A 288,358-nucleotide genomic window follows, 5' to 3' on the forward strand; every position below is an offset into this window, starting at 1 on the left:
ACTTGGACACCATATAATATATGTGAATTTGAGTGATTGTAACAAGGGAATCACAATTTCATTAGAAAGAACACGGAATAGTTAAAATTTACAAGATAGGTTACAGAATTTGGGTGCCCTTTCAAGACTCGCTTAAGTTTTATCCAAATGTCCCAGTAAACAGGTTTAAGATTCTTTAGTTAAGAAAAGACACGCGCACAGTAGTAAATTTTACAAGTAATGAAAGATAAAAATACCAACATAACGGGTAGAATACAGACAGAAGTGGTGCCTGTAAGGCGAGATAATCAACAGCGCGGCCTACGGCCGGTCGCGGCTCCTAGCCGACAAGTCGACCAGAACAGGCACACACAACGTCCGCTCAGGTCACACAGACACACCAGATAATAACTGCTTTCTGTAATACACCAAAAATCTTTAAAACAAGTGAGAAAACGTGCATTACAAGCGCTCTTCTTAACGTAGCTGAAAAAAGGAGGTGCCTCCAGAGAGGTTGCAACCTTTAACAAATTCAAACACGAAATACCAAAACGAGGCTCAAATTGCCAAACATGCTCAAAAAAAAAAAAAAAAAAAACAGCTGGTGCACTAGCCTGGACATGATAATATATTAAGGCCAATCAACAAGTGAACGTAATAAAACAGAACCGCTTGGCAATAGAAGCCAAAAGCGAAAAGACATTCCATCCAAAAGGGATTGCTGAGACAAATGGGCACTAAATATGCAATACGGTCTCACGTCGAAATAAAGAAGAAGGTGACGCTCCACAACAGATCAAACGAGCTAACCATGTTCAAATGTGTGTGAAATCTTATGGGACTTAAGTGCTAAAGTCATCAGTCCCTAAGCTTACACACTACTTAACCTAAATTATCCTAAGGACAAACACACACACCCATGCCCGAGGGAGGACTCGAACCTCCGCCGGGACCAGCCGCACAGAAACGAGCTAACCGCCGAATAATACTGCAATAACTGTGCTAAACACTCAACATCGGTTCTAGGCGCTACAGTCTGGAACCGCGCGACCGCTACGGTCGCAGGTTCGAATCCTGCCTCGGGCACGGATGTGTGTGATGTCCTTAGGTTAGTTAGGTTTAAGTAGTTCTAAGTTCTAGGGGACTGATGACCACAGCAGTTACGTCCCATAGTTCTCAGAGCCATTCGAGAGCCACTCAGCATCTTCTGTTCGCAGCGAGTCCCCGTTGCAGGAACGCCCTCCTTGGCGTGTTCACTCTGTTTCTCCTCGCGTGGCCAGTGAGCTTCGGTGTCTTCCGTACCGAGCGCCTCGCAGCCAAAACAGACCCCCAGCGACCTCTTTCAACAGCAACCATCTGCGCGCTGCCCCAGACCGCTCTGTCTAAGCAAACCAGAGAGAGCCTCACATCGCAGCACCACAGACCTACTCGCGAATAGGGCCCGAGGTATTGGTCTTGCATTATATATCCCAGATGGCCCAAGGAAACACATGCATAGAATGATGAACAAGACCAGAAACAGCACAATTCAGAAATCGTATACAGCTGCTACTAACAAGAAAATGACATTTGTTCATTCAGATTAAAACAGAAGATTGAAGAAGAAAACGTATCACCATATCAACAGGATGAAGAACTTATTAAAATTATACATACTGAAATGAAATGATGCAAAATAATTGGAAATGGAATTTCGTGACTATGTAGCACGTGAATACTGGTTTCTAACTAAGAGTACCTGAAAATTCCGTACAGCTCCATGAAACCGCGCTTATTTCAAATTATTGATTCTCTAAACCCTTTGAAATAGATTTACGTAGGGACTTCAGAAAATAAGTTACACATTTTGTACCAAGCTATGATTACTGCGCAAGAAGAATGGCGCGTTGTCAGAAGAGAGCAATTGTTCCAGATTTCCTCCAAAGACAGTTTTGCTGCTGTACGAATACGAATGACTGGTGCATCACACTATGAGTGTGAGTTGGCGTGGCAACTGTAAACGTACCGCAAAGCTAAGGTACGCGGTATAGTACAGTTCTCGCAGGAAAAACTTCTAAGCTGCACACAGATTCCCCTTGAAGTTCTGGCGTTATGTGAACCAAATACGATAACCCGTCCAGCCGTAGCGAAAAGGTGCCAACAATTTTAGGAAGGCCGCAGAGACATGCACATTGCTGATCGGGAAGTCCAGATCTTGCGCCACGTAATTTACATCTTTGCCACAAGCCGCAAGAACGTTTGTAGAAAAAGAGATTTTCCAACGATGAGGAGTTCCACACGGCGATTCTTGATGGCTCCATGACCAAGGAGTGGATCTTAACCTGCTCTAAACTTTCAACAAGCTGTTCACCACCCGTACCACCTTCGTCGCCTTAGTGAGTAGTAATTCCTCCATTTCTTTCACCTTCTTTGAGGTTATCTCCTCTCTTCCCGGCCTCTTCTTCTCCGCTTCCTGCATGAATAACATGATGACCTCGAATTTGGATCCTCCGCTAATACCTAAATAACTAGACGAACGCGATTCCATCGCTCTGTGATTCTTTGTTTGTGAGTCCGCTCCGCCACTCTCACTAACGGCACGTCTAGCCGTGCCTGCATATTCTACATAGTGCTCTGCTGCGGTTTCAGCTTCCCTCTCGTTATTCGACATAAGACCTAGAATTCTCCGCAACTCCCACTTCACCGATGCTACTGACTTGACATTGATCCATTTGTGATGAGATTCGAATGTTCTCATTATTTTGGAGCAGACGTGTCTTGCTTCTAGTGAGCATGCATTCAGGTTTCTACTGCAGAGAGGTTTCAATTGCTCTTCATCGCAATGCCACACAATTCTACCCTGAAATTTGTTCTAGCGAACCACTAATTCTAAATCCCTGATAACGCATATAAACCAAAAAAAGACCATTATCTACTAAAACATGCACAAGTCTCAAATAGTCTACCATCCCACACACTAACACAATGTTGTTCTCCGTCAGGAACAATCAACAAGTGACATACAAATCACAACAACAAATGAATCAAAAGACAAACAAAGAACACACACCAATTTACAAATCGTTAGTGTATTTAGCGCCAGCAATCCTTATGATTGTGCAAACTAATTTACCTCAGTGCACCAAATGATTTTCAATATGGGAAAACAGAAATCTTTCAGCGGAAATCGCAACTGGCGGACACAGAAGGTGCCATCAGTTGAGGATCTTAGCCAGCGGTAGCGAAACTGCAAGACTACACTGGTCTTGTGGTTTGATTTGAAAGACTACAGGTGACTGGCAGTTTACACACCAACAGCAATCACTGTAACCTGTAAGCCTTCCACTCGTCTACCTGGCCCATGCGTCTGCTAAATTTATTCTTCCCCTTAACAGTAGTTGTCGTTGCTGGCCTGCATTGTAGATTAACACTTTTATCGTAATTTAAATAAAACTTGAATGCTAAAATAATTTAGTGTGATTGTAGCACTGTCGTTATTTTAGTCAACTATTGATGGGTGACTAATATATCAACACATGTTTAATATTTAACAAAAACGTAATGCAAAGGTTATTGATCATAAAATAGGACAAAAAATACAAATAAATCATGAACTATTGGAAACACAAAGAGATGCAACAAATACTTAGCACTCCACTAAGGGCGAAGGTTGGCAAAAGCTAATGTTTGTCTAGTTACTCTATTTAAACTGGCTCAAAACATGGTTAACATAATCTGAAATTATGTAACGCTGAATAAATTTTGATGAATTAATTCTACACGGAACTTAACACTGTGTTGGTGCAGCTGAGAACAAGTGATGAGACTGTGTTTCTGTTTGCACCACCAAGCCAGAGCAGCAACACTATACCCAACTATCGATGAAAAAGTCTGCAGCATAGCAATGTGTAGCGCCTGTAATTCGTTATCGTAGGCCTGAAATATGCAAAGTCACAGACTGGTGATCTGTTAGACGGATCGCAATTATTCTCTGATGAAGCCCTAAAATCTCGGCAGAGTACAGCGTGTGACACTCCCACTTGTTCGCCATACCATGGACTAATTTGACTCACTCTTATGGCAGTGTACGTCAAGGTGGCAAACCTTATTCTAATAACACTACCCTTGGCACAGTGAGATGCCCAAGATGACTGGGGCCTAAACTAAGACTTCACCACAGGCTCCCCAGTCAAGACCAATGCGAGCGCAAAGTCACGCTCAGGATGAGAGTCCCAATAACAACCCCCTCATAACAAGAGTCACGACCAAAATCTCCTCTCAAGACTGGAGTCTGAATCAGAAGACCATGTTTCTCTGCTGCTCCATTTCCATCAGACTGTGAGGTAATGGGCGAGTTGTAGCGCCCTGGAAATATTCTAAGATTGGAGTTGGCATGGCTGCATGGGCCAGTTGGCGGTTGAGGGCCACTCAGCAGGACGACCACATGGTGCCGGACATTGGCCGAAGCAAGAGGGGCCCAAGCGTGTGGCTGGGAATTCCATGGTGGCGCTGCGTCGGTGAAAGAGACTTGTATGCCGAGAGTGCCAAAGATGGTGGATTTTGTGAAACCATCATGGCAGACATTTCACAGTTCGTATAGAAATTAATAGCAGCCAGATACCTCAAAAACAAACATATACATTACTATTATTTGCACGACAATTCTGATGGTGTAATCATATTTTCAATATCTTTATTTGTTTAAAGTTTATTATCTGATGGTAAATTATGCAAGTAACACCCAGCTTCGAATTTCCAAAATGTAAACGGTTCATCCGATTTCGTCGATCGACGTATTTTTAGAAAGTGTAAACCTAAATTGGTATAAATAACAGGCATGTACCTTGAATAGCACATGAGTTATTCGAGGTCAAAGTGGCCGATTACTATCGATCGCGTCAGGCCATAAGTACTCCACAGTTACACAAAAACCGGTAGCAGCATCTATGTCTTTGTTTATATCCGATATATACTATTCATGAAGAAATTGTTTAAATATTTACTGTGTTTAGAAAGCACAGAGACATGAGGCTACTGGCCTACCTTTCGATTCCTGTTATATATGTTTATTTAATTTGTTTATGGATCTAACAATGTGTGTTAGAGCGTGTTTATGGTCCAGCCGTAGGAATATTTGTTTAATTTCAAGCTATTTAAATGTAAATCCAGTATTTCGAATGTGTTTCAAAATGTTTGTGAGTGTGCGTTGTTCTGGAGACACGACGGAAGCGCTATCGCCAATCACAGCGCTCGTTACTAAGGGAGGCGACTACCGAAGTGAATGGAAGGGGAGTTCAGAAGGGACGCACTGGACACGGGAGGTGCTGGACGTGAAGGCGCGACGTACGGTCGCAGGAGAGACTTGGAGAGTGTGGAGCGGTTTGCGTGTGGTCGCGGAAGATATAAATATTTCGGAAGGCCGACTTGTGCTCTTGTGTGATTTCCATGGCTTATACAGTGAAGATGTAGTGTGTGTTTAAAAGTGAATATCTCGCGAGCTGTGTTGTTGTTCATAGCTAATTACTTGCAGTAGGAATCTATTGTTTCCCTGTTATTCAACTGATATTTTATTTAATTGCTGAACCGTCTACACCAATAAGTGTTTTGCAGAAATACACTGCATTCTGAAAAGTACTTCTACTATCGTATTAATCATTTAAAGTTGTTAGGATAGTACCTGCAGATTTTATTTAATTGCAATCTTTCATATATAAATTTCTACGTTATATTCGCAATTGACGAGTGATAGGAACCTTCGACCATTTGATTCATGTGCAGATTCATACTGTATACTGCACACTCAGCAGTATTTTGCCTGTAATGCGGGAACTATGTATCCCAGCCCCTAGGCAACGAAACCAGCCAAAACTTTTTATATTTCAACTCTGAATCGGAGAGTACGTAGTTGGGGGCCACTCATCACATTTTCTATCTGAAAGCCCGCAAGACCTACTTAAAATCCCTAAAATCACACACGCAACAGCCCCCACAAGGATTTTGTGCCAATTACAAGACTCCACAAACTCCATGACTCCCTTCCAACTCGTCTGCTCTACCCATTGGCCAATTCTGATCAAAGTTGGTAATGTTTCTGTAGAAGCAGCAAATCCCTGACCCGTGAATTTCCACGCAGGGAGGAGAAGGTGTTATGCTCCGGCCTTTTTTTCCCATACCCATTTTCGGCAGCATGTTTTAAGGCACCATTTGCACTCGAGCACAAACGATATTTAATGTACTGAACTTAGATTATATGTATCTGTTTTTTAAGACAAGAGAAAGTAAAACAAATGAATTAACACCGTTCTCTTGTCGCAGCCAGTAGGCTTCAGCACTCTTATGTCATTCGTTGTCCTAGAAGGACGGAATATTTTGTGTGGCTCCACAGTTAGCCATATTGATACTTATTTGCAGAAAAGAGGCGCAGAATTAATAAGGCGCTCTCATTTGTGAATTATCTCCAATTATTTACCTAGTATTTTACGTAAGTGTCATTCATATCGTAATGTATATGTTGAAATCAATACATGTTTTATTTAATCGTATGCTTTTCTCTGTTTTAGTAGTTTTAGTCACCCCATTGTCATGATTGAAGCTGAGGTCAGATATCAGACTTTATCTACAAAAAATATATAATGAGCCCTGGCTACGTTCCGTACATCTTCGGATGTGCGAAGCTCGATAAATTCACGGCGTAAATTGCATTTACTTTATTGTGTGACCTCAATGAACAATGCTACGTAAGATTTTATGAAACATTAAGAAATGCAATTCCAATCTTAAAGGCGAAACAAACTTAAATCTCTCAGTTACTTATCCAAACAATTATTATTATTATTATTATTATATTATTATTTTTAAATTTTATTTTTATTTGTTAAAATGTTTTGAGTTTCTATTTATGCCTAAACTGCACAACACATTTATCACAGAGGCCATTATCTGGAAGTGACAAACGTTACAACATGTCAACCAAGGCGCTCAGCTAAATTAAGAGGAGTGCTTTTGTGTCCCATCATTGATCATTCTTCCAAAGGCTGAGTCGTGACACCACCTGACGGCTCCCTCGACAGCATCCGGTCAAGGTGAACATGGAAACTCGCCAAATTTTTATGGCGGCCATCAATTTACACGATGCGCATACGATCTATTTCTCTCTTGTTTCCCTTTCCCGGCCGTGGCCAGAGGCGCCTAACAGGTAGATCGAGGTACGCAGTTTTTTCGACTCTTCAGTCGAAAGCATTGTCTGCACATCAATGCGAGAAATTCTTGGGATCAGCGTTCTGTTCCCAGTGAGTGCTTCAAGATGTTCCTCTCCCTAATAGCTGCACGTGGCTTCCAAGCCCCAAATGTCCACTGCAAGATTTACTGCTAATTAACCAAACTGCCAGTTTATTTCTCAACTCCAGGAAATACTATTCGAATGAGACCCACCATAAAGATCCCGCTTGCATTAATAATATAAATTTTCCCATCGGTGGCTGCTCATGTTTATAACTTCCTTTCGTCTCACAAATATTATGTGTAGGATGTAATAACAACATTAAAGTGTAGCTTTGAATATGAAAATAAGTGAGTGAGTGAGTCGTCGTCCCTCAGGGTTTTTATCAAGATATTATGCATGTAGAGTGCCTCTTATGCTTTGACTTGATGTAATGTAGTTTCCCTCCTCCCTCCCCCCTCCACCATTATTACCTTCATGTTTTCCCCTTAAATCAGATGAAGGCAGCATGAGACCGTCGAAACTGGTCATCTTGGAACAATAAAAATGTCTGCTCTGCGTTAGCGGAATATGAAGCTCAGCACAGAATGTGTATCTTACATACAAAGTTCATCCCGGCCCGACATAAGAGGAGAGGAATACTTGAAATTAAACTGCAAACCTACTCAACGCTGAGTGGTCAAACACAGAAATCTGCGAATGTTATCGAACATGGGTTCAATGAAGGCGATTCTTTAGGAGCGTTCTTGCATTGTGGGATAAACTGGTGAAACCTGGAATTCGTAAACTCGCAAATTGAAGCAATTAAAACTTGATGGGGAAAAAGTCACTTGCAAAGATGACTAATGCATTCCACACGAAAAATAGAGCGTCTACCACCTCAGGAGAGCATGTAAACGGTCCATATAGAGATTTATCGGAAACCTAGCGTATTTTTTGACGGGAACAAGTCCACTAAATTACTTACCTCACCAGCGAAAATACCACTTTGTTGATAGAGCCCATATCCGAAGATGAAATTGTAAGACATTATAATGCACTTAACGTGAAATAAGAGGCTCACATTGACTTCATACCGTTTAAATTTTTCAGTCTTCTGGTCGATTATCAAAACAGAATTCATGGAGCCAATGAAAGAAAAACAAAGAACGGGTAAAAAATACTCAGAAAATGAACCAGGAATTATAGTCCTTGTACCCAAAATTAAGAAAGCGAGAAGAAAAACTGAACGCAGGACAATAAATTTGTTATGTAAAAACTCAAAACAACGGAGCACATAATAGACACAAGACTAAGAGAGATTCTTCCAGAGATAATCAGGCCAGCTCAAAGATGTAGTGTTCCCTAAAGGAAGATCACAGATAGACTTTGCTCACAGAGAGACCCTACCTTTCTCTCATGGTTTTACCAAAACGGAGCCGGCCGCTGTGGTCGAGCGGTTCTAGGCGCTTCAGTCCGGAACCGCGGTGCTGCTACGGTCGCAGGTTCGAATCCTGCCTAGGGCATAAATGTGTATGATGTCCTTAGATTAGTTATGTTTAAGTAGTTCTAAGTCTAGGGGACTGATGACCTCAGATGTTAAGTCCCATAGTGCTTAGAGCCATTTGAACCATTTGAACCAAAACGGAACGATAGGATTATTTAACACTCGCCTAGAAAATGATGCTGACAAAATCAGTCACCAATATGTAAGGAATGTGTTGGAACGCTACCGCTTCCCACAAAAGCATCTACTACTTCGAGATAGGAATCCAATGAAATGCAAATAAACGGCAACTTAACGGGAGAATTCTCAGCTCAGCACTTAGCCCGCAAAAATTCCCCTTTCCATGAAATTATTTATAATTTCCTTGGAACCAGTGACGCGCTCCACCGCCAACCAAACCTCTGGACTACGCATGGGTACACAAAAGTTCACCATTAATACTTACGCCGAGGATATAACAATCGTTATCACCCAGCATCAACAAACTGGGAAGATATTCGAAATAATGGAAACTTATAAGGGAGTAGCAAGAGCAACAATAAACAACAACAAAACACAGCTCCAGTGGTTGAACGAAAATTCACAACTCACACCACATCGTCTCACAGAAGACGAAATGGAATTGCTCGTTGTTAAACTAAATAAGAACATGAACTAAGTGGTCGATAATGATTGAAAACTAATGGTGGAGAAAGTAAGAGACGACTTAATAGCGAGGCACTTAAAACTTATTCAAATGATACAATATGCCAATATGCTGGCACTTTCGAAAATGTGGTATGCAACTCAAATAATACCCACACAGAAAAATATAAAGTTCAAGTAAAGAAGCGATAGGCTGATTCATCTGGAAAGGGATGTTACTGCATGTAGACAATGACCAGCTAGCAAAACCGTCAAATGAAGATGGATTATGCTTAATAAATTGAAATTAAAACTTCACTGCACTCTTGATTAAAAACCTTATAAAATCCTTGAAACAATCAATAAGCCAGTCGAATTTACTGCATGCCGCATGGCGAATTACCACATGAAATATAACTCAACGACGGACTCTAACGTACATTACTTGCAGACTTGAAATTACACTGGGAATTCTAGAAAAAGTCCCAAATGAAAAGAACTTTACTACGAAAAAGATTGTGGGAGAATTACAGGAGGAGGCTGTTCACTCACCTCTCCACTAAATTAAACACAATGATCTTAACTGGAAGGTACTGTTGTGTAACTTTTCGAATGTGACCTAAGTTCAATGCTATGCTCGGCCACCTTAAACGATATTTTTCAGACAGCGTCATGGTGACATCACACGAGATTCACGGTAAAGCCTTAACGGTTTCAGCACGTTCCCGGCTTCAAAGACGAGATCAATCATGTGGCTCATATATTCCTATATAAACTATATCACCAACAACGAAGGCGAATCTGTAACTGAATTTAAATTATATTTGCACCAAGAAAGGGGCAAAATTGTCAATAGCAAGTGGAAAAACGAAAAATATGGCTCATTCATACACTTCTCATTAAAACAAGTATCTTGTAAAAAGTAAAACACCAAAAAATTACCTTTCAGAGGAAATTTAGAGTACATATAGAAGTATAGCTTAGTTCCATGAGTTCAAATGAAGTAAAAACTTATTAACTGAATGCTAACTGAATCTCCCATCGGTTCTTGATAGAACAACATTGTAATAAATGAAAAGCAGTTGTTCGATATTGTTCTACAGTATTAATTTATTGTGCTAAGCAGTTTTTGGGTTACAAGGCCATCATGGACGCAGCTGTAGGTTTCAAAATTTTCACTCTACATTTGCTAAGCATGTACTGAGTGAGAGCCACAACTGTCAGCCAGAATCTCATGTCCTATACTTAGTAAACAGAGGCCAACAACTTAGTCTACTGGAAGTCGTGCAAATTAACAATCGAATCTTAAATGACAAGACTTCCTCTCATCTATACTTCACTTGATCCTCTCACTTTTTCATTAGTTTCCATACTGTCTGTCCCTTCACATTCCCTCATTCATTGAATTCTTTCTCTTTATTGAAATTTCATTTGTAATCCATAAAGCCTGTACTTACAATTATTAAGTCTTTTTCTTAATTGGTACTTATTTTACTCTCCATGTTAATAGCTCTTGAAGTTGTTTCATCAAGCGGTGATTTTATTTTATCTTGTTCAATTATTTAATACAAACTGTCATTTAGGCACAGTTTTCTAGTATAATGTTAATACTTTTCTGTTTACTCCCTTTATACATGTGTATTGCCCAACTTTTTACTTTTTAAAATACAGGACCACCACACTCTCATAGATGGATTTTGTTGTATGTTCCCTCACATTCCTCTATTTTCCTGCATTTATCCATTCTTGTTTATCTTACTGATATTGCTTAAGTGCTTCATATATTCTGTAGATACAATTGATAATTCTTACTTTTAATTGGTCTGTGTACCTCTTGAAGTAGCCTTGTCAAGTACTAATTTTATTTTATTATATTGGTTTTGTTTGTTAATATAAACTGTTATGTAGGCATGCTTTTTCACTTTTGTGTTGAAGTTTCTTCCTGTTTACTCCCTTTGTATTTATTTTTGTTCAATTTGTTGCTTATTACATTAAATTACCATCAGATTGTCAAAGATGTCATATACTATGCGCTTGTGTGTGTAACTGCTTTTCCAATGTCGTTTACAAACATTGCCATTTCTTTGTCGACAATAGTCAGTAAATGTCTGATGATGGCCTTGCAAGCCAAAAACCGGTTAGTACAATAAATTAACTGCAGAACAAAAGTAAACTAATGCTACTCATTAGTAAGAGTATATTTTCAGTTCTTAAAACATGCTAAAAATTAATAATGTAGAAGACGATTTGTTTTTACAAGGAAATAGAAGTCTTTAGCTAAATTTAAAAACGAAGAATTTAATTACTTAAGGATAACTGAATATAGCCGAAGGCAGATAGCCAATAAAAACATAAGTTGATGAGAGCAAGGTCGAAGTACAGGGGTGAATGAAAACATGAAATAATAAAAAGAAAATAACTCCCAAGCTAAGGGGCACGTCTAGCAACTGATGGGGAAGGAAGAGGGGGAGGAGTAATAACCTTGTTAAAAAACTGGGTCCATTTGGCTCTGGATAGTAGTAACCTGTGAGGGCGTCTGCCCAGGGTTACAGGTGAAACCCGCCACATTGTCTTGAAAGCAGAAGAGGAAGTCTAATTTAATTCCCAACGGTGGAGCGAATGGAAGAGCCTAGTGGAGTGAACCAGGAACAAAAAATTAAATTTCGACTAACAGTCCAATCTTATCTTGGAATATCATTCCTTACTTTCAATGTAATACAATTTCAAGTGCAGTATGGAAGTCCACAAAATGAATTATCCACCCTAGGTGATAACTTGAGAGAGAAATCCACCACTGCATCATGCAGTGGGTTGGGACCAAGGGATCTGGGGAGTCCCAAAAACTGCAAACAGAAGGTTAAATCAGAGCAACCATGGAATCCTTCTAAGATGAAATTCAAAAGCAAATTCTTTCTAGGCACGTGAAATGTAAATTCTTTAACGAAAACTGGTAAACAAAAATAACTAGAAATACTATTAGAGAAAAACAAATCCAAATTTTAGCAGTTCAAGAAACAAGGTTTTATAGCTGAGTAAGTGGTAGATAGATGTAACTCCAGAACTTCAAAGGTAAACCAGGAAATAGAATTATGAATCAGATGCCACTACTGGGTATAGCTTTCAATGTTCATAAAGTATAATAGGAAATGCAACAGAATTTGCATCCACATCAGAGAGAATATCTTTCATATCAAATGCAAAAACAAGATATACATACTTGTTAATTGCCATGCATTAATAAATGAAGACAACAGGAAGAATCCACAAGAAACAGAGGAATTCTGGGATCTTTTAGAAACTGAAATATCTAAAATTCTAAAGATTAACATCGTATTGCTATTTCGCGACTTCAGTACGGAAATAGGCAGAGAAAAGAAATTTAGAAATGTAGTAGGACAATTCCCAGCTCATAGGACAACCAACACAAATGGTATGAGGCTGATCGGTTTTTGTCAAAGCTCTCACTTGAAACTAATGCCAACCTTCTTTTGGAAATTCCCAGAAAAGGTAAAATGTGGATATCGCCCAACCCATGTTAGAAGAAAAAGGGTTCAGATGGCTCTGAGCACTATGGGACTTAACATCGGAGGTTATCAGTCCCCTAGAACTTATAACTACTTAAAGCTAACTAACCTACGGACATCACTCACATCCATGCCCGAGGCAAGATTCGAACCTGCAAACGTAGCGGTAGCGCGGTTCCAGACTGAAGCACCTAGAACAGCTTGGCCACTCTGACCAGCTGTTAGAAGAACTTCTGGAAGATAATTGTTGCTATATCGCTAAAAAGTGCAATGGAAATTATAAATTTGAGAGTAATAAGGAATGGTGAATTTGAGTCTGATCATTAACCCTCTAAAATTAATGTCAAACTCCTACCTATTGAAGAAGAAAGAAGTCACTAACGTTACTAAACGTAATAGAGACAGACTAACAATGACAAGAGAATCAATTAAAAACTATCAAAATGAAATTAAAGTGGCTAAATATGGAAGCTGGCAATAAATATGCAAAGCAATTAATAATGCTGCACAGAAAACATTTAGGTCCATAAAAAATAAAAGGAAATATGATGGAATGAACTATGCAAAAACTCAATATCAGAGGGGGCTAAAAATGGAAAACGCTCAAAGAAAATTTAGGATATGATCAATTTAAAGAACAAAGAAAGGAAACACCAGATTAATCAGAAACACTAAGCAAGCCTGTGAAAGGGAGAAACTTTTGGAAACAGACAAAAATTATGTAAAAGATAAATACTGGAGACTTTTATCAAACTTTCAAGAAAAAATTAAAGGGGTACCAAACTCCAAATGTCTTTTCCAAAAATGAATGCAGCAGAATTGGGTTAAGCAGTACTGAAAATTGTGAAATACTAGCAAGATATTTTCATCAGCTTCTGAACTGTCCTGAACCAAGTCATAACTTGAAATTCCCAGATATTAATTAAAATATGGGAGATGACTTACCACCAACTATAGAAGAAATTAAATAAGTAATTAAAACCCTCCAAAACAACAAAGCTATCAGAGAAGATTCTATTACAGCTGAACTTTTAAAGTAGTCATCACCAAATATGGCAAAGGAGCTAAATTTACTCTTTGAAGAAATCTGCAAAACAGAAATAATCCCAGAGGCATGGATAGTTGCCTTGATACATCCACTCCATAGAAAAGGTAACAAACAACTACAGAGGAATCTCTTTGCTGCCAGTATGGTATAAAATAGTTTTGAAGATTTTATTAAGCAACGTAAAAACAACACTAGACAGTCATTTAGGTGAATGTCAAGGTGGTTTTAGGAAAGGAAGGTCATGCTCAGAACAAATAACATTTCATCTCAAGCTGGTAACTTGCCAGAGATTACTTAATTCAAAGAACATTGTAGTTATGTTTCTGGGTTTCAAAAAGGCTTTGATTCTGTGGACAGAGAAACTATACATAAAATAATAAGAGAATTTGGTGTAAAGTCTGAACTGTAAAACTAATCTGTTAAACATCTACAGATACAATCTGTAAAGTAAAATTTATTTACATGTATTCTGTTTGCGAATGACATGAATACATACAGAATACATACAAATACCAGCCCAAGACAGAACAGAAACTTCTGAATGACATAAACCATAAACTGCTATTGAATGATGCTATAGCATTAACAGCTGATAAAGGAAGCAGCGTGGTCATGCTTAACAAAAACGACTATATAGATCAGGTCCTGTCATTCTTTGAATCTAACAATATCACAGAATTGCCACACAACCCTACGAACGTAAAGGAAGCAGCGTGGTCATACTTAACAAAAACGACTATATAAACCAAATGGTATATATTTTAGATATGTAGACGATTCCCTCGTGTTGGTAGAGGGCAGCCACGCAGATATCGAAAATGTCCAACAAAAACTCAACCAGCTGTACCCTAAAATTATATTCACTCAGGAAACTGAGAAAGATAATACCATTAAATATTTAGACCTGACACTCGGCAAAAATAATAACCGCCACGCATTTGATGTCATTCTTTGAATCTAACAATATCACAGAATGCCACACAACCCTACCAACAGGTTTGCAGCTAAAACATAGGGGGCCATTGAAAACTGTAATACCATTCTCACTGAAAATGAAAAAAAAAACACAGTACTGAATAAAACTACACCAAAATTACGAGCCCAACCAAAGACACATAAACCGACAGCTCTGATTCGCCCTGCAATTAATTGCATAAATAGCCCTTCATATTTGATAAGCAAGAAACTAAACACACTAATAACAAAATCTATACTTTCAACAAAAATCACACAATCAAAAATTCGCGTACTCTGTTAAGAGATATAGAAGACATACAAATACCTACTAATAGTAAATTTGTTTCAGTTGATGTTACTAATCTATACACCAATGTGCCAGTACAGGAAACAACCGAAATAATAAAATATAACCTGTTACAATATAGGAAAATATCCATGGCTGGAACACTTAAAATTATAAATCTTTTGGAATCAGCATTAATACAAAATTATTTTTAATTTAACAACAAAATTTACACCCAAGCGGATGGGGTAGCCATGGGTAATAGTGTAGCAGGCACATTAGCCGATATTTTCCTAAATTCTCTGGAAGATAAAGTCTTTATCTCAGATCATCCTACTCTTAACCAAATGGTATATATTTTAGATATGTAGACGATTCCCTCGTTGGTAGAGGGCAGCCACGCAGATATCGAAAATGTCCAACAAAAACTCAACCAGCTGTATCCTAAAATTATATTCACTCAGGAAACCGAGAAAGATAATACCATTAACTATTTAGGCCTGACACTCGGCAAAAATAATAACCGCCACGCATTTGATATCTATAGAAAGAATACCACTTCTGACAATATTATAAATGCCAATTCCTATCCCTCAATGGCTCATAAACTAACATTTTTCCGTTCAATGATTAAGGGACTAAATAACCTCCCATTAGAAAAGCCAGCAATTCAAAAAAGAACTTAACACACTTCGCTATATTGCCTGTACAAATGATTTTGACCCTAACATAGTCACAAAATTTTACAAATTTAAAACACAAAGCAGAACACAATACTTAGCGAGATATTCCTAACTCGAGAAACATGACCAACACAGAAAATAAGATATGTACCAGCAGTCTACCTTGATAGAATCTCCAACAGATATAATAAACTTTTTAAAGACACAAATATTCCACCAGCCTTTCGAACCAATAACAATCTTTCAATAAGATTACGTTACGCCACCACTAGAACATCAAAATATGATAATTCCAGAATGAGACTTTCACTCTGCAGCGGAGTGTGCGCTGATATGAAACTTTCTGGCAGACTAAAACTGTGTGCCCGACCGAGACTCGAACTCGGGACCTTCGCCTTTCGCGGGCAAGTGCTCTACCATCTGAGCTACCGAAGCACGACTCACGGCCGGTACTCACAGCCTCACTTCTGCTGGGTTATCATATTTTGAAACTTCCTGGCAGGAAGTTTCATATCAGCGCACACTCCGCTGCAGAGTGAAAGCCTCATTCTGGAAACATCCCCCGGGCTGTGGCTAGGCCATGTCTCCGCAATATCCTTTCTTTCAGGCGTGCTAGTTCTGCAAGGTTCGCAGGAGAGCTTCTGTAAAGTTTGGAAGGTAGGAGACGAGGTACTGGCAGAAGTAAAGCTGTGAGTACCGGCCGTGAGTAGTGCTTCGGTAGCTCAGTTGGTAGAGCACTTGCCCGCAAAAGGCAAAGGTCCCGAGTTCGACTCTCGGTCGGGCACACAGTTTTAGTCTGCCAGGAAGTTTCAAAATATGATAACCCAGACATATATAAAATCATATGTGGTAGCTATAATAGCTTTTACATTGGCTAAACTGGAAGAAATTTTAACGTGAGATATAAAGAACACACTAGAGAGAGCGAATATAATCAGTCGAGCTTCTTTCTATACTTGAAAAATCAAAATCACGCTGCTGATACGATTGAAAATGCTCTACAGATTCTGCACAGAACACCAAATGCTTTTGCAATGAACATTTTTGAGGAATTAGAAATTTATATGCACACGATAAAATACCCACAAGAAATATTAAACGAACATACAGATTTTAGACACAAGTACTACCTTAAAAATTTTATTGAACTTATATAACACGAAAATGGATAAATCGGATGTAACATGTGCAACAACCAAAGATAATGGTACAAATTTTAGTTAATAAAATAATATCGCTGTTCGTCTGTACAATCTTTGTAAACATATAGAGTCGATAAACTGGAACTGTCAAACTGCTGCCACGTAGTAATTAACATTTAATTTCAATATCTTAACATCATTTACGATCTTGTTGAAGCAGTGACAGTTACACGAAAGTCCACTAACGACACAATATGGACGTCACATCACTGTAGACGTGAGTACAAGACAGCTACTTTAATATGAGTGACACTGGCAGCCATACCTGTTCTCACCAAAATTGTAATTGCAGGTTCTTGAAAACGGGGATTAAGTCGAAACAGACTGTCGTGAATAAAAATAAAGATTACTTACTATAAGCAGCTAGTTGGTGTATGTACTGTAACAACGCTTTCGAAAAATCTGCTATAGAATAAATGAGGAGAGCATGTGGTATCACCTCTACAATAAAATTTGCCTGTCCAAAAATGCAAAACTAGGGCATTACATCACAGTAGTGAAGTCAGAACGCCTAAACGCAAGCGAATGCCTGGCGTTAAACTATAATTTATATTAATTAGAAGTACTAGAAATGGGAATTATAAGGAAAATGTTAGGGCCACAAAACACAGTGGGAGGTAGGAAATCACGAAGTTATGCTGAAATATATCAAAATACAGAAAATATTTCAAACATAATTAGAAAAACAGGAAACATATTTTTTCGAAGTTTATTTCGAATGCAAGACAATATAGTAACTAATATGATTTTCAAATATTTGTGGGGTAAGAAATCCACAACAAGCTGAATCAACGAAGTAAAAAAGAACTTAGAAAGAAACATTATAGAGAAGCCTTCCAGGAAAAGTATTGAAAAATGAAAGGATTTCAAGCAGGACAGCTAGAAAGACTGGTTCACAATCGTCTGAAGACAGAAAAAAGAAACGTAGTCAAATCATGAAAGCATTCTCGAAGAAAAGAACTGAAATTGGAAAGTAGTCCCCAAATGGCCTATTCATAGTAAAAAAAAAAGAAAATGGTTAATGAGTGTGGAATTACGAACCTACGTAAGTATAAACTCGAGTCCAGCCATATACAGTTTTTTTTTTATTTTTCCTTTTCGCCTTCGCATTTCTAAAAGATTCTGATAATTCGTATTTAATTCAGTAGAAGCACATTCTGTAACATCTGACGTTACATTCACCTTCTCGTTTCTGAGATTCTGATACTTCGTTATTAATTTAATTGAAGCGCGGTCTATAACATCCGATATGTACATGTAAGAGTTCACTCTCAGTAGCGAGTTATCATTGTCAATAATTTACAAATAAATCATGAGGCACATAAATGTGAGTAAATATTCAGAATACTTTTGGTCAGCTGGTAAAACAAACTACCACTGACAATAAAAAGTGCAGAACGATTGACGCATTTGCTAAAGAACTGAAAGGGAACTCAGTCTCCGCCATCTATAAAATATAAAATAAAATTGACGAGCTAGTTCTTTTAGGATACTTATTTGCCACACAAGAACGTCTGCAATGAAATTACACCTGCAAACAATGTCTTCAATTAAAATTCATTTTTAATCACTAACACGACGATTATCGTCATTTAATACAATTAATTCTACCAATACCGAAGAATTTTCGAGAGATCCTGAATGTGCTGATGTTTTGAAACAGCACTTATTCATAGAATGTAAGTTAAATGAGCTGCAGCTGCAATTCGTCTGCTAGAATGATTATCCATCAGTTACATACCAAATTATGAAACTAGTTTTCAGTGTTTCTAAAAATACACTTAGGATATTTAGACAACGTAACGAACAGTGTTCAATACACACTGAAAATCCAAAATATGATCGAGAGAAGTGGCGCAGTGGTTAGCACACTGGACTCACATTCGGGAGGACGACGGTCCAAAGCCGCGTCCGGCCATCCTCATTTATGTTTTCCGTTACTTCCCTAAATCGTTCCAAGGAAATGCCGGAACTGTTCCTTTGAAAGGGCACAGCCGACTTCCGACTTCCTTCCCCATACTTCCCTAATCCGATAGGACCGATGACCTCGCTGTTTTGTCCCCTCCCCACAAATGAAATAACCAACCAAGACATGATGACCTGCGCCCGCAGCGAGGTTGGATGCCGCCTGGAGGAGTTGCGGGCACATGGCATGGTAACAAAAGTATGTAACCGGAGCAGACACGAACTGGGGATCACCCTAATGTACATGTGGACTGCAAATGGCGAAATCCATTGAGAAAAGCGACTTTGACAAAGGGCAGATTATTATTGCGCTGAGCCTGTGAACGAGTATCTCAAACACGGTCAAGGTGATGGAATGTTCACTTGCTACTGTCGTGAGCGCCTACGGGAAGAGGTAGGACAGTGAAACTACCACTAGGCGCTAAGTGGTTGGACGTCCACGACTCTTCACAAAACGTGGGATTCGGAGGCTTGTATGCTCTGTAAAATACGATGGGCGGTGATCTGTGACATCTCTGCCCGAAAGGGCACAGTGGTGGTGCACGCATAAGTGTTCCGGAGCACACCGTTCATCCTAGACTCGAACACGGAGTTCCGAAGCAGACCACGCCTACGTGTTTACATGTTGACCCAACGATATCGTCAATTGCGATAGCAGTATGTACGGAAACATCGGGATTCGATCGTCGATCAATGGAAACGTGTCGGTTCTTTGGGTGAATCACATTTTTACTACACTATGTCGATGGCCGTCTCCATAAATGCCGTTATTGAGGTAAGGTCCGAAACGTGGAGCGCGCGACATACTCAGGCTGGTGGGTTGCCGCGGGAGACATTCGCCTGCGCTTGTATGAGACCTGTGGTAGTAATGAAAGACAAACTGACAGTTACAAACCACCTGAATCCCTTGATGCTTGACGTCTTCCCCGACGGCGATGTCATCTTTCAGCAGTATTATTGTTCGTGTCTCGGGGCGAGAACGGTGGTGCGGTGTTTTGAGGAGCATTATAGTGAACTCGTGTAGATGTCACGACGACTCGCCTGACATCCTATGGAACCCAAGTGGGTCGCTATCGGGAGCCATCACCGCGTACGAAAATCAGCAGCCTGTTATTTACGAGAATTACGTGGCCTGTGCGTAGAAATCTAATATCACGTACCTCCACAGACCTACCACCAAACTGTCGGATCCCTGACATGCAGAATCAGTGATGTATTTTGTTCCAAAGACGGACAAACAAGCTATTAAGCAGGAGGTCATAATGTTTTGGCTCATCAGTGCATACCGTACGTTATATGGGTTCAGTGCTGACTTGTTTTGTGCTTCTAAATCCGCAAGTCGTCTCTAATTCGGGTTGAATGAAGACGTATTAGGAACCCTAGTTGGTAGAACTTTTTCAGTAACCTTCGGAATTAATTCTTTTAAACACTTCAATCTCCCCCTTATCCACAGCCCAGATCACATGAACGCAGGGCTTTAAATATTTAAAAACAAGGTAACTTGGGGGTTGATGTGCCCTGCATAAGGAAAAAGCTTAACCTCCAGTTTTCTCTAAGTGAGTTGAATGTTACTGTTTTGAACGTCGTGTTCGCCTCGTATGTTGTGAATCGTACGACCATGAAAGTCGGTAGACTGCTGTTTCCGTCTTCGATTCGTGATGTGAAGCCAAAATTACTTTACGTATGCATGAAGTCTTGTGGAATGAGTTTTATCCATTCCCTTACGTAACACTGTCTTTTGCTTGCTCAGTATCAGTGCGTCTGTCTACTTGACAGTGTATACCTGTTATTGTGTCATGTGTTGTCACGTACGATGTGATGTTCCTCGTGCAGTATGCCATGTAGCACTGAGAACAGTAGAACATGCCAGTTTTTTAACCTGAAGTGGTCCAATAAAGTGTACAGTAATACGGTCATCAGTGTTCTCCGTAGAAATAATTTAGTGGCAGTAGCGATTATGAGCCCATTACAGGGTACTGTTGTTCAGTGGAACAGTTCTTTTACTCAACAATGATGGGGACGAATTCTTGGTTAAAGTGCTGAATGTGAAATGACATTACAAGGAAAAGGGCTTTTGCACTCCAGAACGTGCTTATTCTTGAAGGATTAGCAAAATGGAACTCAGAAGTTGTTGCATCCCAAGATGCCAAGGCCGTGGCGAAAATAATTCTTACTAGTGACCCACCTTTGTAAGTGCATCTAAAAGAAGCAAGAACGACAGTGGATTTGTGACAACAGTTGGTATTGTTGTTTGATAACTCTAGCAAGATAGAACTTATTTGCTACAAGTGCAAAAAGACTAGGAAATTTTAAAAGTAAGTGTTCTAACAGCGAGGTTAATAATATTGGACGAAACACAACCTCATATGCCTTACATGCAGCGTTTTTAAGTGGTTCTTTTAATACAAGTGTCGGTATGTTGATTTGGGTGCTAATGTTCGTCTCGCTGCAAATAAAAACTGGATGAAAAATATGGTGAACGATGTTAGGAAATATTATACAATATCAACGTGTCAGATTGAAATTCCAGTATTACGCACTGGAGAAGTTGATGAAACAGTAACACTTGGGAAGACTTCACAGCGAAAAATGTGCTACAGAACCGACAACAAATTCATTGCCTTTGATGAGGCTGACTGGACACAGAAACTCAGTTGAATTTTGTAGTGATCACTACAAGAATCAAGAAATAGTTACAACTGCAGATATTATTAATGATCTTATAAGCTGAACGTTTACAGGAGAAGTAATTTGTTGGGAATGGTTACTGCATCTAGCTGGCATAGAATATTAGGACATTCAAGTGCAAAAGATCTTATAAAATATAAAGATGGTCATGTTAAAGTAATGGTGTGTGAAGATGTCAAGATCAATATCAGTAAGTAGAACCATGTGATATGTAATGAAGAAAAGCAAACAGTACAACCTTCTCCACATGAAGGCAACGGAGCTACTAAGCCACTTGAGGTTATAAATGCAGATCTCTGTGACCCAATCGAAGTTGCAATTAGGTCGTGCAAAGTATTTTCTCATTTTGGAAGATGATTGTAGTCAGTGGGATTTGGGTTTTTTCTGAAGGGAAATGATGTAACTTGAGAACAATTTCTAGAATTTTAAAAAAATGCAGCAAATCGGCAAGATATGAAAATCCAAATAGTGAGAACAGATAATGATAAAGAATTATGTTTAGTTTACAGTGTGTCGAAAAAGCATAGGATTATACGTCAACTGACTAATAGTTATACCTCAGAACAATATTTTGCATCAGAGAGACTGAACAGAAGTGTGGTAGAAAGGTAAGGTGTGTATATTTACCAGCAAACCTGATAAAATGTGTTGGGCTAGAACTGTTAATAATGCAGTATATTTGCATAATAGGTCAGTAAGTTTAAACTTAGGGAATAATCATCCTATGAAATGTGGATTGGCAAGAGACCAAACATTAGTCAGCTTAGATTAATTGGAAGCATGGTCATAATGCGTATTCCAAAAGTTAAGAGAACACACTGGAATAAAAAGGCAGAACAAATTATGTTAGTTTTATATAGCAGCACCACAAAGGCTCTATGATCCTGAAAAAAATCAACAGAAGTTTGACTACAACGGAAAATGTCGCTGATGTGGAAGTTTAGATAAAGTAATCATGAAGAAATTATGATTTATTGGAGGAATATGAAGAAAAAAATAAATCTGGTCCTATTATGAAGGGAAAACTTACATGATGCTTCAGAAAATTCAATTAAAGCAGAGAAAGTAATTGATGATCAAAAACTTATTTCACATGAAGATGAAGTGGAAGAGACCAGAAGATAAAACTAAAGAGAGATTTATTTCTGCAGGAACTTCAGATTAAATGGAGGACCTATTAACTAAGGAGTACGCCCTTTTCATACCTGATACAGAAGTATGGAGACATGCTATGAATAAAGAGATACAAGTTTTTGAAGACAACGACGCTTGGGAAATGGTATATCTCCCAGAAAGTGCTAGTGTTGTGCAGTGTAAATGGGTGTTTAAGTAAGAAGTCAACAGCGAAGTTGTGCAACATCATGTCAAGATAGTTGCAAGAGGATTCACCCAGAAACCTGGAATTGGTTATGACAGTACACTCCCACCTGTGGTAAGTCATTCTATTCAACTAAATTAATATATCATACATTTTTTAGATGGTATTCCCAAGGAGAAAATCTTTACTATGCAATCTGAAAGTTTTTATCTTTCTAATGGTAAGAATAAAATTTTAAAACTAAAAAGTGTAATGTGTGGGTTAAAACAGCCATGCAGAGTACAGAATCAAAGAGTGAAGACATTTTATACAGTTTGGGTTACAAAAGGTTTAGACTAGATCCTTACATCAGTATTAATGTAGTGTTGGGCGTAAGTTAAGGGAATAATATTGATCAGTTGCTGTAAAAATTCCGTATGAAAGATTTTAAAACTGCAAAAACTACTACTGCAACTAAACCTAATTTTCTAAGTGAAAAAGAAAATAAAGCTGATGATGTTCCTTATCAAACCTTAATAGATACCATACTGTATTTTTCTGTACTTACAAAACCAGAGATTTCATTTAGTGTGAGCTATTTAAGCCAAGTCAATAATTCATATTCTATCAAGTTTTGGAAACATGCTAAGAGAATTTTGAAATATTTTAAAGAAAGTATCACGTTTTCGTAAAGTTTACGAAATTATATTTAGAATTACATGGTTTTGTAAATGCAGCTGGGCAAATTGTGCCTTAGATAGGAAATCTTATATTGGTTTTACTTTCAAACTGTGTGGTCCTGTAGTATGATGGCAAAATACAAAGCAGAAGACTGTTGTTTTCTTTATGAGAGGGGCTGAGTATATGCTCTTTCTGGGGCATTTATTTAATGAGTGTATTGCATGAACTGATTTACTGATAGAGTGAGTTAAATAGGGCTCTTGATCCCTCAAATCATAAAATGGCTGAATGTGTTGATGTTAGACATCGTTATATACAGCACACTTTAAAAACAGGTTATTTCCAAACGAATGATAAGCCAGCAGATATAATGACAAAAGAATTAAGAAAAGAAAAACGTTATAGATTTGTGAACTACATGGCTTACATCTTTTTATGAAAGTAATTTGAAGGTCTTGAAGTCAATGAAACAAGTTTAGTCAGAAGCATTCATATGAGCATCTGTGGGCTGTGTGGGCCATGATGTTTGTATGCCATTCCATTATGTACCATTGTCTTTGCTTTGTTCACTTCCAATACGCGCCTACTTGACTGTCTCTCCATTTTCCAGTGTGTAGCTCTGTGAGTTAGTAACCTTCGCTTGTGTGTGTGTGTGTGTGTGTGTGTGTGTGTGTGTGTGTGTGTGTGTGTGTGTGTGTGTGTGTGTGTGAGTTTGTGTTACCGTAAATACAAACCTGGAAATGTGAACTGACAACCTAAATGTGCTACTAAGCTCAAAGTCATATTACTTACATGGAACTGAAAAGAATTCTGTGTGTGTGAAAACCAATCTCATTCATAAGCAAAAATATAAGCAAACCAATAATGTCGCACTCAGTAGATTTGGTCAGTGTGTACTGTTTGAAAAACATAATTCTATTTTAAAAAACTGTAATGTTGATACACAAAAAAATTTCTGCACTGACATGACCCAGGTAAAGAAAAGAAACTGACAGAATCTACATTGCTCAAAGGAAACAAAATAATCATGTATCATGAATCTCACCTGAAAAATTAAGTACTGGCAGAAATAGCAACACAGCTGTACTCCACAAAAACTAAAATAAATACTGCTAAAACTAACAACAATTGGTCCAAGGAAATTGGGTTCATAATCTTGACACAGAAGGCCAATGAAACACACGATTCAACCTTTAATTAGTGAGGAAGGAACTTATTAAAGAAAAGAACTATAGACTCTAATATGGAAATTAATTTAATCTTATAACTTTGATGATACAAAAAATTAACTCATAACATCAATCAATAGAACAATCATCAAAAACTCTACAGTGACGATGGTGAAGTGGACCAACAATACAAGCCTACAAAAATAAAAATAAAATTTTTATATATTAAATAATACCTTGTTTTTCATTTCAAAACCTTTTAGTTTTTTGTCCATATTCTATCCAACAATTGTTCTAAGTCATCATTCCTCCTCGTAATAAATCTGCAACTCACATAGTTCCAAAAGCGCATCCATGCATTACACTTCACGTTCGTTGAAGAGACACTGTTGGTAGACCCTTGTTTCATCAGGGCGGTCAGTTGCTCAACAGTTACACGACTATTCGTCAGTTCATTTCGTATCTCCGCTGCCGTCCTTAACCCCTGTCGTCTATGGCCCGTTGTGCCCCACTGTCGCAGGTTTTGGATAGCACCATGTTGCTATGTGCAGTATACATTAACCACGGCGGCACGCGAACAGTTTACATTCTTAGCCGTTTCGGAAACGCATCCACCGTTGGCCCGAAAGCCAATGATCATGCCCTTTTGGACGTCAGACAGATCCTTCGCATCCTCAATACAACTACAGCTTTGTTTTTCGCGTCCCTCAACACGTTTTATACAGCCTCCACAGTTAGTGCTGCCACCAGTCGCCTGTGAGTAGTTACCGCACGTTGACAGTGAACATAGGTGGCGGTTACATTAATGCGACTGCAACGTCTGTGTTTCAGCCGTTGTACGAAATCAGCACAGCAAGACAGGTCGGCGTGATGTGAAAGAGTGGCAGAGAGCAGATACTGTATTTGGACGTTCCCATGACCGCACTGTGAATAACGTTTTCCGTATTTTATCAGGGTGAACCATCCAACGTGTCTACAAGGAATGATGTACCACTCGCAGCCTTGCAACAAGGCGCAAACTCGTCATATAAGGATCCTAACTGACAGAGATCGGAAGCAAGTGTCGCATCTCGTCACTGATAATCAATTTCAGGCCCCACAATCATAGCTGCTGTCAGAGAACACAGATCCAGCTCAGCCACTTACCGAGCGGGCATTCAAGAAAGGAACTGCATGTAATGGGTATAACGAGCCGGGTGCCTCGCAAATCACCATTGATCACAGCAGCACGTAAATCGCACGCCTTCAGGAGACCAAGCAGCACAGAAACTGGACAATAGCCGACCGGCGTCATGGTCCAATGAATCGCTGAAGTGCCACTTTTTGAATGAAGCGATGAGTCGAGGACACCGACACCTCAGTGAGGCTTTTAACCTGCAATGTGTGGATATCTGTAGCGCTTAGAGTGTATGTTTACGTACTACGACCTGGGTCCAAAGCCGACCGCGGTGGCCGAGCTGTTCTAGGTGCTTCAGTCCGGAACCACGCGGCTGTTACGGTCGGTTCGAATCATGGCTTGGGCGTGGCTCAAATGGCTCTGAGCACTATGGGACTTCACATCTGAGGTCAACCATCCCCTAGAACTTAGAACTACTTAAACCTAACTAACCTAAGAACATCACACGCATCCATGCCCGAGGCAGGATTCGGACCTGCGACCGGAGCTGCCTCGGGCATGGATGTGTGTGATGTCCTTATGTTAGTTAGGCTTAAGTAGTTTTATGTCTAGGGGACTGATGACTTCAGATGTTAAGTCCCATAGTGCTTAGAGCCATTTGAACCATTTCGAAATTGGGTCCAATCATTTATGTTACCGTGAACCATGATGCTATTTCAACGTCCCCAGTGACAAGTTATTGTTCTTTCGTCGACGTCTTCGAGATTATGCTGTGGCGACTATCTCACTTAAGCGCCATATAATCCCGTAGAAAATATCTGGGACTATTGGGTATAGCAGGGGTAGAGCAATACCAACAGACCCGCAGTCTTGTAGCTCTTGAGATCGGATTACCAGGGAGTGGAAAACCTTGAAGAAACTTGGAGACTCTATACTTAGGCCATTCTCAGTGTCATATGCGGCGTTATACCTTATTAGCGTAATGTCCCATGTAAGTGAGTAATATTTGCCTAGTTTGTTTATATGATCATCGCTGTCGGAAGGGTTGAAGCAGAAGTCGGTCTGAAACCCTGCATTTTTGACAGCATCATTCCACGGCAATATTACGCTTTTGTGGTTTAGGTGCAATGGAAACCAACGTAAATGACTGTCCTTAACCGCTCTACCCTGTAGCAGACAGCGTCGAATCGTCCACACAGGCTGGTATACAGCCTCTGCAGTGTCTCAGTTATTAGTCAATGCTGCGGATGAATCTGTGAAAACAAAAAGTAGGCAGACTGGGATTTATCCATCGACGACAAGTTTGTTGGACGCAGAGTACGAGCTCGTGTAGAACTGAAATTAAATCAACTGTGTCCCTTTAAAGCAACTGTTCCTGGTTTCGCCTTAATCGGATTAGAAAGTCTATGATAATCATATTTAAATGTAATGTCCTCATGCATATGAGCCCCATTTCTTAATCTTCCATTCGGACAAGATAGCAAAAATCCCGCATTTAGTCACTTTGTGTGGGACAAATGTACAATACCCCTTTCTTATTGGGTACGATCTTCTTATACTAATTTGTTCTATACGTATAACAGTGTCGCAGCACAGTCCCTTTTACGAATCGAAATGCCTTGGCTTGATATCAGGGAGCCAAAGACCAATAATTCTGACCCATCATAACTCAGTTAAATGCTGAAAATTGTGCTCGTGACATCGGCGAAACATAGTGATATTTTCTGTCAGAATTCGAGAATGTCTGGAAGTTATTCGCCGCTTTAGCATGGAGTATGACCTTTCTGGTCACACAAGAAAGAATACACTCGAGTTAAGTGTAAGCTACCTCTTTCAGAATTGTTGCACTTATTGCTGCTACATTGTTTTAAACAGGTTTCCAGTATTGTTTCAGTTTTCCTACATCTTCCAAATGCCGCAAATCTGATTAACTACTCTGGATTCCTCAAAACTTAGAATATTGTGTAATGTCTTATATTGTCCATTATGATATGGATACATATGAAGGTGGCGCAATACTAAAACGGTTTCGTACTAAGTTAATAGTACACTGAATATTCTGAATATTTGCTCTTTAAGAGTTCTTTGATGTCCATGATTAATCCTAGACGAATGTTGATGTCCTACTGAGCAATAAGAATGATATTAGATATTTAAAAATTTTTAGTATTTCTTCATTCCCCGGTGCCTCGTTGTCAGCTCGTCGTCATTACACTTCCGGTAAAATGTCACTTACAGGATAGCGTATTAATAAATGTACCAGCTGGAAACAAAATGTTGGTCAGGTTTGCCACGGGCAAGGCCAGAGCAATTTGCTTTCAAAAGCTTGCGTTGTTTCCTCGACAGTAACCTTCTCGCAAGGCTGCCTTTCACATGTCAGATGTGTATCTGTGTGTAGAGGTAGAGGGGAAGTACTCGCACCTAGTGAAGGCACGACTTTGGCGATGATCTAAAACCAATCTAATTGTGTGTTCGTGGCATTTAGCGCAAAGCAGCTTATTTTAAACTATCGAATGGAAGGTCATAAAGGAAAACAAGTATTGGTCTGTGACAACTTGTACAAACACATTAGCTGACCCTGGTTCCTTTGAAAGGGCACGGCCGATTTCCTTCCCACTCCTTCCCTAACCCGAGCTTGCGCTCCGTCTCTAATGACCTCGTTGTCGACGGGACGTTAAACACTAACCACCACCACCATTAGCTGACCCGATGGGTTTCTTCGTTTCTTCGTGATTAGAAGGTACTGTTTTTCCGCAACTATATACTAAGTTAATTCAAGTTGCTGATATAATATGTATTAAAGTCCACGGCAATATGCATCCTTCGATTCGAGGCCTGTTTCACGTGGATCTGACACTGCCAAGTATCGAAATGTGCAGCCTTTTTTTTTTATAATGATGATACGTCCACTATCTTATGATATCACAGGGCATATCACTTTTAAATCTAGCCGGCATTTGACAGTGCTTAACCAGAGCACAATGTAAGACATACTCTTTTCTGTACTTATAATGTGTCTGTGTAACTTATTTTGCGTCCTACCATGTGAAATATTGGTCCGTAGAGTTTTTCCTTAACTTTAATACACACAACAGATACAAATAACAGAGATTTTAGTTATCACTATTATCTACTGCTTCACCATTTACAACAATCTGCCTGCGCTGGAGCAACTTTTCGATTCCGCGACTGCAGAAATCACATGATTTTGAGACGAAGAACTCGTTTAGCCACGTTCGGAGCGCATTTTCATCCGGAAAGGAAGTTCCTTGAAGGTTTTTCGATAGAGGGCGGAAAAGGTAAAACTGTGAGGGTTCATGACCAGATGACTAAGATAGGTGCGGAATTACTTCCCAACGCAACTCCTGTGTAGTGCCTTTTTCCAGTCTACCAGAATGTGGGCGTGCGTTATCGTGGAGTAGCATCAATTCGCGCAAGTCTTCCTCATTGTTGTCCTTGGATTACGTATGCAAGACGTCACAGTTGTTAACAATTAATGTCAGCAGTGATGGTTACATCTCAGGGAATCAATTCGTAGTACACCACACCGTCGCTGTCCCACCAGATGGGTGACAATATCTTTTGTGGACAACGCAGGTCTTTGTATGGGTAATTGTTCCTTTGTTTGAGCTCAACCATTCGTTTCTTTTCCTTATGTTAGCGTAAAGTCATCATTTGTCATCACCAGTAACGATACAGGATATGTAATATTGGTAATTTTCGCCTCACAAACATTAGTATACTCTCAACAGTAAACGCCAAATGGCCTGAAGTTATCAAACAATTGAAATGTAAAAGAAATTACCCGTCACATAGCACCAACAGAATCTATTATTCTTTATCTGTAAATCTCCATGTACACGTATCCGTTAACGATATAAAAAGAATTCTGTTGTTTCGAGACAAATAAGGACTTGAGCGCTTCACCTTTTACTGTTTCTACTCTATGAAACGCGGACGCGGACTTGCTGCGTTCCGCAATGTGTATTTCATAATTTGTGCAAAATAGTCTGTAAATGTGCTAATTGTCTTCTAAATCAGAAAACATATAGCTTTATATAATTAATTGCGAACAGTCACCATCAAGAGGACATTTATCTCAAGTATGTGCGCAAAGCTTTTGTTAATACGCACCAGCTATTGTAACTGTAATATAAAAAGGTACGTAGCATTAAAAAACGTGTGTTATATATGAAGTGTGCTTATTTAGACAAATTATCCTTAATTATCTCCATCTCCTCATTACTTTAATGTTAATCATTTTGTATCAGTTTATCTCCAGAAATTACGATCACGCTGATGGACCGAACGCAGCATATACTACATATGGCGAAATTGGACTGAACGTTCGGCAGAAAACAGAATAGTCATCTCGTTATAAGTAAGCCCATGTTTGCACCGGAAATTCGTAGAAAATGTTTGCAGATGTAAACGAAAACAACGCAGAGCTCTGTTGGTGTCAACATCGAATTCTACACCTTCACTTCTACTCTGCCATTCACACTTAGGTGTCAGAGGGTACAGAGGCCCACTGTCAGATTATTTCTCCACTGGTCCACTCTCGAATAGCACATGGGGAAAAATGAAAAACCTAATATTTCCGTGCAAGTCCTCATTCATCTTACTTCAGTGATAGCCATTTCTCTCTACTCAGGTGGGCGCTATTTAAAATAGATAAATAAAAGATTAAAAAAATTGCATTCGGTGGAGAAAGTAGATGACTAAAATTTCGTGAAAAACTAACACCGCAACGAAAATCCTTTGTTGTAATGATTACCACCCAAATTCGATTGTCATGTCCGTGACACTCTCTCCCTTATTTCGCGACAATACAGAAAGAGCTGCTCTTGTTTGAACTTTTTCGCTGTCCTTCGTTGGTCCTGTCTAATAAGGATTCAATACGGTGCAGCAGTACTCTACCAGAGGACGCATAAACGAGAGTAGGCAGTCTCCTCAGTAGGTATGTTGCATCTCCTCCGCGTTCTGCCAATAAAACATGGTCTTTGGTCCGGCCTCGCCACTGCATATTTTGTGTGATGGTTCCAATTTAAGTTGTTCATAATTATAATTCCTAAGTATCAAATCCCCCCCCCCCCTTATGAACAACGGACCTTGCCGTTGGTTGTCAGGCTTGTGTGCCTCAGTGATACAGATAGCCGTACCGTAGGTGCAACCACAATGTAAAGGTATCTGTTGAGAGGCCAGACAAACGTGTGGTTCCTGAAGAGAGGCAGCAGCCTATTCAGTAGTTGCAGGGGCAACAGTCTGGATCATTGACTGATCTGGCCTTGTAACGCTAACCAAATCGGCCTTGCTGTGTTGGTACTGCGAACGGCTGAAAGCAAGGGGAAACTACAGCCGTAATTTTTCCCGAGAGCATACAGCTTTACTGGAGAGCTGCATCAAACCAATCTCTGGACTGAAGACAACAACAACAAGTATCAGATGAATCAAGCAATCTTTAAATTTGAGTGATTTAACATGTAACAGAAATTTAATAGATTTTTTTTAATACGCATGTGGAAATTTTCATACCTTTTTTGTTTAGGGTCAATTTGCCTTTTTTCACATCATGCAGATTTCATGTCTAAATCATTTTGCAGTTCATCTTGATCGTCTGAAACTTTACTATACGGTAAACGACAGCACTATTTGCTAAAACATAACAGGGCTGCTCAGATTGCCTGTTAAATCGTTTATGTAGATTAGGAATAGTAGAGTGCCTATAACGCTTCCGTGGGGAACGTCTGACTTCCTGTCAGTGTTTATGAACTGTGACCTTTCTGGCTGGAAATGACAAATTCAGTCTCACAACCACGACGATACTACTTAGGCACGCAATTTTTTTACTAGTTACTTGTGAGGAACAGTGTTAAAGGCTTATAACACAGACTTTCTCCGACACAAAACAGCCAAGTTAATTTTCAATTATTAACTGCGTAAGTAACGATAACTGTGTATAATTTGTAATCTTTAATTCAGTTTTATTTTTATTTAAGGTAAATGAATATGTTGTAATGTTCTATGTAACTTTAATTTTATGCATATTATATGCAAATAAAATGCTTTGGGTCGTTGGAAAAAAGTTTCATCTGACCAAAATTTTTTGAAGCAGGTAGTGGTAAATCAAAGGAGAGAGTTGATTCCGTGTGCTCGGTAACGGACAATCGAGGATGTTTCGTTCAATTAGCGAAAAGTGTGGCAATTTCGAGAAAGGAAGCCACTACCTTTGTGGTGAGGATCAGAAGGTTTTATGGAGAGAATATAATAGCGAGCCAGAAAAGGCAGTTTGCTTATGAAGGGACGATCAGAACACAGGAGTTTCCAAACAGCTGTCACTGCAGTAAAAAAATTTTTTTTTTAATCATCCGTCTTCTGGCTGGTTTGATGCGGCCCGCCACGAATTCCTCTCCTGTGCCAACCTCTTCATCTCAGAGTAGCACTTTCAACCTACGTCCTCAATTATTTACTGGATTTATTCCAATCTCTGTCCTCCTCTATAGTTTTGTCCTCTGCAAAAAAATGGTTCAAATGGCTCTGAGCACTATGGGACTCATCTGCTGAGGTCATTAGTCCCCTAGAACTTAGAACTAGTTAAACCTAACTAACCTAAGGACATCACAAACATCCATGCCCGAGGCAGGATTCGAACCTGCGACCGTAGCGGTCTTGCGGTTCCAGACTGCAGCGCCTTTAACCGCACGGCCACTTCGGCCGGCCTGTCCTCTGCAGCTCCCTCTAGTATCAAGGAAGTTATTCCCTAATGCCTTGACAGATGTCTTACCATCCTGTCCCCTCTTCTTGTCAGTGTTAACCATACATTCCTTTTCTCTCCACTTCTGCGGAGAAACTCCTCATTCCTTACCCTGTCAGTCCACTTAATTTTCAACATTCGTTTCGATTTTCGATTCTCTTCTTGGTTGGTTTTCCCCATAGTCCTTGTTACACTACAATGCTGTGCTCAAAACTCTCATTCGCAGACATTTCTTCCTCAAATTAAAGCTTATGTTTGATACTAGTAGACTCCTCTTGGTCGCAAATACCCTTTTTGCCAGTGCTAGCGTGCTTTTTTGTGTCATCCTTGTTCCGTCAATCATGCGTTATTGATGTTAAGTTTCTTGCTGTTCTCATTTCTGCTACTTCTCATTACTTTCGTCTTTCTCCGATTTACTTTCAGTCCATGTTATCCACTCATTAGACTGTTCATTCAATAGATCCTGTAATTTTTCTTCACCTTCACTGAGGATAGAAATGTCATCAGCAAATCTTATCATTCATATTCTATCGCACTGAATTTTAATCCCACTCTTTTTTTGAACCTTTCTGTGATTTCCGTCATTGCTTCTTCGATGTATAGAGTAAACAGTACCGGTGACAGATGAAATCCCTGTCTTTTTATCCGAGCATTTCGTTCTTGATTATCCACTCTTATTGTTCCCTCTTGGTTCTTGTACACATACTCGTGTTCAGAAAAACATAACATCTTGAACGACTGAAGGTAGGACGTTCATATTCACAGGACATGTATATTAGTACGTTTCGCAGAAATGATTAGCATTTGAACCACGTCGGCCCTCCCATTCGAGGTTAACATCGATATTACGACGCTACCTACCTACTGGTAAAATGTACCTGCGGCTCTCGTTATCACTATACACCGAAGGTAATGGATCAGTGTAACTTGAGCAGACGTGCATGTTGCCTCGCAGACGCGTGCGTGAACCATACCATCATACCAACGAGTTTCAAAGAAATGTTCAAATGTGTGTGAAATCTTATGGGAGTTAACTGCTAAGGTCATCAGTCCCTAAGCTTACACACTACCTAACCTAAATTATCCTAAGGACAAACACGCGCACCCATGCTCGAGGGAGGACTCGAACCTCCACCGGGACCAGCCGCACAGTCCACGACTGCTGCGCCCTAGACCGCTCGGCTAATACCGCGCGGCGGAGAATCAAGGAAGGCACATTATTGGAATGAGAGAATGTGATGCATCCATCCGGTAAATTGCCGCTCATGTGGGACGAAGTGTTTCGGTAGAGCAGAATGATTGTGTGTGCAGAATGATTCATGGAAGGCTGTAGAATACGAAGAGATGGGTCAGGTCGCACCACCGAGACCCCCCCTCCCCCCCCCCCCCCAAAAAAAAATAAATATTGGGACCTGCATCCTCATCGGCTCTGGTGCAACATGGGACAGTGCAGGAAAGCGATAGACAGCAATGGTGTATGGAATGGGGGAACAGGGGCGCGGCATCGCAGTGGCTGCTTTCGCACAAGATATACAGCGCCAGCTCAAGGCCTTATGGTATGGGTTGCTATTGGGTACAACCACAAATTGCAGTTGGTGCGTGTCCAGAGCACTGTGACCAGTGTGACCAAAGTGATGACATCTTGTGACCCATAGCCGTACTCTTATTCCACAAGACCAATGATGCCATTTTTCAGCAAGACAATGCACGACCACATGTTGCTGCAGGAACACGTGCCTTCTTGGTATCACAAGATGTCATCGTTTTGCCCTGACCCGCCAGATCACCAGACTTCTCGCCGATCGAAAATGTGTGGACATTCTGAAACGACGGGTGCAGCGCAGTGACCCAATGCCAACCACCACAGATGAACTTTGGAACCGAGGAGTGTAGCCATGTATGGATGTGAAACATAGACAATAAATAGTTTGGACAAGAAGAGAATAGAAGCTTTTGAAATGTGGTGCTATAGAAGAATGCTGAAGATTAGATGGGTAGATCACATAACTAATGAGGAACTATTGAATAGGATTGTGGAGAAGAGAAGTTTGTGGCACAACTTGACTAGAAGAAGGGATCGGTTGGTGGGACATGTTCTGAGGCATCAAGGGATCACCAATTTGGTACTGGAGGGCAGCGTGGAGGGTAAAAATCGTAGAGGGAGACCAAGAGATGAATACACTAACCAGATACAGAAGGATGTAGGTTGCGATAGGTACTGGGAGATGAAGAAGCTTGCATAGGATAGAGTAGCATGGAGAGCTGCATCAAACCAGTCTCAGGACTGAAGACCACAACAACAACAACCGAGGCATTGCAGCGTCGATGGCTGTACCAAGGAAGTCATTCACAGCTTACACACGTCGATGCCATCACGCATGGAATGACTTATCAGGGACCATGACCGACCCTGTGCCTACCAGGCAACTGGACACATGCTGAACCGAGATGACTGAAATGCTAATCATTTTTGCAGAACGTACTAATGTACATGTCTTGTGAATATGAACGTCCTATCTCTAGTTGTTTAAGGTGCTTTGTTCTTTCCGAACATGAGTATATTATTATTACTCGTATTTCCCTATAACTTACTTCTGTTTTTTCTTAGAATTTCGAACAACTTGTAACATTTGACGTCGTCACATCCCAGGAACGTGTCTCGATTTTTCTGCAGTCTTGCTTCCAATATCAACCACAACGTCAGAACTGCATCTCTTGTGCCTTTCCCTTTCCTAAAGCCAAAGTGATCATCATTTAACACATCTTCATTTACTTTCCCATTCTTCTGCACATTATTCATGGCAGCAACTTGGATGCATGATCTGTTAAGCTGATTGTGCTGTAATTCTCATTCTTGTCAGTTCTTCCAGTTTTTGGAATTGTGTGGATGATTTTCTTCTGAAAGTCAACTGGTTTGGCGCCGGACTCATACATTCTACAAACCAACGTGAATAGTCGTTTTGTAGCCACTTCCCACAACGATTTTAGAAATTCTGTTGGAATGTTATCAATCCTTTCATCCTTATGCTTCCAAAGCTCTTTTAAATTCTAATACTGGACCCCCTGTTCTTTTATATCGGACTCCTGTTTCTTCTACTATCACGTCACCAGAAAAATCTTCTCACTCATAGAGATCTTCAATGTACTCCTTCCAACTATCCACTATCTCCTCTGCATTTAACAGTGGAATTCTCATTGCACTCTTAATGTTACCACACTTGCTTTTAATTTTATCGAAAGTCATTTTGACTTTTCTATACGCTGAGTCAGTCATTTCTTTTTCGATTTCTTCACATTTTTCTTGCAACCAGTTCCCCTTAGCTTCCTTCCACTTCCTGTTTACTTCACTCCTAAGTGACTTGTATTTCTGTGTTCGTGAACTTCCCTGAAAATTTTAGCACTTCCTTCTTTCATCGATCAATTGAAGTATTTCCTGCATTATCTATGGTTTCTTCACAGCTACCTTCTCCATATCTATGTTTTCTTTCGAACTTGTATGAATGAATAGCCAAGTGAGCTATCCCTATCACAGTCTCTACAGCGGTGGAGAACTTCAATCATATCTCTTCATTACTTACTACTTCCGTGCCCACTTCTTCATGCATTGATTCTTCGTGACACGTCTCTTGAACTTCAGCCTACTCTTCAGCACTACTAAATTGTGATCCGAATCTATATCTGCTGCTGTGTACGCCTTACAATCCAATATCTGACTTCACAAACTGTCTGACCATGGTATAATCTAACTGAAATCTTCCCGTCACTTCCAGACTTTCCTAAGTATACCCTCTCCTCTTGTGATTCTTGAACAGAGTATTCGCTATTACTAACTGGTATTTATTGCAAAAATCAGTCGTTCTTCTCTCTCATTCCTAGTGCCAAGCCAGTATTCTTCCGTTACCATTGCTTCTACTCTTCTGTTCATTCCACTACAACCGCAATCAAATCCCACAGGACTATTATATTTTCATCTCCCTTTACGTGCTGAATTACCTGTTCAGTATCCTCAAAAATGTATGAAGTTTAAAAAGACTTTTTTTTTTAAGTTCTCATCACAGGAGAGCAAAAGGGGAAGATTGCAAGAAAGAAGTCAGCGAGCAAACCGAATCAGGTTGTAAAGTTTGGTGGAGGCTCACTGCAGAAGAATCAATACATCGAAAGTACGCGGAAGAACCAGCCGTCATCACAAAATGCGAGTATGTGGGGTTTTCGCTGAAACAGTGTACTGAACAGTTACCAGCATTATGTTGGTTGATGAGAGACTGACCTACAGAGCTGATACGAACGGTGTTACGAAAAGCGACTGTTAAGCAATCTTTCACATTTAGATTATTTTAACTATTGTGAGAAGCAAATCGCACTTTATATGATAAGTCTAAGGAAAATTGATATCACACTGCCGGCCGGTGTGGCCGAGCGGTTCTAGGCGCTTGTCCAGAACGACGCCGCTGTTACGGTCGCAGGTTCGAATCCTGCCTCGGGCATGGATGTGTCTGATGTCCTTAGGTTAGTTAGGTTTAATTAGTTCTAAGTCTAGGGGACTGATGACCTCTATGTTAAGTCCCGTAGTGCTTGAGCCATTTGAACTATTTGACATCACACTACTAAAATACGTCATTACTGGGTGTCCATTGTGCTTTACAATTCGGTGCTCAAGAATCAGACCAGTACAACCTAGTCCCACAGACTTTCTAAAATACGTTAACGGAAAAAATTTCAACACCAAAAAATATGTGATGTACAGTAGTTAAAATTAGGGAATACATTTGTTTAGGTAACATATGTAAGTGATTAACACTGCAAGATTACATAATAACGTAAGCGACATCAGCAATTGCAAATGTGAAATTCTGGTACATTAATAGCATCTGTAACCTGAAAAATGTTGAGTGAAAGGATGCAAACGAGCTTGCATTGTATTGAAAAGGTGCCTTATGTAAGTCTGTGCGATGGAGTTCCCTGTCTGTTGCACTTGGTCAATCAGTACAGGTACGGTTAATGCTGGTTGTGGAAAAGGCCATATTTCGATGATGACCCGTATGTGCACGACTGGAGACAGATCTTGTGATCGAGCAGACCAAATGCAACATGTCGACACTCTGTAGACCATTTTAGGAAACAGCGCTTGGAATGCTATTATGAATAGCAGCACAACAGATCAAATCACCAGACTGATGTACACATTTGCAGTGTGGGTGCGTGGGATAGCCACGAAAGTGCTCCTGCTGTAAAACGAAATCCACCCCGGACGACAACTCTAGGTGTAGGTTCCGTGTGTCTAGCACGCAGACCAGCTGGTTGCAGACCATCAACTAGCCTCCTTTTAACCAACACCTAGCCATCACTGGCACCAAGGCAGAACCAGTTTTCATCAGAAAACCTAGACCCTACCCTCCAGTGAGATCTCGTTAGACACCAGTGAAGTAGCAAATGGTGGTGGTTTTGGGTCTGCGGAATGCACGCTACAGGACGTCTGGCTTGGAGCTGTCCTTCAGGGAACCGATTTGCTACAGTTCGTTGTGTCACTGTGGTGCCGTCTGCTGCTCAAATTGCTGCTGCAGATGCAGTACGATGTGCCAGAGCCATACGCTGAACACGATCTTCCCACTCGATAGTGCCACGTGACCGTCCAGAGCCAGGTCTTCTTACGACCGTACATTCTCGTGATCACTGCTGCCAGCAAGTCCCCATCACACGACCTCGTTGAAACTCAGTGAGATGCTGATAATGGTATCTTCATCGTCTTAAAGCCGTTCTCGTCTAACATCAACTCATGAAGTCCGATCTCAAAGGTAACTAACGCTCACGACCGTTACATTGTGTATTTAAAGCAAAGCTGACTAGCATCCTCATAGTGTTGCTACTAGTGCCATTTTTATGCTTATATGAGTGGCACGAAATTTGAACAGACATCATATTTCAGATGCAGAAACACGTCTACCAACTTTCTTTTATGTCACACAACTCCTTCTTGGTGCTGCGATATTTTTCATCGGTGTACTTCTAAAGGCTTGACAGTGAGAGGTGCACGGCGCGACCGCGCACCCGAGTGGCAGCGGGAATTATATGCGTTTCTTAAATCATACAATAGAGCTCACTGCCTTCTTAACATCTCCGGACTTCACTGGTAACACCTGAGATGCTACGGCTCCTGTGATAGTCAGCTGTTGCACATCTCAGGTAAGCAAGCAAGTGATTCATCTTTTCACAACGTAAATGTTTTGCTACGTCTCAGAAAATATTTATCTCGCAACAGGTTTTCCATCTGGACACAACTAACGTTAGACAAATGCAAAAGACATTGAATATTAGAGACAGTAGTCCAAAAGAATAATAGTTAGTTTGAATCTATTTGATTTTCACTTAAACACAGATTTCTCTCACAGTTAACGTTGTTTTCATGCTAATGAAGCTGACAATGAAGCCACACACTGTGGAAAAGGTAAGTCTTGCTCTACCAGGGATTATGGGAGCGTATGGTATATCGATAGACGCGATGCACGCAACCCCGATGCATAAGGGCCAAAGTGATGCACATGTGCAGGAAAACAAGTAAATAAAATTTTAGGAAAATGGGATGATGTATTCAAGAGAAAGAGTTTCGCATATTGAGAAAGTTGATAACGCGTTATCCAACCAGTAGCCTAGCAGTTATTCGGATTGTCATTACTGGATGTGCTCATGAGGGATATCGTGCCAACTTCTGCAGGATTCTTCGTCGAGGCAAAGTCTGTATATTATTGGTAAAAATGGAGCTATTTCATCAACATGCTAAACTGGTATACATTCTAGATCGGAAAATTGGCTCTGTGGACTTACGTTGGTTCTCTACCCTGAATGCACTTCTCCTAAGTTACTTATGTTGGCAGCTGCACTTGATTCAAATTCTGGAATATTTATTGCACCTTCTTTGATGAAGGATTTCCGCTCCTCTCTAGTGGTACTGTCGTCGGTAACATTTTCATTGGCATAGTGCAGTGGATTTATAACATTAGTGAAAAGAGTGATAAATTCAGGGAAAGAGAAGTAGTATCTCTGTGGTAAAAATCAGAAGGTTTTTTGTAGAAGAGAGAGTATATAGTGAGACAGAGAAAGCAGGCTAGTTATGAAGAGACGAACGGAACACAGAAGTTACCAGAAAGCTATCATTGCAGCACTATATTCAGTTTGAAGAAGACTTTTTTTAACTAGCCATCAAAGAAGAAGAGACGCAAAACCCGCCGCGATAGCCGAGAGCGCTAACGCGCTACTTCCTGGACTCAGGTAGGAGCGCCGGCCCTGGACCGAATTCGCCCGGCGGCTTAACGACGAGGGCCGGTGTGCCAGCCAGCCTGGATGTAGTTTTAAGGCGGTTTTCCACATCCCGCTAGGTGAATACCGGGCTGCCCCCGCCCCCCACCCCGCCTACCCCCCCCCCCTCCCCGTTCCGCCTCAGTTACACGATTCGCCGACATCTGAACAACACGTTCACACTCTTCCATGAATTACACTAGACGCAGACAGCTGGGATACACTAATTCCGTCCCAGGGGGTATGGGGTGGCGGCAGGAAGGGCATCCGGCCACACCTTCATACTAACCTTGCCAAATCCATTCCTAACAATGCCGACCCTGCGTCAGTGCGGGACATGGCGCCAGTGAAAGAAAGAAAGAAGAAGAGACGCAAAAGTGGAAAACTGGAAGAAGGAAGTTAAATGAATCAGACTCAAAAATTTGCTTGAGTCTATGTGCAGAAGAACATGCATGTAATAATCAAGACATCGAAAGTAGGGAAAGAACCAGTTGTCATCACAAAACGTGGGTATGTGGGGATTTCGCTGAAACGGTGTACTGAACAGTTACCAGCATTTTGTTGGTTGATGAGAGACTGACCTACAGAGATAATACGAACGGCGCTACGAAAAGCAACTGTTTGGCAATCTTTCATATTTAGAGAATTTGGACTGTGAAATTAGCTATTGTGAAACGCAAAGCGCACTTTATGTGACAAATCTAAATATAATTCACATCACACTACTAAAATACATGCTTACGTGGGTGTCCATTGCTGTATGGTTTAAAATACGGTGATCAAATATCAGGTCAGTGTATCCGAATCCCAAAACACTTTCTGAAGTAATTCTAAACGCTAAACTGTGATAGTACTATGGGACACAGCATCATAGCGGCAGCAGGAATGCATTTCCTAAATCAGTTTATTCGTTTACAATATAACTAACTGTCATCTTATCTTCTCTGCACTTCACCGGTAACTCCTGAGGTGGTATGGCTCCAGTGATCGTCAGCTGGCTTCAGACAAACGTAGAAGACATTAAACATTAGAGACAGTTATCCAAAAGAGCAATAGTTGGGCTGAATGTATTTTATTTTCACTTAAAAACAGCTTTCTGTCACAGTTAAACGTTGTTTCACTTTTAAAAAGCGTGCCCAGTTCTATCCATATGGCGCATTAGACAGTCAAAATCCCGAGCTGGTTGGAGAGCCCTGCATGTAATTCTCCATACTTTCTCCACTGGGGAGAGATACGATGGACCCTGCTGGCCAAGGTAAGATTTGGCAAGCGTGAAGACAAGCAGTAGAAGCTCTCGCTGCGTGTGGGGCTTGTTGTCTTGCTTAAATGTAATTCCAGGATGGCTTGCCATGAAGAGCAGCTAAACGGGGCGTAGAATATCGTCGACGTACCGCTGTCCTGTAAGGGAGCCAAGAAAGCCTACTAAATGGGTTCTGCTATGAAATGAAATGCCTCTCCGCCCATACTATCACTCCTGATGGTCGAGCCCTCTGGCGGCAACAGTCGGGTTGGTATCTCACCGCTGTCCGCAGCGTCTCCAGACACATCTTCGGCCTAGAATATCATTGACTGGACTAGAACTGTCATCAGTTCTGTGTCGAACTGAGCCCCGATGACTAGCGATTTAAACATACGCCTCTGTCAAGAAATCGAGGGTAGATTTAAGTTACAACCAATTACACACATCAAAAATTTTTGCATCACCTCGGTTCCAGGATCAACACAAACATCATTTCCGCCCTTTTTATTGCTCATGAAAACCACACATTGCATGTTGCACCTCCATACAGTGAGACATACAGAGGTGGTGGTCCACATTTCCGTACACACCGGTACCTCTAATACCCAATAGCAAGTCCTCTTGCATTGATGCATGCCTGTATTCGTCGTGGCATACTAGCCACAAGTTCATCAAGGCACTGTTGGACCAGATTGTCCCTCTCCTCAACGGCGATTCGGCGTAGATTCGTCAGAGTGGTTGGTAAGTCACGTCGTCCATAAATAGCCATTTTCAATCTATCGAAAGGGTTCATGGCTGGAGAGAACACGGTGGTCACTCTAGTCGAGCGATGTCGTTATCCTGAAGGAAGCCATTCACAAGATGTGCACTTTGGGACGCAAATTGTAGTCCATGAAGACGAATGCCTCACCAACATGCTGCGTTATGGTTGCTCTATCGGTCGGAGGACGGTATTCAAGTATCGTACAACCGTTAAGGAGCCTTCCATGACCACCAGCGGCGTACGTCGGCTGGCAGCCCAAAACAGCAGGGAACCTCCACCGTGCTGCACTCGCTGGCAGTGTGTCTAAGGCGTTCACCCTGACCGGGTTGCCTCCAAACACGTCTCCGACGATTGTCTGGTTGATGGCATATGCGACACTCATCAGTGAAGAGAACGTGATGCCAATCCTGAGCGTTCCATTCAGCATGTTGTTGGACCCATCTGTACCGCGCTGCATGGTGTCGTGGTTGCATAGACGGACCTCACCATGGACGTCAGGAGTGGAGTTGCGCATCATGCAGCCTGTTGCTATAGCTTGAGTCGTCACACAACGTCCTGTGGCTGCACGAAGAACATTATTCAACATGGTGGCGTTGCTGTCAGGGTTCCTCAAAGCCATAATCTGTAGGTAGCGGTCATCCACTGCAGTAGCAGCCCTTGCGCGGCCCGAGCCAGGTATGTCATCGACAGTTCCCGTCTCTCTGTATCTCCTCCATTCTGAACAACATCGCTTTGGTGAACTCAGAGACGGTTGGACACTACCCTTGTTGAGAGCCCTTCCTGACACTAAGTAACAATGCGGACGCGATCTAACTGCGATATTGACCGTCTAGGCATGGTTGAACTACAGACAACATGAGCCGTGTACCTCCTTCCAGGTGGAATGACTGGAACTGATCGGCTGTCGGACCCCCTTCGTCTAATAGGCGCTGCTCATGCATGGTTGTTTACATCTTTGTGAGGGTTTAGTGACATCTCTGAACAGTCAAAAGGACTGCATCTGTGATATAATATCCACAGTCGACGTTTACCTTCAGGAGTTCTGAGAACGGGGTTGATGCAAAACGTTTTCTGATGTGTGTATAACTGGACAAATAAGGTACCTACTTGACATGACCCAAATTTTCCTTGAACCATGTAACCTCCCCACAAAAATTTGAAAGAAAGAAACATTATTTATGAATGCCAATGGACATTGCTCTATGCGTAACCTGCCCACAATGAAATGTACTGACAATGGCAACTAAAATGTGAAATTCGCAATCTGACTCAAATATAAATTCCTCACAAAAAATTAAAGTCTATTCAGTGATAAGAAAATTCAATTAAACCGAAATATCGGTCTATGGCCCTGTGTAAATCAATCAGAATTAAAGTCTTACCTCAGAATAACTGGATGTCAAATTTCTGCTCTTATCTTTGCGCACGGCTTGGAGGAACTGCATTGCAAATAATAATATTCCTTTTTTCTGTAATTTTACTGAAAATTTTCTTTAAAAGAAGTGGAATGAAATGGGAAGTGCAACGAAATCTTTAGTTCAATAAAAAATAAAATTTTTGAAAAAATGCTTTTGAAATTAAAAATTATTATTGGGGCACTTGTTGGAGAATAATTACAATAAATAAATTTTTACATTATCTAATGATTATATTAATTAACAGTATACCTCATTCAGCATCTTGACCAGTGTTGCCAACCGCCTACATCACACAACCGCACTGGGCTGCTACTACTGACCGACCGCTCTGCATGACGACTACTAGCGTACTGCACTGCACGACTACTACTAACAGACTATTGCCCTCAACTAGACAGAGCTACAGACTCGCAACGACTGACTGACAGACTCAGAACCGCTCGCAACACTCGCGCGGTCAAGCGCATACTCTCTGGTCACAGATGCTACAATGCCTCGCCATCGCTGCTATGTTACATACGTGTTTCATAACCCTCCACTGGGGGGGCAAAAATTTTGCAGCGATGGTGAGTCATTTGGACTTGCCAAGCGCGGCAAAATTTTTCTTTAATTAACAAAATCCTACAACTTACAGAATATTTAAATGTTGTGCACACGCACTAAGTACAAAATATATCAGACAAAGGCAAAATGTGAATACAAAACATAGTAGCAAATCAGAAAAATGTATATACAAATTTTTTGACAGATAACAAAGTGCACAGGCACTGAAAAAATTCTTTAGCATATTCAGAACAAACAAACAGACTGGCAAAATATTATGTTGACAAGTGACATAAGTGTACTCGCACTGGAGTTCAGCGAATCGAAAAAAATGTATAACCTACGAACAGAAATGATGTTACCAAAAAAATGATTTTCATTATGTGACAAGAATTAGGATAGGAAAGGGAAGGATTGCATCATGGTTGTAGCACTTTAGATTGCACACAGCTGTTCTGAAAGTCCATATCTTCCCACGGAAGTACAACACCAAGTGACACAACTTGAAGTTCTTTTCCCATCAGAATTTATCAGTGTAGCCAAGACACTGAACTGTCGTAGTAATGTTCCATGTTTTCATTTTGGCAGTACATTAGGTACACCAAACAGTGGGACCATAATAACGTCTTCATTGCTCACGGTGGTGGACAGCATGTCGTGTCAACACCACGCTCTTACAAGGCACACCAACGTATAATTAGTGCAAAAACCAAATATAGTGCTCCATGATCAGTGGGATAAACAGGACAAATGGACATTGCAGTAATTCAAGGTAGTTAACTCATGAGGTGAAGGACATTATGTCACATAATATTGACAATTACAGTCTTCATTGATAGTTTGTGGCATTCATAGCCCAGTTATTGAACATTTCTGTACCAAGTATGTAGTATTACAGAAAAATGTTCATTAATTGTTTTACATAGAATCAGTAGCCTTCTTTTCCTGGTTACAAAATATTATGAAATAATTGCATTCTTTCCAGTTACAGAGTATAATTAAGAATCATTAACCTTCTCCTAATTACAGTTAATTAATCATTTGTCATTCCAATAATAATCATTAGCCTTTTCCTAATTACAGTTAATTAATCATTTGTCGTTAATTAATCATTTGTCTAATTACAGTTAATTAATCATTTGTCTAATTACAGTTAATTAATCATTTGTCTTTAATTAATCATTTGTCTAATTACAGGTAATTAATCATTTGTCGTTAATTATTCATTTGTCATTCCAATAGTAATAATCATTATCTTTTTCCTAACCACAAAGCATTATGAAACAATAGCATAGTTAATTAATTATGTGTCATTCCAATCTAGTAAGAATTATTAGCCTTCTCCTAATTACAAAGCATTATTAAACAGTCACATTCATTTCCAATTACAAAATATGGCATCGTTAATTAATCATTTGTCATTCCAATGTAGTAAGAATTATTACCCTTCTCCTAATTACAAAGCATTATTAAACAGTAATTAAGATTCATTAGCCTTCTAATTACAAAACATCCTAATTACAGTTAATTAATCATTTGTCATTCCAATCTATTAAGAATCATTAGCCTTCTTTTAATTACAAAGCATTATTAAACAGTCACATTCTTTTCTGGTTACAAAGTATCAACATTGAAAACAAGAGCTAATTAATGGCATAATTAATAACAATTCTTCAAGTGACATTAATTATTGGCACTCAGTGGCCAGCAAGTATTGAATAGAACAAAACATATTTCATCATTCAGTATTATTCAGATCATTACGAAGTCATTATTAAAAATCAGCTAATTAGTCATAGCATTAATAATCATGGGCATTATAAGTAGTCTCATTACAATAAAACATTGTTCCTCATTCAGTAGTATTCAGATCATTACAAAGTCATTATTAAAATCAGTTAATTACAGCAAATCATTAATAATCACAGGCATTATAAGTAGTCTCATTACAATAAACAGTGGCAGTTATTAGCTAGTGACAAAGCATTATTTTAAATATATACTTTTTTTTGTCTCATTAAGAAGTCATTACTCAAGCGACGTACTATTCAGAGCTAATCAGTATTATTCAGAATTTTCTCAAACTGGTATCACTATTTGGGACTGTTAATACATTTTTTTTTTTTGTTAGCAATGCATTGCGTTGGGATAGATAATTAATTGCTGAGGCATAATACTTTTTGCTTTTGACCTATTGCTGCAAATGAGAATAGGTAACGTCATTCGTCATGAGTCAACTGTAGCAAGATTATGGAACAAGGCATTATATGTGATCACATTTATAAATGATAAACACAAATGGGTAAAATTACAAAAAAAATGCAAGTACTAGAACAGGTATAATAAGTAACAGGTTTAGTAAGTATCATAAAAAACTTCTCCTGGAAAATTACAAAATGGATTATTGACCTGAAAGAAGAAACGCACACTATGCTGAAAAGTAGTGAACTTCGAATTAACAGGTAGTGAAATGTGTATAAAATATGTTCCATAGCTGTCCTTTCCAAAACTTTCCGTCATCCTACTATGCAATATAACACCTGCTGTCAAAGCAAACTGCAACAAATACTTAAATAACTACGTAGCATAAATACATAACTTCAACACTATCCTCATCTGTAAAGAAAAAACTTCATTATCCATATCATCATAACTTCACTATTATCATCATCTGTAAAGAAAAACTTCATTATTCATAACATCATATCCTTCATCATTATTCATCAGTATTCATTATCATCTGCAAAAAATCACTTCATTACTCATTACATAACTATTCCTTATCTCTAGCATATTTCATCACTAAAACTAAGATGTGTAGTTCAGTCTGACAGCCTGCATCAATCACCTTGTATTCTGAAAGAAAAAATTAGTTAAGACTGCTATTCTGTGATGAGTATAGTATATTCTTGTTAATGCTTGTTAATCCTGATCCATTTACTCTTCCTCATAAAGTTATTGCATCTCCTTTCGTTTATCCCGTAGGTGAAATTCCCATTTCTGTTGAATTTATTTCTTACACGCATCATTTCTTTCTGAAATTGATGACAGAGATTAATGTCCTGCATTTAAATCATATACCCACTAAATAAGGACTGGTTTATGGTAACATACTTAAGCATACAGCATAACATGACAAAAAACGTAATATGTCAAAGACATTGACAGTGTTCAGATGCAAAAATGTACACAGAATATCACAATGCAGCAGCAAAAGGAAAAATGTAAAACAGTCACGATGTTGAGATATCATAGGGCAAAAAAAAAAAAAAAAAGTCAAAGTCGACTGGTGTGTGTTATATCTTAACTATTTCACAGTGCATATAAACAAAACTGGAGTACAATCATATACACAAAAAAGTGGAAAATGTGCACGGTCTGATGTGTAACGACAAGAAAAGCGACCTGCTAACCTTACCTTGCCGGGCACTTGCCAAGAAAAAATACGATAATCATCAGTAATTAGTCAGGTGAATTAATTGCATTAGTAAATGACATCATAGTGTGTTGAATCATACAGTGGTTTCACTCAATAAACGGTTTAATGTTTGAGATATGGTGATTGCCTTTCGATTTTCTGGTTCTCAGGGTTTCGACGTGTACAACATTGGGATGAGGGATGCTGCGAATCCGATATGGACCTGCGTATAGAAGTTCAAATTTACTGCACTTACCTTTTAATTTACTGGATAAATAGTGTGTACGTACTAATATCTTCTGTCCAACGTGAAAGTCGCGGCGTGTACAAACCTGTTTTTGCTGTCTTCTCCGGCGCTCTGCGGCACGTTTGATGTTCTTCAGCGCAATGTCAATTATTTCGTGGTGTCTTAGTCGCCTACATTTGGGTAATTTTACTAATTCTTTAATTTTGTTCGGTGGTTCAACGTTTTTCAGTATAACAGTCGGAGATAGCATAGTGGATTCATTTGGAATGGAATTAATTACATCTTGGAATGAGAGTATGTGTGTATTCCAATCAATATGTCTTTTGTGGCAGTATATTCTACACAGTTTACCAATTTCCTTCATTAATCTTTCACAGGGGTTCGAAGAAGCGTGGTACTTGGATATATAGATCGGAGAAAAGTTTCTAGCTCGTAACATGCGTGTCCATACGCTACTACGAAATTGTGATCCATTATCAGAAATTACTTTCATTACATGCCCTACATGAGATAGAAAATGTTTTACAAATGCTTTCGAAACAGTTTTAGCAGTAGCTTTGCGTAACGGAGTGAAAGTAACAAATTTTGAAGTGAGCTCAACAGCGACAAAAAGGTAGCAAAAACCTCTGTTAGTTCTCGGAATCGGACCAAAAATATCTACTGCGGCCATATGTCTTAATTTAGCAGGTATAATGGGATATAAAGGAGGAATATGTGAAGTGGTGTCTGATTTAGCTTTCTGGCAAATTTTACAAGACGCTAAAACTCGTCGTATACGTTTCTCCATGTTGGTAAAATAACAGTTCTGTCTCAGTATAAGAAAACATTTTCGTGCTCCGTAATGTGCGTAACTTAAATGAGTGTACCAAATTAATTTGTTAACCAGTTCGTCAGGAATGCATAATAACCAATTGTTGCTGTCAGGATGAGAGCGGCGAAACAGAACGTCATTGCGTACAGTGTAATGGTTTCTAATCGTAACATTTTTTCTACCTTGCCAAAGGTGTTTAATTTCTTTCCACACATTGTCTTTATTTTGCTCCTTTGCTATGTCCTGTAATGACGATGAAATAAAGTTTTCAAATGCAACTTGCTGAATGTACATGACACTGAAATTTGTTTTGCAGAAGTTGGTTGCTACGTCTTGCTGATTGTTGCCGAGAGAACGCGATAGTGCGTCTGCTATAACATTTTGTGTGCCGGGAATGTGAACAATCGTAAAATTAAATTCCTGTAAATACAGTTTCCATCTACTTAACCTGTCGTGAGTAAATTTAGCCGAAAGTAAAAATTGTATCGCTCTGTGGTCTGTGTAGACGGTGGTGTGTCTGCCATAAAGAAAGTGCCGAAATCTCGTAAAAGCCCATACAACACATAATGTTTCAAGTTCTGTAACGGAGTAATTTCGCTCAGCAGGTGACAGAATGCGGCTTGCAAATGCGATGTTTTTGATTACTGTAGAGCCATCTTCTTCAATTTCCTGGAAAATATGCACGCCTAAAGCGGTGTTGGAACTGTCGGTGGCAATGGAAAAATTTCTAGTAAGATCTGGGTGCGATAAAAGTGGTGCATTCAACAGAGCATGTTTCAAATAACATTCTCGTGAGCAAAATTCTGCGTGTCAAAAGAGTAATGTTTGCGTTACTGTAATATGCAATCTGTGCTGTATCTGGTTAAAATCTATCGTATGTGTTATTATTTACGGGAGAATGTTGTGGCATATCCACTATATGAACTGTTCTGTTATTTCTTACTGACGTGTTACGCTATGGATGACACCTATTGTCTGTTTCATTCATGATTATTTGTTGTTGCTGATGTTGTTGCTGCTCATAAGATCGACTGTTATTAAAATGTACGCTGAAAATTGTGCTCGTTATTTTTTACGTCTGTCATGATAGTAATTTCTACACGGCGCATTGCGATAGGAATTGAAATGGTGTGTTGTCTGTACGTAGTTATTTCTTTGCTGCCGTGCGTTACTATTTGTTGTACCTGGGACTATACGTGCACGCGGCGAAACATTAAAGTTTGGTTGACCTTGTAGACTGCATTGTTGGTTAGGTATGCTAAGCGGCTGACTTTCATGCTGTTGTGGTGAAAAACGTGTATTGTTACCAAAAATGTGGTTCCTGTTACTAATAATTTTACACATACTGATGATTACGATTTTATCTGTAATTAAAATTACGGCGGTAGTTGTCATTACGGGAATGCTTAATAAAATTGTCACATTCGGTAAAGGTTTGTCATATCCGGTTTTCATTACATATTCTTAATCCTAAATAGAGCAATAGTTAAAGAGCAGTTTTGATAGATATAAAGGATAGTAGAAGAGAAGGCAGCAGTGCAGAAAACTAAAGATGAAACAGCACTACTACAGCTCGGGGCCTTATGCTCGCTACGGCACATATTCATTTACGCACTGCAAATAATCTTTAGCTTTTGTGTTATAGGCAATGGCGGTACAAATCCAAAAGCAAATAGTTGTATCCATGTTAATTCAAGTTTCCTCATTACAGGCAATGCTGTTGTAAATACAAAAATAAATTGTCGCATCTGTTTCAAAGCTAGCTTCTGCATTACAGGCAATAGCGGTGAAAGTACAAAAATAAATTGTCGTATACAGTGCAAAGCGTGTACCTGTACGCTGTCATTATTAAATTCCTTAGATTTTCTTACAAATGCAAATTGCTCGAAATCTACGTTCTCGTCACTCAGTTTGAGAACACGTTCAGGTTTGTGTGTGAATCTGTTTGTCTGTGTCATTTCTAATTTCAAGTTGCATAGCTTTTCAGATTTTAAGTCGCGTGGCTTTTCGGATTTTCATTCTCGCAGTCTCTGTAAATTGCTCACATTATACACGCTGCGTAAGTCTGACAAATGTTCACAACGTGGCGGGTTCTGTGACGTATTGGTGACTGAAATAGTTTTTAATTCTGTTACTTGAAAACTTTCGACATTTTGGTTGTTCTGTCGTTCACTTTTATTATTGACTTCCGTATTCGCAGTGAGTGAAACTTCCACTGACTCCAAATTAAACTCGTCGCGTATCTGTACTGCGTTTTTACGGCATTGTTTGGTGACTGCATTAATCCCGTCTTTATGTGATTCTGTTGTGTCTACACGTGTGCTACTTAATTCTTGTGCAACAGTGCCAACTTCTTCATTACTGTTATTAGCACAAGTCTTAGTATCTACACGTAATTGTACTTTATTGTACCGACATTGCACGGTAATAGCTGTATTCTGTTCACTAACTTGTTTGTTCTGTTCTTTAAGATCGTCTTGTTTTTCGTTTGTGAGTTCGAAACTTTTATCAATTGTTTCGCTAGGTTGTCTGAAATGGTTGTCGAAAATTTCATCAAGTTGTTGTTTGAGTTTTTCGTTATCTTGTTTGATCTGTTCACCCTGTTGTCTGATCTGTTCACTAAGTTGTTTGAAATTTTCGTCATTATTGTCAAGTTTTTTGTTCTGTTGTTTGAAATTTTCATCAATTTTATTAAATTTTTCATTAAACTGTTTGAAATTTTGCCGCAAAAATGCCATAATTGGATCCGATTCAAAATTGGCATTTCTATTCTCTGTGCTATTCAATGGTCGATCTGGAATTGTCTCGTTTTGCGTGACCATTTGGTCATTCTGTAATTTACAAAAAGGTTTGCCAGTTAAACATACACTGTCAGTCCCTATTTCGGAATTAAATAAATCCGTCGTACTTTCACTACACTGACCATTTTCATTCGAAAAATTTGTTTGTATGTTACTTGAATTTTCCAAACCGGTTGTGTTAAGCTGGGTAGCGCTCATTACAATAGAGCGTCCAGCGTCATCAATTGTCGTCAAATTAACAGAAGAGACAATTGAGTTCGTTTGTTCATCATTAAGATAAAAGTCATCATTATTGGTTGGAATGCACTGATTGTCAGTGAACGCAGGATTGTCACAATTACTATCGGTCACGCTGTTTAAGTCGGTAATTTCGTTCATAATACCTCGCGATACACTATTCACAGTCTTTCGCGGCATTTTTGCAATAGTCACAATTATTCACAAAACAAATGAGCACAATGCAAAAGCAACACACAAATACAACAGAGCAACGAATTGTCGTTGACCTGTAGAAAGAAAGTCACAAGATTAATAAAAGCGTAGCGCCAAATCCTAATTATACTTAAGCAAATAAGAGCAGATATCTGACTGTTGTTCAAAAGACTCTCAACGAAATACGATCCTGGACTGGGTGTCGCCAAGTGTAACCTCCCCACAAAAATTTGAAAGAAAGAAACATTATTTATGAATGCCAATGGACATTCCTCTATGCGTAACCTGCCCACAATGAAATGTACTGACAATGGCAACTAAAATGTGAAATTCGCAATCTGACTCAAATATAAATTCCTCACAAAAAATTAAAGTCTATTCAGTGATAAGAAAATTCAATTAAACCGAAATATCGGTCTATGGCCCTGTGTAAATCAATCAGAATTAAAGTCTTACCTCAGAATAACTGGATGTCAAATTTCTGCTCTTATCTTTGCGCACGGCTTGGAGGAACTGCATTGCAAATAATAATATTCCTTTTTTCTGTAATTTTACTGAAAATTTTCTTTAAAAGAAGTGGAATGAAATGGGAAGTGCAACGAAATCTTTAGTTCAATAAAAAATAAAATTTTTGAAAAAATGCTTTTGAAATTAAAAATTATTATTGGGGCACTTGTTGGAGAATAATTACAATAAATAAATTTTTACATTATCTAATGATTATATTAATTAACAGTATACCTCATTCAGCATCTTGACCAGTGTTGCCGACCGCCTACATCACACAACCGCACTGGGCTGCTACTACTGACCGACCGCTCTGCATGACGACTACTAGCGTACTGCACTGCACGACTACTACTAACAGACTATTGCCCTCAACTAGACAGAGCTACAGACTCGCAACGACTGACTGACAGACTCAGAACCGCTCGCAACACTCGCGCGGTCAAGCGCATACTCTCTGGTCACAGATGCTACAATGCCTCGCCATCGCTGCTATGTTACATACGTGTTTCAACCATTCAGCAACTATTTCATCTGAGTCAGGGGGCCTGTAAAAGAAATCGATTATTAGTTTTGTTCGGGATGTCGAATACAACCTCCATCAGTAATCCTCCTGCTTTCTGCTTTCTCCTGGGCTACATCCCGCATCTCCACACGGTCGGCATATTAATCATTATTTGGAAATGTTAGTGACAGAGAGTGGCCAGATGAGATTTTTGTCCCACTCATTCCCTCTGGGGACTCTATTGGTCTGTGTATTCAAGTGAGGAGATGGTGATCCACTCACAAGGCGAGTGCAGCGCTGTGGCGATACTGCCCTCTATCGTCCATTGAGGTCCATTTGCTCCGGTGGTCATTCTACTTCCGCGCAGCCCGAAACCAGAATAACCATTGCAACATCGGAAGGGATGTTCATCAACAGCACGAAATTTTCAAGAGAAGGATATACGTAAAGAAACTTCGGTGTCACCAGATGTTAAACCAGTTTAACAGGTAGATCAGATTGCAATTGCCATCATGGCTGAGAACTAGATGTAAAGACAGCACGGGTTGCAAAATGTGAGAGCGACCACTTCCTTATAAAAAGTTGCCTACAGGTACAGCCCGCAACCAGAGTTAGAAACAATCCTAAGAAAGTAGTGGCTACCAAGTGGATGAGCTCAAAGATGCTACAAAGAAAGGACGAATTTCAGCTACAGCTTATCAAAAGCTTTGAATTTCTGCATGAAGAGTGTTCACAAAAGAACGCAGAAGAAATGTGAAAAGAAGCCCAGATTACAGTAAAAGATGAGGCAAATATAGTCACCAAGAAGCGGATTGGGGCCAAGAAGAATTGGTTCGAGGACGAAAGCCAAAAGAAGGGCAGTCAAGCAAAATTGGGTACGAGGGCAGATTTTGCTTAAAACACAGTTCGAAGAAGTATGGAGAACTACTCAAGCAACCCTGAGGAGAGCAAAGAGATTGTACCTCAAAGAAATGATAGAGGAAGTGCAATATCTTGCGAAAAGAGGCGCGAAAGGGATACCAGAGCCACCAAAAATTTGTCAGGAACTATAATGAGGCTATACGCACCAACGAATCCAACATGGCGGAGAGATAGAAACAATACTTCATGAAGCTCCTTAACTGGGATGTACCTACAGATCTGTTCGAATTTCAATCTTGCAGGATAGAATTTAGCCGTTTCCAGAAAAAGTGACTGTTGAATATCAGGGGGTTGGGATTCAGAAAGGACCGTTCGACTATCGACTACATCTATGTGACGCGACAACTCACCGAGGAGTTGTGTGAATATGGTGAAGACCTGCATGTGCTCTCCATAGATTTTAAAAAGGCATGTGATTGCATCCACCTGGACAGCCTGATGTATTGCCCAACCGAGTTTGAAATATCCAAGAAACTCGTCAGCCTAGTTAGAGTTTTTCGCACTGATTCAAAAGGCAAAGTGAAGCTCGGGAACCAAGTCACGGAGCTATTACACAAACACAAGGTTGAGACAAGGAGGTTGTTCAACCTGACGCTCGAAAAGGAAATGAGGGAAGCTTTCCATAAGAACTTAGAGGGGACCGTTGTAGAGGATAAGAAAATCACACATCTCGCATTTGCCGACTATGTGATCCTGTTGTCCAGATCTAAGGAAGAACCGAGCGACAGCGAGCAGAGTCGGTCTCCTTGCGAATGAATCTAAGACAGAATATCTGGTGGTGAGCAAGACTGATGCTATTGAACATATCGACTCTAGCTTATGGTAGTCGGAACCCGACCATACGAAAGGATTCGTAATTTTAAATATCTTGGGTAATCTTTACAGAGGACGCATCGTTTGTGACAGAAAACAAAGCGCCGATCCAAGTCGCAAACCTATCATACTTATGTCTGAGTCCGCTTTCTAAATAGCGCAGTTTCTCGCGGAATTTTAAACTCCAGTTGTACAAAACATTGATCCATCCCGTAGGGCTGTATGGTTGCGAAACTTGGGGCGTCGGGAAAAAAGTTTTAAATAACCTTATTTTCAAGCGGAAAGTCTTAAGGAAGACCAATGATCAGATACAAGGTGACATCACTGGAGAATGGGGGATCCGGCATAACTGTGAGATGGGTGAAATCTACAGCAGATCATGTAACATAAGTGTGATAAGAAGCAAGGGCTGATATGTGCAGGACATATCCCTCGTATGGATAAACACCGATGGCCTTTGAAATCTATGGATTTTAGTCGCTGCGGAAGAAGACCACTAGGAAGACCAAAACAGTGGTGGAGAGATGAAATCCATGAAGTCTTGCTGTAGATCGGCATAGATGGTGACTGGCGACAGAAGTCACGAAACAGAATCCCGTGGAAAAGGAGCCTTCTTACTGCTAGCTGTCCTCTGGGCATGATCGCGTGAAGTAAACTAAGTTGGATGTAATCGCTGCTGCACAGGAAAGGCAGTCGCGATAGGCGACAACAAGGTAGCCAGATGATTGATAACAAAAAAAGCACTATGTCCGTTTTCTGTGTAACAAGTAATACACATCTACACGCAATGTCCGTGAGCGGCACTGATTTATCCTGCATCTGTAAGCTTCAAGGTCGAAGAATGGTAAGTCCTATTACCTCAATAAAAAAACTCACGCTGGTAGTAAAAGTGTTATCAGTCGTAGCAGTGACGAAGTGCAAAAACTATGCAGTCACGAGGTGGGTTTCTTCTTATTTTTTTTCGTTACAGTGAGACAGAATTGCAACTTTGGTTGTTTCAAACGTGAGCCGTTTTTAATTTTGTCAAAACTCAAAAAACTATAGGTCATTCACCTAAAGCCATCTGCGATAGCAACATTTTGCACACCGAAAAGAAAGGGCGTATACTAGATATTCTAGAAGAATTAGAGATTTTCAAGCATTTTGCTCGAAAGGATAACATCATCCTTAACGAACAGCTACAGCTAGGTAACAAAATATTTTTTAACGGTATAAAGCTGTTGCTCGATATCTGGGTCTCCTTGTGCAGGTTGCCGAAATGTTCTTTTCCTTCTAAGGTAGTCATATGTTTTTCAATTATCATATGTTTCTTGGCTGCATTTCACGTCAATATTGCTTTATACAAGTTGTCGTTCAGTCCTATCTACATTTTCATAATGATGTTTTCATGTTTTATCTTACTGTTATAAGCTTTGATGTAGACTAATGTTATGTCGTATGCTACTATCAAACAAACATTGCTCTCTATTATATACCAAATACCGTTTATTTATAATCATTTCCGCTATATTTCAATGTGAAGTAGCCTTATTGAATCTACGGCTACTAGATGGCGCGCTCGTTGCAGTGCCATGTTCACCTGGCCGCATTTGTTAAAGCGGGCACCTCAGTCCGTTTCGCAACCTGCACCACGCAAGTAACGAGCATCCCTTAGTGGCTCGCCATCACAGTTTTCTTTATCTTAAATATCTTTGTGACTATTGCCCTTTTGGCACATTTATTATTTTATAAATGACATATAAGTACTGCCAGTCTTTCCGTACTTATACTCTATCATACATTTTTAGTCATAATTCTATGACCATGCTACAGAATATAGACCATTCTTTGTTTTAAATTCTGAGGAAGACACTCCTAGCAGTGTCGGAACCAGGTTAATTTGTTAACAATAGTGACCGAGGGCTGATTTTCTTTCAATTGTAATTCAGAAAATGTGTCTAATAAACAACCAATAATGGGCAAAATGACTAACGTTGATTGCTTTTTTTTCTTCCAAAAAATCGTAAAAATCACTTATTCTATAGGCTGACTGAGGAGTATCGACCTCAGCACTTATAAATCATAGAGTTTCAGGAGCAGTTAATTATACAGTAGAACAACTCATACTTTGAGGTTCTGCATCAACCGCATAGTTTATAAAAGTAACTTTCCTGTGGCTTAATGATGTGGAGGAACAGAAACACTGCCATGTGTACATTTGCTAAAGGCAACAAGATAATGCTCTGCGTTCCCCACAAGTGTTATTACGCTGTCTGAACATATGAAAGTTGAGAAAATACATGCAAATCCGTTTCCACGTTTCTTGTTTCCGGAACATAAAAATGTGGGCTGTTTTTGAAGACCCAAGAGACAATAAACGTATCAACATAAAATTATCTTTTTCATTGTTATCTAAAAGTTGTTAATGCGTTTTCCATCAATAAATAACTAAACTCTTTCTTTAAGAAGTGAGGAAAAACACTTACAACTTCGGTCAATGCTCCTGTAATACATGTACAGATTCATCTTACTTCTAGCCTATGACGTCACCAGAGCTTCAGTCAGGAGCAGAGCGGTTTAGATCACGTGACCAAATCTTGAAATTTAATGACTTTTAAGCTATAATTACATAAAGATAACTGATATTTTATGACCAAATTGACTGAAAATGCTGCTTAAATGTTATAACCATTCAGAACAACAAAATTAACCATACTTTTAAAGTAGAAAATACCCTATAGAGATCTGGTTTACGTCAGGAAATTTCTTATACAAAAACTCGAAACAAAGGCACAAAGTCTCTACTATGTTAATTTCTTACCACAATAATAACGTGATGAGAACACTTCCAAAATAGAACGAAGGGAAAGCAAAAATTACTTTCTTCATTTACTGCCTCATAATCGGTTTGGAGCCATATTTGCTCATCTGCAAATGATTATATTTTGGACAATACTGAAATACACTTTACAGGGAGGAAGTACCTAGAAAAATGGTTCAAATGGCTCTGAGCACTATGGGACTTAACTTCTCAGGTCATCAGTCCCCTAGAACTTAGAACTACTTAAACCTAACTAACCTAAGGACATCACGCACATCCATGCCCGAGGCAGGATTCGAACCTGCGATCGTAGCGGTCACGCGGTTCCTGACTGTCGCGCCTAGAACCGCCCAGTCACTCCGGCCGGCGGAAGTACCTACAAGCACTTATACACTGCAGTTCTGAATCAGGTCATGAGAGGTTTCAGTTATGTTACTATCATCAAAGAAATCTATTGTTTTATCAATGCATTACTCTTCAGAAACAATGACTGCTTTATTCCTCAACTCAGGTTTGAGAAGTGCATGATTATCTCTCGTTAATGTTTTTAAGTGGTTTAGTTTCCATCCTGTGCTGCTAGACTGCTCACATTTGAGCTCTCTAGAGTTAATACTGCTGGCTTTAAGGGCTGCTGTATTTTGTTCATTTCAGCTATACTGTTTCACTGGAATGTTTCACCCTAACAAATAATGTTATCAGGTTGTTATAATTAATGTGCCGCTACTCACAGAGGTCCGATACGGATTACTGTATGCCAGCTAAACTTGGTAAATAGACTGATGCATTAACGCGGAAGCGATTTACGCTTGAAAAAAATTGGTTCCAGTTTTGGTCACAAGGTGCAAATCTAGCACTCCCTGGTATTTATGTGGAACAAATTGTGAGAATGGCAGTTAACAATGAAATCAACATTTAGTCTTTCTTACTTGTTTGACTTTGTGTGCTCACGTCTTGTTCCTAATCCATTATATGTGGAAATATTTATTTACGTCGTTCTTGCATTTACAGTGCCAGATTTGCAATTGGCGGACAAAATTGGAACTAATTTTTTTCCAACATATATCTGTTTCTCGTTGACACATTAGTATATCTAACAAGTTTCGCTATCATACGATAATTACACATTCAAAATGGTTCAAATGGCTCTGAGGACTATGGGACTTAACTTCTGAAGTCATCAGTCCCCTAGAACTTAGAACTACTTAAACCTAACTAACCTAAGGACATCACAGACATCCTTGCCCGAGGCAGGATTCGAACCTGCGACCGTAGCGATCGAGCGGTTCCAGACTGTAACGCCTAGAACCACGCGGCCACTCCGGCCGGCTACGATAATTACAACTTGTAATGGTCCTTTGTGAATAGCCCTATGTGAATAGCTCCACTTTAACTGTAAGTGTACGTAGGGACTATAGGAAGTAAATCGCACATGTCGTTCCACGCAGGAACGCCCGCAGGATTTTATGTTAGTAGAAACAAAACATTTTCATCATCATGTGATCAGAAATTTCGTGGACATTGTCATCGGCTTTTCATTTGCTCATATTGATTTTTACAGTGCACTTTTAGTGTCTGGTCAATGCTATAAACATAAATAGATAACAGTGTAATTACAGTAATACCTGTTTTTAAGAGGCACTTTCATAATGATTTTCGAATTTTTTCGTAACTTGAATGTACTCTAAACTGCGACAAACCATCAAAAAGAACATTTTAATTTGTTCTTTCTCTTAAAAGCAAGCTATGTAATGCGCAAATCAACAAGCAATAGCATGTTTAGTTTCTACTAATTCCACAGGAGTCTCACTGACATGTTCTTCTACACCCGTTCTTCTACACTCTTAGTTTAGTTTGTCATGTTAATAAAATTATTTGATTTCTCAGCTGCATATTTAATTCATTCGTAATTCATATGCATTTTCACAGATTCATAAAACTTTTAAAATTGGTGAGTGGATGGCTTATGAATGTGCCATGACGACTCAGTGCGTTATACGAGACTGAAAACTCACACGCAACTTATAAAGCGCACTGTTAACTGCTTTAGAATAAACCAAACATGGATTTCAATGACATCCAATTAAATCGAAATGTTCTCTTTATGAAGACATTATTCTCGTAATTATAATTTTCCTCGGGTTGCCTTAGATTCAATAAAATCTTATGCTCTCAGGAGTCGTCAATATTTTTTTCAATGTAATTTCCGACACCGGAAACACTGACCAGGAGACTACTATCCTTTTCACCGAAGCTCTTGAAGCCAGGAGGGGTACTGGTTAGATCTACATCTTCTCCATTACTACAATTACTGGAATTTTTAATAGAAGTATTTGAGTTTGACTCATCCATTTCTTGTGATGTTTTGTCGTGGGTAGTATATTTTTCGGTTTCCATTTGTTTATGAAGCACATTTCTGCCATTCTGTTCACTACTCTTTTACTCATCACAATCCACAAAATCATAATTAATCCACTTCCATGCATTACTACCCCCTCACAACTCATAGTTGACTATGAAAAGACTGAGAGATAACTTCATTCACTGCCGACAACACGCTCACGCCGTACCGATCAGCTGAGATTCGTAAAAGTGAATTATAGAGACGTTGATGCTCAAATGTGCTTATTTGCAGTGTTGATTATCAAGTTAATTAAATGAAGGCTCCTGGTCAACAGTTACTCAATGAGTGTCATCCACCAGCATAGGGTGGCGGTAGCTCCAATACGACAACTTCTTTACTTCTACAGACAAGTACCGACCAGTGGCCACCTACTACAAATGTTTACATGGAATGGAGTGGGGCCTCTGGTCCAACTGAAGCGATCATTGACTGGAAATGGTTACGTTCGGCTAGTTGGTGACCATTTCCAGTCATTCATCTATGGAATTTTTATTTATGAAGTCACTGAGCCCCAGTTATCCGTAATTGGTATGATGACTATCCTGGATAATTTGAGCGAATGATTTGGCCGCGCGGATCGCCCGACATGAATCCCAGCCATAGTTTATGGGACTTAATCAAGAAGAGGTCAGTTCGTGCACAAAATCTTGCTTCTGCAACACTTCCGAAATTATGATATTTCTTCAGGGAACTTCCAACGACTTGTTGAGTCCATTCCACGTCGAGGTGCTGCACTACGCCTAGCAAAAGACGGTCCGACACTATGTTAGGAGGCATTATATGACTTTTGTCGCCTCAGTGTAGTCTGATGTTGCGTCTCCATTCCAAACGGTTTCAGTGGCTTGTGAGTCAAATGTCTTGTAGAGCACGTTGCTGTGTGAAGCGCTTCTAAAGTGTGGTATTGGCGTGTTGTGTTTGTGTAGTTGTTGCGTGAGAAAGGAGAAGATCAAACACAGTTTTTATCTCACAGCCCATTTCTTTCGATGGTCGACAGCATACTTGGAAGTCACATGTTACTCATTTCTCCTCATATGTTAGCTCTCTATGTAAACAGTTTTGGAATTGACGATTAGTATTCTGCGTTTTTGTATTCTTTCTTGTATTCACATCAATCATCACGTGCGTTTTCCAAGAGTTTGTGTACTCTTTTTTGATGATTGTCATTAGGTCAATGCTGTGATTAAGTACATGTAGACTACAGAGTAAAACCCGAAATGACTCGCTTGCATCTAAACTACCCGACACCTGTCTTCGAAATAAGTATATTTAGGGGCTGCACGGTGATAGTTTTTTCCTTACACTGTCGAGAGTACGGATAAGAGATCTCGTCAATAAAATTCATCTGGGTTTGAGGCCGCATTGTCATCTGTAAAATTCCGACGTTTCGGCGACTGTTACAAGGCGCCTTCCTCAGGGTGTATTGCTAACTGCTGAATGAGCACTAGTTTAGAGTATTGAGGAGTGCTGTCATTGGATGTGAGGGTGAGGAGGAAGGGTATTATGAGTTCATTTTATTGGTCTTTACATTGCGTGTTGTCATTGGCGGAAATGGGCGTTTTCCATTGAAGTTTCCTTTTCTGCTTGCCACTGGTGGAAATCGGCGGAGACTGAGCGGTGACTACGCTGTAGCGTTGTTTACTAACTGCTTACAAGGGAACCTCCCCATTGCACCACCCTCAGATTTAGTTATAAGTTGGCACAGTGGATAGGCCTTGAAAAACTGAATACAGATCAATCGAGAAAACAGGAAGAAGTTGTGTGGAACCACAGGACCACGCCGCTCCTGAGCTCAGGCTCTCCCTGATGTTGCCTATCTTGCGCATGGACTACTCAGTTTGTATATTTTGCATATTTTTTTTCATAGTTCCACACAACTTCTTCCTGTTTTCTCGATTGATCTGTGTTCAGTTTTACAAGGCCTATCCACTGTGCCAACTTATAACTAAATCTGCGTGGGGTGCGATAGGGAGGTTTCCTTGTTAGTATCGACTAGGCCGCGTCGGTGCTGTGTGTACCCTCCACCGCTGTGGCCTACCGTGCGCCTGTTGCTCTACGAGAGCTGGCCTTCCGCAAAGCTGTCACTGCTGGCAGCCAAGTCACTGGAAGTCGGTACCCGTCTTCTCTATTCATGTTGTCGGGTCGCTTGGCTATTTCTATAGCCTCTCTAATCTTCCTCCTCAAACTAAAAGGCTGATTTGCCAGTACGCGGGCCTCTCGAAATTAGATCTACATCGTGCACTGTTCCTGATGTTCTACCACCGCTAATTTGTTGTATTGTTTGAGGCGGATGTATCTCTCGTGTTCAGTTAAAATTGTGCTTATTGGACGCCCAGTCTCACCTACATACACCAGTCCACATTCGCACCGCATTTCATACACTCCGGCGGCACGGAACTTGTCAAATGTATCTTTCGTCGAGCCCAGAATGTCTTTTATTTTGTTGTTGCCACGAAAAATCGACTTAATGCCTGCCCGACGGAGAATTTTGTCCAGACGTTCAGTAACCCCTTGTACATATGGTAGCACGACAGTGTTCTGTGCTTCGTTCTGCATTTCGCCCTTGCCTTTCTCCTTCGGCGCCATGATTTTGTGTATGATTCTGATGTCGTAGCCATTAGCTCCAAAAATGGACCTGAGGTTCTGTAGTTCAGCTTGCAGGTTGGTTTCATCACTGATCCTGTACGCTCTCTTATTTAAAGTTTGCAGGGCCGAATTCTTTTGAGTAAGACGGTGGTGGGAGGATGCATGCAGGTACCTGTTCGTATTGGTGGGCTTCCTATAAACTCTGTCTCCGAGCTTCCCCTCTGGCTTACGGTAAACTTCTACGTGGAGAAAAGGCAATACCCCGTTCTTTTCTATCTCTATGGTAAAGTGAATTTTGCTGTGCAGCTAGTTGAGATGTTCGTGAAAGTTCTGAAGCTCTTCTTCTCTGTCATCAACATATCGTAGCCAACATTCTGGACGTAATGGTGCGGACTGGAGGGTTGTTTCTTCGACGCTTGCATAAAAATGTCTGCTGCGGCCGGCGAAAGAGGGGAACCCATAGCTACACCATCCGTCTGCTCATAAAAATCCCCTTTCCACCTGAAACATGTGGTCATCGAACAGTGGCGCACTAGCTCGCAGATATCAGGTGCCAAGCGTTCCTCTAAGATGTTCATGGTGTCCGTCACGGGTACATTAGCGAACAAAGACTTCACGTCAAAACTGACCATCAGATCCATATCTGAAACACGCTTTTCTTTCAAAAGTGCTGTAAAATGGGTGGAGTCCTTGACGTATGAATCTGTATGGCTCACTAAACTCACTGCAACAAGCGCCGAAACGTCGTAATTTTACAGATGACAATGCGGCCTGAAACCCAGAAGAATTTTATTGACTGTGACAACGGCCGCGGAAGCCTACGTTCACAAGAGTGCTCGTGTTTCACCCTGGAGTGTTCTATAATTTTTGTGTGTTACTTTTCACGTCTTTGAACTATGGCAACGGAAAAATTTGCACGCGGATTCGTAGCTCACGTTAAATTTTAGATCCTCAGACCAAACGACGGAGGAATGGCAACGGCATGCAACTTCCAATAGCACCATGTCCAATGAAGCACTGCAATGTTCAAACTAGCTCTTTAGTTAATGACAGTTTTAGCTTTTACCTTTGCACAGTAAAAATCCTCTCTAATAGCCGGAGTGTTTCGATCCCTCAAGGTCAGTTCGGCTTACTCTGATGAGAACAGATGCTACTGTAACCGATCAGTTGAGGTGACTTGAAACTGTTATGAAACAGTGTACTTGGAAAAGACTGGCCACTAGCTTTAAAGAATCACTTATTCGAGACAGGTTAAAATCAAACTGCCTCCGCAACTAAAGATATCAAATGCAGGGTTAAGGAGCATAGGAAGATAATGAGCCAGATATCGCAAAGAACAGCCTTGGCTGACGACCAGTTCTGAACAGGAAGCACGCGGAGCTCTAATGTAACACTGCGACATTTTCCACGGTAAGGTATGTTAGGAGACACACCCAACGTCGCGCACAGCTTCTCGCGTTTGATGACCTTCTAGCGACCAAACTTGTTTCCATACAGTCTGAGACCACTGCTCACAACACACTGCTATGCGTAATTATTTGTGCTACCGGTTTTCCTGCGCTAGCTGGGATAGTGTTACTGTTAATCTGCCCTGCGGCACGTTGTCTGTAACAGCGCATCGAAATACACACCAATATTCCCGGAAATTACAACTTTCCGAGACATCTGCCAGAATGAGTCGACACTGGAGGGATGTGCAGAACTGTCTGCTAGCACCATCTTCAATATGACTGGAGGGTAGGCCAAGCTAAGTCACTGAAGAGCCGCTAGCCGACGTGGCAACATTTACGTTGGTGAGCCCCATCAACGTCGAATGGTGCTCGTGTGGAATCGTTGGATAGTTTCCGATCGGAAGTTAATTAGTCCTAAATTACATGAGCTATTGCATTCTCTTCTTCTCCGCGCTATACCAACACTGTAAGAGATACGAGTTTACAACTTGAGTGAAACAGTGAAGAAAACCTCGACTGCTCAGAAAACGATGTGGCAATGCACAAAATGACTTCTCTTTGTCTCTAAAGTCGTGTCCACACCAGTCGGTGTCGACCAGCGCAGCACAAAACCAACACTGGTAGTTCGGCGCAGTGCGGCGCGGTCGGTGTTGAAGGCAAGCAGCGCAGCTCACAACGGTCAAGTTCAAAGCAGTGCCGGTATATAAAAGGAAGTGGTTTGTGCTCTTCTGGGTGGTTCTGTTTCGGCGGTGTTTTTCGTAACCGTATCCATTCTTATTGACGCGCATGCACTGCACGCACGCCTACAAACATTCTACTCCAATCTGCGCAGTTTATAGCTGCTCTGCGCCGGCTAAAGGGGATAGTCCTATTTGAAAGCCTGAAAACTAGACGAATTTCGAAACTTTTTCCAAGTAAAATAAAAGGTACTGCTATATCCGATTATATAGTCTTATTCCTTACACTTTTCATTTTTGTGTTCCCTGTAACCGCTGCACCAGGTGGAACGATTCCTGACAGCCGGAATATTTACCGTGGGAGGAAATTCCCGAAGCCCTCCTGCTGGAACGGTAACTAAATAATTTTTTATGAGTCATTTTAAATATATTTCCTATCATCATACTTCAGATAACGGAAAGTTTTAACAAAATGTTGACATTTTGAAACAAGTGTCATTCTAATCGTCCACAAAACTGAGACAAAAGCGTGCACCGAAAACAGACTTTTGTAGATATCGCAGAACGGCTGCATAAGCTGATAGATAATTCAGTTTACAATGCCGACATCAAATTCCGATCGAAATTATGTTTACCACTCTCAACTTGTGTTTCCCAACAATTTGAACAATACGATTTCGAGAAAAATGCGTTTAAAGTTTTTCGTTATATTTTTTGCAGTTAAGGTAAACATACCTCATATCAGCGCTCCCTGGACTACTCAGTAATTCTACCAGGTCAAAAATGGAAGTCCTCCTCCACTTTCCTCGTGGCCATGGTGTTCTCGTGCGCCACTTTGGCAGCCCTCTTCATCCACTGCTCTGCTCGCTCGATACGCTTTCGTCCGTTTTTGTGCAGAAGTTCTAATAGGCTGGTTCGATCTCAAGTTAGAGCACGTTCATAATGTCCATAATACCTGTAAGGCCTTCGTCGAAATTACGTGCTGTCACTTCGGCAGTAATGTGCTCTTTTTCCCGTTGTGAACGATTTTCAGAGACACTTTTTCACAAATCGCATTGTAGGTTGATAACGGAGTTTTCTGGCAAACTTTGGGAGAACACTATAATAAAGTAGGCATCCCAGGAAGCATCTTAAGCAACACGAAAATCGACTCTTTTTCATTTTCAAAGACAACTACACGCTTAACCCCTTCAGAAGTTTCAGAATAAATTTCACAGGAAAGTAAATTTTTGGTCTCTCCCGTTCTTCCTAACTTTCGCTATTGAGATGTAATCCATCAAGGCACGTGTAGTCTTAGAATTAACCGCAGACGCTCGCTTGTATTTCATCTGCAACGTCCGTTTGCTTGACCACGTCAGTTATTCATCGGCCTACTTGGGACGGTCACTCCCAGATGCCTTCTCTACTTCTTCAGATTCTCTGTATGAACACACCCCAATTTACCCCGCCTCACACATCAAGTATCTATCGCAACATAATGTCTTCTAGATGTTACTGTCTATTCAAAAAATTCGCAAATTCCATCTTTATGCTAATGCTTGTCTTTGGGACAAGATACTGTGCACTCTGCGAACAATTCCGTGCCCTGTTACAGTTAGTGAAAAGCTAAGGCATTGCATAGATTTTGCCTCAGAAAAAGCTAAGCAAATGGTGAAATCTCAACAACATACTGTCTGTGCCGTGAGTAAAAAGTAAACCTTTCCACAACCACGACATTTGTCTGAGCACCGTAGCGCTTTACATGCCATTGTCCAGTTCGACGTAACGCGCCGTTGATTTCCTCCGACTTACCCAGTTATAAATGTATCTGCAGTATAACGTGGGCTCCGAACCATCTGGGCCGCAGACAGCGTTCAGTACTATTTAACAAGACTGCAATTATTATAGTGTCATTGCAGTACTTCTACGTTCTCATGGCATTACTTGATGATAACGTGCACTTCACTAAAATGTGCAGGTGTGTCCATTCTCCTGAACATAACGCTTCTTCATAAAAAGTGGATGGCAAATACGTCATTGCTTATCTGTGTTATTCTGTGCATCACACATTTGGAAGGAATTGAAGGCGTATTTTCAAAGAAAAGTTCAAGAAAATTTTCTTAACAAAAATCTTCTATTCTCTGTAATAATAACTACAGATTTTTAACAGTGTAATGATACTTGATCACAGCCAACACTTAGTTTAAGAATCATGAAAGAAGGTAATATACGTGGAAGAGGCCTGGAGGCACCGGAAGGATTCAGACAGGTTATATAACGACAAGACAGAGAGTGGTTTGAAATTTTAAGACATTTTCAGGAGCAGATGTGGACTCTGACCACAATTTATTGGCTATGAACTGTAGATAACAACTGAAGAAACCGCAAAAAGGTAGGAATTTAAGGAGATGGGACCCAGTTAAAGTTAAAAAACCAGAGTTTGTAGAGCTTCAGACGGAGCGTTAGGGAACGATTGACAACAACAAAGGAAAGGAATACAGTAGAAAAAGAAAGGATAGCTTTGAAAGACGAAATGGTGAAGGCAGCAGAGAATCAAGTAGGTAAAAAGACGAGGACTAAAAGAAATCCTTGTGTAACACAAGAGATATTGGATTTAATTGATGAAAGAAGAAAATATAAAAAAGCAGTAAATGAAGCAGGCGAAACAGAATACAGTCTCAAAAATGAGATCGACAGAAAGTGCAAAATGGCTAACAAGGAATGGCTAGTGGATAAATGTAATGGGAGAAGCATATATCACTACAGGTAGGACAGATGCCGTCTACAGGAAAATAAAAGAGACCTTTGAAGAGAACCACGTGTATGAATATCAAGAGCTCAGATGGAAAACCAGACCTAAGCAAAGAAGGGAAAGCAGGAAGGTGGGTGAAGTATATTGAGGGTCTATACAAGGGCAGTACTTTAGGACAGTATTATGGAAATGGAAGAGGGCGTAGATGAAGACAGAGCACTGAAAGACCTAAGTCGAAACAAGGCCCCGGGAGCAGACAACATTCCGTTAGAACTACTGATAGCCTGGGTAGAGACAGCCATGACAAAACTCTTCCATCTGGTGAGCAAGATGTATGAGACGTTCGAAATACCCTAAGCCTTCAAGAAGAATAGAATAATTTCAATCCCAAAGAAAGCAGATGCTGACAAGTTTAAAAATAACTGAACTATCAGTTTAATCAGTCACAGGTTGCATAATACTAACAAGAATTCTTTACAGAAGAATGGAGAGCATGATAGAAGCTGACCCCGGGAATATCAGTACGGATTCCAGAGAAATATAGCAATATGCGTGGGAGTATTGAACCTACATCTTACCTTAGAAGAAATGTTAAGAAAAGGCAAACCCATCTTAATGGCATTAATAGACTGAGAGATAGCTTTTGGTAATGTTGACTACAATACTCTCTTTCAATTTCTAGAGGTGGCAGGAATAAAATACATGGAGCGAAAGGCTATTTACAATTTGTATAGAAACCAGATGGCAGTTATAAGAGTCGACGAATAGGAAGCAGTGGTCGAGATGGAGGGAGCAGGATCGTAACCTATCCCCGATGTTATTTAATCTGTATCTTGAGCAAGCGGTAAAGGAAACAAAACAAAAATTGGGAGTAGGAATTAAAATCCAGGGAGAGGAAACAAAACCTTGAGGTTTGCCGACGGCATTGTAATTCTGTCAGAGATAACAAAGGATCTGGAAGAGCACTTGAACGGAATGGACAGTGTCTTGAAAGAAGGATATAAGATGAACATAAACAAAAGCAAAACGAGTATAATGGAATGTAGTCGAGGTAAATCAGGTGATGCTGACGGAATTAGATTAAGCAATGAGACACTTAAAGTAGTAGATAGGATGTTTTATTTGGGCAACAAAATAACTAATGACGGTCGAAGTTTTAAAGGATATAAAATGTAGACTTGACATGGAAAGGAAAGCGTTCCTGAAGAGGAGAAGTTTGTTAACATCGAGTATAGATTTAAGGGTTAAATAGTCTTTTCTGAAAGTATTTGTATGGACTGTAGCTATGTATGGAAGTGAAACATGGACGATAAGCACTTTAGACAAGAAGAGAATAGAACCTTTCGAAATGTAGTGCTACAGAAGAATGCTGAAGATTAGATTGATAGAGTACGTAACTAATGAGGAGGTACTGAGTAGAATTGGAGAGAAAAGGAATTTGTTACAGAACTTGACTAGAAGAATCGATTGGTTGGTAGGACACATTTTGAGGCATCAAGATATCACCAACTTAGAACTGGAGGGTAGCGTGGGGATATAACTTGAAGAGATAGACCAAGAGATGAATACGGTAAGCAGATTCAGAAGGATGTAGGTTGCAATAGTTACTCGGAGATGAAGAGGCCTGCACAGGATAGAGCAGCATGGAGAGCTGCATCAAATCAGTCTTTGGACTGAAGACCACAATAACAACAATAATTATGGTCAATCTCTAAAAGTTTTAGAATTTGGAAATTGTGGATGTTTTAATAAGAGATGAAACTTAGCAACTGATGCAACCATCGTGATTTGAGTTTTGCATTTTTTTTTTCGAATCACTGAATGCTCTTCTGGAATAATTCCACACAACAGTCTATGATCGTCTCCTTCCTCGTTGTTATCGCGTTGAATGGTTCAAATGGCTCTGAGCACTATGGAACTTAACATCTTAGGTCATCAGTCCCCTAGAACTTAGAACTACTTAAACCTAACCAACCTAAGGACATCACACACATCCATGACCGAGGCAGGATTCGAACCTGCGACCGTAGCAGTCCCGCGGTTCCGATCTGAAGCGCCTAGAACCGCATGGCCACCGCGGCCGGCTATCGCGTTAAAAGTTACGCCTTATACACTCCAGATATTACTACCATCCATTCAGTTTGTGTACTTATTATTAATCCATTAATGTAATGAACTGCACCTAGACCATCCGGCAGTGTTAACAGTGGTCGTACGGAATGAAAACAATAATCTTGCTCTAGTGGGCAATCTAAATTATTTCAAGGAATTATCCACTAGTATGGCCTGCTATGAGCGGCCTCTGTTCTATGGCCCGTTGCACTTAGTCAGTGAATACAGGAACGGTTAATACTGGTTCGTCCGCAGCTCGTGGTCGTGCGGTAGCGTTCTCGCTTCCCACGCCCGGGTTCCCGGGTTCGATTCCCGGCGGGGTCAGGAATTTTCTCTGCCTCGTGATGACTGGGTGTTATGTGATGTCCTTAGGTTAGTTAGGTTTAAGTAGTTCTAAGTTCTAGGGGACTGATGACCATAGACGTTAAGTCCCGTAGTGCTCAGAGCCGTTTGAACCATTTTGAATCAATGCTGGTTCTGGATGACGGTGTAGTTGTCTCCTTATGATGTTCCGTACATGCTCAATTAGAGACAGATCCTGTGATCGAGCAGGCCAAGGCAAAAAATCGACACTCTGTACAGCACGTTGGGTTACAACAGCGGTATGTGGGCGAGAGCTATCCTACTGGAAAATACGCTCTGCAATGTTGTCCATGAAAGACAGAAGAACAGGTCAAATCACCACACTCGCGTACAAATTTGTAGTCAGGATGCGTGATATGATCACGAGAATGCTCCTGCTGTCATACGAAATTGCACCCGAAACCATAATTCCAGGAGTAGACCCAAGTGCGTCTCGGCCGCATATAGCTTGGCTTCAGGCTCTTAACTGACCTCCTCCTAAGCATCACACGACCATCACTGGAACCGAGGCAGAACCGCCATTCATCAGAAGACACAACAGACATCCACTCCGCCCGCCAATGAGCTCTCGCTTGACACCACTGGAGCGCTGATTTGAGGTCAGTGGAACGCTACAAATATAGCACCATTCTTATTTGTCATCTATCAAAGATCATTGGAATGGCGGAAAGTTCCAAGGGACTGGAAGAAGGCCCAGGTCATAGCAATCTATAAAAAGGGTAGACAATCGGATGCACGTAATTACTGGCCAATTTCACTGACATCGATTTGTTGTAGAATCATGGAACATATTTTTTTCAGACATAATGATCTTTCTAGACTCTGAGAAGCTCATCTGCAGAAACCAGCACGGTTTTAGGAAACAAGATCATGCGAGACACAGCTGGCCCTCTTTGTGCGTGATATACAACATGCTCTAGATACCGGCTCCCAGGTTGATGCCATATTTCTCGACTTTCGAAAGGCATTCGACTCAGTTCCGCACTGTCGCTTGCTACAAAAAGTGCGCGCTTACGGTCTATCGGATGACATATGTGGTTGGATAGAAAGTTTTCTAACAGACAGGGAGCAGTATGTCGTCCTGAACGGGGTAACTTCGACAGAAACAAGAATAACTTCAGGTGTGCCCCAGGGCAGCGTAATAGGTCCTCTGCTTTTTACGATTTATATAAACGATCTGGTTGATGGTACTGACAGCGGCCTTAGACTGATGCTGTAGTCTACAGGAAAGCAGTATCACACGAAAGCTGTGAGCAAATCAGTACGGATTTGCAGAAAATAAATGCGTAGTGTAAAGACTGGTAGTTATCTCTCAATATTAGTAAGTGTAACCTACTGCGTATAACAAGGCGAAAATCCCTATTAATGTAAGAGTACAAAATAAATGCCCAGTCTTCGAAAGCGGTAACGTCCGGCAAGTATCTGGGTGTGACTATTCGAAATGATCTCAAATGGAATGGGCTGATTACACAAGTAACGGGTAAGGCGAACTCAAGATTGCTGTTCATTGGTAAAATCCTGAAGCTATGCAGTCCTTCAGCAAAGGAAATAGCTAACAATACGTTAGTTTGTCCAGTCTTGGAGTACTGTTCCTCTATGTGGGACGCTTACCAGTTGGGTCTGATTCAAGAGATTGAGAAGGTCCAAAGAAGAGCGGCAAGAGTCGTGACTGGTACATTTAGCCATTGCGATAACGTTACAGATCTCATAGAAAGTTTGAAGTGGGACACACTTGCAGACAGACGGCGCGCTAAACAGAAGGGGCTGCTCACTAAATTCCGAAATCCGATCTTCAGCGAGGATGTAGAGCATATATTATTACCACCAACTTTCAAATCGCGCAATGATCACCATTCAAAGATAAGAGAAATGAGAGCTCGTACTGAGGCGTTCAGACAGTCGTTTTTCCCTTGCCCTATCCGCGAGTGGAACAGAGGGGGTGAAATACGACTTTGGCGCGAATTGTGCCCTCCGCCGCACGCCGCTTGGTGGCTAGCGGAGTATATATGTAGGTGTAGATGTAGATGAGTAAGACTCGGAGCTGTCCTTGCAACAGTTTGTTGTGTCACTGTGGTGCCAATTGCTGGTTAAATTGCTGCTACAGACGCAGTACGATGCGCCAGAGCCATACACCGAAGACGGCGGTCTTCCCTCTCGGTAGTGCCATGTGGCCGACCGGAGTCTGGTCTTCTTGCGACCGTACCTTCCCGTGACAACTGCTGCCAGCAATCATGTACAGTGGGTACATTCCAAACCGGCCCTCCAAATCTGACGTACGCAGAGTGCGCCGTCTCTCTGCACGGTCGTCTGTCTGAAATGGCCCACGAACACACAAACGTCCAAAAAGGGCCTGAAATGTTGTGTAATGTGGTTGGTGTCTGTAAGGGTACTTTTTTAGTATAGCCGTGCTGCCTCTCGAACCTTTTCCATCCGCTTGGCCATATACAAACATCTCGGCTTGTTCCAGACATGGATACTGACCATTCTGTTGGTTACAGTACTCTGCGTCAACTACACAACCTGCAACGCACAAGGAATACAAGGCACGTGGTCAGGGGAACTTTCATTCGTCAGGGTCATCTACCGTGGCAACAATGCATTTCCTGACACATGTTCATAGGCCCTTTTTTCCTCTATTTCCAGTCAGTAATCCATCCCTGCACTTTGTCAGTTTTATTAATTTTCACCCTGTACATAATATACAGATATATATTTAAGAGAGAAAGGGAAATTACGAGTACAACGTGAATGTTTTCTGTTAAAACCGATTGCGAGAAAGAAAATTTCGTGCTGTGCTATGTTATTCAATCTGTATATTGAGCAAGCAGTAAAGGAAACAAAACAAAAATTTGGAGTAGGTATTAAAATCCAGGGAGAAGAAATAAAAACTTTGAGGTTCGCCGATGACATTGTAATTCTGTCAGAGACAGCAAAGGACTTGGAAGAGCAGTTGAACGGAATGGACAGCGTCTTGAAAGGAGGATATATGATGAACATAGACAAAAGCAAAACGAGGATAATGGAATGTAGTCGAATTTAATCGGGTGGTGCTGAGGGAATTAGATTAGGAAATGAGACACTTAAAGTAGTAAAGGAGTTTTGCTAATTGGGGAGCAAAATAATTGATGATGGTCGAAGTAGAGAGGATGTAAAATGTAGACTGGCAATGGCAAGGAAAGCGTTTCTGAAGAAGAGAAATTTGTTAACATCGAGTATAGATTTAAGCGTCAGGAAGTCGTTTCTGAAAGTACTTGTATGGAGTGTAGCCATGTATGGAAGTGAAACATGGACAATAAATAGTTTGGACAAGAAGAGAATAGAAGCTTTTGAAATGTGGTGCTACAGAAGAATGTTGAAGATTAGGTGGGTAGAGGTATTGAATAGGATTGGGGAGAAGAGAATTTTGTGGCACAACTTGACTAGAAGAAGGGATTGGTTGGTAGGACATGTCCTGAGGCACCAAGGGATCACAAATTTAGCTTTGGAGGGCAATGTGGAGGGTAAAAATCGTAGAGGGAGACCAAGAGATGAATACACTAAACAGATTCAGAAGGATGTAGGTTGCAGTAGGTACTGGGAGATGAAGGAGCTTGCACAGGATAGATTAGCATGGAGAGCTGCATCAAACCAGTCTCAGGATTGAAGACCACAACAACAACAACATGAAAAAATATGGTTTTGTTTTGTTTCTCGCAGTCAGTGTCAATTGCAATAAGTTGGACGTGTAAACCATTAGACAAACTATTCTTCTTATGCATCTTCTCATACAAAAATTGACACACAGCAACGTGCTGTGTTGTTTTCTCCCTATTTGTTTTATAGAAAACAAAAAAGTTGTAATTATGTCTTATCGGCTCATGAAATGAATACTATTACGAAATCTGAATCCTGCCGGTTCTCAGATTAAAACTATGTGAAACACTGTCATTGAAGCTACCATCCTCACAGATCCATTAGCTGATGAGATATCTCTCATATCCAGTATGCGAATCATCCCAACCGGTTTATCCATTAATTTCAAACGGATTCAATTCTCAGTCAAAGTTATATTTTCAATAACATTAAACAAGGCTCAAGATCAGAGAGAGGTCAGAGAAGGGGGAGGCAGTGCACATAAGGAGGAGATATATAAAGACTTTCCTTCTTTCCAAAATTGAGCTTACAGAACCAAATAGGGATAACGCAGGGGTACGTCTAATAATAAATAAGGAACCAGGAGTGGGGGTAAGCTACTAAGAACAGCATTGTGAAGGCATTGCCATAGCCACGATAGATAAAAAGCCAACACCCGCCACAGTAGTACAAGTTTATACCCCTACTAGCGCTGCAGATGATTAAGAGATTGAAAGAATATGTGATGAGATAAAATAAATTTTCAGATAATTATGGAAATTGAATATTTTATCGTGATGGAGATTGAAAATCGACAGTAAGGAAAGGAAGAGAACGAAAAATAGAAAAAGATAGACGGTTTGAGAATCATGTAAGAAAGCAGTATGCATGGAAAACACAAGGTGAGACTGAAAGATTTCAAATTTATTACGTAATAATAAGACAAACATCCAGTTGTAAAATTGCAAAGTAAATAACTTTTCTACATTAAGTTCGATGTGGTTGCAGATGACAAACTGTGAAAGAAAACCAGTGCAATAAAAAACGTAAAAACCCAGGAAAACCACAGAATGTATTAATGAGATATATACATACAGAACGTTGTCTTTCATAGTGGTATGTTGATAATTTTTACTTTTTGACCACCTAATTAAAGAAAACAATTCTTGGGTCATAGGCGTTTCCCCTTCATTCTTTGCATGGCATCTTCAGACGCATGTTTCTAGGATGTTGTTCTACATTTCGTGTTTTTGTTCCATTCTAACACTGTCCTTCTTCTTATAACACTTGTTCGGTTCCTAGCGCTGTGAAGTCTGAAAACAAAATTTCAAATGGCGATTATAAGAAGAAAAACATAGCTATCAATCAAACAAAAACATAACACGTAGAACACCAACAAAACTTGCCACTGAAGATGCCTTGCAAAGAATGAAGACGAAACGTGTATGGCGCAAAAATTGTGTTTCACTTATTTGTAATTAGACGGTCCTACTGTAAAAATTATCAACATGTCGTAATATTATACGCAACAGAGGACGATAGGAGTACAAAAGCTGTTTGACAGAAAATAAAATTCTACTGATGACACTGAAACTTCAGCGAAACACATCTGGGAAAGAGAAGGAAAGTTAAATTTGTCGTTTTCTCAAGGCAGCCCTCTTCCATAAAGAAAGCTAGTAAGACAAAGATTTCAAAACCACACTTTAAGCTGTAATTTCTCGAAGCAGATATGGAATCTGACCATAATTCATTGGTCTTGAACTGCAGATTAAAGCTAAATAAATAGAAATAAGGAAGAAAATTTAGGACGTGGGACCTTGTTAAATTGTAGGAGCCAACTGTTCTTCAGAGTGTCATAGTGTGCATTAGGCAACATTTCACTGAAACTGAGTGAGCGAATACATTAGAAAACGAATGGGTAGCTTCAAGAGATGAGAGAATGAAGGCAGCAGAGGATCAAATAGGTTAAACGACAAGACCTGGTAGAAATTCTTGATTACACAGGAGGTATCAAACAGATAGATGAGTCATTAAAATTTGTAATGTCTCAACAAAAAAGAGATATTTTTACCCTTTATTGTGATTTCATTCCCCTGCCCCATATGGGCAGGGGAGGGCTGTCAGCGGCACAATCCGCCGCTCTTCAGCTGAGTGACAAGACAACTAAGACAAGAATAAAATGTTACATATATAAGGTGATAAAAAAGGGAAACATAAAACAGAGTAAGAGGAGATAATGGAGGTAAAAATACAATGACAGGAAGACGCTCATGAGAGGATAATTAAAAAAGTCATCATAAAGTTAAAAAACACAGTTGACGATTCTTAAAACACGAAGAAGACACTGAATGCACATGCCCAGGCTAAAAGTCGGCCACAGTATTAAAAACACTCCAGAACAACACACTTTAAACCCACTTAGAGCACACACAATGTAGAATGAAACTGCCAGGTGAGACCTGCCGAGAGATAGGCCTGAGAGGATGGAAAAGGAGGGGAGAGCAAGGTGCAGCAGGGGAGGCGGTGGGATGAAAAGAGTAGGGGCATCAGCAGGTGCACAAAGAGGCAGGAGACTGGTGGGGCAGGAGATGAGGAGGGATGACAAGGCAGGAGGGAGTGCAGAGACACTGAAGGGGAGCACAAGAGAGGGAGGAAAAAAGAGGTAATATTAAGTGGACATTTTAATTGAAATGTTTGGGTCAAACGTATCTTATAACCGCACATGAGTCTCTTGTAACCCACACAATCATACAACAATAGTTAGGAAAAACAGAGGTGCTCCTACTGATAATCCCATATCACATAGTATATTATAAATTCAGAACTTTGTGTGCATGTTTGTTACTGCATCGCGCTAAAACCACTGGACAGCTACGGATGAATTTTGACACGGAGGTAACTTATGACCTGGATTAATAGACAGGCTACTTTTGGAAATTATATAATATCAGATATTTATTTATTTGAAAGATATAACGTGAAATATGGAATAATAACTCAACTCTAATCAACAACCAATGAAAAGCCTTAAAAGAAAGGCCAGTCAAAAACAGCATTGCGTAAAGGCTAATTTCCAGATTGGAAACTGTGTTATGGCAGTTTTGCGTTTCAAGGCAACAGGACATGGAAGATTTATGACAAACCCAACATTCTTGGTAAGATTTGCTCTAATTAAATGTCAGGTAAAACCATATTGGCAGCAGCAGCCTTAACGAGCTACTAATACATCATCTCCCCTTTTTTTTCCTTTATTGTTAATTTCAAACCTGATACAGGTATGCCAGCATCGGTATATTACGACGCTCTTCAGCCACAGATAAAACTAATGATACAAAAGAAGACAATCGCAGAACAGACAGGGTGGGTATACAAACGCAGACATACAAAATTAAAACACACGGAGCCGTTCACGGGCGCAGAATCCAAAATAATGTTCAGACACGTGGACACGCACAGAGATGCCAGATGGCACACGCGAACGTTGGAGCACAAACGAGTAACACTGGAACACTTGAATACGAACACGACGACACACACAAACACTAGGCAATGATCACCGGCGCGCGAAAGTTCACTATACGTGTGCGAGACCGGGGACCTGCCAAAAGGGGAAAAACTGCTATGCGACGGTTCATTTGTTTTACATTACAATTGTTTGTTTAACTTCAGGCCATCAGGCGTGTACTATTGAGCGTATCCTAACGTTTGTGAGGCGAAAATTACCAATATTACAATGTTCTCCAGAGCTGTTTAAAACTCATGCACCAATATGATTGTGATCGTGCAGAACTTTCTGAATTTTCACAATCGTTGCTAATTCAACTCCCTGAATAACTTAACACCGTCTGTCAGTCTCCCCTTCGTCGTCTCCCATAAAGTGAACTTGCAAAAATTGTGCTTCACCATTGGACGGGTGTAAAAGATAGCTGATCTTATGGTGCACTTGACCCTGCACCGTAAAGATCGGTGAAAATCCAGGCACGGCGAGAAAGCCATCTGACCCCAAAGAAGGTCACGTGGAAACAGGAATTATATTTTTTTATATGGTTTAGGAAATGTTGTGAGTCGTCAGCCTCTACAGAAAATAATTCCTCTAGACGATCCACCGGCTCTTCTGGTGTAGGAACGGATATCTTGCTCCCAGAACAACACATTTCCATCGATTCCTTCTTCCATTTCAGTGTCTTTCAAAATCTGCATGCCTTGTGTGATGCGTCTGTGGTTACCGTGATCCAAAGTTGCATCATAGTCGAAAGCACATTTCATTTCTTTTCTTTTGTTTTTTGGAAAACCCCACGTATTCATTACAAATATTTGCCAACGTTCAACCTGTCGATGAGCAACAAACAGCGTGTCGGCGTGCGTCTACTGCTTTGACTGCTGCAGAGCAATGCACGGATGCATGCGTAGTGCGTCCGCCTGACGCCGAGAAACCGCACCTTCGGCTGTCTCAGTGCGTTCAGCTGTCTGCTGACATCGAGTATAGGCTTGTGCAGCGGTTTTAACTACTCGAGCTTTTGGCTGACGGTCCGCCTGCTCAAATCGCCGTTCTTCAGCACGTGCAAAAGATTGTTGCTATCTAGCTATCTCCTTAGCTCGAGCTCTTTCTTAGCTCTGTGACTGAGTCGACTTGTGGTTTCTAGGCATTAAAAATTTAAACGGTAATACCGAAACTGAAAAACTAATCTCGTAAGATATCCAACCTAAACAACCTATAACTAAATACAATAACAACAATACAGTAATTCAAAACAAATGCCAAGTTAACGAACGAAATAAACTACAATCCTAACAACGAAACAAACTGTCGAGATCCCTCTAACGCTAAGCAGACGAACGAAAGAAACAAGAGTCCTAACCGATAAACAAACTACGAAGATCTTACAAATACCAAGTACACGAACGATTGAAACAACAAACTAACTGGATATATGAAGATAGTAACTGTTCTCGAAAGAACAGATACCGTTGATGACCATACAGCCTCTCTAGAGTAATCGATAATTAATTGAAACCCTCTGCTGCCGACAGGTGTTGTGGATATACCTCGATGGGGACAGCTGAAAATGTGTGCCCCGACCGGGAGTCGAACCCAGGATACCCCGTTTACATGGCAGACGCTCTATCCATCTCAGCCGCAGAGGACACAGATGAATAGCGCGATTGCAGGGACTTATTCCTTGCACGCTTCCCGTGAGACCCACACTCCCAACTGTCCACAATCTAACTTCCTGGCAGATTAAAACTGTGTGCCCGACCGAGACTCGAACTCGGGACCTTTGCATTTCGCGGGCAAGTGCTCTACCAACTGAGCTACCGAAGCACGACTCACGGTCGGTACTCACAGCTTTACTTCTGCCAGTACCTCGTCTCCTACCTTCCAAACTTTACAGAAGCTCTCCTGCGAACCTTGCAGAACTAGCACTCCTGAAAGAAAGGATATTGCGGAGACATGGCTTAGCCACAGCCTGGGAGATGTTTCCAGAATGAGTCGTGCTTCGGTAGCTCAGTTGGTAGAGCACTTGCCCGTGAAAGGCAAAGGTCCAGAGTTCGAGTCTCGGTCGGGCACACAGTTTTAATCTGCCAGGAAGTTTCATATCAGCGCACACTCCGCTGCAGAGTGAAAATCTCATCTTGTCCACAATCTACATACGTAATGTACCTAATAGATATTTGCCCATCCACTCATTAATCGCGCACACTAAGGTGACGATTTCCGTAAGAGTTCGGGCAACGTGTGCGCATTCGCACAGACGAAGGTCAATGGCTGGGTAGCCTTTAACTATATACCGGGTGATCAAAATGTCAGTATAAATTTGAAAACGTAATAAACAACGGAATAATGTAGACAGAGAGGTAAAAATCGACACACATGCTTGGAATGACATGGGGTTTTATTAGAACAAAAAAAGTTCACGAAGTGTCGACAGATGGCGCTTATTCTGGTTTTGTAACTGCTACCGTGACGGGTGAGAGGTACGCCGATATGTTACAGAATCGCATCATCGCATCATCCCTGGCTGATAAACACCTGCTGGAGCGTACGATGTTTATGCAGGATGGCGCTCCACCCCATATTGCTAGACGTGTGAAAGATCTCTTGCGCGCGTCGTTTCGTGGTGATCGTGTGCTCAATCGCCACTTTCGTCATGCTTGGCCTCCCAGGTCCCCAGACCTCAGTCCGTGCGATTATTGGCTTTGGGGTTACCTGAAGTCGCAAGTGTATCGTGATCGACCGACATCTCAAGGGGTGCTGAAAGACAACATCCGACGCCAATGCCTCACCATAACTCCGGACATGCTTTACAGTGCTGTTCACAACATTATTCCTCGACTACAGCTATTGTTGAGGAATGATTGAGCATTTCCTGTAAAGAACATCATCTTTGCTTTGTCTTACTTTGTTATGCTAATTATTGCTATTCTGATCAGATGAAGCGCCAGCTGTCGGACATTTTTTGAACTTTTGTAATTTTTTGTCAGATGTAAAAAAAGGTGTAAAAAAGATCTGATGATGGTCATTACGGACTGAAACCGGTCATCGTCAAAAGAATTCATATTGTGATCAAAGACTGGAATAAAAAACATTTGACATTATTGGATCACTGTTTGTATACGCGACCATGTCGCAGTTGGTGATGTGATCTTGCCGTGGTGGATGGGCTTACGTAACTAACAGTAACACATCTGTACACCCATGCAGACTGGGTAGTACAGTTTATTTAACGTCATACGTACACTTTAGGCATTGTTGTATGATTCATTTGTCATTTATAGTCGACCTCTATTAAATTATGATGCTTACAGCGCCACGTATTGCTACATTTTGTAACTATTTATTTTTCTTCTGTCATACGTTTTCAGCCGGCCGAGGTGGCCGAGCGGTTCTAGGCACTTCAGTCCGGAACCGCGCGACTGCTACGGTCGCAGGTTCGAATCCTGCCTCGGGCATGGATGTGTGTGATGTCCTTAGGTTAGTTAGGTTTAAGTAGTTCTAAGTTCTAGGGGACTGATGACCTGAACAGTTACGTCCCATAGTGCTCAGGGCCATTTAAACCATTTTTTTGTTAAGTCCCATAGTGCTCGGAGCCATTTGAACAATTTCATATGTTCTCCGATAATATCCTGTTGCAATTTGACGTCATTCTGACCAGTGGTATTATTTCTACAGCGGTTTGAAATTTTAATTATAATCACCCTGTATATTGACATCGTTCGCAATGGCGTCTTGCAAGCGGAAGTAATTCTCTGCATGCAGCTCGGTTTGGTTTACCGCTATGAACCTTAGCCGCTCACTCTTCAAGTACATGTGTACCAAATGGTTCAAATTGCTCTGAGCACTATGGGGCTCAACTGCTGTGGTCATCAGTCCCCTAGAACTTAAAACTGCTTAAACCTAACTAACCTAAGGAGATCACACACACCCATGTCCGAGGCAGGATTCGAACCTGCGACCGTAGCAGCAGCGCGGCTCCGGACTGGAGCGCCTAGAACCGCACGGCCACCGCGGCCGGCCATTTGTCCCAAAAATGCGACAGAAGTACCGTAGTACACCATAACGGCGAGTTGAAGTCGTGTTTGCGGAGCATCAGGTGAAACGAATAGAAAGCCTCGCATGTCACTTTTTTGTTCGGGTTCTCTCCCCCAGTCGCCGAGTACGTTTGAGGAATACAGGAATGATATCCTTCTTGGCCTTTCCGAACATAATAGGATACTGCAGAGCATCATAGTAGCGGTGTGTATCCGCGTTCCAGGTGACGCATTAGTCGCGCTTGCGCAGGACGCTGCTGTCCCCGGGCGGTGGGGTCAGCGCCCGCCAACACAGCCTCGACCTCGGTCACGGCCGGCGCGTTGTAGCCCCATACGTGCCGCCGTCTCGGCATATGATCTGTGTAAATAACCACCTTGAAGCTCTCGTCGGGCATGTTGCAGTGTTATAAATAATATAATGTTGAAGATATAATTAAATTTTGTGGGTAACTTGGCAACAGAATCAGAGACTGATTGTATTATCGTAACAAGTCACTGTATTGATTATTTCACCTGATAAATATTTTTTAAATACCTGATTGCATTCTTTGGACATAGAGCAGCAGATTAGTTTATTTGAGATTGGTAGGAAGCAACATTATCATTTCCGCGAGTTTTCATGACCGCGATGCAGTCATACTGTAGCGTTGCTCTTGGGGAGGCGAAGAGAAAAAGAATTTTTTTTTTACGTCGAAAAAGTGAATATTTTGGTGGGCCACTTGGCAACAGAATCAGGGATTGATTACACTATTATAATAACATACGTTGAGCATTAAATACCTGAATAAGAGAAACACTCTCATTTCTGTGCATTTTTATAGTCGCGATGTAGTCATACCCGAAACAACACTAATGGACCAGAAGATTGATAGACTTTAAAAGAAATGCAACACTACACAGTTAAAAAAAAATTGGTTCAGAAATAATAGGAAAACGGTAATGTTCCTTCTGCGTCATGCTGCGTTCCGCCCATCAGCGTGATCATACCTTCTGGTGATGAACTTTTCATATTAAATTACAATAGATGACCATTGTGATTAACTACTTTATACATAACAGTCAAAATGTCCTCTTGATGCTGTCTGTTTGTAATCAGTTACAAGAAACTACATGTTTTCTGATTGGAAAAATAACAATTAGCATATTCACTCAACATTTTCACATGAAATATAAAATACCGTTGCGGAACGCAGCAACTACCCCTTTCATGGAATACAAACAGTAAAAGGTGAGGCGCCAAATGCCTCATTTGTCTTGAAACAGCAGAATTCTTTTTTATATCCTTAATCGATACATGTACATAGAGATTCACAGGCACCGCGCAAGAACGGCAAAGATAAAGAATAATAGATTCTGTCGCTGCTGTGCGATGGTTCATTTCTTTTACTTTACGATTGTTCGATAACTTTAGGCCATCAGTCGTTTACCATTGAGCGTATATTAATGTCTGTGAGGCGAAAATTACTAATATTACAATACCCGAATCGACACTAACGGACCAAAAGATTTACTGACTTTAAAATAAAAAAACACACTACACAATTAAAAAGGATTGATTCAGAAATGATAGGAAAACGATAATGTTCCGGCCTTAATGCTGCGTTCGGCCCATCAGACTGATCGTAAGTTCTGGAGATAATCTGATACAAAATGATTAACATTCAAGTAATGAGGAGATGGAGATACTTAAGGATAATTTGTCTAAATAAGCACACTTCATACACAGCACACGTTTTTTAATGGTACTTACCTTCTCATATTACAGTTACAATAGCTGGTGCGTATTAGCAAAAGCTTTGCAAAATGGTTCAAATGGCTCTGAGCAGTATGCGACTTAACTTCTGAGGTCATCAGTCGCCTAGAACTTAGAACTAATTAAACCTAACTAACCTAAGGACATCACACACATCCATGCCCGAGGTAGGATTCGAACCTGCGACCGTAGCGGTCGCTCGGCTACAGACTGTAGCGCCTAGGACCGCACGGCCACTCCGGCCGGCAAGAGCTTTGCACATAACAGGCAATACTTGAGATTAATGTCCTCTTGATGATGCCTGCTCATAATAAATTACGTAAAACTACATGGCCGGCCGCTGTAACCGAGCGGTTCTAGGCGCTTCAGTCCGGAACCGCGCTGCTGCTACGGTCGCAAGTTCGAATCCTGCCTCGGGCATGGATGTGTGTGATGTCTTTAGGTTGGTTAGGTTTAAGTAGTTCTAAGTCTAGGGGACTGATGACCTCAGATGTTAAGACCCCTAGCGCTTAGAGCCATTTCAACCAATTTGAAAACTACATGTTCTCTGATTGAGAAGACAATTAGCACATGTACAGAGTATTTTTCACAAATTATAAAATATGGACTGCGGAACGCAGCTAGTCCACGTCCTCGTTTCATGGAATAGAAACAGTAAATATGAAGCGCTCGAGGCCGCTGCTACGGTCGCTGTGACATCTGTGACCGAGAGGTTCTAGGCGCTTCAGTCCGGAACCGCGCTGCCGCTACGGTCGCAGGTTCGAATCCTGCCTCGGGCATGGATGTGTGTGATGTCTTTAGGTTGGTTAGGTTTAAGTAGTTCTAAGTCTAGGGGACTGATGACCTCAGATGTTAAGACCCCTAGCGCTTAGAGCCATTTCAACCAATTTGAAAACTACATGTTCTCTGATTGAGAAGACAATTAGCACATGTACCGAGTATTTTTCACAAATTATAAAATATGGACTGCGGAACGCAACTAGTCCACGTCCTCCTTTCATCGAATAGAAACAGTAAAAGATGAAGCGCTCAAGGCCTTATTTGTCTTGAAACAACTGAATCATTAATCGATACGTGTACATAGAGATTTACAGCCGCAGCGCAGGAGCGGCAAAGATAAATGCTAAATATAATTTTGACGATGCCGTTATCGCCTTATCACTTTAAGACAAGGTGTAAAAAAGGTCTGAGGATGGTCATTACGGACTGAAACCGGTCATCGTCTAAAGAATTCATATTGTGATCAAAGACTGGAATAAAAAAACATTTTAAGATCATATCACATCGGATGGGAAAAATCGGTTTTTAAATGTCCTCAGGCCGAAAACCGCATAAAAAGCATCAATCACATCGGCTTTTATTTGTCCTGATACCAAAACCGCTCAAAAAGCATCAGTCAAAATAAAATCGGATTATTAATACCTGTGTGACTGGCGCAGAACATCTTCAGCATACTGTCCACCATTTTCTGCAACAAGTTGAAATCGAGAAACAGCATGTTCCACAACTGATCGAAGTGTTTCCGGGGTCACGTTCAGAATGTGTTGCGCAGTGCGTGTCTTCAGTGCATCTAAATTTGCAATCGGAACACTGAACACAACATCTTTCAGATGGCCCCACAGCCGGAAGTCACACGGATTAAGATCAGGTGATCTGGACGGCCGGGCTGTAGGGAAATGGCGGCTGATAATTCTAGCATTTCCGAAATGGCACTTCAGCCGCTGCTTAGCTGGATTTGCAATTTGCGGAGGTGTGCCATCTTGAATGAAAATGATCCCATCGACACATCCATTCTGTTGGAGAGCTGGAATGACGTGGCTGCGCAAAAGACACTCATGGCGCTTACCAGTGATGGTACAGGTAACAAAACCGGAAGCACCTGTCTCTTCGAAAAAATAAGGCCCTATGACAAATGATGCCGTAAACCCGCCCCACATAGTGACCTTTTCAGGATGAAATGGTACTGGTTGATTTGCGTGTGGATTTTTCGTTGGCCATGATCGACAGTTCTGTGTATTGACATATCCTGTGACATGGAAGTGGGTTTCGTCTGTCCACAAAATCTTCCACGGTCAATCATTGTCCACTTCCATGCGAGCAAGAAATTCTAAAGCAAAGGTCCCTCTTGCTCGCTGGTCAGGAAGCGGCTCGTGCACATGAGTAATTTTGAATGGTTAGCAAAGAAGGATGTTTCGTAGGATTTTACGCACCGGGCTCACGGGTATGTCCAATGTTCGGGCAGTTCTCCACGCACTACACAGTTGCACACCACCACTCGTCTCCTGCTGCATTGCTGTGGCCACTGCTGACGTCGAATCAATTCGTTTCCTCCTTCTATCAGCTTGCACAGCAAAAGAACCCGTCTTTTCGAATTTCCGAATCATTTACTCCAGAGTCACGGTAGTCATCGGACCAACGCCTTTTTTCAAACCCTTAAGTGTTCGGAACTTCTCCAGAGCGACGTGTGCACAGTCATCATTCTTGTAACACAGCTTTACAAGCAGAGCGCGACCCTGCATCGAGACAGTCATGGCGAACGTCGCAGACGCGAAAGGAGGAAAAGACCTATACTCGATGTGTTTCTACCAACTTCAATGGATCGTTCGCATGACAGGTGTTTTCATTTACGTTTTCTGACCCATACAGTGCCATCTATTGATTAATTTTCACACTTTTTTTTTCTTCTGCCATGCGTTTCCCCCTTCTCTGATAATATTCCATTGCAATTTGACGTCATTCTGACCAGTGGTGTTATTTTTACAGCGTTTTGAAAGTTTAACTACAGTTATAATCACCCTGTAAATCCGAGTGACTTAGGTGGTAATTTCCCGTCGTCAGTGGTGCACAGTCCAAGGTACCTCAACGAATATACCCAGGACGCGTTCTTTTGTGTGCGGACTGTGATCGGCTGGACTTATTCAAGCCTTCACATGCAGCCTAGCCTGAAAGGAGATCAGGGAAGAACTAATAGTCGGACAGAAACTGACAGACCACCAGGACATTATAGCGTGACTCTTTAAGGTTAAAGAGCAAAAGTTGGTGGCTCTCCTTACGAAAGGGCAAGTTTTTGGTGGAAATGAGCGTGCAGGATTGTTGGCCGGGAGTCCCCCATTCGGGGAAGTTTGGCCACCGTGGGCAAATACTTACTGCATTCGACGCCACATTGGGCGAAGCGCGGTGATTCATTGGATGGCAAAAGCACGGCTTGCCCCACGTGTACTTGCTGCTGTGGTTAAAAAATTAACTGCCGCCGAACCAGATCGATGAAGTGATATCAGCGGGGCTGCCTGACTCCAACGTGGACAAACAGCTAAATGACACGGTCACTGGGAGTCTACTCGACGGTCCTTGCGGAACACTTAATCCTATACCCCGTGCATGAAAGACTCGAAATGCACCAAAATGTAGCCCCGGCCGACATGAGTCGGCATGTAGCTACTAACGTGGTCTGTTTTTTCTAAGTCCTTGATTCTAGAGGCCTTAATTTTTAGATATGGACACCCAGACCGTTGCCGATACATTTCATGTGGAAACAGTTTTACTGAATGAATTGCTAATGTAAAGTTTGTTTGTCCTTCTGAAGAAGACGGATTTAAATCCATAGAGTCCATGGTCAAGGTTATTTGGAAACCGCCATTTATTGCAACTGGTTGGCTGTATTTTGTACCTGCTGCTCTGTAACCGTTGCTGTAGTCCGGCTATGTTCAAAATATTGTTAAAAGTGACACCCGCCCGACGAAAAGGGACGTACGGACACAATGAAAAGTGAGAGGTATGGCGCAAGAAATAGTACTGGACATCAGCTGTGTCATTCCGTACTCACCACTCCTTTCCAAAATGTTTAATACACACATTAATGTGGAATTTAAGACAGTTAATGACAATTAAATATATTTGCAAATACGCGAACAAAGGCAGTGGCTAGCGATATTTATTGTGCAACAGCAGGGATGCGCTCATATTGATCAAAGAAACTAAGTGCAGATGTTTAGAGTGGATAGATACGTCAGCAGCGACGGAGCTACATGGTGGATATAGCGCTTGCAGCTCCACGAGAACCACCCGACAGTGGTGTAGCTTCCCAACGGAATCTACTGCACTGAGTCCAATTTGTGCAGTCGAGCAGCGACACCCTCCACTACCACCCTCAACCCATTTTTTCCGTCTTTGCCATATGGACGACTTTGCTAGAAATCTGCTGCACGCCGATGTGCCAAAATACACTGCAGCGTCAAAGAAAATGACATAGGCATACGTATTCAAATACAGAGATATCTAAACAGGCAGAATATGACGCCGCGGTCGACAACGCCTGTATAGGACAACAAGTGTCTAGCGGAGTTGTTAGATCGGTTACTGCTGCTATAATGACAGGTTATCAGGATTTGAGCTTGAACGTGGTGTTAAGCCGGCGCACAAGCGATGGGACACAGCATCTCCAAGGTAGCGATGAAGTTGGGATTTTCCCGTAAGACCATTTCACGCGTGAATATCAGGAATCCGGTAAAACATCAAATCTCTGACGTCGTTGCAGCTGGAAAAAGATCCTGCACGAACGGGAACAACGACGACTGTGGAGAATCGTTCAACCCTTCTGCAAATTGTTGCAGATTTCAATGCTGCACCTTCAACAAGTGTCAGCGTGCGAACCATTCGACGAAACATCATGGATATGGGCTTTCGGAGCCGAAGGCCCACTCCTGTACCCTTTATGACTGCATGACACAAAGCTTTCCGCCTCGCCTTGGCCCTTCAACACTGACATTGGACTGTTGACGGCTGGAAACACGTTGCCTGGTCGGACGAGTCTCGTTTCAGAATGTATCGAGCGGATGGATGTGTACGGGAACAATTCATGAATCCATGGACCCTGCATGTCGGCAGGGGACTGTTAAAGTTGGTGGAGGCTCTGTAATACTGTGGGGTTTGTGCAGTTGTATTGATATGGGAAAATTGATACTTCTAGATACGACTCTGACAGGTGACACGTAAGTAAGCATCCTGTCCAGTCACCTGCATCCATTCATGTCCACTGTGCATTCCGACGTACTTGGACAATTCCATCAGATATGACCCCACACGTCCAAAATTGCAGCAGAATGGCTCCAGGAACATTCTTCTGAGTTTAAACTCTTCCGCTGGCTACCAAACTCCCCAGACATAAACATTATTGAGCATATGTGGGATGCCTTGCAATGTGCTGTTCGGAGGAGATCTCCACCCCCTCGTACTCTTACGGATTTATGGTCAGTCCTGTAGGATTCATGGTGTCATTTCCTCAGAACCAGACATCAGTAGAGTCGATGCCGCGTCTTCTTGCGGCACTTCTGCGTGCTGGCGGGAGCCCTACAAAATAATAGGCAGGTGTACCAGTTTCTTTGGCTCTTCAGTGTATTACACAAAGAACCCGTCACGGAAAGAATGGAAACGTCGTGTACAGTGCACTCTGCTCAACAGCTGGCGAAGTATAAAGGCGTCAGATGCCCTGGGCAGAATTTACACCGTGCATGTTACATATTTTGATTGTTAATGTGTACGGTTGCTTCTGACCTGCGTATGGGGCCCCATCAGTTTTCAGGGCCTGAAAACAGTCGACGGAGAAGAAAAAGCCACGTTCCAGGAAGCATATGAGGTGATGGGACATTTGGAAGATGACGATCACTGCAACGCTTCAATGGAGGATGGCGTATTGTGCCGGTCGTCAGCCGGGTGGACATAGCTCCTTGCTATCATGCTGCGCACCTGTGGTCTCTCTAAACCTAACACACTTCGAAAGGATATAAAACAGCATTATTCGAAGATATCGTGCATCAGTAACGAGGTACAGGACAGGCTAGCGACGATGTATATTTCAATGAAGCGCTGAAGCTTATTGAGGACAAAGTTTTCCCGTGGTGGGAAAACGTCTGTCTAATTTCGGCTTGCCCATCCCATAACAAGTGGTAGAACTGTCCACTGATTTGCTCAAGGAACTCAGTCAAGACACGGCAGCCTTGGAGATCCAAGTAGCCCAAACGGAACCCCTGCTATTGCCAGAGCAAAGGCACATTTTCAGTAAATTTTTGAGTCACGTGGAGAACGGAGGGGGTCTTAGTTTCTTGGACGGGCACTGTTCAGATTACTGCTGGCCCAGTTGCGCAAGGACAGGACTGTTGCTCTAGCTGCTGCGTTCTTGGGAATAGCCGCGACCTTGCTGAGCTGAGGAAGAACTGCCCACTTCCTCAGAACCTTGCGATTGAGGAAACGCCCACTTACAATCTAAGCAAGAGCAGCGGTCGTGTTGCTCTGTTGCAGCAGTGCGAACTGATCGTGTGGGACGAATGTTCGATGTCACACAAGCGTATAATAGAGGCGCTCTGTCGAAGCTTGAAAGACATCCGCAGTAACCAAATACTGTTGGATAAAGTCGCTGTCTTGCTCGCAGACGACTTCCGACAGACGCTGCCAGTCATCAAGTGAGGCACTGCGGCAGACGAGATCAACGCGTAGAAACTTTACAGCTGACAACTAGTATTAGAGGCCAACTATACAACGACCTGGAGTCTGGGATCATTGTTCAATGTCTCCTCGAGATAGGCGAGGTCCACATGGCAATGGATGCGTAAGACCAAACAAAATTTGAAAGCTGCTTCTGCAGTGTTGTAACCTAGGAAGATAACCTCATTAATGCGCTAGCTTACATGAACACTAGAGCAACAAGGAGTGGTTACACGAAAGAGTTATCTTGGCGCCTAAGGATCGGTGGGAAACATCAATAACAATATTATTGCCCAAGTACCTGATGAGGTGACCACCTACACGTCAATCGATCACGGACCTGAGATGGCATACCGTGCAGGCCTCCATTATCACCGGCGGAGCCAACGGAGAGACAGTCTTAATACCACAAATTCCTATTATCCCAATAAACTTGCCACTCCAGTCTAATCGCTTGCAGTTCCCATTGAAAGTGGCCTTCGCGATCGCTATAAGTAAATCAAACACTTAAAGTGGAAAGTATTCATCTGGGCACAGATTTCATTTCCATGTATTCGTGAAAACACGCTTGAAATTATGAAATATGCTTAATGTAAAAATGTATAAGTACAGTATCCAAACTAAGAAAAATGATCCAGGAGTTTATGTAAGCTGGACGCAGCTGCTTCGCGTGTCTACAACTCAAACCTCTGTGGGAAAATGCCTCTTAGAGCTCTCTATAGACGGCTACCATTCGCCTACCGTCATTTGCGCTTCGCAGTTCAAATCTATCAAAAGAGCAGCCAGGTGTCAGGGATTTCCTCAAGATGACTCGACTATACGAGTGTCTTAGTCGTAAGGATTAAATGTATTATAACTTCAAGCATCATTTGGCACCGAGCGGGCTAGCGCACCTTGTTAGCACAGTGGACTCGAATTCTGGAGGACGACGACGCAAACCCGCGTCCGGCCATCCAGATTTAGGTTTTTATGATTTCCTTAAATCGCTTAAGCCAAATGTCGAATTTTTTCCTTCGAAAGGGCACGGCCGCTTTCCTTCTCCATCCATCCCCAATCCGAGCTTGTGCTCCGTCTCTAATGACCTCGTCGTCGATAGAACTTTGAACACCGATCTCCTCCTCCGCATGATGTGGCATTTTTTCACGCATCTCCTTGTTTATGACGTCATACCTCCCGAACTATGATAGGCAGGTGGTTCTTACACCTTCAGCGATTGTTGCCGGATAGTAAGTGATACGTACACCAAGTTTGGTTGAAATTGCTCCATTGGTTTATGAGGAGATGTGGAACACACACACACACACACACACACACACACACACACATGCGCGCGCACGCAAATAACACACTCACACGCATACATACATACATTTTTTAATCTTTTTCTCGCTTACTGCCCTACAAAGCAGTAAAAGGAAAACAGTTAATCGCTTTGTAAATGTTCGTTGTTCATGCGGCTACACTTCAGCCCGAGCGGTTCTAGGCGCTACAGTCTGGAACCGCGGGGCCGCTACGGTCCCAGGTTCGAATCCTGCCTCGGGCATGGATGTGTGTGATGTCCTTAGGTTAGTTAGGTTAGGTTTAAGTAGTTCTTAGTTCTAGGGGACTGATGACCTCAGAAGTTAAGTCCCATAGTGCTCAGAGCCATTTTTTTTTTTTTTTTACACTTCAGCACCTACTCATTCGTAATCAGATGTTTGAAGCTGTTGCATACATGGGAGTCCCATTCTTTAAAGAATGAGGGATCGGGGGCAGGTTATTGATAAAGTACTCCTTCTTCTTTTTCTTCGCCTTGCTCCCACGCCGTTAAATTATTGGACTTGACAGTATTAGTGGTAGAGAGTGTCCGGCCACCCTGTTCGTCGCCATCCCTTTCCCCCCCCCCCCCCCCCCCACCTAACCCGCGACGGACTTCGTGTGCCCCAGCTGTGCGCGTCTAGCGTTACACCATGTGCAAACATTTTCTAAATGTACTGAGAATGTCGTAACTGAGTTGGGACGTGGGAGCGAGCCCGATATTCACCTAGTTGGGTGTGGCAAATCGCCTAAAAACCACATGAAGCCTGACCGACAGAACGGCTCCCCATTATTCATCCGCTGGGCGCATCTTCTAGAAATCCCGAAGCGACTTGTTTTTACTTTTTATTGTTGTAAAAGCAAATTACAAATGAAAAATTGATGCATACTGTAGTGTTCAACTTAAATGTCATCATTAAACAACTATGAGAAAAATTTTCTGTAGCAATCACATACCGTGTTTGTCTGACCTTTCCACAAACAGGTTTCATCGTTATTGTTACTAAGCAGTTGATGAATTATTGTACATGAAATAGGTTCTCTTCCTTCCTTATTTGTTTGTCAAATTCTTAACGAAACATCAGTTCAATTCTTAAGCTTAAAATCCATATCCAGACGCATTATGAAAATGGAAGTACGTATATACAGTGCTGGACATTAAAACTGCTACACCAATAAGAAATGCAGATGATAAACGGGTATTCATTGGACAAATATATTATACTGGAACTGACACGTTATTACATTTTCACGCAATTTGGGTGCATAGATCCCGAGAAATCAGTACACAGAACAACCACCTCTGGCCGCAATAACGGCCTCGATGCACCTGGGCATTGAGTCACAGCTTGGATGGAGTGTACAGGTACAGCTGCCCATGCAGCTTCAACACGATACCACAGTTCATCACAGTTGCTCGGCCACCATCGACCAGACGTTTTCAATTGGTGATAGATCTGGAGAATGTGCTGGCCAGGGCAGCAGTCGAAGATTTCCTGTATCCAGAAAGGCCCGTACAGGACCTGCAACATGCGGTCGTGCATTATCCTGCTGAAATGTAGGGTTTCGCAGAGATCGAATGAAGGGTAGAGCCACGGGTCGTAACACATCTGAAATGTAACGTCCACTGTTCAAAGTGCCGTCAATGCGAACAAGAGGTGACCGAGACGTGTAACCAATGGCACCCCATACCATCACGCCGGGTGAAACGCCAGTATGGCGATGACGAATACACTCTTCCAATATGCGTTCACTGAGATGTTGGCAAACACGGATGTGACCATCTTGATGCTGTAAACAGAACCTGGATTCATCCGAAAAAATGACGTTTTGCCATTCGTGCACCCAGGTTCGTCGTTGAGTACACCATCGCAGGCGCTCATGTCTGAGATGCAGCGTCAAGGGTAACCGCAGCCATGGTCTCCGGGCTGATAGTCCATGCTGCTGCAAACGTCGTCGAACTGTTCGTGCAGATGGTTGTTGTCTTGCAAACGTCCCCATCTGTTAACTTAGGGATTGAGTCGTGGCTGCACGGTCCGTTATAGCCATGCGGATAAGATGCTTCCCATCTCGACTGCTAGTGATACGAGGCCGTTGGGATCCAGCACGGCGTTCCGTATTACCCTCCTGAACCCACCGATTCCATATTCTGCTAACAGTCATTGGATCTCGACCAACGCGAGCAGCAATGTTGCGATACGATAAACCGCAATCGCAATAGGATACAATCCGACCTTTATCAAAGTTGGAAACGTGATGGTACGCATTTCTCCTCCTTACACGATGCATCACAACAACGTTTCACCAGGCAACGCTGGTCAACCGCTGTTTGTGTATGAGAAATCGGTTGGTAACATTCCTCGTGTCAGCACGTTGTAGGTGTCGCCACGGGCCCCCACCTTGTGTGAATACTCTGAAAAGCTAACCATTTGCTTATCACAGCATCTTCTTCCTGTCGATTAAATTTCGCGTCTGTAGCACGTCATCTTCGTGGTGTAGCAATTTTAATGGCCGGTAGTGTATGTATGTGCGCGTGTTTCACATCTCCTCCTGAAGGAGACGGTACAGTCTGGAAAGAATGACTGTGATTGAAGAACCACCCATCTACCAAAGGGGTGGGAGTGAAAAAACAGTGCAGTCCACGACGCGCAAATACCCTCATTTTGTCGTCAAGTATTTGCTAATAAGAGCGCTTAGAAACTTGCAACAAATTTTAAGCATTATTTCAAAACTTAACGAAACTTCTTCTCGCTGACAAATTCGACAAAGTGATGAAGAGAGCCGTCCTCTGTGGCCGATCGGTTCTAGGTTCTTCAGTTCGGAACTGCGCTGCTGCTACGGTTGCAGGTTCGAATCCTGCCTCGGGCATGAATGTGTGTGATGTCCTTAAGTTAGTTAGGTTTAGTCTACGGGACTAATGACCTCAGATGTTAAGTCCCATAGTGCTTAGAGCTTAGAGCCATTTTGATGAAAAGATAAAAGCTTATTGTTTACAGTTTCGCTGTTCATGCAGTGAAACTGCAGCTTGAAGCATGACGTTTTCATTTCTCGTTTATTGTTCATATTTTCGCTGGTCATGCAGTAAAACTGCTCCATGAAACACCACGTTTTTTTTATTTTCTTAGTTCTTTACTACTAACTATATTCGCGCCACATTTTGCAGATTGTATTCATACATACCACTGAATGTGCCAGCAAAATTGTATCATTGTGCGCCACACAGTTCAAGGAGATACGACATCACAGGCACTGAGATGCGTAAAAAATTTCCGCATCGTGCATGACGCTTAAATTATTACGTCTTTGCTGACAGCTCTATTCGCAACACATTTCACAGACTGCATTCACATATGTCCCTGAATGTACCTACAAAAATACAGTATGTCATTGTATGACGCATAGTTCTGGAATATGACGCCAAATACTAAGATGCGTGAAAATTAGATTAGATTAGATTAGATTTACTTTCATTCCAATTGATCCATAGTGAGGAGGTATTCGAGGATGTAGAACATGTCATAAAAACAACAATACATGACAAATATTTACAACTCAAACAAATAAGCTAATGTACCATTCCACAGGTCCCAAGTGGAATGATCGTCATTTTTTAATGAACACTGTATGAAAGGATCATTTTACAAACACTAATGCACTGAATTTAAAATAAAAACGTTTTTTTATTTATTTATAAGGTAATAAACGTGTAATACAACTACTATAATACTTATTTACAATGCAGATATAATTGCACTGAAATGGTGCAGAAGTTAGATTGTACATACACACAAACACACACACTTATTTACAATGAACACATTACTGAACTGAAATTGTGCAGAAGATATATATATATATATATATATATATATATATATATATATATATATATATATATATATATATCAGTTGGTTCTACTGAGAAATTCATCTATAGAGTAAAAGGAGTTGGTCACCAATAAATCCTTCAGGCTTCTCTTAAACTGAATTCCATTGGTTGTTAAACTTTTTACGGCTGCTGGCAAGTTATTGAAAATGTGTGTTCCTGAATAATGCACACCTTTTTGTACAAGACTAAGTGACTTTAAATCCTTGTGAAGATTATTCTAATTTATATTATTGATTCCCTGAATCGAGCTGTTGGTTTGAAAAAGTGATATATATTTAATGAGAAATTTCATTAAAGAATGAATGTATTGGGAAGCAGTATTTAGTGTCCCTAGTTCCCTAAACAGGCTTCTGCAGGATGTTCTTAAGTTCACACCTCAGATAACTCTTATTGCATGTTTTTGTGCATCATGTGGCATCATGTACGAGGTTTTAGGGTATTACTTTTTTACTCCTAACTCTATTCGCAGCACATTTTGCAGTGGTATTCGCATGCTGTTGAATGTAGCTAAGTAAGTATATGATTGTAAAATATATAGTTCAAGCGATATGACGTCGTTAACACTGAGATGTGTGAAAAACTGTTGCATCATGCATGACGTTTTAATTTTACTACTAACACTACTAACACTATTAACAAAAAATTTCGCCGATAGTACCCATATATACCACAGGATGTACGTACAAAATTATACCAAGTACAACACACATTTCAGAAGATATGACGTCACAAACACTGAGATGCGCGAAAATGAAGCTGCAGGGCGAAATTTGCTAGATATAGGGGAAATGGAAGTATGTGTACAGATACGAGTGAAATGTTTTAAATACATCTGAAATATATTTGATATGTTTAAAGCCACGGATAAAGAGAACATCCTAAAACCCTGGAACGACTTCAAACAAATTTGGTGCACATAAAAGTTACGGTCCGGAAATAAATACTGTGAGGGTAAGAACCACTAGCTTTCTATTGAGATGGTGATAACGTGGAGAGAGAAGGGGGAAGGAGAAGATGGACGGAGAGAGAGGGCGGAGAAGGATATGAGCACAGATAAGAGGAGCAGGAGATGGACAGAGAAAGGAAAGAAGAAGAGATGGACAGAGACAGGGGGAGAAAGAGGCAGGAAGAGGGGAAGGAAGAGATGAACAGAGAGAGGAGAAATGAGAGATAGGCAGAAAGAGGAGGAGGAAGAGATGAACAAGAGAAAGGAGAGGAAGAAAAGAGATGGACAGAGAGGGCGGATGATGAAATGGACAGAGAGAGGGAGGAGAGAGTGGCCGGTGTTGGATGAAGATGGGGGTGAAAGAGGAGATGGACAGGGAGAGGAGAAGGAGGAGATGGACTAATACAAACATCAAAAAAAAGTTTTTCATCACCTCGGTTCCGAGAGTTCCGGAACCTGTACAGAAAATTGGAGACCAATATAAACATCATTTCCGCCCTTTTTATTACTCATTAAAACCATACACTGCATGTTTTACCACCACGCAGCGAGACCTTCAGAGGTGGTGGTCCAGATTGCTGTACACACCGGTCCCTCTAATACCCAGAAGCACGTCCTCTTACACTGATGCATGCCTGTATTCGTCGTGGCTTACTATCCACAAGTTTATCAAGGCACTGTTGGTCCAGATTGTCCCACTCCTAAACAGCGATTCGGTGTAGATCCTTGAGAGTGGTTGGAGGGTCATGTCGTCCATAAATAGCCCTTTTTCAATCTATCCCAGGCATGACCGATAGGGTTCATGTCTGGAGAACATGTCGGCCACTCTAGTCGAGCGATGTCGTTATCCTGAAGGAAGTCATTAACAAAATGTGCATTATGGGGTCGCGAATTATCGTCCACGAAGACGAATGCCTCGCCAATATGCTGCCGATATGATTGCACTATCGGTCGGAGGACGGCATTCACCTATCGTACAGCCGTTACGGCGCTTTCCATGACCACCAGCGCCGTACGTCGGACCCATATAATGCCACCCCAAAACAGCAGGGTACATTCACCTTGCTGCACTCGGTGGAAGTGTGTCTAAGGCGTTCAGCCTGACCGGGTTGCCTCTAAACACGTCTCCGACGATTGTCTGGTTGAAGGCGAATGCAGTACGTGATGCCAGTCCTGAGCGGTCCATTCGGCATTTTGTTTGTCCTATCTGTACCGCGCTGCATGGTGACGTGGTTGCAAAGATTGACCTGGCCATGGACGTTCGGAGTGAAGTTGCGCATCATGCAGCCTATTGCTCACACTTTGACTCGTAACACGACGTCCTTGGCTGCACGAAAAGCATTATTCGACATGGTGGCGTTGCTGTCAGGGTTCCTCCGAGCCATAATCCGTAGGTAGCGGTCATCCATTGTAGTAGTAGCCCTGGGCCGGCCTGAGCGAGGCATGTCATCGACAGTTCCTGTCAGTCTGTACCTCCTGCATGTACGAACAACGTCGCTTTCGTTCACTCCGAGATGTCTCGACACTTCCCTTCTTGAGAGCCCTTCCTGGCACAAAGTAACAATGCGGACACGATCGAACCGCGATATTGATCGTCAAGGCATGGTTGAACTACAGACAAGACGAGCTGTGTACCTCCTGCCTGGTGAAATGACTGGAACTCATCGGCTGTCGGACCTCCTCCGTCTAATAGACGCTGCTCATGCATGGTTAGTACATCTTTGGGCGGGTTTAGTGACATGTCTGAACAGTCAAAGGGACTGTGTCTGTTGTATAATATCCACAGTCAATGTCTACGTTCAGGAGTTTTGGGAACTGGGGTGATGAAAAACGTTTTTTGATGTATGAAGTCTTCGCGGGTTGTCAGCCGAGTAGCATCGTCGTGTCATAGCAACGTTTCAATGGAATGCGTCTCCATCATCTTCAGGCGAAGGCGATGAGTGTAGAAGATTGGAATAAATAGATACCAGGGCAACGCCGGAAGCTCAGCTAGTTTGGAAATAAACGAAGGCGCGTAAGACAAAACCACACAGTAAGGCAGATAGGGCAAAAAATGATCAATTATCGATTGAGCTGAATTTTTCTATTGTCAGTAAATAGTTACAGTACAATTAAAACTCTATGTTCCGCGATACAGTTAATTATGACTAAGGAAAAATATCTCTCTTGAATTAAAATTTGAATAAAAGTTTTTTGCCTTTTGTCTCAGTGTTACAGTATGCTTGTATATAAATGTATTCTCACTGTTTCCTTGTGGCTTAATGTTACAAAAAAAATGTTCAAATGTGTGTGAATTGTTAAGGGTCCAAACTGCTGAGGTCATCGGTCCTTAGGCCTAGCCGGCCAGGGTGGCCGAGCGGTTCTAGGCGCTACAGTCTGGAACCGCGCGACCGCTATGCTCGGAGGTTCCAATCCTGCCTCGGGCATGGATGTGTGTGCTGTCCTTAGGTTAGTTAGGTTTAAGTAGTTGTACGTTCTAAGCGACTGATGACCTTAGAAGTTAAGTCCCACAGTGCTCAGAGCCATTCGAACCAAGCCTACACACTACTTAACCTAACTTAAGGTTACGCTAAGGACGACACACACACCCATGCCCAAGGGAGGACTCGAAGCTCCGACGGGGGCAGCCGCCAGGACCGTAACAAGACGCCTAAGACCGCGCGGCTACCCCACGCAACATGAATGTTACAGTTCCTAAACATATCGAGATAACACGGAAACGAACTTTTGCAATACTAAGTATAACTATGCCCTACCTCTGCATTTTTAGCAAATACAGAGATAGTCTCTTATCTTCCGCAGTTCATCAGGCAGTGTCCGATCCTATGTCTGAAATCCGTTCTGGTTTGTCCACACTCATTACATAGTGGGCAAATTGACCAGTTAACCAGATGACCGTACTGTGTGTTTGGATCGGAAATCGCTTTACATCTGGCTGTGGCATCCGTTCCATAAGATGGGGGTTGGGCTGGGTTGTTTGGGGAAGGAGACCAGACAGCGAGGTCAGCGGACTCATCGGATTAGGGAAGGAAGCCGCCTGTGCCCTTTCAAAGGAACCATCCCAGCATTTGCCTGAAGCGCTTTAGGGAAATCACGGGAAACCTAAATCAAGGGCGTCGGACGCGGGATTGAACCGTCATCCTCCCGAATGCGAGTCCAGTGTGCTAGCCACTGCGCCACCTCGCTCTGTGTTCCATAAGAAACAGGTTGTTCTACCCAAACATGGTTACAGGTAAAGTAGTGATGTGAGTAAAAGTATCAATTGAAAAGTATCGAAATAAACGGTTTGAGTATCAACTTGAAAGTTCTCGATACCAACTAGTATGGATACGGTTTGTGTGTCCCTGCTGATACGTCTTCTCTTTCAGTGGTAACTTCAGAGGTTTTGGGAGCCACTGCTGTGTATCGTGTTGCAGTGCGCTGCTCGCGCTTGCGTCGCGCTTTGAGTGAAAGGTGTGGCAGGGTGGGCGAGGCGAGCGGCGCAGGTCCGCGTCGCGACACCGCGGGACGCCGGGAGCCCCGGAGCCGGCCAATCAGGAGCGGCGTCGCCGCGGCCCAGCCTCGCCGCGCTCTTGGCAGCCGGCACCAGTGCGGGCAGCGCCACACAGCCGCACAGCCGCCGGCATGTCGCCCGTGCACGATTGGACTCGCTCCGACCTCTCCGCCAAGACGGTGAGTCCGCCTCCGCTGGGCCAGCCGCCAGATTTCGTCCCCTCGCTCGTCAGCGCAGCCAGTACTTAGCGGGGGAAACACATGCACCGATTCTGTTCGCCTTTAGCATGACTGTGGTACATATACACTCCTGGAAATTGAAATAAGAACACCGTGAATTCATTGTCCCAGGAAGGGGAAACTTTATTGACACATTCCTGGGGTCAGATACATCACACGATCACACTGACAGAACCACAGGCACATAGACACAGGCAACAGAGCATGCACAATGTCGGCACTAGTACAGTGTATATCCACCTTTCGCAGCAATGCAGGCTGCTATTCTCCCATGGAGACGATCGTAGAGATGCTGGATGTAGTCCTGTGGAATGGCTTGCCATGCCATTTCCACCTGGCGCCTCAGTTGGACCAGCGTTCGTGTTGGACGTGCAGACCGCGTGAGACGACGCTTCATCCAGTCCCAAACATGCTCAATGGGGGACAGATCCGGAGATCTTGCTGGCCAGGGTAGTTGACTTACACCTTCTAGGGCACGTTGGGTGGCACGGGATACATGCGGACGTGCATTGTCCTGTTGGAACAGCAAGTTCCCTTGCCGGTCTAGGAATGGTAGAACGATGGGTTCGATGACGGTTTGGATGTACCGTGCACTATTCAGTGTCCCCTCGACGATCACCAGTGGTGTACGGCCAGTGTAGGAGATCGCTCCCCACACCATGATGCCGGGTGTTGGCCCTGTGTGCCTCGGTCGTATGCAGTCCTGATTGTGGCGCTCACCTGCACGGCACCAAACACGCATACGACCATCATTGGCACCAAGGCAGAAGCGACTCTCATCGCTGAAGACGACACGTCTCCATTCGTCCCTCCATTCACGCCTGTCGCGACACCACTGGAGGCGGGCTGCACGATGTTGGGGCGTGAGCGGAAGACGGCCTAACGGTGTGCGGGACCGTAGCCCAGCTTCATGGAGACGGTTGCGAATGGTCCTCGCCGATACCCCAGGAGCAACAGTGTCCCTAATTTGCTGGGAAGTGGCGGTGCGGTCCCCTACGGCACCGCGTAGGATCCTACGGTCTTGGCGTGCATCCGTGCGTCGCTGCGGTCCGGTCCCAGGTCGACGGGCATGTGCACCTTCCGCCGACCACTGGCGACAACATCGATGTACTGTGGAGACCTCACGCCCCACGTGTTGAGCAATTCGGCGGTACGTCCACCCGACCTCCCGCATACCCACTATACGCCCTCGCTCAAAGTCCGTCAACTGCACAAACGGTTCACGTCCACGCTGTCGCGGCATGCTACCAATGTTAAAGACTGCGATGGAGCTCCGTATGCCACGGCAAACTGGCTGACACTGACGGCGGCGGTGCACAAATGCTGCGCAGCTAGCGCCATTCGACGGCCAACACCGCGGTTCCTGGTGTGTCCGCTGTGCCGTGCGTGTGATCATTGCTTGTACAGCCCTCTCGCAGTGTCCGGAGCAAGTATGGTGGGTCTGACACACCGGTGTCAATGTGTTCTTTTTTCCATTTCCAGGAGTGTACGTCTACATTCATACTCTGCAAACCATTGTGAAGTGCTTGGCGGAGGGTACTTCCCACTGAACAGATATTAGAGCTTCTTCCCCTCCCACGTACGTATGGAACACCAGAAGATTCACTGCATAATTGCCTCTAATTTATCCTCGCAGTTCCTAAGGGAACTATACGTAAGGCATAAGCTCATCCATTACGGATGTTTAAGGGGGGTAAACGTCAAACGGGACGACTTGGAGCAGGAGAGACACCACAGGAATTTTTATTTTTCACTGTCTATACTTTTAAAAATAAATTCATAAAACTTTGTCAGAATGACCAGAAAGGATCAGTATTTACACTTATAGTGGTGTCAGTTCAAAAATATAAGAAAATAATTAATTTTGTTACGTTTGTATTTCCCTTTTTTTCACTTACCATTGGCTGCATTTGTTGCTATAGGTACACTTTTCTTCATAAGTAAGGGAGATTCTTCGATGAGTTTCGCACAGCATACAAACCATACGTACAGGTGTATGAAACTCTAGAATTTTTGAAATCTATTAAAAACTGTGGTAAAACTGAGATAATTAACTATAAAATTTTAGTTTTTTCTAAACATGAAGTTTAAAATGTAACAGCAAATTCATTTTTTCATAAATTAAATAATTTCTAGAGTTTTATAACCCTGTAAGTATGGATTGTATGCTTTACAAAAGTGATCGAAGAATCTCTCTTACTTATGAAGAAACATGTACCTATAGCAACAAACGCAGCCAATACAACTGAAAAAATGATGAACTTTCACATGTAAAAAAAAAAATTATTTTGTTATTTTTTCGAACTTCCACTGCTATGATTGTGAATCCTTAATCCTTCCTGGTCATGCTGACAAAGTTTTATGAATTTATTCGTAAAAGTATAGACAGTGGAAATTAAATTGTACTGTGGTGTCTCTCCTGCTCCAAGACGGCCCGTTTGACGTCCTACCCCCCTTAAGAACCAGTGACTGCAACAAGGCACTTTTTTGTGTATAGGTTACACCATTTGAAAATGAGCCTTAAAAGATTCGAAAACCGGTTCTTGGCATAAATAACTATTTCAAGAAAGTGACTTGCAGTTTTCTGTATTTACATTATATACGTAAGAAATTGTATAGCCCTATAGTCAATACATAAAGCCAGTTATTAAAATCGTGTGAGTAAAGTTCCTCGGGATAATTTACGGCTATCTTCGGCTGCATACCAGTTCCTTTTTTCTTGCATCTCTGATACACTCTAGCACGAGTTAAACAAACCTGTAGCCATTCGTGCAGCCCTTCGTCTGTATACGTTCAGTATCCCCTGTTGAGGCGAGATCGGACTTCCCGTGTCCATTACGTAGCGCAGTGATACCCCTCTCATTGAGATGGCAATCACTGGACTAACGGCTAAAATCCTGTTTTCCGTTTGTTCCTGAAGTAATGTTTCCCTAATGTCTTCCTGGCCTATGTAACGTACTTTGCAACTTTCCATCATCGGGTGTGGACTAAAACCGACAGGTAGTTGGTGATGTCACAGTGACGACTTCCACGTTCCACTACAGCGGAATGCGTGAAAGGAAGAACCTGCTGTGTCAGATTTTTGCCTCGTGGACAGCAACGTGACCAATAAGACGCAGCATCGGTTTTACGTCAGAAACACTACTTAGGAGACATATTGTGTTAAGTTAGAAGGAGCTTAACACTCTTGTTTTGTGATATTGTAGCGTACAAAGTATCAATAGAAGCTATTTCAAAACATCAGCACATTGAGATTGTCTCGAAAACGCTTCGTTTTGGGTAAAACCACTACTTGTTAGACCACAGTCCAACATATACAGTCGGGGGACTCACTGCTGTGAAAGTTGTTAGCGTTTGACAGTTGGAACGAGACTAGCGCTCACAGCGGCGAGAAAGTCAGATATAAGGTGAATGTTTGCTCTCATTTTTCCACTTAATTAATGAAATAGTTATTGTACTCGTATTTTTGCATTCCAGCCATTAGTAAATTATCGAGAGATGTGAACGACTGTGAAATAAATGTAAAATCAGCCGAATCCCACTGATGCAACGACATAAGCTACAAATGACTGATGAAGAAATTCTTTCGAATGGCTGCTTACTCCGATGAAAGCAAAAGAATATAGACATATATTTCTGTCGTTGCCTATTCTTATTATTGTAGGTACAGTCCTTGTACGTAACAATTTTCTATCTAGCCTAATGATTCGCACCTCCTACGATTCACTCGACTTTCTAGTACACGAGTACTTTTGTAAATGTAATTACTTCTCCTTCGAAAGCGAATGTGTTGGAGATTCTTGCCATTTGTGGCTCAGACGTAGCAACAATTGTGGAATTGCTTTCTTTTGCGTTGGGAAACAGTTTTGTTGCTTTTGGCGTTTTATTGCCACCTTCAGCTAAATAACTGGGGTGAGTTGATTTGGTATGTTAAATAACAAGTTTCCTACATTTCACATTCACTGATTTGACTAGAAGTGTAGGGAAGGAAACGTCACATTGGTGAGTAGGTAGAAGAAGTCTTTCTACGAAAGGTTAGGTCTTCTGCTGTTTACTAGCCGTTTATTGGTTCTTAAAAGAGAACGACTTCTTCAGCAAATACCTGTAAGTTACAAGAGAATCGTACTTAAACTGTCCTGTGACACTGACGTACCTCCCGAGGTCATTAGCAAACTAAGGAAAAACAGATGCTGTGAAATTTTTTAGTTATTACCGATTTTATGGTACTACATACGCTTCCCATTGTGAAAACAATGCTACAGATCAATATAAACGATACTATTTGCACTCATCCGATATCATATTCAGGAGTGTAGCTTCCCGTCCGCTTGGAGCGCTGCTGTCGTAGTGTACAACACAAATGAGCAGGAGTGTTGTGACCGTAAGTGCCAGACAGTGTTTAAATGTCAGATAAAGACATATGTGGCTACAACCTTAAGACATTTGTAAAAACTGTATACCATGTAACTTAGACGCTGCAGTCGTGTTCAAGCTCTAGCCTGGTAGACAGTGTTGCAAACTGTCAAGCAAAAGGTTGGGGATTCCCGTCGGTCTACTAGCAATTTTTTTTCCTCTAATGTTTTCTAAACGATTCTGTGACTTTACTAATTTTACAGAAGTATGCTCAACAATATTCGATATTATTTATTATACAGAATGTATAAGCTGCAATTCTTCTTGTAGAGGCTAACGATTGAAATGTTCCCCCAATGGCCGGAATTCATACAGTAACGGCCAGTCTGTGTCAGAAAGTAAACGCAAGTTACACACTAGTTTTTGCTATTGTGAAACTTTCAGTGAAAGATATATGCCTTATGGACTGTCTCATCTTTGTGTCTTGTTGGTAAATATCTTTTTCAATGACGGTGAGTAGCTTCGAAAAAGTCTCCCATGCAAATGTCGATCTTGAAACCTATGTGATGTAGAACATTACTTCAGAGTGATAATAGTCAAATCGTCAATGTGGATTACTATGCATGTGCAAACCGACGTTAGACACTGTACTTTAATTGTACTCAATTGAAAACCGAAAATGTAATGCATCTTCAGTTGAGTTAATTTTGTGTACGTAGTTCCGCGTAGTCAGCGCGTACACAACTTTCCCACTAGAGCGCGCCCCGAAAAGCACAACAGCGCAGGCGCAGCGCTCGTCCTTCTCCGCACTACGAGATGGCGCTGTCATAGAGACGGACCAAATTCTCTTTCCGCCGATCCGCGTATTAATATGTAATGCAGCCAATGAGATTGCTGCTAACGTAGAACGTTTTCTCGTCGCGGATCACACTCGCGCAGTGATACCTGAACGCGCGAGGTATTATAACGAGTGTACAGACCTCCGATTTGTCAGTCTGCATTAGTCTGCATTTGTCTGTAATCAAGTTTCAGTCTGCGCCTAATAGGATTATCATATTCCTGTACATAGCCATGAAGATAAATGAATAGACACTTTGTCAAGTATCAATGTGAGAATAAGATTAACGTACCAAGACCAAACGAACTTCAGATTGTCAATTTTAAAAAGCATCCAGAACCAAGTTAAGTAATTTTATGCTTGTTATTATTATAATAAATGTGTGTGAAAATTAATCAAGTTCTGTTTAAAGTTGGTCACCGTCAATCTGCTGCTTTAAGCGTGCAAGTGGCATTTCTATCGTCTGACCTAACGGCAGAAGATAAACACGCCAGACATATTGCTGACACTCGCCTACTTCGTTAGAGCGACAAGTCAAATAATCTGATGGTGTGTGTACCGAAGGTCTTACAGAACGCACACCACAGTTATTGAATAACTTCTATCAGTATGTACCCCAGATCGTTCTGCAGCAATTCGCTGTTCAAGCTATCGACGAATCTAGAAACATCGTGATTTTCTCCGTCCTTCTTCGCGGATCGCGAAGATAGTCAACACATCTGTTTTATGCGCGTCCGTTCGTGTAAACAAACTTTGTGATTCGTGCAGCAGATGCAGCAACCGCCGCAGGACAGCGCTGCGAACGAGGAGCGTGTTCCGTGTGATGTGTCACGTGGTTTCGGAGCGTACAGTAAGCACGACGGACACTACGCCTGGTGTGCTTCGCGATGAGAAACATTACCAATGGGTCCCACACACTCGAGCAGTATTCTGGGATGGGTCGCACGAGTGATTTACAAGCAATCTGCTTTGGAGACTGGCGGTATTCCCCTAGTCTTTTACCAATGAACTGTTGTCTGCCACCTGACTTACTAACGCCTGACTATGTGATCGTTCCCTTTCATATTCTGGGTGGTGGCTGTGGCCCCTTTCATATCCCTACGAAGTTTCACAGTACAATATTTGTTACGAGTTGATCGATTGCAACTGTGATTCGTTGATACTGCAGTCAAAGCGTTCTATACTTTTCGGTTTCGCGAAGTGCACAATTTTACATTTCTCAAAATTTAAAGCAGTCTTTACATGACCTTTGCATGTTATCGATATCTGACTGAATATTTATGCAGACAGTAATTCATTACAGATAACTGCATTATCTGCGAAACATTTGAGGCTACTTTTACTATTATCTGCAAAGTTGTTAGTATACAACAAGAACAACAATGGTTCCAAAACACTTCCACAAGTTACTTCTACGTCAGTCGATGATCCTCCATCCACGAAAGAATGCTGCCATCTCCCTACGAAAAAGTCCTTAAGACTGCACAAAATCCTCTTGATACCGCACACTACAGTAAGCGGTGATGTGGTACCGAGTCAAATACTTTACGGAAATCGAGAAATATTGCGTCTGACTGCCTCGATCCACGGCTTTCAGGATGTCATGTGAGAACTGCACGAATTGGCTTTCCCATAACCGATGCTTACGGAATTCGTGCCGATTGCATAGAAGGGGTTATTCTGTTCGAGATAGATTACATTTGTGAAGTAAGATTCTATAACAAATGGTTGATAAATATATTGGACAGTAGTTTTGTGGATCACTTCGTCTATCCTTCTTGTAGACGGTTGTGATGTGTGCTTTCTTCCAGCTACATGACACAATTTCTTTTCCCAATTATCTGTTGTAGTTTATAGTTGAAAGAGGTACTAAATCAGCCTTAAACTCGGTTGCTCACGTGAAAGGGGTTTTGGCTTTGACATTCTTTAACTGATTAGTAAGGAAGTCAACTCAGAGAAACCGCACATAAACAACACAACAGTTACGTTAGTGATGGTTTCTGTCGTGGGCAGAGCGATATGACAACGGTCAACAAAGCAGAAGGCGTGAGCAACTCTGGTTGGTTGTTGCTATGGTAGTTCTTTTCCAAACAATTAATTGTTATTCTGATCCGGATAAAAATGTATCAGTTGCTGTGACAGGACGATGCGTTTCTCAAGCATTTTTCAGAAATCGAGGTTCAAAGTTATACGAGCCTGTTCAGTACCACAATAGAGCGACAGGCGACGAGAAGCGTCACCAGGTCAAGCGGTTGAGGCGTCACACTACAATTCTACCCTCACTTCCCTCTTTCCTAATCTCCCAACAAACATTTGTATCGCTACCTCGAATCATGTTTCTTTGGAGAGAAGCAATAGTAATAATGGCAATAACTGTGGTTCACTCGTAGCAATGTACAGTCGAAGAATAATAATGAATCTAAATTAAATGGTTCAAATGGCTCTAAGCACTATGAGACTTAGCAACTGAGGTCATTCAGTCCCCTAGACTCAGAACTACTTAAACCTAACTAACCTAAGGACATGACACACATCCATGCCCTAGGTAGGATTAGAACTTGCCACCGAAGCAGCAGCGCGGTTCTGGACTCAAGCCCCTAGAACCGCTCGGTCACGGAATAGAGATTATCGTTTATTTAACGATCTATTCTTAAAAATACTTTGGAGTAACACTTCGTGGAGATATATGTGCTTTTATAAGCTATTCGGATAAGTTCTGTAGCTTTACAAGTTACACTGAATTTCGTTGATGTTCGTGTCATAAGTTGTCATCAATCTTGATAATCTGCAAACTAAATAATTTTGTATGTTTATAAGTGAAAGAACCAAATTACATTCTCCTTTCTCTTTTGTCTCGAAAGTCTCCGATCGTTCTACTAGCTAAGATGAATCTCTAGTGTGTTAAAATTAGACCAGGAGCTGTGGACTATACCTCGTCATGAATGTCGTTATTGTTACAATTTCTCGTGTCCGAAGAAAGACGATTCCTTATAGCGATATAAGTGTTTGGTGAATGCCCAGCAAAGCAATTATTACATCCGAACGCAGTACGGGCAGAACAGTAACCTGCCATCTCAACCAGTTGCGCTAACGGCGCTTCGCTTTGGCTTACGCTCTCGCAGTATGTTCAGAGTGGCTCCTAAAGCTTTGAACCTCGAACTCGCCAAAACGCTTGAGAAGCTCACCGCATTAGAGCACCATTTCTTACATTTAAGTATGTACAACCCTGCGAAAGATAAGCGAAATCGGTGATCTTTTGGCTGAATGCTTTCCTTGTTACCTGCACAAATGAATCTGTCCAATATACGTCCCGGTAGTCACTCAGTCGACAAGGGAATTTTTTGTAGTGGTTACCTATTTTTATTTTCATTACTTACGTACACAGTTTTTTTCGATCTACTGCGTGTCTTTGTGCATATATCATTATCATGAGATGAATCTTTCTTTCTATCTATTTATCGCTTGAGCCTTGTCCCGCAGTTACGCAGGGTCAGTCATCGTTAATCGGATTTGGCATGTTAATGTTTAAGGGGGTGGCCGGATGCCCTTCCTGCCGCCACCCCGTACCCCCTGGGACGGAATTAGTGTACCCCTACCGTCTGCGTCGAGTGTAATCCATGGAATAGTGCGAATGTGTTCAGATGACTGCGAGCCGTGTAACTGAGGCGGAACATGGGTAACAGCCCGGTATTCACCTAGCGGGATGTGGAAAACTGCCTAAAAAAACATCCAGGCTGGCCGGCACATCGGCCCTCGTCGTTAATCCGCCGGGCGGTTTCAATCCGAGGCCGGCGCGCCTACCCGAGTCCAGGAAGCAGCGCGTTAGCGCTCTCGAGTACCCTGGGGAGTCATGAGATGAATCTTTCTTTATACAGGATTATTCATAAGCACCTCTGGGGTTTCAGAAGACGACTCATATTAGTGAATAGAACATCTCTTCAAGTTTCGATTCGTAATAAGCGCCGGAGTTGGACTACGCGAAAAGCCTGTCAGAACATGTACAGTATGAGGGTCAGTCAAATGGAAACCGAACACCAGCCACAACGGGACCAGTGAATGGTTCCTCTCAAAAGTAATTACCGCACTCGTTAAGTCATTTATCCCATTGGAAGACGAGTCGATCGATTCCTGTTTCGTAGAACACGGTCGGCGTCTGCCGGATCCACAGCCGCACCCACTCTGGCACTTCCTCGTCTGACTCAAACCGACATCCACTCCTGTCTTTCTTCAGGTCGCAAAGGCCTGTAAGAGGATGTTGCAGTCCCGAGGACAAACACCAAAGCTAACAGTGGAAACACCGAGGCAGGTGGCGCAGTGGTTAGTAGACTGGACTCGCATTCTAGAAGATAACGATTCAAACTCGCGTCCGGCCATCCTGATCCAGGTTTTCCGTGATTTCACTAAATCGCTTCAGGCAAATGCCGCGACGGTTTCTTTAAAATGGCACTGAGGAAATTCCTTCTCATCATTCTCTAATCCGATGGGACTAATCACCTCGCTGTTTGGTGCCCTCTCTTCATATTAACCAACCAACCGACAGTGGAAACAGCCCACACCTCCCCCCCCCCCTCCCCAAGGAAATCCAAAGTTGTAACACAAAGTTTCGGCAAAGTAATTGTTGTGTCGGTATTTGGGCCGACACCGTGAAGTTGAGATGGCTGAAAAGGCAAGCTAGACTAACGCAGACGGGCGTGAAGTACTGGAACAGGATACGTAATTAATGTTAGGAAGAAAAGTACGGAGCAGGTTTAATACTTAACTTTACTCAATCATTGTGGTACATCGATCTTGACGATAGACAGGAGACTTTAAGTACAATCACTGTATGGCTAATGGCGCCTTGCTAGTTCTTAGCCATTAACTTAGCTGATGGCTATTCTGTCTCTCGGCTAATGAGAGAGAAAGGCTTCGTACATCTGGTCGGTAGCTAGGTTCTCGTACAACTGGGGCGAGTGCTCTCTCGTATCACGAGACCTGCCTTGGTGGTGGCGCTAGGTCTGCGATTACACAGTGGCGACACGCGGGTCCGACATGTACTAAATGGACCGCGGCCGATTTAAGCTACCACCTAGCAAGTGTGGTGTCTGGCGGTGACACCACAGTAATGAGAGTCCTTCTTCGATAGCAGGGGCCTTCCATTCGTCGAGTTTCCCGGACGTGGAAGTACAATCAATGAGCAGCACTATGAATACACTGCGCAGAAACTGCGTTTCGCCATAAAGTGAAAACACCCAGAAATGCAGTCGGGTGGGATCATCCTGTTGCACCATAACAGCTGCCACACAATGCCAACCGGACGGGGGGCTATGTTTCAGCTATTTGGTTGGGAAACAGTGCGACATTCTCCGTACAGCCCTGATCTCTCACCGTGGGATTTCACATCTTTGGTGACCTGAAGAAAGACATGAGTGGACGTCGGTTTCAGTCGGACGAGAAGGTGCAAGAGTGGGTGAGGCTGTAGGTCTGGCAGTTGCCGACCGCGTTCTAAGAACGTAACTCATCGTCTCGCCTCCCAGCAGCATAAATGTCTTAACGTGTGTAGTGATTACTTCTGAATCGAACCATTTCATGCCCTCGTTGAGCCGTCTGTTTGGTATTCATTTGACTGCCCCGTATAGGCAAACCATCCGCTCCGTATTATCGCATCGACTTACTTCGCGCCTTACATAGGCAACCCAGTGAACAAATTTTCAATGCGGGCTGCAGTCACGACTTCAAATGGCTCTGAGCACTATGGGACTTAACATCTGAGGTTATCAGTCCCCTAGAACTTAGAACTACTTAAACCTAACTAACCTAAGGACATCACACACATCCATGCCCGAGGCAGGATTCGAACCTGCGACCGTAGCGGTGGCGCGGATCCAGACTGTAGCGCCTAGAACGGCTCGGCCACTCCGGCCGGCGCAGTCACGACTTCCAGACCAATTCGTGTCAGCTACTTCAATTAACTGCGCGCACGTATTGACGATTGCTGCCACGCATACTGTGCCCGCATTAAAGAACTGTAATACAAGTTATAAACTTGGATAGATGCTGTGTTCACTGACGGGTCTGTTTCCTGTATGTCCTCTATTTTCGCGCAGTTGTCCTCTGAAACGCTGGAAGTGTTTACGATAACCTGTATTAGCGGCATATTCATGTTTTTATTCGATCAAATACGCATTCCACTTGTCGTAGTTCGGAAATTTCATATTTCTGTGCTCACTAAAGGGTTTCACTGTGCTCCCTTCCTTCAGTTTACTGTAAATGCCTAGGAGTGAAGAGAATTATGCAATACCAGCCGCTGGCTTTGACCAGTGACGTAATAGTAAGGTATTTAAAATTTTTAAAAAAGAATAAATCTTTTAATTGTCCTGATCGCAAAGATCTATTTCTACGATCAAAACAATTAAAAAATTTATAAAAAAAGTACATAAAATCGCTTTCGTCCATCGCCTGAAAATGTCAGGCGCAGTTCTCACTGACGCAATACAACATGAGACACGACGCGTTGCGATAAAGGTCATACAGCGCGACGCTTATCCACGGGACACTAGTTTTCCGATAGAAGCAATACAAGCAACAGAACACAGCATGCCGCAAAATACAAGTACGCCGCACAATACAAGCAACAGCACACAGCATGCCGCAAAATCCTCGCACGTGACACGTTCCTGTAGCCTTGTCACGGACAACTTCCACATACAATGAAGTTGGATACCTCCTAATATCGTGTCGGATCTCGTTTTGCCCGGAGTAGTGTAACAACTCAACGTAGCACATACTTACCAAGTCGTTGAAAGTTCCTTGCGGAAATATCGAGCCATGCTGCCTCTGTAAAAGAAACACTGTCAGAACAGGCCTTGAAGGATCAACGATACCAATCGGCCGCGATGTCCTTAGCCCTTAGGCGTCACCGGATGGGGATACAGAAGGGCATATGGTTAGCACACCGCTCTCCCGGCCGTTGACAATCTTCGTAACCAGCAGATTACCGGTCTCATCATTGACTCCGTAGAACCGATGAACATCTTCTGAATTGCGATGCCTTGCTTTGGCGAGTCGATATAAGTCCCGCTCTCCTTCACGTGTGTCAAGTCTGGCGTATGTATAAGCAAAACATGAGGATTTGGTTGCTGCTATAGCCTGCTTTGCATCTCTTCGGGCTCTTCTGTACGCATTCCATCGCTCCACTGTTTTATCGGCAAGAAACTCATGACACAATCGTTTCTCTGTGTGTAGTGCGTCTTTGACGGTGTCATTCCAAAGCCACGTATCTCTAAAGATTCTCCGTCGTCCTGGTTGTGTTGTCCTAAGAATTTTTTTATGGAAAGTTTCCTCAAAATCGTATGAAAAATCGGAGAACATGTGCGATTTATGAAACAGCAACCTTTAATTTTTTAGATCAAAAGTAAAAGTGGAATAGCTGCACCGTCTCACAACTGTGTCTAGCACACAGCCTGTCTGAGATGGGTGCACCGCTTCACTACTCGGACCTATTTACTGTCAGAGTGTCACAGCTTCAGCACTGCATGATACTCCGTGAACACTGCATAGGTAGGCCTGAAGATGACTGCGGTATGTCCTTTTACAGTGTATTGGTAGTATTTGTGTTGTGGATAGATGAGCGTCAGATAAAGGGATGAGAAAACACTGTCTATTCTTGTCGAATAGCACCAAGCGCTGCCAGGGTTTAACATCAGAATGCGCTGTACGAGTAACTGTCAACAGCGCTATATACTCCCACCATATGAGACGCTACACCTACGACTACAGCTCAACCCAGGGCTTTAGGAATTTTACGCTACCACCTTATCTCCCCTTTCCGGGGCTAATGCGGTAGCCTGGAACTTCTTCCGTTACCGGGATTAAAACGGGCTCAGTTCTACGTCACAACCTAAGTAAACGAAGAAAATAATGCAGACACACAACACAGTTGAATTCGTGCCCACAAGTAAACTACAGAGTAATTATTTCTCCAGTTGTTACGTACATGTTAGCAATATTCTCCAACGCTTCCATAAAAAGATATTGTAGTTTTACGTGGCAGTGATAATAATAGTTAAATCAAAGATGTAATTTCACTCACCATACAAGACAAATCACCACCAAGAGGCATCACGCTAATACGCCATAACATCATCTCTAACTTTGATAATGGCCTCATTTTGCCAAAAACAACAATATACACCTTCAGGTATACAATTTCCAGTCGATGGTTACTCGCTGACAATTAGATCCTGAGAGCTACCAGACTACGGGGTGTGAATCGCTACATTTCAGCCTCAGTTTTAGTCCCACACATTTCCTATGAGATTAAGAGCGATTGATTCAGCGGACCGGTCGAAGTGCGACTGGGTGCTCGAACGTTCGTAAAACCGTGACAGTATGCGTGCTGCCTTCTGAGCACAGCCGTTGTCATCTTGGATGACGGAACTTATTGATCACGAAGAAAGGGCAATACCTGGTCACCGAGAATGCTAAAATAAGTGTCCTTGTTGAGATTCACCGTAACCTGAATGAATGAGCCCAAGTCATCGCAACACCTCCAAAACATCACAGAAACACCTTCGCCCTGAACTACGACTTCCACAGATTGTAGATTAAAGAAATTATAGAATAACCACACTGGTAATAGTTTCCTCTTTTACATTCTGCAGAATCAGGATGGATAATTAACCAGGGAACACTTGGTTGTCATCTACAACAGGAAAATAAAAGAAGTCCAGTTGCTTCTGACGTTGATTTCTGCAAATTGAAAATCACCGAAAATATACTATTAGCGTAGCCAGACTGAATGAGAATATTCTATCATACAACTGAAGTTTCTCATGTTGAGAAAATGGAAAGGAGCGATCTCTATTTCACTTGAAAGAACTTTATACATGCAGGACGGCATTAATCAATATTTATTATTGACGATCGGTTTCAACAGTTGAAACATCTTCTGAGCTTAAAAATTTTTTTGGTTATAAATTTTGTTTCATTACGAGTTTAGCACTCATGACACGTCTACATTATAGTGCAGAATATACAGCACATTATACATAGGTCCGCCGAAAGTAAAACTATACACAGGCAAAAAGGACCGTTCACACAGCGTAGCACTCCACCATCTGTTATGCCCCATTATAACCTGTGGGTGATAATCATACTTACTGATAAATATCATCTTTCTCAATTGATATTTTTACTAGAAGCCACTCTGGCACATTTACTATATTATTTTCTTCTCTTTCTTCATGCCATTCTCCCGCTTCGGCGCAGGGTCAGTATAGTTATAAACAAATTTGCTATGGCCAGGTTAAGGGGTGGCCGGATGCCTTCCCTGTCGCCATTCCTTTGAGTGCTATTTATGTGCCTAGCTTTTTTTAAGGCAACAGCTTAATTACGTAGCAGGCCGTGTTCTTCAAATTAACAGTTATAGTTGTTCATATTGATAATCATCTCCCTTATTGCCGACGAAATAAGATTTCGTCTGTGAGTGGTACGACGATGCTTGTTGTTGTTGTGGTCTTCAGTCCTGAGACTGGTTTGATGCAGCTCTCCATGGTACTCTATCCTGTGCAAGCTTCTTCATCTCCCAATACTTACTGCAACCTACATCCTTCTGAATCTGAGTAGTGTATACATCTCTTGGTCTTCCTCTACGATTTTTACCCTCCACACTGCCCTCCAATGCTAAATTTGTGATCCCTTGATGCCTCAGAACATGTCCTACCAACCGATCCCTTCTTCTAGTCAAGTTGTGCCACAAACTCCCCTTCTCCCCTATTCTATTCAATACCTCCTCATTAGTTATGTGATCTACCCATCTAATCTTCAGCATTCTTCTGTAGCACCACATTTCGAAAGCTTCTATTCTCTTCATGTCCAAACTATTTATCGTCCATGTTTCACTTCCATACATGGCTACACTCCATACAAATACTTTCAGAAACGACTTCTTGACACTTAAATCTGTACTCAATGTTAACAAATTTCTCTTCTTCAGAAACGCTTTCCTTGCCATTGCCAGTCTACATTTTATATCCTCTCTACTTTGACCATCATCAGTTATTTTGCTCCCCAAATAGCAAAACTCCTTTACTACTTTAAGCGTCTCATTTCCTAATCTAATTCCCTCAGCATCCCCCGACTTAATTCGACTACATTCCATTATCCTCGTTTTACTTTTGTTGATGTTCATCTTATTTCCTCCTTTCAAGACACTGTCCATTCCGTTCAACTGCTCTTCCAAATCGTTTTCTGTCTCTGACAGAATTACAATGTCATCGGCGAACCTCAAAGTTTTTTTCTCCATGGATTTTAATGCCTACTCCGAACTTTTCTTTTGTTTCCTTTACTGCTTGCTCAATATACAGATTGAATAACATCGGGGAGAGGCTACAACCCTGTCTCACTCCCTTCCCAACCACTGCTTCCCTTTCGTGCCCCTCGACTCTTATAACTGCCATCTGGTTTCTGTACAAATTGTAAATAGCCTTTCGCTCACTGTATTTTACCCTGCCACCTTTAGAATTTGAAAGAGAGTATTCCAGTCAACATTGTCAAAAGCTTTCTCTACAAATGCTAGAAACGTAGGTTTGCCTTTCCTTAATCTAGCTCCTAAGATAAGTCGTAAGGTCAGTATTGCCTCACGCGTTCCAGCATTTCTACGGAATCCAAACTGATCTTCCCCGAGGTCGGCTTCTACCAGTTTTTCCATTCGTCTGTAAACAATTCGCGTTAGTATTTTGCAGCCGTGACTTATTAAACTGATAGTTCGGTAATTTTCACATCTGTCAACACCTGCTTTCTTTGGGATTGGAATTATTATATTCTTCTTCAAGTCTGAGGGTATTCCGCCTGTCTCATACATCTTGCTCACCAGATGGTAGAGTTTTGTCAGGACTGGCTCTCCCAAGGCCGTCAGTAGTTCTAATGGAATGTTGTCTACCCCCCGGGGCCTTGTTTCGACTCAGGTCTTACAGTGCTCTGTCAAACTCTTCACGCAGTATAATATCTCCCATTTCATCTTCATCTACATCCTCTTCCATTTCTATAATATTGTTCTCAAGTACATCGCCCTTGTATAGACCCTCTATATACTCCTTCCACCTTTCTGCTTTCCGCTCTTTGCTTAAAACTGGGTTTCCATCTGAGCTCTTGATATTCATACAAGTGGCCCTCTTTTCTCCAAAGGTCTCTTTAATTTTCCTGTAGGCAGTATCTATCTTGCCTCTAGTGAGATAGGCCTCTACAGCCTTATATTTGTCATCTAGCCATCCCTGCTTAGCCATTTTGCACTTCCTGTCGATCTCATTTTTGAAACGTTTGTATTCCTTTTTGTCTGCTTCATTTACTGCATTTTTGTATTTTCTCCTTTCATCATTTAAATTCAATATTTCTTCTGTTATCCAAGGATTTCTGCTAGCCCTCGCCTTTTTACGTACTTGATCCTCTGCTGCCTTCACTACTTCATCCCTCACAGCTACCCATTCTTCTTCTACTGTATTTCTTTCACCCATTCCTATCAATTGTTCCCTTATGCTCTCCCTGAAACTCTGTACAACCTCTGGTTTAGTCAGTTTATCCGGGTCCCATCTCCTTAAAATCCCACCTTTTTGCAGTTTCTTCAGTTTTAATCTACAATTCATAACCAATAGATTGTGGTCAGAGTCCACATCGGCCCCTGGTAATGTCTAACAATTTAATACCTGGTTCCTAAATCTCTGTCTTACCATTATATAATCTATCTGATACCTGCTAGTATCTCCAGGATTCTTCCATGTATACAACCTTCTTTTATGATTCTTGAACCAAGTGTTAGCTATGATTAAGTTATGCTCTGTGCAAAATTCTACCAGACGGCTTCCTCTTTCATTTCTTAACCCCAACCCATATTCACCTACTAAGTTTCCTTCTCTCCCTTTTCCTACTCTCGAATTCCAGTCACCCATGACTATTAAATTTTCGTCTCCTTTCACTACCTGAATAATTTCTTTTATCTCATCATACATTTCATCAATTTCTTCATCCTCTGCCTACTGTAGTAGGCATGGATGGGTTTCGTGTCTATCTTGTGTTGACTATGCTGTTTGTAGTAGCTTAACTTCACTCCTATTTTTTTTATTCAGTATTAAACCTACTCCTGCATTACCCCTGTTGGATTTTTTATTGATAACCCTGTATTCGCCTGACCACAGTATCTGACGTGTATTGAATTCTTCTAAATGTTCACTTGTTCCAAATCAATCGTGTTTGCTTTGCTTCCGCCGGTGGGTGTGGCCGAGGGATTCTAGGCGTTTCAGTCTGGAACCGCGAGACCACTACGGTCGCAGGTTCGAATCCTACCTCGGGCATGGATGTGTGTGATGTCCTTAGGTTAGTTAGGTTTAAGTAGTTCTAAGTTCTAGGGGATTGATGACCTCAGACGCTAAGTCCCATAGTGGTCAGAGCTATTTGAATCTTTCTTTTTTTTGTTTTGCTTTGCTTCCACGACATCAGAAATCAATCACAGCATGAGTAACTCAGTCGCTAATAGAGTCATCTTAGAGATAGCATAAACAAAACGAGAAACCACTCATCTACAGCAGAGGCAACGTCGCGGCAAGTTGCCAGAATTCGCCACAACTGTTAGCTAAAAGAGAGTTCCACTTCTCAGGCGCCAAGTACAGAAAACAGCGACACTTAGCTGAATCGCAGATATTCTGCAGAAGTCACTAAATTTAACCATCAGATGAAGCTAAAGGGGGATGAGATCAGGTGACTCATGGAAGTATTACGAAGAGTTAAGTGAATACACTCAAGTCAGTCGACGAAAAGCACCATGAAAGATTTATTGCCTCAAGTGTTGAAAAATTAGACTCATTTGAAGGAAAGAATGCTCCAGGGTGCAAAGAGAGTGTCTAACAGTAAGATTATGAATCATTTTCACAACTACCAACCGAAAACTACACTGCTGACAAAAATCGTGAACCACACATGGGAGGAGGAAACGAAATGAAAAGGCATGGGATACCTCTTAATATCGTGTCGGACCTCCTTTAGCCCGGCATATTGCAGCAACTCGACGTAGAACGGACTCAACAAGTCGCTGGAATTCTACTGCAGGTATACTGAGCCCTGCTACCTCTACAACCGTCCATAATTGCAAATTTTTGCCGGTGCAGGACCCTGTGCATGAACTGACCTCTCGATTATGTCCCATAGACGTTCGACGTGATTCATGTCGAGTGATCTGGATGGACAAATCATTCCCTCAAAATATCCTGAATGTTCTTCAAACCAATTGCGAACAATTGAGTCCCGGCGACACGGACCATTGTCATCCAAAAAAATTCCATCCTTGTTTGGGAACATTAAGTCCATGAATGGCTGCAGGTGGTCTCCAAGTGGCCGAACATAATCATTTCCAGTCAATTATCGGTTCAGTTGGCCCACAGGACCCATTACGTTCCTATAAACACAAATCACACCATTAAGGAGCCACTACCACCTTGCACAGGGCTTGTGTCCATGGATTCATGAGGACTGCTCCCCACTCGAACCCTATCATCAGCTCTTACCAACTGAAATCGAGACTTATTTGACCAGCCACGGTTTTCCAGTCATCTATTGGCCAACCGATACGGTCACGATTGCACTAGAGCTGCATGTGACGTCGTTATCTTAGCGAAGGCACTCGTGTCGATCGTCTGCTGCCATAGCCCATTAACGCCAGATTTCGCCGCACTGTCCTAACGAATACGTTCGCCCTACGTCCCACATTGATTTCTGTGGTTATTTGACGCCGTGTTGCTTCTCTTTTAGCTCTGACAAATCTACGCAAACGCCGCTGATCTCGGTCATTTGTGAAGCCCGCCAGCCACTTGGTTGCCCATGGTGATGGGTAATGACTGAAATGTGGTATTTTCGCCACATACTTACCACTGCGGATCTCGGAATATGGAATTACCTAACAAATTCAGAAGTGGAACGTCCCCTGCGCCTAGTTCCAACTACCATTCCGCGTTCGAGATTTATTAATTCCCGTCGCGCGACCATAATCACGTCGGACACTTTCTCACGTAAATCACCTGAGTACAAACGACAGCTCCACCAATGCACTGCCCTCTTATACTTTGTGTACCCGATACTACCGCCTTTCTCATATGTGCATATCGCTATCCCATGACTTCTCAATGTAGTTACTAAAATAACTAACTCACTAATGGACGTAGCCCTGACTCAAATCACATAGACTTCTGCGCACAGTGTCAGTTAACATACGTTTTATGGATATACACTACTGGCCATTTAAATTGCTACACCAAGAAGAAATGCAGATGATAAACGCGTATTCATTGGACAAATATATTATACTAGAACTGACATGTGATTACATTTTCACGCAATTTGGTTGCATAGATCCTGACAAGTCAGTACCCTGAACACCCATCACTGGCCGTAATAAAGGCCTTGATACGCCTGTGCATTGAGTCAAACAGAGCTTGGATGGGGTGTACAGGTACAGCTGCCCACGCAGCTTCAGCACGATACCACAGTTCCTCAACAGTAGTGACTGGCGTATTGTGACGAGCCAGTTGCTGGGCCACCATTGACCAGACGTTTCCTGTTGGTGCGAGATCTGGAGAATGTCCTGTCCAGGGCAGCAATCGAACATTTTCTGTATCTAGAAAGGCCCGAACAGGACCTGCAACATGCGGTCGTGCATTATCCTGCTGAAATGTAGGGTTTCGCAGGGATCGAATGAAGCGTAGAGCAACGGGTCGCAACACATCTGAAATGTAACGTCCACTGTTCAAAGTGCCGTCAATGCAAACAAGTGGTGACCGAGCCGTGTAACCAATGGCACCCCATACGAACACACAGGGTGATTCGCCAGTATGGCGATGACAAGTACACGCTTCCAATGTGCGTTCACCGTGATGTCGCCAAACACGAATGCGACCATAATGATGCTGTAAACAGAACCTGGATTCATTCGAAGAAATGACGTTTTGCCATTCGTGCACCGAGGTTTATCGTTGAGTACACCATCGCAGGGGCTTCTGTCTGTGACGCAGCGTCAAGGGTAACCGCAGCCATGGTGTCCGAACTGAGTCCATGCTGCTGCAAACGTCGTCGAACTGTCTGTGCACATGGTTGTTGTCTTACAAACGTCCCCATATGTAGACTCAGGGATCGAGACGTGTCTGCACGATCCGTTACACCCTTGCGGATAAGATGCCTGTCATCTCGACTGCTAGTGATACGAGGCCGTTAGAATCCAGCACGGCATTGCATATTGCCCTCCTGGACCCACCGACTCCATATTGTGCTAACAGTCTTTGGGTCTCGAAAAAGCAAGCAGCAATGTCTCGATATGATAAACCGCAATCGCGATAGGCTACTATCCGACCTTTATCAAAGTTGGAAACGTGATGGTACGCATTTCTGCTCCTTACACGAGGCATCACGACAACGTTTCACCAGGAAACGCCGGTCAACTGCTGTTTGTGTATGAGAAATCGTTTGGAAACTTTCCTCATGTCAGCACGTTGTAGGTGTCGCCACCGGCGCCAACGTTGTGTGAATGCTCTGAAAAGCTAAGCATTTGCATATCACAGCATCCTCTTCCTGTCGGTTAAATTTCGCATCTGTAGCACGTCATCTTCGTGGTGTAGCAATTTTAATGGCCAGTAGTGTAGTTAGCGAGACTTTATTCGTATATTGGAAAATAAGTGATATTGTACATAAACAATGTTTCGGCCACAGTTGTAGCGGCCTTCTTATCGGTCTACTATACACCTGTTGTCCTGTTTCTGTTTCTTCTGACCCACTGAAGACGAACACCTTTGCGTACTGTTGTGAGCAATGAGCTTCTTCAAATTATTAGACCATCCACGGGCTATTCGTCGGCTTATTTTACAGACAGTTATATTACGTACCCAGAAATATTTTATCGTAATTAGTCCTGACTTACGGCAGTAGCAGACATTATTATCGATCGATCCACCCCACCACACCCCACACCCTCCCCCTCACCGTCCCCCAGGAGATAGCATGTTGACACCGTGTAACACCGCCTCTAGGTATGATATAGGTTTGAGTTCGGCGAAGAAAATATGAGGGATGCCCAGAAACTAATGCACCGCATTTTTTCTTCAACAATTCTTTATTGGACATAATGAGAAATACGCAAACGAAAGAAAGGTGTTTTATCTACACACCCCACTTTTACACGTAATCTCCATCCCGTTCCGTGGACTTCCTCCAGCGCGAAACAAGGACGTGTATAACCTGTCGGTACCAATCCTTGTCCTGGTGGCGGAGCCAGTGCTTCGTTGTGTGAATCACCTCCTCATCGTCCTCAAAATGTCTTCCGCGAATGGCATCCTTCAATGGCCCAAACAAGTGGAAGTCCGAGGGGGCTACGTCAGATGTGTCAGTTGTGACAGCCGTGACAGCCGTGGATGGTCTCCCCGACCGCTGCAGATCGTGGAGCTCCGCCGAACCGCCTCCTGATGGCCTCACCTTCCGTGTCCGGGGACTAACTGTACTTCTGTCGTCAGCAGGAGCTCCATAGACTTCGCACGAGCGTTTGTGAATATTCCCCACAGTTTCTTCCTCTGTAGTGAGAAATTCAATGACATCACGCTGCTTGTAACGTATGTGGTGTCACCGCCAGACACCACACTTGCTAGGTGGTAGTTTTAAATCGGCCGCGGTCCATTAGTACATGTCGGACCCGCGTGTCGCCACTGTCAGGGATCGCAGACCGAGCGCCACCACAAGGCAGGTCTCGAGATACGGACTAGCACTCGCCCCAGTTGTACGGACGACTTTGCTAGCGACTACACGGACGAAGCATAGCTCATTAGCCGAGCAGATAGTTAGAATAGCCTTCAGCTAAGTCAATGGCTACGACCTAGCAAGGCGCCATTAGTAACATTGCATGTATCTAAAGAGTCTCACTTGCATCGCCACAATCTCCAGATGTACCAAAAAGATGGATTAAAGTTAAGTATTCCAGAAGCTACGTTCTTTTCTTTATAGCATTCATAACGTATCCTGTTTCAGACCTCACGCACCCTACTTTGGCTTAGCGCGTGCCTTTCGGCTTCCTCTCATTGTGTCTAGGCTGTCTTGTCTAGACACAACAACGTATATCACCTACAGTCGCCGTTTTGAAACTGTCCTGCAGCTACGCTATCTGTCGGAAGTGGCGTAAACTTAGTGAGCTCACTAGGGAGACTTCAGATACATACGTAACGTTTTACATTCGTAGAATTGTTTTCGGATGAGAAAAAAAAATGCAATGCATTACTTCCTGGGCAACCCTCGTAGTTCACACCTTTTACCAGGTAGGCTATACCCAGCTAAAGCCACTAATTGATGACTAGATCCTGCACAACAGCCAACTTGCGGGTATGTTAATTAGTACATTTCGTCTAACACTCGAAATAGTGCGGAACAGTTTTTGTAATTTTAAGAGAAAGGTTTTGTGGCAGTGATTATAGCGTTTGTGAGTGGCAACTGTGCTGTGACTTGTGCGGTAGTATTATTTTCGGAGGCAGAATTTAGCTTTACATCACTGTGCTTCTACTTAGGGGCTTTCCCGATTGTCAAAAACTTGGCTACCAGGGTTAGATCGAAAGGGTTTGAGTCGATTAATGTCGAGGCAAGTCAGTGATTGAGCAGAGAGGGTAGTTACCAGCTCGTCGAAATCACAAGAAAATAATTCATTCTCCCCCTAGTTCTATTGTTTGGCTGCCGGGCACCTGAAGACAGCGATAATCTGCCGATCTGAGGTCTAGCTAAATCCGTTTAACTTTGTCCTCAACTTGATCTACCATTCTTTTGTTCTCGATGCTTTTAAATTTTGTTATTTGCATTTTTTTCCGTTGTTTCCCTAGTTGAGTAGACAAATGAAAACGTATTAAACTTTTGGGACATTGTGACATTGTGCTACCGCTCAAAAAAATTGCAAGTTAATATTCAAATTATGGGCAACCCTTTCTAGTGCAATCCGGTCTTAGAGATAAATGTAACCAGAAGCACTATACACTGGTGAATCCTCTCTGTGGATGGGAAAACAGTGCAGCGAAGCGCTGTGCACTCTCTGGGAACGAGTCAACAGGTTTCCAGTAACTGAAATCAGCTGGGCTACTTTAATCAATCCGCGACCACCTGCAATGAAGCATCATCGTGCTGTTTTGATATGTAAGGTACAGCAGCCGAGAGTACTATAATGATCTGTCACTTTACAGGCTTCGTTGGCTGCTGTGACTGCCAGTTCATTGCCCGTAATTATCACTTTCCTCGGTGCCCAGGAGAATATCACACTCTTCCTCAGGTGTTGTAGACGACGGTGTGGTTCCTGTTTGGACTGAAGTGGTTTCCTTGCTGGTTAATCGCATTGTATGGCTTGTACGAGTAATAATTTGAGTGAATCGGAGCAGATGAATTCCGGGGGCCGCAGCTATACAGCCCTCTGGCTGGTATGTAGCTCGTCATCATAAACAGTGCACTTGCACGGAGAGTCAGCCTCAAGATGCAATCGGGGAAAAAATACTGAACAGCAACTATCTCCTTATTGCTTAAGTGAATCACTGAAATTGAGTGTGTTACTACTGGATACCATAAATGAGTGCGGCGCCTGTGGCGACACAAACCACATCCATGCACGCGCGCAACAGCACTTCAACGCAACTGAGAGCAAGTCTTCGGTTACGCGACCGAACCGGCATTCATTTACACGAAAGGAGTGCCGCTCGACAAGCACACGGGTACTGCCGCATGGCTTGCGTCATGACAGCCGCCGTATTGGAATCTCACCTTCAGCGATGTGTGGCGCGCACATTTACACGGCAACAGTTGTTGGAGGGCTTGAATTAATTATCAGCACCATTACACTATTAAAATCTGTCTAAATAAGGGGCACCGAGTCAGGTGGAGCAATGGTTAGCATAAAGGATTCACATTCGGGAGGACGACGGTTCAAACCCCAGTCCGGCCATCCTGATTTACGTTTTCCGTGATTGCCCTAAATCGCTTCAGGTAAATGCAGGGTTGGTTTCTTTGCAAAGGACACGGCCGATTTCCTTCCCCATCATTTCCTAATCCAAGTTTGCTGTCCGTCACAAATGACATAGTTGTCGACGGGGCGTTAAACACCAATATCCTCTTCCTCCGCTTTGACGCGCTTGACCGGGATAAACTTATATCCAGCCCAGATTCAATAATTAAAGGCATTTAGCTATCTAATCAATTCCACAAGGATTCCGAGATAAAACAGCTGAACTAGAATATGTACACAGCCAACAGTTCACACTCTACCTGCACCTAACTCCTTGGCAACTTCCTGCAGTTTACACTAATACCACACTCAATTTTCCACGGAAACAAAGGGAATTTAATGTCAGCAAATTGAATATTGCCTAGTCCGCTTTCTCATTGAGCACCACCTCCAGCTAGTTACTGGATCCACGGCTTACTATACGGCCTCTGCGTAGGAATCATGTGCGCACTTCCAAAACCGCTGCGGTAGCCTGGAAACCCGGAAAGTTCTCTGCAGTATTAGACATCCATCCATGGCAACACACTTGCGAACTATTGAAAGTTGTGTATGGGCGAAACAACTTTACTGATGCCTGATAATCAGCAACTCCAGACTTTATATAAGCAACACAAGACTTGAAAAAAAAAAAAAAAAACCTCCAACACACCCCCCTCCCACTCGTCCCTCTTCCCCACCTCTACCCCTACTAAGTAGTGACATGCTCGAACACGGTTTCCAGCAGTCTGAAAGCAAATACGTATGATGGCATAAGTATACGCGTGCTCCCACACAATGAGTGACAATGAGTCATATGGCGAGCACATAAATAACATTCCAACAGTAGCTTCATCTACAGTATATATATAAAAGTTCGTGTAGCCACCGTGGTGGCCTGTTGTAATCTGTTCAGGCTGCTGGAAACCATGGTACTGCGTGTCACGTCTTAACTGTGTGTAGTGAGCCTTTACTTCCCTTTATGCTTGAAAATGGGAGAATGTAGAAATTACAATTGCAAGTAGACTGAATATATTAAAAAATAACATAATGGCTATGGATCAAGTCCCATCAAAATTTTGAAGAATCGTAGGTTAAATCACCCTATTTGTTCCAGAAGTCTGGAAATAATTCTGGGCCTCTTGAGCACCCAATGTGCCAGACGGCTCGACCACTACTCAAGACTGTTTTCGGGCATATCGTACTACGCAATAGGCTTTAATTGATGAAGGAAACAATGCAATTTTAACTTTGATTGCCCCTTCAAAAACTTGTACCAACCGTCTGCCTACTTACCGTTCATCGTTGTTGCTGCCTGTCCTGCCACATTTCGTGACTGTCGACAGTCGGACTGTAAGCCGCTGATCTGTATACGGGTAGTTGTTCATTGATACTACTGGAAATGGGAAGAACACAATGGAAATCTTGGACACACGTGAAATAACACCAATGTGCGTCATATTATCATTTACAATTTGATATGAACTAGCTCCCCACGACTCTTCGGGGAACATGCGCTTAACCAGATAACCTAGAAACGACTCTCACTGTCGACTCCCGCGTATCAGATTTGTACTGTATCAGCATTTGATGCCGAATAATATCTGGTGTACTTGCGGTTGAGTCTAACGGACAGCTATCACACTGCTGTCTTCCTTACGTATATCTGAGGCTTAATTTTACTTCAGTAACTGTTGGCATAAGACTGAACTTGATTTTTAGCAAGCTTACCAACCACTAGCTATTCAAATGGCATATTTATTAAACAAAGAAAACGCGTTTCGTCTGAAGCAGTGTTGTTTATGTCACATTTGTCGGCCCCCTATGTTAAATTCTGTGGACAATACACATGTCTAAAACCAGCCTCAGGATACACCCCACAAACAGATATATTTCACCTGAGCTGCAAAGCGAAAAACTGTTACTGCTTGAAAGAATCCTAGGACTTATTAAATTCTGCAACGGAAGGTCATAACGATTAATCATAATATCATATGCATACGGAACCGGTTTGTCCTCGTGCTGACATTGAAGTGCGACCTTAAAATGGTCCAGACATTCCGGGCGACACGTACCTAACTGTAACAAACACTCCGACGTAATTTCCATTCACACTTAAAGCGAGCGATTTCCAGTTCCGGAACCAGTTTACATAACCCTGTCCGATGCCCGCAATCCCAGGGATTTACGCTGGCTGTCCCTGGTTGAAGCCAAAGAACGTCCTTGCTCAATTGGCGTCAGATTACAGAGCCTACATCTACATCTACATTTGCACTTCACTAGCCATCTTACGATGTTTGGCGGAAGGTACTTCAATCTTTTTCCCCGTACCCTGTCCCATTCACGAATCATCCACGGGAAGGACAACAATCGCTAAGCCTCCATATGAACTGCAGTTTCTATCATTATCTGTTAGTGGTCATTACGCGAGACGTATGTGGCTGAAAGTAACACGTTGCTCGTGTCTTAGAACATCAACTCTCCACTTCAAGGAGATTACGATGCATTTATTTCATTTACTGATAGTTCGAAGAAGTGGGTAATGACAAGCTCGATTAAGAACATTAGTTTTTAGCAGATTACTGAAAGCCTTACTTATCTAATACACTTTGGAATACACTCACTTTAGCAATACATTAATACCTCGGACTAGGTGGACCGAACGATACCGCAATAAGGCAAATTCGCGAAAGTCGGGGTCCAATTTTGCGTATAAATAGGCCTACATGCAAATTATGTTCAACTGGGACCATAGTTTACAGAAAACGATGTAATTACGAGAAAAACATTTATTAAAATGTTAAACAATAAAATAAATCATATTACAGTATAGTATTATTCACTGCAACAATGTAAACCAATGTTATTGTGACGTAGACTGCTTCCTAAAATCTAACAATGTAGTTTGACGAGTCATTGTTAATTCTCACGCAAAATATCCTCTTAGCGCATTAATAAAATTGTTATGACCCGTTTTATGGTGGAAGTAAGCATCTCGTTGGATCCTACTTTTTCTAAAATTTGTAAACCTTTTTTAACCAAACTGAGGCCTTCTGTCAAATCTGTAACCTTTATTTGATCTTCTGACTGAACTTGGTCTAAAGAATCAGTTTGTTCAATGTTTTGCTCTTGTTTACGCATTTCTACACTCATGCACCGGGCGAGGTGGCGCAGTGGTTAGCACACTGGACTCGCATTCGGGAGGACGACGGTTCAATCCCGTCTCCGGCCATTCTGATTTAGGTTTTCCGTGATTTCCCTAAATCGTTTCAGGCAAATGCCGGGATGGTTCCTTTGAAAGGGCACGGCCGATTTCCTTCCCCATCCTTCCTTAACCCGAGCTTGCGCTCCGTCTCTAATGACCTCGTTGTCGACGGGACGTTAAACACCACTACCCTAACCTAACCACTCATGCTGATAAATTAAGAATAATGCTGATACATGGTGAAACAACGCTCTGGTGAGCGGTTTGCTAGTTTAAATCACCTCGGGGTGTGACCATGCGGTGCATTTGACCTGCGGTCGTCGCACGGTGGGGCTGGCAGTGGTCCAAATAAGCAGAGGTGTGTTGGTGTATGTCAGAGTACGGTGCAGCGAGTAAGTGTGCAGACGTTTTCACACGTGCTAATGGTGGCTTTGTGTTGAAAAGGCTCAAAGAACTCATATTGATGACGTTATGAAGGGTAGAATACTAGTGCGACTGCAGGCTGGTCACACACAGCAGGTCGTAGCATGGGCCCTCCGTGTGCCACAAAGTGTGATCTCAAGATTATGGCAACGATTCCAGCAGACAGGAAACGTGTCCAGGCGCTACAGTACGGGACGTCCACAGTGTACAACACCACAAGAAGACGGCCACAGAGTACTGCAGGTAGCCTTGCTCTGGGCTTTACCGCAGCCACTAGAACAATTGTCTCCAGACACACAGTCTACATACGACTGAACAGACACGGTTTATTCACCTGGAGACCCGAAAGTTGCACTACACTGACCCCTGGTCACAGGAGAGCCCGTAAAGCCTGGTGTCAAGTACACAGTACATCGTCACTGGAACAGTGGTCCCAGGTTATGTTCACGGACGAGTCCAGGTATAGTCTGAACAGTGATTCTCACCGGGATTTCATCTGGCATGAAGCAGGAACCAGATACCAGCCCCTTAATGTCCTTGAAAGGGACCCGAGTGGAGGTCGTGGTTTGATGGAGTGGGGTGGGATTATGATTGGTGCACGTACACCCCTACTTGTCTTTGACAGAGGAACTGTAACAGGTCAGGTGTATCGGAACGTCATTTTGCACCAGTATGTCAGCCTTTTCAGGGGTGCAGTGGGTGCCACCTTCCTCCTGATGGATGATAACGCACGGCCCCACCGAGCTGCCATCGTGGAGGGGTACCTTTAAACAGAAGATATCAGGCGAATGGAGTGACCTGCCTGTTCTCTAGACATAAACCCCATCGAGCATGTCTGGGATGCTCTCGGTCAACGTATCGCTGCACATCTTCAAACCCCTACGACACTTTGGGAGCTCCAACAGGCACTGGTGCAAGAATGAGAGGCTATACCCCAGCAGCTACTCGACCACCTGATCCAAAATAAGCCGGCCACTGTGGCCGAGCGGTTCTAGGCGCTTCAGTCTGGAACCGCGCGACCGCTAACAGGTTCCTCAGTTTTGCAGATGGTCGGAAAACACACTTGATATCATATCTTTCAGGGACTCTTCCGATTCTTGACGACATGGCACCAAAGTACGACAAGAAGGTCAAGGTGGTGGGTGTCTTCGTATCTTAATTCTGCTCCATAGACTTAACTCGTTCGGACCTGAATGCATTACGTATCTGTCTCTCAGAATAACCGTTTTGACGGAAGACTCTTCAAATGTTGCATCTCACTCGGCTGGCTTCAGAGTCAGATACCACACGCGCTCTATGAACTAGCGTACGTAATGCACTACCGCATTGTGCCGGATGATGGCAGCTTGTGGCCTGCAAATATAGATCTGTATGCGCTGGCTTGTGGTATACGCTGTGTCCCAAGGTTCCATCTGCTTTCCTTCGTACCAAAACATCAAGAAAAGGTAAAGTGCCATCTTTTTCCACTTCCATAGTGAAGTTAATATTCGGATGGAGTGAATTTAAATGTTGAAGAAACGTACGTAGAACATCCAGTCCGTGTGGCCACACCACAAACGTATCATCAACATACCGCAGAAAACAAGAGGGTTTGAGAGTGGCTGACTGTAGTGCTTTATCTTCAAAGTCCTCCATAAAATAATTGGCCACCACAGGAGAAAGAGGGCTCCCCATGGCGACACCGTCCACTTGTTCAAAATATTGGTCTTGAGATAAGAAGTATGTTGAAGTAAGCACATGTTTAAATAGTGCCACTATGTCCTCCTCAAACTTGTTACTAATGAGCTCTAAAGAGTCCTGCAAGGGGACCTTTGTAAATAAAGACACAACATCGAAACTTACTAAGAGATCCGATGATTGCAGTCTCAGAGTTTTCAAGCGACCTATGAAATCCTCAGTGTTGCGAATATGATGGTCGCACTTGCCTACGAGAGGTCCCAATAGTGACGTCAGATATTTGGCAGGTGCTCCAGTGTTGCTCACGATAGGGCACAGAGGCTCCCCATTCTTATGGATCTTTGGTAGGCCATAGAGTCTAGGAGGAACTGCAGATTGTTGACGTAAACCATTAGCGACTTGCGCTGGGATCGAGCTCTTCCTGATGAGTTCCAAAGTCTTCCTCTGGATCCTACCCGTCGGATCACTTTTTAATTTACTCTATGCAGGATCGTTGAGCAGTTTGTGCATCTTGCTGTTATATTCTGTGCGTGAGAGGAGAACAGTAGCGTTTCCTTTGTCAGCAGGTAAGATGATGATGTCACGGAAAAGACGCTGGACGACGCTGCAGTTTCGGTGCTAGAGAAAGGTCTGAATCTTGCTCCTACACCTGGGACCATTCCTATCCGAGATGTGATTAGTGGAATAGAACAGGCTGTTCTGAAACTTCCTAAGGAAGCTGCCGAAGAGATTAGGCGTGATTCATGCCGTATCCTGACTCGGGCGCCACCTAAGAAGACCAGCTTTAACATTACCGCAGCTGAACGAACTGCACTATCAGATCTGAGAATAGACCAAGACATCGTCATCTGAAATCAAGACTTCAATCAGAAGGAGATAAAATGAAGAAAAATAAAGAAGAATTAGGTGTTGCGTTCAGATCCGCATGCACAAGAAGAAAGATCAGAATAAGAAAAATTACAAATCGGTGAAATACTTCAGATATGGAGGTTCAGGTCACCATGTAATCGAGTGTTAAAAAACTGGAACCAAACACAGTGCCCTCCACGTCGTAAATATCATCTAGGAAACTGCTGGGCAATATAGGAACTGCCTTTCTTACAAAGAGGAACTTGGGAAGATGAAGAAAGCGCCAAAGACAGTTTTTCTTTCTGATGCAAGAAAAGAATACTGATAAGACAGAGAGTGGAAGTAATGAGCACATGTGAAAGGAAAATTATGTCACTTTGAATAGCTGCAAAAATACTAAAACTAAGCTTGCAAACGGAAATTTCTTGTGTTCTTATCTTGTTTGTGAAGCTGGATCATAACAGGTGTTGTTGAAAATACGCCCCAAGTCCGTGAATTGTTAAGAAATTTATTGTCAGTAAATGTCATCTCTGAAAAGGGACGAGTGGGAACTTTTGACAAGGAAAAGGTGAAGATTGTGAAAGATGGAGATGTTATTTTGTAGGGCAACAAATCAGAAAATGGACTGTACATCATTAACGTTGGAAATTACCGTAAAAAAGAAGTACTAATGGCACAAAAGAAGAAAACAGTGGCACAAAAACTAGCACATCTAAAGAAGAAAACACCAAAACTGTGTGATGATGTGACACTTCTTATTGTGAAACATGTACGAGGCCTGTTCAGAAAGTAAGCTCCGATTGATTGCCAAATTGAAGCCACAGTCAACATCAGAAATGTTTTACTTGTAACAATTAGCTACACCTTTCAGCTACTTCTCTACGTAGTCGCCGTTCTGACTTAGACTTTTGTCATAGCGTTGTACCAACTTTTCAATAGCCTCATCATAGAAGGCAGCCGCCAGTGCTTTCCGCCAATTCTCCACGCTGGCCTACACCTCGTTGTCTGTGTCAAAATGTTGTCTTCAAAGACAGCGGTTCATGTGACCAGAGATGAAACTCAGGGGGAGACAATTGCGGACTGTATTGTGGGTAATCTAACATTTCTATTTGAAAACGATGCAGGAGCATCTTCATTGCCCCTGCAGAATGCGGCTGAGAATTGTCGTGAAGACGAAACAGCACGACAGTTATGTAATGTTAGCTGCGTAGCTTCAGGCGAAATTTCTCACCTGGCCCTCGTACTTGGCGGCAGACACTATTTTCTAGACATCTTTACGCACTCACTGCGAGCTCAGAAATGAGAAGAGCGACGTGATACTAACTGGGGTTATACTAGAGACACTACCCAACACATCTGTGCAAAGCTTTATCGGATTTTCATAGTCGTTTCCATTTCGCGACCGATCGGAGCTTACATTCTGAACGCCCCTCGTATGATGGCAAAGCAAGTATGAAAACCATTCAACATTGTGTCATACAGAGCAATGAGATTCCTTGAGATTATTCTCTCTAGTGTACGTGATAAGATAATCCCCTAACTTATCTCAATGAAAAACAATTTTTAACGTGTCTTGATGATTATACACATTTCTTCAGGGTATATCTTCTGAACACAAAAGATGAAAATGAAGGCTACATCAATGAATACGCAAGTGGAAGTTAAACTCATCTCAATCTGAAGGCCGAAAAAAATAAGATATGACAAAGAAGGAGAATATAGAAGTGCTGATTTCAAGGAATGATGTAAAAAGGAAGCTACAGTGATTTACTACGCTATTAAAGAACTTCCTGGTAAGGCAGAAAGAATAAATCGTACTATCATGAACAAATTAAGCACCATGTTGTTTGGATAAAGAATTGGAAACCCAATGTGGGGCTATACTGTTCTGACTGCAGTTTATCTCATGAACAAAGTCATGCTACAACTATTGACGTGACTGCAGCTCAAATGTGGTATGGTACAAGACAAAATTATCAAGATTGAATTTTTTTCTGTGGTATTCACAAAATGACTTGGGTATTTAAAAAATGAGTATAAGAGATGAAAGAAGTGTTCTTGTAGGATATACAGACAGTGGCTTTGTCATATGGAATCCTAAGACTGGAAATTTTATGACGCAAGAAATAGGAACAACCTAGAAAAAGATCTATCAGGAAAAAAGACCTCAAACACATTTGCGAAAGAAAAATGATGATTATGTCATGCTCACATACAAGGAATGCATTGAAGGTGAAGACAAGTTTCAAATGGTTCAAATGGCTCTGAACACTATGGGACTTAACATCTGAGGTCATCAGTGCCCTAGAACTTAGAACTACTTAAACCTAACTAACCTAAGGACATCACACATATCCATGCCCGAGGCAGGATTTGAACCTGCGACCGTAGCGGTAGCGCGGTTCCATACTGAAGCGCCTAGAATTGCTCGGCCACAGCGGCCGGCTGAAGACAAGGAAAACTGGATAAAGACTATAAATGAAGAGAAAGAATCATTGAAGAAAAACGAAACACGGACTCTGGTGGATAAAGAAATTGCTCGTGCAAAATGAGTAACTATATGAAAATGGATTTTCAAGGAAAAGGATAATGGAAAGTACAAAGTTAGGTTGGTTGCCGAGGATATCAAAAAGATCAAGCAAATATTTTTAGTTTTGTTGTACAAAGTAATATCCTGAGATTCTTATTTGCACTTGCTGAGCAAGAAGATTTGAAAATTACAACAATTGGTGTCATAATACTTAATGGTGATCTAAAAGGAAATTTTCACAGAAATTCCAGATGGATGCAAGGCACCTGGGAAAATTTGCCTGCTCAAAAAGGCACTGTATGGTTTGAAACAAGTCAGTGTAGTCAGGAATTGAACAAGTTTCTTAAGAATGAAAACTTCATCCAACTGAAATCTGTCCATTGGTTTTACATATCAGATACTGACAAGAAAACGTATCTTGCTATAAATGTTGACAATGGGAACCCATTTGGAGAAGACATCTGTCAAATGAAAAAACCTCCAAAAACTTAAGAAAAATATTGTCATTACAGTGGATGAAGAACCAATTTTGTATTTTGGACTTTAAATCAAAAGAACGAAAGAAAATGTTTATATTCACCAAGAAAAATATGCTAAAGAAGTTGTGAAAAGATACAGAATGGAAAAATTAACAACTCCAATTTCACCATAAGAAGAAACAGGAGAAATAAGTGCAGAAAAGTGAAACGTTCCATATCGTGGAACTACAGGCAGTTTGTTGTATTTACGCTGGACTTAGCATATGCAGTGAACTATGAAAACAGAGCAATGAGTTACCCATATCACTTATACGTCCAAAATCTGAAGAGAACTTTAAGATACGTGAATTCAACGACAGGGAGTGGAATATTCTACTCATCAGAAATACAAGAAAAAGAAATAGTGGCTTACTGCGATGCAAATTTCGAAGGCGACAGGAAAGATAGAAAAAGTACTACAGATTGTATACTTTTGTACAATTTGCTCAAATCACTTGGGTCTACAGGAAAGAGTGTATCCACAGAATACATATCTGCAGCTCAGTGTTGTCAAAAGAAGAAAATTTTGAAGAATTTCATGGGAGAATTGTTGAATACAGATATAAAAATTACACTTTAAGTGGACAACCAAAGTGCAATAGCAATGACGAAATTTGGTCAAATGTCAAGAATAACTGAGCAGGTAGAGGTGAAGTATCATTTCATCAGTGATGAACTAATCATGGATGGTTCAACATACAATACTACCAAAATCGAGAACACGTTGCTGACATTCTAAGTAAACCTCTCCAAAACATTGCTTTTAAAAGACTGAAAGCAATTTATATGAATATTTGTTGAGAGTTACGGGTGAAGCATTAGGCAACGATTGACTAGGACAGATGAAAGGAATACAGTAGAAGACGAATGGGTAGCTTTAAGAGATGAAATAGTGAAGCAGCAGAGGATCAAATAGGTAAAAAGACAAGGCCTAGTAGAAATCTTTGGATAACACGAGATGTTGGATTTAACTGATGAAGGGAGAAAATTGAAAAAGGCATCAAATGAAGCACACGAAAACGAATACAAACGTTTAAAAAATGAAACTGACGGGAAGGGCATAACTGCTACACAGAAGTGGCTACAGAACAGATGTAAGGATTTGGAAGAATATTTCACGAGGGGAAAGGTACACCGCTTACAGGAAAATGAAAGAGACCTTTAGGGAAAAGGGAAGCAGCTGCAGGAAAATCAAGAGCTCAGATGGTAAACCAATCCTAGGCAAAGGAAGGAAAGACGGAAGGAGTGTGTAGAGGCTCTATGCAAGGGAGAGCAACTTGAAAGCAATAGTGCAGAAACGGAAGTGGACGTACATGAAGGTCATCTGGAAGATATGATACTGCGAGAAAGATTTGACAAAGCTCTGAAAGATCGAAGTCGAAACAAGGCCCTGGGAGTAGACGACATTCTGTCAGAACTACTGGCAGCCTTGGGAGAGCTAGCCATGACAAAACTCTTCCATTTGGTATGCAAGATGTATAAGAGAGGCGAAATACCTTCAGTCTTGAGGAATAATGTAGTAATTCCGATTCCATAGAAAGCACTTGCTAACAGGCGTGAAAATTACCGAACTATCAGTTTAATAAGACATTGTTGCAAAATATTAACACGAATTCCTTACAAAAGAATAGAAAACATGATAGAAGCCGAAATGGGAATATCATTTAGGATTCCAGAGAAACGTGGGAACACACGAGGGAGTACTGACCCTCCGTCTTATCTTAAAGGATAGTTCAAGAAAAGGCAAACCTACCTTTATAGCATTTGTAGACGTATGGCAATGTTGACTGGAATCCTGTCTATGAAATTCTGTAGGTAGCAGCGATAAAATACAGGGAGCGAAAAGCTGTTTACAATTTGTAGAGAAATCAGATGGCAGTTGAGCAAGAGTCGATGGGCATGAAAGGAAGGCTGTGGTTCAAAAGCAAGTGAGACAGGGTTGTAGCCTATCGCCGATGTAATTCAATCTGTATATTGAGCAAGCAGTAAAAGAAACCACAGAAAAAACTGGAGTAGAAATTAAACTTCAGGGAGAAGAAATAAAAACTTTGAGTGGATTTTATCCATAGTGGATGCTGTCGAACTCCGTGACTGTTCCTTTATCGGGTGTAGAAAAATATCCGCTGCCAGGCACAATAAAAGGTTATTTATTTGTCACACGACCGGTTTCGGGCTTGCGCCCATCTTCAGGTGTTTATACATTCATTTACAACAGTATAAACATGTAAATGAATGTATAAACACCTGAAGATGGACGCAAGCCTAAAGCCGGTCGTGTGACAAATAAATAACCTTTTATTGTGACTGGTAGTGGAATTTTTCTACAACCGAAAAACTTTCAGATTTCCCAATGACATTGTAATTCTGTCAGAGACAGTAAAGGTCTTGGAAGAGCAGTTGAACGGAATAGACGGTGAAAGGAGAATATAAGATGAACATCAACAAAAGAAAAAAAGGTTAATTGAATGTAGTCGAATTAAATCAGGGGAAATTTTGGATATTAGATCAGAAAACGAAACACTTAAAGCAGTAGATGAGTTTCGTTATTCGGGCGGCAAAGTAACTGATGATGTTCGGAGTAGAGAAGATATAAAATGTAAACTGGCAGTGGGATGAAAAGCATTTCTGAAGAAGAGAAATTTTCTAACATTGAATATAGTATTTAGTGTTATGAAGTCTTTTCCGAAAGTATTTGTCTGGAGTGTACCCATGTATGGAAATGAAGCATGGACGGTATACAGGTTGGGGAAAAAGAGAATAGAAGCTTTCGAAATGTGGTCCTACAGAAGAATGCTGACGATTGGATGGGTCAATCACGCAACCAATGTAAAAGTACTGAACAGGACTGCGCAGACAAGAATTTGTTGCACAACTTGATCAAAAGAAGGGATCATTTGATAGCAGACTTTCTGAGACATTATGGGATCATCAACTTAGTATTGGAGGGAAGTGTGTGTGTGTGTGTGTGTGTGTGTGTGTGTGTGTGTGTGTGTAAGGGGTGGGGTTGGGGGGGAATTATCGTAGAGGGATAGCAAGAGACGAATACAGTAAGCAGATTCAGAAAGATGTAGGTTGCAGCTGTTTTTGGAGATAAAGAGGCTCGCAGAGGATAGAGTGCCATGGACAGCGGTATCAACAAGTCTTCGGACTGGAGACCACAACAACAACAACGTAATTGATTCGCTTTGATGGGCAACGAATCCCTTTTCTTCAATGCGGATGCATGATTACATCCGACGTCCTGCGGGAATCTCACAGTATCGAGCATGGAGAACATGCACAAGGACTGGCGAATAGATGGCGTTGGTGGGAATTTGGGTCGGTCGAGAGGCGTGTCGAGATGGTCCGTGCAGTTCCCATAAACGCTGTGTCTGGGTGGCGCAGTGCTTAAAACATCTGCATAGTAAGCAGGAGATCCCGGGTTCGAACCGCAGTCTGGCACACATTTTCACTCGTCGCCGCTGATTCCACGTCAAATCCCGAAGCAGCTGACATCAGTAGTACATACATACATAAATACATTAATGCTTGTTCCATAGATCATGAATAAGACATTTCGTAATGATGTGAAACGTGTCACTTTAACATAGATTTTCTTTACACAAAATAATTAATTTTTTACATATCTAAGAATACATCTATTGAGTAGAAGGAGTCGTCATTCAGAAATTGTTTTAATTTGCTTTTAAATGTTGGTTGGCTATCTGTCAGACTTATAATACTATTTGGCAAATTACTAAAGATTTTTGTGGCAACATAATTCACCCCTTTCTGTGCCAAAGTGAGATTTAATCCAGAATAGTGAATATCATCCTTTCTTCTAGTGTTGTTGCTATGCACTTCGCTGTTATTTTTGAACTGGGATAGGTTATTAATGACAAATTTCATAAATGAATGTATGTATTGCGGAGGTACTGTGAATATCCCGAGTTCCTTAAATAAATGTCTGCAAGGTGATCTTGGGTGGACTCCAGCTATTATTCTGATCACACACTTTTGTGCAATGAATACTTTCTCTTTTAATGACGAATTTCCCCAAAAGATGATGCCATATGAAAGCAGTGAATGAAAATAGGCATAGTAGGCTAATTTACTGATATTTTTATCACCAAAGTGAGCAATAACGCTAATAGCACAAGTTCTGAACCTAACCGTTTCAACAGATCATCGATGTGTTTCTTCCAGTTCAATTTCTCATCAACGCACACACCAAGAAATTTTGAGTTGCCTTAGCAACAGATTTCCGTTCGTAGTCTATATTTATCAATGAAGTTATGCCATTTACTGTACAGAGTTGTATAAACTGTGTTTTCTCAAAATTTAGTGGTAGTCCATTTGCAGAGAACCACTTAATAATTTTCTGAAAGATATAATTTGCAATTCCCTCTGCTGATTCTTGCTTCTTTTCCTTTCCTTTCTCCCTTCTCCACCTTCAATTTACATGTACTGAAAGAAAAGTTGATGTTTAACTGAAATTAAAAATCTTTTGTTTGCTTTTATTAATTCAGAGATTATCGTCAAAACTGTTTTGGGTAGTGTGAGGAGAGTCACAAAAATCGTAATAAACAAAATATGTGTGCATAAATGTAGGATCTTTGTTGGCTGACGTTTATAATTATGGATGGAGACTCTCGTTCCTTTATAGCCTCGTGGTCTAGTGCACGGTCTTAAAATATAAATCAAAGGCAATCCCCTTAATTTTCCTAGTTATCTTGACACTCTGGATAGAGCGATGCAGTCTCTATCAGCGCTTGCAGCCTCTCCAGTTTCTGGGATGCTATGCCAATTACAGCGACTTTTGACTCGGCTAAACCAACCGTTACTAGCTTTAAACGTTTCATCTTCGGTCGCCTTCCCAACTTGTTCTTTCAATTCCTCAAAAACCTGATCTTGAGAGCACTCCATGTTCTTATCAGCACGACAATTTTTGAATCTTACTTGGTTATCACATTCAAAAATGAGCATTTTCCACACCTTAGAAAATTTTTTCTTTGTCTTTTATAACAATCGTAATAATCGTTCTCACTGTTGATTCCGGTAGAAGTTCTTTGCCAATTCACAAATTTTAATTTTTGCATCGAAGTCTTTGATAATATTATTAAGTTGCGAGGGTCATGATTTTGTTTTTTTGTTTGATGGGAATGAATCAATTCTACTTCGTTTGGATGACATAGAATCTATCAATGAACCCAGCTTCGTAGCTAAAACGATTACGCTCGAAACACGTAGGAACCTGTCGTAAGGCGAATACAGTGTCGGCGGAATGGGGGAATAGTTGTGTTAAAAAAAAAAAAAAAGAAAAAAAGAAAAAAAAGCACGTAACTACGTAATTCTTGATTTGCGCATAACCAGGTACGTTAATCGGGGTGTCATTGTACTCCACATTGCACCATAAGACATTGATCGTTTCGCACTGGAACTTTAAAGCGTACAACACGCGGCGCGGATGTTCATGTCAAATTAGCGGCTACATCTGAATACCGCCCACAAGCACATCGTCTCAACCAGACTCGACTCGAGCAACAGAGTGCTGATTAACAGCCACACTCAGTCGGTCGCGTTAAGTTACAAGAGTCATACACCGCACCAAGCATTGTCAATGGACAGCGGTTACTTTGAAATTTTGGCCTGTGCTAAGAAGAATCGATGGAACAAATGTTTTGGAAGCTAATTTTTCGTGGATAAATTACAGTTTCCTAAGATTTTTCTAATGAAACTCAGCCTCGCGTCTGATTAGCCTACAATTAGTTTTATGTGGCCGTTGCACTTTAGCTCGTTTCGGATATCTCCAGTCCTCCGCAGATCTTACTGCATTTCGCTGTAATCTTCTGACGATATAACAACGACTCGGCGGGATCTAATCGCCATCGAGTGGTGTCAGCCGGATGCGGCATAGCTGAGGAAACTTATGGACTCCGTCCTTGTCTGATTTGAGACCATAAATGAGGCTGAAGTTGGTGCTACACCATATTAGGGTGACGTCCCCTTAGGGTGACTAATCTTATCTCCAGTGTGATAGAAGCAAGAAGGAAATGCAGAAATAATCAGTAAAAGAAAGGACTGCTGTAATACGACACCAATAAATGTTTTTCATCGCCCTTTTATTTCGAAATTCATGCCACAGAAAACAAAAATTGGCTCTGAGACCACCAAATAAAAAAATCCTACAAAAGACTCGAACCCACACTATCCAGAAAATGGTATGATGCTTTTATTCTCAAGGCGGACCAACACGCTACAAAGCAGGTGATCATAGTGATGAATTCTCCTCGGCTTATCAACCGAGTGGTGGCGTCGTCTTGTCGCAACGTTTCAGTGGGTTTCGTAACCATCATCTTCTGGCGAATTGTCGGGCTGCTGGCTGGCGGCTCCTTTTTGACTTTGCTCACTGTGAGGAAGGTCGACTGGAAGTTTGTGACCTGTTGGCCTTTACTCCCCTAAGAATTTGTTGAAACTTGTTTCTGGACTGTTTAGTTATATCTCGAACTGGCAAGGAGTGCCGAAAATCTATTTCTTGTTCTTGTCGATGTGACGCTTTTTCTTTTTCTTCTTACTAGTGATTGAGTACTGTTCCTCGGTGTTGGGTTCATACGTAACGTATTCCGTCTTCAGTTTTTCTCCGTACACCAGAGAAATGGTTACACAATGCATCTGCAGAGTGGTAAAGATAGGGTAGTATCAGCTCATAATCCTCCCTGGAAAGTCCTACAAGGCCTTCTGGATAACCAACTGGTTGATGTGGGGGTGGTGGTTTTGGATGGTTTGGTGGGACAAAAGGATAGGGATTTTCGTGGTGGGGGTATGTACCGTCGAGAAGCGAACTATCAATCTTCTTCATTATAGCACTTGCGCTGTACATGTCCGGAAGCGGGAGGAGTGGTACTTCTTCCCTCTCTTCTTCCTCTTGTGCAGCTGCTTCGGTGTCCTTTTGCTGTGTCGCCTCCCCTTCGGCAGGCTCGCCGGTTTGCGTGGCCACCGTTACGAACTCCCTCTCTCGTGCAGGAGTCGTCTGGGTGGCGGTGTAACCTCTGGGGGCGGAGTCTTCTTTGGCTGAGCGAAGTTCCTGCGTCAGCACAGCAATCTGACGCCGAGCCTCGCCCAGTTCCGCCAACATGGCCGCCCTCTCTTCCGCCATGGCGGATTTGAAGGCGGACATGGCTTCTTGTACAGCGTCCTTTAGACGCCTGGAAACGACTTCTTCTGTACAAGAGACCGCCTCTTCATGTGTGGTGGTCACTTGCTTCTGCGTCTTCTTCTTGACCGGTCCGCGCCAATTCCTCTTGTAGGCGCAGGAGCGGGCGTTCGCCTCGTGTGCGCCGCCGCAGTTGACGCAGGTACAAGGGGTGTCCTTCTCTATCTTGCAGTCGCGTGTGTCATGTGCTTACCCACACTTGAAGCACTCAACTGCGGCGCTGCAGTGCTTGGCGACGTGGCCAAGCTTTTGGCAGCGAAAGCACTGCGCTGCAGTCTTCTTCTTCTTGTTGCCGGACGTTCCTGCCAGCGTGAGCAGCAACTCCGCTAGGGTTGCAGCTTTGGTCCCCTTCCGCGTCCCGACATCTCGAGTAGCAACAGCGACAACAGCGATGCTTACCCCTCCGCAGCGTGAGCGGGAATGTCGGGGTGCTGACGCTGACGCTGGAATGACGAGCCTGTCCTTGGCTCGTGGCGGTGCAGTTTAGACAAAAATTTGTCATTCCTGCGGTTCCTGTAAGAGAGAGAAATATATATTACCACTCTTGTCGATTGGTCCTGTCTGGTGTAACCTGAAAAAGAGAATGACACACTCTGTTGAGGGATTAGTAAAACTTAATCCCTCAGCAGGTCAGGCCAAAGCGTGGTTGGCCTGTGATGAGGTGGTTGGCCCAGTCCACGGATGAGCCGGTTGCGAGAGCGTCCAGTCTTCTCGTAGAACTTCCTGGCGATGGCGCGGAACCTGTCTCGGAGAGGCAGGATCCCGATGTCCTCGTGAAGTTGGCGCGTCGAAAAACGCCTCGGAAAATGCATAGCAGTCTTCAGGGCGCGGTTCTGTATCCGCTGCAGAGTCACAATGAGAGCATCTGCGGCTTTCCCCCAGACCACGGCTGCATACTCTAACAGTGGGCAAACCAAAGCGTGAGGCCGTGTTGCGGTGGCAATGACGACTGCGGATTTAGCAGCGGATACAGGGCGCGGAGGCGTCCTATTGCTCTCCCTTTCACATCACGGATGTGATGCTTCCAGGTGAGCCTGCGGTGTAGGGTAACCCCTAGGAATTTCGCCGTCCCACTCCATGGGATAGGTTCTCCCAGGATTTCGAGCGGCGTAAGCCCTGGCGGCAGAAGTCTTCGAGTGAAGACGACTGCCTGGCTCTTTGTGGCGTTGAATTTCAACCGCCACTTTGTGGGAATGTCGGTGTGCTGTGTTCTGCATATCTATATATAGCTGCTTGGCCGCATTCGCTTCTGTAGGCCTGCCAATCACATTCCTCCGGAATGGAATACCACGTCGGCGGTGGTCCAGGCGGGGGGGGGGGGGGGGGGGGTGAGGGTGGCCCACCGTCGAGACCCGGTGGCTACCTTCGGAGCGTCCCTGAAGTATTTGGTCAATTGTGGGAATCCCACGCTGCACTCAACTGAAAACCGCCATCCCTGTTATTCTGCAGACGTATCTCCACTGCCTCTTTGAAGATTGAGTCCCAGAAACCGTTGGCGCTGCACAGCTTCTTTTCCGAATTCGATAATGCTATGTTCTGCTACAGCGGACTTGTTTGTCAGTCCTAGTCGTACGTTCCTGATGTGTTCAGTACAGCGTTGGGAGATTCATCGTTGTGTCTGTCCGATATATTCCATCCAACATTCGCACTCAATACTGTAAATGCCCGGCGTCTGTAGCCCCAGACTTTTTTCGGTGCGCGAAAGATGGTCATTATTTCGTGCTTCTTTAATATTCTTGCGATCTTGGATGTTAGCGGTCCAGCAAACGGCAGAAACGCCACACATTTTGCTTCGTCTGCACGCAAGGCGTGTCTTATTTGTGTCTCGGTGTAGTCATTCTTACGGAAGGTTTCAGGCAGATGTGCTAACTCACGCGGCAGTCTCTCGCTGTCGCAGACCGACCTAGCTCTTTGTACTAAGGTTTTCAGTACTAAGTTACGTTATTCTGGATGGTGGCAACTCCGAGCATTGAGATATGTCCGTGTGCGTCTTCTTCCTGTACACAGTGTCCCAAGGTACCGTCGTGATTTTTCTTGATCAAAATATCCAAGAAGGGAAGGCAGCCATTCTATTCTACCTCCATTGTGAATTTGATGCTCTCATGTATGCCATTGAGGTGGCGTAGGAACTCCTGTAGTTTTTTCCTTGCCTTGGGGCCACACTACGAAAGTATAGTCTACCTATCTGTAAAGCACCTTTGGTTTATGGCGGGCGGTGTTCAGTGCCACATCTTCAAAGTGCTCCATGTACAAGTTGGCAATACCTGGGGCCAGGGGGGAACCCATGGCAAGTCACTGAAACGTAGCGACAAGACGACGCTCCCACTCGGCTGATAACACGAGAATAATTCATCAGTGGAATACGCCGAGAAAGACTGAAATCGCAGGTGATCAAAGTGTTTTGACACTTCATTGAATCTGGTCTTGATTAAAAGTAAGGATTTTCGACGTACCCCAAAGGTCTACACCAAAAGTGATTTGCAGATCTGCAGATTTTTTACGTGGTTGTTGTAGGAGATGGTCATCAAAGGGATTTTTCATCGCCACAGAGAGATTTAACGCTGTGATGGCTGCGCCACATCTTTGAACCGGCCTTTCTCGACTGCGAAGGTACATTGTGACATGTGGAGGACAGCTCTGTGCAGGGTTCGGCGGCCTCCGCGTCCACCTCGCAGTGATCGCGCGGTCGCGGCGCTGGAACAGCTATTAATAGCCCCGGTTATAAGGAGAGCCGGCGCGCGCACACAACGACTCCCCACATGTGGAGCCGGACCTCTGGCCAAAACAGCTCCCACGTCAGAAACGATCGTATGCAAGAATGGCAATAAAACTAAAAGAATTAGGTTGCAGAAGATAAACTTCTTTGCCAAGACCATTAATAACTGTCTAGATCTGAAGATGGTAACATTGATTACCATAACGGATTGTCATGAATAAAGGTTATTTATCAACGATCTTGGCAAATAAATTCATTTTCTCTAATCTATTGTAACAGCGCCCCGACAGCTGAGTGGTCAACGCGGCGGTCTGTAACGCCAAGGGGCCCGGGTTCGATTCCCGACTGGGTCGGAGATTTTATCTGCTCAGGAACTGGGTGTTGTGTTGTCTTCATTATCATTTCATCATCATCAGTGGAAGGCAACGGGAAAGCACAACTGGAATCACTTCCCTAGATGCTCATGCAGTGGACCTCTCTGACGGGGCTTCACCCATAACAAGACCTGCTGTAAGGTAGAACACAAAGTTTATTATCACAGATCCCCCCTTGTGGCTCAAAATGAGTGGACTAAAAGGAGAAGCTTTCTTCTCGAAAAATGTCATTCCTGTAATCAAAGGCGAATACCAGGCGCACAACAATCACACTGCATACGAACAACATGCTCGGAATGGATAAAAAAACAAAAGCAGACTTTATGTTTTCAAATGAACACTCTTCCTGTTGCCTTAAGTTGTGGTCGTTGGGGGTTGTGCGGAACTGTTCCTGTTGTTGCTTCTATGAATAAGGCGCTGACCATAGAAGTCATGAGCAGCCAAAATAAATTCATTTCAAACGAATATAGTTAAAATGTTCGCAGTTGGATTCCGTTCTTATACAACTTCGAAACGAAATAAAAAAATATGAGCTCAGGATATATGAGAGTCAGTCAAAAAGTAATGCCTTTTTTTCCTTTTATTTGTCGAGAATTTCAACTGCAACAACGTAGGCTGAAAACCACAACACCGACGATTAATATACGACTTTTCAATATGATCTTCGTCCATTTCTACAGGTTTGGTCCATTTTTTTTACCAGGAGCATGTATTCAAGTGTATATAGTCTTGCCTCTGAAGTCATTGACGCACAATTATAATTACGGCCTTCTCATCTTCAAAGTGAATCCCACGATGATCGCTGGCCGCTGTGGCCGAGCGGTTCTAGGCGCTTCAGTCCGGAACCGCGCTGCTGCTGTGGACACAGGTTCGAATCATGCCTCGGGTATGGATGTGTGTGATGTTAGGTTTAAGTAGTTCTAAATCTATGGGACTGATGACCTCAGATATTAAGTCCCATAGTGCTTAGAGGAATTTGAACCATTTTTGAACCCACGATGATCTTTTAGCGGCTCGAACAGATGGACGTACAATGGTGCCAGGTAAGGCTTCCAATTCAGTTTTCACAGTCCCTTCAGCGGTGTTACGACTGGAGTGTAGTCTCCCGTAGTAAAGCAAAAGAATAACATCTGTCATAGCCTTTTTTGGACGAACTCTCTGAAGATGTTCTTTAAGCTGTTTGAGGGCTCTGACGTATTGGACTGAATTTACTTTGCACCCCTATTCCTACAAATCAACCATAATCACACCCTCTGCATCCTAGAATACTGTAGCCATTCACACACGTTTGAACTTTTTCTCCTTCTGTGGGTTCCTTTGAGGCTATTCCATTGGCTGCCTCTTTGATACTGGTTCAAAAAATGCCTCTATATTTAGTCTCCAGTCACAGGTATTTTTTCCAGAAACTCCTCTCCCTCCAAACGGAAGAGCTGCAGGAGTTGAGAGGCAGTTGTTTATCTTGCCTCTTTGTTCTGATCGGTTAACGTTCTTGGTACCCAAGTCACATAAACCTTTTCAAAATCCCAGTTTCTGAATAATAGTCATCCACTGACCTTATCGAGGGAGATAATGCGATGCAAATCATCTACCGCCACCACTGAATGTTGTTGGAGAGTCACTGCGGTAGCAACCAGCCTGCCACTCTGTGTTTAGTCAGCCAACGGTGGTTGCCCTTCAGCTTCGTTACAGCGACGAACCCATCGTTTATCAGTGCTGATATCCACTTCTCTACCGCTGTACACATTTTTCAGTCTTCCATGAATGCGAATGGGCGTTTCACTTATTGCATTTAAGAATACTACAACAGACCGCTAATGTTAACATCGATGTCGGCCATTTTGTAAGCGGCTGCAGTACTGGCGTCTGTTGACACAAACATACTACAGAAATGGACTGGGGAAGAAGCTTTACAGAATAGCTCCAAACTCAAATTTTTCACTTGACCAACTTTATTTAATGAGAAAAAATATAGGAGGCATTACTGTTTGACTGCCTCTCGCATTTCTTTTCAAACCAGCCGTTAAAATTGACGTACAATGACTGTACTGACACTAAAATCAACGGCCTAGCAAAAAAGTGGAGCTCACCAATGACATGGTCGGATGTCAATATGACTTCGCATACGTATACACCTTTATGAGATAAGTTAATGATTACAGTTGTAATAATTCTCTGTGGCAGGTAGAACGGCTACCAGAATGTATTAGAGATACAATTAAAAGAAAACAGCCCTCGGTCACTAATTTTTAACGAATTAACCGGGTTTCGACACTGCTAGGAGTGTCATCCCCAGAATTTAAACCAAAGAATGGTCTATAACATGGTCACAGAACTATGACTAAAAACGTATTATACAATTATAAGTACGGAATTATCGTGAAAGACTGGCAGTACTTATATATCATTTATAAAATAATAGATATGCCAAAAGGGCATTAGCCACAAAGAAATTTAAGATAAAAGAACTGATGGCGAACCACTAAGGGCTGCTCGTTACTTGCGTGGTGCAGGTTGTCCATTTGAACGACTGTTCGGGACGTACGATATCGAGATTTGTGTGACAGTGGTCCGATATTGGACTGCGAAGGAACTTGAGAGCAGGAATGCTCGTCATCAATGTTCCGGTCAGCTACCTCTGGCCAGCACAAGGAATGATCACTATATTTTGCAACAACAAGCAGAAAGTAACCCCTTCAGGTCTGCGCCTGGCATTCGAGAACAAGTAACGGAATCTGTGCAACACTCTGTGTCACCCCGCACTATTGGCCAGAAACTAACAGCTGTCGTACTAGGGAATTAGCGTCCCGTATGTAGGCTGCCGTTAACACCACAACACAAACGGCTACCTTTTGAGTGATGCCATGACTGGGGAGCATGGGGCGTTGCTTGATGACGTCCCATTGACTTCAGGGATGAATCGCCATTCTGTATTACCCCGGGTGGCCAATGGCGGTAGGTATGACGGCGACCTGCGGACAAATCCCATTCTTCCAATGTTTTGAAGAGGCGCAACGGTGTTACTCCCGGCATAATGGTGTGGGAAGTCGTCGGGTGTGTTTTTTGGTCCTGACTGAGGGAACTCTGACGACGCAACGACGCAGCGCAGACATCCTGCATCCTCGTGTATTACCTCTCAAGCAACAGTATCGTGGTGCACTTTTCGAGTAGAGCACGTGTCTCTATGAACTGTATGCTCGATGCCGAGGTATTCCCATGGCCAGCAAGATCCCCAGATTTGTCCCCAATACAGCACGTGTGGGACACTCTCGGGTGTCAACTGCGGCGCAGTGCCTGTATCCAGGATATAAAGGACCAGTTACAACAGCTGTGGGTCAGCTTGCCCCAGGAAAGGATACAATGGTTTTATGACACCATCCTCAGCAGAATCAGACCATGCGTTCAAGAAAGAGTGGCTGCAAAGTTGTTCTGACAAAAGGGCTCAAACTGCCAAGTTAGTCATAAATTTGACTCTAGTCTGTAATCACTGAACTAACGTCAAATACTCTAGATTAGATTAGATTAGATTAATACTAGTTCCATGGATCATGAATACGATATTTCGTAATGATGTGGAACGAATCGAATTTTCTAATACATGACATAATTAGGTTAATTTAACAACATACTTAAGTTAATATAACAACTTTTTGTTTTCTTTTTTTTTCTTAATTTATATCTAAAAACTCCTCTATGGAGTAGAAGGAGCTGTCATTCAGAAATTCATTTAATTTCTTCTTAAATACTTGTTGGTTATCTGTCAGACTTTTGATACTATTTGGTAAGTGACCAAAGACTTTAGTGCCAGTATAATTCAGCCCTTTCTGTGCCAAAGTTAGATTTAATCTTGAATAGTGTAGATCATCCTTTCTCCTAGTATTGTAGTTATGCACACTGCTATTACTTTTGAATTGGGTTTGGTTGTTAATAACAAATTTCATAAGAGAGTATATATACTGAGAAGCTACTGTGAATATCCCTAGATCCTTAAATAAATGTCTGCAGGATGATCTTGAGTGGACTCCAGCTATTATTCTGATTACACGCTTTTGTGCAATAAATACTTTATTCCTCAGTGATGAATTCCCCCAAAATATGATGCCATATGAAAGCAATGAGTGAAAATAGGCGTAGTAAGCTAATTTACTAAGATGTTTATCACCAAAATTTGCAATGACCCTTATTGCATAAGTAGCTGAACTCAAACGTTTCAGCAGATCATCAATGTGTTTCTTCCAATTTAATCTCTCATCAATGGACACACCTAAAAATTTGGAATATTCTACCTTAGCTATATGCTTCTGATTATGGTCTATATTTATTAATGGCGTCATACCATTCCCCGTACGGAACTGTATTTACTGTGTCTTATCAAAATTCAGTGAGAGTCCGTTTACAAGGAACCACTTAGTAATTTTCTGAAAGACAGTATTGACAATTTCATCAGTTAATTCTTGTTTGTCAGGTGTGATTACTATACTTGTATCATCAGCAAACAGAAATAACTTTGCCTCTTCATGAATATAGAATGGCAAGTCATTAATATATAATAAGAACAACAAAGGACCCAAGACTGACCCTTGTGGAACCCCATTCTTGATAGTTCCCCAGTTCGAGGAATGTGCTGATCTTTGCATGTTACGAGAACTACTTATTTCAACTTTCTGCACTCTTCCAGTTAGGTACGAATTAAACCATTTGTGCACTGTCCCACTCATGCCACAATACTTGAGCTTGTCTAGCAGAATTTCATGATTTACACAATCAAAAGCCTTTGAGAGATCAAAATTGTAATTTTTTTTTGTTTCTTCCTCCCCATCTAGGAGTTCCACGTTTTTATGTGGAATAATTTATACTGCTGCAGTCACTTTTTACTAATATTTTATTAGCACAATGCATTTCCGCAGCATACTGCCATCATCAGGTGCATTGACAGAATAGTTTTCATTAAGTCTCCATGTAAAATTCTCCATATTGGCTATACATCTAGATAAAAATCCTCATCTTTACTACAGGTATATATTACTGTGTTTGAAACTGTAAGTAGTTTAGCGTTGATTTTATAACTCTCTGGAAAGATGTTAACAGTCTTTGAAATTGCAAGTAGTTTATCTTTGATTTTTAAAACTCTTTGGAAAGATGTAAACAGATGTTTGTGAAAATCCTAAGTTGTGATTTACCTATTACTGTGCTCTGTGTGCCAGAAAATGAAGTCGCCAACAGAATTCTAAGTAAACGTATTAATATATTACCTAATCATGCTATTCACATAATGCACACACAGTAACAGATTTATCCCTCCACACAAGTTTATTTTTCGATTCTTAGCCCCACAGGCACACACAGCTAATGTACATAACCTATCAGCTGATGTATAAGTAACTGTATAATGCACCTGATGATGGCAGCATGATGCTGAAATGCATTGTGCTAATAAAATATTAATGAAAAGTTACTGCAGCAGTATAAATTATTCCACATAATCTTATAATACAGTCGCAGACCTCAAACAACATCCATATAACATGGAATAAATTTAAATTCCACTTTTTTGTCAGCTAGTGTGATATATCATAGCACTGTGACTGGATGGTCATTGGAAAAAATGAATAAACCAGTCAACCTGAAAACACGTTGTAATCTTACATTTACTCGTTATAATGTATTTGGAAGAGCTGTGGATACTCAGAATCTTAAAACACCGTGCCATAATTATTTCATCTCGTAAAATGAAGGACTGTTAGGTGCTGAGCCAGTTTGTCTTCGTATCATGACAAAAAGTTGCTGTTTTTGTGGTCTTCAACGCTTTTCTTACGATTGCCAGTATCCACCTTATATCCTCTGTACTTCAACCATCGTCACTAATTTTGCTGCTCAGACAGCAAAATTAATGTACTATGTTTAGAATCTAATTTCCTGATTCAAGGAGTGGGGAACGGGCGCGGAGGTTAGTACGGTGCTGTGCCACTAAAAAATTTTTTTGCCAAAACAAAAGGTAGCATTATACAAGATATAAATATAAAAATTACGCCTTCGTAAGAGAGAGTCTCTGCTCCTTCCAATCTATATAAGCATGGAGCAGATGTGGTTTAAATTCAGAGAAATAATTTCGACAGAGATTGAGAGATATATACCAAATAAATTAATAAGAGATGGTACCGAATCCCCATCACACCTAAAATAGGTCATCACACTGATGCAGAAGAAACTGAAAAAGCATGCGAAATTTAAATGAACGCAAAACACACAAGATTGGTGATGTTTCACAGAAGCTCTAAATTTAGCGCGATCTTCAATGTGAGATTTTTTTAAAACTTTCCACAACGAAACTCTGTCTCGAAATGTTGCAGAAAACCCAAAAATATTTTGGTCATATGTAAAGTACACCAGCAACAAGACGCACTCCTTATCTTCACTGACGTTATTGATGACAGTGCCACTAAAGTAGAATTACTAAATGTAGTTTTCTGAAATTTCTTCACTAAAGAAGACGAAATAAATATTCAGGATTTCAAATCAAGAACAATTGTCGAAATGACTAACTTAGAAGTAGATATCCGCGGCGAAGCGAAGCAGTTTAAATCATTTAAAGAAAGCAAGGCCTCCAGTCCAGATTTTATATCGGTGAGGTTCCTTTCAGGGTATGCTGGTACAGTAACTCCATGCTTAACAATCATATACAACCGCTCGCTCAACGAAAGATCCTTACCTAAAGACTGGAAAGTTGCCAAAGTCACACCAGCACCCCAGGAAGAAAATAGGAGTAATCCGCTGAATCACAGACCCATATCGCTAACGTCGATTTACAGTAGGATTTTGGAACATTTATACCGCTCGAACATTATGAATTACCTCGAAGGTAATGATATATTGACAAACAGCCAACACGGATTTTAAAAATATCGTTCCTACTAGAGACACTGCTCACACTACGCTTATCCACCATCTTCTGGAGTACTTCTTTGCGGTATGGGATCTGCATCAGATACGATTGACGAAGTATAGCAAAAAAGCCCAAAGAAGGACATCTTGTTTTGTATTATTGCGCAATAGGGGAGAGAGTGCCGTGGATATGATACGTGAACTTGGGTTGCAGTCATTGAATTAAAAGTGATTTTTGTTATGGCAGGATCTTCTTATGAAATTTCAATAAGAAAATATTTTGTGGGCTCCATCTATATAGGGAAAAATGATCATCATAATAAAATAAGAGAAATCAGATCTAGCATGGGAAGATTTAAGGGTTCATTTTTTCTGTGAACTGTTAGAGTGGAATGATAGATTAATAGCCTGGTGTTTTGATGAACCCTCTGACAAGCACTTAACTGTGAACTGCAGAGTAATCGTGTAGATGTAGATGAATGACAATACAATTTAATTAACCAAAACTTTGACAATATAGTCGTTAGAGACATACACAGCTCTTTGAACCAATTAAGAATTTGTTACAACTGCGAATTACCCAACACACTAGCAATTTCGAACAATAATTGGAATGGATGAATAAGTTTAGACAAGTGATTATGACAGTTGTCAGAGTCCCATTAAAAAACAGACTTCCTCTTAACTCATCACGTAAAATTTGAGGTGAATGAAATTAATTTATTTTTTAAATAATTCATAATCCATCACATTAAATTTTAAAGGGACTAAAAAAAGGTGATGGTAGAATAACTCTTTAACTGTCCACAGAAAATTTTTAAAAAATGGGCAGAAAGAGTAAATGATGAAATTACTCCTTTACAATAAACAGTGACACAAATTTTTTAAAGTTGATGTATAGTTCATGGTGGAGCTAGTCACACTTCAAAAAATTTTATTTAAACAGCCAAATAGCAAATAGTAGTATTAGAAACCTTATGAAGCAGCAGAAGAAAGAAAATAACGTTTATGATTCACGACCTGAAGCTAGAAACGAGCCTACCTCAGGTTTAGCAAAGACTGGTACATGAAAGACAATCCAGTAAAGACGACTTAATGTGACTCAAAGGTGCCCACTATCAGTGGTATCCATCATTAAATTAAATAATGCTCACTCACTGAACTCATTAACTACTAGATGGGTAAAAAAGTGGTGACAGTAGACTCCCAGAACAGATTTCTCTAATTTTAATAGATGATTTACTGAAAGCTAGAACAATCACGTTTTAACCTGTAAGACAAACCAATATTAGAAATCAGTTCATGCACAGTGCATGCCACCTTCAAGCTTACTAATCAACCTTGAAGATGAGGTTTAAATATTATAACTCCAACGGCCTTGCACAACTGTCTATTGCCTGTTACCAGTCAAAGGCCACATTTGATCAACTTTCCTTTACACAACAGAAATGAGCTAAGTGATGGCCTAAAATTCACATATTGTAATTATATAATTTGCCTATCAAATAACGTGTAACAGATGGGTTAATGAATCAATGCAAAAGTTCACTCGAAACAAGGCAATTCAATGATCTGAGTGAACAGGTGAATCACACACCAAAAAACTAAATTTTCATGTACTTGCTGATTAGCTTTTGAATAGAACAATGAATATCATTATTTGCGCCTGTAATAAAGCAAGACACTCTACAGCTAACAATTTGCTCACTACCCACAATAAGGTTCTATGTAATCATGGTGGTGAATTACAATCCACAGAAACCCTTGAAGCTCGCCAAGCAAGCCACTCACCGTTAATTCCAAGCAGTGACAGCTTGGGCACCACCATTCCAACAGTTGGGTGTTCGGCTCCTTTCAAATGGTGACTGCTGTAACGATTTGTAGTGACCTCAGTCACCACTTGTTGTACTGTTATTGATGTTCCTCTTGTCACTCTTTTCAAGAAACATTGTATTAAATTATGGTGTAGTGATACCTGTACGCCACAACGCTGTGAAATGGTGTGAATTTCTTCTGAGGGAGACATCCAGGCTATCCAGAGGTGCATTAAAATTACCTCTCTCCACCTTAGCAGCCAGAAAGTCATACACGTATCAGTTGTTCCATCAGCCAAAGCTTAACCCACCATTGACACATGCGTCCAGTTTGCTGTTCTGGATGAGGTCGTAGTGTAGGTGGTTTGTCGTTGCTTTCCTCCGACCTGGTACATGGATGTGATACATACATGTTTGTCATGGATGAGTATCAAATGAGACTATCAGGTAGGAAACTGCAGCCACATACCCTATTCACGTTGACCTACACTAAGAGGAATTCCAAGCTTAACAGTCCCATTTAACAAATGGAACCTCTCAACAGCTTCACGTTCTCACACCATAAAAGATTGTGGAGCAATATCGAACATTAGTACGTGATCTGGTGATCTACAACAGCTGTACACCACCAACATGACTAAATATTACTGACGAAAAACTCTTCTACATCAGGGTTCAATCAGCTTACTCCTATTCGAGGTTACTGAGTTGACCAGCGCAATAGCTGACTTATTTTTGAGAAATCTGTTGTCTGGTCTATTTCAGAAAGTTTTAAGTTTTAAAACAGCATTGTTCATTTGTTTCAGCAGGAGAGTGGTAGTAACGAAAACATTGGTTGGAAAAAGAAAGTGATAAACTCAGTGCGCTCTGAATATACTGAGAACCTTTTTAGCTTCAAGCTCTCTGACTTGGACACCATAAACAGTTACATCTCGACTGCCTCTTATAATTGAATTAGTCTCAACTGCTGACTGCTCGTGAAGGACTCCCGTCTAAAAATTGGCGTGGTCGCAGGGGATCGTTTCTTTGTCTTTCAGTACTCTAGTTGCTCGATAACGTCAACCTACTGACCGACCGTAACACAACATAATTAAGTTCATTGGATGAAAAAACCGTCACCATGAACGCGCATCACATCTGCGCGTGCGCAAAACAACACTGATTCCCCGCAGCATGGATTGCACGAGGAGACATAAACAACCCGCTCAAGTAGGCCGAATGGCGTGTTCGTCTTTTCTGATGTTTGGCGTGTTGTTCATGGCTGTTCCAGATATTTGTATTAGGATTCAAAGCCCTGTACTTTATGAGTCCTTTCAGGTGTGTAAGAGTTCTGAATGTTAAGCAGTTACTGTTAATGTCACGTACAGGATCATATGGCTATTCAGGAACACAAGGCTGTTAATCTTACGCCCATCGTTAAGGTGATGAGGAAACAATGAAACCTGGTCGTCCAGTAGCTCGACTTGATGTAGCAAGCCAGATGACTCATTGCGGCATTATTATCTACAAACAACATATAAGTTCATACAGCTTGTATCATCCCTCACATCACCAGGAAGATTCCCTGATGTCTTCGATCAACACTGAAAGCCTCCTGTTTTTAGAAGTAAACTTATTACGTAAGAGAAGTGATTGCAGTAAACTGCACTGAAAATATTCCCTTTTATACGATATTTTGACTCAATAATAATCACTTATGCTATCTGACCTCTATTTAACTGAAATGTTCAGAAGTAGGAAAAGCTCTCATTGCGCAATGAAGAATGAAGGGCAGCCTGAACAAATATTTGAATGAATGCAGAACCATAGTTATACTCTCTCTGACTTCCTGGCGTGATCTGCAAGTGAGGTTATGAAATCCCTTATAAGCAGATTACGTGCAACGAGGATGTGAAACCACACTTTGTAAGCCTAATGCTGTTCACAGACAGAACATGGAATAAAATAGTCACGTGTAACATAATCGGGAGCAATGTGAAGTCTTGAAGTCTCGTCAACTCTGACTTACCTTACTGGCCGTGGTATGCATGCAACTAATTCAGAACATTTTGGCAGCTCTTTTTTTAGTAATAATTCCGCTGAAGGTAGAATGTGCGTGATAACTTGTTCTCAGACCAGGTACTGTCTCCCTTAAAAAATGTTAGAGCATATGGAAATAGCGTAGAACTAGGGTGAGCTTTCTAAATGACTAGGCGATGCGAATAAACTGAAAGTACTTCAGGACAATTCGTTCCTATTAATCATTGACTCAATAAACAGTAGGAAGAACAAAATTACATCAGTCCTTTGATGGACCACGTGGAAAGAGAATGAAAGGACACTCCATACACATTAAAATACTCGACAAAATATCAGAACAATGGGAAAGTGATGAATGTCATACTCTAATTTCAAGGGTGGGCAATTGAAATATCGATATAGTTCAGTGAACATGGAACAACATCTCTCTGTTTTAATAACGGATGTTAAATCTGGACATGACTGAATGAACACATATAGCCCTGAAAGTATTCCACACAAAATATTACGCCAAGTTGCGGTAGCATAGCCACATCCTCAGCATAACTGTTGTAGATTACAGTATGGGAATGATCTTCGGAACATCAACTCAGTACTCACAATATCCTCAAAGCAGTCCCAAAAAGAATGGAGATCCAGAACGAGTACGCACACGAAACAGAACAGAATGGTTTTGTCTAGCGATCACTGGAGTGTGTTTCCACCAAACTAGTGACCCGTGATTGGACCACTATGCACATACACCTACAGATCGCCAGCCAAGGCTGTACTATGATTAGCACTCCATAACTCAGGTACAGAATGTTCTGCTTTACTTTAGCGGTTCAAACATCGTACAAAAATAAATGATGTGAAGAACGACTTTTAACGAAAGGCTTCGTCCACTGCAATCAAACAGCTTTATAGGTGGCTGGGAATGTCTACTCCGAATGTGTATGTTATTTATTTCCTTCACTTATTTACTCCAGTAACCTGAATCTGTCACGATGCTGTTTCGCCCAGAGTATTTTCGTGAATTCCTTGCAGTCCGGTACGGTTCAAAAATGGCTCTGAGCACTATGGGACTCAACTGCTGAGGTCATTAGTCCCCTAGAACTTAGAACTAGTTAAACCTAACTAACCTAAGGACATCACAAACATCCAAGCCCGAGGCAGGATTCGAACCTGCGACCGTAGCGGTCTTGCGGTTCCAGATTGCAGCGCCTTTAACCGCACGGCCATGCAGTCCCGTACGTTTTCCACTATTGTTGAACCTGCTGTTGACCCGTAAATTCCTCCACTTACTTCACAGGGTGAGCTTCGCACGTCTGAAGCCAGTTACGTCACATTGTGCGCCCAATGACAGACGCTACGTAGGCGCACTGAATGTCCTTTTCTTAGTGTCTGGGATCTATATTTCTGAATTTATGAAGTCGGAAAGTCTCCGGACCGCCACTGTTTATGCGCAGACACTGCGATCCTTACAGATCTACTAATAACGATACTGTGTAAAATATTGTAGAAGATATTGTGCCGTGCTGTCAACTTGTTTGATCCTAAATGAGTGATGCCGCACTTCTACAACGACTCGCTCAAAGATAAAAGATATAAAAAAGAAAGCTCTGTGCATAAATGAATCGATACATAGTCTAAGCTCTGCTCAAATACGTTTTACTTGTAGACGATTGGATATTATATCCAAAGATTTATTTTATCTTCACTTAGAAATTTCTTCACTGCTGTCTACAATATCTTGGGAGTGGGTTGATCTCTCTTCCTGGGCTTTATCAGATTGGGTGCACAAGAGTGCTTCTAGTAGGCAGTGCCCTAAATTTCAACGTCTTTGTCGTCAACACTTGATACCGGGAAATGATACTTGTCGACGGACTGTGATTAATCTTACATGTAAGGAACTGGATGACGTCACGGTTTCAGTGTTGGAAAAAGGTTTAAACTTCGCACCCACGCCTAGAAGCATTCCCACCAAGGAATTCATTTCTTATGTTGAGCAAGCTGTGTTTCATCTTCCGGAAGAACAGGCAGAAGAGATTAGACAGGAGGTTTCTCACCTTTTGCGTCGGGCTCGGCCCCCACAAAATAACATTTCTTCAGCTGAACGAGCAGCCATTCTGTCTATTAGAGAGGACCCTGAACTGTTCATTTTACCAGCGGATAAAGGTAATGCGACCGTTTCAATCTCAAAGGCAGATTATGTGAATAAGATGTATGATTTACTTAAGGATCCGTCATATCCCACGGATCGCATAAAACGGACTACGATTTCTCTCCTGAAGAAGAGTTCCTTACCTGAGGACACTACCAAAAAACTACGTCCTGGTGCGACTGTTTCACCTAGATTATAAGGTTTGCCAAAGATCCATAAGGATGGGGTCCCTTTGCGCCCTATTGTTTCTAATTTGGGGGCACCAACTTAAGACGTGGCAAAATATTTAGCGTCGGTTCACAGCCCTCATATGGGTAAATGTGAACACCATATTCTTAACTCCATGGATTTTAATCAGCGTTTAAAATTGCTTCGTCTTGGTCCCTCTGATTTACTTGTTATTTTTGATGTGATGTCACTTTTTACTCGGGTCCTTCTTGAAGTTTTGAACAAACCGACGGTGTGGCTATGGTTTGTCCTTTATCCCCCATAGTCGCTAATCTTTTTATGAAGGACTTTTAGGATATGGCCCTGAAAACATCATTTTTGAAGTCTTCGTGTTTTCTGAGATATGTTGATGATATGTTTCTTGTTTGGCCACATGGAATAGACTCTTTGCACCAGTTATTGGACCATTTTAACTTTCATCCGAACATCAAATTCACGATGGAAATTGAAGAGGGGAGGGGGGGGGGGAGAAAGTTACCTTTTTGGATGTACTAGTTTACAGAAAAGAAGACGGAACTCTTGGATACAGTGTTTACAGGAAACCGACTCATACCGACAGGTATTTACATGCTATCAGTTGCCATCCACCTTTTCAACGTACAGGAATTCTTCGGACCTTGGTTAAACGAGCATATGCTGTCACGGATGCTGAAAATTTACCACCGGAGCTGCAACATCTTAAGGACGTGTTCAATAATAACGGCTATACGGACCGACAAATTCGAAGTGCTTTTGAGTTTTTAACTCTACCTGAACCTTCTGAAGACATCTTTAGGTCTGTGGGTTTTCTTCCGTGTGCTGGGAATGTGTCCGCCAATATAGGTAGAGTTTTGAAGAAATGCGAGATCAGATATGTTTTTCGTCCGCCAGCTAAGATTCGAGCACTTCTTGGCTCTGTCAAAGATGATTTAGGTTTGAGGAAGTCAGTGTTGGAAAATTTACATTGGACAAACTATTCGTACCTCAACGACAGGTGTATTGAACATCATCGCCATACGCGATTATTACAACCAGATAAATCTGCGGTGGCTGAGCATTGCCTTACAGAGGGACAAAGGATGCTATACAATGAGACGCAAGTAGTTTCAAATGTTTCTCGGTATTGAGATTGTGTCTTAAAAGAATCTGTTGAAATCAGATTAGCAGATAATATCATTAATCGTGACAATGGATACCCACTAAGGGAAACGTGGAATCCTGTTTTATCAGACATGCAGAAACAACGACATCTGAATCGGCCGGCTATGAATAATCATTTGTAACGATATATCGTTTTCAACAGTATTCACCACCGGAGGCGCTGCAACTTTTTGCGCCAGGGGGCAGCAGGAGTGACTGAGCGCGTGCACACAGTATCTAGCGCATGCGTTGTTATACTTACGATGCATGTAAAGGTGCAGTCGTTTGCGAGTGGAATAAGTTATCGGCGAGAGCAGCGTAGCTTTTCTCACCTGATGATGGCGGCCAGGTGAACCGCTCAAATATTGTGCTCAGATGACAGTTTGATCCGGCTGGAAACCCGACAAGAATTTGATATACTAACACGCCGGGAGAGTCTACATAGACACTCTAAGCTCTGGTATTTTTTTCTGGACATACACTGGTGAGCCGAAACATTATCTATTTAACAAGGACTTCCAGTTCCAGCATCAAACTGAGAACCAAGGGAAACTACCCGAAAACTGTGGTCGCGCCGGGAACTTGGAACTAACTTAGATTTATTTGTGGGACAATTTTGACAATTTTTCCAATCAAAAATTAGAATTTTTCTACGCCTGCTTACCTTCACACTCAGCACATCTAAAACGAAAAACATCACAAGAAAATAAAATTGTTCTTATTTTATTTGTATATCATTGAGGAAGATATACGTTCATTCAACTTTCCGGCCATCCTGATTTCGATTTTCTGTGGTTTTCCTGACTCGATTAGGGTGAAAGAGTAGTTTTTTTCAGGAGGACTCGGTTTCCTTGTCCTATTCGACCATGATCTGCAATGACCTAATCGTCGAAATTAAATATTCTGCCGTCCTTCATTGGAAGTTTACGCTAAGGTGGCGAAAGTCGCAGGATACCGCCTGAAATCATGTCGGACTTCCTTTTGCCCAGCGCAGTGCAGCAGTTGTACGTGCCATGGACTTAACAAATCGTTGGGAGTTCCCTGCAGAAATATTCAGCCTTGCTGCCTCTGAAGCCGTCCATAATTGCGGAAGTGTTGGCACTGAAGGATTTTGTGCACGAACTGACCTGTCGATTATAACCCATAAATGTTCAATCGTATACATGTCGGGCGATCTGAGTGGCGAAACCATTCACTCTAACTGTCCAGAATAGTCTTCAAAGCAGTTGCAAACAACTGTGGGTCGGTGACATGTCGCGTTGTCACCCATGAAAATTCTACCGTTGTTTGAGAACATGAAATCCATGAATGGCTGCAAAGGTTCTCCAAGTAGCCGTACATAACAATTTACGATATGAAGACGTCCGAAAGAACAGATGCCACCCTCATATCGTTTTAGGCTAACCGGCTGATGACCTTGTAGGGAAGCAGCCTACTCACGCTGTAGTAAATTCACATCAGTTTCCATTGTGTGCCAGCCAGTCTCCTGTAACTAGCTCTGACGTCATAAATGTTGCGCAATACCTTAAAAATCAAGCAAATGACCTAAAACTTTTCTAGCATATCAGGAATAATACTAAATTAATGTGTGTTAAATATCAGTTCGATAACTTCAGCCATTTTCGAAATTTGGACGTTTTTCTGAAAAAATCATTGGCGCAACAGAAAAGAGCTAGAAACTTCAAAATTTATATTTAGATTCATCTTTCATAATGATTTAATAAAAATAGTACTTTGGATTTCACAAATTAAGATTTTAGTGGAAATTCATGATTTTCTGGTTTTCGTCTCAAAACTGAAGGAAGCAAGATAGATTAAGTAGGCTAAAAAATAAGGCTAGGATGTTTAGATTTAAATAGGTTGGAGGTCCGCTATGACTATGAAGATGTGAAAAGTTTCTTTTGAATACCTATAAAATTATAGCGATAGCGGATCTCAAAAGGGCCAGTTCAGAGTTCATCTACTGCGTGCAGTGTAATTTAATTAATTCTCTCGCCCAAAATATTTAACTTAGCCACGTCAAAATTTTATTATCAATACTTACCTGCGTGCTGAATGCACGTTTAAAGTAAGAGCTTCATCGGCCATCAGCAAAAGAAGCTATAAATTATTATGTAAATTGAAGTGGTGCGTTACTAGCCCAGCGGCTAGTCGGAAGAGCCGATTTGATCAGGCGTTCCCTTAGCCGTCCGCACCGCGGCTATATATATAAGAACGCTGCGCGAGGAAGCAAGGCCCCAGTTCTCTCCAGACGCTGAATGACACGCCATCTGTGTCGGGAGTCGCGTCGCATCAGTGTCACTGCTACAAACAGCCTCGGGTGCCGTATTAAGTTACTAGAGATACGCGGAACCATGAAAACATTTCATGTGAAGTGTTAATTCTGGGATGATTTTCATTATCTAGTTTCAGTTTGCGTATTGTCGTATTTTCACGTGCCGTCGCGGGACAGACATTCTACCAAATATTTAGCGTGGCGTTTGATGAAGTATTTTCATCAAATTATGGCGAGCATTCATTTCAACATTTAATTCGGACATTTATAGTTGCATCAGCGCATTAGACTCTGAACTGCTCTGTTAGTTAGGTTGTAGGGATACTTGCGTTTTTTATCAGTGAATTTCAGAATATATTCAACTATTTTGGAAAACCGTTTTTGATTAGAAATCCGGGACAATCTCCTAATTCCTCAGAGCTATAAGCTGCAGCTATAATGACATTCTCAGATAAAGTGGGCACTAGGATCTCTAATTACTGGTTCCATGTTTTGTTAAATCATTTTCTGGGTGCTAAAAAGTAAATAGAGAGCCAGTGTTGAGAACGGCGAAAGAGAGCATTAACAACATTCTAAAAGCCAGAAACTGATCCAACTTGCAAGTGTTTATACAGCAATCAGCAAATTAGTTCATTTTTACAAACTTATCCGCCACCCCACAACCTCCTTCAGTGCGGCTGCACACGATTTACGGGACTCGGTGGATTGTTTGCCGCGAGTAATGGGTATAATGGCAGGGGCACTACGAATGTAGTGTGTGGACTATAAGTTGAGAATGTGGGTCTCACGAGGAGCGTACCGGCGATAAATCCCTGCAGTCGCACTATCTTCTGTGCCCTCAGTGGCTCAGATGGATAGAGCGTCTGCCATGTAAGTAGCAGATCCCGGGTTCGAGTCCCGGTCGAGGCACACATTTTCAACTGCCCCCGTTGATGTATATCAACGCCTGTCAGCAGCTGATGGTATTGATTTGATTGTAATTTCATAACAATTTACAGTCAAAGATCGGTTCCGTTGGATCAGAGAATTCAGTCCATTCCATGTAAACACAGTGCCTTGTTGACAATTTGAGTCCATGGCTTCGTGAGGTCTGTGCCACACTCCAGCCCCACCATCAGTTGTTACCAACTGAAATCGGGACTCATCTGACCGGCCCCGGTTTTCCATTCGACTAGGGCCCAACTGATACGGAAACGAGCGCAGAACAGGCACTGCAGGCGATGACGTGCTGTTAGCAAAGGCACTCTTGTCGGTCGTCTGCTGCATAGCCTGTTAAAGCTAAATTTCCCCTTACTGTCCTAACGAATTCGTTCGTCGTACGTTCAACACTGATTTCTGTGGTTATTTCAAGCAGTGTTTCTTGTCTGTTAACGGACAACTCTACGCAAACGCCGGTGCTCTCGGTCGTTAAGTGAAGGCCGTCGGTCACTGCGTTGTCCCTCGTGAGAGGTAATGCCTGGAATTTGGTATTCTCCGTACACTTTTGATACTGTGGCTCTACCTACGATTTTCGAAATGGTATGTCCCATGCGTCTAGCTACAACTTCCGTTCCGTGATAAAAGTCTGTTAATTTTCTTTGTGCGGCCATAATCACGTCGCAAACTTTTTCACATGTGTCACCTGAGTATAAATGACGGCTGCGTCAAAATGCTGTCGTCTTATACACTACTGGCCATTAAAATTGCTACACCACGAAGATAACGTGCTACAGAAGCGAAATTTAACCGACAGGAAGAAGATGCTGTGATATGCAAATGATTAGCTTATCAGAGCATTCACACAAGGTTGACGCCGGTGGCGACACATCCAATGTGCTGACATGAGACAAGTTTTCAACCGATTTCTCATACACAAACAGCAGCTGACCGGCGTTGCCTGGTGAAACGTTGTGATGACTCGTGTAAGGAGGAGAACTACTGCGTACCATCACGTTTCCGACTTTGATAAAGGTCGGATTGTAGCCTATCGCGATTGCGGTTTATCGTATCGCGACATTGCTGCTCGCGTTGTTCGAGATCCAATGACTGTTAGCAGAATATGGAATCGGTGGCTTCAGGAGGGTAATAAGGAACGCCGTGCTGGATCTCAACGGCCTAGAATCACTAGCAGTCGAGATGACAGGCATCTTATCCGCATGGTTGTAACGGATCGTGCAGCCACGTCTCGATCCCTGAGTCAACAGATGGGGACGTTTGCAAGGCAGCAACCATCTGCACTAACAGTTCGACGACGTTTGCAGCAGCATGGACTATCAGCTCAGAGACCATGGCTGGGGTTGCCCTTGACGCAGCTGCATCAGACAGGAGCACCTACGATGGTGTACTCAACGACGAACCTGGGTGCACGAATGGCAAAATGTCATTTTTTCGGATGAATTCAGGTTCTGTTTACAGGATCATGATGCAGCATCCGTGTTTGGTGACATCGCGGTGAACGCACATTGGAAGCGTGTATTCGTCATCGCCATACTAGCGTATCACCCGGCGTGATGGTATGGTGTGCCATTGGTTACACGTCTCGGTCACCTCTTGTTCGCACTGACGGCACTTTGAACAGTGTGCGTTACATTTCAGATGTGTTACGACCCGTGGCTTTACCCTTCATTCGATTCCTGCGAAACCCTACATTTCAGCAGGATAATGCACGACCGCATGTTGCAGATCCTGTACGGGCCTTTCCGGCTACATAAAATCTTCGACTGCTGCCCTGGCCAGCACATTCTCCAGATCTCTCACCAATTGAAAACGTCTGGTCAATGGTGGCCGAGCAACTGGCTCGTCACAATACGCCAGTCACTACTCTTGATGAGCTGTGGTATCGTGTTGAAGCTACATGGGCAGCTGTACCTGTACACGCCATCCAAGCTCTGTTTGACTCAATGCCCAGGCGTATCTAGGCCGTTATTACGGCCAGAGGTGGTTGTTTTGGGTACTGATTTCTCAGGATCTATGCACCCAAATTGCGTGAAAATGTAATCACATGTCAGTTCTAGTATAATATATTTGTCCAATGAATACCCGTATATCATCTGTATTTCATCTTGGTGTAGCAATTTTAATGGCCAGTAGTGTATCTTGGGCACGCGATAATGCCGCCATCCGTATACCTGCGTATCGCTATCCGTGACTTTCGACACCTCAGTGTACAAGCGGGAGGAACATCGGTGCCACTGAAACTGACCTCAGCATTCCCACCGCGCATAAGGAGAAACAAACCGGGCAAGACCGACAGACTTTGCTCTACACACACTTACGATAATATTTAGTAACGAGCATTCATGCCGTATATGCTGCTGCAGATATGATTTTTGCTCAAGTGGTAGAAAGACCCGAGTTACGTCTGTGAGCCAGGTGTGTAACATAATTAAATACAGTCTCCGTGGCAGTTACATGAGTAGGTAGGAAGTCTGAGAGAGTTGTGCTCTGCGATCGCTTTGTGTACCGACACTCGCGCACACGCCAGCACGCACCGGTTGCAGCCAGCTCGGCGGCTGCGAGACATCTTGGCCAGCGGCCAGTCGCGCTGAGAATGCAACTAGGGCGGCGGCTGGTCAGGCCAGCGGCTATCAACACGCAGCAGCCGCTCCCCAGATAGTCACCTGGCTTATTTGCCCCATCAGTCACCTACTGTTTCAGTTATCAACCACCATCCGGATGCAGGATACAACAGATTAGTTAAAAGCAACTGTACAAACACCTGACATGATTTGTACAGTTTCTCTGGGTAATTTCGATAGTGTTAAGCTACAAAGGAATATGGGATACTTTTAAGTACTCTGATGTACCCTACATCCTGTGTTAGCAGAAGAGCCAACACCGTGTTATGAGTGGAGGCCGAAATGCACGCGTTTTAGCTCAAGCAGGATAGCGTGAGGAGGGGAGAACTGTACTGACGTGAGGTCTGGAACATGACAAGGAATGAGAATTCAGAAAGGGGACGTAATTAGTTTGATACTTAACTTTAATCCATTAATGATGAACGTCGTTCTTGACGGTACGTGAGTCACAATATTATCTGTTCAGAAGACATAGAACTGAATATGGCGCCTTGCTAGGTCGTAGCAAATGATGTAGATGAAGGCAATGCTAAACTGTCGTCTCTGCAAATGAGAGCGTATGTAGAATGTGAACCATCGCTATCAAAGTCGCTGTACAACTGGGGCGAGTGTTACGGAGTCTCTCTAGACTAGACCTGCCGTGTGGCGGCGCTCGGTCTGCAATCACTGATAGTGGCGACACGCGGGTCCGACGTATACTAAAGGACCGCGGTCGATTTAAAGGCTGCCACCTAGCAAGTGTGGTGTCTGGCGGTGACACCACAGTTAATACTGAAACCGTGTGGACAAATAAACAGCGGATGGTTAATATGCATTTTATGAAATACTTCAAGCCTGTTTAAGATCACCCTATGGAAACATTGCAAATCACCTAGTCCTGTCTTTACGGAGAGCAACAACCTGAAACTGGTGACACAGAGTTTTGGTGATTATCTAAAAGGTTCTAATTTTAAAGAGCATGTCTTCAAAAAATGCTTCAAATGGCTCTAAGCACTATGGGACAACATCTGATGTCATCAGTCCCCTAGACGTAGAACTACTTAAACCTAACTAACCTAACCGACCACAGCGGCCGGTCTAACAGAATGCTCATTATGAATAAAAATATTGTCTACGGCTACGCTACTGCTCCCCTGCAACCTAATTGGAAAAAACGCAGTCTGCATCAGATCATTTGAATTTAGGAGATCTACCACCATCCTTTTTCTTGCACCATCATATACAAAATTAATATTGAAGTCACTACATACAACTAATTTCTGATACTTCCTGTAAAGTGAATCAAGAACCCCCTTACATTCTGGAACCGCGCGACCGCTACGGTCGCAGGTTCGAATCCTGCCTCGGGCATGGATGTGTGTGATGTCCTTAGGGTAGTTAGGTTTAAGTAGTTCTAAGTTCTAGGGGACTGATGACCTTAGAAGTTGAGTCTCATAGTGCTCAGAGCCATTTGAACCATTTTTGAAGAACCCTCTCTAGCTGAAGTAGAAATGCTCTGAAGTCAGAGTCAGGGACCTATAAACAACAACAACTAAAAGTTTAGTTTCACTAAATTCAACTGTCCCTGCACAACATTCAAATATCTGTTCAGTGCAGTGCCATGATACGTCTATGGACTCAAATGGAATACTGTTTTTTACGTACATGGCCACTCCTCCACCCTGCATGGAACTCCTGGCCTGAGGCAGAATCCCAAACATTGCTAACTGTGTACCGGGCATCTCGATTGATGTTTTCATGCAACCTAATCTCAGTCGCCTCTCTCATGACACTATTCCAGAATTACGGCCTCTGCGCCAGAAACGTGTTTCATAGTAGTCCCTATTCATAGCTCTGGAAAGTTCAGTGATAGTTTATTTGCCAGATTGCAGCATACTCTTTGTATTTTTTCGGAAAGCAGTTCATCAGGAGGCCTCTTCCTCTAATTTCCATTACCTATAGCCGTAGACAGCTGTCTTCCATCAAGGCTCCCCTTCATATATTATTTCCTGTTTACTTGCGTTCACAGTCCTGTAATATTTTAGTAATGACAACACTTTCTGCGAGGTTATTACAACTATAGTTGTCAGATGTCACATCTGGTCGACGCACAGTGGAAATCAACAGTGCAGATCTATATATATATATATATATATATATATATATATATATATATATATATATATATATATACAGGGTGTTTCAAAAATGACCGGTATATTTGAAACGGCAATAAAAACTAAACGAGCAGCGATAGAAATACACCGTTTGTTGCAATATGCTTGGGACAACAGTACATTTTCAGGCGGACAAACTTTCGAAATTACAGTAGTTACAGTTTTCAACAACAGATGGCGCTGCAAGTGATGTGAAAGATATAGAAGACAACGCAGTCTGTGGGTGCGCCATTCTGCACGTCGTCTTTCTGCTGTAAGCGTGTGCTGTTCACAACGTGCAAGTGTGCTGTAGACAACATGGTTTATTCCTTAGAACAGAGGATTTTTCTGGTGTTGGAACTCCACCGCCTAGAACACAGTGTTGTTGCAACAAGACGAAGTTTTCAACGGTGGTTTAATGTAACCAAAGGACCGAAAAGCGATACAATAAAGGATCTGTTTGAAAAATTTCAACGGACTGGGAACGTGACGGATGAACGTGCTGGAAAGGTAGGGCGACCGCGTACAGCAACCACAGAGGGCAACGCGCAGCTAGTGCAGCAGGTGATCCAACAGCGGCCTCGGGTTTCCGTTCGCCGTGTTGCAGCTGCGGTCCAAATGACGCCAACGTCCGCGTATCGTCTCTATCCATACCAAATTCAAACGCGGCAACCCCTCAGCGCCGCTACCATTGCTGCACGAGAGACATTCGCTAACGATATAGTGCACAGGATCGATGACGGCGATATGCATGTGAGCAGCATTTGGTTTACTGACGAAGCTTATTTTTACCTGGACGGCTTCGTCAACAAACAGAACTGGCGCATATGGGGAACCGAAAAGCCCCATGTTGCAGTCCCATCGTCCCTGCATCCTCAAAAAGTACTGGTCTGGGCCGCCATTTCTTCCAAAGGAATCATTGGCCCATTTTTCAGATCCGAAACGATTACTGCATCACGCTATCTGGACATTCTTCGTGAATTTGTGGCGGTACAAACTGCCTTAGACGACACGCGAACACCTCGTGGTTTATGCAAGAATATTTCGATGATCGTGTATTGCTTTGGGCTATCCGAAACATACAGGAGGCGGCGTGGATTGGCCTCCCTATTCGCCAGACATGAACCCCTGTGACTTCTTTCTGTGGGGACACTTGAAAGACCAGGTGTACCGCCAGAATCCAGAAACAATTGAACAGCTGAAGCAGTACATCTCATCTGCATGTGAAGCCATTCCGCCAGACACGTTGTCAAAGGTTTCGGGTAATTTCATTCAGAGACTACGCCATATTATTGCTACGCATGATGGATATGTGGAAAATATCGTACTATAGAGTTTCCCAGACCGCAGCGCCATCTGTTGTTGAAAATTGTAACTACTGTAATTTCGAAAGTTTGTCTGCCTGAAAATGTACTGTTGTCCCAAGCATATTGCAACAAACGGTGTATTTCTATCGCTGCTCGTTTAGTTTTTATTGCCGTTTCAAATATACCGGTCATTTTTGAAACACCCTGTATATATATATATATATATATATATATATATATATATATATATATATATATATATGTGTGTGTGTGTGTGTGTGTGTGAAATCTCATTGGACTTAACTGCTAAGGTCATCAGTCCCTAAGCTTACACAGTACTTAACCTGAATTATACTAAGGACAAACACACACACCCAAGCCCGAGGGAGGACTCGAACCTCCGCCGTAACCAGCCGCAAGTGCAGATCTCATGAATGCGATAAGAACTACTACGTAAGATGGGGCTAACGAAAATTTTAATGAATAACGTCGTATAAATCATAAACCTTACAGTAAATTTTAATTTACACATGTCCTTCCGAATATTCCTGGTGTATGGAATGCTTCCAGCGATTTTCCCCCTGTTGGCAGCAACGATAGAATTCTGTTGACTGAATCGTGTTCAGAATTCATTGCGATTTCGCTTTTCTCTTCTATGGAGTCGAAACGCCACCCTTTCAACTTCAGTTTCATTTTCATGAAGAGGACGAAATCGTAAGGAGTTAGATCAGTAAGGTACGTGGGGGACATTTGAAGCTGTTTTTTTTTTCTTTTTTCTCTCTCTTTTTAGCTAGATCAGAAAGGTGCGTGGGGGGACACTTGGAGGTTTTCTTTTTCACGAGGTACGTCAGAATGAGCATGGTGCGTTCAGGTTCATTATCATGGTGCAGCAACCAGTCTTTGCTGTTCAATCTGTGAGGCCGTTTGCGTGTATCGTATTCCCTCAATCTCTTCAAAACATCGCAGTAGTAGTTTCCTGTGACTATATGACCAAATGAAACAAACTCCTTATGGACAATTCCCTGAATCCAGAATGAATTCTCTCTCCACAGCTGAGTGCGCAATAATTAGAAAATTCCTGGTATAGTTACTGTCATCGGACACTACCAGGAAACCGTGGCCGACCCGCCGAGAGCGTTGGTGGTGAGTCGCCGAAAAATACGAAAGACAACGACAGCGATGGACGACCAACAACAGGATAGAGTGACAAGTCCGGAGCGTAAACCAAAGTCGAGGGCCCAGACGCAGCGATATTTGGAATCGAGGAACGCTGCATACCAAATGTAGAAGTATGAAAAGGGAATTTCCCTATAGATGGTGCTAGACGTCGTGTAGCACCCGTGAGACCACGTCACCAGCGTCATCTGCTTCCTGTATCGCCTGACAACAAATGTCAACACACAGTAAAACAAGCTCCATACATCGGTACCTGTTTGAAACCCGTAAACGTGTCGAGTTTTGTGCCTACGAACTACGATTTGCGGACAGCATTGGTTTTCTATTCTCATTTGAAGTAAATTGCTGCAGAATCGCATCGAATGCTTGTCAAAGCGAACACGCTCTTGAGAAAACACAGTGTTTCGAGTTGTGCAAACAGTTCAAAAGTGGTGATTTTGACGTGAGAAACGACTTGCGCGAGAAACCACCGAAAAAAGTTCGAAGACAACGAATTTCAGGCCTTATTGGATGAATATGATACCCAAACTCTACAGGAACTCGCGGAACAATTTAATGTGACGCAAAAACCGTTTCTCTTCGGTTGAAAGGTATGGGAAAGGTGCACAAAGTAGGAGAATGGGTTCCGCATGAACTGAATGAAAGGTAGAAAGCAAATCGAAAGACCACTTGTGAAATTCTGCTCCCCAGATACAGAAGAAAGTCGTTTCTCCACCGAATACTGACATGTGGTGAAAACTGAGAATCCTAAGGGTCGTAAATCGTTGACATCCACTACAAGACCAAACCGCTTTGAAAAGAAGACAGTGCTCTACGTTTGGTGGGATCAGAAAGTTGTCATCTGTTATGAGCTGCTAACACCTGGAGAAACCGTTAACACTGCTCGCTACCAACAGCAAATAATCGATTTAAATCGAGCATTAAGTGAAAAACGACCGGAATATGGAAAAAGGCAACACAGAGTCATATTGCTCTATGATGACGCCCCATCACACAGCAAAACGCGCCAGGTAAACGATCGAGGCGTTCAGTTGGGTCGTACTAGGACATCCGTCTTATTCTCCAGACTTGGCTCCGTTCGATTATCATCTGTTTGCATCACTGGGACAAGCTGTCGCTGAACAACGCTTCAATTTATGTGAAAAGGTACGAAAGCCGCTCCCTCACTGGTTCGCTTCAGAAGAAGAACTGTTCTTTTTTTTGCGTGGCGTTCATGGCCTGCCGAAGAGGTGGGAGAGAACTGTATAAATAGCAATGGAGACTATTTTGAATAAAATATTGTTTATCAGTTTCAAACAACAGACATGTAATTATTGCAACCAAATTCCGGTTTCATACTTATACACCTGGTACAAGGAATGATACAAGAGCCCCAGCCGAAGCACAACGGAGGTCCGGGCCCCTGAGTTGCTAGCCTTGTAGCGTGGCAACAGGCGCCGGTAGGCAGGCGCGTCGTGTGTGGCCTGTGACTATCGCTGAGGCGGTGAGCGCAGCGGTCGCAAATATAAGGAGCGCCGTCTAGCGGCTGCGGTCTAGGTCCACGCGCTCTGGCGGGCTTCCGAACACGTTGGGTCGGGATTTCAGAGCTGGCTGATTTAAACTGTGTGACGGACCGTGAGTCGAACGTGGAACAAGCCCATGTCTGTTGACTCCGTAACTGACACAGTGCGGCTGATAGTTATAACGCCAACAGAACAAACGAACGTGGAAATTACACACTTGAAGGTTTTTAGCCATTTTTAGCAACGCAAAGGTCGACGTAAAGTCCCGAGCGACTGGAAATAAAGCGCAGGTGACGCCTGTATATAAGAACGGTAGAAGGATGGATCCTCATAATTACAGACTAATATCCTTAACATCGGTTTGTTGCAGGATTCTCGAAGATATTCTCAGTTCGAATATAATGAATTTCCTTGAGACAGAGAAGTTGCTGTCCATGCATCAGCACGGCTTTAGAAAGCATCGCTCCTGCGAAAAGCAGCTCGCCCTTCTTTCACATGATACCTTGCGAACCATGGATGAAGGGTATCAGACGGATGCCGTATTCCTTGACTTCCGGAAACCGTTTGACTCGGTGCTCCACTGCAGACTCCTAACTGAGGTACGAACCTATGGGATTGGTTCCCAAATATGTGACTGGCTCGAAGACTTCTTAAGTAATAGAACCCAGTACGTTGTCCTCGATGGTGAGTGTTCATCGGAGGTGAGGGTATCATCTGGAGTGCCCCAGGGAAGTGTTGTAGGTCCGCTGTTGTTTTCTATCTACATAAATGATCTTTTGGATAGGGTGGATAGCAGTGTGCGACTCTTTGCTGATGATGCTGTGGTGTACGGGAAGGCGTCATCGTTGAGTGACTGAGGAGGATACAAGATGACTTGGACAGGATTTTTGATTGGTGTAAAGAACGGCAGCTCTCTAAATATAGATAAATATAAATTAATGCAGATGAATAGGGAAAAGAATCCCGTAATGTTTGAATACTCCATTAGTAGTGTAGCGCTTGACACAGTCACGTCCATTAAATATTTGGGAGTAACATTGCAGAGCGATATGAAGTGAGACAAGTATGTAATGGCAGTTGTGGGGAAGGCGGATAGTCGTCTTCGGTTCACTGGTAGAATTTTGGGAAGATGTGGTTCATCTGTAAAGGAGACCGCTTATAAAACACTAATACGATCTATTCTTGAGTACTGCTCGAGCGTTTGGGATCCCTAGCAGGTCGAATTGAGGGAGGACACAGAAGCAATTCAGAGGCGGGCTGCTAGATTTGTTACTGGTAGGTTCGATCATCACGCGAGTGTCACGGAAATGCTTCAGGAACTCGGGTGGGAGTCTCTGGAGGAAAGGAGGTGTTCTTTTCGTGAATCGCTACTGAGGAAATTTAGAGAACCAGCATTTGAAGCTGACTGCAGTACAATTTTAGTGCCGCCAACTTATATTTCGCGGAAAGACCACAAAGATAAGATAAGAGAGATTAGGGCTCGTAGAGAGCATATAGGCAGTCATTTTTCCCTCGTTCTGTTTGGGAGTGGAACAGAGAAGATGCTAGTTGTGGTACGAGGTACCCTCCGGCACGCACCGTATGGTGGATTGCGGGGTATGTATGTAGATGTAGATGTTTTGTAGAGCACGCGTCCAGTAAGTTTCGTGGCACCCATACCACAGACTCGCGCTGGACATCTTAACAGTCACACCCCACACTATCGGGAGAGGCACTGTCGATTTTGAGGCGGGCAGCAATGCTGGAGTAGTGGATCACTGAGCATACGAAATAGCCTCGGCCCCCGACCTAGAGATCATTCCAGTGTTCGGGTATTTGTGTTTGTTATATTTGGCTGACGTCAGCATCAGTAATTTTCTTCCCTCATCGCATCTAGCCAAGTGCACCACGGCTATTCCCGGAATCCTGGCATCAGCATCAGCCCCTTGTGCACCGGTCCTTCGCTCCTCATGCACCCACTCCCTGCCCCGAATGCCCTCGCTTGTCATCACACAGTCAGTCAGTGGTGTCGAGCAGTTCTGCATGTTGTGCAGTATTCCAGCCGCTAAGGACAGTTCTACACTACTGGCCATTAAAATTGCTACACCACGAAGATGTGCTACAGAAGTGAAATTTAACCGACAGGAAAAAGATGTTGTAATATGCAAATGATTAGCTTTTCAGAGCATTCACACAAAGTTGGCGCCGGTGGCGACACCTACAACGTGCTGAGATGAGGAAAGTTTCCAACCGAATTCTAATACACAAACAGCAGTTGACCGGCGTTGCCTGGTGAAACGTTGTTGTGATTCCTTGTGTAAGAAGGAGAAATGCGTACCATCACGTTTCCGACATTCATAGAGGTCGGATTGTAGCCTATTGCGACCGCGACATTGCTGTTCGCGTTGGTCGAGATCCAATGACTCTTAGCAGAGCCGGCCAGAGTGGCCGTGCGGTTCTAGGCGCTACAGTCTGGAACCGGGCGACTGCTACGGTCGCAGGTTCGAATCCTGCCTCGTGCATGGATGTGTGTGATGTCCTTAGGTTAGTTAGGTTTAAGTAGTTCTAAGTTCTAGGGGACTAATGACCACAGCAGTTGAGCCCCATAGTGCTCAGAGCCATTTGAACCATACTAGCGTATCACCTGGTGTGACGGTACGGAGTGCCATTGGTTACACGTCTCGGTCACCTCTTGTTCGCATTGACGGCACGTTGAACAGTGGACGTTACATTTCAGATGTGTTACGACCCGTGGCTCCACCCTTCATTCGATCCCCGCGAAACCCTACATTTCAGCAGGATAATGCACGACCGCATGTTGCAGGTCCTGTACGGGCCTATCTGGATACAGAAAATCTTCGACTGCTGCCCTGGCCAGCACATTCTCCAGATCTGTCACCAATTGATAACGTCTGGTCAATGGTGGCCGAGCAACTGGCTCGTCACAATACGCCAGTCACTACTCTTTATGAACTGTGGTATCGTGTTGAAGCTGCATGGGCAGCTGTACCTGTACACGCCATCCAAGCTCTGCTTGACTCAATGCACAGGCGTATCAAGGCCGATATTACGGCCAGAGGTGGTTGTTCTGGGTACTGATTTCTCAGGATCTATGCACCCAAATTGCGTGAAAATGTAATCACTTGTCAGTTGTAGTATAATATATTTGTCCAATGAATACCTGTTTATCATCTGCATTTCTTCTTGGTGTAGCAATTTTAATGGCCAGTAGTGTAGGAGTTCAGACATCAGCGTCATCGCATCTGGCGACCTGCAACCCATACTCCTACCCCGCCATCCTCGCGCCTCCGCTCGTCGACGTCGTCGTGCTTAGAACACGATGAAGACGGCCATCGGGCAGATTTGTCGACGAAGGCTGCGCTTTCCAAAGCGCCCACGGCGACTGCAGCAGAGTGAGCGCGCGACTGGTGCCGGCAGACGCGGCGCGCCATGACGACGTCGGCGCTGCTGACGACGGCGGCGACGCTGCTGACGTCGGCGGCCGTGCTGCTGGCGACGGTGACGCCGCAGGCGCGCGGCGCGGCCGGGCCGCACGCGCTGCGCGAGGCCTTCTCGTGGCGGCAGATCAACTGGACGTGGCCGGCCGGCGGGCCGCCCGCGGGCGCCGACTACCAGCCGCGCAACAACCTGCCGCTGGGGCTCGCCGTCTGGCGCGACCGCCTCTTCCTCACCGTGCCGCGCCGCAAGGCCGGCGTGCCCGCCACGCTCGGATACGTCGACATCGACCGTAAGTCGCACCGCTCTGTTCCAGCAAGCGCACCGACCGCACTACTGATAAAATGCCCAAGCTACACCCGTCGGGTCACGTGACGTCCTCCACTCGTTACTTTGGAGACGCCATATTGGATTTCGTCGTATTTCGTTGTTTCCACATTATAATATGTTCGTGCATAAGTTCTACGTTCACGTCTGCATCCACATGCCTACTCTGCAACTCGCAATTAAGTGCCTGCCAGAGGGTTCATCGAACCACCTTTAAGCTACTTTCTACCGTTCTCTCTCGAAAAGCTCTGATTTCTCACCCAATGTGGCTTTCGACCATCCTACTCTGCTGATGACCAGCTCCTACGCCTCTCTCCCTCCAGCTTAACTCCTGTTCCTCTGCCATTTTTGTCCTCCTCGACCTCGAAAAGGCCTACAACCGCGTGTGGGATACCGCTCTCCTGTTTAAACTCCAGACCTAAGCCCTTCCTATCAACTATGTCCGTCTGATTGCTTCCTTCCTCTCCCACCGCCCCTCCTACGTTACCATCTATAACTCTGATTGCTGCACCCCTCTGTGGGTGTGCCCCAGGGCTCTGTTCTCTCCCATCTCCTCTATCTCCTGTACATGGCAGATATGCTCCAACCACCCCCTCCAGTACACCTCCTGCAGTATGCCAATGACACCGCCTTCCTTGCCCTCGCATCTACCCTTCAGTGGTCCCACCACCTTCTCCAGAATCATCTTGACCTTTTTACTGCATGGCTCCAGAAAATCAATCCTTCCAAGACCCAGGCAATCATTGTAGCTTATACCACTCGCTCCTTCTGGCTCCTTGATTCTTTTACCATCTGCGCCCTTCCTGTCCGCCTCTCCCCCATCCTCTCCTACCTTGGCCTCACCATTGACCATCACCTCACCTGGATCCCTCATCTCCTATCCAATCCAAAGCCCACAACTGCCTCTGACTCTTTAAACTCCTCTCTGGCCAGACATGGGGGTTGAACCCCTCTACCATCCTCCACAACTACAAATCATTAATTCATCCCATCCTCCATTATGCCAGTCCCACTTGGATATCCACCCCCTCCCAAATTCTATGTCTCCCTCCACATCCTCGAGCACCATGCAGTCCGCCTTGCCTTTGCTACATGCCTCCCATCCCCCATGTGGATCCTCTATGACCTGATGCTTTTCTCCCATCTGCTGCTTTTCCTAGAACATATCCACATCCTCTACACCTCCTGCGGACTTGATCCCCCTCATCCCCCGATTTCTCTTCTCCTCTTCAACCCCTGCCCTCTGCCACTCCTTCACCATTGCGTCCCCCCTACCCTTCTCCAAAAGGTTGCTTCCATCTACTCCCCCTCCTGGATGGTTCCCTCTCTCCCTCCGTTTATCCCTCCTCTCAACTCTGATCCTCACCTTCCCCTCCCTCCCTCTGCCCTTTTCCAAGGCTCCCTCTCTCCCTCCCCCCTACCACACTGTTTTGTTTTTCCCTGCCTATCCTCTCTCTGCCTCCCTTCTCTCCCCCAAGATCTTTTGCTTTCCCCGCCACTACCTTCCCCACTCCTTCAAACGTCCACCCAGCCCCATTCTTTTCTATGTCCTCTCCCTCCATCGCCTCCCCCCTTTTTCTTTCCCTCTCCTCCCCCCTTTTCCTCCCTCATCACTCGGGGTCCTCCCCCCCCCCCCCCCCCCCGCGCTCCCATCTGCCGCCGTGTCACCGCTATAGTGCTTTTTAAAGTGAGTGTTCAATGTTGTAGGTCCCCTGTCAGTGTTACAACGAGCCACCATATTGTCACTAGGTGTGTTTTTAACTGTTGCGAACAAAAACCAGACTGTCGATGTGTTTTTTAACTGTGACTGTCTACTTACTAAGTGTTTCAATCACTATCACCGATCTTTTGCTTTTGTATTTTCTTCGCAACTTTTTCGCCTTGTTTCACTTTTTAACAGCCACCGTTTTGTCACCTGCTTTTATTGTTCAATCTCCTAATTCTAATTTTTAGCTTTTCTCTAGGCTGCAGAGTGGCGTATTGTGCTGCTGCCAACCTGCCCCCCCTCCCCCCCCCCTCTGGGGCGAAGGGAAATCGAAATCCAATAAAGTAAAAAAAGCTCTGATTTCTCTTATTCTATTCATCATCATCATCAGTTATCTGCTATATTAGCAGGTCCTTTGCCTCTCCATTTTCTGCGATCCATTGCTTCCTTCTTAAGGCTGCTGTATGTTGTACCGTCCATCATGTCATCCAGTATCTGGAATCTCTTCCTTCCTCGCTTCCTTTTCCCTTCTACATAACCTTCTAAAACTGTTTTTATCAGTCCGTCATTCTTTCTTAATGTATGCCCAATCCAAATTTCTTTTTCTTCTCTTAATTACATTTAGTAACTGCCTTTTCTCTCCCACTCTTCTCAGTACCTCTTCATTTTTTACTCTGTCCATCCAACTTATTTTTCCACCTTCCGCCATGTCCAGATCTCAAAAGCCTCCAGCCTCTCTCTGTCTTTTTTCCTCATAGTCCATGTTTCAGCGCCATATAGAAGAACACTCCATACATTTTATGAGTCTCTTTCTGAGTTCTCTGTCCATACCGCTGCAGAAGATTCTCCTTTTCCTATAAAACGCCTCTTTTGCCATTGCTATCCTTGTTTTAATTTCTGTGGTGCACTTCCAGTCGGTGTCTATCCTGCTTCCAAGATACTTAAAATTTTGCGCCTGTTCTAGTGTTTCTCTATTCAGCACAATTTTTGTTTCCTTATTTCCTCCTATTGCCAATACTTTTGTTTTATTTGTGTTAATTTTCATTCCTTATTTTTTCCGTTAGTTGCAATGGCGTCCACCAAATCCTGTAATTCTTTTTCCCCTGTGGCTAGAAGGACCATGTCATCAGCAAATCTCAAGCACCCTACTCTTCTTCCTCCAATTTCTACTCCTTTGTTATCTAATGAGCATTGGTCAATCATATTTTCCAAGTACAGGTTGAAAAGAGTAGGTGATAAACAGCATCCTTGTCTTACTCCTTTCCCTAGTCTGATCCAGTTTGTACTTTCTCCTCTCACTTTAACTGAAACTTTTTGATTAAGGTACAATGAGTTTATAAGTCTTCTGGTTTTCCAGTCCACTCTCTTTTCCCTCATAATAGTCGCCAGCTTGTCCCAAACCACATTGTCAAATGCCTTTTCTAAATCGATGAAGCACATATATAGGTCTCTTCCTTTTTCAATAAACCTTTCTCCCAAGATTCGTAGGAGCCCTATTGCATCTCTGGTATCTTTTTTTCAATGTAAGTGGGCACAAACAAAATATTTTCACTCTCTGAGGAGAAAATTGGCGACAAATTTCATGAGAAGGTCGTGCCGCAGAGGAAAACGCCTTTGTTTTAATGGCAGCTACACCAATTCGTGTATCACATCCGTAGCACCCTCTCCCCTATTTCTCGATAGGACAAAATGAACTGCCTTTCGTTGAACTCTTTCGATACCCTCCGTCAATCCTGCCTGATGCAGTTACTCCAGAAGAGGATGGACAAGCGTACTGTAAGAGATCTCTTTAGTAGATCAGTACATTTTCTTACGGTTCTGCCAAGTCCAGGGAGAGGAAATAAAAACTTCGAGTTTTGCCGATGGCGTAATTCTGTCAGAGACAGCTAAAGTCTTGGAAGAGCAGTTCAGCGGAATGTACATTGTCTTGAAAGGAGGATATAAGATGAACATCAACAAAAGCAAAACGAGAGTAATGGAATGTAGTCGAATTAAATCAGATGATCTGACGGAATTAGTTTAGGCGATGAGACAAAGTTGAAGACGAAAAAAAAATGGCTCTGAGCACTGTGGGACTTAACATCTGAGGTCATCAGTCCCCTATAACATTAAAACTACTTAAACTAACTAACCCAAGGACATAACACACATCCATTCCATAGGCAGGATTCGAACCTGCGACCGTAGCGGTCGCGCGGTTCCACACTGAAGCGCCTAGAACCGCTCGGCCACAGCAGTCGGCTTGCAGACGAGTTGTGCTATTTGAGCTGCAAAATAACTGATGATGGTTGAAGCAGAGAGGATATAAAATGTAGACTGGCAATGACAAGGAAAGCGCCAGCAAGTCTTTTCTGGAAATATTTGTATGGACTGTAGCCATATATGGAAATGAAACAAGGACGATAAACAGTGTAGACAAGAAGAGAATAGAAGCTTTTGAAATGTATTGCTGAGAAGAATACTGAATATTAGATGGATAGGTCACGTAACTAATGAGGAGGTAGTGAATGGAACTGGGGAGAAAAGAAACTTGTGGCACAACGTGACTAGAAGAAAGGATCGGTTTCTAGGACACATTCTGTGACTCATTAATGGAGTGAGGTGTGAGGGGGAAAAATCTTAGAGGGAGAACTAGACATGAATACAGTAAGCAGATTCAGTAGGATGTAGGTTGCATTAGTTACTTGGAGATAAAATGGCTTGCTTGCAAAAGATAGGATAGCACGGAGAACTGCATCAAACCAGTCTTCCGACTGAAGACCACAACAACAACAGGCGTCATGTCTAAATCATTTCTCAATTCGTTTTGATCATCTGATGACTTTATAAGAAGGTAAATGACTGCATCTTCTCCAAACAAACCAAGTGGACTGCTCAGATTGTCTCCCAAATCGTTTATGTACATCAGAAACCGCAGAAGGCCCATAACACTTCGTTGGGGAACGCCTGATGTTACTTCCGCTTTACTCGGCGACTTCGTGCCAGTTACTACGAACTGTGACCTTTCTGGCAGGAAATCACGAACCCAGACACTTAACTAAGACGATACCCCATAGATTCGCGTTTTAATTAGAAATTGCTGGTGAGGAACGGTGTCAAAATCCGTCTGGAAATCTAAAAATATGGAATCAATTTGGAATCCCCTGTCAATAGCACTCATTACTTCGTGAGAGTTGTGTTTCACAGGAACGATATTTTCTGGATCCGTGTTGGCCATTTGTCAATAAATCGTTTTCTTCTAGGTGATTCATAATGTTCGAGCACAGTGTGTGTTCCAAGATCCTACAGAAAATCGACGTTAGTGATATGTGTCCGTAATTCAGCGAAATACTCTATTTTTTTCTTGGTACTGATGTGACTTGTGCAGCTTTCCAGCCTTTAGGTACGGATCTTTCGTCGAGTGGGAGGTTGTATGTGATTTTAATTACGGAGTAATTGTATCAGCATATTCTGAAAGGAACCTGACTGGTACACAATCTGGACCGGAACCTTTGCCTTTCTGAAATGTTTTAAGCTGCTTCGCTACACGGAGTATACCTAACTCTAAGTTACTCGCATTGGCAGCTGTTCTTAATTCGAGTTCTGGAGTATTTATTTCGTCTTCTTTGATGAAGGAATTTTTGAAAACCGTGTTTAGTAATTCTGCCTTAGCAGTGCTGTCAGCAGTAACATTACCTCTCTTGATTCCGTCTTGCCACTGCATTGAAGTTCGCACTAAATTTCGAGCCTCTTTACAAGTTCGCCAATCTTGAGGGTATTATTCTTTTTTTTATATTCGCATGCAGATTCACATGACACGGACTTCAGTCACCAATAATTCTCCTGGACTATTTACGACACTCTGCCAACTATAGGCTAATTTTTCGATTCCGTGACTGTAGAAATCATGAAATGTCCAATTATGTTTGCGGCTAATCATACTGCTAATGTTCCTGGTCGAATAACATTTCTACACTACTGGCCATTAAAACTGCTACACCAATAAGAAATGCAAATCATAACCGGATATTCATTGGACAAATATATTATACTAGAACTCACATGTGATTACATTTTTCACGCACTTTAGATGTATAGATCCTGAGAAATCATTACCCAGAACAACCACCTCTGGCCGTAATAACGGCCTTGATACGCCTGGGCATTGAGTCAAACAGAGCTTGGATGGCGTGTACAGGTACAACTGCCCATGCAGCTTCAACACGATACCACAGTTCATCAAGAGTAGTGACTGGCGTATTGTGACGAGCCAGATGCTCGGCCACCATTGACCAGACGTTTTCAGTTGGTGAGAGATCTGGAGAATGTGCTGGCCAAGACAGCAGTCGAACACTTTCTGTATTCAGAAAGGCCCGTACAGGACCTGCAACATTCGGCCGTGCAGTATCCTGCTGAAATGTAGGGTTTCGCGGGGATCGAATGAAGGGTGGAGCCACGGGTCGTAACACATCTGAAATGTAACGTCCACTGTTTAACGTGTCGTCCATAAGAACAAGAGGTGACCGAGACGTGTAACCAATGGCACTCCGTACCGTCACGCCGGGTGATACGCCAGTATGGTTCAAATGGCTCTGAGCACTATGGGACTCAACTGCTGTGGTCATTAGTCCCCTAGAACTTAGAACTACTTAAACCTAACTAACCTAAGGACATCACACACACCCATGCCCGAGGCAGGATTCGAACCTGCGACCGTAGCAGCAGCGCGGCTCCGGACTGGAGCGCCTAGAACCGCACGGCCACCGCGGCCGGCATACGTCAGTATGGCGATGACGAATACATGCTTCCAATGTGCGTTCACCGCGATGTCACCAAACAAGGATGCGATCATCATGACGCTGTAAACAGAACCTGGATTCATCAGAAAAAATGACGTTTTGCCAATCGTGCACCCAGGTTCATCGTTGAGTACACCATCGCAGGCGCTCCTGTCTGTGATGCAGCGTCAAGGGTAACCGCAGCCATGGTCTCCGAGCTGATGATCCATGCTGCTGCAAACGTCGTCGAACTGTTCGTGCAGATGGTTTTTGTCTTGCAAACGTCCCCATCTGTTGACTCAGGGATCGAGTTGTGGCTGCACGATCCGTTACAGCCATGCGGATAAGATGCCTGTCATCTCCATTGCTAGTGATACGAGGCCGTTGGGATGGAGCACGGCGTTCCGTATTACCCTCCTAAACCGACCGATTCCATATTCTGCTAACAGTTCAAATGGATCAAATGGCTCTGAGCACTATTAGACTTAACTCCTGACGTCATCAGTCGCCGAGAACTTAGAACTAATTAAACCTAACTAACCTAAGGACATCACACACATCCATGCCCGAGGCAGGATTCGAACCTGCGACCGTAGCAGTCGCCCGGTTCCAGACTGTAGCGCCTAGAACCGCACGGCCACTCTGGCCGGCTCTGCTAAGAGTCATTGGAACTCGACCAACGCGAACAGCAATGTCACGATACGATAAACCGCAATCGCAATAGGCTACAGTCCGACCTTTATCATAGTCGGATACGTGATGGTACGCATTTATCCCCCTTACATGAGGTATCACAACAACGTTTCACCAGGCAACGCCGGTTAACTGCTGTTTGTGTATGAGAAATCGGTTGAACACTTTCCTCATGTGAGCACGTTGTAGGCCAGTAGTGTAATTGTTGTGGGTCTAAGGCGAACAACACGTCGAGCCATGTTCGGAACGCATTTTCATCCAAAAAGGAAGTCCCTTGAAGGTTGTTCGATAGAGAGCGGAAAAAGTGAAAATCTGAGGGCTCAAGATCAGATGAATAAGGTGGGTGTGGAATGACTTCCCAACCCAACTGTTGTACTTTTTTTTTTTTCAGTGTAGCAGAATGAGGGTGGGTGTTATCGTGATGTAGCATCACACCACACAGCTTTCTTGGTCATTGTTCTGGGATTGCATCTGCAAGACGTCTCAGTTTTTGACAATAAATGTTAGTAGTGATGGTTACACCTCGGGGAAGCAATTCCTAGTATCTTTTGTGGATTTGTGCAGGTCTCTGTTTGGCTTCAACCATTCCTCTCTTTTCCTTATGTTAGCATAAAGACGCCATTTCTCGTCACTAGTAACGCTACAGGATAGGAATGGTCTGTGTTGATCAAGAGCCAATTGATGGTGAGCAAGCAGAGATGCACATATTGCCAGCCGTTGATTCTAGTGATTTAGCCTCACAGAGTGCAGTGTCCATACACGCGATTTCTGAACCGTCTCCATTGCATGCAAATGTCGCACGATGGTGGATTTATCGCAGTTCATCACATTTGCCAGTTCCCGGGTGCACTGACGTGGATCATTGTGCATTAATGCGTTTAAACGATCTTTATCAAACCCTGTAACACTAACAGTGTGGAGAGTCGCTAATGTGAAAACGATCCTCCTTAAAACGAAAAAACCATTTTCTTGCGTATCCTGTCCAGTGGCTTTATCCCCATTGACGGCGCAAATGTCTCTGGCTGCCTGTGCAGCTGTCACTTCTCTACTGAACTGAAACAGAAGAATGTGTCGGAAATGTTCCGATTTCTCCACTTGGCAGTCCATTGTCTAGCGTCCACAACTCCACTCACAATATGTAAACTCAAATAGCAAGAGTGATCTACAAAAAAAAAAAAAAAAAAAAAAAAAAATGGCAATCGATAGATAAACCCAGGCCAACAGGGATACCAACATGCAAAACAAAAACGCTACGAACATATACATTAACCTAGCAACTTGCGTGTTATGACAGTACGCCGTTTCAAGGCAATGGCGCAGTGAAGAGTTATCACAAACACGTCACTCTTGGTACGATATATATATACGTAGATTGGAACTTAAATAGTGGCAACACTTCTGTGAAGACACTATGCAATGGAATCTACAATTGCCGCTGATAGCACACGTTGTTGACATACCTACCTTACCTCCGAGCAAATGGACTCGCCCGTCCTACGTTACCGGCGTGCGCACAGTCGATTGTTTCAGTGATTCCCAGCATCCCGTTCTCAAAGTACGCGAGTCAGCCCCATCTCATAATAGTTATAGGACACCACCAACCGAAGAATCACAAACTTTGTCGAAGTTTTGTATTTTTTGTGGAGTCACCTCCAGACACCACACTTGCTAGGTGGTAGCTTAAATCGGCCGCGGTCCATTTAGTACATGTCGGACCCGCGTGTCGCCACTGTGTGATCGCAGACCGAGCGCCACCACAAGGCAGGTCTCGAGATACGGACAATCACTCGCCCCAGTTGTACGACGACATTGCTAGCGACAATACGGACGAAGCCTTCCTCTCATTTGCCGAGAGACAGTTAGAATAGCATTCTGCTAAGTCCATGGCTACGACCTAGCAAGGCGCCATTAGCCTTACCTACTTTGAGAGCTATCGTATAAATGCCTCAAGAAGAACGTTGTAAACCAACAAAGATTAAAAGTTAAGTATAAAGCAGCTACGTACTTTTCTTGCTACCATTCAATAGTTATCCTGTTCCAGACTTGACGCCAGTCGGCGTGTGTGTACGCGTGCCTTTCAGCTCCCTTCTCAATGTGGCGTAGCTAGCTTGTTACGCCACAACATTTTTTATACAACTTTTCTTGTTATTTATCGAATGACCCATGTACTTCAACTGCTAAGATGCAGTGACAGTCAAACTTTTTTGTACAAGCAAATTTACATCAAGGCTTTTGATATGCAGTGTCATGAGTATTTATTAACTTTTTTAGTATTGTTCTCTTTTTATACAGGACAATCAGTTGCTGATTACCTTTAATATTATTGGATAAGCATTTCTTAAGTCTCTTTAGTAATAATGGAACAAACATACAGCTTTCGAGAAATTTTCAAAGGAATTTACATTGTTACTTTTTAACCTGTTCCAAAATAATCACTTGATGGTGGCAGCAGACTTATGAAAGGATTCTTCCAATAAGTATAGGAAATAAATCTGATCTGAGGGTACCTTCCGCCAGCTGCGCACAAAACATACACACACACACACACACACACACACACACACACACACACACACACACACAGACTAACCCCGAAAAATCACTCTGTTAAACCACTAACAAAAACAGTTTTAGCTACTAACCAAGAGTAAAAGCTGCCGATAGGGAACCACATGAAAGTAGTGCGTGTACAAAAGACCTGAGTAGTACGGATGTGTAGTACACAGACAACATTACAGGTAAAAGTATAAGTACGAGTGCTCAGGGGTTACTTCAAGCCCCAAAGCGATCTCGAATATTACAGTGGTCTACAAGTATGAAGGTGGGTGTCTGATGTTATTTGCACAACACAGTTTTGTATCCTCAGTGGTGTGGCACATGTGCAACGATTCATGTTTCCCAGGTAGTGTGTAAGTCTTTCTTTATTAGCAAAACACACAAAAAGCAATTTTTGACATAATATTGATTCTGATAGACATAAACTGAAAGAAATTCCTGATCTGCTAGAAATCTGACGAAGTCAATGGGCCGGCCGGTGTGGCCGAGCGGTTCTAGGCACTTCAGTCTGGAACCGCGCGACCGCTACGGTCGAATGTTCGAATCCTGCCTCGGGCATGGATGTGTGTGATGTCCTTAGGTTGGTTAGGTTTAAGTAGTTTCTAAGTCTAGGGCACTCATGACCTCAGATGTTAAGTCCCATAGTGCTTACAGCCATTTGAACGAAGTCAATGCCCGCCGTGACATACGTCGTGACGGAAACTACCTGTTACAGATTCACAATTAGTTCCACGTAATAACACAAGTCCTGGGACATCGAATCTGGGGAAGGCTAGCGTCTGAGGAGGCTACGGCTCTAGGGGTGATGGCTGGTAGTTCGATGTGGCTGCTGTGGAGTATCTTCCCTAGTAGCTGCTGGAGGATCGTTGCGGCGCGGCGCAAATCCAGAGGCTGGGCTCAGCTGGACAGAGCTGCCGTGCATGGCCGGCGAGAGCTTAACAAGATCTCCAATGAATAGGCTACAGGGCGTGGTCGGCGTAAAGCCTGTAACGTGTGCATAAGCTGCCTGCTAGGTGTCCAGCAGTGTAAAAACAGGCAGCAGGCGGAAGGACGTGCGCGGCGCTTGACGGTGGGTGTAACTCAGTGCTGCGACTGCAGCGCCACTATCGTCGAAGTACAAGCTGCTGGCGGTGAGGCTGGCGCCTTGTCGTAGCTAATCACTTGCCGTACTTGCATTGCACCGCCAGACGCGGAGAAACGCCTGTGGCACTGGAACCCGACTACCCGCTAGTCACGGTTGCTGTACCGGAAGCAGAAGTGGCTGGCGAATGACTATTACCTTTATTGGAAACCAGCTACAGTGGGATACACATGACTTCAGGAGAATGCTGACTCTCTCTTAAAAGTGGCATACAGGGTGTTTAGAAACGAATATACGGAATTTAACGCATTTTAACATTTATACATTCATATTACAGTTATTATAAAGAATACAGCAAACGAAAGAGCATCTCAAACAGTCTTATAACTGTTCAGTGTGAGCACTATTCGTTACACAGCTAGTCGGTAGGCGGTTTCTTCCCAAACTTTAATCAGTGAATCTGGAGTAACTGTTGCAACAATGCTGTTTCAAATGTGTCGAGTAGATCAGCTGGTAGAGGAAGCACATACACATTATCCTTTATGAACCCTCAAAGGTAAAAATTAAATGACATCTGGTCGTGTGTGAACATGGAGGTCATGTAAAACAAGTTCTGTCACCCGGCTCCTACTGGTCGGGTACAACGTTATGCCAGTGAGGTAGCCACCATCTTGCTGCCAAATAAAGATCTGTGGTTCAATTTAAGATAAGAACACAAGTTACAATTGTTTCACCGAAAAATAATGATCTATAAACTTTCCGCTGAGTATTTGGCACAGAAACATTCATTTTAAGAGAGACTCGTGGGGATTTTTTGACTTCCAGATGCTTACATTGTGTATGTTCACATTTCTACTGAGGCAAAATTTCGATTTACCACTGAAGACGACACGATCCAGAAAATCTTTATAGTCACGCGTTTGCAAAGTTGGCTTGAAAACCGCAGTCTGTAGGCTTTATATCCTGTAAAAACTGCAAACGCAAGGCCGCTCTCCCCCCCCCCCCCCTGCCCCCCTCCTACTAGCTCTCAGGGAAGGAAAAAATATCACGTAGTCAGTTTTTATTTTAAGAAAATTATTTAAAACATGAAATTGCGCAGGGTTTTTAAAGTGTAGGAACTGGAACTTTGTATGGCGGTTTACAAGTCCCCATTCGTCTTCCAAAATATTAAAAGCGCTCCATACCCACAGGTGTAGCCCTCTCTCCCGATTTTTTTCATTTGTAACGGAGAAGCCAGACACCAATGTTCATAGATGTAGCTTCAAAAATACTTTAGCAGTTCATAATGAGGGTATATTTTCTAAAAAAGCTTTCACCCACTGGTTCGCCCACATAGCGTTAAATTCCCAAAAATTCTGAAACAGGTATTTCTTTATTTCTGACCGAGAAACCAAATACCAATTTTCGTAGGTCTAGCTTCAAAATTACCTTAATAATGCCATTTTTCAAAAAAATCTTCATCCCATATTCCACCGCCTTAAGGTTGGAACTTCGAAAAATCCATTCTCAAACGACACCTACAGTATAAGATCTGTATCTCCTCCAAATTTCAACATTTTATACCTAACAATTTGGGCTGGGGACGATGAGTCAGTCACTCAGCGAGGACATTGCTTTTGTTATTATTATTATTATTATTATTGTTATGTGCGATTAGACCCTGTTGGATAACGCAGACCTTCTTGATTCTTTTCCCTTTTTTCCACATTGCTCCCATTTTTTCTCCATGGACTCTCTTCCTTTCCTCTGTACATTTTGATTCTGCCTTTTTCAGAGCTTCGTATTCTGAGTTCCCATCTGTTAACTTTCTGCTTAAATACCTTTCTGTCCAAAATATCTGAATAATTTATGTGAGCTTTTTGTAGGTCCTTTTTGACCTCTTGCATCCAGGGTATAGTTTTAAGTCCTTCTGTGTATTTAAGAATTTCGTGCTTAAGGTTTCTTTTCGGAAGCCTAGAGACGAGCTCATAAAATTTTAATCGGTTATCTCTAATGTCTGCTGCAAGGTTGGACAATTTCTCAGTTACTTGACGAGACTGTATTTATAGCCCTCTTCTGTTTTCTTTGCCCTTAGTACATTTCTGACTATTTTAGTTCTTTCTTTAACAAGTATTTTAGGTCACCTTTTATGTGTGGTGTCAGGGTTTCACTGGCATACTGGACTTTAGGTTTTAATACTGTATTACAGTGCCTAATTTTAGTAGTTTTGAACATGCATTTTTATTGTACACCTTGAAGGTTCTTTCACAAGCCCTCTTTAGTTTTTGGAGGCGAATGTTTTGTGCTATTTTCTCTCTCCGCGTAGGTTCAAGGACTTCACCTAAGTATCTTAGTATTTCAAATATGGGACTCTGTTGATATGACCGTATTTTTTAGTCAAGTTTTGGGTGTTAGTTTTTGTGCCGATGAACTCAGACTTTAGGAAAGATATTTGCAGACCAACTTTCTATGCACATTCTTTAAGGGTTTCAACCTGTTCGACTGCCGTTATCATTCGCTAGTACGGCTAAGTCGTCAGCAAAAGCTAAACATGAAATTTTTATGTCATCCTTGACTCGCCCCATCTGCATAGGTTTCCAGCAGTTTTTATTCTTCAATACCCTTTCCCATTCGCGGATGACCTTGTCCAGCACAGAGTTGAATAAGAGAGGAGACAGACTATCACCTTGTCGGACGCCAGTTTTGATCAGGGTGGGCTCAGATATTTCACACATGAATTTCACTTTGGAGATAGTATTGTTCAATGTTTCTTTGATGAGGTTATGGGTTTTTGGATCTAAATAGTTCAAATGTCTCTGAGCACTATGGGACTTAACATCTGTGGTCAGCAGTCCCCTAGAACTTAGAAATACTTAAAACTAACAAACCTAAGTACATCACACACATCCATGCCCGAGGCAGGATTCGAACCTGCGACCGTAGCGGTCACGCGGTTCCAGACTGAAGCGCCTAGAACCGCACGGCCACAACGGCCGGCTTTTGGATCTAACCCTTGTTCTTCAAGCATATCGAAAAGTGCTTGTCGTTCAACTGAGTCGTATGTCTTTTTGAAGTCAACAAACGTGCCAATTATTGGGCTGTTTCTGACTGCTTTGTATTTTATCTCTGCTTTTAGACTGAAAAATTTGTTCTGTGCTGGATCTATTGGGGAGAAAGCTATCTTGGTATTCACCAATTTTATTTTGCAGTTGCTCTTGCACTCTTTGAAGGAGACAGGCTGATAAAACTTTGTAAGCGAGCTGAAGTAGGGATATACCTCGATCATTATTTACATCAATTTGTCTCCTTTTTTGTGTAATGGATGAATAAGTGCACATTAAGTTACCACTGCACTGTCAAGGACAAAATTTAATGTGTATTTCTGCTCCATTTTACATGAGCAGCATATTTTTACAATGGTGTTTAGAAATATTCTAACTTCTTTGACGATGATAATTAAAGTGTGGTGATGGCACTGTAAACCTTAAACTGGTTAACTAAATAAATTGATCTGTAGAACATACACAATATTGTGCCTTTCATTTATATATAATAAAAAACATAACATGTCGTTTTTGTTGCACAGAAAAAGCAGTGCCCGAAATGTTGGAATATCTTCCATCATAACAATTAACGCAAGCACGATAAACATATACGCACAAGAAGAAAAATTGTTATGTCGCAAATTTTAAATCATTGTTGGTTGATAACAAAATTCACTGTCTGAATTATCTCAAATCTGTATTGGAATTCAAAATGACAGAGGGAATGATCTGGCTACCAAAAATGTTGTGAGTTAAATTGACTGAAAGATTAATATATGGAAACATTTATATTTATTACTATATCGACAATACAAATATTGTTCTCGCGGCCTGCTTACTGGGCATGAACACCACTCAGTAATTGGAAAAGTAAGAAGGAAATGGACCATCTCACCTCACCACTCGACTAAGTTAATTACCCATGAAACAATGTGTGAAAAATATGAGAACGATAGAATGTGTCAGTCACCCCACCTCATTTGTTTCACAGCCGGCAGTTTTCATCTTCCGTTCAAACTCCTTTATCTGTGATGGCTGATTGCCGACCTAAATTCTTTATGGTACAGCCTGGCAACCAATGCAATATTACCGACCCAGCGATGGAGTCTGTTGTCTGCAGAGATTATTTCACACAAGCGGTGTCAGTGTAGTACAGATATTTGGATGCTGAGATAAGACGACGAAGTGCAGACAGATGCTTAAAGATTCGAGCATCAGGCAGCAAAGAGTGTTTATTTAGTATGAAGTGGAAAGTGACGATAGACATCAGAATGAATGCAGTGATCTGGCTTAATGTCTGAAGATTCAGTCGGCTATAGTTTGGTGTGCTTCCACAAGGCAAACACATTGTCTCTCTTCTCCTGTCCGATTCCTCTCTCTCTGTATTGCTGGCTCATTGACTCTCTGTATTGCTGGCTCATTGACTGATTCACTTCAGGATGACTGATGGATCTCTGATTTCTTGTGTCATTGATCACTCACTGATTATGTTTGCCCCCTTGGCTACCCTCTGCGGCAGTGTTGTTACCATGATTCCCCACTCTTTCCGCGAGGGTGCTGAATTTTCCGTTGTACATCTTTGTCATTGGTGCGATCAATTTACTATCCCACCCAGTCAACAACCGATGTTAAGTGACCACGCATCCCATACTTCATACAAGATTAAGATTTCGAACTTTCTATGGCTGGCTTGTAACTCCTGCATTGCTTTAAGGTTTGCCTCGTTGTGGCCTTTTCCAACGCTGACTGCTGGGCTCTTTGAGTATTGCACACCGCTAGGATTTTCTTGAAGTCTTTTTCTGCATTCCAAATTATTTTGAACGTAGAGACACACTGCACACTTCTTTGACACCAGCTGTAAACAGCAAAGGAAACCAAGTATAACATCATATTTTGTCTAACAGTTACCATGCACTTAAACATTACACTCATTTATGAAACATCTACTGCAACTTACAATCTCCATGTGTTACAGAAACTATAATATAAATGCTAGGCACTGGGCGATCTCCAATGTGTACACGTGACATCGAAGGTATATTAATGTCAGCTTCACAGCAATGCTCTGAAAACGTCGTGCTGTACTTGATCTGCTGCATTTTCTTACAAGCCTTGATCCACAAGCTTTCCCTTGCACTGCTCTTCATTAACATGTATACGTATGAAGCAGCATGCACCTATATTCAGAATTGCCTCTCAAACCCCAGGATCGATTTCAACCAAATCTGGGACATAAACAGCTAGCTACATTAGTATCAACACTGTGGGCTTTGAAACCTCCTAGCTCCATTAGGAGCGCAGATAAGGACAAAAATGTGTTTTTGCCGATACATGCTGTACAGACTGCCCTACACAACAGTCATATTTAGTGGGAATAGTGTCGACCTGCCTTATCGATCTGCTTTTGGGGGCCCTTTATGTCAGAGGCAAAAAAACTGTTTTCAAGTTCCTGACAACAGGCATGTTCTGGGAGTAGTATTAGCTTGCTCTATCAACCTGTTTTGTTGGGGCTATACTTGTGGAAAAGGATGAGGTGGATAGAGGAGCAAAGCAACAGAGAAAAGGTCAGTTGTAAACATAAAGCAGTGAACGAAAAAATCTAAACACTTAGACTGTATTTAAACCAAAAGTAATAGTTTGGCTGCACCGTTTATATGTAAAAAGCTATCTGAGCATCTGTAAACTAAACGAGTAACCATTTCCATGCAAATTTTCGAATTCATTTCGATGAATAACACTACAGTACAGATACTTGACACAGTGTTTTGGCCCTTCTAATATGGCTAAGTGAAAAAATTGTTGACTTCGTGATTACTGGGCCCTGCATGCTGTGAACATGCAAGGAGTACAGCTCAGGCTCTGAATATAATGAGTTACTTGTTATGAAAACTTTCTGATCATTGGACGCCACTGTGATTTTTTTTTTTTTTTTTTTTTTTTTACACACACAGAGCAATTTGTATATTATATGAACAAAACTTATTTCTCATCTGCATGCATGTTCTATTTTCCGCTAGCGCAATAACATTATTCTTACAGGGACAGCGGTAAAGTCCGCAGGAAGTATAGTAATTTGTTAATTTTAATTGTTCAGTGAATTCGAGTGTTAGGTAAAGGAGACGATTAATCAGTCATATGTCCCAGGCACACTACTGGCCATTAAAATTGCTACACCACAAAGATGACATGCTACAGACGCGAAATTTAACGGACAGGAAGAAGATGCTGTGATACGCAAATGATTAGCTTTTCAGAGCATTCACACAAGGTTAGCGCCGGTGACGACACTTACAACGTGCTGACATGAGGAAAGTTTCCAACCGATTTCTCATACACAAACCGCAGTTGACCGGCGTTGCCTGGTGAAACGTTGTTGTGATGCCTCGTGTAAGGGGGAGAAATGCGTACCATCACGTTTCCGACTTTGATAAAGGCAGATTGTAGCCTATCGCGATTGCGGTTTATCGTATCGCGGCATTGCTGCTCGCGTTGGTCGAGATCCAATGACTGTTAGCAGAATATGGAATCGGTGGGTTCAGGAGGATAATACGGAACGCAGTGCTGAATCCCAACGGCCTCGTATCACTAGCAGTCGAGATGACAGGAATCTTATCCGCATGGCTGTAACGGATCGTGCAGCTACGTCTCGATCCCTGAGTCAACAGATGGGGACGTTTGCAAGACAACAACCATCTGCACGAACAGTTCGACGACGTTTGCAGCAGCATGGACTATTAGCTCGGAGACCATGGCTGCGGTTACCCTTGACGCTGCATCACAGACAGGAGCAACTGCGATGGTGTACTCAACGACGAATCTGGGTGCACGAATGACAAAACGTCACTTTTTCGGATAAATCCAGGTTCTGTTTACAGAATCATGATGGTAGCATCCGTGTTTGGCGACATCGCGGTGAACGCACATTGGAAGCGTGTATTCGTCATCGTCATACTGGCGTACCACCCGGCGTGATGGTATGGTGTGCCATTGGTTACACGTCTAGGTCACCTCTTGTTCGCATTGACGGCACTTTGAACAGTAGACGCTACATTTCAGATGTGTTACGACCCGTGGCTCTACCCTTCATTCGATCCCTGCAAATCCCTACATTTCAGCGGGATAATGCACGACCGCATGTTGCAGGTCCTTTCTGGATATAGAAAATGTTCGACAGCTGCCCTGGCCAGCACATTCTCCAGATCACTCACCAACTGAAAACGTCTGGTCAATGGTGGCCGAGCAACCGGCTCGTCACAATACGTCAGTCACTACTCTTGATGAACTGTGGTATCGTGTTGAAACTCCATGGGCAGCTGTACCTGTACACGCCATCCAAGCTCTGTTTGGCTCAATGCCGACGCGTATAAAGGCCGTTATTGCGGCTAGAGGTGCTTCTTCTGGGTAATGATTTCTCAGGATCTATGCACCCAAATTGCGTGAACATGTAATCACTTGTCAGTTCTTGTACAATATGTTTGTCCAATGAATACCCGTTTATCATCTGCATTTCTTCTTGGTGTAGCAATTTTAATAGCCAGTAGTGTACTTTAAGGAAAGAGGCAACGTGCTAAAATGCAGCGTGGCCTGGTTTGTCCACAGGGAATAGTACGGCGCGGCGGTCGCCAGCACTGCGGCCCTACCCCAACTGGGAGACGAACCGTCTGGGCAGGGGACCCACCAGCAGGGGCAGCGCACCGCGCATCACATCCACCTACCGCGTCTGGGTGGATCCCTGCGACCGCCTCTGGGTCGTCGACACCGGGCTCGCCGACCCTGGCAACGGCACTGTCGTCACCATCACCGCACCGCAGATCCTCGTTTTCAACCTGCTCAACGACCGGCCCATCTTCAAGTACAGTCTTTCTTCTTTTTTTTCTCGTTGGTCTTCTGATTTGATGCAGTCCGCCATGAATTCCTCTTCTGTGCCAACCCTTTCATCTGAGAGCAGCAGTCGCAACCTACATCCTCAATCGTTTACTGGATGTATTCCAGTCTCTGCCTTCTTCTTCAGTTTTTACCCTCTACACCTCCCTCTCACCGAGCAAAGTGGCGCAGTGGTTAGCACACTGGACTCGCATTCGGGAGGACGACGGTTCAATCCCGCGTCCGACCATACAGATTTAGGTTTTCCGTGATTTCCCTAAATCGCTCCAGGCAAATGCCGAGATGGTTCTTTTGAAAGGGCACGGCCAACTTCCTTCCTCTTCCTTCCTTAATCCGATGAGAACGATGGCCTCGCTGTCTGGTCTCTTCCCTCCCCCCCCCCCCCCCTCAAAAAACACCTCCCTCTAATACCATGGAAGTTCTTCACTGACGTCTTAACACAGGTCCTATCATCCTCTCCTTTCTGCTTTTCAGTGTTTTCCACATGTTCCTTTCCTCTCCGATTCTGCACAGTACCTCCACATTCCTTCCTAATCAGTCCACCGGATTTCCAAAACTAGTCTGTAGCACCATGTCTCAAAAGCTTCGCTTCTCTTCTCTTCTGTTCACATATTCCACAGTCCGTGTGTGCTGCGCTCCAAATGTACATTCTCAGAAATTTCTTCCTCAAATTAAGGCCTATGTTTGGTACTTGTAGACTCCTCTTGGCCGGGAATGACCTTTTCCTGTGCTAGTCTGCTTTTGATATCCTCCTTGCTCCGGCCGGCCGGTGTGGCCGAGAGGTTCTAGACACTTAAGTCTGGAACCGCGCGACCGCTACGGTCGCAGGTTCGAATCCTGCCTCGGGCATGGATGTGTGTGACATCCTTAGGTTAGTTAGGTTTAAGTAGTTCTAAGTTCTAGGGGACTGATGACCTCAGATGTTAAGTCCCATAGTGCTCGGAGCCATTTGAGCCTCCTTGCTCCGTCCGTCATTGGTAATTTTGCTGCCTAAGTAGCGGAGTTCCTTAGCTTAATCCGCTTTGTGGATCCCAATTATAATGTTATGTTTCTCGCTGTTCTCATTTCTGCTACTTCTCGTTACTTTCATCTTTCTTCGATTTACTCTCAGTCCATATTCTGCACTCATTATAAAGTTGATTCCATTCAACAGATCCTGTAGTTCTTCTTCACTTTCACCGAGGACAGCAATGTCTTTAATCCGAGCGCTTCGTGTTTGGTCTTCCACTCTTATTGTTTCCTCTTGGTTCTTGTACATACTGTATATTACTGTCTTTCCCTAAAGCTTACTCCTATTTTTCTCAGAATTTCGAACATCGTGCACCATTTTTCATCGTCGAACGCTTTTTTCAAGTTAACAAATCCTATGAATATGTTTTGAATTTTCTTCAGTCTTGCTTCTATTATCAACCACAATGTCAGAACTGTCTCTCTGGTACCTTTCCCTTTTCTAAATCCAGACAGATCGTCATCTAACATATCTTAAGTTTTCTTTTCCATTCTTCTGTATATTGTCAGTAACTTGGATGCATGAGCTGTTAAGCTGTTTGTGTGATAATTCTTGCACTTGTCAGCTTTTGCAGTCTTCGGAACTGTATGGATGATGTTTTGCCGAAAGTCGGATGGTACGTCGCCGGTCTCATACATTCTACGCACCAACGTGAATGGTCGTATTGTTGCCACCCCCTAATGATTTTAGAAATTCTGATGGAATGTTATCTATCCCTTTGCATTATTTTATCTCGCTTCGGCCAATGCTCAATTAAATAACGCTCTTAAGCTTAAGTACACTCTTCCTCAAGAAATACTTGTGTCCCCTACGTTTTATATTTCTGCACGTCCTAGTTCATTAGATTTGTCCACTTGTAAGAGAGTACCACAGGGTGACACAGAAGAAATAGAACTTTCGAAATGCTTAGTGGCAACCATATACAATTGGCAGCAGTGAGGAATGAGGACCTTGAGTTCTAAACAGTCTCATCATTTGGTAATCACGCATCGTTGCAACGGTCAACAGCGTTATTTTGCCGTAATAATGTTTCACAAGAACAATGATAGTTTGGAAAGTGGGCAGAGGAAATTCCGACGTTTTCTCAAATTAGGGTGCCATAGTCGGGTTCCCTGAAAGCACTGTATAAGAACATAAATACAAATTTTTGAACAGGCTAGATCTGCTGTAAGAACGAAACCGACAGGATGGCCGAGGAGTACTCTTACACCTCAGGACATCGAAGGAATATGCATTTACAAAGCCCACGGGGTTCAGTTTGTAGTAACCTAGAGATAGTTCATCGAGTTCTCTATTATGTTTTAAAATTTCAAAATTTCATCCCAACAAGCTGAAGAACATGCAAAAACTGAAGGAGAACGATTACCAGTTACTATTAGAAATATGTCAGCAAATTATGACAAACATAAAAGAGGACAATGGATTTATTGACAAATTGTGGATGTCAGATAAGGGCAGTCTTCATCAAAAATGGTTCAAATGGCTCTGAGCACTATGGGACTTAACATCTCTGGTCATCAGTCCCCTAGAACTTAGAACTACTTAAACCTAACTAACCTAAGGACATCATACACATCCATGCCCGAGGCAGGATTCGAACCTGCGACCGTAGCAGTCGCGCGGTTCCGGACTGAGCGCCTGAACCGCTAGACCACCGCGGCCGGCGGCAGTTTTCATCTCATGGGTTACATGGATAAGCGGAACTACCGCTATTAGGCAGACAGCAACCTAATGTAGTTCTAGAACACCCTTACACGTCAGCAAGGTGTTCGTATTGCGTGCAGTTTCGTCACATAGGTCATCGAACCTCACTTTTTCGAAAATGAAGAGCGGATCACAGTGACTACCGCTTCGAATCGGTATGTTGAGATGCTGCACTCTTTTGTTCCAACTGCATTTAACAGTATTCCACAACTTCAAGACACCTGGTTTCAACAGGCTGGTGCGACACAATACAGTGGCAGCTGTCATCTCAAAATTCTACGACGTTCCCTGGCCTCCAGGATCTCCTAATTTTTCCGTTTGTGATTTTTTCTTGTGCGGCTACCTCTAGAGTCTGGTCTACATGACACGGCCAAGAACACTTGATGAACTAAGGACGACATTCGTGGTGATCCCAACTGATATGTTGCAGCACCCAATGAAGAACCTCAAGAGCAGGTTGTATCATACGTTCAGGACGACGCCGTATATAGAACGTAATTTTGAAACAGTGACAAGTTCGGTTACCATCTCTTAAAAAGCAAGTTGCAGCGGTTCATTTACTGCCATAACATTTTTTGTTGAGTTTTTTTCTATGCTCATTTGATGTTTAAAAAGTTCCCGTTTTTCTGTGTCACCCTGTACAGGAATCGGTCGATAGCAATGGATGAATTAAAACAGTAAATTGAAGTCCAAATTTTCCTGAATCATCCGCCTACTCGCAATACTTTCGTATTTATCCAGTTTACTACCTCTCTCTTGCACCACTCGGTTCCATTACATAAACTGGTTTGTGTATTACCGCTATGTGTAGTTTCAAGTTGGATTGTTTCACCAAAGCGAACACAGGCTAACAGCGAACGAGTATTCGCTCTGGTGTAAACGAAGGTCGTGTTCGGTCCGCATTCGCTTGTGTTCTTTCGTGTTCCGTTGCTTCTCTCTCTTTTAACGAACCATCAAAGGAAGTTCACGTCCTTTCCGCTTCGGCACTTTCAGTAGAGAAATTACTTTTGTTGTTGTTGACATGGGTATCATTGCTGATAAAAGAATATAGATAGCATACGTGTTTCTGGGATCCAAGAAATCCGCAGCACAAATGCCGGAGGACTCATAGGTCCGTGTGGAGACATGAAAAATTTTATAGATTCAGTAGAAGCTTATATCAGGCAGGAACGAAGTGAATGACACAATCTTTGTAATTCCTTTTCTTGCAAAGGAAATAACAAATTTCCTTCAAAATAAACAAGCGCGAATGTATATTAATTACGCAGAGTAAAATAAAACTTAACTTTTGATAATGTGTCATTGTAATGTTAGAGGATTTTGGTGATAAATGAAAATGGTTTATCTGTGTTCAAGCAATCTATCCTCCAACAAACTAGATAGCAGATTTTATCAAGTATCCTATGTGGTAAGTCATATGTACATTCCGTATTTCATTAAACACATTTTATTGACGTTGTCCACCTTACACGTACAGTACTTTAATAAAATCCTTGAAGTGCCTCGCTTGTGTGGCGTTCGGTGACCAAGAGGATCAAGCCAGAATAGGAGAGTTTGAGAGAAAGGGACATAAAGTTTTTGTTGAATAATTAATTACAAGAAAATGTTTACACTGTTTAATGTATTTACATTACACTATTTAAAGAATTTACATGATAAAATATCTTTTACGTAATATATTTACAAATTAAACTTCCTGGCAGATTAAAACTGTGTGTCGGACCGATACTCGAACTCGGGACCTACGAGCCTCGGTCCGTTACACAGTTTTAAAATTTTATATTTCAGTTAATATTTTGTATTTGGGGGGATCCACAGCCTCCAGATGCTTAATAAACGTAAACACAGTTTTAATTTGGCAGGAAGTTTCATACCAGGGCACAGTCACTTTGCTGTAGAGTCAAAATTTCATTCTGGTATTCAAATAATTCGTATGGGTGAATGTAAGTATCGTTACATGCTATCATGAGTAGAAAAGTAAAATTTTGGATTTGATTCTTTTGTGCACTGAATGTATTATATTTGTATCTGGATGTTACAAAAGTATGTCACTGGATGGCCAGACTTCCTTATTGCATCAACTTCGTCAAACAGCACATCATGGTTCAAAGTCCGCTTACAAATCGGGTAAAAGAAGACTCTGGTGCATGCTGTAATCATTTCAAATGGTTCAAATTTCTCTGAGCACTATGGGACTTAACATCTGAGGTCATCAGTCCTCTAGAACTTAGAACTACTTAAACCTAACTAACCTAAGGACATCATACACATCCATGGCCGAGGCAGGATTCGAAACTGAGCCGTGGCGGTCGCTCGGTTCCAGACTGAAGCGCCTAGAACCGATCGGTCACACCGGCCGGCCTGTAATCATTTCATAATCAGCCATTTGCCACCATAACCATCAAGGTCGCTGATATTCCGGTGTGTTATCTTCCATATCTTCAGATGAATCACTCATAATCAATAGTCCGCTTGAATTGGAGCTCATGTATCGACAAAACAAACCGTGCACAGTGTGACAATGAACATCTTCCTATTGTTCTTCCTTAAAATCCAGGCGTGGGGTTTATCAACAGGTAGTTGGCTGTGGGATCCCCACTGCCAGCATACACCGCCAACCTGTACGTGGAATACTTCCACGATATCGCCTGGGAAACAGCACACCTTAAAAGCAACGTCTTTTATCGATACGTGGACGATACTTTCGCAGTCTGGTTGCATGTCGAGAACAATCTAATTGAATTTCTCAACCATTTGAATAGCATACACGAGAACATCAAGTTCACAATGGAATTATAAGAAAAGAGGTGCCTACCCTTCCTTGATATCCTAATAAAGAAGAAAACGGCCATCACACTGGGACACTCCATCTACCGAAAGAACACAGACCTGTAGCTCAACGCCAACAGTTGCCATGACCCAGCACAACGGAAATCCGTGCTCACTACCCTTGTCCGCAGAGCTCACAACATATGCGACAAGGACAGTTTATCAAGTGATATTCATCACCTGAAGAAAACCATCCGGAAGAATGGCTACACCGAAACCCAGATTAGACGCGCTCTTAACATGGCAACATGAAGAAAGGGGACCTTCAGGAAAAAGAGACCAACAAAGGTCTGGCGTACCTCCCGTAGGCAAGGCCGCCCACGGCAAATATTGCCAGGATACTGGAGAAGGACAAGGTAAAAACCATCTTCCGTCCTGTAACAATTATCAAGGATATGCTGAGCTCAATGAAGGACAACTTGGGTCTAAGAACACCGGGTGTCTACACCATTTCTTGTGAATGTGGAAACCAATAGACCGGAGACGCAGCGTTGCATCACACAACGCATCTCTGAACATGTGAGAAGCGTTCCCCTCGGACAAAAGGAAAAATCCGCTGTAGCGGAGCGCAGACTCAGTGAAGAACACACGTTTAAATCAAGAGACAGTGGAGATACGGGTCAGTGATAACCTGGTCAACCAGGATAGCGGCTTCCAACTCAGCACCGCGCGGAACACAATATTAGCGAGAATAAGACGAGAGTGCATCATTGGAGGCAGGTCGGTGGCAGCGGATCGAAGGAACAGCCAGCACCGATACGAGACGCGAAGACTCGGCGCCGCAGGTTCCACCCCCCCCCCCCCCCCCCCCCGCTCCAGCCCCTCACCACGCACCGCCGCGCCGATTCCGCTCGCGCCGGATTGGCCCGACCGGCACCGAGGATCCGAGGATGCAGAGAAATCTATGCGCCAGCGGCTATAAAGATCCCGACGAAACGTGAACCTGACACTTCGCCTGATGATGGCAAGTAAGAAACTTGCTGAAACGTTCCTGGAGAACGACGCATTGAATCGACTCTCAACCTGAGAAGATTTTATCATCCAGATTCGCCAAGAAAGGCTACAATCTCATAAAAATATTAGTCCGCTCTCTCAAGACAGCACATTTTTCGATTTGGAACTCTTTCTCCACGATAACGCCCCTGCACACACGACATTAAGTGTCAGGCAGTTTCTGGTCAAAAACCAAATGACAGAGGATCCTCACCCACTCTGCACACCGTACCTTACCCCACTTTGACTTTTTTTATTTCCGAGAATGAAAAGGAAACCGAAAGAGAAAGTTTTCTCGAGACATAAAAGAAGTGGGAAAAAATCGCTGAAGGCACTAAACAGCACAACCTCAGAGCGGGCTAAACACAGGTCCACCAATGTAAAGGAGCTGGGACAAGTGTCTGATGGACACTATGTAAATCCTCCGCTCCCTTAGTGCTATAACTGTGATATATTTTCAGTAGGAAAAAGTGGTCAAGGTTGCAATGGCAGAAGAAGCTTTATTGACGCGTTTCGCCTTTTTGAGACATCCTCACAATAGCTATATGTGAAAAATACAGAAAAACAGATTAGGAGTATGGTCTTATCTGGCATGAGAAGGCATTAAAAACTTTTTAAAAAAGTTCTATAAAAGCACCAGAGTGAAGGGACTTACTAGGAACTGCGGGTAACACATTTAATCATAAGTAGCCGAAGCTTTTGGTGTGGACCTAGAATGCAAAAGTAAAAGAATTTTTAAAAAACGTTGCCCTATAGTTGCAACGCAGAGCCAGATTCGTAGTAGAACCGTGAAAGAGCATAGCTGCATGCCTTCGCACCAGGTTATAATCGTCGTCTCTCTCAAAGTTCCACTACCAAAATGTAGGACAACAGTTAGTTTTTTCTTGCAGAAGTTATGAAGATGCCTCAAAAAGGCGAAACGCGTCAATAAACCTGCTCTCATTACTACATTTTTTACTTTCCTACTGATGATGGACAGTATTTTGAAGGTGTTTGAATCTGAAAATATTCCGTCAAACACACGATTTTCTGTAAAACTACTCTCGTTATTTTTTAGTCCCCCCGCAGCAGGAAAAGGCAATTTGATTTGCAAAACAAGTTCAAAATGGCTCTGAGCACTATGCGACTTAATTTCTGAGGTCATCAGTCGCCTAGAACTTAGAACCAATTAAACCTAACTAACCTAAGGACATCATACACATTCATGCCCGAGGCAGGATTCGAACCTGCGACCGTAGCGGTCGCTCGGTTCGAGACTGCAGCGCCTAGAACCGCACGGCCTGCAAAACAAGTATTTATATAATTGCGTAGGCTTCCGCGGCCATTCGACATAAAAGTTTTCTAGGTTTGGTACCGCGTCATAATGTAAAAAACTACTGCTGCTATAGAAAAACCAACGTTTTCGGCCACGATTGAAGCGGCCTTCTTCTGGGTCTAATGGTGCGTTCTAGCTGTGCAGTGTCCTTTGTAATTTGTTGTTAATGTTCACTGCGCATGGAATTACATCATAATTTTAAAAAGGTAGATAGTTGCATTGGTTACTTAAGGAAGAAGGAGACGGAACTTTATTTTTCCAGGTGATTATTTTAATAGGTTATTATTAAAATAAATTTCCTTCTCCTTCTTCCTTAAGTGACCAATGCAACTATCTACATTTTTAAAATTATGATGTAATTCCATGCGCAGTGAACATTAACAACAAAATATAAAGGACACTGCATAGCTAGAACGCACCATTAGACCCAGAAGAAGGCCGCTGTAATCGTGGCCGAAATGTTGGTTTTCTATAGCAGCAGAAAACTTTTATGTCGCAGTATTTATATGCTTGCTGCGGAGGATGGCCACACAAACAAACTTGATATTATAAGTCTTTTGGTGTCCCTGACAGTGGTAGTCTGTACAATCGCAAGTAAATTACCCTACATTTATCGATTTAGATATTACAGATACTGTGGATCTGTACTGCCTTACGTGCTGACGCGCGGCCGTGTGCCCGCAGCTACTACCTGATGGAGGCGGATTACCGGCCGGACTCGTTCTTCGCGCACATCGCGGTGGACGTGACGGCGGACAGGTGCGGCGAGGCGTTCGCCTACCTGCCGGACCTGGGCTCCTACGCCATGGTGGTGTTCGACATGGCGCGCATGTCGTCGTTCCGCGTGCAGCACCACTTCTTCTACTTCGAGCCGCAGCACGGCGACTACCGCATCGCCGGGCTGGACTTCCAGTGGATGGACGGCGTCTTCTCGGCGGCGCTGTCGGCGCCCGACCCCGCGGACGGCGGCTTCCGCACCCTCTACTTCCACGCGCTGTCCGCCACCACCGAGTATGCCGTCTCCACCAGACTCCTGCGCAACAGGTTGGTTCACTCTGCCCCACAGTCCATTACGTGTTTCGAGAGACATTAAAAATGACCAAATGATTTGAGAAACGAATTGTCTGAAAGCAAGAAATAAAATACACTACTGGCCATTAAAATTGCTACACCACGAAGATGACGTGCTACAGACGCGAAATTTAATCGACAGGAAGAAGATGCTCTGATACGCAAACGATTAGCTTTTCAGAGCATTCACACAAGGTTGGCGCCGGTGGTGACACTTACAACGTGCCGACATGAGGAAAGCTTCCAACCGATTTCTCTTACACAAACTGCAGTTGACCGACGTTGCCTGGTGAAACGTTGTTGTGATTCCTTGCGTAAGGAGGAGAAATGCGTACCATCACGTTTCCGACATTGATAAAGGTCGGATTGTAGCCTGTCGCGATTGCGGTTTATCGTATCGCGACATTGTTGCTCGAGTTGGTCGAGATCCAGTGACTGTTAGCAGAATATGAAATCGGTGAGTTCAGGAGGGTAATACGGAACGCCGTGCTGCATCCCAACGGCCTCGTATCACTAGCAGTCGAGATAGGAATCTTATCCGCATGGCTGTAAAGGATCGTGCAGCCACGTCTCGATCCCTGAGTCAACAGATGGGGACGTTTGCAAGACAACAACCATTTGCACGAACAGTTCGACGACGTTTGCAGCAGCATGGACTATCAGCTCGGAGACCTCGGCTGCGGTTACCCTTGACGCTGCATCACAGAGAGGAGCAACTGCGATGGTGTACTCAACGACGAACCTGGATGCATGAATGGCAAAACGTCACTTTTTCGGATAAATCCAGGTTCTGTTTACAGAATCATGATGGTCGCATCCGTGTTTGGCGACATCGCGGTGAACGCACATTGGAAGCGTGTATTCGTCATCGCCATACTGGCGTATCACCTGGCGTGGTGGTATGGGGTGCCATTGGTTACACGTCACGGTCACCTCTTGTTCGCATTAACGGCACTTTGAGCAGTGGACGTTACCCCTTCATTCGATCCCCGCGAAACCCTACATTTCAGCAGGATAATGCACGACCGCATGTTGCAGGTCCTGTACGGGCCTTTCTTGATACAGAAAATGTTCGACTGCTGCCCTGGTCAACACATTCTCCTGATATCTCACCAACTGAAAACGTCTGATGGATGGTGGGCGAGCAACTGGCTCGTCACAATACGCCACTCTTGATGAACTGCGGTATCGTGTTGAAGCTGCATGTGCACCTGTACCTGTACACGCCATCCAAGATCTGTTTGACTCAATGACCAGGCGTATCAAGGCCGTTATTAAGGCCAGAGGTGGTTGTTCTGGGTACTGATTTATCAGGATCTATGCACCAAAATCGCGTGAAAACGTAATCACATGTCAGTTCTAGTATAATATATTTGTCCGATGAATACCCGTTTATTATCTGCATTTCTTCTTGGCGTAGCAATTTTAATGGCTAGGTTACAGAAACATCTGAATGATGCAACACCGACAAAGATCCCCTATTACTATTCGTGATTCTAACACCGAAGTTTAAATTTTCAAGTGGCACCTCAAAAAATGGTTTAAATGGCTCTGAGCTCTATGGGGCTTAACATCTGAGGTCATGAGTCCCCTAGAACTTAGAACTACTCAAAGCTAACTAACCTAGGGACATCACACATATCCATGCCCGAGGCAGGATTCTAACCTGCGACCGTATCAGTCGTACGGTTCCGGACTGAAGCGCCTAGAACCGCTCGGACCACCGCTGCCAGCTAGTGGCACCTCATTTGCTGTACATAAGAGGGGCGTTCAGTAAGTAATACAAGCGGTTCCTTTTATTGAGGATTCCAATACACCACATTATCTCCCCACTCCTTTGGTTGCAAAACCGTATTTTTCACCTTCCGGGAGGGCTCCTATGCCACACGGTACCGCTCTAATAATCTACATCGAAGCCAACGTCTTGCTTCATCAATAACCTTCCTATCATCCATGTACTTCTTCCTGCAGAGTGCATTGGCCCAAAACAGAAAGGTGTGAGATCTGGGCTGTAGGACGGATAAGGAAGACGAGTCCAATGAAGTTTCGTGAGCTCCTCTCGAGGGCCTATATTTGTGCGAGGGCTTGCGCTGTCATGGAGAAGGAGCAGTTCGTTTGAACTTTTCTGGCGACGAACACGCTGAAATCGTTTCTTCACTTTCACTTCAACAGACTTCAGAGTTTAGCGTTGTACCATGAGGGAGCGCATCAAATAGAATAACCCCTTCAGAATTCCAAAAGCTCGCCGGCATGGCTTTACCACCAGAGGGTGTGGTTTTAAATTCTTTTTCGGGTGAGAGGTAGTGTGGCGGCACCCTATGGATTGCCGTTTTGTTTTCGGTTCGATATTATGAACCCATGTTTTCATCGCCGGTGATAATGGTCACCAAAAAATTCTCACAATTAGCGTTGTAATGTGCAAGCAGTTTAGCACAAATGGTTGTCCATTGCTCTCTATCGCATTCTGTTGAGGGACGGGGAGGGCACCGATCTTTGAGTGCCCCAACTAGAAGACAAATGTGTCAGCCCCATTAACAGAGACGTCCAATTGTGCAGCGAGTGGTGTTTGATTGTGATCCGTGGATCAACTCGAATGAGAGTGTCCGCACGTTCCAACGTTGCAGGAGTCACAGCTGTGAGCAGCCGGCCGGCACGAGGGAGATCAGATGGGTTATCTCGCTGCGATGATGACAGGGGTCTCGTCCAACGACTCACCGCGGCTTTGTTCACTGCCAGGTCTCCATACACATTCTTCAGGTGCCTAGGCATATCTGCGATGTTCTCGTTTTCTGCCAAAAGAAACTCAATGACAGATCTCTGCTTGGAAAGCACCTCTGTCACAGACGCCATTTTGTAGGCTACCTGTAGCGCCGCCACCTATTGGAACATTATGAAACCTTACAGGCTGAAGAGGGAATATTCCACGATATCCCAAGACAAATTTCGGGTTTTTCAACCAAAATTAGCTGAGGAAAAAAGTGTTGCATTGCTTATTTAAAACGCCAAAATTTCGAGCACCATTCTATGACACGTCAAGCGTTTCTCTAATCCGTTTCATTGATTACTTGTAGACAAATCATTTCACAAAATATTTCACGGTTTAAAAAAAGTCATTTCAGAATTGTTTCTTAACCGTTAAATATCGCGTAAATTGAACTTTTTACGGGAAATATAGCTCTATACCGTGGAGAAACGAATTTATTGACACTTCATTTATGAAATATTCCATTTTTTTCTGAAATCGTTACAGAGAATTTCTTAAATATCCAGATTACTTTCAAGTAGTTACGTACACCCTCTTCAAATTTTAAGTTTATATTCATAGCAGTTTTCGGTGGGCACTGATGTGTCAGTGAATCAGTGAGACCCTGCTGCACCCTCCTATGGGTTTATTTTATAAAAACAGTGAAACAAACTTTTTTATTTCTAACAGAGGAGCCAAGTTTTCGTAGATTTAGCTTCAAAAATGCTTCTATAATGGAATACTTCCATAAAAACTTTCATCGCCTGTTCACTGCCATACGGGTTGAATTTCCAAAAACAGTGAAACACGTATTTTTTTATGTATTACTGAGACTCCAAATACAAGTGTTCTTGGGTTTAGCTACAAAATGCTTTCGTAATGTCACATTTTGGTAAACATTTTCATCCCCTATTTCACCCCCTTAAGGCTTGAATTTCCAAAAACCCTTAAACATTTTTTTTATTTGCAACCGAGAATTTAAATGTGAATTCTAAAATTTTCCTGGCGAATTGAACAGAGAATTTGAATATCAATTTTCATTGTTGTATCTTTAACAATATTTCAATTGTTCTTTAATAACGATCTATTTTCACAAAAGACTTTCGCCCACCATTTCACACCCACAGAGGGTTAAATTTCCAAAAACGCTGAAATACATCTTTCTTCAAAGATCAAATACCAATTTTCGTCGATCTAGTTTCAAAATTACGTTAATAGCGCTATATTTTCAAAAAGCCTTTCATCTCCTAATTTACCCCTAAAGGGTGAAATTTCAAAAAATCCTTTGTTAAACGACACCTACAGTATGATATCAACACCCTCTCCAAATTTCTGATTTCTATCCTTAGCGGCTTGGGCTGGGCGATAATGAGTGAGACGGTCAGGACATTTGCACTGCAAGTAATCTTTGGGTGTAAAATGGGAACAGGAAAAGGGCAACAACAATAAAAAAATTATAAATGTTTAGACGATATAAACATTACCCTATAAAAGTATACAAAATATTATGAACCCAAACAACCAACAGTACAAGGCTTCTTAACATTTTACAACGTGCTTATTCAAATAGTGAACTACGCCGTCGATGGGAAAAGAGCGGCTTGCAGAAGGTCCACAGACAAAAAAAAATTTCTTTTTTTTTTGTTTCTTTACAACGCGCGCATTTAATTCAGCATGATGTTCAAATGTACGATCATGCAAGGGGGCAGTAACACACACGTAAGGCAATTTACAATCACAAACTCAAAGCAGAGAAACGTTGCCACACAGTTATTAATAGCTCCCACAACACCGGGAGATAGGCCCCGCCAGACGACTACCGTTGCACTAACTAGATGAAAAATCTTACTTTCAGTGACGACACCACCTTCTGAAGGTTATTGGCAGCCGCAGGCGGACTTCATAGCTTCCCCAGCCCATGAACGATAAAAAGAAAAAAACAGTGCTGCAGAAAGGTCGTCCAGGGCGAAACACTCGTCTCAACTGCCTCGTCCGCCCTCAGCACGGCACACTGCGCCTCCTCCCAGCGGCCGCGCTAGCAGCGCGCTCGTGTAGTCTCCGCAACGCCCTCTAGCAAAGCGCGGAAGCTCCAAACACGAGTAAGCCAAGGGAAAAACAGGAACAGTGGCAAACGACACGGTTCGAGGGAGACCTGCAGAGGATCGACGCTTGGGGCAGGGGTTGCCCTCTAGGAAAGCGCGGAAACTCCAACACGAGTAAACCAAGGGAAAAACAGGAACAGTGGCAAACGACACGGTTCGAGGGAGAGCTGCAGAGGATCGATGCTTGGGGCAGGGGTTGCCCTCTAGCAAAGCGCGGAAGCTCCAAACACGAGTAAGCCAAGGGAAAAACAGGAACAGTGGCAAACGACAAGGTTCGAGGGAGACCTGCAGAGAATCGACGCTTGGGGCAGGGGTTGCCGCTACGAAGGAGAGAATTTACTAAACCTTCGTTCAAATAATTGTTGACTGTTGCTCGTCGTTCCGAGATCCATACTACACACAACAAAAAAAGTTTTGCATCACCGCGGTTCCAAGAGTTACGGAACCTGTACAGAAAATTGGAATCGAGATCAACATAAACACCATCTCCGCCATTTTTATTGCTCATGAGAACCACACATTGCATGTAGTACCACCATATAGCGAGACCTTAAGAGGTGGTGGTCCAGATTGCTGTACACTCCGGTACCTCTAATACTCTGTAGTACGTCCTCTTGTATCGATGCATGCCTGCATTCGTCGTGTCATACTATCCACAAGTTCATCAAGGTACTGGTCCACATTGTCGCACTCCTCAACAGCGATTGAGTTGGTGTGGTAAGCGTCGTCCATAAACAGCCCTTTACATTCTATCCGAGGCATGTTCGATAGGGTCATGTCTGGAGAATATTCTGGCCTCTCTAGTCGAGCAATGTCGTTAACCCGAAGGAAGTCATTCACGAGATGTGGACGATGGGGTCGCGAATTTTCGTCCATGAAGACGAATGCCTTGCCAATATGCTGCCGATATGGTTGCACTATCGGTCGGAAGACGGCATTCACGTATCGTACAGCCGTTACGATGCCTTCCATGACCACCAGCGGCGTACGTCAGCCCCATATAATGCCACCCCAAAACAGCAGGAAACCTTGCACTCGCTGGACCGTGTGTATAAGGCGTTCAGCCTGACCTGGTTGCCTCCAATCACGTCTCCGACTATTGTCTGGTTGAAGGCATATGCGACACTCATCGGTGTAGAGAACGTGATGCCAATTCTGAGTGGTCCATTCGGCATGTTGTTGGGCCCATCTGTAAAGCGCTGCATGGTGTCGTAGTTACAAAGATGGGCCTCGCCATGGATGTCGGAAGTGAAGCTGCGTATCATACAAAAAATTGCACACAGTTTGAGTCGTAACACGATGTCCTGTAACTGCCCGAATAGAATTATTAAACATGATGGCGTTGCTGTCAGGGTTCCTCCGAGCCATAATCCGTAGGTAGCAGTCATCCACTGCAGTAGTAGCCCTTGGGCGGCCTGAGCGAGGCATGTCATCGACAGTTCCTGTCTCTCTGTATCTCCTCCACGTCCGAACAACATCGCTTTGGTTTCTATCGTGTTGTATTGTATGTTAACCGGGGACCTAGAAACGTCCCCGCCGCTGCCGCACCACAACCCCACGACGACTACCGCCGTCCACTTCACCCCTTCCGCCGCCCCACACCGAACCCAGCGTTATTGTGCGGTTCGGCCCCCGGTGGACTCCCCAGGGAACGCCTCACACCAGACGAGTGTAACTCCTATCTTTGCGTGGTAGAGTAGTGGTGGTGTACGCGTGCGTGGAGAACTTGTTTGCGCAGCAATCGCCGACATAGTGTAACTGAGGCGGAATAAGGGGGACCAGCCCACATTCGCCGAGGCAGATGGAAAACCGCCTAAAAACCATCCACAGACTGGCCGGGTCACCGGACTTCGACACAAATCCGCCGGGCGGATTCGTGTCGGGGACCAGGCGCTCCTTCCCGTCCTGAAAGCCGTGCATTAGACCGCACGGCCAACCGGGCGGGCTTCACTTTGGTTTACTCAGAGACGCCTGGCACAAAGTAAAAATGCGGGCGCGATCGAACTGCGGTATTGACCGTCTAGGCATGGTTGAACTACAGACGACACGAGATATGTACCTTCTTCCTGGTGGAATGACTGGAATTGATCAGCTGTCGGACCCCCTCCGTCTAATAGGCGCTCCTCATCCATGATTGTTTAAGTCTTTGGGTGGGTTTAGTGGCATCTCTGAATAGCCAAAGGCTCTGTGTCTGTGATACAATATTCACTGTCAACGTCTATCTTCAGGAGTTCTTGGAACCGGGGTGAAAAAAAAGTGGTTCAAATGGCTCTGAGCACTATGGGACTTAACTTCTGAGGTCATCAGTCCCCTAGAACTTAGAACCATTTAAACCTAACTAACCTAAGGACATCACACATATCCATGCCCGAGGCTGTAGCGCCTAGAACCAGGGTGATGCAAAACTTTTTTTCATGTGTACAAACTGATAGAGGAAATAAAGAAGACTCAAATATGAGCAGCGCGTTTTGTCATAGGTTCATTCAGTAAGCACGAAAGCGTCACGAAACTGCTCAGCCAACTGTAATGGCAGGTGCTACCAGAGAGGTGTTCTGCAGCGTGGTGTGGTTTGCTGTTAAAGTTCCGAGAGCGCACATTCCTGGAAGAATCACTCAACGTAGTTGTTCCTTCTCCATATATCTCGCGAAGAGACCATGAAGGTAAAAGTAGAGACTTAACAACAATCTTTCTTCCCGCGTACCACCCGCGACTGGAACAGCAAAGGGGGAAGCGACAGTGGTAGACAATGTGCCCTCTGCGACGTACCATAAAATAGCTTGCGGAGTACAGATGTATATGAAAATCTCTGAACTTCGCCACCGTCATCGGTGGCTGGGTGTTAAAGAGTGATATGCTGGTGGCTATCCCAATTGTCCTGTAAGCTTTGTGTCAGATGGTTATGCACCGAAACTACATCTACATTTATACTCCGCAAGCCACCCAACGGTGTGTGTCGGAGGGCACTTTACGTGTCACTGTCATTACCTCCCTTTGCTGTTCCACACGCGTATGGTTTGCGGGAAGAACGACTGCCGGAAAGCCTCCGTGCGCGCTCGAATCTCTCTAATTTTAAATTCGTGATCTTCTCGGAAGTATAAGTAGGGGGAAGCAATATATTCGATACCTCATCCAGAAACACACCCTCTCGAAACCTGGACAGCAAGCTACACTGCGATGCAGAGCGCCTGTCTTGAAGAATCTGCCACTTGAGTTTGCTAAACATCTCCGTAACGCTGTCACGCTTACCAATAACCCTGTGACGAAACGCGCCGCTCTTCTTTGGATCTTCTCTATCTCCTCTGTCAACCCGACCTGGTACGGATGTCGCAGCCATGAGAGTACTTCAGAATGGCCGGCGTTTGCAGGTCCGCGGCTGGCACGACGCCCTGGTTCCGCTCCTTCCGGGCAGTGGGATCGCGCGGGCCCAGCGGCCAGTCGACTGGCAGCTTCCTGGACGAGGAGACGGGCGTGCTCTTCCAGATGGAGGTGAACAACCACCGCGTCACCTGCTGGAACTCGCGCACCGGCCTCCCCATGTCCCCTGCCACCATAGGCGTCGTCGCCCCTGACGACGGTCGCTCCTTCGTCTACCCCAGCGACATCAAGGTAACTAACCGGCACCTGCGCTCCTGCTTGCCGCAATTGTTTAACAGCGTCTTCACAAAGTTGCTTCACATACACAATTTTCAATAAAAATCAATAACCGCAAAAATGCTAGTTACTTGGAAAAATACAAAACAAGTGAGGTAAAATTCTAATAATTAAACGAAGTATTTAGATATTTTAATATTTTAAACAAATATGAGCTCGGTTGTGAGCTCTGCAGGATCCATGAGCTATTTTATATTTACGTGACAAACCCTAATTCTAGGGCTGTATTTTATTTTTGACACATGGAACTATCCCGACAATTGTAAAAACGGCGATGGTACATTAGTCCTTACTAATGTAAAATTGCTACCTTCTGAAGAAGACAAATTTATATTTATCGAAACCTAGGTAAAGAATTTCTTTATCCATTGCAACTGGTCGGCTGTTTATAATTTTATTATTATGAAACATTTAGACTTATTTCAGGAGCTTTATTATTATTGCACGAATTAGATTTCGAGTTATAAGTTCGTTTCCTACTACACAACTGATCCCAAAGATGGCAACCAAACAAGGATAAAAATGCAAACTTTCTTAATCTATTGATTCTTGGTTCAAATGGCTCGAAGCGCTATGGGACTTAAGATCTGAGGTCATCAGTCCCCTAGACTTACAACTAGTTAAACCAAACTAACTTAAGGACATCACACACATCCAAGCCCAAGGTACCGAGCGAGGTGGCGCAGTGGTTAGCACAGTACACTCGCATTCTGGAGGACGACGGTTCATCTACATCTACATGGATACTCTGGGAAACACATTTAAGTGCCTGGCAGAGGATTCATCGAACCACCTTCACAATTCTCTTTCATTCCAATCTCGTATAGCGCGCGGAAAGAATGAACACCTATATCTTTCCGTACGAGCTCTGCTTTCCCTTATTTTATCGTGGTGATCGTTCCTCTCTATTTAGGTCGGTGTCAACAAAATACTTTCGTATTCGGGGGAGAAAGTTGGTGATTGGAATTTCGTGAGAAGATTCCGTCGCAACGAAAAACGCCTTTCTTTCAATGATGTCCAGCCCAAATCCTGTCGCCGGCCGCGGTGGTCTAGCGGTTCTAGGCGCGCAGTCCGGAACCGCGCGATTGCTACGGTCGCAGGTTCGAATCCTGCCTCGGGCTTGGATGTGTGTGATGTCCTTAGGTTAGTTAGGTTTAAGTAGTTCTAAGTTCCAGGGGACTGATGACCACAGTAGTTAAGTCCCATAGTGCTCAGAGCCATTTGAACCATTTTTGAACCCAAATCCTGTATAATTTCTGTGACACTCTCTTCCAAATTTCACGATAATACAAAACGTGCCGCCTTTCTTTGAACTTTTTCGATGTACTCCGTCAGTCCTATCTGGTAAGGATCCCACACCGCGCAGCAGTATTCTAAAAGAGGACGGACAAACATAGTGTAGGCAATATCCTTAGTAGGTCTGTTACATTTTGTAAGTGCCTGCCAATAAATCCTGATTTAGCTTTTCCGTGCTTTCCCTAAATCGCTCCAGGCAAATGGCGGGACGGTTCCTTTGAAAGGATACGGCCGACTTCCTTCCCTAATCCGATGAGACCGATGACCCTGCTGTTTGGCCTCTCCCCCAAACAACAAAACCCCAAGCCCAAGGTGGGATTCGAGCCTGTGACCGTAGCAGCAGCGCGGTTCCAGACTGAAGCGCCTAGAACCACTCGGCCACAGCAGCCAGCTATTGATTCTTGGCTTCTATTAGATTAAAGAGAGCCGTTATGATGTCACAAACTTGAAGCCGACGCCCGCCATGTTAGCTGCCCTAAACTTGAGCTTCTGTTGAAATATTTTTATCAGAAACGCCAGCTTGCGTCATTTACGGTTATACTAATCATCCTGATTTCACTCTAATTTTGTAAAGGAATCAATTTCATTCGTAAGTAGGCTCATTGAAGAGAGATTTTCTTTTACATGCCGTTCCATGAGATTTGATTGCACTGTTCACTTTTACTGTAGAAGTTTTAGTTCTGTCATTTGACTTCCTATCAGTCTACTCGAAAAGCTCTCTCGGTGAACGCTGTGAGAAGGAAACACTGGAAACCGTCCAAACATACCAAAATAAGTTCTCAGCATTTTCGGGAGGGTAAAATAAACCAAACATCAGTTTCGCCTGCCCGTATTAAGGGAAGCCTTTTCATACCGTTCACTTCTCTTCTTGGTCATTCCAAACGTATAAAAAGGAGGAAGTTACGTTAAGGCGAAATGCATCGTATTATTCGATCAAATATGCTTTTAACAATGTCTTAAAATGCCTTGTCGACGGTGTGTTATTCGCTAAAGCACTGCAAGACTTTCTATTTGAAGCAACTGTTCTGTGCACACGACAGAAGTTAAGAACAAAAAGCAATCATAAACAGCAGTCTGCTAATTTTTTGGGGCATATAGCATGGCGTCCACGACTTCAAAGCAACTTACAGCTTAAGTCCTTAGTACCATCTTCCCTTATCATACTTTCATGGATTCCTGACTTAAATTATAAATGTTATCTCTGTTGAAAGTCTTGACACAGTAACATTTATTTTCTACCACATCCATTAGGAAATCATTTATAATTACTATGGACAACATACAGTGGAATAACGCCATTTGTGTCGTTAACTACTCGTGAATGAAGACATCCACGTTTTGCTCCTATGTAGATGTAACATTTTCTAAAAGGGATGAAAAACTGAATAAAATCTTCTCGTTCAATAGCAATTGCGGGAAAAGATATTTTTTTTTTAATTTCTAAGATTTCGAATTGAGTGAGCCTTGCGACATTTCCCTCCGCGTGTAGGACTTCTACATCTATTATGTTTTTGTGGTTTTGGTTTAAGCACTGTTCGGCAAAGGCTGAATCTGATTTCTTTAATCTCCAGCTTCTGTGGTGTTCTTTGAGCCTAGTACACATCGACATCCAAGTCTCTCCAGTATATCAGGACTGATACCACTTGCAGATGAACTTGTAAATCCCTCTTTTCATTATGACCGGATGTTTATCTTTTGAACTGAAGCAAGATGTACCTAATGGCTGTCGGACGTATGGAAACAGAGAGAAACCCTTTGCCTTGAAAATGTTGCTTGGCCTATTAGAGGTTTCATCTGTAGAGAATAAACGGCACCACTTCCTTTTCGATCCTTGTACGTTGTTCACTGGGTACGGTAGGTATCTGGATTGCTTCTTCAGTTTTTTATTCACAATGTTCTCAATAATTTTGGATTCAGATTCATTACTTCTAGCAAATGATTTGTTATATTACGTTCCTCGTCATAGTCTTCTGAGGATAAGTGGACAGCAAAGAGACGGTGATCCCTATGATGGAATGCTGCATGTTTGTAGGCTGTTGGATGTTGAGAGGAAGTTTGGATGAATGTGTCAGTGAAGGAGTATTTCTGGTAGACTTTAAACTTATAGTTGCTATTTTCTGTCTGTTAGTTGATATATAGAGAATTAGTGGTGGAATCTCCTGACTTTATGTTAGTATGGTCCAAATGGCTCTGAGCACTATGGGACTTAACATCTATGGTCATCAGTCCCCTAGAACTTAGAACTACTTAAACCTAACTAACCTAAGGACAGCACACAACACCCAGTCATCACGAGGCAGAGAAAATCCCTGACCCCGCCGGGAATCGAACCTGGGAAACCGGGATGTTAGTATGCTACTGGTTCATATTTTCCAGGAACTTCTGGAGTTGTCTGATGGAACACTTCTCCATTAAAAGAATATCATCGGAATGTCTTTACCTATACACAACATGTTTTGCCACTGGTTCACTTTTAAGAAAATCAGCCTCCTACTTCCCCACGAAAATTTCTGATAGCAACGGGGATAAGGTTGAGTTCATTGCCAGACGATGTGCCTTTTTTGTAGTAGCTGTCTTGAAGTCACTTAACCACTGTATTGCTGCACAGAAATTTCTGTCTTCCTGTTTTTGTCACCAGCCTTCTGACTGGTTTGATGCGGTCCACTTCCAAACGAGAGTTCCTCTCCTGTACCAGTCTCTTCGCCTCAGTACTAGCACCCTACATCCTCAATTATTTGTTGGATATATTCCAGTCTCTGCCTTCACATACCGTTTTTCCTCTATAGCTCCCTCTAGTACCATAAACGTTGTTCCTTGACGTCTTATGTCGTATTGTACTGTCTCTTCTTCTTGTCGAAGATTTCCACATGTTCCTCTCTTCGCCGATTTTGCAGAAAACCTCTTCATTTCCTACCTTATCAGTACACTTAATTTTCAACTTCCTTCTGTTGCATTACATCTCAAACACTTCGATCCTCTTCTTTTCCTCTTTTCCTGAATTTTTCTAAACAATGGATTCCTCGAAATTTCTTCCTCAAATTAAGGCCGACGTTTGATCCTAGTAGACATCTCTTACGAATGAATGCCCTCATTTTCCTATGCTAGTCTGCTTTTTATGCCCTCCTTGCGTCTTTCATCACTTGCAATATTCCTTACAAAGGTAGTAGAATTCCTTCACGCCATCAACTATGTGGTCCCCAATGTCGATGTTAAGTTTCTCGCTAATCTCCTTCCATTTTAAACCCACTTCTCCTTGATTTGTGTGTCTTCGCTTCTTCGATGCGGGGACAGAACAACAGGGGCAAACCACTACATCCTTGTCTCATGCCTTCATGATACGCGCATTTCGTCGCTGGCCTTCCATTTTAAAGAGGTACAACTGAGAAACAGCTCTTACGCTGTGAAAGAGCGATGCCTTGATAGGACAAGGCATTAGGCGGCTCGAAAAGCCTTTCGAAATTCTCTGACTAACAAAGACTTACGGCTCTTTCTTTTTTCTGAAGATAAGCGGGAACCGTGAGTATGCAAGACCGTCACAGAAACAAGTTGAAATTTTCGTCCGATTTTCGTAATGGTCAAGTAGAAACACTCGGCTAAAAGTTTTCATAGCAGTCTCTCTACATATTCTAATGTCCCGTACTGTATCAAACTACTTTTATGTTCTGCACATGTAACATATCATAGGTAAACTAGTTTACACAAAATGACGGCCTTCTGATTATTTTTTTAAACACTGAAAGACTGCCATTAAATTATGTGGACCTCGGTATCACAGAACATATACACTGAAGAGCCAAAGAACTGGTACACCTACCTAATACCGTATAACGCAGAAGTGCCGCAACACGACGTGGCATAGACTCGACTAATTTATGAAGCAGTGCTGGAGGAAATTGAAACCATGAATTCTGCAGGGCTGTCCATTAAAGGTATGAGGGGATGGAGATCTCTTCTGAACAGCACATTGCAAGGCATCCCAGATATGCTCAATAATGTTTATGTCTGGGGAGTCTGGTGGCCAGCGGAAGCATTTAAACTCGGAAGAGTGGTCCTGGAGCCATCCTTTAGCAATTCTGTACGTGTGGGGTGCCGCATTGTCCTGCTGGAATTTCCAAAAGCCGTCAAAATTCACAACGGATATGAATGTATGCTGGTGATCAGACAGGATACTTACGTACGTGTCACCCGTCAGAGTCGTATCAGGGGTCCCGTATCACTCCAACTGAACCTGTTCCACATCATTACGGAGCCTCCACCAGCTTTAACAGTCCACTGCTGGCATGTAGGGTCCTTGGATTGATGAGGATGTCTCCATACCCGTACACGTCAATCCGTTCGATGCAATTTGAAACGAGACTCGTCCGACCAGACAACATGTTTCCAGTCATCAATAGTCCCACGTCAGTGTTGACAGGCCCAGGCGAGGCGTAAAGCTTTGTGTCATGCAGTCATCAAGGGTACAGGAGTGGGCCTTTGGCTCCGAAAGCCCATATCGATGATGTTTCGTTGATTGGTTCGCACGTTGACACTTGTTGATGATTCAGCATTGAAAACTGCACAATTTGGGTATCACGCTGAACAATTCTCTTCAGTCGTCGTTGGTCCCGTTCTAGCAGGATCTTTTTCCGGCCGCAGCGATGTCGGAAATTTGATGTTTTTCCAGATTCCTGATATTCAACGTACACTCGTCAAATGATCCTACGGGAAAGTCCCTACTTCATCGTTATCTCGGAAATGCCATCGCTCGTGTGCCGACTATAACACCAAGTTCAAACGCACTTAAATCTTGATAACCTGGCATTGTAGCAGCAGTAGCCGGTCTAACAACTGCACCACACACTTGTCTTATATAGGAGTTGCCGACCGTATTCTGCATGTTTACATAGCTCTGTATTTGAATATGCATGTCTATACCAGTTTATTTGGCGCTTCAGTGGATATGGTTACTTTGTTGATTCCAGTATGGGAGACCGGAAGAATACCGACATCTGTCATCTTAAGAGCTTTTTCTTTTTTTAATCTCTCTTTTCTATGAAAAAATCCATGACACGCTGTTTGACATAGGAATGTTAGACTTATACCCGTACAAGAAAAATCGAAAAATATTGAATTCTAACATCGCCAGTATTGCAGGATAATACCAGCAGTATGCAATGCAAATAGAGTAAAATTTCTGTTCCCAGAAAGTAACATATTTCACTGTCTTAATATGTATCAAAATACATACACAGCATGTTTTGCGAAAGTGGTGTTGAAGTTGGGAAAAAGGCAGTCAACTTCAGCTGTCCTGAAGTCCATATCTCTGTTGATATTTGCTTGATGGTTTTATTAAGCATATTTTAGGATTTTTTAAACCAGAAACCCAGACTTTGCCAGCCATTTGGTAGTTTTCTTGAAACTGTGCTTAAGGCCTATTTTTCATAGGCAATTCACTGCAACACTACAAGAGCACTCTCCATATTGCCTAGCCCAGGAAATTGATTGAATTCCAACAAGAAAATCTGAAGAATGAGCGTCTCTGACCTAAGACAGATGTTTAGGAAGCGAACCAGGAACCTCAATTTTGCTAACACTTCCCCTTTCCACACGAAACAGAGGACTGGATTACAGGCAACGCACATTGCATTTGCAAGCCGGAGAGTGCCTACGCCCTGCCACTTCTCAAGGGCAAAAACAACACCTTGTATAAGTGTGTGTGTAGCATCATGTATAAAGTGATTAATATTCGTGAAAGAACTGTTGACAGCAGCATTAAACAAAGCACACTTTAACCATAATAAAAGGAGAAAAATTGGTTTTAAAATCCATATGAATATGACACAAATAATGTCTACACCTACATCCATACTGTGCCAGTCTCTGTACATGATGACTAAAGAAGTTATTTCAGTCATAAAATATTGTTAATTCATCTTTAAGTCAGCAAAGCAGTTACGAAAACACTCTAAGACAGAAACCGACTCTGCCGCCGGAGATTCGAGTCCTCCCTCGGGCATGGATCTGAGTGTTGTTCTAAGCATAAGTTAAAGTTAGTTTAAGTAGTGTGTAAGTCTAGGGACTGATGACCTCAGCAGTTTGGTCCCTCAGGAATTCACACACATTTGAACATGTTTTGAACAGTAACCGACACACCACGAAGGAATCATCCGAATGGGAAGGAAATCGGTAAATGTTATGTTCATGTACAGAGAAACAAATGATTACAATTTCAGAAAAAAATTGGATGATATATTCAAGATGAAGTGCTTCACAAATGGAGCAAGTCAATAATGCGTTGGTCCACTTCTGGTTCAAAATGGTTCAAATGCTCTGAGCACTATGGGACTTAACTTCTCAGGTCATCAGTCCCCTAGAACTTAGAACTAATTAAATCTAACTAACCTAAGGACATCACACACATTCATGCCCGAGGCAGGATTCGAACCTGCTACCGCAACGGTCGCGCAGTTCCAGACTGTAGCGCCTAGAACCTTTCGGCCACCCTGGCCGTCTCCACTTCTGGTCTCTGGCCCTTATGCAAGTAGTTGTTCGGCTTAGCCTTGATTGATAGAGTTGTTGTATGTCCTCCTGAGGGAGTGCCAAACTCTGTCCAATTGGCACGTTAGATCATCAAGATTCCGAGCAGGTTAGAAGGCTCCGCCCATGATTAACGCTCCAAACGTCTCAATTGGAGAGAAATCCGACGACCTTGCTGGCAAATGTACGGTTTGGTAAGCACGAAGACAAGCAGCTGAAAATCTCACCTTGTGTGGGCAGACATTATCTTGCTCAAATGTAAGCCCAGGATGGGTTGCCATGAACAGCAACAAAAGCGGCGTAGAATATCGTCGACGTACGTGTAAGGATGCCGCAGATGACAACCAAAGGGGTCCTGCTATGAAATGAAATGGCACCCCACACCATCACTCCTGGTTGTCGGACCATATGTTGGGCGGCAGTCGGGTTGGTATCCCACCGCTGTCCGGGGCGTCTCTGGACACGTCTTCGCTAGTCATCAGGGCAAAGTACGAAACGGGACTCATCACTGAAGACATTTCAGTTGCAGTCAATGAGATTTCAGGCCGAAAGTGCCTCCACGACTGCAAATGGTCTTGTTAGAGTACGGATGTCAATGGTAGTTGGCGCAAGGGTCAGCATGAGGTCAGCCCCCTTTCTGTGAACTGCCTATTAATGGTCCCTGTGGTCAATCAAGCACCAGTTGCACGTAGGATCGATGGTAAAGGTGAACCTGGGTCTCTGAGAGACTCTCCGACGATTCAATGAATGCGACTCCATCTTCTGGCTGTTGGTCGGTCATCACCTTCTGTCGTCTCTCTAGGTCGACCGCTTTCTTCTTGACACTGTGGTTGACCCATTTCTGCCAAAATTGGCGAATAGTAGCATCGGTCCTATTCAAATATCGAGCGATCCGCCGATTATTCATCTGGTTACTTTGAGCGCAACTACACGTCCTCCCTCAAATTCTGACACCTACATATGTTGATCACCCATCTGTCTGCGAGGCATAGTTACTGTCCAGCGCCGGCCATTGTGACCGTGCGGTTCTAGGCGCTTCAGTCCGGAACCGCGCTGCTACTACGGTTGCAGGTTCGAATCCTGCCTCGGGCATGGATGTGTGTGATGTCCTTATGTTAGTTAGGTTTAAGTAGTTCTAAGTCTTGGGGACTCATGACATCAGCAGTTAAGTCCCATAGTGCTCAGAGCCATTTGAACCAGCTGAGAACACGGAATGAAATTCGCAAAGATTTTATGCCCTGGTAACGACATTTCCCTTGTCTCTTATCCTTGCCGGTATTTTTTAATTTTTTTTTAGAGTGTATGTTATTACATTAAGCAACCTGAAGAAGGAGGAAAACCAGAAACACATCTTATCAAAATGAAGTTCTCTTATTCTTCAGTGGTCAGGGCTCTATTTGTACAGACAGAATTGCATCGTATCCTCCTGGTTGCAGGTGGACGCCCGCGGGGACCTGTGGTTCGTGAACAACGTGCTGCCGGTGCTGCTGTACGGCGAGGTCGACAGCAAGGCGTACAACTACCACGTCTTCACGGGCCGCGTCTCTGACGTCATCAGAGGCACTGTCTGCGAGCCTTACCGCCCGGCCCACAGATGGCAGCTGCCGCCGACGCCCGCCGCACGTCTAAGCCTAATCAGCGTGCCTTTTGGATAGGCGCCGAGATCCATGTGCGGGAAGCTGGAAAGTCTGTCGATGGACGAGAGGACCAGGATAGTTTCGGAACAATTTGTATGGTTTTTTTTCGTGTAATGTGCATTGATGCCACCACATCTGCCTGCAGTGTCAGAGTAGAGACGACTGAGCTTGTTTGTTACCATTATCTTTGTTTTGTTATGTCATACTCATCATCATCAGATACTATCACCACTTCAGCATTTTATCACACATCCGTGGATTATAAATATTTGCTATTAATCGCCTATCTTTGTCTGCTTTTCTCTTGCTATTGGTCTCCTAAACTGATACCCGCAATCTTCGTATTTAGACACTTCCAGCGTATACTACTGAAGTCTTCGCCAGAAGATGATGAATACAATACTCGACGAAACGTTGCGGTTTTTCATCACTATCTCACAGCTGTAAACTCCAAATCCTTTCGTCACCCACGATCTTTTTCTACTCTCTCTTCAGTATATTTATTTTGTAAGCAATATAATTTATCTTAAATGTCAATATCAGAAGCATAACAGTCATAAAAAAATTGGTACAATAACATACAGGGCGAACACTAACAAAACTGTCAAACCGCAGCGACGGATTTCTAATTGGAACTGGAGGAAAAAAGGTCCTATGACAATGTGTCTGGAAATGGACGGTGGGCGTGCAACGAGAACTTATCGTACTGGAACACAGAACAGAGCTGCATCGCATCTACGTCATTACAGATGTTCAAAGTGACCTCCATGGGATTGCAGGTGATAGGGGTAGTAGCGGTTGTCAGGCAGGATAGACATAACGTACTTTGGCTTACACCATGTTAGCGGGCCACTTGTCTGAAGCTTGTACTAGGAATCGTATCAATATTTTGCAGAACCTGGTCCTCCAAATCTGGTGTACGCCTACATGCACGTTTGGTTTTGGCATAGCCATGCTGCCTCTCGACCGTTTCCGTCTGCTTGGCTGTACACAATCTCGGCTTGTTCCCAACATGAATACCGGACCTTTCCGCTGCTTACAGTACGCTGCCTCGATCACACAGGCCGTAACACACAAGGAATACACGGCACGTGGTCAGAGAAACCTATCATGGCAACGATGCATTCCGGACATATGTTCGCAGGGCTTTCTTCCTTCATTTCCGGACAGGAATGCGGCCCTGCAGTTTGTCGGTTTTATTAATGTTCGCCCTGTATACGAGCGGAAAAATTCTCATGTCACAGAACAGAAAAGACGAATATGTTCCTCTTTAAAAGACTCTCACCTATAGAATTCGTTTTATATAAGCAGCACGCAAGTGGGAAACTGAAACTTCCTGGCAGATTAAAACTGTGTGCCGGACCTAGACTCGGACTCGGGACCTTTGCCTTTCGGGGACAATTGCTCTACCATCTGAGCTACCCAAGCACAGCTTCAATTCTGCCAGTACCTCGTCTCCTACTTTCCAAACTTCACAGAAGCTGTTCTTCGAACCTTACAGAACTAGCACTCTTGGAAGAAAGGGTACTGCAGAGACATGGCTTAGCCACAGCCTGGGGGATGTTTCCAGAATGAGATTTTCACTCTGCAGCGGAGTGTGCGCTGATATGAAACTGCCTAGCAGATTAAAACTGTGTTCCGGACCGAGACACCATGTCTCCGCAATATCCTTTCTTCCAGGAGTGCTAGTTCAGCAAGGTTCGCAGAAGAGCTACTGTGCAGTTTGGAATGTAGGAGACGAGGTACAGGCAGAATTGAAGCTGTGAGGACGGGTCGTGAGTCTTGCTTGGGTAGCTCTCGGTGTGTCACATTCGCGCTTCGCGCGTCGGACGACTAGGTTGTGCTCTTAGTTCCGCCTCTGCCGTAGCGCTGCGTGTTTCCCTCGTGTCCGTTTAGTGTCGTGTGGGTCTCCGTGCGCGTCGCATCGCTGGTTGTCGGCTAGTGTTTGGTGTTCGTGCGGCCCTTCCTGTAGCGGCGTCGTCTCGCGCCGTGATGTCCACCATGGTTACCACGAAACTTCCGCGTGCTGTTACTGTCAGCTTCACTTTCGACAAATCCACGCGTCACGTCCAGCCCGGTTCTTTGGAGATACATGACTGGTTAGTCGATACAATTAAGTCGCTACTGATCAGGTGCACACTGCATATTTTGACAGCGAATTATATGTGTTTTTGTTATTTCTTGACTCGCTCTAGGTTGATAAGATACTTTCTCGTCACGGTTCTCAGGTACCCTTTACGCACCGTGATGGTTCCACTAGTATGGTTCTCTTGGTAAATGCAGAAGTGATATATACGAATGTCAGGGTGTTTAACCCTCCACCCGAGGTGTAGGACAATTTTCTGAGGCCCGTTTTGCTTCCTTATGGGGAAATACGTAATATTCGAAAGGAACACTGTTCTGCTCAGCACCGCTTTCAGTTCTATAGTGGTATTCGGTCGGTGGAAATGGTGGTCAAAACATATTCCTTCTTATCTATAGGTATTTGGTTATAGGTTCCATATTACGTACAGTGGCCAAGAAGGCACATGTTCTGGAAATACGGAAGCGTCCGATCCCGCCCGTCTGCTTTGACCCATGACGTCACAAATATGGCGGAAACAAAAACAAACACACACACTTTCCACAAGAAGCCTAATGACACTAACGGGACAAGCGCGGGAAATGGGGTGTTTTGGGTGGGGGGCAAACTAAATATAAACAAATTTAGACGCCTTGCGTAGCTACAACGTGTAAGTGAAGACAGCCATGCATGAATACCCACCCACCTCCCCAGCGGTCGTAACCCCTGCAACCCATAGAAGATAAAGATGCTTCAGTAGCTGATTAGTGTTTTTTGTCTTATTAAAAAAAAAAAATCTCACGGGATAGAACGAACAGATTAGAAAGATAAATATAATAAACTAAAACAGAAATTGGAGGAAACAGATAATTAAAATAAGTAATAAGTGTTTTTAAATTAACAAAAATCTCACGAGATAGAACGAACAGATCAGAAAAGTAAATAAAATAAAATAAAATAAAACAGAACTGGAGACAGCCACACTCAAACCAAACTCCACGCCGTCATGACGTCACACACGACAACACCCTTACGTCACGGGTCAAAGCCGACGCGTTGGATTGGACGCTTCTGTCGACCCTATGTTATTATTGTAATCAAACCGGTCATTTCAGTACTAATTGTCCGTGGCATGTGGTGGTATTAAAGGGTTGACAGAGGCGTCCGATCCCAGGCGTCGGCTTTGACCCGTGACGTAAGGGTGTTGTGTGTGACGTCATGACGGCGCGGAGTTTGGTTTGTGAGTGTGGCGTGTTTGTAGATGTCGTCGTGTTGTGGTTTGTTGTCCTCTCTGGTGGTATGTTCAGGGTTTTCGTTTGTGTGTTGTAATGGGCTCAGTTTGCTTTTGCTCATTATCCAGAATTGTTCGAGTGTCGGCTGTGTTTGTAGTGGAATTGGTTTCAGTGAGTTAACGATTTTGTGTGATAGTTAATTTAGTATTGTTCGCTGCATATCGTGTGGTAATTGTAGTAAAATTAATCGGTTGTTGTTTTTGTTCTGGAATGGATATGACTGATAAAATTAACAGTGCGCAGGTCACGAGAAGTGTTCGATCCCAATGTGTGGCTGTGTATGTTGATATTGGTATCGGGAGATGTTTTTCAGCTATATAGGCCAAGGGAAGTGTTTGATCCTAATTTATGGGATCGGGAGCTGCTGTTGAGCTATATAGGTCAAGGGAAGTGTCCGATTCCAGATGATAATGTGTTTAGTGGTATTTGGGGAGTTTTGTGATGTCGCATTTTTTCGTCGTTTTGTGTGGTTTTGTATGGGGGTGGGTGTCTAAATTTGTTTATATTTAGTTTGTCCCCACCCAAAACATCCCATTTCCCGCGCTTGTCCCGTTAGTGTCATTAGGCTTTTTGTGGAAAGTGTGTGTGTTTGTTTTTCGATGTATTTTCGTCCTCATAATGTGTACGTACCGACTTTATATGCGCCATATTGGAATCGTGGTTTATGGTCGTTTCCGCCATATTTGTGACGTCATGGGTCAAAGCAGACGGGCGGGATCGGACGCTTCCGTATTTCCGCTCTCTGTTACTGAGGGACGCAGTGATCCGTTGACCGACAACGCCCGTGATTTTCTCCCGCTGTCCTTACGTTGGATGTTGACGCCGTTAATTCCGATGTGCCCGCCATGATTTCTCACAACAAGCGTCGCCGAACACAGGATGATGCGGCAGATGGTTTGCAGTAAAGGACCCCCTTTCTCAGTCTGAAACCGTGGATGAGAACAGGTGCTTTCACTCCTGTGTAGAAGATCCCTGACACCTTATCTGGCGTTGTTCCTGTTGTCGAGGCCGCCCCTTCGGAGACGCCCGTGAAGGAACCTGCTTTCGGTTCCCACGTGTCTTCTCTGGTTCTCACGGACACTTCTGCTGTCGACTCTGTTTCCTATCCTCCTTCTGCGGCCTCTGTCGCCCCCTCTTGGTCACAGCCTTCCCCCATGAAACAACTGATTGATTCTCAAAAGCCAGTGGATTCCGTTTTTATTCACTAACTGTCCCTCCGTGAGCCCATGTCTGCGGAAGAGTGGGATGTATAGGCCTCTCCCTTGCAATCTGAAATGGAATACCTAAATGATGGTCCCACGCGACCGAACGCGGCAGCGTAGGCGCCGCGGAGCCGCAGTAGAATCCGTAAACAGCCACAGGGAGCCGCTTCACGGCCGAAGAAAAAACAGTGCTAAGATGAGGGTTGTGTTTCGTAGTTCTTGTCTATCTGGTTCGGCGATTGATTCTGGTATGGTTACTTATATGTTGCTCCGTCAACTGACGGATCTCTACCGTTCTTTGTTCTTCCTTCTCGGTTGAAATTCCATGCAGGTATACGCATTTCTTACTCTGAATATTAACAGAATACGTACTTGCCGCTTTGCGACAGTTTATATATCAATCTGGAGCAGATGTTTTTCTACAGGAAGTCTTATTCGACCACTTTTCCATTCCTGGGTTAACCCTTTTTAATGTAGCTTCCGAACTTTCCACGGGCACTGCCCTGGATTTCGAAGTACTCGACAGTGGATGGGGGACCGGGTGCCCGTTTTGTGATCTCAATTTACTCCTTCTTTATGCCTCTTCTGGCACAAGTCGTACTACCGCACGTTCGAGTTTCTATAAAGAAGAAATCATTTACCTGCTTCGTAAATTCCCGACAAAGATTATCTTAGGTGGGGACATCAGTTGTGTTCTACGGCCTGTGGATCGGTCTCCTAATTTTAATTTCAGTAAAGACCTAATGCGCTCCTTGAGCCTGCGTGACGTGTGGGTTTCTCGCTATCCTTGTGCGACATACATACGTTACTCCTACGTCTATCAGTCGACTCGATCGCTTTTACCTTCCCGATTCCTTGTGTGGGCAACTTCTGGATGTTGATGTGATACCAGCCTCTTTTACTGATCATTGCGCCGTAGCCCTCACTTTTAATTACGAGTTGCAACCGGTAAAATTGTTTCGTCCTCCCTGCATGCTCAATATAGCCTATTTGCAAGATACCTCTCTTGGTATCGTCCTGGAGAACGTATGGTGTCGTTGTTCTCGTACTATGGACCAGTACTCGTCTATTGTGGTGTGGTGGCCACTGTATGTTAAATCAGAAATCCGTAGGGCTCTCGTGCGTTTTGGAGCTGCGAAGGTCGCAGACGACCGAACGCAAGAATTTTACTACTCAGTCTTACGTCAACTGTACGATAGTGCTACGCATGTTCCCCTACCGGCTACTGATACACAGCGCATCAAAGCCAAATTGCTGCAGCTCAAACGCATCCAAATGGAGGAACCGCAGACGAGGTCTCAACCACGTTCCCTTTTACAAGTCGAATTAACGTCACTTTACCATCTAGTCCGTTTACTGACCCGCCAGAAACGTGTCTGCCTTGCCTCCCTCACAACCACTGACGGCCGCATGTTCACCTCTCATCGCGACATTTCCGACTTTATTTACACGCATTTTACTGATCTGTAAGATACTCATGTTCCGGCTGAAAACTCTCTCGACGACTTAACGTCCTTGATGCATCGCGTCGTCACTCCTCAATTCAATGACGCCTTTCTGCGTCCCTTTCACAAGGCTGATATATAGGATGTTGTTACAGGATCTCAGTCCCGCAAGTCGCCTGGATTAGATGGTATTCCTCAGGAGTTTTGTGTTCAATTTTGGCCACTCATTGGTGACAACGTCAATGGTAAATGAAGTGATGCGGGAGTCTCCCTTCCTGCTTCTCTTCAGGAAGGTAAACTGACCCTCCTCCCGAAATCTACAGGTCGACCTGCGATTGATTTCCTCCCTCCTATTACTCTCCTTAACTTCGATTATAAAATTGTCGCTCGAGCAATTAATATCCGTCTCTCTAAGCTGCTCGATACCATTATTGCCGGCTACCAAAGCAGTGTGCCTGAGCGCACGATACTGACTTCTGTTCTCAAATGTCGCGATGTAATTTCGGTGGCGGCTGCAGATAATATCCGAGGGGCTTTGCCTTTTCTTGATTTCCAAGAAGCGTTTGATCGTGTCAGCCATGATTTTTTAAAGAGAGTGCTCACCGCTGTCAGCTTTAATAATGATGCTCGACGGGTCCTAACGCGTCGCGCTACAACATGTGGAGGAGGCGTTCACGCCAGACAGTTTATAAAGCTATTGACAATATTGATATGAAAGTTAATAGCGTTAATGGGCAGGTGTTTCTGCATGGCCCTTCTGTTTTTTGTGGAGGAGTGTTTAATTTCACTCTACAAAATAATGATCAGAATAGAGCTGGCAATGGATGGGTGACTGTAGCAATTGTACGTTACCCAGGAGACAGTGTCTACAGTTGAAGGACTTGAGGCTTCTTACGATAGAGACATTATTGCTTATCGTACCTATCATATTGCTGAAGTGTTTAACAGAGATATGGGAGCTTCCTATTTTGTCTCTACTATGCCTCTTGTTCTAAGGACAATTAATCACCGTAGAGTAGGTGAATGTGAGTCTGTATCAGTGCGGTGATTGTGAACGCTTACACTACCCCCGGATATCGATCAGACAGGGTTTACCCCAGGGAAACCCCCTTATTCATGTCCCTTTTTGTCTTGTTCTTGGAGCCCTTATTTCGCCACCTCGCCATGCAATTACGTGGCTGGACTATATTGGGTGGAACTTTTTTCAGTCCGTGCATGCGCCGATGACGTCATGGTTTTAGTATGACATGTCGAGGACATACAGATGCTTAAGGATAACTTCGATCCATTTTGTCGTCTTGCTGGTGCTCGCATCAATGACCGTAAATACACGTTCCTACCGTTGAGAGGCTTCGATCATGTTTAACGGTATACCATTTGAGTCAATTGATGTTTCAAAGTACTGCACTGAAAAGGTGTTTGAATGTTGTGCAGGTGTGGTTAAATTTAGTGGAGCTAAACTTCTTACTGTTGTTATTTATAGATCCCCAGACTCCGATTTCACAACGTTTTTGCTAAAGCTAGAGGAGGTTCTTGGTTCACTTTATAGGAAATACAAAAAGTTAGTTATATGTGGTGACTTCAATATTAATTGTATAAGTGATTGTGCAAGGAAAAGGATGCTGGTAGACCTCCTTAATTCATATAATCTTATGCAAACCGTATTCTTTCCAACGAGAGTGCAAGGGAACAGTAGAACAACCATAGACAATATTTTTGTTCATTCGTCATTATTAGAAGGGCATTCTATTAGCAAAAAGGTGAATGGCCTTTCAGATCATGATGCACAAATTTTAAGTCTAAAAGATTTTTTTGCTGTAACACATGTTAAATATAGTTACCAACTTTTTAGGAAATCTGATCCAGTTGCTGTACAGACTTTTGTAAACCTTATCAAGGAACAAGAGTGGCAAGATGTTTATAGTGCTGATACAGTAGACGATAAATATAACGCTTTCCTCAAGACTTTTCTCGTGCTCTTTGAAAGTTGCTTTCCGTTAGAACGTTCAAAACAGGGTACTAGCACAAACAGGCAGCCTGGGTGGCTGACTAAAGGGATAAGAATATCTTGTAGAACAAAGTGGCAATTATATCAAAACGTTAGAAACAGTCAAAATCTAAATGCAACAGCCCATTACAAACAGTATTGTAAGGTGCTTAAAAAAGTTATTAGGAAGGCAAAAAGTATGTGGTATGCAGTTAGAATAGCTAAGTCTCAGGATAAAATTAAAACCATATGGTCAGTCGTAAAGGAAGTGGTTGGTCTGCAGAGACAGGTCGAGAATATAGAATCAGTGCGTAGTGGGGATGTCCGTGTTACTGATAAGTCGCAAATATGTACAGTACTTAATAATCACTTTCTGAATATAGCAGGTGAACTAAATAGAAACCTAGTCCCAACAGGGAATCATATAGCGCTCTTAGAAAAAAGTGTTCCGAGACTGTTACCTGAAATGCTCCTCCATGATACTGACAAGAGGGAGATTGATTTAATAATTAAATCACTAAAGACCAAGAACTCTCATGGATATGACGCGGTATCTAGCAGAATACTGAAGTATTGTTCCACGTATGTTAGCTCAGTACTTAGCCATATCTGTAACTTTTCCTTTAGGAGTGGTCGGTTTCCTGACCGATTAAAGTACTCGGTAGTGAAGCCACTTTATAAAAAGGGAGACAGGGATAATGTTGACAATTATAGACCTATTTCTATGCCATCGGTGTTTGCTAAAGTCATCGAGAGGGTTGTATATACAAGGTTACTGCAGCATTTAAATTCACATAATTTGCTGTCAAATGTACAGTTTGGTTTTAGAAATGGCTTAACAACTGAAAATGCTATAGTCTCTTTTTCTCTGTGAGGTTTTGGACTGATTAAATAAAAGGTTGCGAACGTTAGGTGTTTTCTTTGATTTAACAAAGGCTTTTGACTGTGTTGACCACAAAATATTACTGCAGAAGTTGGAACATTATGGAGTAAGGGGAGTAGCTTACAATTGGTTCGCCTCCTACTTTAAGAACAGAAAGCAGAAGGTAATCCTCCACAATATTGAGAGTGGTAATGATGTTCAGTCCCAATGTGGCACTGTTAAATGGGGCGTTCCCCAAGGGTCGGTGCTGGGGCCACTGCTGTTTCTTATTTATGTAAATGATATGCCTTCTAGTATTAGAGGTGATTCAAAAATATTTCTGTTTGCTGATGACACCACCTTGGTAGTGAAGGATCTTGTGTGTAATATTGAAACATTATCAAATAATGTAGTTCATGATATAAGTTCGTGGCTTGTGGAAAATAATTTGATGCTAAATCACAGTAAGACTCTGTTTTTACAGTTTCTAACCCACAATTCAACAAGAACTGACATTTTAATCAGACAGAATGGGCATGTTATAAGCGAGACGGAACAGTTCAAGTTCCTAGGCGTACGGATAGATAGTAAGCTGTTGTGGAAAGCCCATGTTCAGGATCTTGTTCAGAAACTAAATGCCGCTTTATTTACCATTAGAACAGTATCTGAAATAAGTGACATTTCAACACGAAAAGTAGTATACTTCGCATATTTTCATACGCTTATGTCATATGGTATTATTTTTTGGGGTAATTCTTCTGATTCAAAAAGGGTATTTTTGGCTCAAAAACGGGATGTTCGAGCTATGTATGGTGTAAGTTCGAAAACCTCTTGTCGACCCCTATTCAATAGTCTGGGAATTTTGACATTACCCTCACAGTATGTATTTTCTTTAATGTCGTTTGTTGTTAGCAATATTAGCTTATTCCCAAGAGTTAGCAGCTTTCACTCAGTTAATACTAGGCAGAAATCAAATCTGCATGTGGAATGCACTTCCTTGACTCTTGTGCAGAAAGGAGTGCAGTATTCTGCTGCATCCATTTTCAATAAGCTACCACAAGAACTCAAAAATCTTAGCAGTAGCCCAAACACTTTTAAGTCTAAACTGAAGAGTTTCCTCATGGCTCACTCCTTCTATTCTGTCGAGGAGCTCCTGGAAGAGCTAAAAAATTAAGCAAATTACAGTGTTACATTCTTGATTTCTTTATTTAAACTAACGACTTGTCGCCTGAATATGTTTCTTATATTTCATTTTATCTGTTTCTACAATCGTGTTATAATTTCATGTATTGACTCGTTCCATGACCATGGAGACTTCTCCTAAATGTGGTCCCACGGAACAATAAATAAATAAATAAATAAATGTCGTCATTCCTTGGGCGGCGGTCGTCAATCGCCATAAGACCTTAGGGATCTTAGTGGATCGCAATCCGATCAAAATGACTACACTAAATTGGCGTGAGGTTAAGATTCGTGTTCACATGGCGATCCTTTAACATGAACGCCGTTCCCTTAGCCTCCTTCACAAGGTACGGGCGTTAGGAACCTATGTCTTCAGTAAAGTATGTCACGTTGCGCAGGTCTTCCCGCTTCCCGCGGTAATGGCCCGCAGACTGAAACAGCTGTCTGGTCGATTCCTGTGGCACCACCATATCTTTCGTGTCCGGTATAAAGTAGTGGCCAGGCCTCGAAAGTTTGGAGGATTGGGTCTTTCCGATATCAAAATGAAGACATTACCTGTCGCAATGTTTTAACCTGTACGCGGGCTCCGCATTCAGTTACCTCTCGTTTACGTTTCCGCCTCCGGCCGATCTGTCTGACCCCTCCTGTTGATTTTGGACGGATTAATCGTAAATTGCGGCACATTCGTGAATACTTTCTAATTATCGGTATCCTAGGTGCTGATATACTTTCTATAACGCATATTAATACCAACATGCTATCACCCCGTTGGGGTGCACCATGTCCCATTTTTTTCCATTGAACTTGCTTTCCCGTCAACGTCTTGGAAAACGGTCTGGTCTCATCTTACTCTTCCTACATTGCCTATGGAGATTGCTTCAACGTGATATAAGATCATTCACCGTCTGATACCTACTAGTGATCATCTTTTTCGTATTGGCCTTCGTCCGACTAATCAGTGTGAGGAATGTCATCAAACTGACACCCTACTTCACAGGCTTGTTGCTTGTGGACGGGATCATTGGCTCCGGGTCCGCCGTCAGTTAGCTTTCCATACTCGAGGGCCTGAAACCGCTTTCCCAGGCGACATTATCCAAGACATATCCTTTTTTCCTCAAAGGAAAACGAACTCGATTGTCTGACTCTTGGGTTACCATGTTTACTATGTCGTTGAAGGCGGGAATGACCCAGATCACCGCGTTTTTCACCATTATCTGACAACTGCGCACTGAAAATGGCAGCGGTTGCCACGATACCGAACGCTATTTGCGAATATGCTTTTTTTTGTTTTTAACCGTCAGGGTGTTGGTTAAGCACCCCTGTGATCCCTGTTTCTTCCCTGAGGTTGAGTCCCCTCCCATGTAGCTTTGTCTTGTCACTTTTTCTCTTCCACATATATATCAAAAAAAATTGACAAGAAGGGTGGGATAATGGGTTAGACTTCCCATTCAGAATTTAATAATTGTTTGTGCTTGAACTAATTTGTTGATTTTCTTTTTGTAGCTGATATTAAATGATGATTTGACTATGGTTGTCTGATTTTCATGAAAATACTAAGTCAATCTGACAATAAAAAAAGATGGTAGAGAACTTGCCTGAGAAAGGCAAAGGTCCCAAGTTCGAGTCTTGGTCCGGCAAACAGTTTTAATCCGCCAGGAAGTTTCATATCAGCGCACACTCCGCCGAAGAGTGAAAATCTCATTCTGAAAGCGGGAAACAAACTGTCTCAATCCTCATCTCTCTTTCCTCACCAAAAATTTTGGCATCCAATCATATTCGCACTCTTTTAAAACACAATGTTGTAAATCATGTTACGCAGTCTTTCGTTGCAGTTAAGCGTTCATACTCACCATCTCCCTCTCACCGCCACTGTCTATGTATCTCTCTCATTGCTTCCCTTTTCTCCCTTTGATTTCCAGTCTACCCCACTGCTACTGTCTATATATGCCTCTCCCCCACTGCTTTCTTTTCCTCCCTTTGATTTCCAATATTTCCCATTGCCGCTGTCTCCTCTATCACTTACATTGACTCCTTTTGTATTTTTTTTCCCACTGCCACTGTCTCCACCCTACCTCGGCGTTCAAAACTTCCAGGTTGTCCAACTTTTTTCCTTCTACACACATATTTAAAAATGCGCCCCCTCCTACACCTACGTCTCAAAGTTCGCTGATCTGGGCGGGTCCAGACCTCTCAAGCCCAGGTATCGTCTCCACTCAACTGTATTTCTCATTTCCATTGTCTCCTCTCTCTTTCTCTCCCATAGGTACTTTCTCCTCTCTCTTCCATCGTCACTCTCTACTATATTCTTTCAACCCAAAAGAAAGAGAAAGAGAGATGGCTGAAAATGATAGTGGGGGACAAAGAGGGAAGAGGTATTGTTGACCAGTGAGAAAGTGGCAGTAAAAGAGAAATGGCTGGAGACACGAGCAATGGGAGCAAATGAGAGAAGAGATAGTGGAAATGAAAACTACAGATGAGAGGAGACTGTACATAGGCTTGGAGGGTTTGAATCTTCCTAGGCCAACGAACTTTAACACACAGGTCTAGGGGAAGCATTTTGGACCAAAAGCTTAAACACGTGGATATAGGAGATTCCCTCCCATCCCCCCATCCCCCCCTAGAATTTTTGAGCGCTGAGGTATGGTGGAGACAGTGTCAGTGGGAAAGGAAGACAAAGTGTAAGTGGTAGAGGAGTCACTGGCAGTTGGAAATATTGGAAATAAATGGGACGAAAAGTAAGCAGTGGGAGAGAGACACATACGGACAGTGACAGTGAGACGAAGCTGCTGAGTATGAAGGCGTGACTACAACGAAAGACTGCGTAAAAGCATTTGGGATGTTCCGTGTTAAAAGAGACCGAATGCTGGTATGTTCACGTGTCAAACATTTTAGGGCGGCTCACCACTTTTCTATAAGTCTTTTAAAGAGGAACCTATTTGCCTATTCTGTGCTCTGACAGGACCATTTTTCCACTGGTTCTCTTATTTTTTGGTTCTCTTATTTTTCCTGCTACCATAGATAGTGTTGCTTGTATAAAACTGATTCCATAGGTCAGTAAAGTTTTGACAGGTTATTTGTGAACTTACAGACATGTATATACTTTGCCACATATAAACATATAAGTACATGCACTGATGTCCAAGATTAAAGCAGCAAAACTGCTATTTCCCCGTATGTGCCTAATTCACGATATAATCATACAAATTGTCAACAGATGGCGTTACGGTCGTGTTCTGCTCGGAATATAGCATTCCGATCAACGTACAACCACGCCAGCAAGCAGGGAGTGTTTGCATGGTAGTTCCACATCAACAATCGCTGTGTACACGGTCACAGACTGTGCAATATGGCACAGAGAAGATGCCTGCGCTCCCTCAGCTGTGAAGGGCCATAGGAAAAATGGAAACAGGAGAGCGACAAACTCATGTGGCCCTATGGCTTAATGTGAATCGTTCTGTTTTTTCTCGTATGAGGTGACAGTTTATAGAGACCGGAACTGTATCTTGGAGACCAGAACAGGACCGCCCGCGTGTGACTTCAGAAAGAGTGGACCGTTATTTGGCTTACTACTACACTGCAACTGCCATCTGACCTCAGAGCATCCCCTGCACGTGTTGTATCGATGTAAACGGTGCACAGAAGGCTTCAGCAGAGTGGCCTGCTGTCTGTTTACCTCTGGCGTGTGCACATAGAAGGGAACTTCTACAGGCGTCAACATGCCACCTGGACGACTGGACGATGGGGCAATGTTCTTTTCGCAGATGAGTCCCGATTAGGTCTGGAGAGCGATTCTCGACGGATTCGCATCTGGAGGGCATGTGAACACGGCTCCAGGACCCAAACATTGTAGACAGAGGTCGATATCGAGGAGGATCCCTATTTGTGTAGACAGGGATTATGCTGGCCACCTGAACACATCATGGAATGCTGTCAGGTACCGTGAGGAGATCTTGGGATCTCATGCACGGTTGTTGCGATGTGCTGTGGGCCCAGACTTCTTATTGATGGACGAGTAAGCTCGACCTCGTAGTGCACGTGCGGTTGATGTTTCCATGGAATCGGAAGATACTGCACGCATGGTGTGGCCTGCTCGCTCTCCCAATTTGAATCCCATAGAGCATGTCTGGGGTGCACTGAGGAGGCAGGCTGCATAACGTCTACATCTACCAACCACTTTCCAAGACTTGTGAGCAGCTCTGCAGGAAGAATGGGGTTTACCGTCTCAGCATGAGATTGATGACATCATTCAGGCATTTCCCATCGACGTCAGGCCTGTATTGGTGCCAGATACGGCCACATCCCATTCTGGGCACATTAACCAGTTGTCAGATATGTGTGCAAACCTGTTAAGTTGAAAAAAAAAGAACATCATTTTTGTGCACCGTTATGTATGTTGCAGCTCATTTCGTTCTGTATTCTTTACATTCCATAATGAGATTTTCACTCAGCAGCGGAGTGTGCGCTGATATGAAACTTCCTGGCAGATTAAAACTGTGTGCACCGACCGAGACTCGAACTCGGGACCTTTGCCTTTCGCGGGCAAGTGCTCGCTGGTAGAGCACTTGCCCGCGAAAGGCAAAGGTCCCGAGTTCGAGTCTCGGTCGGTGCACACAGTTTTAATCTGCCTGGAGTTTCATATTCTTTACATTGTTTCTACTTTATTATCACTTGTGTATACTATTATGTAACAAAACAAACGCAATCTTGCAAACTTTGTTGCTTTAATGTTGGACGCCAGTTTATGATATAAGCACTCTGTCTTCAGGCCACAAGTGGCCCATCGAGACCATCCGACCGCCGTGTCATCCTCAGCTGAGGATGCGGATAGGAGGGGCGCGTGGTCAGCACACCGCTCTCCCGATCGTTATGATGGTTATCTATGACCGGAGTCGTTACTATTCGGTCGAGTAACTCCTCAATTGGCATCACGAGGCTGAGTGCACCCCGAAAAGTGGCAACAACACATGGCGGCCTGGATGGTCACCCATCAAAGTGCCGGCCACTCCCGACAGCGCTTAACTTCGGTTATCTGACGGGAACCGGTGTATTCACTGCGGCAAGGCCGTTGCCTTTATGATATAAGGTCAATACAAAATTGTTTATTTTACAATTTTTCTGGATACTTTGCTCACCGACTACAATTTATCGAAACTCCTGGCTTATGTATTGTATCCTAAAAGAGTTAAAATGTTATTAGAAATATTTTACTGAATTCGCAGTCTTTTCATTTTTACATAAATTTTGGCAGTCATTTTAAGTACTTTTCAGGTACGTTAAGATCTATTGTTAACCCTTATTTTATCACTACAGTAGCATTTTGAGCATATTTGTATAGGCCTGAAGAGCCCTTAGATAGCGCGTCATTAAGTTATATTGATAAATAATGCTGAATAAATCGCAGTTTGGAGACCTCATGACCCTTGCCACGTGTTCATTGTGGCGGTTAGGAACTACATTTACGTCTCAGATCGGATATTACGTTCATAAGTACGGTAACTTCGAACCTCTGGATCACGGCAATAGATAATGATAAAGAAAAAAGTTTCAGAGTTACCCGAGAATATTATCTTAAAAACATACAATAAGTTTCCTTTAATTTACATCTATGGCCACAAACTTTTTGTTAACAGATTACCGGTTTCGGTCTATAATGATCACCATCAGATCTGTTTTATAAAAATAAAGTCCTAATGTCATGCAGCCCTAGTGGCATCGTCAAATGTTAAATGCACGAGTGATTTTGTCACTAGAACTCCTGTTCAAAACAGTAGTGCTACTGACAACATGACTCGTGCACATGATGTTATTTATTCACTGGGTGATCAAAAAGTCAGTATAAATTTGAAAACTGAATAAACCACGGAATAATGTAGATAGAGAGGTAAAAATTGACACACATGCTTGGAATGACATGGGGTTTTATTAGAACCAAAAAAAATAAAAATATTGCTAGACGCGTGAAAGATCGCGCGTCGTTTGGTTATGATCGTGTGCTCAGCCGCCACTTTCGTCATGCTTGGCCTCCCAGGTCCCCAGACCTCAGTCCGTGCGATTATTGGCTTTGGGGTTACCTGAAGCCGCAAGTGCATCTCTAGGGATGCTGAAAGACAATATCCGACGCCAATGCCTCAGCATAACTCCAGACATGCTTTAGGGTAGTGCTGTTCACAACATTATTCCTCGACTACAGCTATTGTTGAGGAATGATGGTGGACATATTGAGCATTCCCTGAAAAGAATATCGTCTTTGCTTTGTCTTACTTTGTTATGCTAATTATTGCTATTCTGATCAGATGAAGAGCCATCTGTCGGACATTTTTGAACGATTGTATTTTTTTGGTTCTAATAAAACCCCATGTCATTCCAAGCATGTGTGTCATTTTATACCTCTCTGTCTACATTATTCCGTGATTTATTCAGTTTTCAAATTTATACTGACTTTTTGATCACCCGGTATATTTGACGATGCTGGTGCTGATTTTGCATTTAACGTTTGACGATGCCACTATGGCTGAAGTACATTAGTACTTTGTTTTTATAAAACAGATCTGATGATGGCCATTATAGACCGAAACCGGCAATTTGTTAACAAAAAGGTTGTGACGTCAGACGTAAATTAAAGGTAACTTATTGTATATACGGGTCACTGTTTTATTCGCGACAATGTCGCAGCTTGTTAAAAACATACGGTAAAAGTTTCGACAGTTTGCCACGAATGTAAATTATAGAAGTGACTATCCCCACAATTGGTGCTTTTCGTGCCCAAAAATCATGGTTTTTCGAGGTTTTCTCAGAAACCACCACTGAACAAATGGTGTTTTTATAAGCTGCCAAAGTCTAGCCTGAACAACATCTAATGCAAAAGGAGCAACTGATTTGCTCAAATTACCTGGGCTGGAGGAAGAGTGTAACGTTTAAGTTTTGATCGTGTACTGCGGGGTAGCTACAGTATGTCATTCTTCCGATGGATACACAGATGGTAACTAGGCCAAGGGCTGTCCTAAACACTTGCATCATTATCTCTGTGATCAATGGGACCCAAGATACGACCCCCTGAAAAGTCGCATTTCCATACGCGGTTTTTCGGGATATATTGTACCGTGCACGACAGGTGCACGGACCGATGGTAAGGAAAATAAAGATAGCACTGGTTTACACATAAATAAGTAAGTACAGTGATCTAACACTCGTAAACAGTTTCATTGTAATACCCCACTCACTACACCCACCAACACCTAAGAAACAAACAATAGGATTGAAAGTATGCTTACGGGACAGATCTCCCTCTCCGTGGATAAGTACAATTAACACAACAAAAATTAGCACATGAATTTGTGTGAGTACCTATTGTTGTATTCTCGTCTTCTCTGCAGTATCAACCATAGTTTATGCAACCAGTTCTGCCATTAAACAGCAATACATGCTGAAGATTTCTGTATCTCTCCCATCTAACGTGTTCGAAACAACAGATAATGAGAAGGTAACGAACATCATTTTTTATGAGTAAAATATAAAGATCGGCTGCAGAGAATTTCTTTTAAATTTATGTTAGGCCGGTATGAGGCCAGACGCCCATCTTCAGTGGCACACTGTAAGAACTGATGTCACCTGAACAATATCTACAACGTGATGCCCAGCATGATCATGCGACACAACACTGATCTGCCATAATAAATTTAAATTTATAATTAGTTTGATATTATATCTCTAAAATAATAAATCTAATGTAGCCAATGTCGACATTTTAGTCATCCGACATTGCAGTGTCTGTGTTGTTCCGAATTACGATGCAATGTCGTAGTTATCTGCCGACACCGCACAAGCGACTTTCAAGTAAAATACCCCGCCTGTGCGGGAAAAAACATAATGGATGTACGAGTAAAGATTGTAGACATACGGTTGACGATATATGGAAGTCTGAGGCTGGCTGTGAGTCTTGCACGGGTTGCCTAATGGTAAGGCGACCGCTTGCGATAAGAGGGCAATCCGGGTTCCAGTCCCCGGCCGTCACAAATTTCACTGTCGTCATTCCATTACAGAGCTGATAGTTGACCGTATTCGCAATTACGAATATATTTAATGTATTCTGGATTCTCTTTCCCTTGCCTCCTATCGGTGGATACTGCCACAGTTAGGTCAATTGGTAGGGAATAAATTACATCATGGGTACCTGAAAATGTTAAATTTCAGCTCAGTTGGTTGTTACGTCATTAATCAATATGCAAAGGGGTTGGAGAGGTGTGTGCGCTCGCAATACCACTATCGGAAACAATAAATTGATTGACGGGAAATTTGAAGAAATGATTGGGTTTTTAAAGCATTATAGAATTCCCAAAAGGGTTCCCCCACCTGGGCAGAGATCACGTCTGCACCCCTCCCCCACCCCCTGCTTACCACATGACATAATGGAATGAAGTGTGGTAAAGTAGCCACCGACTGGGGCCTCCTGCATGTATGCCAATCGTCACGGCGCCACCGCAAATTTCAAAAGCGCTCAATAGCCAGACTATAAGATAACTTTAACAAATAACACTGACAACAGACTGGACATCGACTGCTTTTATCTCATAATCTCCAAACAAAGCTTCAAATAGCGACGTTCTGTCAATCGGGAAATTCCGGACTCGTTTCCTGTCTCTCTCAAGAGGCCACTTCCCATTTGTCTCGGTGAACCACAAAGCGAGGTGGTGCAGTGGTCAGCACACTGGACTTGCAATCGGAAGGATGACAGTTCAAACCTGTATATGGCCATCCTGATTTATGTTTTCCGTGATTTCCCTAAGTCGCTTCAGGCAAATGCGGGGATGGTTCCTTTGAAATGACACCGCCGATTTCCTTCTGTATGCTTTCCTAATCCGAGATTGTGCTCACTCTCTAATGACCTCGTTGTCGATGGGACGTTAAACACTGATCTCCTCCTCCTGGCACTTTTATAATTGTAGCCGTGGATAGGTCTCCATCGGGAAATTTCCAACTATTTTTTAAGAACTTCGATTCTTTGTTGTGCTATCTCTCAGACAGAGGAAACCAAATTATTGTTTGTGGGGATTTCAATCTAGATTTTCTGAAAGAATCCGATAGAAACATTGACCTTTAAGTATTACTTGGTTCTTTCAATTTGACATCAGTTATTGATTTTCCTAATCGAGTGGTATAGGAAAGCAGCACATTAATAAATAATGTTTTCGCAGACCAAGATAAATTTAATCAAATAAAAACTTTTCCTGTTAAGAATGGTTTGTATGATCATGATGCGCAGCTAGCTACAGTATATAACATAGCTCTATATAATAATGCAAAACAGTCCTCCAAAATAATGCATTCAATTAACCATTTAACAATTCAAACTTTTAGGGAAAGCATGCAACATTTAGACTGGGATTAGGTGTACAGGGAACATTATGCTAATTTAAAATTTAACGTATTTCATGAGACCTTTGTGAGTATATTTGAAAACAGTTTCCCTAAGAAAACAGTGAAATATAATTGTAAGAAACCATCTAAAAAGCTACGGCATACTAAAGGGATAAAAATATCTTGTAAACGGAAAAGGGAAATGAATCTTATAGTTACGAGGAGTGATGATCCCAAAACAGTGAAACATTATAAAAACTACTGCACTGTGTTAAGGAAAGTTATTAAAAAGTCGAAAAGTACGTGCATTATACCTGAGATTAGCACATATGATAATAAAATTAAAAAGCTTTGAATATTGTGGAAAGGGAAACAGGGCAACTGAGATCACAAGAAAACTGTATTTCTGTCATACACAATGAAAAGTTTGCTAACAAGAAATCAGAAGTAGAAAACATTTTAATAATCATTTTTAAGGGTTGTAGTGAAAATATGATCCAGTTACTTATTAGAAAATGCAAGGCAGTATATGGAAGAGGCAGTAACTATGCAATTTGATAAAAATTGAAATTCAGCCCACCTCTCCTACTGAAATCAGTAAAATAATAAATTCACTCACATGGAATTGTTGGCATTTCTCAGAGAGAAGTAAAAGCTTGTTGCTAACAAATAAGTTGGAGTCTCAGCCACATACATAATAGCTCACTGAAACAGGGCATTTTCCCAGATAGACTGATATACACTATTGTTAATCCATTGGCAAAAAACGGGGGAGGGGGGGGGATAGGTCTTATGTTAACAACTACTGCCCAATCTCACTTCTCGCAGCTTTATCCAAATTTCTTGAAAAAGTAATGTATTCAAGAGTAATATCACATATCTGTAAAAATGAATTACGAACAAAATGCCAGTTTGGTTTTCAGACCGGCTTCTCAACAGAAAATGCTATATATGCTTTCACTGCTCAAATATTAAATGCTTTGAATAACCGAACATCACTCATTGGGATATTTTGTGATCTCTCAAAGGCTTTTGACTGCGTCAATCATGAAATTCTCCTAGATAAGCATGAGTATTGTGGTATGAGTGGGACAATGCACAAATGGTTTAATTCATACTTAACTGTAAGAATGCAGAAGGTTGAAATTAACGGTACAGATAGTCTGCAAAAAATCAGCAGAGTCCTCTAACAGGGGAGGTATCAAGAATAGTGTCCCACAGGGTTCAGTCTTGGGTCCCTTATTGTTCTTAATATACAGGGTGTTACAAAAAGGTACGGCCAAACTTTCAGGAAACATTCCTCACACACAAAGAAAGAAAATATGTTATGTGGACATGTGTCTGGAAACGCTTACTTTCCATGTTAGAGCTCATCTTATTACTTCTCTTCAAATCACATTAATCATGGAATGGAAACACACAGCAACAGAACGTAGCAGCGTGACTTCAAACACTTTGTCACAGGAAATGTTCAAAATGTCCTCCATTAGCGAGGATACATGCATCCACCCTCTGTCGCATGGAATCCCTGATATGCAGATGCAGCCCTGGAGAATGGCGTATTGTATCACAGCCGTCCACAATACGAACATGAAGAGTCTCTACATTTGGTACCAGGGTGCGTAGACAAGAGCTTTCAAATGCCCCCATAAATGAAAGTCAAAAGGGTTGAGGTCAGGAGAGCGTGGAGGCCATGGAGCTGGTCTGCCTCTACCAATCCATCGGTCACCGAATCTATTGTTGAGAAGCGTACGAACACTTCGACTGAAATGTGCAGGAGCTCTATCGTGCATGAACCACATGTTGTGTCGTACTTGTAAAGGCACATGTTCTAGTAGCACAGGTAGAGTATCCCGTATTAAATCATGATAACGTGCTCCAGTAAGCGTAGGTGGAAGAACATGGGGCCCAATCAAGACATCACCAACAATGCCTGCCCAAAAGTTCACAGAAAATCTGTGTTGATGACGTGATTGCACAATTGCGTGCGGATTCTCGTCAGCCCACACATGTTGATTGTGAAAATTTACAATTTGAACACGTTGGAATGAAGCCTCATCCGTAAAGAGAACATTTGCACTGAAATGAGGATTGACACATTGTTGAATGAACCATTTGCGGAAGTGTACCCGTGGAGGCCAATCTGCTGCTGATAGTGCCTGCACACGCTGTACATGGTACGGAAACAACTGGTTCTCCCGTAGCACTCTCCATACAGTGACGTGGTCAACGTTACCTTGTACAGCAGCAACTTCTCTGACGCTGACATTAGGGTTATCGTCAACTGCACGAAGAATTGACTCGTCCATTGCATGTGTCCTCGTCGTTCTAGGTCTTCCCCAGTCGCGAGTCATAAGCTGGAATGTTCCGTGCTCCCTAAGACGCCGATCAATTGCTTCGAACGTCTTCCTGTCGGGACACCTTCGTTCTGGAGATCTGTCTCGATACAAACGTACCACGCCACGGCCATTGCCCCGTGCTAATCCATACATCAAATTGGCATCTGCCAACTCCGCATTTGTAAACATTGCACTGACTGCAAAACCACGTTCGTGATGAACACTAACCTGTTGATGCTACGTAATGATGTGCTTCATGCTAGTACTGTGGAGCAATGAGTCGCATGCCAACACGAGCACCGAAGTCAACATTATCTTCCTTCAATTGGGCCGACTGGCGGTGAACCGAGGAAGTACAGTACATACTGACGAAACTAAAATGAGCTCTAACATGGAAATTAAGCGATTCCGGACACATGTCCACATAACATCTTTTCTTTATTTGTGTGTAAGGAATGTTTCCCGAAAGTTTGGCCGTACCTTTTTGTAACACCCTGTATATTAACGACTTGCCACTCTATTTTTGATAATGATACAAATATAGTAATCACACTCAACAAGCAAGAATCAGCTGAGGAAATTGCAAATAATGTCTTTCAGAAAATTATTAATTGGTTCTCTGCAAAAGAACTCACACTAAATTTTGGGAAAACACAGTTTATTCAATGCTGTACAGTAAATGGCATAACACCATTGATAAATACAGACTATGAAAAGAAATCTGTTGCTAAGGCAGAATACTCGAAATTTCTGGGTGTGTGCAATGATGACAAATTGAATTGGAAGAAACACATCGATGATATACAGAAACGATTAGTTAGTTATGCTATTAGGGTTATTGCAAATTTTGGTGCTAAACATATCAGTGAATTAGCCTACTATGCCTATATTTCCATTCAATGCTTTTATATGGCACTATATTTTGGGCAATTCGTCATTAAGAGAGAAAGTATGCATTGCACAAAAGCGTGTAATCAGAATAATAGCTGGAGCCCACCCAAGATCACCTTCCAGACATTTGTTTAAGAAACTTGGGATATTCATAGTGCCTTTGCAATACATATATTCACTTATGAAATTTGTCATTAATAACCCATCCCCATTCAGAAATAATACTTAAGTGCACAGCTACAACACTAGAAGAAAGGATGATATACACTATTCTGGATTAAACCTCACTTTGTCACAGAAAGGGATGAATTATGCTGCCACAAAAATCTTTGGTCATTTGCAGAATACTATTATCAGTCTGACAGATAGCCAGCTATCATTTAAAAGCAAATTAAAAGAATTTCTGAATGACAGATCCTTCTACTCAATAGATGAATTAGGTTTTTTTGTCTCTCCTCAGAATATTGTATCCCTATTTGCTATCGCTGAAGACAAAGGGAAAGATCAAAAGTAGAATGAAATAACCTATTTGCACTACCCTACCAAATTAATTGTTTAAAAATTCACATGTGTCAAATAGATTGCTTAAAAGACTCACATCCACCTTACAATAATCCTTCTTAGCTATAAAACGTATTTTCAACGATTGAGTATCACATGCAAACACAATGCAAATCAACTAATGAAATTTCCGCCACAAATAAATCGCAGCGCTAAATATATCCAAGATCTTGTATTCACCGATGTTGGAGAGAACAAACACTCTCCTCCATCACAATTTTTCCACAAAACATATCAGGTGAAAAAAATCCAATCGATCACATAAACTCGCGATTGTGAAGAGCGCGCCATCCGCCAATTGCGAGGAGCTGTGGTCCCACCAACCGGGATATAGCGCCATCTCGCAAGCGAAAATGAGGAGAGACCCACACATGCATCGGCTATGCCGGTAGATTCACGTGCATCCCCCAGCTTCCATACACCTGCCATACCGAAATGATCAGAGGTCAGAGAGAGACTGTCAGCAAGCAGTCAACCAATCAATTTACACAGGGTGTAACACTCGTCATCACACGTCTGCTTCTATCGCAACTCATGCAGCACGCTGATCATTTCACAAGTCCCGCCGTCACAGGCAAGAGCAGACAGGTTCGTGCATTCCTTGTACCTAACTGCCCATCACAATCTGAGCTAATTCTTTACTTCCAGCCTTTAACTCCTCACAACCACTCCTGCTGCAGCACACTGCGAGTAGAACAGCAGCAGCTTGAATGTATACAATAGTTCTAACATGTTTCGCCCTGACATACTCCCCCCCCCCCCCCCCAGTTCAAAATTCCACGTTTTCCAATTCGGGACAGCGATGTTGTTGACCCTACAACTGGAATTTCACACACAAAATGAAGATTTCTTCCCTTTTATACATTTTCGAAGACAGAAAAAAACGGGGCATACATGCGTTTTCACATCACTAAAGTATCATTACTTTTGAAAATACTTAACAGTGTGGCATAGTCTATATTTCCTCTAAGTATTCTTTCACCAGGTAAAAAAATCTGTTCTAATCAGCTTAATATCTGTTACTTCCTGTATCACAGGACTAGAATATTAAACTCCTTTTAGCTCATGATTGAGTGCTAAAATCTTCCTCTGTCACAGGACACCACTTCACTTTCAAACTCTCTTAAAGTAACCAAATGCTTAGCTGCATATGAAGTCTCTTCAGATAACAGCTCAGAGAAGTTGTAAATATCATATTTATATTACGCACCACTATAAATTAGGTAATACACTACTGGTCATTAAAATTGCTACACCAAGAAGAAATGCAAATGATAAACAGGTATTCAAAAAATGGCTCTGAGCACTATGGGACTCAACTGCTGAGGTCATTAGTCCCCTAGAACTTAGAACTAGTTAAACCTAACTAACCTAAGGACATCACAAACATCCATGCCCGAGGCAGGATTCGAACCTGCGACCGTAGCGGTCTTGCGGTTCCAGACTGCAGCGCCTTTAACCGCACGGCCACTTCGGCCGGCTAAACAGGTATTCATTGGACAAATATATTATACTACAACTGACATGTGATTACATTTTCACGCAGTTTGGGTGCATAGATCCTGAGAAACCAGTACCCAGAACAACCACCTTTTGCCGTAATAACGGCCTTGATACGCCTGGGCATTGAGTCAAACAGAGCTTGGATGGCGTGTACAGGTACAGCTGCCCATGCAGCTTCAACACGATATTAAAGTTCATCAAGAGTAGTGACTGGCATATTGTGACGAGCCAGTTGCTCGGCCACCATTGACCAGACGTTTTCAATTGGTGAGAGATCTGGAGAATGTGCTGGCTAGGGCAGCAGTCGAACATTTTCTGTATCCAGAAAGGCCCGTACAGGACCTGCAACATGCGGTCGTGCATTATCCTGCTGAAATGTAGGGTTTGGCGGGGATCGAATGAAGGGTAGAGCCACGGGTCGTAACACATCTGAAATGTAACGTCCATAATTCAAAGTGCCGTCAATGCGAACAAGAGGTGACCGAAACGTGAAACCAATGGTACCCCATACCATCACACTGGCCGATACGCCAGTATGGCGATGACGAATACTCACTTCCAGTGTGCGTTCACCGCGATGTCGCCAAACACGGATGCGACCATCAGGATGCTGGAAACAGAACCTGGATTCATCCGAAAAAATGACGTTTTGCCATTCGTGCACTCAGGTTCGTCGTTGAGTACACTATCGCAGGCGCTCCTGTCTGTGATGCAGCGTCAAGGGTAATTACAGCCATGGTCTCCGAGCTGTTAGTCCATGCTGCTGCAAACGTCGCCGAACTGTTCGTGCAGATGGTTGTTGTCTTGCAAGCGTCCCCATTTGTTGACTCAGGGATCGAGACGTGGCTGCACGATCCGTTACAGCCATGCGGATAAGATGCCTGTCATCTCGATTGCTAGTGACACGAGGCCGTTGGAATCCAGCACGGCGTTCCGTATTACCCTCCTGAACCCATCGATTCCATATACTGCTATCAGTCATTGGATGTCGTCCGACGCGAGCAGCAGTGTCGCGATACGATAAACCGTAATCGCGATAGGCTACAATCCGCCCTTTATAAAAGTCGGAAACGTGATGGTACGCATTTCTCCTCCTTACACGAAGCATCACAACGTTTCACCAGGCAACACCGGTCAATTGCTGTTTGTGTAGGAGAAATCGGTTTGAAACTTTCCTCATGCCAGCACGTTGCAGCTGTCGCCACTGGCGCCAACCGTGTGTGAATGCTCTCAAAAGCTAATCATTTGCATATCACAGCATCTTCTTCCTGTCGGTTAAATTTCGCGTCTGTACCACGTCATCTTCGTGGTGTAGCAATTTTAATGGCTAGTAGTGTACATTCGATTTTACTTCGATGGTTGTCTCCCCTCACATAAGGGAGAGATTACCACTCCCACTACTGAATCATATCCACGGTACCCTAGCCCTCACTTTCTCCTGCAATACGAGGTAGTAGAAAAGATAGTATGAGCAGTTACTGTGGTGTATCTTATTGGGAAAATTAGACAGACTCCACATCACAGGGGAACTAGGAGGAGAACAGGTACTGCAGTCTGAAGGAGATCTGCATCTTTCAGGATGCATTCATGTCTGTCACCTATACATTCTCTCCCTCCTCGTTATTTTGTACCATCAAACAGAAATAACTACAAAAGCTCCGCTAATGTCACCCAGTAGAGAACTCGATCAGATATTACCATGTCCTTGTCTTCCGATATATCGAAAACAAATACCGTCTGTGTGCTGGTACTGAGTATATGTGGCGATCCTATTAAATATACAGTTATTGGTCCGTTCGAGCAGGTGGTCTTTGATCGAAGTTATGTCCACAAACCAGTGTAAAGATTTCTTTTTCTTTTTGCTTTTACACAACCAAGCAGTATATGACTACAACTTTGTACACCTGTATACGTTTTGTTTTTGCACAATGACTTCACCGTCTGCGTCAGATGCTAAACTCACATTAGCACATTTGGATCCATTGGCTATCACAGAAAATCACAGGATGTAAACTATACTGCTCCGGCAAACGTCCCCAGCAGCTGTATTTATTATTGACAAAACTGTAGAAGACATCATGACATATGGAAACTGGAAGAGTTTGCGGTATTGTGAGGCATTTCCAAACAGCTGCCTGAAGGTGATTGAAGATCTCTCCATTTAAACTCATCTTCCACATTGGCATGGTAGCCGACGTCTAGGTGTCCCATTTCGATTGACTCCCCATATTGCAGTCATTTATGCGATCACTGTACAGTGTACCAATGGATAGATGGGATGGAAAAGACACCCTTGATATGGGCGCACCAGAGTTGATACTGCAATCAATTTTAGCAACTTTACCATTTTTTATGTAATTTAAATGCTGACCAGTGACATGACAGCATGCTTCCCAGTTTCTGTATCATCACTAAACCGTGCTCAAACATATACACCAAAGTATATCAGACATTGCCCTATAAAGATGCAGTTAGGTTACCAGTATATTTGCAGCACATTGATCATAGTGCATAATTTACGATTACGTTTGTCCATCTTTCCCTGTATGGATGGGAACCATAGAGTATTCTCCCTTTGTTAGGATAAAGTTAGAAACTGAGAGATCTTCCCACATCGTCTGTGACCAACCCCACTACAACACTGTCTCCGATTTAATTTGCAGATGATCAGAAGAAGGAGGGTACTTTACCCACTGCATTCCACATCTGATGAAGGAACAGAGTTCGCTGAGTCAGTAACTGCTGTTCATCGAAGACTGTTCCACACCAGTCGTACTCACAGCACCCATGCAAGTGCACGAGCTCCCTCCAGATGCATTCATGTTGAGGAGGTTTGCTCCCTTACCGGTGTATAGTCGGTACGAGAATTTTGTGATGGTATAACACACAGTTAAGAAGAAATGTGTGGTTTATGCATGATGGAGCTCCAGACATAAGTAGTTTGAAACATTTTACTTAAATCAACTGTGCTATCAATTCGGAACCATTGTTCTACACAGTTCTGCGCATAAACACACTATAATGCTAGAGTGGTGTGGTTTCTGAACTCTTAGTCATGTGGAATCAAATGCTGTCGATATTCCAATGTAAGAAATATATTTCCAGCACATGATCTACATTCTCCCTGCAAGTTTATCTATGATAAACTATGGTGACAAATTGTAAAGTGATAAAACAACTAGCTTGCACACCAAAGAAACCATATGTGCAGGTGGCTCAGGGTCTTCAAAAGTGATGCGTCCATCAGTGGCTATGCACCTGTATCTGAGGGGTGCCCACTTGGGCCTAGCAACAGACAGACCAGATGTCGCACTAATCCCCCAACAAAAGCATCAGGTGGCGGTAACCCTTTTATACTTGATACCCAAGATATTCCTCTTGAGAATGCACATGAAGAAGCAGTGACACCTTACAACGAAATAAAAGTCATGATCAGTAGCGAGAGGATACGTCACTGTCTTTTCGCAGTTTACCACCGATCCAGTAATCTTCCTCTTGCACACAGCATGGTCCAATGTTAGGCTATACTGCACATGTACAGGATAATATTGCCATTTCTCCTTGACAACACGAAAGTATGGGGGCAAGGCCGACCCAAGCACAATGTTAGTGCAGGTTGCCTACATTGAGGGGCAATCATACATTCAAGGGCAAACCTATCATTCTCCTTTGACTGACAGGTACTTAGCCTATTGTTCTGCTGAGAGGATTATGAACCCCTCAGGATAATCCTTCCTTTTGATTGACATGTCCTTAATGTATTGCTCCCCCACACTTCCCCTCTCCCCTCCTCATCCTCCACCCCCTCCCACTCCTTCTGCTCCATCCCTCTGGGAACTCCCCTCGCCAATACAAGCTCACTATTGATATCAGTTTGATTGAATAGTTAATTAAATCGATAAATTAATTGAACCCTCTTCCCTCTGCTAAAACCCCAAACCTGGTAGGAAAAAGACTCAATGCTGGAGAGGAAGGATCTCATGACATGAAATTAAAATCAAAGTCTTTAATATATTGATAAATATTCTTTATTTAATCAGTTCACAGGAGACATGGCTCCCCCACTTTGGTAGACGTCCTGCTGCACCCCCTCCCCCATCCTTGCTCACCATCACATAACAACTGAAATCACCATGCAATGGAATGTAGTGTGGTATAGTAGCCACTATTTGGGGTGTTCCACATGTGTGTCTATGGTCAGGGCGCCGCCACAAAGGTCAGAACAACCCAATGTCCTAATTACAGATCACTTTACTAAATACCACCGACCATGGACCAGATACCAGCCTCCGCCAAACATGACAACATCAAGTGGCGGCATTCTGTTGATTGGCAAATTCCAGACTCGTTTCCTGTCTCTGTGTCTCTCAAGAGGCTACTCTCACCCCCCACCCCCCACCCCCTGCGGGTCTGGGGTTTAGAATAGGCCCAAGGTATTCCTGCCTGTCGTAAGAGGCGACTAAAAGGAGTCCCTCCCCCTCAAGGGGGTAGTTTGCGCCTGCGTCTGGAGACGGACGGTTCCACGACTTATATTTGTGGTCATTTTGGTTTTTCACTTATTCTGGTTTCTTCCTTCCTTTGTTTGGTTCCTTTCTTTGTCCTTCTCCCTCTCACTGTTTTCCTTCCGTTTTCCCTTGCCTCCTTCTCCTTGCCTCCTTCTCCATGCCTCCTCCTCCTCCTCCTTGCCTCCTTCTCCTTGCCTTCTTGTCCAACCTCTGGTCTCCGCCTCGGCGTTTGAGACAGTCTGTCCTTTCTCTCCCTCTCTCCCTTCTTTTTTCCTCTTATTCTTTCCTCCCTGTGCGTGCCTGAAGGCCGACCCACGTGTTCGCACGCATAGCCGGTGACGGGGTAACGCGTAATTCACCGCCCTGGGCAGACAAGTAAGGCACGCACGTACCCCCTGGTAAAGGCCAGGCCCAGGGAGGGGTGATTGCCTGAGCTGATACCTTCTGAGCATGCCGATTGGTCCCTCCGTCTGTTTCTCGGGAGGTGTGACCAGAAGTGTAAACATTCACCTAAGGCGGGAGTGCCCTCTGAGAGGGTCCCCACAAGGAAGGAGCGCGCCATCGGAGATGCTGGTAATCATGGGGGATTGCTCCACAATGGATTTCTCTTCTTCTTCTCTCTCGACTTCTGCCCAAAAACGGAAACTTCACCAGCCACCAGTGACAAAAGTACTGCCGCCTGCCCCACAGTTCCTCGTAGTTTCTCGATCTGAGGATGGAAAGGATTTTTCATCTGTCAACCCTTTCTTTATCCAGAATGGTGTAGATGCCATAGCCGAATCTGTCAAGTCTTGTACCAGGATGTGTAACGGCACCTTGTTACTTGAAACTGAGAGCACCTTTCAGGCACAAAAACTGCATTGGGCCACACTCCTGTACACATTCCCTGTCCGGGTGGAGGCTCACCACACTTTGAATTCGTCGGGTGGTGTGGTATATACTAGATCACTCGACGGATTGACTGACGAGGAGATTCAGTCTTTCCTCGCTGAGCAGGGTGTGACGGCTGTCCATAGGGTCATGAAAAAGGTCAACAATGACCTTGTACCGATCCGGACACTTTTCTTGACCCTTGATAGTGTTCAGCTGCCGTCGCGCATCAAAGCGGGCTACGAGGTTATTTCTGTTCGCCCCTATGTCCCGACACCTACGCGCCTACGTGCTGCCACCAGTGTCAGCGTTTTAATCACGCTCGCCAGTCTTGTTCTAATGCGGCTAAATGTGTCACTTGTGGCAGGGATGCCCATGAGGGTGACTGTCCACCTCCGTCTCCTCGTTGTGTGAACTGTCAGGGTGAGCATGCAGCGTCCTCCCGTGACTGTCCCATCTACAAGGAAGAACGCTGTATACAGGAAATTCGGGTCAAAGAGAAAGTGTCCACCTCGGCTGTTCGCAAGCTATTTGCTAGTAGGAAGCCAACGCTGCTCTCAGCAGGGAAATACAGTACTGTCCTCGCCTCTCCTCGGACTACCAGGGAGGTGGCGACGCAGACATGCGATCTGACCTTCAGCACTACGGTCGTCCGTTCGGCCAGTGCTAAGATCGCCCGGTCAATGTCTCCTCTTCCTCCCGTCATCCCTCAGACACAAGCACCTTCATCAGCTTCTGCCAAGACGAAGACCCAGAAGTCAGAAGCACGGGCCTTAAAGAAGGAACCGTCCCGTGCAGACTTCCTACGTACCTCGAACTCCCAGTCATCGACCAGTACTTCCACTAAACGAACTTCCAAGAAGGCTCATAGGAAGCAAAGTTCTCCTTCTCCGCCACGGCGCGTTTCTTCTCCTGCGCCACCCAGCTGTTGCCGCCCCAGGTCGTCATCCGTTTCGCCTGGCCGCACCGCTGTTAGCCGAACATCTGGCCGTTCACCGGCGGAGGAAGCTCCCCCTCCCGGCCATCTTAACAAGGTGGCCGATGAACCTATTGAACCAATGGACGATGACTCTCCGCCTATTCAAAGCGGCGGTAGTGCTCGCTCGAAGCCAGACCCTCAGCGGCCTTCGAGGTGACCCCTTCTTGCTTCTCTTTTTTCCTTTTCTTCTCACGATGGCACTTCTTCATTGGAATATTTGCGGCATTCGCTCCAACTAAGAGGACTTAAAGTTGCTGCTCCGCTTGCACTGTCCGCTCGTCGTAGCTCTGCTGGAAACGAAGCTACGCCCATGCGATCAAATTGACTTGGCACACTATATCTCTGTGCGTTTTGACCTACCCCTGTGGCAGGTATTCCGGCTCATGGAGGGGTTATGTTGCTGGTCCGGAATGATATTTACTACGATCCCATCACATTGCACACTGGCCTGCAGGCAGTTGCCGTCCGAATTACTCTCCCCACTTTTACATTTTCCATTTGTACCGTTTACACTCCATCGTCGTCTGCCGTTACCAGGGCAGACATGACGCAAATTATTGCTCAGCTACCTGCCCCATTTTTGTTAACTGGAGACTTCAATGCCCACCATCCCCTTTGGGGCTCTCCAGCATCCTGCCCGAGGGACTCCCTGTTAGCAGACCTTTTCAACCAGCTCAATCTTGTCTGCCTCAATACTGGCGCCCCTACTTTTCTTTTGGATACATCTCACACCTATTCCCATTTAGACCTCTCTATATGTACTACCCAACTTGCACGCCGGTTTGAGTGGTATGCACTTTCTGATACATATTCGAGCGACCACTTCCTGTGTGTTATCCATCTCCTGCATCATACCCCTTCTCCATGCTCAACTAGTTGGAACATCTCCAAAGCAGACTGTGGGTTCTTCTCTTCCAGGGCGACCTTTCAGGATCAAACCTTCGCAAGCTGCGATAGTCAGGTCCCACACCCCACGGAAGTCATTATCACTGCTGCCGAATAATCCATCCCTCACACTACTTCTTCTCCACGTCACGTACCGGTCCCCTGGTGGACCGCAGCATGTAGAGACGCTTTATGTGCTCGTCGACGTGCTTTACACACCTTTAAACGCTACCCTACGGTGGCGAATTGTATCAATTATAAACGATTACGTGCGCAATGTCGTCGTGTTAATAAAGAAAGCAAGAAAGCCAGCTGGGCTGCTTTCACAAGCACCTTCAACAGTTTTACTCCTCCTTCTGTTGTCTGGGATAGCCTGCGCCGACTATCTGGCATTAAGGTCCACTCACCAGTTTCTGGCTTGACGGTCGCGAATGACGTCCTTGTAGCCCCTGAGGATGTCTCCAATGCCTTCGACCGCTTTTTCGCAGAGGTTTCGAGCTCCGCTCATTACCACCCTGCCTTCCTCCCCCGAAAACAGGCAGAGCAGGATAGGCCACCTAACTTCCGCTCCTCGAATCGTGAAAGTTATAATTCCCCATTCACCATGCACTCGAAAATGCACTTGCCCGGTCACGGTCCTCCGCTCCAGGGCCCGATTCTATTCATATTCCGATGCTGAAGAACCTTTCTCCTGCGGGTAAAGGTTTTCTTCTTCGTACTTATAATCGCATCTGGATTGAGGGTCATGTTCCCACACGCTGGCGCGAGTCTATTGTTGTCCCGATTGCTAAGCCAGCGAAGGATAAGCACTTGCCTTCCAGTTATTGACCCATCTCGCTTACCAGCTGTGTCTGTAAGGTGATGGAGCGAATGGTTAACTCTCGTTTGGTTTGGCTGCTCGAATCTCGACGCCTACTTACCAATGTACAATGGGGATTTCGTAGGCGCGGCTCTGCTGTTGACCATCTGGTTACCTTGTCGACCTTCATTATGAATAACTTCTTGCGGAGGCGCCCGACCGCAGCTGTGTTCTTTGTTTTGGAGAAGGCTTACAACACCTGTTGGAGGGCGGGCATTTTCTGCACCAAACATGGGGACTTCGCGGTCGCCTCCCTCTTTTTATTCGTGTCTTTTTAATGGATCGTCAGTTCAGGGTACGTGTGGGTTCTGTCCTGTCCAACGCCTTTCGCCCGGAGAATTGGATGCCACAGGGCTCAGTTTTAAGCGTCGCTCTCTTCGCCATAGCGATCAATCCAATAATGGATTGCCTCCCAGCTGATGTATCAGGCTCCCTTTTCGTGGACGATCTTACCATCTATTGCAGCGCGCAGCGAACATTTTTCCTGGAGCGATGTCTTCAGTGTTGTCTTGACCGTCTTTACTCCTGGAGTGTCGCCAATGGCTTCCGTTTTTCTGCCGAGAAGACGGTCTGTGTTAACTTCTGGCGCTACAAAGAGTTTCTCCCACCGTCCTTACGACTCGGTCCCGTTGCTCTCCCATTCGTGGAGACAACAAAATTTTTAAGTCTTACATTTGACAGGAAACTTAGCTGGTCTCCACATGTGTCATATTTGGCTGCCCGTTGTACCCATTCTCTAAATGTCCTCCATGTTCTCAGTGGTATGTCGTGGGGAGCGGATCGAACCGTCCTACTTCGCCTGTATCGGTCGATCGTCCGACCCAAGGTGGATTATGGCAGCTTCGTATACTCCTCTGCACGGCCGTCCATCTTACGCCGCCTCAACTCCATACAACATCGAGGTTTACGTCTTGCGATCGGAGCGTTCTATACTAGTCCCGTCGAGAGTCTTCATGCTGAAGCCGGTGAATTGCCACTAACTTACCGGCGCGATATACTGCTTTGTCGATATGCCTGTCGGCTATTGTCGATGACTGACCACCCGTCTTATCGTTCCTTTTTTGACGACTCTCTCGACCGTCAATACGGGTTGTATGTCGCCCTGCAACCCCCTGGAGTTCGCTTTCGTCACCTCCTTCAGCACCTTGATTTTTCACTCCCTGCAACCTTTCGAGTGGGTGAGAGCCAAACGTCACCTTGCCTCCAGGTTCGCGTTCACCTTGACCTCAGCTCGCACCCAAAGGAGGCTACCCCCGGTTCAGTATACCGCTCCCGTTTTGTCGAACTTCGTTCGAAGTCCATTAGTATGATCTCCATTTATACACATGGCTCTAAGACCAATGACGGAGTCGGGTGTTCTTTTATTGTCGGGGCACAAAGTTTCAAATACCGGCTCCATGGCTTCGGTCTTCACAGCTGAGCTATTTGCCCTCTACCAGGCTGTTCTTTACATCTGCCGCCACCGACATTCTGCTTATGTCATCTGCTCCGATTCACTGAGCGCCATCCAGAGCCTCAGTGATCCGTATCTGGTTCACCCTTTCGTACACCGGATCCAACGCTCTCTTCAGCAGCTGGTGGACGACGGTTCTCCGGTTACCTTTATGTGGGTTCCTGGCCATGTCGGTATCTCTGGGAACGAAGCTGCAGATGCCGTGGCCAAGGCTGCGGTCCTCCAGCCTCGGACAGCTTCTTGTTGTGTCCCTTCATCTGATTGTAGCAGGGTCATTTGTCAGCGCATTTTATCGCTGTGGCATGCCGATTGGGCTGCACTTACGGACAACAAGCTTCGGGCCTTGAAACCTCTTCCCGCGGCTTGGACGACCTCTTCACGCCCTTCTCGGCGGGAGGAGGTCGTTTTGGCCCGGTTACGAATTGGACACTGCCGGTTCAGCAACCGCCATCTGCTGACGGCTGCGCCGGCGCCGTTCTGCCCATGTGGGCAATTGATGACGGTACGCTACATTTTAACGTCCTGTCCGAATTACTAATACACTGCGCGTTGATCTTGGCCTGTCATGTACTCTGGATGCCATTTTAGCGGATGACCCAGGAGCAGCTGCTCGCGTTCTTCATTTTATCAACTTGACAAACCTGTCTAAGGGCATTTGATTATGCAGTTTTTTAATCCTCTGCCTCTCTGTCTTTTATAGTATTGTCCCTTTTAGTTGCTGTTTTCACCTTGTGCCTCGCGGTGCATTCCCAACTCAGTCTGGGCCATAATGACCATTGTAGTTGTGCGCCCTGAAACCACAAAAAAAGAGGCCACTCTCTGTATGAACCAATGTCTCCAGACACGTAAATGGGATTTTCATCTCTCCTCAGGATACTCTCTTCCTATTGGATAATGTTGGAAACAATGGGAACGCTGACACAATTACCATATCAAAAATAAAGCGAAATAATCCCTTTGCACTACACTGTCACATTAATTGTTTAACAACTGACAGGGGTCAAATAGACACTCACTCCAACCTAACGATGATCCTTCTTCATATAAAACAGATTTTCAACTTTTGATTATCACATGCCAACATTATGCAAATACAGTAATGAAATCACTTAATAAAGGCAAGGCCTCCGGTCGAGATTATATACCAGTCAAGTTCCTCTCAGAGTAAACTGATAAAATAGCTCCATATTTAGCAATTATATACAACCAGTCGCTCACAGAAAGATCCGAACCCAAATACTGGAAAATTGCTCAAGTCACACCTATACCGAAAAATGGAAGTAGGAGTAATCAGCTGAATTACAGGCGTATATCACTAACGTCGATCTGCAGTAGAGTTTTGGAACATATACTGTATTCCAACATTATGAAGTACCTCGAAGAAAACGATTTATTGACACATAGTCAACACGGTGTCAGAAAATATCGTTCTAGTGAAACACAACTGGCTCTTTATACTCATGAGGTAGTAAGTGTTATCGACAGGGGATGTTAAATTGATTTCATATTTTCAGATTTCCAGAAGGCCTTAGACACCGTTTCTCACAAGCGTCTTCTAACCAAACTGCGTGCCTACAGAGCACCGCCTCAGTTGTGCGACTGGATTCGTGATTTCCTGCCAGAAAGGTCACAGTTCGTAGTAATAGACGGAAAGTCATCGGGTAAAACAGAAATAATATCCGGCGTTCCCCAAGGACGTGTTATAGGCCCTCTATCGTTCCTGATCTGTATTAACGACATAGGAGACAATCTGAGTAGCCGTCTTAGACTGTTTGCCGTCTTGTAAAGTCATCAGATGATCAAAACGACTTTCAAAATGATTTATATATCATATCTGTATGGTGTGAAAAGTGGCAATTGACCCTGAATAAGGAAAAGTGTGAAGTTATTTACATGAGTACTAAAAGAAATCAGCTAAATTTCGATTACGCGATGTTGTTGTTGTTGTTGTGGTCTTCAGTCCTGAGACTGGTTTGATGCAGCTCTCCATGCTACTCTATCATGTGCAAGCTTCTTCATCTCCCAGTACGTACTGCAGCCTACATCCTTCTGAATCTGCTTAATGTATTCATCTCTTGCCCTCCCTCTACGATTTTTACCCTCCACACTGCCCTCCAGTACTAAATTGGTGATCCCTTAATGCCTCAGAACATGTCCTACCAACCGATCCCTTCTTCTAGTCAAGTTGTGCCACAAACTCCTCTTCTCCCCAATCCTATTCAATACCTCCTCATTAGTTATATGATCTACCCATCTAATCGTCAGCATTCTTCTGTAGCACCACATTTCGAAAGCTTCTATTCTCTTCTTGTCCAAACTGTTTATCGTCCATGTTTCACTTCCATACATGGCTACACTCCATACGAATACTTTCAGAAACGACTTCCTGACACTTAAATCTATACTCGATGTTAACAAATTTCTCTTCTTCAGAAACGCTTTCCTTGCCACTGCCAGTCTACATTTTATATCTTCTCTACTTCTACCATCATCAGTTATTTTGCTCCCCAAATAGCAAAACTCCTTTACTACTTTAAGTGTCTCATTTCCTAATCTAATTTACTCAGCATCACCCGACTTAATTCGACTACATTCCATTATCCTCGTTTTGCTTTTGTTGATGTTCATCTTATATCCTCCTTTCAAGACACTATCCATTCCGTTAAACTGCTCTTCCAAGTCCTGTGCTGTCTCTGACAGAACTACAATGTCATCGGCGATCCTCAAGCTTTTTATTTCTTCTCCATGAATTTTAATACCTACTCCGAACTTTTCTTTTGTTTCCTTTACTGCTTGCTCAATATACAGATTGAATAGCATCGGGGAGAGGCTACAACCCTGTCTCACTCCCTTCTCAACCACTGCTTCCCTTTTATACCCCTCGACTCTTATAACTGCCATCTGGTTTCTGTACAAATTGTAAATAGCCATTCGCTCCCTGTACTTTACCCCTGCCAGCTTCGGAATTTGAAAGAAAGTATTCCAGTCAACATTGTCAAAAGCTTTCTCCAAGTCTACAAATGCTAGAAACGTAGGTTTGCCTTTCCTTAGTCTACTTTCTAAGATAAGTCGTAGGTTCAATATTGCCTCACGTGTTCCCATATTTCTACGGAATCCAAACTGATCTTCCCCGAGGTCGGCTTCTACCAGTTTTTCCATTCGTCTGTAAAGAATTCGCGTTAGTATTTTGCAGCTGTGACTTATTAAACTGATAATTCGGTAATTTTCACACCTGTCAACGCCTGCTTGCTTTGGGATTGGAATTATTATATTCTTCTTGAAGTCTGAGGGTATTTCGCCTGTGTCATACATTTTCCTCACCAGATGGTAGAGTTTTGTTAGGACTGGCTCTCCCAAGGCCGTCAGTAGTTCTAATGGAATGTTGTCTACTCCTGGGGCCTTGTTTCGACTCAGGTCTTTCAGTGCTCTGTCAAACTCTTCGCGCAGTATCGTATCTCCCATTTGATCTTTATCCACATTCTCTTCTCTTTCTGTAACATTGCCCTTAAGTTCATCGCCCTTGTATAGACCCTCTATATACTCCTTCCACCTTTCTGCTTTCCCTTCTTTCTTTGAACTGGGTTTCCATCTGAGCTCTTGATATTCACACAAGTGGTTCTCTTTTCTCCAAAGGTCTCTTTAATTTTCCTGTAGGCAATATCTATCTTACCCCTAGTGAGATAAGCCTCTACATCTTTACATTTGTCCTCTAGCCATGCCTGCTTGGCCATTTTGCACTTCCTGTTAATCTCATTTTTGAGACGTTTATTCCTTTTTGCCTGCTTCAGTTACTACGTTTTTGTATTTTCTCCTTTCATCAATTAAATTCAATATTTCTTCTGTTACCCATGGGTTTCTACTAGCCCTCGTCTTTTTACCTATTTGATCCTCTGCTGCCTTCACTGTTTCATTCCTCAAAGATACCCATTCTTCTTCTACTGTATTTCCTTCCCCCATTCCTGTCAATTGTTCCCTCATGCTCTCCCTGAAACCCTGTGCAACCTCTGGTTTAGTCATTTTATCCAGGTCCCATCTCCTTAAATTCCCACCTTTTTGCAGTTTCTTCAGTTTTAATCTACAGTTCATAACAAATAGATTGTAGTCAGAGTACACATCTGCCACTGGAAATGTCCTACAATTTAAAATCTGGTTCCTAAATCTCTGTCTTACCATTATATAATCTATCTGATACCTTCCAGTATCTCCAGGCTTCTTCCATGTATGCAACCTTCTTTTATGATTCTTGAACGAAGTGTTAGTTATGATTAAGTTATGCTCTGTGGAAAATTCTACAAGGCGGCTTCCTCTTTCATTTCTTCCCCCCAATCCATATTCACCTACTACGTTTCCTTCTCTCCCTTTTCCTACTATCGAATTCCAGTCACCCATGACTATTAAATTTTCGTCTCCCTTCACTACCTGAATAATTTCTTTTATCTCATCATTCATTTCTTCAATTTCTTCGTCATCTGCAGAGCTAGTTGGCATGTAGACTTGTACTACTGTGGTAAGCGTGGGCTCCGTGTCTATCTTGGCCACAATAATGCGTTCACTATGTTGTTTGTAGTAGCTTACCTGAACTATTTTTTTATTCATTATTAAACCTACTCCTGCATTACCCCTATTTGATTTTGTGTTTATAACCCTGTATTCACCTGACCAAAAGTCTTGTTCCTCCTCCCACCGAACTTCGGTAATTCCCACTATATCTAACTTCCCTTTTTAAATTTTCTAATCTACCTGCCCGATTTAGGGATCTGACATTCCACGCTCCGACCCGTAGGATGCCAGTTTTCTTTCTCCTGATAACGACGTCCTCTTGAGTAGTCCCCGCCCGGAGATCCGAATGGGGGACTATTTTGCCTCCGGAATATTTTACCCAAGAGGACGCCATCATCATTTATCAATACAGTAAAGTTCCATGCCCTCGGGAAAAATTACGGCCGTAGTTTCCCCTTCCTTTCAGCCGTTCACAGTACCAGCACAGCAAGGCCACTTTGGTTAGTGTTACAAGGCCAGATCAGTCAATCATCCAGACTGTTGCCCCTGCAACTACTGAAAAGGCTGCTGCTCCTCTTCAGGAACCATACGTTTGTCTGGCCTCTCAACAGTCATTACGCGATAAGTCACACAAATCTGAAGGCTGTAAATTCAGCTAAATACTTAGGGGTTACAATTACAAATAACCTAAATTGGAACCATCACACAGATAATATTGTGGGTAGAGCAAACCAAAGACTGCGATTCATTGGCAAAACACTTAGAAGGTGCAACAGGTGTACCAAAGAGAGTGCTTACACTACGATTGTCCGCCCTATTCTGGAGTATTGCTGTTCGTTATGGGATCCGCATCAGGTGGGACTGACGGATGACATCTATAAAGTACAAAGAAGGGCAGTTCGTTTTGTATTATCGCGAAATATGGGAGAAAGTGTCACAGACATGATACGTGAATTCGAGTGGCAATCATCAAAACAAAGGCGTGTTTCGTTGCGACGGTATCTTCTCATGAAATTTCAATCACCAGTTTTCTCCTCCGATTGCGGAAACATTCTGTTGGCACCCACCTACATAGGGAGAAATGATCATCACGATAAAATTAGAGAAATCAGGGCTTGAACAGAAAAATTCAAGCGCTCGTTTTCCCGCGGGCCGTTCGAGAGTGAAACGGTAGAGAGACAGCTTGAAGGTGGTTCATTGAACCCTCTGCCAGGCGACTTCAATGTGAATAGCACAGTAATCACGCAGATGTAGATGTAGAAATTTCCGTCACAAAAAGATCGTAGTGTTAAATATATCTTAGGTTTAGTATACACCGACGTTTGGGAGCATAAACACCCTCCTCCACCGCAATGTTTCCTCTAAACATATCGTGAAAAAGAATCCTGGCGATCACAAAGCGCGCAATCCGCCGACATCAGGGTACCTTCATCTGCACCAGCTGGGAGAGGCAGACCGACACCCGCGCCGGCCTTGCCCGCCTGTACCGAACACATGCGTGCACGTCCTGTAACTATCGGAAACAATAAATTCATCAGTCGTGAAATTTCACGTCACGACTGGGTCTTTAACGTACTATAGGCTTGCTAAATTTGTTCTCTCCGCAACATTCGGAAGAAGGAGGCGGAGGAGATTTCCACTACGTGATAGGATAGAGACAATAACAAATACCACTGCAAGACAGAGTCCACGACGATGTATTGAGAATTGTTAAACACGACACACTCAAACCACGATCGAATCCGTAGTAGTAGTAGTTGTCGTGGCTAAATGTCGGAGATTGCAGGCAATAGGGGAATTGGCGTCGCGACTAGATTTTTAAAGCACCACAGAATTCCTGAATTGGTTCTAAAATGGTTCAAATGGCTCTGAGCACTATGGGGCTTAACTGCTGAGGTCATCAGTCCCCTAGAACTTAGAACTACTTTAACGGTCATGGATGTGTGTGATGTCCTTAGGTTAGTGAGGTTTAAGTAGTTCTAAGTTCTAGGGGACTGATGACCACAGATGTTAAGTCCCATAGTGCTCAGAGCCATTTGAACCATTTTAGTTCGCCGGTTATCAATACATCTAGCGCAAACATCCATCATTTTGAATCTTCTCTCACGCAGCACACGCACGTTCGCCTCTGTCGCACTCACCTAGCACACTTGTCACTTCGTCAGCCATTGCTGCCATAGGCAAGATGAGATAGGTCGGCAAATTCTTTGTACCCTGCCCAGGCTGAGCTACTCCGTTACTTCCGGTTCCAGTCTCCTCGTGACCGCCGCTTCAGCCAGCCACGGTGCACTGCGAAACAAGCAGTTGCAGCTTGAACGTATGCTGCAGTTCTAAACAATTCCACCCCAACATAGACCCACCACTTTAAAATATCTACTTTGCCCAAACGGAGCCAGTGATGTTACTGACCAAACATCTCGAATTTCTCACGCGAAATGTAGATTTCTCCCTTTCATACGAGTTATTTTCGAAGGTAGAAAAAAATCGGACGAGACACGCATTTCCCTATTGCTAAAGCATCGTTACTTGTTGCGAAAATTCTGTACAGGACTGCAGCTTGGACTCATTTTTGGCTCATGATGGAGCACTAAGATCTACCATTCTCACAGGACACCTCTCCACTTTGACAGACTCTTAAGGTAACAGCACAGAGAAGTTGAAAATAAAGGGTTTGTACTACCTCTAATTTTCTTACAATGGTCGTCTCTCCCTCTGTAGGTGAGAGATTCAAATATCCTTAAAATATATCGTCCCAACGAAAAAAACGCCAAGTCAATAATCATATCTGTGGTGCCCTACCCATCACCTCTAGCCGCCAGATGTCACTGATATCAAATGGATAGTGTAATTAATTAAATTGATCATGAAAGTCACTTCGCATGTCGCGAAATTTTTCTTCTACAGTAGTCGAATTACGTTCACCACGTAGTTCAAATGGGAATCCCTGGAGCAAAGACGAAGGTCTTTTCGAAGAACACTTTATATGTCGCATGAAAGCAGGGTTATCGGCAACAGCCTTATAAATTTTTATAAAGTGTCCTTAGCTAAAATCTGAACTCCTTCCGCACAGGCCATGAAGCCCCAAAGGGACCGACAGGCCGCCATGTCATCCTCAGACCATAGGCGTCACTGGCTGCTGATATGGAGGGGCATGTGGTCAGCACACCACTCTCCCGGCCGTATGTCAGTTTCCGAGACCACAGCCGCTACTTCTCAATCCTTAACTAAAGAGCGTTGTATTATTGGCAGGGGTGATTGCAGTATACAGCTACAGAATGGATCGCGTGTTTGACCCTGTGCAAGACTGTTTAGGTGCTTTAAATCCTAACAGTACAATGTGCTTCTCTGTACTCTCCGTCAATCACAACCTTGGGTATCAGCTAACAAACATTTTCTATATGGCAACATTCTACTGTATGTCTATTTAGGTAATAATGATACATGCAAGATGACTGCTGTCTTTTGCTTTCCTGGAAAATAGAGCCACCTGCCTCTAAACTTTCTGCGTTAAAGGTCGATAGGAAGTAGATGATCAGTTGAGAAGGAGGGAAGAAGGTATTGCTGCAGGTCATTTATCATGCATTTAACCATTTTTTCCATTGTTCTCTCGGGGTACATTAGTTGTGATCGACTCGTATACAACTACGCGTTCTGTGTGTGAATTAAAGCCTATCACATGCGTAACAGCAAACCTATCTAAACCACTGTCATCAAAAGACTTCCAACTTCTGTGTGATGAAACATTTCCATCGATGGAAAAGCTGTTTCGGTACCTTTCTCTAGACAAACGAAGTTCTATGCAACACATTCCTTTTTTCTGTCACATCTTGGGCATCAAATCGAGTTTATTTCGTAACTACGGTGATTCTAAGTTAACAACAGGTGTTTATGAGGCTGCAATCCCCGTGTATACATCTGCTTGACAGGTGTCCTGTCAATGGAGTTAGTGGCGGCATGACGTGTAATTTCACATGGCAAATACCGCTATTATGCGTTTGTCTCTTTCCTTGTAAGAGACATTCTCTGTTACTAACAATCATTTTATAGGAAGTGAGGCGAGATTACTATAATTTCTGAACCGTGATCGGATGTGAATAGTGTGCACTATGCAGAACCATGTAGCCTTAGGAGTGCATGTGTGTATGTTCTCTCTTACCAATACCTTCTTGCTACTGAGCCCAGACACTAGAACTATACTTTAGAATTCATAGCGCAGTTGATTTAGGTACAATTCTTCAAACTCCATCCGTCTGGAGCTCAATCATGCATGAAAATCGCACTTTTCTTCTTCGTAACAGTCTGTTGTATCACCACAATTCTTTCACGTCTACTGTACACCGATAATGTATGCTAACCTCCTCAACATGCGCGCATCTGGAGAAATACTGTGCACTTGGATGGGTGCCATGAGTAAAATTGGTGCGGAACAGCAGTTACAGACTCAGCTCGCTCTGCCCCTTCACAAAACATAGAATGTGGCGGTCTGCTTCTGGTCAGATGCAGATTAAATCGGTGATGATACTTTTTTAATTTAATCGAATGGCTAGGGCTCCCCATCGGGCAGACCGTTCGCCGGGTGCCGGTTTTCAATTTGACGCCACTTTGACGACCTGCAATCGATGAGGATGACAGCACAGCACCCAGTCCCTGAGCGGGAAAAATTCCCCGACACAGCCGGGAATCGAACCCGGGCCCAGAGGATTGACAATCCGTCACGCTGACCATTCAGCAACCGGGGGCGGACTTGGTTATACTAAGAATGAGAGAATGCTCTGTGACTCCCATCCATATAGGGAAAGACGGACAGTTGTAATCATAAATTACGCACTAAGACCAAATAGGTAAAAATATGTACACAGCTGTCTGGTATTCTTTGCCATAAATTTTAGAGAATTAACACTAAATGGATGTACTGCACAGTCATCTATCTGCGTTAGCAATGGTACTCGCAAAGTAGTGGAGGGGCGGTTTAGCGAAGATACAGAAACCGGGAACCATGCTGCCATGTCACTGGTTAGCGTTGAAATTAGAGAAAAAAACTGTCAAAGTTGCTAAAACTGTTTGCACTATCAGCTATGATTCTTATTACAGTACATCGACAGTGTCTTTTACATCCCATCCATGCACTGCTATGCTGTTGATTACTGCATAATGATTCACTGACATCACTTGTTTGAGATGGGGAAAGAGTCTGTGTGGAGGTGCAACACCTTCTGGGGATGGCTAGGACCGAATTTGTGACCGCATACACGAGTGCATATGATGAATCAATCTAATCACTGTGAAAGACGAGTTTAAATGTAGAGGTCATCAATCAACTTGGTGTTTGGAAACGCTCCACAAAGTCGCAAAACTCTTCCAGTTTCCTTATGCTGTAACTGTATTTTATTCCAATCATGTGTGTTGTGGGAGCAGCAGCGTAATTTACAACGTGCAATGTCCAGCTTTCAGTTAGATCCAATGGATCTAAACGTGTTAATGTCAGTTTAAAACCTGACACAGACATCCAGGTTGTGGTGGGAAAAACAAAAAGTATGGTGGTGTAAAAGCTGTAGTCATACGCTGCTTGGACGTGTTACAGCAGAAAAAAAGCATGTCAAGCAACAACACAGGGACCCTATCTTGCGATTGAGTGTCTGTGGGATATGGTCCTCCTACAGTACAGGCGATGACACTTTACTCTGGTCTGTGCAAGTGACTTTGATCACTGAGTGGGGTCGGCGCATATGCTCGATGCCAGCATGCAAATGGTATTTGTTTTCGATATATATATCGGAAGACAGGGACGCAGTAACATCTTATCAAGTCTCTGTCAGATGACATTAACGGAGCTTTCATAGTTCGTAGTTTTTTATTCTCTGTTGGGTGGCACAAAATAACGATAAAAGAGAGAATGTTTGGGTGACACACATGAATGCACCCTGAGAGATGCAGATTTGCTTCGAATTTTAGTAGCTGTATGTAGTTTGGAGATGCACAGCAATGCAGTAGCAAAATCCCCATCTTTCTTTCAGTTCCCATACTGTCTTTTTCTACTACTACCTCGTGTTGTGGGAGAAAACTTCGTTTTGGCTCTGGCTTTACACATCATACACCGCTGGAGTAGCTACAACAAAATATCTGCATTTACACCAAGTGGTGAGAAAAGAGGGTCCTGTCGCATTGACTCAGCTCAACCTATGTCTACATGGGATGCAGAAGGAGGTAGATAAAGCGCTTTGCGTCTTTTGTTCATTTCCAACTTAAATTGGAACGGTCATATGGACGAAGCTGCAGGGATGCTGGGCAGAGACTGAGGGACAATTACAAGATGCATAGGGACTGTCTAAAGCCACATTCCAGATAGGTCAGAAAAAGGTCACTCGTTTCGAGATATGAGAGTGCCACGAATATGACTCACTAGTGGCTGCAGTGATTGAAAGAGATCATAGGATCCAACTCAGATAGATACATAAATGGAAAGACTTCATCCCAAATCGCTGACAGCATTTCTATAAAAAATCGTAACGCTATCGGCGACTCGTGTGTGTGAATGTAGAGCATGACCACTTTTTATTCAGGGTGACCTTAATATAGTGGTTGTGATTGTGTTTTTTAGCACTGTCCTTACGCAAAATGTACGTTGCTGGCGATAGAATACTTCTGTGGTCAACTTCAAATGTCAGATATCAGTAGTTTTCCTCAACAACAACAAAATCGTCTCTCCTCCAGGAATTCCCATTTAAACTGCCTGGTGATTGCAATCCAACTACTGAAAGCCGGCTGTTGTGGCGGAGCGGTTCTAGGCGCTTCAGTCCGGAAGCGCGCTGCTGCTACGGTCGCAGGTTCGAATCCTGCCTCCGGCATGGATGTTGTAATCTCCGTAGGGTAGTTAGGTTTAAGTAGTTCTAAGTTCTAGGGGACTGATGGACTCAGATGTCCCATAGTGCTCAGAGCCATTTAAACCATCCGACCACTGAAAAAGAAAATTTTGGCGCCATGCGAAGTGTCTCTCATGATCAATTTAATTAATTAGTCTATCAATATGATATCAGTGACATGCCACCTGGTGATTGAGGTGATGGCTGGGACACAATGGATGTGATTCTTGACTTGGGGATTTTTACCTTGTGGCGATATCTTTTAACGATATTTGAATCTCTCACCTATAGAGGGAGAGACGACCATGGTCATAAAATCAGATGTACTATCGATTTTATAAAGTGATACGTAGGGTAAACCTTATAATTATACAACTTCTCTGTGATGTTACCTGAGGGTCTGAAAGTGAGGAGGCGTCCTGTGAGAGTGGTAGATCTTAGTGCTCCATCATGAGCCAAAAAGAGTTGAATATTCTAGTCCTGTGATGCAGCACATGACAGACAGAAAAATATATTTTTCTGCCTGACGAGAGAATACTTAGTGGGGATATACCCTATGCTGCAGTCATGTACAGAATTTTCGCAACAATAGCAATATGGAAATACGTGTCTGGTCCGATTTTTTCTACCTTCGAAAATGGCTCGTGTAAAAGGGAGAAATCTACATTTTGCGTCAGAAATTCGAGGTGTATGGTCAATAACATCACTGCCTCCGATTGGGTAAAGTAGATATTTTAAAATGGTCGGTCTATGTTTGGGTGGAATTGCTTAGAACTGCTGTGTACGTTCAAGCTGCAGCTGCTTGTTTCGCGGCTGGCTGAAGCGGCGGTCACGAGCAGTCCGGAACTGGAAGTAACGGAGTAGTACAGCCTGGGCCGGGTACAAAGTCTGCGCCGACCTGTCTCATCTGCCAATGGCAGCAATGGCTGATGAAGTGACCAGTGGGCTAGGCGAGTGTGACAGAGGCAGAAGTGCGTGTGCTGCGTGAGAGAAGATTCAAAATGATGGATGATTGCGCTGGATGTATTTGATAACATCCAAATTTCTACCACTCCAATCATCTCTGGATGCCCTCCATGGCCAGGAATGGTGCATTCTGGCATACGCACGGGTCCATGACTGCGGCTGCGACAATGGCTGCAATTTCTTGATGCAATAATTTACCAACAGCCGTATGTATTGTAGATATTTATTTTATTTTATGAACTTCTATGTGCTACCAGTTTCGGCATTACATTGATGCCATCTGCACGCCCCACTCGTCATAGTCGTAAAATCGCTGTACACGGAAAGAGCCATATAAATGGATCCGTGAATCAAATCGTCCTGCAACAGCTCTTGGTGGCCAGGCGACACTGAGGGGGTGCGAGGGGGGGTGAGAGTGGGGAGAGAGGGGGAGGGGAGAGAGAGAGAGAGAGAGAGAGAGAGAGAGAGAGAGAGAGAGAGAGAGAGAGAGAGAGAGCACGTTTTAGAGAGAAATTTTTCAGGTATCAAGTATCAAAGAGCTGCTGCCAACTGATGCTTTGTTCAGGGATTAGCGTGACATTCAGTCTGTCACTCATGGGGCCCAAGCGGATGCCTCTTCGCCACAGCACATGGCACGACCTCTAGCGGAAACGTCGCTTTAGGAGACCCAGAGCCACCTGCACATACAGTGGCGGAAGCCACCACTGGCTGCAGGATGATGGACAGTCTGTTCTTCAAGATCCAAAGATTTTTAACGCTCTAATTACGTGTCATGGGTATTTCATGGTGGTATTCCTTGCGCAATCGGGATAAAAAAATAGCGATCGATTTACTTACTTCATTTTAATGTATTTTACAAGTCCTACAGCTTCCCAAACGATAATGTTGAGCAAGAGATATGCAACACCTACAAAATGATTTTTTTTATAAATAAACAATATACACTGTGATCAAAAGTATCCGGACACCCCCAAAAACATACGTTTTTCATACTGGGTGCATTGTGCTGCCACCTACTGCCAGGTACTCCATATCAGCGACCACAGTAGTCATTAGACATTGTGAAAGAGCAGAAGGGGTGCTCTGCAAAACTCAGACTTTGAACGTGGTCAGGTGATTGGATGTCACTTGTGCCATACGTCTGTACGCGAGATTTTCACACTCCTAAACATCCCTATGTCCACAGTTTCCGATGGGGTATTGAAGTGGAAACGTGAAGGGGCATGTACAGCACAAAAGCGTACAGGCCGACCTCGTCTGTTGACTGACAGAGACCGCTGACAGTTGAAAAGGGTCGTGATGTGTAATAAGCAGACATCTATCCAGACCATCACACAGGAATTCCAAACTGCATCAGGATCCACTGCAAGTACTATAACAATTAGGTAGGAGGTGGGAAAACTTTGATTTCATGGTCGAGTGACTGCTCATAAGCCACACATCACACCGGTAAATGCTACACGAGGCCTCGCTTGGTGTAAGGAGTGCAAACACTGGACGATTGCACAATGGAAAAACGTTACGTGGAGTGACGAATCACAGTACACAATGTGTGGCGATCAGATGGCAGGGTGTGGGTATGGCGAATGACCAGTGAACAGCATCTGCCAGCGTGTGTAGTGTCAACAGTAAAATTCGGAGGCGGTGATGTTATGTTGTGGTCGTGTTTTCCATGGAGGGGGCTTGCACCCCTTGTTGTTTTGAGTGGCACTATCACAGCACAGGTCTGCATTGATGTTTTAAGCACCTTGTCGCTTCCCACTGTTGAAGTGCAATTTGGGGATGGCTACTGCATGTTCCAACACCTGTGTCGGAGTGGTTACACGACAATAACATCACTGTAATGGATTGGCCTGCACAGAGTGCTGACCTGAAGCCTATAGAACACCTTTGGGATGTTTTGGAACGTGGACTTCGTTCCAGGCCTCACTGACCGACATTAATACATTTCCTCAGTGCAGCATTCCGTGAAGAATGGGCTGCCATTTCCCAAGAAACCGTCCAGCACCTGATTGAACGTATGCCTGCGAGAGTGGAGGCTGTCATCAAGGTTAAGCATGGGCCACTACCATACTGAATACCAGCACTGCCGATGGGGGGCGCTGTGAAATTGTAATTCATCTTTCAGCCAGGTGCCTGAATACTTTTGATCACATAGTGTACCTTCTGCTTTGTAGTTGAATTTCCTGTTATGAGATCCTTCCCCTCCAGCACAAAGCCGCAAATTTCCAGATACTGAAAAGGGAGAGAGGAGGGAAGGGTTGGGAGTTTACCAGTGGTAGGAAGTGTTAATTGATAGATTTAATTAAGCAGTCAATGAAATTGATATCAAAAGTGAGCTAGTATCAGCGAGGTGAGTTCCCAGAGGGATGAAGGTTTTGTGAAGGCTCCCAAATCCAAGATCCTCGGCGGTACTTTTGAGGCAGCCATCACAAATTGTATAAAGCGTGGGTAGTGACCAGGATGTAGCTATGTCTGTCGGACGAAAAATAATTAATGACAAGAATTGCGCCAGCTGGAATGAAGAGATAACTTATCTTTATTTCTGATGAAACATGCACCAGCAATACAAGTCCAAGTAATATCCAAGAGTAATCCGTGTACTGAGCCTAGTCAAATACAATAGCAAATATCATACTGCAATGACTCTGCTATAAACTCCACAAAAGGCTAGCAATAGACAATCGACAATAGACTGCCCATCTCAGGGCCAGTGCTCCTCCTTATATGCAAAAGGCAGAGGGTGCTGCAGACCCGAGCTCAGCCATGGCGCTACCTCTTCCGTCGGTGGTCACGCCCTGAGACGCCGACGGCCGCGACAGGAACTGTGGCCAGCAATGTCACGGTCAGGGCGTGCGTGCGCGAGTTGGTTGGTTGGTTGGTTGGGTCCATGGATACTACAGGAGCAGCATGAGGGGGAGCGGAGGATAATGGGGAGGGGGATGTGTGGGAAAACAATAGCTTAAGGACCTATTAATCAAAAGGGAGGGTTATCCCCAGGGGTTCATAATCCTCTTGGCAGAATAATAGGTTGAAGACCTGTCAATGAAAGGATGATGATAGGTTTGCCCCTGAATGTAGGCAACCTGCACTAACAAATTGTGCTTCTGTCAGCCTTTTCCCCCTACTCGCATCTCTGGAATGCCTCCCCTTTCCACTATTAAAGTGTGTTCATATAGCATGAGTCTACTCTCCTCTTAAAGGAGATCCAATTTTATTGATTTCGCTCAGTACTAATTTAATTGTACTTTTCTCTAATTCTATGTATTCACAATCAATTTTCATAATTTTACTAGGTTTTTCGCTATTTTACATGTTTCATTGTGCTCCCCCTCAATTTTTACGTATTTCACATTAATTTTTCGTTATTATACCAGACTTTCCTCTAATTTAACCGATTTTATTTCGTTTTTCGTATTTTTGCACAGTTTTGCATATTTTTATGGTCATACTGCTCACATATCCATGTGATGTTTCATTTTTTACGAGAATATTTGCACATGTTATACATTAGTCTACTAAAAAATTCTAGGACTTGCCCACTCCCTGATGATCCACAGCCATACATTTTGGATAGGATGATCATGAAAAGTATAGTAACAGCCACTTCATACCTATGTGAAACTAATGACTCTATTTATGTCCAAGATGTGACAGAGAAATGAAGTACTTCACGTACATCATCATTCATCTAGAGGAGGGTGATGAAATAGGTTTTCCATCAATGAACATGATTCATCACACATGCGTTACCTCCTGCGGGTCCGGGGTAAGAATAGGCCCGAGGTATTCCTGCCTGTCGTAAGAGGCGACTAAAAGGAGTTTCAACCATTTCGGCCTTCTATGTGATGGTCATCCTTGGGGTTTGACCTCCATTTTTCAAAATTCTACAGAAGTACGAGCCTTTTGGGGAAGGACACCTTACATGGTGTACCACTGGTCCTAAGTGCACTAAGACCTTGGCACTCAGCATTGCACCGGCGTTGTAACCATACCCACTATTCCTCAAATTGGGCCTAAACGCCTGATGGGTTGTCCAAGTTACGCCCATAGTGCATCTCCATCTGCACCAGCGATCATGATGGACTTTCCATGGCACCAGAAATCCAGCACGGTAGCCAGCCCGTTGTGGTGGGGTCATCATGTACCCTCTAGGTTGTAGCCCCCTGACAACACAGGGATCGTACTGCCGATACCTGAGCTGCATCCTCCCCATGTTGGCCAAGGAGTAGATGCCCGTCTCCTTGGGGCATCAGGACTCCCGGCAATGGTCATCCTGCCAGGTGGCCCTTGCTGCGGCTGGGTGGCGCCCGTGGGGAGAGCCCCTGGTCGGAGTGGGTGGTATCGGGGCAGACGTTTCGCAGATGAAACGTCAACACGTATCAGGTCGCTCTGCGGCCGAGTCTTTCAAAAGAAAAGGTACCGTTTCTAGTTCTGGTTCTCCTGCCCTTTTCCCCTTGGCCACTCCATGGGAGGAGGGACAGGCCCGCCAGCTTGGGGCGAAGTACTTCCCCCGCTATTTGGTCTGTTCTCGAACCGATGGGGGGACGTTCGCCACCTCCAAGCCCATGTTCTTCGTTCAGCACATTGAGGACCTCTTCGGGGAAATCGAGGCTCTCAGCAAGATGCGATCAGGGTCCATTCTTATCAAGACCACCTCTGCCACACATTCGGCGGCACTCCAGGCGTGCGACCGCCTAGGGGACATCCCAGTGTCCATTGTCCCGCATCTGGCACCAAATCAGACGCAGGGGGTTATTTTTCATCGTGACCTCCTGCTACAATCTGATGAGGAGCTCAGAGCCAACCTGGAGCGCCGCGGCGTGCATTTCGTCTGGCGAGTCCAGCGCGGCCCCAAAGACTGTCGCATCGACACCGGGGCCTTTATCCTCGCCTTCGAGGGGGACGTTCTCCCGGAGAAGGTAAAGGTGATGTGCTACCGGTGCGACGTGCGACCTTACGTCCCGCCTCCTATGCGCTGTTTTAGGTGTTTGCGATTTGGGCACATGTCGTCCTGGTGTAAGGCTGAGCCCCTTTGTGGCGATTGTGGACGTCCTCTTCGTGAGGAACATACTTGCACCCCACCACCTCGGTGCATTAATTGTCCTGGCGTCCACTCGCCTAGATCCTCAGACTGCCCTGCCTATCAGAAGGAGAAGAAGATACAAGAAATCAAAACTTTGGATCGGCTCTCTTATTCTGAGGCCAGGAAGAAGTATGACCGCCTTCATCCCGTGTCACTGACCACTTCGTTTGCCTCAGTTGTGTCCACTCCTTCCGCGGTATCCTCACCCCTATCCTGTCCCCCCTCCACCTCCTCTGCCCATCAGGGGGCTCTGCCTCCGCCTCCCAAATCCCTCCCTTCCAAATCCTCCTCCCCCGTGGCCCCACCCCCTCTACCCCAGGGGCCACCCTTCCTCCTCCTCCTCCCACCACGCCACCTGAGAAGCGATCCTCTCCTCAGGCGTCCATCGGGGAAACGTTCCGGACCCCAGCTTCCGAGGTCCGGCGTTCCAAAACGGACCCCGCGCGTGAGGACCTTCTTCGGGTCCAGCCCACCATCCCTGTGCCTCCTCGGCCTTCCAAGAAGGCCTCCAAGAAGAAGTCTCTATCCCCCTCTCCACCCCGGCGCGTTTCGTCTGATGCTTCATCCCTGAGTCGCTGCTCCCGGCCATCCTCAGTTTCGCCGGGACGCTCTGCTGCCAGGCGCTCCGCCGGCCTTTCGTCGGCAAATGATGCGGCCTCTCCTACACAATCAGGGACAGCGGCCGCAGCTGGCGACGAGTCGATGGAACCGGATCCGCCTCCCATCGGTTGTAGCGTTGTTCCCTCGCAACCTGGCCCTCCACGGCCATCGAGGTGACCAGCTCTTCCCCGTCTCGTTCCCCCAACTTTTTGACTAGCAATGGCGTTGTATCATTGGGACATAAGAGGTATTCGATCTAATCGGGAGGAATTACAACTGCTCCTCCGCCTGCACTGTCCGCTTGTCCTTGGTCTCCAGGAAACCAAGTTGCGCCCGACTGACCGTATTGCCTTTTCCCACTATACCTCGGAGCGGTATGACTTCACCCCTGTGGACGGTATCCCAGCTCATGGTGGGGTCCTGTTGCTCGTTCGAGACGATGTCTATTACCATCCCATCCCATTGACCACCCCACTCCAAGCAATAGCTATCCGCATTACTCTTTCTGCTTTTACTTTTTCAGTTTGTACCATCTACATTCCACCGTCATCTGCTGTTAGTCGGGCTGATATGATGCACCTGATCATTCAGCTTCCCCCGCCGTTCTTATTGTTTGGCGACTTCAATACCCATCATCCCCTTTGGGGCTCTCCTGCATCCTGTCAAAGAGGCTCACTCTTGGCAGATGTCTTCAACCATCTCAATCTTGTCTGCCTCAATACCGGCGCCCCGACTTTCCTCTCGGACTCTACTCATACCTACTCCCACTTGGACCTCTCGATCTGTTCTACCACTCTTGCCCGTCGGTTCGAGTGGTATGTCCTTTCTGACACCTATTCGAGCGACCACTTCCCCTGTGTCGTTCATCTCCTGCACCACACCCCATCCCCACGTCCTTTGAGCTGGAACATACCGAAAGCTGACTGGGGACTTTACTCCTCCCTGGCGACCTTTCCGGACCACGATTTTCCCAGTTGTGACAGTCAGGTCGAATACCTCACGGCTGTTATTATCAATGCTCCCGAACGTTCCATACCTCGTACTACTTCTTCTTCACGTCGCGTTTCCGTCCCCTGGTGGAACGAGGCTTGTAGGGACGCTATCCGTGCTCGACGACGTGCTTTACGCACCTTTCGCCGCCATCCTACGTTGGCGAATTGTATTGAATACAAACGACTCCGAGCGCAATGCCGTAGAGTCATCAAAGACAGCAGAAAAGCTTGTTGGGCCTCTTTCACGAGCTCCTTTTCCAGTTTTACTCCCTCTTCCGTCGTTTGGGGTAGCCTGCGCCGGCTGTCGGGCATTAAGGCCCACTCCTCGGTACCTGGCCTGACCTCAGGTAATGAGGTCCTTGTTGATCCTGTGGCTGTCTCCAACGCCTTTGGCCGCTTTTTCGCGGAGGTTTCAAGCTCCGCCCATTACCATCCTGCCTTACTTCCCAGGAAAGAGGCAGACGAGGCTCGGCGACCTTCCTTCCACTCGCTGAATCTGGAAACTTACAATGCTCCCTTTACTATGAGAGAACTCGAACGTGCGCTTGCACTGTCCCGGTCCTCTGCTCCGGGGCCAGATGCCATTCACGTTCAGATGCTGGCACACCTTTCTCCGGCGGGCAAAAACTTCCTTCTTCGTATCTACAATCGCGTCTGGACCGAAGGTCAAGTCCCCATGCGTTGGCGTGACGCCGTTGTTGTTCCTATACCCAAACCTGGGAAGGATAGACACCTTCCTTCTAGTTACCGCCCCATTTCTCTTACAAGCTGTGTCTGTAAGGTGATGGAGCACATGGTTAATGCTCGGTTAGTTTGGATTCTTGAATCTCGACGACTACTTACTAATGTCCAATGCGGCTTTCGTCGCCGCCGCTCCGCTGTTGACCACCTTGTGACCTTGTCGACATTCATCATGAACAACTTTTTGCGAAGGCGCCAAACGGTAGCCGTGTTCTTCGACTTGGAGAAGGCATATGATACCTGTTGGAGAGGAGGTATCCTCCGCACTATGCACAAGTGGGGCCTACGCGGTCGTCTGCCACTTTTTATTGATTCCTTTTTAACGGATCGAAAGTTTAGGATACGTGTGGGTTCCGTATTGTTCGACGTCTTCCTCCAGGAGAACGGAGTGCCTCAGGGCTCCGTCTTGAGCGTAGCCCTTTTTGCCATCGCGATCAATCCAATTATGGATTGCATTCCACCTAATGTCTCAGGCTCTCCCTTTGTCGATGACTTCCCGATCTACTGCAGTGCCCAGAGAACATGCCTGCTGGAGCGCTGCCTTCAGCGTTGTCTAGACAGCCTCTACTCATGGAGCGTGGCAAATGGCTTCCGGTTCTCTGAAGAGAAGACGGTTTGTATCAACTTCTGGCGATATAAAGCGTTCCTTCCGCCATCCTTACATCTCGGTCCCGTTGTTCTCCCATTCGTGGACACAACTAAGTTTCTAGGGCTCACGTTGGACAGGAAACTGTGTTGGTCTCCACATGTCTCTTATTTGGCGGCCCGTTGTACACGTTCCCTTAATGTCCTCAGAGTTCTTAGCGGTTCATCTTGGGGAGCGGATCGCACTGTCCTGCTTCGCTTGTATCGGTCCATAGTCCAATCGAAGCTGGATTATGGGAGCTTCGTCTACTCGTCCGCTCGGCCATCTCTCTTACGCCGGCTCAACTCCATCCACCATAGGGGGATACGTCTTGCGACCGGAGCCTTCTACACTAGTCCTGTCGAGAGTCTTTATGCTGAAGCTGCTGAGTTACCATTGACCTACCGGCGCGACATACTGCTGTGTCGGTATGCCTGCCGGCTGTTGTCTATGCCCGAACACCCCTCTTACAAGTCCTTCTTCGCCGATTCTCTCGACCGTCAGTACGGGTTGTATGTGTCTGCCCTGCTGCCCCCCGGAGTCCGCTTCCGTCGCCGACAATTGGATTTTGCCCTCCCTACCACCTTCAGAGAGGGTGAGAGCCCGACACCACCTTGGCTCCAGGCTCCGGTTCGTATTTATCTCGACCTCAGCTCACTCCCGAAGGAGGGTACTCCGGCTGCAGTGTATTGCTCACGGTTTGTCGAACTTCGTGCTCGACTTGCCGGTCACACCTTTATTTACACCGATGGCTCCAAAACTGACGATGGTGTCGGCTGTGCCTTTGTCGTCAGGGCCGCCACCTTTAAATACCGGCTCCTTGACCAATATTCCAGCTTTACGGCCGAGCTTTTTGCTCTCCATCAGGCCGTTCAGTATGCCCGCCGCCACCGCCATTCATCGTATGTACTCTGCACTGACTCACTCAGTGCTCTTCAGAGCCTTGGGGCTCCCTATCCGGCCCATCCCTTGATTCAACGGATACAGCAGTCCCTCCATTCTTTCGCTGATAATGGCGGTTCTGTCAGCTTTCTGTGGGTTCCCGGACATGTAGGAGTGCCTGGGAATGAGGCTGCGGATGCTGCAGCCAAGGCTGCAGTCCTCCAGCCTCGGCCAGCCTCCCATTGTGTCCCGTCATCTGACGTTTGTGGGGATGTATGTAAGAGGCTTGTGTCCTTGTGGTGGGATGCTTGGTCATCCCTCCAAGGAAACAAGCTCCGGGCAGTAAAACCGCTCCCAACTGCTTGGACAACTTCCTCCCGACCATCTCGGCGCGAGGAGGTCCTTCTGACCAGGTTGCGGATTGGGCATTGCCGGTTTAGCCACCGCTACCTGCTCTCCGGTGACCCATCCCCGCAGTGCCCTTGTGGTCAGGCATTAACGGTGCGCCATGTTTTATTGTCGTGTCCCCGTTTTAGTCAATTTCGTGTTGTCCTGTCCCTGCCATCTACCTTACCGGATGTTTTAGCTGATGACGCTCGAGCAGCTGCTCGTATTCTGCGTTTTATAACTTTAACTGGCTTGACCAAAGACATTTAACCTTTTTACTTATTTAATCTGCATCTTTGTCAGGTCCTTCTGGTGTCCCCCCATCCCCTTGAGTTTTAGCAGATTCCATGTGCTCTAACACCAGTGACTGGGCGCTAATGACCTCAGCAGTTGAGCGCCCTTAAACCCTACTAAAAAAAAAAAAAAAAAAAAAAAAAACACATGCGTTGGAAACCCTCTGTTTGCAGTGGTGTGGAGATGTTTGCTGGTCCCAGCCGCCTACGGTGGACTGGATGGCCGAGCGGTGACCTCTCCAGTTGTTAGGATGCTAGTAAATGACTGTGGAGGCGTCAGAAACGCCAAAGAAACATTATTAATTCATAATACATTTATTCCTGGCGAGTACAATGTGACTTGGTGATATCAACGACCTTCCCGAGTCCTCGCTGACTCGTAGCGATGACACCAGCTCTGGGCCGCACAGTCTCGCTAGTGCAGCGCCGCATCCTGTGACGTAGCGAAGGAATGCCCTTACTTCGGCCGCGCATGGCTGGCAGCATCTGGCTGGCCAGCCGTCTTGGTGGCGGACAGCAAGCTGCTGCATATGGAGGCTCCGAGTTGGAGTCCCGGCGCTGCGTAGTGCGGAGTGTATCCCACCCCGTCTTCTTCCCTGCTCCTCCCAGTGGGGAGGCATTCCAGAGATGCGAGTAGGGGGAAAAGGCCGACACAAGCACAATTTGTTAGTGCAAGTTGCCTACATTCAGGGGCAAACCTATCATTAGTCCGCGGTGGACGGGCAGAATGGGCTGCAATCCCCCAGCGTCGTCGGCTCACCCGGTTGTGACGGCGGATGCACAGGGCCGAGGCCCCGCACAATCTCGATGATGGCTCACTGATGTGGTCAGCATTGGCGGAGAGCGAGTCTGCCACGATGTCTGCTAATCCTGGGTTGATGATTGACAGCAGCAGCAGAGAGGGCCAGAGCTGGTACTGTCCCCTCACGTCTGCTGCTGGATGGGCCGCCCTTACTGCAACATCTCCTTAATAAAGATTAACATGTCTCTCACAGAGCTGAGCGCTACGCAGTGACCCAGTACACATCTAAACGCAACTCTAACTGTGAGTGCCCTGTTGCTATCAAAGCTGGCGTATTTAAAGGAAGCACGAGCGACGTCCTGACGTCATGCTCGTTTGTAATGAACGCATTCGTTCCACTTACACTGCTGATTCATCTGTCGTACTCGCCCCTTAGGTGTTCTTACGACAGAGTTACGTGTTGTTACAGCAGACTTACGTGAAGTTGCTAAATGCAGTACAGCTGATGCTATACCTCTGTCTTGCACTCTACAAAAGGCTCCGTCCAACACAAACCCACATGCTAAGCAATCCTCTCTCGCCTGTTGTGCGTAACCAGGCCATTGCCCCTGCGTGACGACACATTCCAATATATGTGCAATCCTCTTACCCCTTGGGCTAACCTACTGCCTCTGGCTCTCGGCATAGACAACGAAACTTTGACAATATTCCACGTTTCCAACTCTTTACTATTCCGTGACACTATAGTAGATAGCGCCATAAGTCACACACAGAATTGTATACAAGTCGATCACAAATGTTACCACACAACTGATGCACCCAAAGAGAACAACGAAAAAAGTGATTAAATTCGTGATAAATGATGTGTAGAATCATGTCCCTCTCTCTAGAACGCATCATCGGTCCACCATTAAATCATACATTGTTACAACTCGTCTCAACCGATCATTCCATCTACTTTCTGTCGTCCTTTAACGCAGATCCATGTCAATTTAGAGACAGATGTTTCTCTTTTCTAGGAAATCATCAAAGACAGCAGTCAACTGACATGTATCACTATTATCTCAATAGACATACAGTAGAACGTTGTTTAAAAAATGTAGAAACTGTTCTGTGAGGTATTTATAATCTGATACCTCGTGATTGCGATTGGTAGAGAGTACAAAGAAACACATTGTAATTACCAATTGTAAGGGTTTAAAACACCTAAACAGTCTTGCGCAGAGTCAAACATGCAATCCATTCTGTAGCGGTATACTGCAGTCACCTCAGCCGATAATACAATGCTCTTTAGCTAAGGACACTTTATAAACATTTGTAACGCAGTTGCCAATAACTTTGGTCTCCACCTGGGCTTGTGATGCAACATACATAAATTTATTACTCTACATTTGGTGTTCATCCTCATTAACCATTCTGTTCCAACAGTCTTATCGCTGTTGACAAAAATGACAGTTTCCCTGGTTCCCAGTGCTTTCATGTCACCCATTTCTCGTATTTTTCATACTGTCACATACTCATTCCCAAGTACATGAATTTCCTTGTACCAAGCAGAAGATATGCAAATACTCCCTCGTTCACCCTCAACTTCCCCCACGTTTTGGGGAATTTACCCTCAGTTTATACGTATTTTCCATTTTTTGTAGTTTCGTCGATCTATGTCATTTCTGACCATGCGATCGTCGCATCACTCCTTGGCACTTATCCTAAAATTGGTTGTAAATGTAGTACAATTCTCAACATCTAGCACAAATGTAGATAATGTATTAGCTAAGCCTGTGACGGGTAGTTACGAGTGAAGAATATGATGACCTGTCTGCTCTTGCCTGTGGCATCGAGGCTAGTGAAACGTCCAATATGCTGGGTGAATGGCGATAGAAGCAGACGTGTGTGTGTGTTGCATTAGAAGATTAAAAAGGACAGCTGTTTGTGTTGTGCAAATTGATCGATTGACTGCTTGCTCACAGTCTCTCTCCAACCTCTGAGAATTTGGTACAGCAAGTGTGTGGAGGCTCTGGGATGCACATGCATCTGCCAGCATAGCTGATACATGTGTGGGTCTCTCCTCACAGGCGCTTGTAAGATGACGTGATGTCCCTGCTGTGGGGATGACGCGACTGTAGTTCCAGGCAGTCGGCAGTTGGTGCGCTCATAACAATGGCGATTTTATGTGATTGGCTGGAGTTTTTCACCTGATATGTTTAGTGGGAACATTGTGGTGGAGAAGGGTGTTTGTGCTCTCATACATTGGTGTGTACAAGGCCTCGGAAATATATAGCACTACAATCTATTTGAGGCGCAAATTTCATTCTTGATTTGCATAATGTTTGCATGTGATGCTCAAACGTTGAAAATACTTTTTATTCCGAAGAAGGATCATTGTAAGATAGAGGTGAGTGTTTTAAGCAATCTACTTGACTCCCATAAATTTTTAAACAATTAATTTGATATGGTATTGCAAATTGACTATTACACTCGGTTTCTGATATGGAAATTGCTTGTGCTCTCCAGTATTAGCCAGTAGGAACACAGTGTTCTGAGAAGAGAAGAAAACCTCTGTCTGTGTGTTTAGAGACGTTGGTTCACACACACAAACAATTAGTGGCATCTTGAGAAAGACAGAGACAGGAAGCGAGTCTGGAGTTTCCTGAAAGTTGCTACTTGATGCTTTGTTTGGGGATCATGAGATCAAAGGAGGGTCTTGTACAGTCCATAGTCAGTGGTGTTTAGTAAAGTGATGTGTTACTAGGATATTTGGAGGTTTTGGCAATCACAGTGGTGCTCTGACGATAGACATACAAGCAGATGACCCCAAATGATGGCTACTGTACCGCACTTCACTCCATATCTCGATGATTACAGTTATCACATCATGGAAAGTGGGGGTGGAATGCAGACATGAGCTCCCACCAAGTAGGGGAATTTCTTTAGCAATTCTATAGTGCTTTAGAAACCCAACCAATTTCAGACTAATCAATTTATTATTTCTGATAGTGCAAGCACACACACACCAGTCCAATCCCTCTGCATATTGTTTAAATTTCAGCTACCTCCAACTTAATGGGTTTCCTATCAAATGACCTAACTGTGCCAGCATCCACCAACAGAAGGCAAGGGAGAAAAAATCCAGTGGGATTTGGAAACTGGGTGGTTGCCAGATCGAATCCCACCAATATTTCAATCCCAGTACTCATCAATAAGAAGCAAGGAAATGTGACAAATGTGGCCACTTGAGAGAGAGAGAGAGAGAGAGAGAGAGAGAGAGAGAGAGAGAGAGAGAGAGAATGTGCTGTCACTTGTGCAGCCACTGATAGACATGTCGCATTGTGGGACCCCGAGCAGTCTATGCCTGCTTTGCCATCGAAAGATTTTTGACAGTATAATTACACATGATGGGTTATGTCGATGGTATTCCTTGCCCAATCAGAATATAAAGAAAGCAATCGAATTAATTAATTCTTTTCGATCTATTTTACAAAATCTGCACCTTCCCAAACAGCAGAGAATGATGAGGGAGAGAGATCCACCCTCTGAAAAAAATTTATAAGTAAACAATATATCCTTTGCTATATAATTGAATTTCCTGTCATGAGATCCATCCTCTCATGCACAGACCTGTGAATTTCCAGATGGTGGGAGGGGAGGGCTTTGGGATTTACCAGAGAAGAAGGGGTTAATTAATTCATCAATGTAATTAATTAGTCAATCAAAGTGACAGAGTGGGAGGGAGCTATTCAAATAATTCAGGCCTAATAGTTTACTTGTATCAGCAAGAGGGAGGAAGGGGGCAGAGGTTTCTAGAGAGGATGGGAGGAGGAATATGGGGGAGAGGGAGGGGTGGAGGGAGGTTTCTCATAAGGATGTATTATCTGCAGAGAGTCATAATCCACTAGCCAAACAATAAGTCAAGGGCTGTCAATCAAAAGAGAATAGTAGGTTTGCCCCTGAATGTATACTTGCCCCTGATGTGGGCAACTTGCACTATCAAAACGCGCTGTTTCCTGCTTTGCTCTACTACTTCGATTGCTACCACAGGTCCTATGGAAGTCCAGGTGAATGACCCTCATAGAACGTTAGTGTTCCACTAGCCTGTGTCTATTGCAGGATGTATGTTTAGAGCAGCAGTTCCCCTGTATGATGGTGTATCCTGGTACGAATATCGACCTGGTGTAGCAAGGAACATAATTCATCTGAACGGGCGACAAGTTTCCACTGATCCACGATACAATTTGATTATACCATGCCGGCTGGAATCATAACTGACGACGTCGTTGGGTTAACATGTGAACACATGGTCTTTGTCTGTCATGAAGCTCCATATTGAAGAGTGTGTACAGAACGGTATGCTCCAAGGCATTGCATTGTACTCAGTCCTCACATCAGATATTCAGCGTGCAAGAGAATCAAGTCAAATAAGAAATTTTTGAGAAAAACAGGCATAAATCTTTTGCTCAGTAATTAATTACATTAAAATGTTCCCACCACGTTAAAACACTTGAATCGTGAAGATATTTTGTATAAAGTATTCTCATATTGAATAAGGATAAATTTAAGTGCTGTTGCAGGCTACTGTGGATAGAAAAGTTAAAGTTAGGAGTTGATTGTTTTGTGCAATAAATGTATTGTACCTTCATTGTAGTCCTCACGTTTTGTTGTTCTTGTTGTGGTCTTCAGTCCAGAGCCTGGTTTGATGCAGCTCTCCATGTTACTCTATCCTGTGCAAGCTTCTTCATCTCCCAGTACCTACAACAACCTACATACTTCTGAATCTGCTTAGTGTATTCGTCTCTTGGTCTCCCTCAACGAACCTTACCCTTCACGCTGCCCTCCAATACTAAATTGGTGATCCCTTGATGCCTCAGACCATGTCCTACCAAACGATCCCTTCTTCTAGTCAAGATGTGCCACAAATTTCTCTTCTCCCTAATACTATCCAATAACTCCTCATTTAGTTATGTGATCTACCCATCTAATCTTCAGCATTCTTCTGTAAGACCACATTTAGAAATCTTGCATTCTCTCCTTGTCCAAACTATATATCCCCCACGTTTCACTTCTGTACATGGCCACATTCCAGTCAAATACTTTCAGAAACGACTTCCTGACACTTAAATCTATACTCGATGTTAACAAATTTCTCTTCTTCAGAAACGCTTTCCTTGCCACTGCCAGTCTACATTTTATATCCTTTCTACTTCGACCATGATCAGTTATTTTGCTCCCCAAATACCAAAACTCATTTACTACTTTAAGTGTCTCATTTCCTAATCTAATACCCTCAGCATCACCCAATTTAATTCGACTACATTCCATTATCCTCGTTTTTCTTTTCCTGTTGTTCGTCTTATAACCTCATTTCAGGACACTGTCCATTCCGTTCAACTGCTCTTCCAGGTTCTTTGCTGTCTCTGACAAATTACAATGTCATCGGCGAACCTCAAAGTTTTTATTTCTTCTCTATGGATTTTAATTCCTACTCCGAATTTTTCTTTTGTTTCCTTTACTGCTTGCTCAATATACAGCTTGAGTAACATTGCGGATTGGCTACGACCCTGTCTTACTTGCTTCCAAACCACTCTGTTCCTTTCATGCCCCTTGACCTTATAACTGCCATCTGGTTTCTGTACAAATTGTACATAGCCTTTCGCTCCCTCTATTTTACCCCTGCCACCTTCAGAGTTTGAAAGAGAGTATTCCAGTCAACATTGTCAAAAGCTTTCTCTTAGTCTACAAATGCTAGAAACGTAGGTTTGCCTATCCCTAATCTATTTTCTAAGATAAGTCGTAGGGTCAGTATTTCCTCAAATGTTCCAACATTTCTACGGACTCCAAACTGATCTTCCCCAAGATCGGGCTTTACTAGTTTTTCCATTCATCTGTAAAGAATTCGTGTTAGTATTTTGCAGCCATGGCTTATTAAACTGATAGTTCGGTAATTTTCACATCTGTCAACACCTACTTTCTTTCGGATTGGAATTATTATATTTTTCTTGACATTTGAGAGTATTTCGTTGGTCTCATACATCTTGCTAACCAGATGCTAGAGTTTTGTCAGGGCTGGCACTCCCAAGGCTATCAGTGCCCCCCTGTGGGTCCGGGGATTAGAATAGGCCTGAGGTATTCCTGCCTGTCGTAAGAGGCGACTAAAAGGAGTCCCTCCCCCTCAAGGGGGTAGTTAGCACCTGCGTCCGGAGACGGACGGTTCCACGACCTCTATTTGTGGTCATTTTGCTTTTTCACTTCTCGTTTCTTCCTTCCTTTGGTTGGTTCCTTTCTTTGCTCTTTACCACCTCACTGTCTTCCTTACTCTTTCCCTTGTCTTCTTCTCCTTGCCTTCTCATTGCCCTCTTCTCCTTGCCTTCTCTGGTCTCCGCCTCGGCGTTTGAGACAGTCTGTCCTCTCTCTCCCTCTCTCTCTTCTTTTTCCTCTTCTTCCTTCCTCCCTGTGCACACCTGAAGGCCGACCCACGTGTTCGCACGCATAGCCGGTGACGGGGTAACGCGTAATTCACCGCCCTGGGCAGACAAGTAAGGCACGCACGTACCCCCTGGTAAAGGCCAGGCCCAGGGAGGTGTGATTGCCTGACCTGATACCTTCTGACCATGCCGATTGGTCCCTCCATCTGTTTCACGGGAGGTGTGACCTGAGGTGTAAACATTCACCTAAGGCGGGAGTGCCATCTGAAAGGGTCCCCACAAGGAAGGAGCATGCCATCGGAGACGCTGGCAATCATGGGGGATTCCTCCGCAATGGATTTCTCTTCTTCTTCTCTCTTGACTTCTGCCCAAAAACGGAAACTTCACCTGCCGCCTGCCCCACAGTTCCTCGTCGTATCTCGCTCTGAGGACGGAAAGGATTTTTCCTCTGTCAAGCCTTTCGTTATCCAGAAGGGCGTAGATGCCATAGCCGGATCTGTCAAATCTTGTACCAGGTTGCGTAACGGTACCTTATTACTAGAAACTGAGAGCGCCTTTCAGGCACAAAAACTGCTTCTGGCCACACTCCTGTACACGTTCCCTGTCCGGGTGGAGGCTCACCAAACTTTGAATTCGTCTCGTGGTGTAGTCTATACTAGATCCCTCGACAGATTGACTGATGAGGAGATTCAATCTTTCCTCGCTGAGCAGGGCATGACGGCTGTCCACAGGGTCATGAAAAAGGTCAACAATGACCTTGTACCAACCCGGACACTTTTCTTGACCCTTGATAGTGTTATGCTGCCATCGCGCATCAAGGCAGGCTACGAGGTTATTTCTGTTCGCCCCTATGTCCCGACACTTACGCGCTGCCACCAGTGTCAGCATTTCAATCACAAACGACAGTCTTGTTCCAATGCGGCTAAATGTGTCTCTTGTGGCAGGGATGCCCATGAGGGTGACTGTCCACCTCCGTCTCCTCGTTGTGTGAACTGTCAGGGTGACCATGCCGCATCCTCAAGCGACTGTCCTGTCTCTAAGGACGAATGCTGTATCCAAGAAATTCGGGTCAAAGAGAAAGGGTCCATCTCGGCTGCTCGCAAGCTATTGGCTAGTAGGAAGCCCACGCTGCTCCCAGCGGGGAAATACAGTACTGTCCTCGCCTCTCCTCGGACTACCAGGGAGGTGGCAACCCAGACACGCGATCTGACCTTCAGCACCACGGTCGTCCGTTCGGCCAGTGCTAAGATCGCGCGGTCGACGTCTCCTCTTCCTCCCACCACCCCACAGACACAAGCCCCTTCATCAGCTTCTGCTAAGACAAAGACACAGAAGTCAGAAGCACGGGCCTTCAAGAAGGAACCGTCCCGTGCCAACTTCCTACGTACCTCGACCTCCCAGCCTTCGACCGGTACATCCACCAAACGACCTTCCAAGAAAGCTCATAGGAAGCACAGTTCTCCTTCTCCGCCATGGCGCATTTCTTCTCCTTCGCCACCCAGCGGTTGCCGCCCCAGGCTGTCATCCGTTTCGCTTGGCCGCTGTGCTAGTAGTCGAACATCTGGCCATTCACTGGCGGAGGAAGCTCCCCCTCCCAGCCATCTTACCAAGATGGCCGATGAACCTATAGACCCAATGGACGATGACTGTCTGCCTACTGATAGCGGCGGCAGTGCTCGCTCGAAGCCAGGCCCTCAGCGGCCTTCGAGGTGACCCTTTTCTTCTTGCGATGACACTTATTCACTGGAATATTCGCAGCATTCGCTCCAACCGAGAGGACTTGAAGTTGCTGCTCCGCTTGCAGTGTCCGCTCGTTGTAGCCCTCCTGGAAACAAAGCTACGCCCATGCAATCAAATTGCCTTGGCACACTACACCTCTGTGCGTTTTGACCTACCCCCTGTGTTAGGTATTCCGGCTCATGGAGGGGTTATGTTGCTGGTCCGGGATGATATTTACTACGATCCCATCACATTGCACACTGGCCTGCAGGCAGTTGCCATCCGCATTACTCTCCCTGCTTTTACATTTTCCATTTGTACCGTCTACACTCCATCGTCATCTGCCGTTACCAGGGCAGACATGATGCAGCTTATTGCTCAGCTACCTGCCCCATTTTTGTTAACTGGAGACTTCAATGCCCACCATCCCCTTTGGAGCTCTACGGCATCCTGCCCGAGGGGCTCCCTGTTAGCAGACCTTTTCAACCAGCTCAATCTTGTCTGCCTCAATACTGGCGCCCCTACTTTTCTTTCGGACACATCTCACACCTATTCCCATTTAGACCTCTCTATATGTACTACCCAACTTGCACGTCGGTTTGAGTGGTATGCACTTTCTGATACATATTCAAGCGACCACTTTCTGTGTGTTATCCATCTCCTGCATGATACCCCTTCTCCATGCTCAACTAGTTGGAACATCTCCAAAGCAGACTGTGGGCTCTTCTCTTCCAGGGCGACCTTTCAGGATCAAACCTTCACAAGCTGCGATAGTCAGGTCACCCACCTGACGGAAGTCATTCTCACTGCTGCTGAATATTCCATCCCTCACCCTACTACTTCTCCACATCGTGTACCGGTCCCCTGGTGGACTGCAGCATGTAGAGACGCTTTACGTGCTCGTCGACGTGCTTTACGCACCTTTAAACGCCACCCTACAGTGGCGTTTAAAGGTATCACTTACAAACGATTACGTGCACAGTGTCATCGTATAATTAAAGAAAGCCAGAAAGCCAGCTGGGCTGCTTTCACAAGCACCTTCAACAGTTTTACTCCTTCTTCTGTTGTCTGGGGTAGCCTGCGCCGGCTATCTGGCACTAAGGTCCACTCACCAGTTTCTGGCTTGATGGTCGCGAATGACGTCCTTGTGGCCCCGGAGGATGTCTCCAATGCCTTTGGCCGCTTTTTCGCAGAGGTTTCGAGCTCCGCTCATTACCACCCTGCCTTCCTCCCCCGCAAACAGGCAGAGGAGGCTAGGCCACCTAACTTCCGCTCCTCGAATCGTGAAAGTTATAATGCCCCATTCACCATGCGGGAACTCGAAAACGCACTTGCCCGGTCACGGTCCTCTGCTCCAGGGCCTGATTCTATTCATATTCAGATGCTGAAGAACCTTTCTCCTGCGGGTAAAGGTTTTCTTCCTCGTACTTACAATCGCATCTGGACTGAGGGAGATGTTCCCGCATGCTGGCGAGAGTATCGTTGTCCCAATTCCTAAACCGGGGAAGGTCAAGCACTTGCCTTCCAGTTGTCGACCCATCTCGCTTACCAGCTGTGTCTGTAAAGAGATGAAGCGAATGGTTAACTCTCGTTTGGTTTGGCTGCTCGAGTCTCGACGCCTACTTACCAATGTACAATGTGGATTTCGTAGGCGCTGCTCTGCTGTTGACCATCTGGTTACCTTGTCGACCATCATTATGAATAACTTGTTGCGGAAGCGCCCGACCGCGGCTGTGTTCTTTGATTTGGAGAAGGCTCACGACACCTGTTGGAGGGCGGGGTCTTCGTGGTCACCTCCCTCTTTTTATTCGTGCCTTTTTAATGGATCGACAGTTCAGGGTACGTGTGGGTTCTGTTCTGTTGGACACCTTTCACCAGGAGAATGGGGTGCCACAGGGCTCAGTTTTGAGCGTCGCTCTCTTCGCCATCGCGATCAATCCAATAATGGATTGCCTCCCAGCTGATGTATCAGGCTCCCTTTTCGTGGACGATTTTACCATCTATTGCAGCGCGCAGTGTACACGTGTCCTGGACCACTGTCTTCAGCGTTCTCTTGACCGTCTTTACTCCTGGAGTGTCGCCAATGGCTTCCGTTTTTCTGCCGAGAAGACGGTCTGTATTAACTTCTGGCGCTACAAAGAGTTTCTCCCACCGTCCTTACGACTCGGTCCCGTTGCTCTCCCAATCGTGGAGACAACAAAATTTTTAGGTCTTACATTTGATAGGAAACTTAGCTGGTCTCCACATGTGTCAAATTTGGCTGCCCGTTGTACCCGTTCTTTAAATGTCCTCTGTGTTCTCAGTGGTATGTCGTGGGGAGCGGATCGAACCGTCCTACTTCGTCTATATCGGTCGATCGTCCGCTCCAAGCTGGATTATGGGAGCTTCGTATACTCCTCTGCACGGCCATCCATCTTACGCCGCCTCAACTCCATACAACATCGGGGTTTACGACTTGCGATCGGAGCGTTTTATACTAGTGCCGTAGAGAGTCTTCATGCTGATGCTGGCGAATTGCCACACACCTACTGGCACGATATACTGCTTTGTCAGTATGCCTGTCGGCTATTGTCAATGCCCGGCCACCCGTCTTAACGTTCCTTTTTTGACGACTCTCTCGACCGTCAATACAGGTTGTATGTCTCTGCCCTGCTACCCCCTGGAGTTCGCTTTCGTCGCCTCCTTCAACACCTTAATTTTTCACTCCCTGCAACCATTCGAGTGGACGAGAGCCACACGCCACCTTGGCTCCAGGCTCAGGTCCGCGTTCACCTTGACTTCAGCTCGCTCCCAAAAGAGGTTACCCCCGGTTCAGTCTACCACTCCCGTTTTGTTGAACTTCGTTCGAAGTTCATTAATATGACCTTGATTTATACAGATGGCTCAAAGACCAATGACGGGGTTGGGTGTTCCTTTATTGTCGGGGCACAAAGTTTCAGATACTGCTTCCATGGCCATTGTTCGGTCTTCACAGCTGAGCTCTTTGCCCACTACCAGGCTGTTCTTTACATCTGCCGCCACCAACATTCTGCTTATGTCATCTGCTCCGATTCCCTTAGCGCCATCCAGAGCCTCAGTGATCCGTATCTGGTTCACCCTTTCGTGCACCGGATCCAACGCTCTCTTCAGCAGCTGGTGGACGTCGGTTCTCCGGTTAGCTTTATGTGGGTTCCTGGCCATGTCGGTATCCCTGGGAACGAAGCTGCAGATGCCGCGGCCAAGGCTGCGCTCCTCCAGCCTCGGACAGCTTCTTGTTGTGTCCCTTCGTCGGATTGTGGCAGGGTAATTTGTCGGCGCATTTTATCGCTGTGGCATGCCGATTGGGCTGCACTTACAGACAACAAGCTTCGGGCCTTGAAACCTCTTCCCGCGGCTTGGATGTCCTCCTCCCGCCCTTCTCGGCGGGAGAAGGTCGTCTTGGCCTGGTTACCCATTGGACACTGCCGGTTCAGCCATCGCCATCTGCTGACGGCTGCGCCGGCGCCGTTCTGCCCATGTGGGCAATTGCTGACGGTCTGCCACATTTTAATGTCCTGTCCGGATTTTAACACACTGCGTCTTGCTCTTGGCCTGCCATGTACTATGGATGCCATTTTAGCGGATGACCCACGAGCAGCTGCTCGCGTTCTTCATTTTATCAATTTGACAAACCTCTCTAAGGACATTTGATGATGCTGTTTTCTAATCCTATGCATGTCAGTCTGTCTTTTATCATGTTTTCCCTTTGAGTTGTTGTTTTAAACTTGTGCCTCGCGGTGCATTCTTAACGTAGTCAGGGCGCTAATGACCATTAAAGTTGTGCGCCCTAAAACCACAAAAAAAAAAAGGCTATCAGTAGTTCTAATGGAATGTTGTCTACTCCTGGGGCCTTGTCTTGGCTTCTTTCAGTGCTCTGCCAAACTCTTCACGCAGTATCATATCTCCCATTTCATCTTCATCTTCATCTACATCCTGTTCCATTTCCATAATGTTGTCCTCAAGTGCATCGCCCTTGTATAGACCCTCTATATACTCCTTCCACCTTTCTGCTTTCTCTTCTTTGCTTAGAACTGAATTTCCATCTCGATATTCATGCAAGTAATTCTCTTTTCTCCAAAAGTCTCTTTAATTTTCCTGTAGGCAGTATCTATCTTATACCCCTAGTGAGATATGCCTCTACATCCTTACATTTGTCCTCTAACCATCCCTGCGTAGCCATTTTGCACTTCCTGTCGATCCCATTTTTGAGATGTTTGTATTCCTTTTTGCCTACTTCATTTACTGCATTTTTATATTTTCTCCTTTCATCAGTTAAATTCAATATATCTTCTGTTACCCACGGATTTCTACTAGCTCTCGTCTTTTTACCTACTTGATCCTCTGCCACCCTCACTATTTCATCCCTCAAAGCTACCCATTCTTCTTCTACTCTATTTCTTTACCCCATTCCTGTCAATCGTTCCCTAATGCTCTCCCTGAAACACTCTACAATCTCTGGTTCTGTCAGTTTATCCAGATCCCATCTCCTTAAAATCCCACCTTTTGCAGTTTCTTCAGTTTTAATCTACAGTTCATATCCAATAGATTGTGGTCAGAGTCCACGTCTTCCCCTGGAAATGTCTTGCAATTTAAAACCTGGTTCCTGAATCACTGACTTACCATTATATAATATATCTGAAACCTTCAAGTGTCTCCAGACCTCTTCCATATATACATCCTTCTTTTATGATTCTTGAACCAAGTGTTAGCTATGATTAAGTTATGCTCCATGCAAAATTCTACCAGGCGACTTCCTCTTTCATTTCGTACCCCCATTCCGTATTCACCTACTACGTTTCATTCTCTTCCTTTTCCTACTACCGATTTCCAGTCACCCATGACTATCAAATTCTCGTCTCCCTTCAGTAACTGAATAATTTCTTTTATCTCATCATACATTTTATTAATCTTTTCGTCAGCTGTGGAGCTATTTGGCATATAAACTTGTACTATTGTGGTAGGCGTGGGTTTCGTGTCATCTTGGCCACAATAATGAGTTCACTATGCTGTTTATAGTAGATTACCCACACTCCTATTTTTTTATTCATTACTATACCTACTCCTGCATTAACCCTAATTGATTTTGTATTTATAACCCTGTATTCACCTGACCAGAAGTCTTGTTCCTCCTGCCACCGAACTTCAGTAATGCCCACTATATCTAACTTTAAGCTATCTTTTTTCCTTTTTAAATTTTCTAACCTACCTGCCCGATTAAGGGATCTGACATTCCACGTTCCGACCCGTAGAACGCCAGTTTTCGTTCTCCTGATGACGTCCTGAGTAGTCCCCGCTCGGAGATCCGAATGGGGGACTATTTTACCTCCAGAATATTTTACCCAAGAGAACGCTATCATCATTTAACCATTTAGGCTGTAGTTTCCCCTTGCTTTCAGCCATTCGCAGTACCAGCACAGAAAG

General features: G+C 43.5%; 1 protein-coding gene and 1 non-coding gene across 2 annotated transcripts; both read left to right on the forward strand.

Annotated features, from left to right (window-relative positions):
• The first annotated feature begins 98,593 nt into the window (after positions 1-98,593).
• LOC126438148 (L-dopachrome tautomerase yellow-f2-like) lies at positions 98,594-218,165 on the forward strand. The gene is made up of 6 exons (XM_050090524.1): positions 98,594-98,660; positions 171,970-172,279; positions 190,729-190,981; positions 199,548-199,907; positions 208,145-208,385; positions 217,679-218,165. Exons 1-6 carry the CDS (start codon positions 98,613-98,615, stop codon positions 217,895-217,897), a joined length of 1,431 nt encoding a protein of 476 aa, XP_049946481.1. The 5' UTR covers positions 98,594-98,612; the 3' UTR covers positions 217,898-218,165.
• Trnaa-cgc (transfer RNA alanine (anticodon CGC)) lies at positions 126,074-126,146 on the forward strand. The gene has a single exon. It is a non-coding gene; the product is annotated as a tRNA-Ala (tRNA).
• Positions 218,166-288,358: the final 70,193 nt, after the last annotated feature.

This window comes from Schistocerca serialis, unplaced genomic scaffold, assembly GCF_023864345.2.
Source record: "Schistocerca serialis cubense isolate TAMUIC-IGC-003099 unplaced genomic scaffold, iqSchSeri2.2 HiC_scaffold_1261, whole genome shotgun sequence".
Lineage (NCBI taxonomy): Eukaryota > Metazoa > Arthropoda > Insecta > Orthoptera > Acrididae > Schistocerca > Schistocerca serialis.

Excerpts from the sequence above, each read along its gene's own strand:
- LOC126438148 (XM_050090524.1), top strand. The coding sequence starts at position 98,613 with ATGTCGCCCGTGCACGATTGGACTCGCTCCGACCTCTCCGCCAAGACG. Across the intron at positions 172,280-190,728 it reads CGGATACGTCGACATCGACC|GGAATAGTACGGCGCGGCGG; the intron begins GTAAGTCGCACC and ends GTTTGTCCACAG. Across the intron at positions 199,908-208,144 it reads ACCAGACTCCTGCGCAACAG|GTCCGCGGCTGGCACGACGC; the intron begins GTTGGTTCACTC and ends CGGCGTTTGCAG.